The 288,358-nt window shown below is 33.1% G+C and overlaps 17 protein-coding genes and 2 long non-coding RNA genes across 49 annotated transcripts; 11 read left to right on the plus strand and 8 right to left on the minus strand.

The window, feature by feature from the left end:
• Window positions 1–11,326: 11,326 nt before the first annotated feature.
• On the plus strand, window positions 11,327–27,871 carry LOC132794944 (paired box protein Pax-6). Of its 2 annotated transcripts, none has more exons than XM_060805269.1 (9): window positions 11,327–12,140; window positions 14,814–14,994; window positions 20,473–20,704; window positions 24,180–24,353; window positions 24,458–24,528; window positions 25,943–26,206; window positions 26,264–26,412; window positions 27,175–27,383; window positions 27,733–27,871. In XM_060805269.1, the coding sequence occupies exons 1-9, from the start codon at window positions 11,872–11,874 to the stop codon at window positions 27,825–27,827; spliced, it is 1,644 nt and encodes a 547-aa protein (XP_060661252.1). In that variant the 5' UTR covers window positions 11,327–11,871; the 3' UTR covers window positions 27,828–27,871. The 2 variants fall into 2 exon arrangements, with proteins under 2 accessions (XP_060661252.1, XP_060661251.1); XM_060805268.1 differs by having other exon boundaries at window positions 11,328–12,140; window positions 24,458–24,540.
• On the minus strand, window positions 27,791–49,868 carry LOC132794943 (plexin A3). Its single transcript, XM_060805267.1, is given in 11 exon segments — window positions 27,791–34,987; window positions 37,180–37,325; window positions 37,394–37,524; window positions 37,585–37,667; window positions 37,669–37,833; window positions 37,835–37,973; window positions 39,076–39,271; window positions 39,724–42,069; window positions 44,300–45,545; window positions 47,230–48,742; window positions 49,566–49,868. Coding segments are annotated over 10 exon segments (5,862 nt in total). The 5' UTR covers window positions 48,472–48,742; window positions 49,566–49,868; the 3' UTR covers window positions 27,791–34,819.
• Window positions 49,869–50,038: 170 nt separating this feature from the next.
• Window positions 50,039–50,703, plus strand: LOC132794946 (eukaryotic translation initiation factor 5A-like). The gene has a single exon (XM_060805270.1). The coding sequence runs from the start codon at window positions 50,112–50,114 to the stop codon at window positions 50,589–50,591; it is 480 nt and encodes a 159-aa protein (XP_060661253.1). The 5' UTR covers window positions 50,039–50,111; the 3' UTR covers window positions 50,592–50,703.
• Window positions 50,704–57,594: 6,891 nt separating this feature from the next.
• Window positions 57,595–60,136, plus strand: LOC132794888 (ATP synthase subunit beta, mitochondrial). The gene is made up of 3 exons (XM_060805179.1): window positions 57,595–57,752; window positions 58,300–58,611; window positions 58,882–60,136. Exons 1-3 carry the CDS (start codon window positions 57,689–57,691, stop codon window positions 60,021–60,023), a joined length of 1,518 nt encoding a protein of 505 aa, XP_060661162.1. The 5' UTR covers window positions 57,595–57,688; the 3' UTR covers window positions 60,024–60,136.
• A 6,836-nt stretch (window positions 60,137–66,972) lies between these two features.
• LOC132794920 (calcium/calmodulin-dependent protein kinase type II alpha chain) lies at window positions 66,973–84,738 on the minus strand. Of its 10 annotated transcripts, none has more exons than XR_009633377.1 (16): window positions 84,595–84,737; window positions 82,164–82,391; window positions 82,004–82,098; window positions 81,882–81,941; window positions 81,638–81,692; window positions 81,013–81,338; window positions 80,843–80,937; window positions 78,256–78,378; window positions 77,898–78,186; window positions 76,152–76,208; window positions 74,661–74,726; window positions 71,477–71,552; window positions 71,306–71,400; window positions 71,125–71,239; window positions 69,290–69,619; window positions 66,973–67,559 (listed from the first exon to the last, which is right to left on the minus strand). XR_009633377.1 is itself a non-coding variant. In XM_060805227.1 (16 exons), the coding sequence occupies exons 2-16, from the start codon at window positions 82,226–82,228 to the stop codon at window positions 69,475–69,477; spliced, it is 1,596 nt and encodes a 531-aa protein (XP_060661210.1). In that variant the 5' UTR covers window positions 82,229–82,391; window positions 84,595–84,736; the 3' UTR covers window positions 68,381–69,474. The 10 variants fall into 10 exon arrangements, 8 of the variants coding, with proteins under 8 accessions (XP_060661210.1, XP_060661203.1, XP_060661204.1 ...); XR_009633376.1 differs by lacking the exon at window positions 66,973–67,559 and adding an exon at window positions 68,381–68,713; XM_060805227.1 differs by lacking the exon at window positions 66,973–67,559 and having other exon boundaries at window positions 68,381–69,619; window positions 71,477–71,555; window positions 77,898–77,986; window positions 78,056–78,186; window positions 84,595–84,736.
• Window positions 84,739–85,828: 1,090 nt separating this feature from the next.
• Window positions 85,829–92,018, plus strand: LOC132794905 (lipoma-preferred partner homolog). 3 transcript variants are annotated; one of them, XM_060805195.1, is made up of 9 exons: window positions 85,829–86,216; window positions 86,289–86,754; window positions 87,981–88,234; window positions 90,032–90,085; window positions 90,218–90,515; window positions 90,752–91,042; window positions 91,121–91,178; window positions 91,233–91,358; window positions 91,424–91,637. In XM_060805195.1, exons 1-8 carry the CDS (start codon window positions 86,001–86,003, stop codon window positions 91,321–91,323), a joined length of 1,728 nt encoding a protein of 575 aa, XP_060661178.1. In that variant the 5' UTR covers window positions 85,829–86,000; the 3' UTR covers window positions 91,324–91,358; window positions 91,424–91,637. The 3 variants fall into 3 exon arrangements, with proteins under 3 accessions (XP_060661178.1, XP_060661177.1, XP_060661179.1); XM_060805194.1 differs by having other exon boundaries at window positions 85,831–86,216; window positions 91,238–91,358; window positions 91,424–92,018; XM_060805196.1 differs by lacking the exons at window positions 85,829–86,216; window positions 87,981–88,234 and having other exon boundaries at window positions 86,532–86,754; window positions 91,238–91,358; window positions 91,424–92,018.
• LOC132794904 (apolipophorins) lies at window positions 91,638–107,216 on the minus strand. The gene is made up of 8 exons (XM_060805193.1): window positions 107,106–107,216; window positions 106,722–106,815; window positions 104,427–104,456; window positions 96,846–104,074; window positions 95,278–95,498; window positions 92,768–94,895; window positions 92,092–92,212; window positions 91,638–92,032 (listed from the first exon to the last, which is right to left on the minus strand). The coding sequence occupies exons 2-8, from the start codon at window positions 106,786–106,788 to the stop codon at window positions 91,710–91,712; spliced, it is 10,119 nt and encodes a 3,372-aa protein (XP_060661176.1). The 5' UTR covers window positions 106,789–106,815; window positions 107,106–107,216; the 3' UTR covers window positions 91,638–91,709.
• Window positions 107,217–112,083: 4,867 nt separating this feature from the next.
• LOC132794885 (inhibin beta chain) lies at window positions 112,084–125,674 on the minus strand. The gene is given in 8 exon segments (XM_060805177.1): window positions 112,084–114,978; window positions 115,563–116,209; window positions 116,266–116,493; window positions 116,495–116,547; window positions 118,783–119,489; window positions 119,772–119,907; window positions 121,367–122,512; window positions 125,534–125,674. Coding segments are annotated over 6 exon segments (2,805 nt in total). The 5' UTR covers window positions 122,403–122,512; window positions 125,534–125,674; the 3' UTR covers window positions 112,084–114,978; window positions 115,563–115,564.
• Window positions 125,675–130,703: 5,029 nt separating this feature from the next.
• On the plus strand, window positions 130,704–164,012 carry LOC132794917 (paired box protein Pax-6). 9 transcript variants are annotated; one of them, XM_060805210.1, is made up of 14 exons: window positions 130,746–130,809; window positions 130,985–131,070; window positions 133,654–134,004; window positions 138,261–138,395; window positions 138,453–138,491; window positions 149,216–149,381; window positions 150,721–150,918; window positions 154,323–154,888; window positions 160,444–160,529; window positions 160,614–160,872; window positions 161,447–161,542; window positions 162,425–162,955; window positions 163,462–163,569; window positions 163,651–164,012. In XM_060805210.1, the coding sequence occupies exons 3-14, from the start codon at window positions 133,665–133,667 to the stop codon at window positions 163,809–163,811; spliced, it is 2,685 nt and encodes an 894-aa protein (XP_060661193.1). In that variant the 5' UTR covers window positions 130,746–130,809; window positions 130,985–131,070; window positions 133,654–133,664; the 3' UTR covers window positions 163,812–164,012. The 9 variants fall into 9 exon arrangements, with proteins under 9 accessions (XP_060661200.1, XP_060661198.1, XP_060661199.1 ...); XM_060805211.1 differs by having other exon boundaries at window positions 138,456–138,491; XM_060805213.1 differs by having other exon boundaries at window positions 130,793–130,809; window positions 133,654–133,899.
• Window positions 164,013–165,011: 999 nt separating this feature from the next.
• On the minus strand, window positions 165,012–172,500 carry LOC132794921 (uncharacterized). 2 transcript variants are annotated; one of them, XM_060805230.1, is made up of 3 exons: window positions 172,210–172,500; window positions 171,197–171,747; window positions 165,012–165,530 (listed from the first exon to the last, which is right to left on the minus strand). In XM_060805230.1, exons 2-3 carry the CDS (start codon window positions 171,735–171,737, stop codon window positions 165,436–165,438), a joined length of 636 nt encoding a protein of 211 aa, XP_060661213.1. In that variant the 5' UTR covers window positions 171,738–171,747; window positions 172,210–172,500; the 3' UTR covers window positions 165,012–165,435. The 2 variants fall into 2 exon arrangements, with proteins under 2 accessions (XP_060661213.1, XP_060661212.1); XM_060805229.1 differs by having other exon boundaries at window positions 165,469–165,530; window positions 170,965–171,747; window positions 172,210–172,498.
• On the plus strand, window positions 167,218–171,280 carry LOC132794919 (uncharacterized). Its single transcript, XM_060805219.1, is given in 3 exon segments — window positions 167,218–168,528; window positions 168,926–170,227; window positions 170,229–171,280. Coding segments are annotated over 3 exon segments (2,220 nt in total). The 5' UTR covers window positions 167,218–167,643; the 3' UTR covers window positions 170,262–171,280.
• A 1,744-nt stretch (window positions 172,501–174,244) lies between the features above and the next one.
• Window positions 174,245–178,973, plus strand: LOC132794923 (uncharacterized). Of its 2 annotated transcripts, none has more exons than XR_009633379.1 (3): window positions 174,245–174,642; window positions 174,993–175,190; window positions 175,252–176,906. It is a non-coding gene; the product is annotated as an uncharacterized LOC132794923 (long non-coding RNA). The 2 variants fall into 2 exon arrangements; XR_009633378.1 differs by lacking the exon at window positions 175,252–176,906 and adding an exon at window positions 176,927–178,973 and having other exon boundaries at window positions 174,247–174,642.
• A 596-nt stretch (window positions 178,974–179,569) lies between these two features.
• On the minus strand, window positions 179,570–181,245 carry LOC132794926 (RING finger protein 11). The gene is made up of 3 exons (XM_060805235.1): window positions 181,012–181,245; window positions 180,368–180,482; window positions 179,570–180,266 (listed from the first exon to the last, which is right to left on the minus strand). The coding sequence occupies exons 2-3, from the start codon at window positions 180,473–180,475 to the stop codon at window positions 179,931–179,933; spliced, it is 444 nt and encodes a 147-aa protein (XP_060661218.1). The 5' UTR covers window positions 180,476–180,482; window positions 181,012–181,245; the 3' UTR covers window positions 179,570–179,930.
• Window positions 181,246–181,339: 94 nt separating this feature from the next.
• Window positions 181,340–185,157, plus strand: LOC132794925 (zinc transporter ZIP9). Of its 2 annotated transcripts, none has more exons than XM_060805234.1 (3): window positions 181,340–181,688; window positions 181,761–182,085; window positions 182,140–182,249. In XM_060805234.1, exons 1-3 carry the CDS (start codon window positions 181,590–181,592, stop codon window positions 182,154–182,156), a joined length of 441 nt encoding a protein of 146 aa, XP_060661217.1. In that variant the 5' UTR covers window positions 181,340–181,589; the 3' UTR covers window positions 182,157–182,249. The 2 variants fall into 2 exon arrangements, with proteins under 2 accessions (XP_060661217.1, XP_060661216.1); XM_060805233.1 differs by having other exon boundaries at window positions 181,368–181,688; window positions 182,153–185,157.
• LOC132794924 (plasma membrane calcium-transporting ATPase 2) lies at window positions 184,226–217,092 on the minus strand. The gene is given in 19 exon segments (XM_060805231.1): window positions 184,226–186,360; window positions 188,112–188,180; window positions 197,410–197,421; window positions 200,545–200,683; window positions 202,093–202,244; window positions 202,332–202,543; window positions 202,601–202,799; window positions 203,948–204,261; window positions 204,345–204,432; window positions 205,003–205,447; window positions 205,605–205,846; window positions 205,907–206,149; window positions 207,454–207,848; window positions 208,370–208,411; window positions 209,882–210,053; window positions 210,055–210,093; window positions 210,147–210,433; window positions 210,493–210,853; window positions 216,995–217,092. Coding segments are annotated over 18 exon segments (3,624 nt in total). The 5' UTR covers window positions 210,845–210,853; window positions 216,995–217,092; the 3' UTR covers window positions 184,226–186,138.
• A 3,903-nt stretch (window positions 217,093–220,995) lies between these two features.
• Window positions 220,996–222,355, plus strand: LOC132794886 (zinc finger BED domain-containing protein 4-like). Its single transcript, XM_060805178.1, has 2 exons — window positions 220,996–221,633; window positions 221,691–222,355. Exons 1-2 carry the CDS (start codon window positions 221,612–221,614, stop codon window positions 222,353–222,355), a joined length of 687 nt encoding a protein of 228 aa, XP_060661161.1. The 5' UTR covers window positions 220,996–221,611.
• A 3,007-nt stretch (window positions 222,356–225,362) lies between these two features.
• On the plus strand, window positions 225,363–236,454 carry LOC132794980 (host cell factor). Its single transcript, XM_060805343.1, is given in 14 exon segments — window positions 225,363–225,477; window positions 225,698–226,157; window positions 227,059–227,368; window positions 227,426–227,637; window positions 227,937–228,125; window positions 228,185–228,336; window positions 228,689–229,711; window positions 230,232–231,524; window positions 231,585–231,804; window positions 233,262–233,434; window positions 233,499–233,732; window positions 235,666–235,698; window positions 235,700–236,027; window positions 236,082–236,454. Coding segments are annotated over 13 exon segments (4,665 nt in total). The 5' UTR covers window positions 225,363–225,477; window positions 225,698–225,802; the 3' UTR covers window positions 236,225–236,454.
• A 1,254-nt stretch (window positions 236,455–237,708) lies between these two features.
• On the minus strand, window positions 237,709–262,988 carry LOC132794981 (zinc finger protein 354A). 7 transcript variants are annotated; one of them, XM_060805345.1, is made up of 11 exons: window positions 262,926–262,988; window positions 261,153–262,719; window positions 258,630–259,652; window positions 255,326–255,427; window positions 247,819–248,119; window positions 242,348–242,532; window positions 241,911–242,076; window positions 241,385–241,687; window positions 241,033–241,100; window positions 240,265–240,879; window positions 237,709–239,403 (listed from the first exon to the last, which is right to left on the minus strand). In XM_060805345.1, the coding sequence occupies exons 3-11, from the start codon at window positions 259,458–259,460 to the stop codon at window positions 238,720–238,722; spliced, it is 3,255 nt and encodes a 1,084-aa protein (XP_060661328.1). In that variant the 5' UTR covers window positions 259,461–259,652; window positions 261,153–262,719; window positions 262,926–262,988; the 3' UTR covers window positions 237,709–238,719. The 7 variants fall into 7 exon arrangements, with proteins under 7 accessions (XP_060661328.1, XP_060661329.1, XP_060661331.1 ...); XM_060805346.1 differs by having other exon boundaries at window positions 237,711–239,403; window positions 255,350–255,427; XM_060805348.1 differs by lacking the exons at window positions 258,630–259,652; window positions 261,153–262,719; window positions 262,926–262,988 and adding an exon at window positions 256,792–257,009 and having other exon boundaries at window positions 237,720–239,403.
• A 21,594-nt stretch (window positions 262,989–284,582) lies between these two features.
• Window positions 284,583–285,218, plus strand: LOC132794950 (uncharacterized). 2 transcript variants are annotated; one of them, XR_009633390.1, is made up of 2 exons: window positions 284,583–284,958; window positions 285,022–285,218. It is a non-coding gene; the product is annotated as an uncharacterized LOC132794950 (long non-coding RNA). The 2 variants fall into 2 exon arrangements; XR_009633391.1 differs by having other exon boundaries at window positions 284,583–284,933.
• The last annotated feature ends 3,140 nt before the right edge of the window (window positions 285,219–288,358 follow it).

The following is a 288,358-nucleotide window of genomic DNA, read 5'->3' on the forward strand; positions in this document are numbered from 1 at the left end:
TAGTTGCTTTGGCCGACAATCTGGCACATTTTGCCGTCTATGGTATATTTTGAATGGTGTACTATATCGATATACCAAACATACCATTTGGTATATTTTTAGTATTTTTTTAGTATTTTCGGTATATTTTGAAAATGATACCGCAATATTTTGCCTTTATTAAAAATGGGTAGCGGGTATCTCACAGTCGAGCACACTCGACTGTAACTTTCTTACTTGTTTTGTATTATTTCAGTACATTAACTGATTAATCTTCTATGTTAGATCATAAGAATGATGTCGCCGTTTTGGGCTCATTTTTTATGTATTTTTAAATGCTTCTCTTTTGAATTGCGTCCCTTCGATTCAACGTACATATTTTTTCAAAGATTTGATTACATGTTCTATATGAATCAAATGGTGTAATCAAATGGTTTAATTATTACCTGCAAATTGAATATGTTGCTTCATTTTTGTTGGTTTATTATATTAAATAGATCACACTTTTTTGCATTATTTTAATCGTATGTACATATACTTGAGATGTCTTAGTCTCTTTTACTAAAAAAGAGTCAAAAATAGTTCCCGATGATTGATGTTTAATGACTATGATCTTACAATTGGTTTACAATGGAAAAAACATAAAATAGTGTCGCATGCTTAATTATTTATTTATTTAGAAAATTTGCTCTATGTTCTTTAGTTTTTGTAGATAAATACATGTGGATATGCTTCAACAGTTATTATTATGCACAGAAAAAAATTCTAGAATCATGATTTTGGTCTTGATAATAAGAATTTTGGTATAAAAAGTACATAAAGAATCCTAATGTTAGAAATCACATCTTGTGTTCAAAAACATTTAGTATAAGACTAGTCTTAGGACAAAAAATCGTATTATAAGATAAAAAAAATATTATATTTAAATATATTTTATTGCTTTTATTTTACTACCTATTTATTATTTTACCATTTTACGAAATCGTTGCGTTATTTTACTCTTTTGTGTCACTATTACTTACGAAATATTTATCAGCTTGACTAACTAAACGAAGACATTTAAATATAGATAAAAACATTATAAGAGATGGATTACAGAATTTTGAAGTCTAAATCTAGAATTTTTGGTCATCTTTCGAAAATTTGGTATTTTTTAGACTGATGTTCTTAGTTTGAAGAATCCTTTTTTATGACGAATGTTCTTGATTTAAAACTTGCTCTTTTTTCAGTGAGTCCGCTAACCATAGAGTAGAAGGGTATTATAACTTTGTGCCTCCAGAAAATTTATGTATCACGGAGAAGGAGGCATCTCAGACCCTATAAAGTTTATATGTATCATATAAATTTATGATTCCTACAAATTTGGCTGCGATCACACAAATATTGTAGAAGTTATTTTAGAAATACTGTTGTATGGGCGAGAACACCTATTTAATACGGGTCTTAGTTGTGTTGGCTGACAATCTGGTATATTTTGCATTATATGCACGGTTGCCACTTCAAAATTTTTTAATGAGCCAAAAAAGATTAAAAAGAAGCCCATTTGAATAAGAGTAAATTTTTATTTATTATTTATTTTGATTTTTTTTTACTTTTATCATAAGAAAGTAATATAAAAACATAAACAAACCATTTTTCTGCAATGAAACAGCTTAACAGCTAAGGCTTAAGTCATTCATTTTTTTAAGTCTTTATCAGACATATCATGAGTATCTTATCTTATCTTAATTTAAAACTTAGTACGATCAAACATAGAGCGTTTTTATACCCGCTACCCATTGGGTAGCAGGGTATTATAACTTTGTACCGGCAGGAAATGTATGTAACAGGTAGAAGGAGGCATCTCCGACCCTATAAAATATATATATTCTTGATCAGCGTCAACAGCCGAGACGATCTAGCCATGTCCATCTGTCCGTCCGTATGAAACACTGGATCTCAGAGACTATAAGAGATAGAGCTATATTTTTTTTTCCACAGCATTTGTTATGTTTGCACGCAGATCAAGTTTGTTTAAGCCGAGTACACTCGATTGTAGCTTTCTTACTTGTTTTATTTAAAATTAATTCCCTGCATAGCATTATGCTGTTAATTGCAAAAAATTTTGGCTCTGCTGCACAAGAGCTGTGGGAGTGATAATAAGTTGTGTACAAAATTAATGAGATCTTTAAACACACTTTCGTTTAATCCATTTGTAGTCATTGAAATGTTATCCCAAAATAAAACTATATCAGTTTCTTTTTTGATGTATCGTTTCATAATTTCAGCATTTTCTACTGATTTATTATTTTGTGAAACTCTGATTCGCAGAGGTATTAAAAATTTTTTAGTAGTGGAACAATGTTCAACTCCTCAGCGGAACCTTGGCAGGAGTTATTAAAACCAATTTTTTTATATCTTTTCTTGAGAAACCAAATCGTCGTGTTATTTGGTCAATAAGTTCCAAATAAAATTGTCTTATTATTACTTTAATGCTGTTAGATTGATCTTCTAGTAAGCCAGAGATACACAAATGTATGTTACATGATTTCTTTACTTGCTTGTCCATTTTTTACAATTAATTTTCGAACACTTTGAGACACCACAATCTCCGCCAAATTTAGAAGCACATGTGAAAGTCACCGTACCAATACCATACCTTGTTTACAGCTACCATACCAGCGGAACAATTTAGTTTCGATCTGGCACTTTTAGGTTTCAGACATTAATCACTTTTAGAATTGCAAAAAAAATGCATTAAGAAAAAATATCCAAATAAAGATCCAAATTCAATAAAAATGGGCCAACGAGAAAAAAAGAGCCAGTTTTGGCTCAAAAGAGCCAATTCTGGCAACCATGATTATATGGTACATTTTCAATGTAGTATTATATAGATATACCAAAGGTAGTCTTCGGTATATTTTTATCATTTTTGTGGTATATTATTTCGTTTTGCTTTTATTCACAGTTGGTAGTGAGTATCTCATAGTCATGCACACTCGACTGTTGTTTTCTCACATGATTTTTTATGATAAAATTATAATTTTATTGATCTTGGGGTGCACTACAATTGATGCTAACATTAATTCTGTTCCATTGTTACATTTCAAGATACTCATATGAATGACGATATTCATTAATTCACCACAATTTAAAATGTTATGAATTGTTTATTTAGATTTTAAACTTTGTCGCATGCCTAATTTTTTCCATCATCGTATTTAAATTAACCGTTATGTCAAATTATATTTTTCTTTCACTTTTTTCGCGAATCACATTTTCGGTATTTTCTGAATAGATGTCGTTTAGATAGCGCAGTTAATTTAACTTTATTATCGCAGAAACGCCCACTTTTTCGTTACCCTATGTGGAATGTGGAAGGGATTAGATTGGACTGTAATGTGTATGCGGCTCACCAGCAAGCAAGCACGAGTGAGTACGTTACACAACCCCAGTAGCAGGATCACAAGTGGTGGTACACTGTTGATACCAAATATACCTAACTTGCACAGAGCTCAGCTCAGCATTTGTCAGCTTCCTTCCCTGTCATGGAATAGCATTTACTTATATCACAAATGGGTATCCCTTTGATTGTTTTTGGGATTTTTAATTATTTCATTTCAATGGTTTTCAATTTAACAAATTTGCTGTAACATTTCTCAAACAATGATTTAATTTCTTTTCATACAATATAGCTTGCTTACGGTTTTCACTAATAATCAAGCCAACGCCCAGTCTTCAACCCTGAAAATCCATGAATTCTGAAATCTAAAAAATAACATATAGTACATACAAATTCATTGACAATACTCCTTCATATTGCAAGCGGATCAAAGTTGTTCTATATAAATAAGGCAAATATTACAATATAAAATTAATTTTGCATTTGTGTATACCAATTATCAGGACTAAATCGACTTAACAAGCTACCTTTTTAGAAAAGAACAAATATTTTGTTCTGATTTTTGATTCATAATTGCAGTTGAAGTCATGACAATTAATATTAAGTTAAGTGACCCTCTTTTTCCTTAGTGTCTGTGATATGTATCTAAGAAAGATAAGAATGGGCAAATGTGAAATATATTCATATATGCACTTATATATTAGGATATATCAATTTTAATTGCAAAACGCATCTGCGTCGATCTAAAACAAATTCTTAGAAAATGTCAATACCTAGCTCTTGATGAGAATTTATGAGTATCTCTAAATACATGAGCAGGTGCACATGCACAGCAAGTCACAATACTATGTTTGGGCAGATCACGTCAAATAATATTTGATTATTGGCTTCACTGTCATTTAATTTACATTAGACAAGAGTGATTGAGCGAGTGCATAGAAACATAGGAAAGGAACAAGTGATGCCGAACAGCAATAATTAATTTTTATGAGTATTTTTCATGACCACGAATAGACAAACCTTCCTCAGGGAGAGAACATCATACGAGAATATTTAAAATAATTATTTGAAAGTCTACAAGTTAGTTTATATAAGTAACAAGCAGTATTTTCTTAAAAATGCGAATATATTCTGAAATATTTGTCAATTGAATTAAGTTCCTCCTACAGATTGAAATTTAACCACTTATTAAAAACTTCTCTACTTATACTTTGCAAAACCAATAATATTGTGTACACCTACAGATTAGCTTTGTCGACCACCTACTAATCCCATTTGTACCATGTGCATGTTTTTATTCAGCCACGAAGCAGTGTTTGTCTAGGACATCATGTGAGTTTAAGTCAAATAGCACATATACATATATTGTACATGTATATACATATGTAATAGCCCCACACACGTACCCCATACTCTTGCGACTGGGAGCTACATTCGTACTTATGCCTACTTATCATAGTCAGCTGTCCATATAATTAATCACTTTTGTGTGAGCATTTGTCCCTTTCGATATGTTAATTAATGCTGGGCAGTGTACGATGTATGTGCGTGTGTATGGTGTACAAGTACTGCTATCTCTCACAATTGTAAAAATTCCCCGTAACGGTTGAAGTCTCGGCTGACATCTTTGAATTTTACAATTGATGCTTGTCTGGTTTAGCACTTGATAATTGGCAGCCAGGCGACCAACGATCGATAACAATAAAATTGTTAAAAGCGCAAAATGCCGCAAAGTGTGTAATTTTTCGACAAGCGTCGAGATATAAAGAGGGAGATGGCTAGTGAGTAAGAAAGGGAGAAGTGGCAACGATACCGTGTGGCGAAACAACTCTATTTGAATTCATCAACGGCGTGTTTAAGCAGTTTGTCAGCGACACGTGGCCGAGCGTACGACTGTTCTTTCTTTCTAGTTCGCCTGGCAACAGCAGGCGGTTCGATTGGGACTGGGACTCGATGTTGGTATGCGGGGGTGAACGGTGATTTGAGCAGTAGAGCGAACGCACAACGAGTGTGTTTGGCGATGACGTAAAACATCAGTAGCAGCATTGGGAAAATCATGTGAACGTAAATAAATTGATGTCGTATCAACCCTCTCATTAGGTTGCTTCTAAGAAAAGGTGAAATAAATAGAGATTTATGCGCCTGTGAGAGGTGTAAATGGTCATTTGCCTGCTGGCTGTTGTTGTCAACGTAACTTGAAAAAAATAATCAAATTACTTAAGAATTAAATTAATCTTACTTCATACACTTATCTCCTATCACAAGGATTGATACCTGTAAACGCTACCGTACAGTCATACAAGCATATGTATGTAGATATAATAATGGCTTTCTTTACTGCACATGGTGGGTAAGATAGAGAGAGTATAGTATACAAGAGTAAAGGGATCTGATACGCAAGCAATTGAAACGTATGCGCCTTTAATTTTTCCTTTGGGAATAAATATACATAATTTATTGGTTTGCTTTTTATAACTCTTTAAAAGCTGTACCTTATTTGTATTCGGTGGTATAGTACCCGTCGACATTGACGTTGACCCGTAGCTAACTCCACATTATTTTTCATCTCCGTCAAAATCTAAGAAAATATAGAGCTACCTTTTTTTACAATGCTAGTTTGTTAGTTTGTTTTTGGATTTTTGCCAAGCCCACCTCCGAGCACACAGTCTGAAAATTAATTTGATAAATTTTAACGATAATACTACTTTCGAATTCTTTTTGATAGCAAGTTTATCTTACAGCTTTGACTGAACTATCATGACAAGAAAACTTTGTCTCAGTAGTATGCATAAGTATGCATATATCTTAAAAAACCTTTTGCAACAACACTTCATTGCATAATTTTGTTTTTAATAATTTTTATAAAAAACAATAAACATTTTATTTTAATTTAGAAATTTGTACACAGGAATCTGATTAGAAATTACCAACCCTATGAATACAGGATATAAGAAATTATTGGGCTATGCGAGCTGAAAGAATCTGAGGGAGAGAACTGTTGTATTCATGCGTGTAGCAGAAGGCTGGTCTATTGATTTAGTCTTTCAATGAGAATTTTTTGGCGATCCCAAGGTGCTGACAACCGCTCTATATTCCCTACATTGAATGTTTTTAAAAAGAGAAGGAACAAAAGGTAATATGCGAAACATTGGGCAAAGTACAATCATCACACTTAACCGCAGTTGCAGTTAAAGCCAACGCTAGTCTGGCTTTGAAGTAAAAGTAATGTAAAAAGTAATGATGTGCATTGTTTAGACTACTCGATAAATATCCTAATCCCTCTCCCAAAATGCATACAACGGATCAGGGAGCATACAAATCTACCTGGGGCCTTTTCCGTGCGTTTACCTAAAGTCATAATATCCGTATTTTTTGTTGGTCGAGCACTATGATAAAAGATAATAATATATACAAGAGAGAGAGCTAGGATATACATGGATAAGATGGCTTAGTTAACAATGAAAATTAAGGCCAGGAAAATCAACCAAACCGCAGCCCATGCCGAAAGGGAAGAGCAACATTAACCGACGGTAATAGTAAGGTCTTCTTCCAACAAAAGAGGTCAAAATTGTTACATTACACACAACATGCAGTTCAATAAAAGAAAGAAAACGAGGGACTTATGTGGGAAAGGGCATACGCTGTGAGCCTCCTACTTATGTAGGTCTGCAATATCCCTGCCTACCCTTGAATGGAAAACAAATCTTGCATTGTTATAGACTACCACAAAAATTAGCAACTGAAAGAACTATCATTATTTCGCGAGTTCTTCTCTTCTTTTCTCTACCATGAGCGAATATAAAAAGCTTTGTTTGAAAGCGAAATGGATGGATGTGACAACTCTTATATGCACAATTATTTACGGAAACACATTGAAATTGGGGACTGAGATGAATGCATTCACGAACCCAGTATTTAATAGTTTATAAGGTTTCTTGAAATGTGCGAATTAGCCAGGGGAGTGAAATTAAAAAAGGTTTTTATTTCAATACTCGTTAACCATGTAGTGAAAAGGTGTTATAATTATATATACAAATATAACTGGAATTGTAACTGGAAAACGGAGACATTTCGAATGTCAACAAGTAAGAAAGCTACAGTCAAGTGCGCTCGACGGTGAGATACTCGCTACCCATTTTGAATAAAAGCTAAATATTGCGGTATTATTTTCAAAATATACCAAAAATATTATATAACAAAATACTGAAAATATGCCAAATGGTATATTTGGTATATCGATATGGTACCACAATCAATCAGCCAAGCAACTAAGTAGGCGTTTTTGCTCATACAAAAGTAATTCTTTAATAACTTCCACAATTTTTATCTGATCGCAACCAAATTTTCAGGAATCATAATTATTATTGTTATTATTGTACACACGAACAAGCTCTAGCTATAAAATAACGCTTGTTATTCGATTTTATTGATTTGCGGGGCGGAAGTGGGCGTAGCAAAAATTTTAAATAAAATTGATCTGCGTGCAAACATAAAAAATGCTGTCGAAAAAAATTATAGCTCTATCTCTTATAGTCTCTGTGATCCAATGTTTCATACGGACAAACACACACACGGACAGACGGACGTGGCTAGATTGTCTCGGCTGTTGATGCTGATCAAGAATATACACTAAGCAGAAAAAGTCTGCGTACAAACTTAACGCGCAACTTTGATGTTAAATAAAAATAGTTGTATTGAAGATATTGGCTTCATTTTTTTTTTAAATTAACAACATATTTATTATGAAAAAATATAACCAGTCTCCAATTATTTCCATCAGCAACTTTTTTAATTAAAATCAAAAAACAAAAAATACACCTGTTTTCGAATCAGAAAAAGTCTGCGTACAAACTTAAATTAGTTTAAAAAAAGCCATTTATTAATAAAACATTACAAAAATTAGTACGAGGTAGGATAAATAGAAAGGTTTATTGTGCCAATCAAGCGTTTTGTCATTGATTAAACCAATTTTTGGTGAATTCTGGTGGTATTTCGATCCACTCATCCAAAATGGCTCCCGAGGGAGGAAACCGTTCGTCAAACTGGACCAAAAAGGGAAATCTCAGCGGGAAATTGTCGAATTTGTTTTTAAAACGCATTCTATGATTAAAAAAGTCCAAAAAAATTGGAATCAAACCGGCACAGTTCAATCAAAGCCACATTCTGGTTGGCCTCCAAAGCTGACCGATCGAGAAGAGCGGGAGATTTTGATGTCGGTGAGGCGTAATCCTGGGTCAACTGCCGCAAAAATTGGTCAGGACATAAAGAAGAACTATAAGAAGGATTTACATGATAAAACAATCCGAAAAATTTCCAAAAAGTAGGACTTTCATGCCTGTGGATGGAAATAATTGGAGACTGGTTATATTTTTTCATAATAAATATGTTGTTAATTTAAAAAAAAAATGAAGCCAATATCTTCAATACAACTATTTTTATTTAACATCAAAGTTGCGCGTTAAGTTTGTACGCAGACTTTTTCTGCTTAGTGTATATACTTTATAGGGTCGGAGATGCCTCCTTCTACCTGTTACATACATTTCCTGCCGGCACAAAGTTATAATACCCTTCTACCCTATGGGTAGCTCGTATAAAAATCGTATATATATGAGAATATGATCATGAGATCATGAACCTCGAATAGTCACAGGACACACATGCTAAAGCCACACTTGCTAAACACTATTAAATAAAAAAAAAAAACTATGTACTTATTAATTCTTCTACTAATGTGCGCAAGTCCACTGAAAATATCCGCATTAGTCTGTAAAATTCGATGCAAGTTTTATAATTCGTTAAGATGTCGAAAGAAAGTTATCAGGTTTTGAAGCAATCACTTTTAGGTTAAGGGCAGATTTTATGTGCACGCGTCGCGTATTACTTGCCGGATTCGGAAATATTATTTTAAATAACTAAGCTACCATTCACAGAAAAGGAGCAAAGGGAATTGCCTGGGTATTGTATTTGGGGACTGAACAGAATCGCCCGAGTATGCAATGTACTCATAAACGTAGTTAACTGGACTGGTTCCGTTTTGGGAAACTGTATTTAAGGGTAGACGCAACGCAATGTGTGCGTGTGCACGGGAAATTAAGAAAGGAGCGTGCTCAATTGAATTCGTAATATTGGCTTACTCGAAAGCCAGCTTCATTTATTAATTTATTGCAATGATTTAAAAAGACATAATCGTTTTAATTTTTTTGTTTGACTCATTCTAATTCACATTTTTAATCAAATTATATGTATGTTATGTACACATATACATGTATATAGTTTATATAGAATCTTCATATGTCAATAGTGTACTTCATAAAACATATTAATATCAAGCGGGATTTTTCTTTTACAAAATCCAAAAAAAAAATATTTTTCAAGGCTCTACATTTTGTGGCGGGTGATCTCTGTATCTGGGGATGCAATGTGAAACAAATTAACGTTTTTCACACATTCCAGGAAAATTTGATTCGTCACCTCCACAATGTTTTACTGCACTTAAAAACCGTGCTAGGAATTTGTCGCTTTGAAGATGTAAAGGCTCTATGATGATGATTTTGCCCCTCGTGGGTTGTAGATTGTGGGTATTTAGTGAGGGGATGAGTAGTGGGATGGCCTTTCGAATCGTTGATGCGTGTGACTTCAAAAATCCAGAAAACGTGTCGGACAGCATGCTGAAATTGACGATGGCCTACGCAGCATCGAGTACGACTACATGGGTAAAGAGTGAGTAAGTGTTGCGAGTGCTGAATGCAAGTAAGTAAGGGTTTCTCTTGGGTGTTGATGCTTTCTTCTTCCCTTCTAATTAGGGTGGAAATTTGTTTTCCTTTTCTTAAACATTCGACATATATGCCCAGTGTACTCCGTATCAAAAAATATAATGAAAAATATAGATTAACCTACCTGAAAAGATTAAAGCGACAAGTTAATTTCCAACTTTATATTTTAGTTGTTTGTTTGCCTTATCAATAGTTTTATTTTATTTTTGTTTACATAACGTTTGTTTTATAACAAACGTAATTTTGAAAACAAAAATTATAAGAACATTGCAGCAGTGTAGAGGCATCTCTAAAATTTGATGACTCATAAGTATTGATTATTTCGTATTGTTAATTAAACAAATTTATGTTTAGTTTCAATTTGTAATGAGAGAAGGGAAATCGATAAACAATATTAATTTTTATTAAAAAATAAGAACTTTATGGAAAATAAAACAAAATTTTCTCAAATGTAGGAAAAATTGGTTAGTCACACAAATCAAAATGTACTTGTTCAGAAGATTGGGAAGCCCTTTAGTCTCAAGTTACTGGGTACAATAAAATCGAGTAATACATGGACATATGTATGTACGTAAGAATGTCGATGCGTACATACAATAATTTACATCTTATCCATACATACATATGTATATATATATATATACATATATATCCTACTGGCTATATATACATATACATATATATCAGTAGTTGGTATTACGTATATACATATTTATATATATATACAAAAAGAATTAAAATGGTAAAAATATATATATATGTATATACACATATTCTTGTTTATATATGTATGTACATATGTGTGGCGTCATACTCATCAGTTGTCCGTCTATATTAAAAAAGTCTTTCAAATTGTAGATTATAAATGGCTGCGAAATATTGTGAAGATTTTACTACGCCCTATTGTACTGTGAGGCATTCGAAAAACGCTACTATTGTTCTCTCGCTCTTTCATGCCCGCCATTCATAACAGTATAGCTGTTTCGTGTTTGCGTACAGCACTCAAGCACATATAGTGCCATTTCGTTTTCGCTTGGGAAAATATAATGTTAAAATGGCTGGCGATGTAGCATTTGCTGTTGTGTTCTGACTTTTGGGGTCTGCCTATATCTATTATGTACTACCCTGTCTGGGCAGGTCTGATCTTTCGCATGAGAGCTCATTAACGTTTCGCTTGGCTAACCAGTTAGTCGTCAGCAATTTCGTTTAGGACACAGCAACTCCGCCGCCGCAAGTTTTTGCTTATTTTAGCATTTTGAGCAATCAAAGTGAAGTGACTGGTCTCGCAATCCGTGGCGTTTGCCGCCGGGTAGCTGGCTGCCCATCGGCAGATCGGGACCAATTTGCATACTCAATAAGTATTATACTATAAATTCTTTCGAAGTGCTCGTTTCAAATCGAATAGAACCGAAATAAATATTCAAGTGCAAACATGAAACATAAGTTTATGCCTATTGGTACAAAAAATTAATATATTTTAAAGTATCTTATTACAACTATAAATATGATAACAAACCCGCCGATTGGAATCAGAAATATTATGAAGTTTAGCATTTAAATACTCTAAAGGAATAGCACACACAACGAAAACAACAAGCCTTACGCATCAGAATCAGTGAATAAAAACTAGTCAACAACTAATTTCGACGTGTTTGACAAATTAAATACTATATATTGATTCGGTAATTCAAAGGATAGCTAAAGCCCAGTTGTTCTTAATACTAATAACGCGACGAAATGATGTTAACTACGGAACACATCATTCATGGCCATCCCCACTCATCCGTGGGCGTTGGAGTAGGGGTTGGTCAAAGTGCATTATTCGGCTGCTCCACAGCGGGTCACAGTGGCATTAATCAGCTTGGTGGCGTTTACGTAAACGGCCGACCCCTCCCAGATTCTACCCGTCAAAAAATTGTAGAATTGGCACACTCTGGTGCGCGACCATGTGATATTTCGCGTATACTGCAAGTGTCCAACGGATGTGTTAGTAAAATTTTAGGCAGGTGAGATTACAAGTAAATAAATTTGTATAAATAATAATAAATAACTGTTTTGAAATTACTCAGTCTATAAACAAGTAAAATAAATGTTTACATGCCATCTTGAATATCAACATTGAGCGCGGTCAACACCATAAAAACATTCCTTATCTATTCAACGTAAAGCGACGGACTTTGTTTAGTAGAATCAGTAAAAATAAATACACTAATAACAAAAGTTATTGTTGAACAAATATACACTAGAGTATTGCTTAGGAGTTTCATCTAAACATTTTATTTTAAATTTATCTAATTATGAAACATATTTGTATTCTCAAAATATGGGTAGTAGGTCCGACCGAGGTGATTTCTTCAACTTAAATTAAGCAGCAATCGCTTTAACTAGATATCGAGAAACCGGTCCTTTTTGGTTTAATGTATACATATTAACTCTTATAAGTAGTTGCTTTAATAAATAGAAAAAAGGGGAATTTAAATTCAAACTTCCTTGCACTCCATTAGACGGATATGAGCACACAATTGCCTCGGATGAACTTAATTGTCCTAACGTTAAGTGTCCGTTCAAGAGGGTTTTGACTATATTTGAAATACTTTTAACACATAAACAAACAAATAACATTGCCACGACAGAAAATTATTAGGAGCCTAATTTATTCCGAAAACAATGTTTTTTCATGCTGATTTAAATGGGTTGGTTTAAAAAAAAAAAAAAAAAAGAAAAGAAAAGAAAGGTGTGACATACCCGATACGCGTTGTGAATAAATCCCAACAGTGCGGTATTAATTTTAAATTATATTGATATTGATATAGATTATCAACCCATACAAAAAATCGCCGCTCTACCTTCAAAATGACGCTTGCTACAAAACTTGATCTGAGTGCAAGCATACCAAATGCTGTCGATAAAAACTTAAAGCTTTATCTCTTATCTCTCTATAGTCTCTGAGATCCAGTGTATTATACGGACGGACCAACAGAAAGGCATGGCTAGATACCTATAGCGTTTTCACCTCTATAACCTAAATATTTTCTTTGCATAATTTCATTTGTATTATTATAACGATTGTTCGATGAAATTTGCATTTACCGTTTGCCCTGTGCGTCGGCTCGTCAGTTCAGACAACTTTGGAAACATATGTAGATATTTCAGTATAATTTCAGAGCGTGCCAAATATTTATGCTGTTTTCAATTAAAGCGAGGCAAAATTATTATCAGGACGAGAACAAATTTTCCAACATGTACCATTTTAAATTTTATTTCTTTCCTTCATATATAGATACAATTATTCCTGTTGAAAATAATAAAACAATATTAAATAACAGAAATAATTTTTAACAAGTAAGAAAGCAGCAATAGAGTGCTCTCGACTGTAAAATAAACCCTACTTATTTTAATAAAAGCAAATTTTAGCGGACGACAGAATGGCAAACAGATAGACGACATCATGTCGGTTGCTGAGGCTGTTGGTTTTCATTAATGTATTTTGTACTTACTATGCATTTACTTTACAAATTTAAAGAAACGTCAGTCCAAGTCGAATTGGAAATCAAAATTGCAGAAAATAAGAATGATTCTAAAAGAAATGTTTTTTAAAGGTTCCAAATGGTGAACATAAGATATTTATGAATTAAAACAAAGAAGAACTCGATAATTCTATCATTTTTCGTGTACGTAAGTGTGACTTCACTGGTAAAAATTGATATATATACATATGTATATATCTCGAAAAATTAAAATTTCTGTTCATTATTTATGTTTATACCCGCTACCCATAGGGTAGAAGGGTATTATAACTTTGTGCCGGCAGGAAATGTATGTAACAGGTAGAAGGAGGCATCTCCGACCCTATAAAGTATATATATTCTTGATCAGCGTCAACAGCCGAGACGATATAGCCATGTCTGTATGTCCGTCTGTGTGTCTGTCCGTCTCTCCGTATGAACACCTAGATCTCAGAGACTATAAGAGATAGAGCTATGTATAAGTTTGTTTCAAATTTTTTCCACGCCCCCTTCCGTCCCTACAAATCAAAAAAATCAAATAACAAGCGTAATTTTAAAGCTTTTGGTATATACAGTAATAACTATTAGTAGTTATGATTCCTACAATTTTGGTTGCGATCGGATAGAAATTGTCGAAGTTATTAAAGTTGCTTTGGCCGAAAATCTGGTATATTGTGCCGTCTATGGTATATTTTTAATGCGGTGTTATATCGATATACCACATATACCATTTGGTATATTTTTTTAGTATTTTTGCAGTATATTTGGTATATTTTGAGAAAAATACCGCAAAATATATTGCTTTTATTCAAAATGGGTAGCGGGTATCTCACAGTCGAGTACACTCGACTGTAGTTTTCTTACTTGTTTTCCTTTGACCTAATTCTAAACAACTCGAACGACCACCATGCATATTGGATAGACAGAACCACATTTTTGTAGCCGACCTCCTGATCAATAATTTATATTTAATTTATTGGGGATGACTTGCCTAACTAGGCGTTGGGTATATAGCTCCACTCTAAATTTAGATTTTGTCTGATATATTTAGAAATAATACAATATGTAATTAATATTAATATGAATATGAATGAAACACATCTTTGATAAAAATATTTTTAAGTGAATTTAATTTAAATATAAACATGTATATACATATAACTCAATTTGTAGATATTACGAAACCGGATCAATAAAACCTCGAGCGATAGGTGGTTCAAAACCACGAGTAGCCACAACGCCGGTCGTACAAAAAATTGCCGATTATAAACGAGAATGTCCAAGCATATTTGCATGGGAAATACGAGATCGACTGCTATCGGAACAAGTTTGCAATAGTGATAATATTCCAAGTGTAAGTACGCGATATAATTTTGTTATTTTTAATATCATCTTTTCAACAAAAAACAAAGAAACACATGTCAAGAATTTCCGACTACAAGAGGTTATTATTTGCTCTTTATATAAATTTAAGCCATTAAAAAAAAACCAAAAAAAATTTTGCTCAGTTTTCCCCAATACTTCAATTAAAAATAAACATATTTTCCAATACCATTAAGGGCATAGGGCTTACGTAACCAAAGCTTTCACAATTTTTAACTAGTTAATTTGAATATGCGGGTATGTTTTCTATCTCACTATACATATGTATATATGTACAAACATATATGAAATTATTACATAAGAGCTTTTCAAAATTCAAATTCTGACCTTCTTAAATGGGAAACATAGTTAACGAAGTTGAATCATACTCCAACTTTTAGGTTTCTCAACACTCTCACTCTATCTTAAATAGGTCATTAGAATTTTGAAACTACTATATTTTTTATACCCGTTACCCATAGGGTAGATGGGTATTATAACTTTGTGACGGCAGGAAATGTACGTAACAGGTAAAAGGAGGCATCTCCGACCCTATAAAGTATATATATTCTTGATGAATGTCAACAGCCGAGACGATTTATCCATGTCTGTCTGTCTGTCCGTCTGTCCGTATGAATACTTAGATCTCAGAGACTATATATCAAAATTCTAGCTCTAGCTTTAAAATTACTCTTGTTATTCGATTTTTGACGATTTGAAACACACTTGATCTGCGTGCAAACATAACAAATGCTGTCGAAAAAAATTATAGCTATCTCTTATAGTCTCTGAGATCTAGGTGTTCATGCGGACAGACAGGCAGACGCACATGGCTAGATCGTCTTGGCTGTTGACGCTGATCAAGAATATATATATCGTTATATGGTCGGAAATGCCTCCTTCTATCTGTTACCCTATGGGTAGCGGTATAATCAGTTGCAGTTTTTACGAAACGATGTTTCTGACCTACATATGTTGTATAAAAAATAAATCATATCTTCTGTTAAATAATACTTCAAGAACTGCAAAAGTTTTTTTGAAACTATAATCTATTTTTAGTACATAATAACTACAGTATTTATGATTCCTGAACTAGACGGACATGGCCATTGTCTTGAATAGAATATATATAGTTAGAAGAAGAATATATATAGTTTATGGGTCGGTAATGACTCCTTCTGGCGGTCACATACATTTTTTGCAGGCACAAAGTTAAAATACCCTTCTACCCTATGGGTAGCGGTTATAATTAATAATCCAGATAGCGAGATCAAGATTTTGTTTATGTTCATTATAAATATTTTCGAAAAACAAGTTTTTGTAATTGAAACAAGGCAATAGATATTTATCACTCCAGGCTAACAGAAAGTAGTATGAGGCATGCGATGTAAAAACAGAATAAGTGAATTTCAAAAACGAACATGTCATTACCCTTAAAAATGGATTAGAATAGCAGATACACATTCAAACACAACCACTTCGTATCTCGGTCAGGTAAATAAATACTTGAACATCACTTAATCCTGCCATAAAGACCGAACTACATGAAAGTAGGTCCCTTTTGAATATCGAAATCTAACCTAATGCCTAAATCTTTGTGAACTCTACCAATGATCTAGAATATATTGTAAATATGTGTATGTGTATATATTGTAAAACCAAAAAGAATAGAAATAATATAGCCACAAATGGACGGTATCAAACATACCTCAACGTGCACAGAAATAATTTGCATACCTTTGTCGCCACTGACCTGCATTTTACTACTCACATATGTATATTCCATTAGACGCAAAATGGTATTTCTGCTACATGGAACCAAAGGGCAAGAGAAGAATCAAAGGAATGTGAATAAATAATATTGAATTGTATTTTAATTATCAAAATTTAGCTTCTCTTTTCCTCCTCTTTTCTGTCAGCCTATTCATATCGATATACACGATATTCATATTCATATCGCCAGTATCGCCATCACGCCAGTGTATATCCAGGAAAAGCGATATCTTAGAGACTATTGAGCACCACTTCTAGCATCACGAAAATCAAGTAGCAATAACTATGTATCATTACTGCTCACTATTCAAGAGAATATTTTTAGTGAAACCGTTCTGTATTTCTCGGACCCTATACATCACCGACTACAGCTGAGACGGTATAGCCATGTCAGTCTGTCTGTATGGACCAGTGGTGTCATATCCGCTTTTTTCCCGTCAGATTTGGATTTTTTTGAAGTGTGATTGCGGGAAAAATATGAAAACAGCGGGCAGCGGGAATTCTGGCTTTTTGACCAAAGTTAAGCACCTTTTTCTTTAGTTAACTTTTACTCAAGTTTTAGTGATGTTTAAATTGAATTTAACAGCTGAAATGTTAAAAATATATTTCTATCGACAAAATATCGATATTTAATTGTATCAAATAACTTCCCTCAAAAGTTTGCACCTAAATTGGAGCGATTTGCATAACTAACATTGTGAAATTCGCTTGCGCTAAAACAAATTGACGATGCCAAAGGAAGTTTTCAAGCTACGAATGGTTTTGGAATTTTTTTTTCTGTTTTATTTTCTTATCTGATAATTGCAAACCAAAAAAATGAAATGAATGAATGAATTTACATATGTATATATTTTATCTTAAAACAGAACAAGTTCCTAAAATCAATCTTAGCTCTAAATATTGTGCTCATCCAAAGCCTTAAGAATAACCTTTTCAGTTTATGTTTTTTTCACTGTAAAGATGGTGGCACGTGACATCTGTCAGAGAATTACCAATTATATTTTATATAATTTTATATAATTATACGTATTGAACTGAGGGTTTATAAATGAAAAACATATACCATTTTTTCCTAACTTTTTTCTCTGGAATTCCGCTTTTTTTAGCTTTCTGTTTTCGCTGATCCAGCTTTTTTTGCTTAGAAAAAAATGACACCACTGGTATGGACAGAGGCAATACTACAGAGGCTTACAATTTTTAAACCCATAGGATAGAAGGGTATAATAACTTTGTGCCGACAGGAAATGTATGTGACAGGTAGAAGAAGGCATCTCCGACCCTATAAAGTATATATATTCTTGATCAGCGTCAACAGCCGAGACGAGCCATGTCCGTCTGTCTGTTTGTCCGTATGAAACACTGTATCTCACTGTAAAATACTTTAAAATACCGCAAAATATATTGCCTTTATTAAAAATGGGTAGCGGGTATCTCACAGTCGAGCACACTCGACTGTAACTTACTTACTTGTTTTTGTTTCTTCCTATTAAATGTTGGAATTCCTACTGCCGGGAATGAAAATTAAGTGGGCCCAACCATATTCTTTATTTTTTATGTTAATTATTATTTATTTATTTATTTAACTACATTTTAATTTAAAAAATTGGATCAAAACTATTCAAAAATTCACTCTTCGTAGTTATTTAGCTATGTTTTTCTGTAACTCATCTTTATAAATCACAATTTATATTTGCTAAATTTGTTGCTTTGTGGGAATTTTATTATTTTAAGGTGGTGAACATGGTTTCAAATACTCTAAGTCGTAAAGAATCGCGTCTAATTATAAATTATATATGTATGTACATATGTATGTATGAAAGTATGTGTACGTACTACGTACATAAAAACATGCTAACACATATTCCTACAATTTTTCTGTTAAATGTTGAAAAGAGCGTAGTCATTGCCATTAACAAAACATGAAAAACAGCACTTTCGACATTAAGTGTTGCCACGTGACTTAAAGCATTGGAGTTGTCGTTTTTCTCTTTATGCTTCAATGTTTTTGTTGTTTTTCTTGTTCTTGTTGCGGTCCGTTGTTGTTGTTGCACTGTTTGACTGATTTTTATTCATACATGAAAAGATCAAAAGACATCAAAGGCTTGCAATAATGTCAAGCTAAATCGGAGCCTTGGACATGGAGGTGAGACCGTTTGTGTTTTAATTAACATTAATAAATTACAAATTATGAAGTGAATTTTCTTTCGACATCCATTTAGTTATGAGAACAAAAGTTAATGCACATGAGCATTGCCAAAACAGTTTCCACCAGACCAAAAAAATTTCTTTAACAGTCAAAAAGTTGCAGAGCAAGCTTTTTGCTTTTTTGTGTCTTTTATTTAAAATTTAAAAACTAGAAAAGAAGTATAGTATTTATTGTGATAGATCCATGCGGCAATTTTTTTATTGTGAATATTTTTTCCACATAGACAAAGTATTTTCCTTAATTCAGCAGGTGGCTTATGGTTTTGTTTATTTAGCCACTTTTCATTCGGAAAAAAGTGAGTATTTTTTTAAATTAAGCAATTAGCAAAAATGGCGACGGTCCTTCGGATTATTGGTAAGAAAGTAGGTGCAGACGAGTGGGCTTGACTGAGGTACCCTCTACCTATTTTGAATAAGAGCAAAAAAGGGCGGTATTATTCTTAAAATATACCAAATTTTTATACTGCTTACTTAGTTACTTATTCTTTATCTGATCGCAACCAAATTTTCAAGAATCATAAAGACTATAGTTTTTACTGTATGTACCAAGACTTGACTCTAGCTTTGTATCAATATGCGTGCAAATAAGTGCTATCGTAAAAAAATTAGATCTCTATCTATGATAGTTTCTGAGATCGAAGTGTTCATGCGGACAGACGGACAGACACACAGACGGACAGACGCACAAGGCTATATCGTCTCGCTTGTTGACGCTAATCAAGAGTATATAAACGGTCGAAGATTCCTTCTCTCTCTGTTCAATACTTTTATTAGAGGCACAAAGTTATAAAACACTCCTACCCTATGGGTATTTATACACACAGACTTTGTACCGGCAGGCACTCATTTTTTATTTCTCTGATTTCTGCAGTTATTAAACGCACACGAAGAATGCTCAAACTTAATTTACTGCCAAAAACAAAAGAATTGTCTTCTAATTTGTTGTAAAGTTTATTAAGTCATGCATATCATATGTAATTTTCCTACTAGTACTAAATAATAATACCATAAGGGTATCTGCTATAATTATTTTAGGGTCATTTGGCCTTCATTATTAAAAACAGTGTACTTCTAAAGATTAATTAGTCACATTTATAGTAACTTTTTTTTATTGTTTTGAATTTATTAAAGATTCACATTTTTATGTTTTTTTTTTAAGAATCTGTACAGGATCTGTAAGCACGATAGCCTTAGTTGCTCAGCGGCTGTTGTTACCTCTTAAGTGTAAACGAATCAGATGCTGTGCTTGTGCCGTCGCATGTATGTCTATCCCGCTCTCGTGCATGAAAGTACGTGATTGGTTGACTATGCACAGCCAATGAGACCGAGTTGTTAGTCATCAAAAATTGAGGGTTGAAATGAAACAATATTTCCTAGTAGTCTGGTCATCTTTATAAATACTGCAGTTCAAACAAACTTCGTTTTTTCTTTCTATAAGTATGTATGTATATAAATAAGTGTGCATGTAAATATGCATTTGCTTTAATTACAGGTGTCGTCTATTAATAGAGTGTTGCGTAATTTAGCTTCTCAGAAGGAACAGCAAGCGCAACAACAAAATGAGTCTGTCTATGAAAAGCTGCGAATGTTTAATGGACAATCTGGTGGTTGGGCCTGGTATCCTGGTAATACTACAACGGCACATTTGGCTCTTCCACCAACACCCACGGCAGTTCCAGCCAATCTATCTGGCCAAATTTCCCGAGATGAAGTGCAAAAACGCGGTAAGCTTACAAAGAATTTTTAACTATCATCTGATTTGTACACAGAAAGAAAAAAGTGCTAAAACTATGATAAGAATAAAATCTTGAATCAAGATTGTTTGTATAAACCAAGACGGTTTATTCCTGCCCAATCTTGAAATTCAAGATTATAATCTTTTTTCAAGAATAGAAAAATCTTAATATATATATTTTTTTACACATTTATGTGTATTATTTATTTTTTTTTAATTTTAGTTTACAATTATAACACTCTCATTTTTTATATACGAACCGACAAGAGTTTCTTAATCTTAATCTTGATTTAAGATTTTAAGAACAAACTTAAAATATGAATTTTAGGTTGAAACATAAAATTCTTATTTATTATTTATTTTAAAATTCTTATTTATTTAAAAATTTTTATTTTTTTTATTCATTTGTTCATATTATATATGTATATGCCTACTTAATGGTAGCTGGTAAAAAATGTAAAAGCCTGTTAAGTTTGTTGAAATATACATACATCAAAAGTCTTTCTCCAACCCAACGATGTATTATATATATAATCAGCATCAATAATAATTAACCCCTTTAACACTTATAAAAAAGATTTGCAATTAAAAAAAATATATATATATTATTGTCTGCATCAGCTGTCTAGATGATATGGACATCCCCTCCTACCTTCACAAAATCTAGATCTCAAAGTTCTATAGCTAAATCTTTATTTGTACACAATTTGTTTATTCCCGTAGTTTTTTGGACAAAATTTATCTTTATAAAGCCGAATGCAACCAAATCCTCTAATCATTTTTTTTTTAAGTTCTCGTATCCATTTAAATGTGTCCACTTAAATTTTACTGGTACAGAATTAGTATATCTTCATCCCAATCTAGTAACTAGGCACTAGTTAGTATTTTCTCTAGATTTGTTAAGAGAAAAAAACGTCATAATAATACTGATAGACCAAAATAAAAAGTTAATAAAAAGATTACTTTAAGAATGAATATCATACTGCTCAAGGATATTGCGGTATTAACTTTTAAACTACATTTTCTCAAAACAACGTATCAAGTACAACCGTTTCTGTAAATTTACCTGATTGGGCCTATGCCCTTCTAATGTGTAATTCTCTAAGAATGGACAGCAAGTGTCTCACGTTCTAGCCCTCTCGACCGATAGTGTTAAGATTTCCTTCAAGCAACAGTAAAAATTCAATATCAAACACAAATATATAAAAGAAATCAACCCTTAACAGTTGTAAGTGATGGCGGCATTTCGAAACATTTTGTCACAGATGATCAAACACGAGGAAGAACATGTAGTTAATTTGTTGGTCATTTGTTATTTGCCATTATATCTAATTGAGGAACGTAATTTAGCCAACTTTCAATTGTTTGTATTTATATTTGTACCGATAAATAAGGTTGACATATGTCCTTTTACACAGCTCCCTGCTCTTTCAATCTGCAACCACTTGGACGCAAATTGTATTCTACCCTTACCCATTAGTATTATTGCAATATTTCTTTGTAGTGCGAGAAGCATTATTGTGGGTAAATGTTCCGTAAGGATAAGAAAAAGTAATATATATAATGCTTTTAAATTCTACTGACTTTTAAAAATAATCGAAATCTAAAGATCGAAACAAATTAAGCATTGCCATTACATCTGCACATATCTTATAAATCGAAAAATTAAAAAAAAAAAAACTTTTTCAGTGGCACAAACTTAATTTCATATAATGCAATAGTTTAGTAGTCAAAGCACCGCTAAGCCCTTCAATAACTAGCAATTATATACTCCATATTTCTCAGAATTTAGCTCGCGTTACTTAAATGAAAAAGTTGTTCAATGATTGAGTTATTGGATCGATATGTGTTCTTTTTCCACTTCGGTCAGAAACCCAATCGGTCAATAAATAGACTTTTTATACCCGCTACCCATAGGGTAGAAGGGTATTATAACTTTGTGCCGGCAGGAAATGTATGTAACAGGTAGAAGGAGGCATCTCCGACCCTATAAAGTATATATATTCTTGATCAGCGTCAACAGCCGAGACGATCTAGCCATGTCCGTCTGTGTGTCTGTGTGTCTGTCCGTCTGTCCGTATGAACACCTAGATCTCAGAGACTATAAAAGTTAGAGCTATAATTTTTTCGACAGCATTTGTTATGTTTGCACGCAGATCAAATTGTTTCAAATTTTTGCCACGCCCCCTTCCGCCCCCGCAAATCAAAAAAATCGAATGGCAAGCGTTATTTTAAAGCTAGAGCTGGAATTTTGGTATATACAATAACAACTATAGTAGTTGTGATTCCTGAAAATTTGATTGCGATCAGATAAAAATTGTGGAAGGTATTAAATAAATACTTTTGTATGGGCAAAAACGCCTTCTTACTGGGGGTCTGAGTTGCTTTATCCGACAATCTGCCGTCTATGGTATATTTTGAATGAGGTACCATATCGATATACCAAATATACCGCTCGGTATATTTTTAGTATTTTTTGTAGTATTTTCGGTATATTTTAAAAATAATACCGCAACATTTTCCTTTTATTCAAAATGGGTAGCGGGTATCTCATAGTCGAGCACACTCGACTGTAACTTTCTTACTTGTTTTGAGTAGATGCGGATCCAGATTCATTCATATAGATTTTGATTTTGTGTCCTATTCTTCATTTTTCATGCGCAAACAAACTTATTGAGACTTACTATAATTTGCTATTCAGCAATGAACATACATTTGCAATTTTTTTATAACACTTACCCGTAGGATACTTTAACTTTAGGCAAAAAATAATTCATACATATAAATAGCTATATAAACTATAAAAGATAAAGAACTAGAATTAGATGTTTACCCACTTCTGCCCTTTGAAAAGCGAAAAAACCGAGTTTCAAAACTATATTTTTGCATTAATACCTATACGTTTTCACTGCAAAATTGGTTGCGACCAGATACAAATTACAAGAAATTTATATGGCAATGGCATTGGTACATCCGGTACATTTGATATATTTTAAGAATAATACCGCACTGCTTTGCTTTTGTTGTTTTCCTACTTTTTTTTTGCCAGATTGTAATGCTCATGCATAATTTGAAAAGTATAACATTTTAAACTAACTAAACTAAGACTGATAGTTTTCCGAAGATTTTAATTGGAATTCGTACAAATTTCAGCTCAGTTCAATCACTAAATCAGTCTACCAACCAGGAGTAAGTCATAGTTCGTTCATAAAATTTTTAATTGAATTGAAGCGCGATAGTTAATTAAGAAACATTTTAAGTGGGTGATCAGTTGATCTGCTCTATTATTTAGAACTATTTTGTATGATATTGTATGCTTAAATAGCTTTTAATAGAATAGTATATATCTACCATTTATACTGTATTTTGGGGCATTGACTGGTGGTCAGTCAGTAAAATGAGCACTTCGTTCTACACACTTGACTGGAGTAAATTGAATCCTGAATGTGTCTTTTCATTCCTAGATTTGTACCCCGGCGATATATCTCACCCGAATTCACATGAAAGTGAATCAGACTGCAATTCAGAGCATAATTCATCTGGAGATGAGGATTCACAAATGAGGCTACGATTAAAACGTAAACTGCAAAGAAATCGAACATCGTTTACTAATGAACAAATAGATAGCCTCGAAAAAGGTTGGTTATATATTCCTTTTTATTCTTATTGCACTCTTTGTATTTATCATATAATAATTGCTTGCGACAATTTTTTTTTTGTTGAATTGCAACATCGTTTATAGAGTTTGAAAGGACGCATTATCCAGATGTTTTTGCACGGGAGCGGCTTGCAGAAAAAATTGGTTTGCCAGAGGCACGTATTCAGGTTTGTCACTTATTTTTGTTTAATTATATTTGGTTTTAGCTTCATTTATTTATTTTTTATTCGGGCATTTAATATTTGCCTTTAAGTTGTATACCGTTTATAGTTAAATACAAAAAATGAAATAAACAATTACAGGATTAAAATCCTGGGAGGGCTCTCATGTTGTAACCGTTTTGTCATTGCTTTGGTACGTACAACGGGAGTGTTATAGCTATGCGAGTTGAAAGTCAAGTCAAGTCAATGTCAACCCTCAGAATACACCCTTCACCCTATTTCATTAATAATACGTTCCTTTGTGCCTTCATCGTTCATTATTGAGCTTACGATTATTCTGTATAAGTGAATAAAAACAATTTGACTGTAAAAACACTTGAAACTACTCGTGATTTTCACATGAAGTTCATCCGGGGCTGCCAACAGCAAACAGCAAACAGTTTCAAAGCTGTCCGAAACAACCCACAATGTATAGCCGTAATAAATGTCACGAAAATATGAAAGCATAACAAATATTGTAATCCTTATTCACCCTTTTTCAGCAACAAGGCTGTATGACCCACTCTTCAACGGTTTTCTTTCAATTGGCAGCTTTAGTTTATTTATTACATGTCTAGGCTGATTGGAACCGCGACTCGACAAAGCAAATTGTGACACTTGAGTGTTTATTAATATTGCATCCTTCATGTGAAAATCGTATTGAAACACCAACTGTTATTTCTACTCGTATTCGTCAGGATTACTTTTTTGGATTACTTTTGAACTCTTTTAGCATAGAAACTATTACAAAATATTGCCCCGAAACTAAACATTCTGATGTTCCAACTTTAAGAAAACAAGCGCAACTATTTTTTTCTATTGTGTTCATTAATTAACATTACTTATATTTAGTTATACGTTTTTTATTTATTGTTTTATGAATCGACTTGTGTCTGAACGCTGGATCTTCGACTTTATACAGACTAATTTATGACATCTCTAATTACTGAGCTAATACACCGACTATACCAGTCTTAATGTTAAGAATGAAGTGGATTAATTAAGGATTACAATTTCGTGCTTTCAAATTTTTATTGGAACAATAAAAAAATTCGAAAACTTGAAACTTGTTTCAATCAATTTAAAAAGAATAATTTATAATTCTATAGTAATATGTTTTTATTAAATTGATATCCAGTTTTGAGAACATTTTTTGACCGGAATCTTGCTTAAAGAACATTTTTATGATCGAAACTTTTAAAACCCACAATGAGTTTTTTTTGGCAGATACCAGGTAGAAAAAAATTATATTGTTTTATTAGCTTATATAATGAAACTCATTTTAAATTTTGGTAATCATATCTCTAAAGGTATTTTGGGTTGCAATAGTTACAAATAATCATTATTTATCAATTTACTGATCTTCTAGGTTTGGTTCTCAAATCGACGGGCCAAATGGCGAAGGGAAGAAAAACTACGCAGTCAAAGACGTTCTGGTGATAATGGAGGCGCTGGCAACGGACGCACAAGCACCAATAATACCATCGGAGGAGGCTCTGTGCCTAATAGTGCAGCAGCGTCAAGCAATCCTACGTCCGGCGTTGTGAGCTCGGCTGGTCCAGAAGGAGCTTCCTCCGTCCATCCCGGTAACAGTAGCAGCACTAACGTAACTGAAACATCGAATGGTCCAACAGTATGTACATTAGTATTACATTATACGAATATACCATACATTGTTATCTGTGCCTAGATTCATGGTGGAGATGTTAGTTCTGCGCATCCCAACTCGGAAAGCCCGCCCCTGCAAGCAGTTGCCCCCCGTTTGCCGATCAACACTGGTTTCAACACAATGTACTCGTCTATCCCGCAACCCATCGCAACTATGGCTGAGAATTACAAGTAAGTCCCTCTAATATCCTTTATAGTAACGAAGTAAATTAGCTGGAAAGTTGAATATCAAAACAAATTAGAATGCATAATGCATTAGTCAATAGTACTAGGTCATTCCATATCTTGTATCGCACAAACCCACTATGTTTTATTAGGAACAGATACAGTAAAACATGGCTACAGTCAAGACAGTGAAAGCAGTAAGGTACCATTCTTAAAGTATACCAAGTAAAAATACCGCAAAATAACAAGAATTGTACTGAAGGCTATATTTTATATATTATAAATTATTTCTTAAATAACTTCCAACATTTTTTATCTGATCACAAGCAAATCAGGAATATTGCACGAATAATAAGCACTGTAGTTATTATTGTATGTACCAAAAATCGGGATCCATAGCTCTATATCTTATATTTTCTGAGGTCTAGGTGTTCATACGGACAGACGGACATGACTATATCGTCTCGGCTGTTGACGCTAATCAAGAATATATGTTTATACTTTATTGGGTCCCATTCTACCTGTTACACACATTTCATGGGGGCACCAAGTTCTAATGCTGTACGTTCTAATACGTGTACCCTATGGATTGCGATTATAGAAGTTGTAGCTCTGAGATATAACTCAAACGACAGACTGTCATACATTAATGTATCGACCATTTCCAGTTGACACAAGTTTTGCTTAAATGGCAAAGTTTAAAATTATACAATTCAACAATACTTACATTTACTATAAATAAACCAATAATATTGCTTGTGCTTTCAGTTCAATGACGTCGTCGTTAAGTTCCATGACATCGTCGTGTTTACAACAAAGGGATAGCTACCCATATATGTTTCATGATCCATTATCACTGGGATCTCCCTATGCGGCTCACCCACGAAATACAGCCTGCAACCCGGCTGCAGCTCATCAGCAACCACCTCAACACGGAGTTTATGGAAACAACTCTGCAGTAACCACAACAAATACAGGTAAAGCTTAGAGTCCTGAACCACTAATTAAAAAAATATATGCATATCCTAGCCCATTCATTAAAAATACAAAATATTTATATAAATTAAAGTTTGCAATGAAACAATGCAATGAATTTAAATAAATGAAATTGATGTATTTGATTTTTAATCATTTGAAAACCACACAAAAATATGGTAATTCTTACATTTGATGGCAATATTTGTCGCCAAGTTTAGCGCGCTCCATACGTATTCCATTATTTGAGTATGACAATCTGTACATTAGTATGTATAGTTAAATCGAGAAAGAGTTAATAAGATCAAAACAGTTAATTCATTATGGTGCTGAATTTGAATATAATTTCAGGTGTGATCTCTGCTGGAGTTTCGGTGCCTGTCCAAATATCAACACAGAATGTCGCGGATTTAACTGGCAGCAGTTATTGGCCACGCCTTCAGTGATCTTCAATCTTTAGAATACGCACGGATTTGCTTTCGAAAGCGACAGCTGCTGCAGTTTCTGATACCCACTATGAGCAGAAATCACATTCGCTGAAGCCCACGTCATCTCTGTTTATGGACAGACCAGAAGTAACCGAACCCGACGAAATAGATTCATCTTTGGTGTACATTAAGTTGACTGAAAAGTCAATCAATCAAAATAGTTTACCACCTATTACAATTAGATCAGTGCCATCTGATTCACACTCGTGTATGTATTAAGCCCATGCAACAAGTCCTTCCCAAATAATTCCAAATAATCGTCATCAGTTCATTCTTATCTTTAATAATAAATGGTTAATTAACGAACGCATTCAGTATGAATTTTTTATTTTTGTCATCGTAATTTCCGTTTTTATACTCGCCACTCATAGCATTGGGGCTCCAGGAAATGTATGTAACAGGCAGAAGGAGGAATCTTCGACCCTTTAAAGTATATATATTCTTCATCAGCGTCAACAGCCAAAGCGACATAGTCATGTCTGTCTGTCCGTATGAACTCCTTGATCTCAGAGACAATGAAAGATAGAAATATAAATTTTCGATAGAACTTATTATGTTTCTATTGAAAAAAAAGCTTAAGGCGATAATCGCGAGTTTTGGTACATACAATCAAACTACAGACTTTGTGATTCCTGAAAATTTAGCTTTGTCTAATCATTTTGTATATTTTGTACTCTACAGTATATTTCGAATATATCACTATATCAATATACCAATTATTGCCTTCGGTATATATTAGTATTTTGTGGTATATTTATTTCAAATATTTTAATAATAATACCGCACTGGTTTGCTTTTATTCGAAATGAATAGCGGGAATCTCACAGTCTCTCGACTATAGCTTTCTTACTTGTTTATTTATTTTCTGTATTCAAAACACAATATATATATGTACATATATATGTGTGTATGTATATGAGCATACAACATATCTAAAGAATTTAAAAAATAAGTTCATTCACTTTTCAAAGCATATTTTTATTTCTTTATCCAAAAACCAAAAGGGAAATTGTGTCAATTTGATTAGCGTGTCCAAAAAATAAATAGAAAAATAAGAAAACTTTGTGTTTTGGACTTATAAATTTTACAATACACCTAATGAGTAACTTTACACTATTATTACTATAAACACTCATTAAAAATACATTTTCAATTTGGTTTTATTAACAACCATTTACATCAAATGTGGTTGTTGTTATGTTACCAAATTCTCAGTCTTTAACTTTAAATGTATGTACATGCACCATTCACATTTTCGTATATATTCACATATGAAAAGTATTGCCTAGAAACTTGGGATCTATATATTTGATACGTGTACTTTACACATACGAATTTAGATATCTTGCCCAGGACCATAAAGATTTTGGTAATGCTAAATTTATATTCTTCCTAAAAACGAATTTTATGTAGCCGATGTATGCATATAATTTAAGTTTTAATTGGAAATGTTGGCATATCTTGACAAATTTTCTATATTTTTAGATCACCATTTAACGAAGTCAATGAGGTTAGGTTATATTGGGGAAGAAAAATTAAATAAGAACAGAAATCTATTATTTTCATTTTGTATTTGGTTTCTGACAAATAGACAATCAGTTTCATCGATTTTAAACATATTACACATAATGAGACATTGAGTGCATTAACAAATTTGTTGTAACGAATCAAATTTGACCCTCATCTTAAATAATATGTAATCTAAACACTTATAACTAAAATCCAAGGTCTGGTCAAGACAAAAATAACATGTGTAAGATTATATAAAGATCAACATAAATTCATTATTTTATTTAAAAAAATTAAGAAATGAGCAATTGACAAAATTATTATATACTCATGAAGTCATATAGTCATTATAGACTATATATAATATAATGCTTGACTTCATGATAACTTGTGCTCAGTACTTAGTTATACTGACTCATCTTAAATAATGTCATGCCAAAAAAGGCGAAGGCATTGATTTCTTGGATGGAACTGGTAAAAATAAAGAAAGATCTATGTACATACAAATCTACATCGTTGTTAAACCGCATGTATAATTTATTTCTAGAATGTATCCCATTTTTATTTACGCCAATAATATGAGCACAGACCAAGCACGTATTTACTCAAAAATATTTTTAAGAAACATTACAAAACTGTAAAAATAAAAATAAACGAATAAAATTGCATCGACATTTTGTTTACAATTCCAACATAGCCAATAAAAAGTCATTCAGAGCGTCTCTATAATAAGCAATACAATTAAGACAAATAGTAGATTATAAAACCAATATTTACTTACTTTACTTTTATCTATGGTTCGAATTTATATGTATGTATGTAGATAACAATAAATGTAACAATTTAGTGTATATGAGAAAATAATAAATTAAATTATGTATGTACATATGACATAACAACGTCACGATAATTATTTGCTTTGGGTGATGGTTAATCAATAAATCTCATATAAATTGATTTAAATTTATTATATATCCTGTGCAATATTCAGGTCTACGGAGCCTTTAATCGATCCTTCGATGAATGCATTCCAATCCCTAATAGATGGAGAGTATAGTCTAGTTTTCACCTTTACCTTTTAGCACTTCAATGGTGAATTCTGAAAAAAATATTCATGTAAAATATGCCAGCTCCCCATTCTATGCGACGTCTACGAGGTCTTCCTTCTTTATACTAATGATTTCCATTCTTCAGATTTGTTTGTAGGTGTAGGTTGTATACATTCTGAATAATGTGTTGCTTCACTAAACACATTAACTGATATTCCAACATCAGAGAAACAAGGAATAAAGGGCATTGTCATCCTTCACAGTTCCGTTCTCTACGCATTTTATTACGGGATGATCTAACCCTCCTTCTCTAATGAGTAATAATGGTCTACTACAAGATACTCCGTGTTATAGGTCGGTTATGTGCACAGGAAACAAGAAATGAGGTCCCCGAGCTCTTAATGGTGCTAACAATCTCAAATGAGATTAAGAAAATGGCAAAGTACAATTTTCCACAATATTATTAATATATTTTTAAAATACTTTACACGCACAGACAGACACACATATATGCAAATAAAATAATCATACCTTGATGGTTGTTACAATGTAATTATAAATTTTTCGTTTTGTTGTCCTGTTTTTACCAGTTGTAAGTTAATACTTGTTACTAGCTGTCTCTTAGTTTACTCTTGAATTAAATTTGATTATAATAGTGGCTAGAAAACAGAATAATATTTCGCTTACAAATAGTTTCTTACATATAGTAAATAGACACTCAAGTAAATACATACACTTCTGACATTAACCATATTTTTATTTATTTTAATCTCATCGCCAAAACCAATAAGTTGGTGAGTATTGCGATTCTTTTGTTAATTTGCATAGAAAGCCTCTTTTTTTTAAATATACGAAAAAAATTAAAGGTTAATGAACAAAAAAATATTGTTGTCTAACAGATATGTTGATTGTGTCAGAAGCTTTAATTAGTTTGTTTCAGTTTGTTATTACATTTTTGATGGCTAGTTATTTATCAGATTTATTTATACCTTACAGTAGTTCAATTGCTACATTTGATAGACATTAATTTACATATTATTATGGACTACAGATTCTTACGCACAACCATAAATGTTTTGTTTTTTTTCATTTTTCTATATGTAGATTTTTTATCTGATATTAATAGTTTTTACAATTTGTAATTAAAATACTGAAAAAAATCCAAATATAAATAAAAAAAAATCATGTTATTCGATTCTTAGACTAATGCATTTGAGCAATGCGAACAGTTTTCTCACAAATTTTTTTTGAGTACACCCATACTATATATCTCGCTTAACGCTAGCGCCGCCTAATGTCATTTGACTCGAATTATGGCATTTAAAAAGTTAAAAATTACTAATGACGATGCATTGTGCACAGAAAACTTGTTGCTCTACTTAACGACTTTTAGTCCAGCAGCGCTACCTTATTACCTTATTAATCTCGGCCGTTAATCGAGGTATAGGCATACTTACATACATACATATATAGTTGATTTTACATTTATTTATTCCTTTAATTAAATTTATGTTCAATTTGACCGAGTAGTTTGCAAAATATCTCAAATTAAGATGCCTAATGACTGATGTAAATAGCGCAGTATGCTATATTTAGAACCATCGACCACACAATGGCATACATATTTCCGGTTTAAGTCGGTGGTTCAATTGTACAAATCTATATACATATACGACACAACAAAAAATCAATTCGCAATATTATACGAGAAACTATGCTAATGACTGTAATAAGTGTGTTTTCAGTCTTAGGATACAGTACACGACACGAAATCTTATTATTAATGAAAAACATAATTAATTATTAAAGCGCACGATTGAGATGTTCTTTTTTAAATACAATTATTAAAATTAACCTTACGTTAGTTTTATAAATGTTTACACACAATCGTATTTATGTTTGGTGGGGATTTTATTTATTTTATATTTTCTAAAAAATTATAGTATATTTTTTTTATTTTATTATCGATTAACAAAATTAGTAATTTTTTTATTGTAATTATTTCAATGATGACCCACACAGTGAAAGTGCATTAATGAGTTATTATTGAATTCTGCTAACAGAAGTTAACTATAACACAAATAAAATTGTATTAATCGATGCCACTCGCTTAGAAATACTGTGTACTCATTACTTTTTAATCTTAATCTGTTTTCATGCATTTCCACACATCAAATTAGTGTACTATATGTGTACTGTAAACGTACATATTTGCTTGGGCAGCACTATGAAAACTTATTAAAAATATATATATTGTTCTTATAGTCAAATTTTGTAATTAATTGAGTATATAAATATACTATACAATTTACAATATAGATTCTATACCAGAAAAAACTGAATTTACTTCAGATAGATTGGATTTTTATGAAGTGTGGACGTAGGTCTTACAGTATCCAAAGTAAAAATAAAAACTTGCTCTGCTTTGTGAATTCAGGAGCCCCCATACCAAATTTTGGATCTAAAATTATTTCGCAAATAAAACATAGATAATTAATCAATTAAAAAAGAGGACCATTATAGGTAAAGAATAAAAAAATTATTAACCTAAAAATCAGTCAACTGAATTGTGGAAATATGGTTAAATCTAACATCAATGCTGCATTGCATATTACCAAAAATGGTTGAAACTAGTACAGTTTATGATAACATGGTGTATCGGTTGTAAAGTCACCAAATATTTTTTCCATTTTAAATTTTTATAAACATAATTATGAAAATATAAAATTATTATTTCGATTGACTCTAAGAAGAGAAAAAGGAAAACAATTATAAAATGCAGTCCCTTGTCAACAGAGCTCCGAGTATTGTTGGAAAACCATTACTCTTGACCATATAGATGACATGAAAGAATAAACAAATGATCAACTTATCCAAGTCCATCTGATAAATATTACTAAATTTGTTGAATAATAATAATTTTTTGATCTATTAATACAAAACATTTTTTGCAATACGTTGTAGATACTTATACCTATTTATACTGTCTTGTACTCATACGAAGTATATTCGATCATTGATTATAAATTGAACAGATCTTTAAATATATAAATAAAATATGCAAAGTAAAAGAGTAGTGTTACAAAAAAATTTATAGATGTGATTGAATTAAATCGTTAAAAATCATTTGCTTTTAATGTAATAATAAAAACCAAATTGTAATAAGGTAAATATCATTTATTCCATTGCACTTTTGTATACAATAGATTATTTAAACATACGCTATAAATAGGCGTTAAAAATAAATAATTAAAATACAAGATATTACCAAGTATTTTAGCGAAAAATTTGTATTTCATATAAGAATGAAAAATAATGCTCAATTGTATATAAAATAAAATTACATTTAAAATGGTATGGCTTTTTCAGCAGTGTTTTCCATTCCGTATCAGATATATCAGACCATATTCGGATTTTGACGCTGCTACAAATTTACTTAGGCTCTCTAGTCTTATTTATGTATATAGTTGTATTTGAGTCGAAGCGTTACTTTAGAATTCGTTACTTGGGTGGCGTAACGATTCGATTATATTAGTAAGTTGTTACGCTTTTATACAGGTTTGCAAGGTTACCAGGTAACATAGTATTCAAAGACCCAAATTGAAAGAATGACAAAAAAATCCCAATCATTTGAGTGTTGTCATGTATATGACATTGTAGTTTTTAAGTAGCAATTATTAACCAAAAAATCTTAACAAATTCACAATAATAAATTACATTTTAAATACAGCATACATCGATTTATAAACTTTAAATTAAAATATCAATGTTATATTCAGTCGATTTTCGAGTTTTTGGATTAAGTTATAGGTTATGTATATGTAATAATGATTCTTAGCCAGTAATATTATTACTTACATGTAGTACATACACATAAATATACATTTGTATAAATACATACAGACACATATAAAAAAAAATACCCATAAAACAAAAAGTAGCGTATGTATGTATAGTGTGATTTATCAATGGAATGCTTTTTGAAAATTTTCAATGAATGTTGCAAGATTTTCGTTCGCGTTTAATATTTTAGTTTTTACTATAATGCTTTTTTACTAAATGACAGTTAAATTATTGTTATTTTGTATCTTGAAATATCCTGCATTATAAAATACACAAAAATATTTAAATTTTGAAATAATCAATAACTTATGTTATGTTATTTGTATATACTCGTCATGTGGAATACATATTTGCGGTGCACATTGAAATTGAAATATGTATATATATTTGCATGAGATTTTGATATAGAGAAATGGCATTTGCTGCTAAATTCTATTTGGGATGATGATAATACATAAAAACATTTAATACCATATTTTGCTCTCCATTACGAGTTTTTTTTTTAATTTTCACTTAAATGGTAACAAAATAATAGTAGTATACATACACTTATTCAGCCGACATTATATTGTGAACTTGTTCTAATTTGAAAGCCAATCGCTGTTTTTGCGAAAATTCATCTTCCTCCAGAGTGACAGTTAGCTGTTCATTATACTTTACAGCATAGGTATAGAGCTCATGCAACGCACAATTTGTATTAAATTCCGTTGTGTGTAGCTAAAAAAACAAAAATCAAAAACATATAGTAAAATATAGGTAACACGGACAAACTGCTTTTTTCTTACACAAAACATTCCGGTTAAGTGCATATTTATAATTTATTATTATATTTATTTGAATGTAATATTTGAAAATAAATCACGTAAAAGAACTTTATAAAATTACAAATAATTACATGGCAATTTCAGCGGTGCAACTGAGACCTTAAAAATTTTAAAGGCATTTAAAAAATTTTGCCAACCATTTCAAACTTGGATGTTAAAAAGTTTATTTAATTATAAAATTAACTGATATCTTGCAATAAATCAAACATTTAAAAGTTGTCTTGAAACACATGAAAAGTTAAGGCCAGCGATGCCACATTTTATAATCTTAATTTGATGTGAGGAGGTCTTAATAAAAAAAAATATGCATGGAACCAAATTTTTTTGCTTTAAATTCTACAAAAAGATATAACTGTTTTGAGGTAAAACAAATTTAACTGCAAAAATCATTTAATTATTGTGCAGTTTGTGAAAATATTTGCCAGAAATTTGTAAATAGGTATAAGAGTTATTGTGTAACTTTTCATGTATTTCGAGACAACTTTTAAATGATTTATTAATTAAGTAATGAGATCAAAATTAAAAATGAAAAAAATAAAACCAACGGTTTTAGGGAAATTTAATCTGACCAAGCGAAAGCCATGAACATCTAAGTCCGAAATGGATGGTAAAATTGTTAAAAAGCTTAAAAAATTTCCGGTTTCTTGGCACCGTTGAAATGTTCGAGCGGAATAAATTCTGCTGGCGATTTATGTGCTACCCCTGAATTAACCGATTAAGAAATACTTTTGTATTGGGAAGAACGCTTAATTACTATAGGTCTTATATGTTTTGGCTAACAATTTTGTATATTTTGCGGTATACTAATTTGATATATATTAAAATTAATACCGAAATATTTTGATATTACTCAAAATAGGTATCGGCTATCTCACAGTCGAGCACACTCAACTGTTGCTTTCTTACTTGTTTACTTTATGATAGGAATAATTAAGATTGCAGTAAATATATTTTATAATATTTCATTATACAGTGATGCCACAGAAATTACTAGTGATTTGGGAAATCACCAAATGCCAAACCACTGAAAATTTTCAGTCACGCTACAAAAATCCGAGTAGTTAGTGGGTTGTAAAATCCGCCACATTGCATAATTAAAAATCTCCTTATAACTTTGTACCGGCAAGAAATGTATGTAACAAGTAGAAGGTGGTATCTCCGACCCTATAAAGAATATATATTCTTGATCAGCGTCAATAGCCGAGACGATCTAGTCATGTCCGTCTGTCCGTGAAACAAACTTGATCTGTGTGCAAACATAACCAATTTTGAGATCTAGGTGTTCATACAGACGGACATGGCTAGATCGTCTCGGCTGTTGACGCTGATCAAGAATATATATGTATATTTTATAGGGTCGGAGATGCCTCCTTCTACCACTTACATTTCTGCCAGCACAAAGTTATAATATAATAATGAAGAAAGAATCGATTTTTAGTACAGACAAGAATAACTGACGTATATATGATTCCTGAAAATTGGTCATCATAAAAAAATGGGTAGCGGTTATTCACAGTCGAACACACTTAATTGTAGCTTCCTAACTTCTTTTTGTTAGTGCTTCCAATTTTAAACTTGTTGCTGCTGATTTTGATTTAATTTAATTTGAATTAAAAGATATCCAATAAAGTACATAGACGCGCAACATATACTGATTTTAATCTCTAAATATTGCTTTTACTTCACCGACCGTAAGCCGCTTTCCCTATCTCATTCGTACGTTTCTACGAATGGTATAAAATTTCAAACATATTTAACATCTGTAGTACTAGATTCGTAAAACATTTAGTTTTTCGGAACTATGCTGTTGCAATGAAAACATAAGTGACCGACGTACAGTGTGGTTTTTATAACTACTTAAAATACCAATGGGTTTGTATACGTAATGATTATGTAAAGTTATGTTAAGGGAAAGGAGGATCATCAATATTTAGTAAAATCAATAGTTGGTTAATAATCAGCCTATGGCAATATTGCACTACAATTCAACAAATCTACCTAATTATTAATGGATCTCAAACCTAACATTATTATCCATCAAAATATATGTTTTTACAATAATAGTTAAAAGCTTTATTTTCTTACTCTGGACTCTTCGGCGAGCATTGCATTCATGTCCTGGTCAGATATAGATGACATATCCCTAATATCTCTGTAATATCGATCCACCCACTTGCGATATTCAGGTATATCTTTGGCATACAGTAACTTTGAGCTTGGCGAATCCTTGCCTATAATGTTACAATTTACAATATAAAGAAATGCAAAACAATTAAAATATTAATAAATTAAGTCATACCCAATCGATGATCCGATGTTGAACAAGAATCCATAAATGTTTGAGCTACAACTGATAGACACGAATCCACAATATTTGATTTGTGTATATCGAAAACAAAATTGGGATTTTTGATCAAGTTCACCCAAAACCTAAATAAATATTAATTAATAGTGAAATTTATTGCATACGTAATAAGAATAAATACTTACCGTAAAGGTAAACTGTTGCTTTTCCAAGTGTGCACGACTTCTGGATCGGTAATGCCATGTAATAGGGCTTGATCGTCCAAAAAAATCAAACATATATTTAATTGCTAACGGTAACGCCGAGCCCCTGTGAGCTGTACTAAATATTGTCTCAAAGAGATCATCGACAAACTTTTGTAAGGTTCCCTTCGTTGCCAGCAGTCTTGTTAAATAAATTTCCGAAACCAATTTATTGACGCGTTCACCTTCTTTTTTGAATGTCACTGTCATGATGCTTGACTAAATGCCAATACTTTAATCCATTGTCTTGCATATCATTATTAAGAGGACTTCCAGCCCGACTGAATGTGGGTGACGATGACGTATATTTTGAGAGGTTCAGAGTTTCATATCTAAAATTTTGATAAATCGATGCATATTATTTTACACGCCTATAAACGTAAAATTCAAATGCTAAAGGCTCTTATGTATTTGGTGCCGGTTTATTAATATCTAGTTAAAATATTAGATAGGTAACGATAAAATATAATTTTCGCTCGGTTTTCTTAATGTATGGTAAAACCGCAGATTGTAAAGGTTCATAAGTATTCTGTTAAATGAAAACCCAACACTGTGCTTCAACTGTTTTTGAAAATTTCAAGTTCATTCTTCTTCATCTGCTTTTTTTTCGAGTACATAAGTTTTTAAGTATCTGTCGGTTTGTCAGTCCACATGAAAACATATAACTCAAAGACTATAGATTGAGCTATAATCAGCTATAAACAGCAAGCGCAATTTAATAATAATAATAATGTTTTTAAAATGTGGTTGCGGTCAGATAAAATTGTAGAATTTATTTAAAAAATAATTTTATACGGCAAAAACTAATGCAACTTTGTGAACTAATGCAACATTCAAGAAGTAAGAAAACACTTATTACCCATATAAATATAAATTTTTTATCAGTGTAATCTTTTTAAAAATATAATTCCAAGCCCTCATAAATTTTTAAAGCTATTTTGCATATGACTTAAAAAGAATCTCCATTCCTTATCTGCAAACATTTTTGAGGTGAGTAAATAAGCTAACCCTAGGGTTCGGGTACCTTAGGCACATTACATTACTTTATTGATTGAATTTGGGCCAAGGCGGTGGCCATTTTTACCAGAACTTTGGTATGTCAAGTATTTATTTAAAATTATTATCTTAAATTATTTATCTCCACTTTCAATTTTCGATGACTCAGCGTCTAAATAACATTTGGCAAGTCATTTTCCATCACATAAAAGCTAAAACCAACACCTGAAGCAGCTTTGAATCCATTTTCTGTCTAATATCAAAATTAGTTTGAAATGCCTAGCTCTATATACCAATATTAAAGAACTGATTTTTTTAATAAACTTTTTGCGAAACCTTAATATCATTCCAACGAGTGTTAACTAATGTCATTTTATAAAGAAATGTTAAATAAAATAAAGAATATAGAAACTTTTTTAAACTATTAATTTTACTCACTTGTGAGACTTTTCGTGTTTATCAGATAGAATGCTAAAATTATATATTGAACTTTGCTTTGGCACTAAACTAAGTCCAGCTCCATCTGGAACATTGTAATGTTGCAATGTGTTTAATTTTTTCCATTCGCTTTCCGTTTTTGATGTTGCATCCTCATCATACAAAATTACACGGCCAGTCGCCCCAGTCCTCCATTCTGTTCAAATAAATTTTTAAATAATTTTCAATATTATATTAAGCTTATTTTAATTAGTTAAATAAACTATAATTTTAGATTGAATATAGAATACATCTTAAATCCATTAAGAACAAGTATTTGCAAAATACGATTAATATTTCCCAGTTTTTTAAATGAAATCTAAATTTTTTTTAATATTGACATATAAATATTTATATAGACATATACATTTAAAAATAAAAATAGTATTTTGGTTGAAAATTCCTTTTATAAAAAAAAATAAAAACAAACAAAGATTAGCATAAATATATTTTATTCTGAATTGGAAATGAAAATTTTCATGCGGTATTTTTTATTTTTTTCAATTTTTCCGGTAAAAATTTAAAAAAAAAAACGGCCTAACATATCACTTCAATTTATTTTTTGAATACATTGGGGGATACCTAAAGTGTGTTAACAAAAATACTTACCCAAATCGAGATCATCTTTGCGTGGCCTTTGACTGGATGGAATATTTTTGTAAATTGCTTCCAAGCACTTCTCTTTTACTTGTCCAATTGTATCGCAATCCAGTACTTTCACAGGTATGTTTTCCATGTGCGATGGCAACATGTCCAGATTATTACAAAATATTGGTTGTTGTATTATGCTGGCATTCACAGTCATTGAACGGAAATCGATGGATTGTCGAATTAATTTCTCCTCGCTTAACGAATAGCGTGCCTCATGTGTACATGCATCGACGGGTCCCTTATCTACCTGACCTTTGACCGCTCGAAATAACATATAAAGAGGTTCGCCAGCGCACTCCTTTAAGAACTTGTATAAGAGAAAAGTAAACCAAGCACTGAGCATTTTTTCGGCAACGCTTTCTGTGCGTCGCAGCAATAACTTGGGATGACTTTTGCCTTCAATGCACTTCTCAATTAAATCGCCCAATAACGTCTTCAATATATCCGTGCAATATTCGAGTTTTGATTGCAGAGTAACCATAATTAATGAAGCCACATTAACGCGTTCACGCATTGAAAAATATCTATTGGACTCTAAGGTGCGTATAAATAACAAAAGAAATGTTTTGTTCATAATCAGTTGAGCAAATAGACGCAATCCCTTCTCTTTGCGTAGAAGCTCGGGCCTTTCCCATTGTAGCACAATATGATCTTCATGATTAGGAAATAATATCTTCATGGCATACGAACGATAATCTAAGAATGGTATGCCGCCCGACGTTAGATCACCAGTTAAGTCCGTCATTTCAGTTTGAAGCTCAGCAAATGCTTCTTTACACTCAGCGGCTACACGCAGCTCTAAAATATCCATTTGTTCCTGCATATTGCGGAGTACTCGATTTGATTCTGATGTTTTCTTTCGGTAGGCAACAAGCAAAGCAACAAATATCAATAAAAATATTACACTGCCTGCAATAACGCCAAACACAACATTATCACCCCAATCCATAATGATGTTTGAGGTCTCGTAACTGAGAATGCCAATGCGATATTCTAACGAAGAACCGATTCGTACAATTACTTCTGGACCACTTGGACTGTTTCTTGTTGCAGCTGCTTCCGATGGTGGCCGGCATGTTAGTTGCTGTCGGGACAATGATGTAATATTGCAATATCCATCACCAATTTGAACAACAACATCACTCTCCTTGCACGCCCGATCTAAGTTACGGCCATTAATGGTCAAATATTCGCTCTTAAAATATTTGACGCGTTCCTCGAAGGTGAAATATTCAGGATTTGGATATAGTTCAAAGTGATTGTTGTGCAATCGCGACAAGTTTTGCACTCGCAGTACATTGTCCATCAGAAAGCCGTATTCCAGTAAGATTGGATTTTCAGGATCAACTACAATTTGATCAGATGCCTTCATATCAATAGCTGGCGAAGGACATTCCATTTCAGTATCGGATTGCACTCGGCATTGATTTGCAAACATTTGATTTTTGTAGATCACATAAATGCTTGGCTCTTGGATACTGGTAAATTGTGTACCTATCACTGCAATTCTAATGCCGCCAGCTGGTATGCCCTTAGGTACTTTTATTTGGCCACTGGGGCCAGAACTAACTTGTTCCACTGTTGGATCCAGTACATATTTGAAATTGTAATCGTTAAATTCGCGAGGACCATTGTCGAAAGACATCTTAAGACGTCCCTCAATGATACCCGGTGATGGTGAAGTACGGCAAATCGCTTGTGAAGTGTCTGTACTGATGATCTTACATGGTAAATGATCATTGATAAAAGCCTGTATGCGAGATCCAGCATTTAAATGTTTGCCTATAATTCGAATCTGTGTTCCACCTGAAGTTGGACCAAAGCGTGGATAAAAATTCGAGATTTTCGGATCAACAAATTCATAATCTTCTTTGGATTCTCCACGATAATCACCAATTTGAACAACAATGCGACCATTACGATACATTTGCTCACCGGGACTATCAACAGTGCAAACGATTTGCTTTGTGTCAATGTAAAACTGTTGAAATGGCATACAATTAATTCCAGCGATACGAACTCCCGAATATATATCATTATAATTTTTCCCCAAGTTAATGCCTTTGATGGTTATATTGGTACCACCCTCCCAGGGTCCAGTTTTGGGACCAAATGAATGTATTTCTGGATTTGGACAAATTTCGCTGCGATTCAGCCAATCAGTTTTGCCATCATTATTTTTATTGCATTGCTCAACCACTTCGCAGGTATTAGTCGATGAGCACCAGCCGCAGTTATATTTCTCATCCAGCGCCAAACATATTCCACAGCTGTCCGCCATATCTCGACATCTATATATCACGACTGAAACAAAAAAAGGAACATAATTTCAGATTTAAAGTTATGATTCAAAAATCAATTAGATGAAAACCATTTAATAAACAGATATGAAAGCTTCAGTCAAGTCTCCGCGTCCCTTTTCTAATAGAAAACAAGCAAGCTACAGCCGAGTGTGCTCGACTGTGAGATACCCGCTACCAATTTCGAGTAAAAGCAAAATAGAGCAGTGTTAATTTTACTACTTAAAATATACCAAGATATATAATTTTAGGTATAATGATGAAGTCCTACCATAAATTACAAAATATACCATATTGTCATTCAAAGCAACTCAGACCCGTAGTAAGCAGGTGTTTCTGCCCATATAAAAGAATTTCTTTAATAACTTCTACAATTTCTAACATAAAAACTATAGTTATTATTGTATATGCCAAACACTCTGGCTTCAATTACACTTATTTGATTTTGTCGATTTTCGGGGGGTGAAAGTGGGCGTTGCAAAAATTTGAAACAATCTGCATGCAAACACAACAAGTGCTGTCAAAAATGAAAATGAATGAAGTTTTTTGATTTACATTTTTAAAGAACAGTTGAACAGCACTCAGCTCTTTCCCATAAAAAAGGGGATGTCACGTTTTTAACCGATTGATTTCCGGTGCTTTCAATTACTTCTTTTAATTAAACAGATTAATTTATAAAAAAAAAAAACATTTTACCTAAATTTAATAAAATTAATGCCATCCGTTTCATTATAAAAGTAATTTTAACTTGTTTTTTCATTTCCCCAAAGTACAGTATATTTGGCGATAACTCATGGTGACAGATTTATCGGTCGCTCACCAAAACAACAAGTAAGAAAGCTACAGTCGAGTGTGCTCGACTGGGAGATACCAGCAACCCATTTTGAATAAAAGCAAAATATTGCGGTATTATTCTCAAAATATACCGATATAATATTCTACAAAAATACTACAGGTGGTATATTTGGTATATCGATATAGTATCACATTCAAAATATACCATATAGTGTAAAATATACCAGATTGTCAGACAAAGCTACTAAGACTCATAGTAAGTAGGCGTTTTTGCCCATACAAAAGTATTATCTGATATATAATATTGTATATAATTCCACTTGTTAATCGATTTTTGACGATTTGTGATTTACATGCTTAATTGATCTTCTAGCGGTTTGAACTTAACGTCAATAATCCAATGAGTCAACTATTGTTTTCCTTCTGAAAAAATATCACATTTGATGTAAAAAAAAGCATTTACTTTTAATTTCGACAAGACAAATCTGCTCGTTTTGTAATTGAAAAGAAACTAGTTATTTTTAAAAACGGCATAGCACTGTATATTCCTATCTCTTGTAGTCCCTGAGATCTAGGTGTTCATATGGACGGACGGACAGACGGACATAGCTATATCGTCTCGGTTGTTGACGCTAATCAGGATATATTTACTTAATGGGGTCGGAAATGACTCTTTCTGCCTGTTACAAACAGTAGTAGTATGAGTAGAAGGTATAAAAAATCGAATTCAGTTATGTGGAATCAAAAAGCCCAAGCTTATGCTCTGATGATATGACATATAGTTCCCAAATGGATCTTCCTTTCGATATCTACTCGTATAAGCACAGTATACGAACCAATTAGTTTTGGATTTAATTTAAGACTATTTTTAGAAATAGGAAATCTATTAATACATTTTTTATCATAAAAATTTTTGAAAACAAGTTAGAAAGCTACAAAAAAATGTTTGCATACAAACATAATAAATGCTGTCGAAAATTATAGCTCTATCTCTTATAGTCTCTGAGATCTAGGTGTTCATACGGACAGACGGACATGGCTAGATCCTCTCGGGTGTTGACGCTGATCAAGAATATATATACTTTATAGGGTCTAAGATGCCTCCTTCTACCTGATATATATATTTCCTGCCGCTACAAAGTTATAATACCCTTCTGTGACTCGTACTCATTTTATAAGAACTAAGAATTTGAGAATCGTTTAAGGAATTGAGATGAATCACGCGGCCTTAATTTAAGGTCTTAATAATTCACATTTATTTATAAGCAGTAACAGTTGGCAAGCAATTGGGTAACTGTACCAAATCTATCTTCTATGACAAATTAAAGGCCATAAAATTTACATAATAAAATACAAAAAGTGCAGTAAAGAAGTGAAGTAGCAAATGGTTAGTTTATCTGTGAAGTCAGAATTATGTAAATAACAAAGTATGCACTTACCATGAATATTGTGCGGATTATCTAAAGGCTTTGATCCACCCCAGATCACAGCAAATGTTGCTGTGAGATTTGGTGATCGCGATGTGTATTGAAACTCCATGCTATCGCAGTATATAGTATCGCCGAGTAATTGGGCATTCAAGCTTGTCACGCGACCCTCAATATTAAACTGGCACACAAATCGTGTTTGGACAATAAATTGTCCTATGATATGCACTTTCACTTTGATTGATTTACTTGTGCCAGCGGCAACAAGTACTTCGCTACCATCGCCGGTAGCATTAATAGTGGGACAAAACCCTGGACCGGAACGATAACTGGGCCCTATGCGACTAATACCAGTCACCAAGATATCGTTACGACAATTCTCAGCTGTATCGTGTGTACAGCGGTGTGCTTCAACGCACCAATCACAGGGGAACTCCGACGAGACACAACGTGTACACGACGAGTGCGTGCTACAATCGAAAAATGTGAAGTCAGTGGAGACCAAATCTGGCCCATTTCTCGTGCGGACCGAAAGTTTCGCGGTAAAGTGATGTTTACCCTGCTCAATTTGCGGCAACATATCCGTACGCGGTGTTGTACAATTGACTCCATTGCGTTTCTTGGTCGCATTCGTAAATAGAGCTTTGTCTTCGGTTGTGAAAGCACAAATTAAATTTTCTTTTAACTGCGGCAAGTGATCGATTATTAGCTCCAATGTACGTGCCGTTGTGCGCTGTAATTGATGCGGTACCACACTTGTGATTGTTGTGCATTTGCCTGTTTTGTAGCTAACCCAATACAATGGATCATTGGCATCGTCTTGGCAATTAGAACGTGGACTGCATTTATTTTCAAGTGAACACCAACCGCAATAAGGATCCCTTGCACCAAGACATTCCCCACATGTTCGAAAGTCAGCGCAATCATAAACCTTCACTTTAGACACTTTCTGTTCCGACATTGCATAAATGTATAAGTTCTGATTATCAAAATGCATATCCTTATTGATCGCTGAACCCAAATCGACTGGTAAACTAGCATATTCATTGGCAATAGTCGAGGATTCAATAACAACTTTTTTCAGATATCCATCGGCGGTTCCAATAAACACCACTGTATAACCACTGGTGCTGGTTGCAGCTACAGATGTCAGTCTTGTGTTGAACATAGCAACTGGGACGGCAGTGATCGGTTGCTCGCCTCCGAGTGGTGAGTTCACATCCAGACCACAAAAATCCTCTCCGATCGTTTGCAGTTTCTGTAACAAATTTCAAAATGTCAATTAAATATTAAATATCCTTTTCCTTTTTTTTCCTAATCGATTTATTTACAGAGCCATCAACGCACTGCTTAAGTGGTAGAAGTTTTCATAGCTTTAGAGTTTTAAAATTCTCACAGCAAATACTTTAAACGCGGTCAAAGTTATAATTAATTTTTTATGTTTAATAAAAGTAGGCATATGATAATGTACACAGAACTGGAAACATCGGAGTCATTAAAAACAAGTAAGAAAGCTACAGTCGAGTGTGCTCGACTGTGAGAAACCCGCTACCCATTTTGAATAAAAGCAAAATAGTGCGGTATTATTTTCAAAATATACCGAAAATACTACAAAATACAAAAAACAAACCCGAATGGTACATCGATATAATACCGCATTCAAAATATACCATAGACGACACAATATACCAGATTGTCAGCCAAAGCAACTAAGACCCATAGTACACACAAAAATTCGCAGCTCTAGCTTTAAAATTACGCTTGTTATTCGATTTTATAGATTTGCGGGGGAAGTGGGCGTGGCAAAAATTTGAAACAAATGCTGTCGAACAAAAGTTATAGCTCTATCTCATATAGTCTCTGAAATCCAGTGATTCATACGGACAGACAGACAGACGGACATGGCTATATCGTCTCGGCTGTTGATGCTGTTCCAGAATATATATACTTTATAGGGTCGGAGATGCCTCCTTCTAGGTAGGAGGCATAAAGTTATAATACCCTTCTACCCTATGGGTAGCGGGTATAAAAAAAAATAAGTTCGCGGCGATCTCCAATATATTTTAAATTTAAGTACGCGAAAATATATGTTGTTAAACAGTGATCAATTTTATTTTATTACCATGCTGGGTTGACCTTTATCATCAATATCGGCGATCTTGTTCATAGCTAATTTTTATTTCAATAGTGGCATTAAATGTATCAAAAGTATTTTCAACGAAAAACGATGTCACGATCGGAAATGCCCTACACATTCTACACCGCAATGGAAAAACTATATGTAGTTAAAAAAAAAACAATTTAATCAAAATAAAGCCTAATCCAATGGTAGTAACATAATAATACAAATTATTAAAGCAGTTTTATGTCAAAGATAATTGTGTATACCATATAAATAGGTATCTAGCTTGTATAATCGTGTTTCCTTAGTTTGTATTTGTAAATGGTTTACGTTTTTTGGTTAATATACATATGGGTAGTTCTCTGATGAATGTCGCGTGCGACCATCTTTTCAGTGAACAAAAAAAACATAACCTGAAACAATTTTCAAAGTAAGAAAAGGTTACACTTACAGCTCTAGATTAGTATTTTAATTAGAGCTAAGAACGGTTTTGGAATTTTCTTTCTGTTTTGTTTTCTGTTCTGATAATTGCAAATAATAACAAATTCGTACGCAAAACCAAAAAATTAACGAATTTATATATTTTATCGTAAAACAGAACAAGTTTCTAATCCATAGCATAAACTTCACTAATTTTTAAAATTGTTTTAGTTTATGAATTTTTTTTAACTGTAAAGGTGGTCGCACGCGACATTTACCAGAGAATTACCCATATATTGTTAAGTATATACATATATTGTGCGTTGATAGTTTACTTAGTCAGTAAGGAGAAATAATTTTATACGTGTTTTTATATATACATATATAGACAGATACGTACCGTAAGAACACAAGGCATGCTTGGAGATATAAAATCCAATCCTCGCATGCCATTGCCATTAAAACAGAACTTGATATTTTGCATAAACTTGCGACGTACAGACTTTAGTGAGTAGATGCATAGAGCAGAGTGGTTTGTAGGATTATTGCCATCACCTTTGGAGAAAACAGCAAACAGGACATCGTCTTGTATGGAAATGCCTAGACTCTGCGCAAGATCCGAACTAGGTTTACCCAAGAAACCTGCCTGAACTAAATTGAATTTGGTGCCGCCCTGTGCGTCGCTGATGCACTCTACCGGAATTTCAGTATACGAATAATAATTGGAATCCTCCTGGCAAATGCGAACTAGTTTTGTGATGTACTCTTTAGGGGACGAATGGTGGCTGTGCTTCAATTGTGTGGTGAGAAAATACGAAAAACGCTCCGAGCTAAATCCGTACACATAATTCACCAAATATGATTCACGTGCATAAGAATTAATGAAGGTTCGTGTGCCTGTTGTGACCGCTGAAGAAGCGATTTGAAACATTTTTGTCTTCTCCAAGGAGCGTGATGCTACAGCTGGAATCTCGCTACGATATGGTGAATTATTTGTGTAGGTGACGCCGACATACATAACATTTGTCACCGGGTGTTGCGGTGGTCCTGGCGCTATAAATGCTACCGTTGATGAATTCGCATCGTTGGCGACAACAGCATCGGGTACTTCATGCTCAACGATGCTGACGTTTTGTAGATTTCGCACCGTACAAGTGCCCTGAAACAAGGATCCGCAAGCAATTAAACGTGATGTGGCTCGATCGATAAGCAACACTTTGTTATAGTTATTTGTTGGTTTGCGTATGGCATTGAGAGGACAATCAAGTATAGTACATTCAACGGAATCATTTTGCGGCCCAGTTTTTACTGTCTCATGTAGTTCCAAGTCTGGAGATAACTGATACAATCGATTAACGCCACCAACAAATACACGTCCTGTTATTGTATCCACCAGCAAATGATTTAGCATTGTATCGAATTGAGCGACGTTTGTAATTATACTGCTAGTACTTAAATTACTATTTCCTGCCTCAGCCATGTCAGTAAAATTTGCTTTAAGGACTGCATCAGATCGTCCCAATGCAATCCTGTCGACTCTTAAGCCCATGGCTGATGGCAGCGATTCACTCTGTTGCATTTTTGATGGATTGGCATTTGAATGGCTTATTATCAATAGTAACATATATAGTAACATATTCATTGCCAAAATCGCAAATCGCTCCACAGCTGCGATCAATTTGAATAATTCAGTATATGATTGGTCTTGGCAAGTTATCGTGTGCTTTTCGCCTACTTCCTTAATATCATAAAAGTGAAACGAGCTACGCACTCTTCGTTTTGTATCGCTACTTCCAATCAAGTGGATTTTAGATCCATTATCAATCTACGTAAATGTATATATAGCTTGTTTTCAAATGCGTCAACTTCCACTTGTACTTGTTGTCAGTTTACAAATTATCATTTTACGGCATCTGAAAAAGTAAAAATGTAGAATGTATAATTCATCAAAATAATTGGAAACTTCCTATAGGAACATAGATATTTCCTAAAATAAATATAATATACGTTTGTATATGTTAAAAGATTTTATTAATGGCCGTTTTTTGATTAATTTTTTCCTTAAATTGTTAAGTTATTATTTGACACTAAGTTTTAAGAAATACAATTCTCTTGTTTAAGCATAACAAATATTTGTTCAGACGAAGAAAAGTTGCATACGCCTCATTGGGCTGTTTATTTTCACCCTTCAATGACAAAATATCCCGTACCATTACAAAACTCAGTCTCCCGACCGGCCACTTCACCATTATTAATAACATATTTTGCAAATGTAATAATGTATTTGCAAATATTGCAATAAACGTGCAAAGCAAAAAAAAATATAAACTAATCTTCAATGATTGAAATTATGAAAAGCAAAGCTAAATTTCAATATCAATATTATATATACGCATTTAAAATATGGAACGTAGGTGATATATCTGTACTACTGCCGCATTGGATTTGTTTTTTACCACGCCCATGAGATAAAAGTGTTGATGAAATTAATACGCGCATACTTTCATGTACATACAACTCTAAACATCTGTATTAATTTGTAGTGCTCTTTCATTGTTTTTGGTCAGTAAATTAAAAAAATGGTACTACTAGTATACTAAAACCTATTGCAGCCATGCATTTATATACATATATACAAATATGTATGTTAAAATGTTTTCTATGTGTGGATATTCGTACATATTTAAGTGCGCACACTGATTTAAAATCTACTCAACTAAATTAAAGCATACTTACTTTTATTGTCGACATATTAAATGTTTTATGCTCAGCGTATATATGCAAACATCGTTATCACCGAGTTTTAATATTTTATTTATTTTATTACTTTTCACAAATGGCATTCATGGAACCATTACATTTAGTGAATGTTGAGATTTATACTTTAGTGTTTTTGTGTAGGCAGTCGCACAAGTTTATTACTTAGTTTATTATTAAGCTTTTAAAACCAAAAAAAAGCCCACCGAACTTAATTTTCTTTTAATATATAAATGAACATATTCTACATCACCACCAGCAACACTCACTGACGAAACAGAATACAACACTACAATTTCCAAGATGTCGGATACAGCAAAATATATCGATAAGATTTCTAGTGCTCTACAATCAAATATGTTTCGAAAATGCAACCATTTTGCAGTGCAGGTTAGTATCGACATTTTTCAAAATGCAGCCATGTTTCTCTATCTGCTCATCTCTATAGTGTGACCACTCTTCTAACTCCTTTTCTTCCATAGCGTGCCGCGTGTAAGGTTTTTGCAACGAGAAAATATTTTAATTATGGAGTCAGACGAAGAGCATTTTAATACTGGTGACTCTGGAGCAGCCGCAACGTACCCAATCCAATGCTCAGCACTGCGCAAAAATGGATACGTGATGCTTAAGGGACGCCCTTGCAAAATTGTCGACATGTCCACCTCGAAGACGGGCAAACATGGTCACGCCAAAGTCCATCTTATTGGCATTGACATATTTACACAGAAAAAATATGAGGATATTTGTCCCTCCACGCATAATATGGATGTGCCCCATGTCAAACGCGAGGATTATCAACTCATCACTATTAGTGATGATGACTACCTTTCATTGATGACCGAAACTGGAGACCTCCGTGAGGATCTCAAGTTGCCTGAGGGAACATTGGGAACTACTCTGCGCAATGACTCCGATGCTGGCAAGGATATTCTTTGCACCGTAATGAAAGCCTGCGGCGAAGAATGCGTCATTGCCATCAAAAACAATACTGCTCTTGATAAATAAATACGTATATGATACTGGGCAATGATGAGTCTGTTGTTCACCTATTCAACATAAAACTGGAAGAGTACAGATATAATGAAGTAATATCAATAAAATGATTCAACAAAAGAAATTGCTGTTCTTAATTAAAATTGTAATGTTCATAATTTTGCTTACAGCAGTTCTTAAGTGTAGACTACACCTTTGTAGATACATGCAAATGTTTGTACAAACACGTGGTTATCCCGATTTTTCCAACAGATGGCTGTAAAATATAAAGGTCGACAAGCTTCCATTTCATTGTTAAATGATCATATGCATATATTTACATATATATGTATATGTAAACACGATATCCAAGTAAATGTCAAGGCATAGACATGCACGTAAACAATCTTGTATGAAACTTACATACATACATGTTCCATTTCTGAAAAAATTTGCTTGTCTATCTTTTTATATATCCATACATACATATGTATGTATGTGCATATAAGGCGAATATACAAATGTACATATATGTATAGTTTTATGAAAATGGTACAAATGCGTAATTCCATGGCGAAATTTGTCCCGTGCGAGACTTTGCAGTGCACTGCAGTGAAAATAACATAAACTGAAACAATTCTAAAAATAAGTGAATGTTACTCTTAAAGGTCTAGATAAGCCCTACATTTGGAGCTAAGATTGAATTTAAGAACTTGATCTTTTTTCCAATAAAATATATAATTTCGTTAAATTTTTAGTTTTGCGTACGAATTGTTTAATTTTTGAAATTATCACAACAGAAAACAAAACAGAAAGAAGATTCCAAAACCATTCTTAGCTCTAATTAATGTACTTATCTAGAGCTATAAAAATAAACTTTTCTTATTTTGAAAATTGTTTCATTTTATGTTATTTTCAATGTAAAGAGTCTCGCACGGGACAAATTCCGCCATGGAATTACCCATATGTACATACATATGTATGGTAAATATGTACAATGCATACATGCATCAACAGAAACTGCAATCTCGTGAACATTTACATACATAAATCGAATACATATATGTACATATACATATGTCAAACATTTCTGGTCAAGCAAAAATATTGTGCCCTTGTGCGTCTTCCAAGACAAATTATTGTGAAAAAATGAGTTCCATTTTTATTTACATATGTATATGTATGTAAATTGTGACTACAAACTAAATGTACATATTTGATATTCCGAATTGTAGCTAGTGTCAAATTAGATTTCGCACTTGAAATGATTACCTAAATCAATATGTTTGTTACCTAATAAATTTAAATCCTTATTTACATTTTCATAAATTTATCTGAAATGACCATTAATTAAGTGCTACTTTCCCCTAAACGTAATTTAGCTGTAAATGATGGACAAGAGCTGACAGCTACAAAAGCATTGTTTTTTTATAATATCGATATTAACTCCGTAACTTTTGCGTCACCTTTCGATACAAAAATATACATAAAGATATGTGCGTCAAGATACCTCCGCTACTTTAACGTCGCATTTCGATACAAAAATATTAGATAAAAAAACATTTTTATTTTTGCATTTTTACTTAATATTTAATCTTAAAAACCAAAACATTGCAAAACAAGAGAAAACTAAATTTTCTTTCTATTAAATCCATGTTCGTCAAATTGTATTCAGTATTTATGCCATAAAGTCAATGAAAATTAGGGTAGTAACATTTTTGCCAATATCTCGGCTCTGACCAAAATTAAAACATCCCCAGCACCAGCTGTATCAACTGTCATTAACATTACATTATTATTTGCAGAAATTAAATATGATAAACTAACAATAGTTTGCAAACTTAAAAAAGGACTTGTATAACGGCCTATAGTAGCTGTTTTATAACATGACCTTCAGGTTATTATTGACGGTTTCAAGAAGTCCGAGGACGTCCTTCATCTAAGCAAGGGAGGAGTTAACACCGTCCCCGCAACAGAAAAGTTGCCAATCTCATGATGCATGAGAGTAATCGCGTCAACTGCGAATATTGCACTACGATGGTACCAGAAGCCAAGGCTTCGGTCAGCACAATCAGCAGGCACTGCGAAAAAAGCAGCACTATGCACGGGTCAGAGCCTAGGGCTAGCTATTGTTATTAGAATTTATGTACTTAGTGTTTAGTCGATGTTTGGAAATTATGACAGTCGTAGCCTCGCTAGCCCCTAGAATTTTCATTAGCACAGTACCCCGCGTCTTAGATAAATAGTAATAAAGAAAATACTTAATATGTAAGCGGTTAACTTTAAATTACCTCCTCCAAGAAGCATTTATATAGTTCTAGAAAATTGAGAATGTGTGCAGATCAATAAAAGCCTATCAAGTAGAAGTCTGACAGAAAAAAAGTCGTTCACTACAGTTTCATTTCCAAGATTTGGATAACTTCTTTAAAATAGTGGGAGCGTATGCATATTAAAATTATAGTGTTTATATCCTTAAAACATTTCACTATGTTTTTATTGAAAAAATGGTCTATTGTCCGGTTATTTTTATAAAATCAAGCTCATTGTATAAGACTCTTAAAACAGAGGCATACAACATTTTGAATTATTAACAAGTAAGAAAGCTACAGTCGAGTGTGCTCGACTGTGAGATACCCGCTACCCATTTTTAATAAAAGCAAAATATTGCGGTATCATTTTCAAAATATACCGAATATACTACATAAATACTAAAAATATACCAAATGGTATATTTGGTATATCGATATAGTACACCATTCAAAATATACCATAGACGGCACAATGTACCAGATTGTCGGCCAAAGCAACTCAGAGCCCCAGTAAGAAGGCGCTTTTGCCCATACAAAAGTATTTCTTTAATAACTTCCACAATTTGTTGTATATTTGTATATACCAAAATTCGCAACTCTAGCTTTAAAATTAGGCTTGTTATTCGATTTTTTTGATTTGCGGGGGCGGAAGTGGGCGTGGCAAAAATTTGAAACAAACTTGATCTGCGTGCAAACATAACAAATGCTGTCGAAAAAAAATTATAGCTCTATCTCTTATAGTCTCTGAGATCCAGTGTTTCATACGGACGGACGGACAGACACACAGACGGACATGGCTATATCGTCTCGGCTGTTGACGCTGATCAAGAATATATATACTTTATAGGTTCGGAGATGCCTCCTTCTACCTGTTACATACATTTCCTGCCGGCACAAAGTTATAATACTCTTCTACCCTATGGGTAGCGGGTATAAAAAAATTCTTTCTTTAGTTATAGCCTATTTCCACTGCCCAAAAAAGCTGGGTTCGTTTCGGTTCTTTCCCGTTCAGGTCGAATGTTAAAACCCATAAGAAAAAAAAAGTTGATTCGAAACGTAATAGCCTTTTTCCACTGCACTCAGTTTTTTTTTACGTTTTTCAAAGTCCCGTTTCAGGGTTTCCATTGGCACGAACCGAAAAATATGGGCAACGGTAAATTTCTCAATATGGACACTCTGAAATGTCAGCTGTTCAAATGTAAACACGAATTGGCGAACAATTCAAAAACAGCACGCGAATTTCTAAAATAGAAAATTTTCTTAAATTGCTAGATTTTTATGAGGATTTTAACGAAGTGGAGGAAGTATAGGTCATTGCCAATAGTAAAGAAATCGCCATCAGTTTGGGCCTATTTAAGTAGAATTGCTGGCAGCAATGTAATATTTACATAAATACATTTCCTTTTTAGCAATGGCACGGGTGTTTTTGGGAGCGCGATATTCCTGGAAACAGCGAATTTATTTTTTTTTAAGATAATTTTTAAATTAATAGGGAGGAGTTTGGCATCCTTGTGGAGCGCCTTCGTGGATTGGCCAAAAAAAACACTTCATTTCTCCTCCATGAAAGCCTCGTGGATGCCACTCCACGATATTGACGGCTTGCGAGTTTTTTGGCTCATCTAAAATATAAAATATTTGCTTTAAAAATACAAAATGAAATTTTTATTTTTCTATTTTCATACCTTGGCGCACTTAAAGGTCAGCTGTTTGTTTAGTGGTGAGCTCTCCTTCGATGACAAATCGATAAAATATCGCATAATTACCCAAAAAGTGCGTTAGCTATTTCTACGTAGCTCGCGAACGTAGAAAACCCGACTTTTTTTCTTATGGGTTTTTACATGGGGCGAACGTAACATTCGGCCTGAACGGAAAAAACCAAAGAACACCGAGGTTTTGGGTGCTGTGGAAATTAGGCTATAAAAGAACTGAGTTGGAGTGGAAATAGGCTATTAGCCGCTTTCTTTCTATTATTTTTTTAATTATCCATCTTGATGCTTCTTTCACTTTGCCGATATAGGTGCGGAATAATAGGTTATCTATTTTTCCGCATGTGTATCTGCTGAGTAGTAGTATCGATACGCTTAAACATTTTTTTTTGGCTTGTATCCAGCAGGTGGAAAACAAAATGACCCCGCATAAATTTTGTACCACCCTTATTTTTATATGGAGCTCAGAAAAAACAATATTTCGCGCATCTTGGAACAGACCTTTAGTATAAGAATATTTTGTTTTAAATAATTTCAAGTTACCTTGCAGCCAAATACGCCGGCACTTTGGTCAAACACTTTATTATAGCTGGATCAATCTGTCATAAGCCATTTAAATCATTAAATCATCTCAAAATGAAAATACCACTGCCTAACAGCACGTTTGCATATAATATACTACATATAAAGCTTCACTGTTAATAGAGAGTATCTGTCAGAGTCAGAATCAATTGATGAATTATAAATAAAAATTATATATACTTATACTTTTTGAATTCTCAGTGTCGCATAATTTATTCAATTGATAAGTTTCGGTTGATTTGTTTCAATTGCCTTTAATATTCTTCTTCCTTCCTGAGTTTGTTTACTTTTTCACCCCTAAGCAGCTGTTCGCGTGATGCGGTTTTGTTGTTAACACTTGCAACATAGAACTGCATCACTTAAGCTGGATACACTTGGTCTAAATACAGTATACCTTGTTTAGACTGCATCAATGATTCCCAAATATGTGGCGGTTTTTTGTCTAATATTTTGGTACAATTATCGAAAAAAGTGCAATATCGATGGAAATTAACTGATTATTCCAGTTATTGTTTTCCAATTCTTAAAAAAAAACCTTAGTCGACAAAACGAAAAGACATATGTATAAGAAAATGTTGAATGAACATCCCCAAACCGATTAATTCGACCGCTTTGTATAGAAATATGATCGTTGCCAAACAATAACAAGTCATTTGATGAATAATAAATACAATTTATATATACTAATACTTTTAGAATGCCTTCAGTGTAGCATAATTCATTAAATTGCTAATTTTCGGTTGATTGTATTTCCTGTGATATTATTATTCCTGCCTAAGTTTGTTTACTATTTCACACATACTCTATTTACACCAAGTGCATCGCTTCAATGATGCAATTGGTTACACCAAAACTGCTTTACGCGAACGTCTAATTAGGCTTGAAAAAGTAAGCAAACTTAGGAAGAAAGAAAATAATATCAAATCAACCGAAAATTCAACGATTTAATAATTTTGCGACACTGAGAGAATTCAAAAAACTACAAATAATTAAAAGTTTAATTTATTATTCATCAATTGACTCTACTTATTGTAAAATTTTATGAAGTATATGCACATAATAAAAAATATACTAGTAAAAATAATTGTATTTTCTATTTATATTAAAAGAATATTTCAAATCATAGAAGTTATTTAAAAAAATAATTGTATATGGCGTACAATGACGACTGCAGTCGTGTTATTGCCTATTTCCACTGCACCAAAAACCTCGTGTTTTTTCGGTTTTTTTTTTGTTCAGGTCGAATGTGACGTTTATAAAAACCCATAAGAAAAAAGTCGGTTTTTCTACGTTTGCGAGCTACGTACTTTTTGAGTAATCACGGTAGTTTTTATCTATGTGACAACGAAAGAGCTCACCACTTAACAAACAGCTGACATTTAAGTGCGCCAAGATATGAAAAAAAAATTTTATTTTGCCTTTTAAAGCAAATTTTTTATATATATTAGATGAGCCAAAAATCTCGCAAGCCGTCAATATCGTGGAGTGGCATCCACGAGGCTATGTTGTTCGAGTAATCGGAGGAGAAGTGTAGTGTATTTTTTGGCCAATCCACGAAGGCGCTCCACAAGGATGCCAAACTCCTCCCTATTAATTCGAAAATTATCTTCAAAAAAAGATTAGCTGTTTCCAGGAATATCGCGCTCCCAGAAACACCCATGCCGTTGCTAAAAAGTAAATGTATTTATGTAAATATTACATTGCTGCCAGCAATAATACTTAAATAGGCCCAAACTGATGGCGATTTCATTACTATTGGCAATGACCTATACTTCCTCCACTTCGTTAAAATCCTCATAAAAATCTTGCAATTTAAGAAAATTTTCTATTTTAGAAATTCGCGTGCTGTTTTTTGAATTGTTCGCCAATTCGTGTTTACATTTGAACAGCTGACATTTCAGAGCGGCCATATTGCGAAATTTACCCTTGCCCATATTTTTCGTGCCAATGGAAACCCCAAAACGGGACTTTGAAAAACGTAAAAAAACTGAGTGCAGTGGAAATAGGCTATAATAAATATATTCAAAGATTTTATTTTAAACATTAGCCAAAGACCTAACAAGCCATAGCTAGTAAATTTACGCTAAATTATAAATTAATGTATAATCTATGTCTTATAAAAATAAATAATAATTTTACACATTGTTTTTAGATTTAAGACAATTACATATACATATTATTATATTTAAACGAAGATAAGTTTGTCTAATTTCTCACCCACACAAATGCTATATTTATTGATATGATTATAGGATTGTTTGGTGCAAGCCCAATCATTTGTTAAAAAGTACTGTCATCAATGAAATAAATGACTTTAGAAAAGGATTTATGATTTTTAGAACACCACAGGGCAGATTGACGCCAAATTGATGTCATCCCTAATAATGTTATAAATTTGGTATATCGCATATTTTTTCCAAATAAAACGGTATCTTTTACAATTTTTCATGCGGTCACTCTATAAAAGTTATGTATTCACATTCTGACGGCAAGGATTTGCTATTTCTACAATAAATCGTCAGTAGGTTGAAAAATGTTCGCGTTACGTGCCGCCTCCAAAGTTGATAAAAATTTGCTGCCTCTTTTGGGACAGTTGTGTAAGTACTAAAATTAGCTTAAAGCAAATTAATTAAATCAGTGTTTTCGGCGTGCCTTTAAATATATTATAATATTGTATTATTAGTTGCCGATTTAACTCAAAATTCGAACATAACCTAACTTTTTGCATAGAGAGTGGTATGATTGCATAATTTATTTATAATTTTTTGGATACGTTCAAAATTGTAGTCATATGGATAGCTCCAGATTCTTGGATTTATTTATTTCTATAGCATAATTGATGACTATGTATTACCATCTTACGTAAGCTTATAAAATTTTCCATAGCTCGTTTGATTAAAATTTGTTTCTTTATTTTCTTCACATTTTAGAAGTTAGTAATTAACTGTAAAACTTATTAATTGACTTCCAAATAAAATGTCTAAATAGAGTTCAACTTACATAGTATATTTATGAATATATAAATTTTGAAATTGATAACTTAAGAGAAGCTATGTGACGTAATCTAACTAAGCATTGAAGTGTCCCGTTTATTTGAGAGAGTGACAACTATTCATTTATAATTGTATTAATCCCAACTAACAGCTCGAGGCCATGCCGCAAAGGCAGCTAAAGTGGCGGCCGGAGCCAATGGCAAAATTGTAGCAGTCATTGGTGCCGTTGTTGATGTTCAGTTTGATGAGAATTTGCCACCCATTTTGAACGCTCTGGAAGTCGACAATCGTTCACCGCGATTGGTCCTGGAGGTGGCTCAACATTTGGGTGAGAATACCGTGCGCACTATTGCCATGGACGGTACTGAGGGTCTGGTTCGTGGACAAAAGGTTCTCGATACTGGCTATCCAATTAGAATACCAGTTGGAGCCGAAACTTTGGGACGTATCATCAATGTGATTGGTAAGTAATAAAAAAGATTCGCTGCATACATTATATAGTAAGGATGAGCCATATTTTACAATAATTGCGTTACTGGACTGCATTAGAAACGGTGTTAAAATGGTGTTAAAACATAGAAGAATCGTTCTAAACTTAATGTTCCCAGCAAATAAAAAAAAACAGTGGCTGTTTCTCTTATTCATAATAGAAACTTACCCATCCCTACTGTATAATGTATAAAATATTAAAAGAAAGTATGCTATCAAAACTAAAATTCCTTAATTTCCAAAGGTGAACCCATTGATGAACGTGGTCCAATTCCAACTGATAAAACGGCGCCAATTCACGCCGAAGCTCCCGAATTCGTCGAGATGTCGGTCGAACAGGAGATTCTGGTCACTGGCATCAAGGTGGTCGATCTTTTGGCCCCATATGCTAAGGGTGGCAAGATTGGACTTTTTGGAGGAGCCGGTGTTGGCAAAACTGTGCTTATCATGGAACTGATTAACAATGTCGCTAAAGCTCATGGTGGTTACTCTGTGTTCGCTGGTGTAGGCGAACGCACGCGTGAGGGTAACGATTTGTACAATGAGATGATTGAATCTGGTGTCATTTCACTTAAGGACAAAACATCGAAGGTCGCTCTTGTCTATGGACAAATGAATGAACCTCCCGGTGCACGTGCCCGTGTTGCATTGACTGGTTTAACTGTTGCCGAATATTTCCGCGATCAGGAGGGTCAAGATGTGTTGCTATTCATTGATAACATTTTCCGTTTCACCCAGGCTGGTTCGGAGGTGTCCGCTTTATTGGGTCGTATTCCCTCTGCTGTTGGTTATCAGCCCACACTAGCAACTGATATGGGTTCTATGCAGGAGCGTATTACAACCACCAAGAAGGGCTCCATCACTTCGGTGCAGGCTATTTATGTGCCAGCTGATGATTTAACTGATCCAGCTCCAGCTACAACCTTTGCTCATTTGGACGCAACCACTGTGTTGTCGCGTGCCATCGCCGAATTGGGAATTTACCCAGCTGTCGATCCTTTGGATTCTACATCTCGTATTATGGATCCCAACATCATCGGTCAGGAGCATTATAATGTCGCGCGTGGTGTACAAAAGATTCTGCAAGATTACAAATCACTGCAGGATATTATTGCCATTTTGGGCATGGACGAGCTATCGGAGGAGGATAAATTGACGGTGGCACGTGCCCGCAAGATTCAGCGTTTCTTGTCGCAGCCATTCCAAGTCGCTGAAGTTTTCACCGGTCATGCTGGCAAGCTGGTCCCATTGGAGCAAACCATTAAGGGTTTCTCACAGATTTTGGCAGGTGAATACGACCATTTGCCCGAAGTTGCTTTCTATATGGTCGGTCCTATCGAAGAAGTTGTTGAAAAGGCCGATCGTCTCGCCAAGGAAGCAGCTTAAAAAGTCATCCTTGTGTGGAGTAATATTCATTTCAATTAAGCATTAAAGTTATCGGCGAAATTAGAAAACTTCTATCCTTAATGGACATAATAAAATACAATTAAACACATCAATATTTATTATTATTAACTTATTCGTTATTCGACTGCGCAAAATCAAACACAAGACGAAATATGTGTATTTTTTCAGCCGATTGCACGAGTCATTATGAAACATGAGATTTATATATTAGTCCACATTAATTATTTACTATTTGACACATATAACACATGGGCTGAAAAGTCCCGGGCCTAACAAAGAAAACACGCTTTTTTTTGGATCAAAATTGGAGTTACTCATAAATTTAATCTTTATCAAGAGCATCGCAATCATTCCAGAGCCGCTGTAACATTTCAATACAAATTTTTTAGAACGATTTATTTTTTGCCTCAAAAATAGGCTTCAATTTCAGTACGAAATTTTTTACTCTGCGAATATTTTTTCAGGACTGCGATCCTCCAGAAGTCGCTGGGAGCCTAATCTGGCGAATACGGTGGATATGGGAGTAATTCGAAGTTAAATTCATGTAGTTATGTCACTGTCATTGAATCATGAACACATTCTTGTTGTTGGTCAAAACTGAGCAAACGCGGCAGCCACTTTGAAGAGAGCTTTCTCATAGTCAAATGTTCATGCAATATTAAGCCAACATGTTTTTTTGATATCTTTACGATGTTAGTTAACTCACGCAAATTTAATTAATTCGATCATTCAAAACGATTTTGTGGATTTTTTGGATGTTTTCTGGTGTGACCTCATTTGGACGTCCACTGGGGTCTGCATCATCGGTGTCTCTATGACCACGTTTGAAGTCAGCAAACCAACGTTTAATTGTTGTTTCTGATGGAGAGGAGTCCCCATAACACTTTTCAAGCCAAAGCTGTGCTTGAACGGTATTTTTCCCATCAAGAAGCAGTGTAAGATTAGAACACGAAATTGCTTTTGATCCATTGTTTTGAAAACAGCAAAAGTAGTGTCACTCTTAGCTCAATAACTTCCAAACTAATGAATAGAATATCATGAAATTTTAGCAGCTGTCTTCTGAAGGATTGCATTAACTGAAAAAAAGTTGACTGCAATAAAACTAGAACCATCTATGTGTAAGGCCCGGGACTTTTCAGCCCACGTGTTACATATATGTATATATATGTATGTAGCTACTATTGGACTGCTATAGAAGAATTCAGAACGTACAGAACAAATTTATTTTATTCGAAATAGTCTTCTGCTTCTACAGCTTATTGTACGGTCCAAAATCATGTCGAACCAATGTTTTAGCTTGGTGGCCGATATGGCCGTCTGTATCCCTTTACAAGCCTTTTGAATGGCCTTTACGTCTGCATAACACTTTCCTTTTATGGGCAAATGCATTTTTCCGAAAAGTAAGAAGTCGCACGGTCCCATATCAGGTGAATACGGGGAGTGGTTAATGGTTAAAAGGTGATTTTTTTTTTTAAATAATCGGTCACAAGAGGAGCGATGAGACGAATTTTTGAGGGTCAGTCAATTTGTGCGAAACAAACCGTGCACACTCCTTTCGTAAGTCCAAATGTTTGGTCAGAATGCGATAAATCGATGTTTTGGATATATTCAAATTCAATGATGACTTCGGCTAATTTATGAATTCGCGCACAGTTTCGATGGAATTTTCGGTGTTCACGATTTTTATCTAACGACCACTTTAAACCACTCGTACACTCATAAAATTTTGTAGTTTCGTAAAGTTTCGCAGCTCATTTTTGTACTGATAACACAAACATACTGACATACTTAAAACGCAATAACTTCATTTCCACTCAATGGAGAATGCAAATTCTAACGCACCAGTTGACATATATGTTGATGGGACCAAAAGGGGGCGTTAGATTCAAAAGGTCCTGTTTAGTTTTGAACTCACTTTGTATATCTTCGATAAGCTTAAACTGTTGGGTAAAAAGTGCAAAACCAAGAACAATGCAAGACCATCTGAAGAGTACTTAAGTGGAATCAAAGACTCAATATAGTTTTATAATACAGTAGAATCCGGTTATGGCGAGTTCAAGGCGACTTACGTCGTTATACTCGTTATACTGACCGAAAGGAGCAAAACAAATTGTTTGTTGTTTTATTTTTATGGTTGCCATGTTTGTATTAAGTTTTTAAGATAATACAAATTAATTTTTTAATCAAAACAAAAAATTAAATTCAATAACATCGTTTTTTCATAATAAGTCGTATTCATGCATATTCATAAGAATAAGCTAAGGCGACAGCTAAACCTAATAGAGATTAGTGAGAATGTAAGAACCCTACAGTTCTGAGCGCTAGTTCGTTGCCGGTGAAATAAGCGCTTACCAGGCGTTTTTATACCCGCTACCCATAGGGTAGAAGGGTATTATAACTTTGTGCCGGCAGGAAATGTATGTAACAGGTAGAAGGAGGCATCTCCGACCCTATAAAGTATATATATTCTTGATCAGCGTCAACAGCCGAGTCGATCTAGCCATGTCCGTCTGTCCGTCTGTGTGACTGTCCGTCCGTCCGTATGAAACACTGGATCTCAGAGACTATAAGAGATAGAGCTATAATTTTTTTTCGACAGCATTTGTTATGTTTGCACGCAGATCAAGTTTGTTTCAAATTTTTGCCACGCCCACTTCCGCCCCCTCAAATCAAAAAGTGGAATAAGAAGCGTAATTTTAAAGCTAGAGTTGCAAATTTTGGCATATATAATAATAACTATAGTAGTTATTGCGATCAGATAAAAATTGTCGAAGTTATTAAAAAAATACTTTTGTATGGGCAAAGACGCCTACTTACAAGGGGTCTTAGTTGCTTTGGCTGACAATCTGGTATATTGTGCCGTCTATGGTATATTTTGAATGCGGTACTATATCGATATACCACATATACCATTTTGTATATTTTAAGTATGTTTGCAGTATATTTGGTATATTTTGAGAATAATACCGCAAAATATATTGGTTTTATTCAAAATGGGTAGCGGGTATCTCACAGTCGAGTACACTCGACTGTAGCTTTCTTACTTGTTTTTTTTTTGTCGCAATATTCGATTGAATTGGTTAAAATTTAGTCGGTATAAGCGGTTTGTCGTTAAAAGCGGAGACGTACTAAGTGGAGGCCCTTTCATATATGTAAGTTTGTATGAGGACCAACCAAGCCATCGGATTTTTCGATGCAATAACCGGCCGGACACAATATAATATTTATTCTCGCTACACATAGGATAAAATGGTATTAGAACTTTGTACACACATATATTCTTGATCAGAATCAACAAGCTAGTTTCAGATTTTCTGACAAGTGCGTGCCACTTCCGACTTCGCAAATTCAAAGAAATCGAAAAGCAAGAGTAGTTTTGAAGCTAAAGAGTACTGGGTACATCACGGTTTATCAGTGCGGATAAAATACAATTTCATATACATACATATATGTATATGTGTATATATAATAGAATTTTTAATGGACAAAGCATAAGATATTACTTTTTGACAAACAGTAATCGACAGTTTTTAACGCATTGAATCTAACAAGTGTCAATCTGGTACGAGGGTTGCTATTTAAGTTTCTGGCCTAGATCACTTCTAGCCATATTACGACCAATTGACTATTTCCTAAAAAAAGTTTGGACTTTTATCGGTAAAAGCTCCACGTTTGATATCGATAAACAATTAATCAAAAACTTACCTCGGCAGAAAAATGGAATTAACTCGTGAAGACTTTCGAGTAATAATTTTTTACAACTTTCGACGTGGATCATCACGATAAAAATGTATCGATGAACTTAAATCTTTATATGACGATGAAGCGCCATCCTATAGCCCTATGAAAAACTAGTTTAGTGAATTCTATCGTGGCCGAGCTCGCTCGAAGACAAAGGTTGTGAAGGTCGTCCAAAAACAGTCATTGTGCCGGAAAACATTGATGCCGTGCGTGAACTGATAATGCAAGATCGTCATGTGACATATCGTGAGATAGAGACATCCTTGGACATTTCTTCCACCAGAATACGTTCGATATTGCATAAACACGATTGTTCTCGTTGGATCCCGCACAATTTGACAATTGCTCAAAAAAAGGCTTGTGTGGATTGGTTCAAAGAACATTTTGAAAAAATACATTCGCTGTGCTTCAAAAGACATTTATAAGAGCGTCACAGGATTACGAATCATGGATCTATGGTTATGAGCCCAAAACAAAACAGCAATCGACCGTGTGGGTCTTTGAAGACGAGCCAAATCCAACGAAAATTGCTCGTGGAAGAAGCACTATGAAGCAAATAGTCGCCTGTTTCTTCGGTAAAACTGGTCATGTGGCGACTGTTTCGCTTGCGCAATGTAGGACGGTCAATTCTAAGTGGTACACCACAATTTGTTAGCCTGACAAGAAAAGATGGATCATTCTGCACCATAACAACGCGAACTCTCACACACCAGCTCAAACCATCGCCCCTTTTTTGCGGTAAAAAAGTGGAATTTATGGGTCATCCGCCGTACAGCCCTGACTTGGGACCCAATGACTTCTTTTTATTCCCGCACATCAAGGAAAAAAGGCGTGGTCATCGATTTTCGAAGTCAGAAGATGATGTTGAAGCGTTCAAAAACTATGCTTTGGAGGTGCCTCAATCAGAGTAAAAAAAGTGCTTCGACAATGGGTTTGAGCGCATTCAAAAGTGTATAAATCTTGCTGTAGAATATTGTGAAAAACAATAAATCAATTTTTTTTTTTATAAATATTCGCATTTTTATTATTAGGCCAGAAATATAAATAGCAACACTCGTACACTTGTAAGTTAATGGTATATCAATATATAAGGTTAGCAAAAAAGTCTTGCGGTATTTTATTGAATTTTCAATTGTTCATAAAATTGGTTATAATAATGCGATTTAAGTCAAATATGCGCCGTTTTGTTCGATGACGAGTTCCCAACGAGATGCCAACTTCATAATGCCCCTATTATAGAAGCTCGCTTCCCTATTGGCAAAAAACTCGGAGATCCAATTTTCACAGAACGCTCTTGTGTCCAACTTCCGACTACCAAGCTCGTTCGCCATGGACAGAAATAGGTGGTAATCACTTGGTGCGAGATCCAGACTATACGGTGGATGGAAAAGAACCTCGCATCCGAGCTCCCGGAGCTTCTGGCGCGTCACCAAAGATGTGTGTGGCCTGACGATGTCCTGATAGAAGACAATTCGGCCTCTGTTGATCAAAGATGGACTCTTCTGCATGAGTGCTGCATTCAAGCGGTCCAGTACAGGTCCGAATTGAGCGATTGGCCATAGGGGAGCAGCTCATAGTTGATGATTCCCTGCTAATCCCACCAAACACACAGAAGAACCTTCCTGGCCGTCAATCCAGGCTTGGCCACCGTCTGGGCAGTTTCACCGCTTTTCGACCACGTTGTCGTAAGTGATCCACTTTTCATCGCCAGACACCATCCGCTTCAAAAACGGGTCGATTTTGTTGCGATTCAGGAGCGATTTGCATGCATCCACCATACGGTCAAAAATGTTTTTTTGCGTCAAGTCGTGTGGCACCCATACATCGAGTTTTTTTTTTAATTCAAGCTTCTTCAAATGGTTTAAAACGGTTTGATGACTCATGTCTAGCTCTTGGCCGATGCTACGGCGCTACAATGTCGATCTTTTTCGATCAATCAATTTTCGACGACAGGCCTTCCGGACCGTGGCGCATCTTCGACCACCTCCGCACCAGAACGAAAACGTTGAAACCATCGTTGTGCGGTGGAAATGGAAACTGTATCGAATCCATAAACTGCACAAATTTTATTGGCAGCATGAGTTGCATTTTTGCCTTTATCGTAGTAGTACTGTAAAATACGCCGTATTTTCTCTTTATTTTGCTCCATGTTTGTGACGCTATAACTCACGATCGACTCAAAACAAACAACAATAAATCAAACATGGAAAGAGCTTTCCAAAAAGCAAAAAGTATAGCATGAACCGATGCGACGAATAGAACTAGAACTACGCGCTTGCAAAGACACCAATCGGAAATACCGCAAAACTTTTTTGCCAACCTTATATAACATACCCCTTTTGTATATTAATTAAATATATTTTAGCGAAAATATCATTAATTATGATGTAAATATGTAATTGCGTGGTAATATAAAAAAAGATACAAAATCAGCTACAATTGCAAAAAAAAATCTTTATTATAAAAAAGTTGTACTATTGCTATGACGGTATTGGTATAAGAGTTTAGCGGTTAGTGTATGACTTTCAGATTGTTTGTTAAATAAATAAATTAAAAATAAAAAAATATTGATTCTGTCCGAGACTGAACTAGCGTTTAATTATCTTTACGCTTGTGCATGAATATCACTGACACTGTACACACCAAAGACTAAGCTAGGCCTTTTGCTATGAAAATAGAAATTAAATAAAATAAATGACTTAGACACAACTTGTTGTTAGTATCATACTTAAATTAAAAGATTATGAAAATATTTATATTGACTAAAAAACTTTATGAATACTACAGATGCACATACCATACAAAAGCACATGTACCTATAAGAGCTAATTAATGATTATATACGATCACGGTTTCTCAGAACAGTGAAATATTGTTTTTATTTCATTATGACTTAAGTGATTTCATTACGTTTCTGTAATGCTAAATTAACAATTACATTTATATTATCTATCAATCCAAGAGAATCCCTTAATCCCTTGACATTTCCATTCCAATTTTCTATATTTAATATATAGAAATATACTTAAATCATTAAATTCGAACTAATAGAGATTGATTTTGAGAATTTATTTTAGTTATTTAAGTTTATATTTTTATTTCAAATATATTTGTTTATAGATTTTATTTAGGAGACAATAAACACAGTTATTTTTGTAAATAATAATATATTAGATTTTCCCATCATTTGCCATAAATACAAAATTCTGTTTTTTTTTAAATTATAAATGGAGTTTTAAATATTGATTTAGAGAATTAACTATCATTAGCTGCGGCATTATGTTATTTGCAAATACTTTTAGAAATATTACTTTAAATATATCAACTACAGCAATTATTTATAAAAGAATTCGTAGGCAATCATCAATTTTGTTTGGCTTTTAACAAACCTGTTGTTTTATGTTCTTAACAATTGTTCTTTGCTCAGCCCGCCGAATTGAAATAATTTGTTGTAATTAAGCTGAATTTTACAATTATAAATATATCTCATATGTGGGCTTGATATTATTAAGAAAACATTTTATTAACTAGAAAATTTGTATTTTTTTTGTATTCTGTTTTTATTTTTGTTCATTTGTATTTGTAATTTGTATTTAGGTTTTGTTCATTTTTAGTTTGTTTTTATTAAAAATGTATTCCCGACAGCTTAACAGTGTTGAGCGTTAAGCGATAAGAATATCCTTCTTTTCCAATTTAAAAAGTATGCCTGCCTTTGCCTTTGTTTTGCATAAGTGGTATTAAGAATTTTATATTAACACGTAACATTACCTGAAACTAAAAGATTGTGACATTCCAGAGTATTTATATACACATTTTAATACGTATTTATGTATGTTCATAATTATTGTATAGTAAATGACCTTAAGTATCCTATGCATATTATTTGATTTGAGTAACATTATTGAGGATACAGCACATATACTATAAATAAATTCATAAAATTGAAATATACATACAACACTTCAATTCACATACATATACATATACATACCGACCGAATTTAAGAAGTTGTGCAGTAAATTAAATTCATTTTGTGGTGTGGCATAAACAAATAAAACATCTGTTTTTTAATTTCACGCATTTTGCTGTTGTAAATTCGTGTGATATTTCTATAACTTTGTATTTATTATTTGGTGCACAAATAACATGACTTTGGGTTTTTCAACTTGTATTCACACTCCACACATATTATAAAATACATAATTAGATATACACAGTAATTAAATAAACTTAGACTACGCATCTACAAAAATAAAAGCAAACAAACAAATTAAAAAAATTACAAGAGTGAGTGAAGTGTTATAATTCATCAAATGATGTTTGTTTTTTTTTTGTATTGCTGCTATTCTAGTTTACTTTTCTTTAATTTGTAATAAACGATGATGATAATAATTAATTTTGTAATAATTGTAATTATAATAAAATTTTTAATTTAACTATTATTCGATTTTTTTTTGTTGCGCACAATATTTTTTTTTTATAATTTACTTGTATATTTATATCCACATCGATGACATAGAATGGGAGTGGGATTACAAAATAATCTGTTGTGTTATTTGGGCAACTTTTTCCTTATTGAAGATAACTAATTTGTATGTTTTTTCTTGAATATGTTTTTCATACCAATAAATTGTTAATATAATTATTTATAGATTATTTTGTTATTAAATAGCTATAGGTCTCATTATCATGTTTTGTTTTGTTTTGTTTTGTTTATCATTTTTGCTTCTTCATATAATTTAGTTGCAAAGTTAAATCTGAAAATGCGTTTGCGTTTGTTTTAATTACGCTTAAATAACTAAGGTAGGTGCCGCCAGTTAATGTCAGCAAAATGTCATTCATAATAGAATCATTAATGAATGTATTATTGTGTGTGTCTGTCTGTGTGTTGTTTCCTTGTTTTAACTCGTTTGATTATCCTATATGCACTTTATAGAATTTAAATCGTAAATGGATACAACATGTAAGTATTTGTTTATATTATGATGAAATTCTTAAGTTTGAAATATACATATTAGTACTTACAAATTCATATGTATATATATATGTGTGTGTGTATGTATATAAGAACGTGCACACACACATACATATATAGCAGTATTTAACTTTAGTTTCACAACGTACTAATGTAAATTTGTTAGGTTATGTTATGTTTGCAGGCAAAGTTGGAACTATAGAGATCGATTTTTTAAAAGAAAGTTTTTGTTACTGCTATTTATTAACTATAAATACATGAATGATTGGCTGTGTGAGTAACTTTGTGTTTGTGTTTGTGAGTGCGACGTCAAAAACTGTATTAGGGCTTTGCATAAAGTGCTAGATTAGTAGTGATTAGCCATTTGAAGATCATTGTCAAATGTTTCTTGGACATTTCTTTAATTATAAATTTGTATGTATATTTTATTATTTTTTTCTGTCTTATGCATGCAGAAAATGGAACGCACGTTTATTTGGAAGGTCACGCGGACCGGGGAAAAATAATATATAGTATTATATTGACTTACAATGTTCGCCCCTCCAATATATGTATTTATTTTTATATTTTGTGTTATTAGGGACTAACTCCAAAACGCTGATAGCTGTGCACTACGACGATCCTTTGTCAGTACAATTTTTAAGTAGTGTAGAGTTCCTAACATCATCATTGTGTCGAATGAATTTCAACGTATAATCCATTTAGGCCACGAATCTATTTCTGTGGTAAAAAATCGAAAGTCGTTGCCCCACTAATCTTCCCTGAGGCACTTCGATGAAAGTGGACATTTTGCCATTTGTTATCTCGTCGATGCCAAACGCGTGTCTCCTCCGACTGATGAGTGTGTGCATGTCCTTGCCTTTAATCAAATCGGAAAAAAAATATATCATATATTAATATTAAAATAAACAAGTAAGAATAATATGAGATGTCCGCTACCAATTTTGAATAAAAGCAAAACAGTGCGGTATTATTCTTAAAATATACCAAATGGATATACCGCAAAAGTACTAAAAATATACCAATTGATATATTCGTATACTATCATATATGTAGTACTATCAGTAACCATATAATACATAGATACACCAACAGCATTATTGCTAAATATAGTTAAATAGTGGTTGCAAAAATAATTACGGCTTCATTTTAATATTCAAATGTACGAAATTGTAAATCATCAAAAATCAATGCGCAATTAGTTATTACTTCTGTCAGTAAGCTAGGAAAGGATTTAAAAAAATCAAAATGTGCTTGTTTTCCCGATCGCGAATCAAACTCGCTCAGCACAATATGTATGTTGAGATTGCAAACTATCAGCAGAGCCAACGCAGTCCTTGTGCAGGCGCCATTTAACTGCAAACATCTAAGACACGAACAATTGTTGTCGTCTTCTTCTTCGAGACTTTCGTCGCAGCAAAACAAAATTGACATGCGCTAGCTGCTTGTCTGCGAAACTTCATATACATACATACATATGCACATACCGATATAGGCGCGCATGTGAATACGTAGACGCATACATGCAAACAAATGCACAGCGTAACGAAATACGCTCGTGCTCATCGTTCATCGTTCCACATCAACCAAGTAGACGTTTTTGCCCATAGAAAAGTATTTCTTAAATACAATCTATAGTTTTTATCTGATTGCATCCAAATTCTCAGATTCTATTGTTATTATTATATGTACAAAAAATCGTGGCTCTAGCTTTAGGCTGGCTAGTTGTTCAATTTTTGTTAATTCGCGGCGGAATTGAGCGTGGCAAAAATTTGAAACAAACTTGATCTGCGTGCAAACATAACAAGTGCTTTCTATGTGGACAGACGGACATGGCTATATCGTCTCGGCTGTTGACGCTGACCAAGAATATATATACCTTATAGGGTCGGAGATGCGCTCCGATACGCTACCATAATAATGAGCACCATTTTTTTTACAGATAAAGTATTTTAGAATAGAATATGGTTTTATTGAAATGGGTAGCGGGAATCTCGCGGACTTGGGTGGCTGAATTTGAGTACACTTGATAATATTGTTGATAGAAAACTATAGTAAATATTAAATTGGTACAGTCCATGAACATTATTCTAGCTAATTTCGTAAACTCGAGTTAAACAATTAGTTAACATAGTTTTGAACGAATAATTACAAAATCCTTCTAAGAATTTTAAGACTTTAAAAATCCCTCTAAGAATTTTAAGACTTTTTAAATATTTTTTTTTAGCTTTTTTAAATATTTTTTTTTAACGAAGATACATTTGGGCCAAATTTGGTCGTATAAACTATGCATGCATAGTTTTATATTTCAGACAATAAAAACTTATAAACATAACATAATAATTATATAATGTAATAACTCACTTGTCAATATATTGAGTAAGCCTTACATAGGCAATGCAAGCCGCTTCCTCTCCTAGCAAATGTACATGGGGATTTAGTATTGTAGTGTTTATTGCCTTGCAATTTTTACCAAGAACTGTTAAAAAAAAAAACAACGTCAAATGGAATTTTGCTGTTGTCGCATTGTTTCAGTGTTATTTACCATTTTCAAAATAAAATTTGTGGAAATCAATTCCTTCGACTAAATTGCCTAATGCCTCTGGTTCGAAAGCCGTTAGATGTGGATCACATATTTTACTATATATATTATAAAATATAAGTAATATTGTTAATATGGTTAATTTAACATAAGGGGGAAAAAATGGAAACATACGTATATCCATCGAAGTCACCGCTGTTGATTGCCTCAATCAATTGTTCTGTGATTTTGATAATTTCCTGTCGTCTGGCTGCTTTGAATCAAGTAATGGTTAATGATTAATCATAATTATTGAAGTATTTGGGATGTACAAAAAAAAATATTGTACAGAGATTACAACCATAGATGAATTTATGGTTTACGATAGAGTAAAATGAGAATTTGAATACATTTGAACGATCCAAAGATCCAACGCACCAATGAAACAGCGCAACAGAACCGCAATCAATAAATTAAAAACCAACACTAACAATTTTGTTAAATTATTCGTAAGCCGTATATAAAATATATTTGCAGTATATATTGTGGTCTATTCAATGACACAAACTAGACTAACTTACAGCTTGGAGTAACACTAAAATTACATTTTGAAAATAAAAATAGCGAATTATATTGTATTTTCAATCTATGTGATCAGTCATACATACAATTATCCCTTTATAATTTTTTCCCCAAAAAAGAAATTTAATTGTTATTAACCAAACGACAATTTTTCTTTAACGCTCTTTTTGGCTTATGTTTATCAAATAAATTATGGTTTATGTAGATTATGTTTCAAATTAATTTAATTAATTTACTGAAGTACTTGTATGAAAAAAACAGTCATTTTATGTTAGAGTAAGAAACGATAATTACACATTGGTTGATAGCTCTCTAGATAGATCTCTTATAGTCTCTGAGATCTAGGTGTATATACGGACAGACGGACATGGCTAGATCGTTTCGGCTATTGATGGTGATCAAGAATATATATATTCCTGCCGGCACAAACTTATAATACCCTTCTACCCTATGGGTAGCGGGTATAAAAATATCCCAAATATTCTGCGTGCAAACATAACAAATGCTGTCGAGGAAAATCTTGTGTTTATATAGTTTTTCATACCGGCAGATGGACAGACGGTCTAGATAGACGTGTTTATATCGTCTCGGTTGTTGACGCTGATCAAGAATCTATATATTTTATGGAGTCGGAGATTACTTTTTTGGTTAGGCAATATTTGGTATATCTCTCAGCCAAAGTAATCTGATTACTATATTCGTTATTTGCCAATCAAAATTATTTATTAAATAACTTCGACAATTTTTATCTGATCTGATTGAAAATTTGAAACTTGAAACATTACAAGTCCTGTTGAAAAAAGTATAGCTCTATTTCTTATGGTGTAGTTATATAGACGGACAGACAGAGATGCCTATATTGTCTCGACTGTTGACTATGATTAAGATCGGACTCGCCGCCCTCTGGTTGGTACATACTACTGTGGGCAAAAAGTAGTAAGACTTTTTAATTTATATTTCGTGCGGAAGTCCATTCGTCGAAATATTTTGTTTCTAGGTTGGCAAGACTGTCAGTAACTTCTATGCCAAATATCATATCAAAATAATCATTAGTGTTTAATATATGCCTGTTTTTCTGAAGTACAAAAAGTGCATTCGGTTAATAAGGACTATTATTTGAACGTTATGCGTCGTTTGCGTGAGGCAATTCGTCTAAAAAGACCAAAATTATGGATCAATAACTGTTGGTTTCTGCTGCACGATAATGCATTGTCGCATACTGCATTGATTCTTAGTGAGTTTTTTGCCAAAAATTCAACCAATATCGTTCCACAACCACCGTATTCGCCTGATTTAGCTCCGTGTGACTTCTGGCTGTTCAGAAAACTCAAACGATCGCTCCGGGGAAATCGTTTTGAGTCAATTGAAGACATTAAACGAGAATAGCTACGCGCATTGAAGGCTGTTCCGGAAATCTACTTTAAAAACTATTTCGAGGATTGGAAAAAACGTTTGCGAAAGTGTATTGTGGCCGGGGGGGATTAATTTGAGGGGGACGAAATAGATTTGGCCGAATAAATAAAGAATTTTAAAATTATGAACAAAGTCTTACTACTTTTTGCCCACAGTATTATATAGTCATAATACCCTTGTTGTTGGTAGCAAGTTAAATATAACCGCCGGCGATGACGTAGAGATCAGCAAGAACCCTCAAATTTTTCGGAGTAATTTTTTTTTAATATTTTGTATAGCTTTGTTTATATGAAGTTTTTCCATTTTGGCATCAATTCGCAAAACTCCAGATACATATTTAAATTAAAGAAAATTCTAAGGTTTACTGTTTGTCTACGGTAAGGTCTTACTGTTGGAGAAGAATTGACAGTTTTCCCCCACATGGTTGAAGATTGTAGAGATTGAACCCTGAAGGACTTTACTAACAATTTAAAGCTCTTGCCTATCTAGAAAGAGGATGAAAAATCCTGATTTATGAGTTATTTGAAATGACAACCTACTATTTAATATCTGTAATACGACGCCGCGCCAATACTAATATAGAATCTCTAATTACTTTCTTCGCATCCTTAAGAAGTGCAAATAAAATATCTGAACTTCCTACCAGAAGCTAAGAACTCATTTAAGAAACGTGGATTCAAGGTAATCATTTCTTAAATAACTTCGATGATTCCCATTATTGGTTTACCGCAATACTAAATTTCTTGACCGTTAAAAAGTGGCCTACCACTATGTACATTAGTATATTGATATTAGTGGCAACCAAAAGGTGACACTTCCGAAATCATTACGAATGTTTATTCTGAAATAAATCAAGTCATGTGGGTCTAATGGATAATCCAGATTGAAGATCTAACATGGAATATCTATTTATCTATAGGTGCTAGGTATTCAGACGGTTGAACAGTTACAAATTAATCATCTAAGCTGCTGATGATGATTCCGAAAAGATGTACTTCATGAGAGGTATATGTCTACTTCTGCTCTACATTCGATACATTGTTAATGGGTTACTATATTTGTACATATGTATTAAGATTAAGATTATCAGTGTATATTTGTGGGGTAGAAAATACCTTATTTTACTTATGGGTAGCGGATTTACAAACTTCATGCATTGTCATATAACATTAGTTCTTTATACATTAAGATTATTTACAAGACAATCTATACAATTCAAGTGTTCGTTGCTCGTAAATAATAATGCACAAAAAAAGACAACAGTAAACAAATAAATTGAAGGTTATTATTATTAATAAGCATGCGAGTGACCGATTAAATGATTGATAGAAGACTAGAAAAGAATTTTTGATATTATATCATTAAAATGGCTGTACATACATACCTGAAGAGCACTGTGAGTTTCCTGAGATTTGCTGGCAAGCTTTTGCAGGACACACAATCCTTATTTCTAAAACCACACATACATACATACATATATATATTATATATATATATAATATATATATAGTTATTTATATACATATATTATGTACACATAATTTGGGGAAAAATGTACATGACAATGAAAATAAAATGAATGAAGTGATTTTGTGTTCGTTAATGCTGTAAAGTAATTGCAATTCAATTTGAAATTAAATTTACCTAATTATTCAACATAAATTGAGTCACTGGTACACTAAACTAAAATTATGCGCATGTATGTTCAACCAAAAGTGTTATACATTATAAGGTTTTTCCCCTTTCAGAGAAAAATATTCCATTCTCAGGGATACAATAAAAATACAACGGAATATAACAAATTTTATTCCCAACTCAGTTTAATATATATGAAGCGCGCATCTAGCTAAATAAGTAATTTAAAAGTACGACAAATATAATGTTGAAGTATTCGCAAAAAAGCTACAAAAGCTTGAGTATATTAGCTTTGCGGCAGGTCACAAAATACATACAATTACTTGTAACTGCATTTAATCGTTCCCTTTACTGGATGAGCATTTAGCAAAAATTGAATATGCGATCTGTAATAGATCAAAGAGTCAGAGACTAAGAGAGAGAAAGAGAAGGAAATATTGTGTGCCTCGCTCGTAATTGGCACTTTGCGTATTATATATTGGTATATTCGCCTTATATAATACGTAAGATCATTAAACGGCGGCAAAATACAATTTTTAATATGGCCTTGTACTGGATTTCAAAAACAATAAAACTAAATATATTCAACCGTGGTCTCGAATATACAGAATTTGATCCTGACCTATTACTACTTTCTCTTTCTCTTTCTGCTCTGCATTGTGCAAATTTTGTTGATAAACATTTGTTTTATAGTGCATTCTAAATTGTAATACTTATGAGTTTTTTTAAGGAAAAAAAAAAACTATAACAAAATCTAGCGTCATATATCTTTTTTTTAAGATAAAAAATGGCTTTTTATAATTGAAAAATAGTAACATTACCTATAACTTGGCAAAGCGACGAGAAGAATAAATTAATTTGTCGGTAAAACGGTTGAAGTGCTAAATAACTAAAATAAATAGTTAGAAGCTGTCAATTTTTTTGATTCAACAAATGACGGTTCCATTTTATTCCAATGAAATCAGCTCCATAACTGAAATTCAAATCGAATCCATAATAACGACTATTCTATCTCAGCCAAGAGAATAATAAAATACGTACATATTGACTCTCTTAAAAACCTAATATAATATCAATCAATAAATACTGATTAATCGATAACTATTCATTCTATTTCAAGGGCTTTCAAGTAATAAATCAGATGAAATCAATCATAGAATTGGATAATGTGTTTGGTGACTTGAACCAAAAAACAAAAACAAAAATAAAAAACGAATTATAAATGTTTGATGAACATTACCTTCTGGATCTTTTGATATGACTGTAGTACTGCGATCAACAATTCCTTTTTTATCTTCTAAAAAAATACAAATAAATTTCATAATTGATAATGCGATAGTGTTGTGACTTGAATTATAATTCTGTGGGAAAATAGCTATATTTCTGAATACGAAATCATCGTCATCCTACGCAACGAGATTAGTTTGTTGTTAAATCTCGATTTTCTTTAAAATGCTTAAAAAAGTGCAACAACATAAATAATAGCATTGTGCTTAAATGTTAATTATAAAAATGAAAAGAATATTATGTACGCAAAATTAAAACAAAACCATCCATTTTTTTTTTAAATTATTATCGTTAATAATGAATAATAATTTAATATTCACGAACTGTACTCGTACATGATCAATTCTGAATACGTTTAGATTAGGTCCATTAATCACTTTCACATACATGTGCATTGATTTATAATTACGGAGAACAGTCGAGTAGAAAATGTTTGTCTATATGGTATCTTTAAACAATTTAAACGTAAATAAATGTACAAATATGAAAGTTTCTCAATATTCAATATAAGCCTCATATTCAAAAAGGTAGAAAGCAAATTAAAATTACATTTTGTAAACCCAAAAAAATAATAATTTGTCTTCATAACAATACATTACATTATAGTATTAACCTAATGATGTTCCTATGTACCCAAACCAAAAATGAACAAGTAAGAAAGCTACAGTCGAGTGTACTCGACTGTGAGATACCCGCCACCCATTTTGAATAAAACAAAAAACGGTATTTTTCTCAAAATATACCGAATATACTACAAAATACTACAAATATACCAAATGGTATAATTGGTATATCGATATAGTACCGCATTCAAAATATACCATAGACGGCACAATATACCAGATTGTCAGCCAAAGCAAGTAAGCAGTAAGTAGGCGTTTTTGCCCATACAAAATTATTTCTTTAATAGCTCCGACAATTTTTATCTGATGGCAGCCAAATTTTCGGACATGACTAGATCGTCTCGGCTGTTGACGCTGATCAAGAATATATATACTTTATAGGGTCGGAGATGCCTTGTTCTACCAGTTACATACATTTCCTGCCGGCACAAAGTTATAATACCCTTCTACCCTATGGGTAGGGGGGTATAAATACTATAACAGTCATGGCGAAACATTTTCTTAATTCGGATAAGGAATTAAATATTTTTAACCCCTCAATAATATCGAATCATTTACGTTTCTTATTAATGAGCAGAAATTATTTACATATTTCGTAGCCATATAGTTTTTAGTAATCATCTACATAGATTGTATTATTCGAATTTTTGGAATTGATCAAATTTCAATAGCATAATCTGTTTAAAATAAAATGTTTATAGAAAACCTATTTGAAGCGTTAATTAACATAATTTGAAACAAAAAAAAAACAGGCAACAAAATAAAATACGACAACTATTAACGACATTGAAGAACAAAATAAAATACATGCGAAAAAGATAGAAAAAAAAATTGTATGACTAATTTGTACATAATTTTAGTATATAATATCCTCTTAAAAGTATTGACTTATTTCTTATTTTGATCGTTTAATCAATCATTAATTGACTCGCAATATATACGGGTAATCAGCTGTACAATTGCTGCTTTCAAAATTTTAAATAAAAACAGATTCTGCAGTTTTTTTGTCAGTACAAAGGCAATAAAATAAAACTATATCGACTCTTTTAAAATTGTTATAAAATAGTACGGCTTACCTTTAACGTCGTCGTCTTCAAGAGTTGTGCTAGATGAATCAGTTGATTCCTTCACTTGTGATCCATCCCCTTTCTTGGTTATCATGCTTCTACCTTTATGTGAGATAAATTTTTTGATGAAAAACAGAAAATAATGTTTTATATATGAAGGCATGAACCTACTTGAAAAATTCCTAGTGGCCAACATTGTTGTTAGTATAGCGCCCTTAAGTTTACGACGCGCGTTGAATTTTTTGAGACAATCAACTGTTTCTTGGCGATGGACTACTGAAGCCACGCGTTCCCTTTGCTATTAATTTAAATAAATTTAATTGTACATAAAATCTAAATAAATTGAAGTTTAATATCGAATACATACACATATCCACGGATGTTTCAAGGCTTCAGCTGCAGTAATTCTCTTATTTGGATTAACAGTAAGCATTTGATTGATTAAATTTTTAGCTTCTGGTGTTACAGTATCCCACTCTGGTGATGGATACTATAAATTATCAATTAGAGAAAAGGAGAACTCAACTTTACTAATGACAGAGTTAAATAAAAATCAAAACGCAATTTCTTCATAATGTACATATACCTTTAAGCGATATATTTTTAGATTTGGACACTTGGGGAAAAAATTAATTTGTCGCAATTACAATTTCGCATTTTTAAACTGGCGTTACGTTTCGTTCTTTATAAGTAATTTAGCTGAAAAATTCCGTCCGTATAAACGGTTTGCCGCTAAAAGCGGAGACGTACTAAGCGGAGGCCCTTTCATATAAGTTTGTATGGGGACCAACCAAGCCATTGACTTTTCGTCGCAATAACCGGACGGACACTATAAGCGGATTCTACTGTAATTACTAAATTTTTACTTTTTTCGTGTCTTTGGCATTACGGTATGAAAATTCCAAGAAAAACAGTGGATAAGTAACATAAACCATAAATCACCTTCTGAATTAAATAAATTATTATATGGGTATATCAAAAAAAGGTAAATTCATTTTAATTTTATTTGAGTTAAATGCCGAAGTTTTGTGAATTATGTCAAAAACATACATTCACCATAATGTTTTTTTGGTGTTTAATGCATTTTATAAGAACTATTCATCATCGCGAACGTGAGGAAAATAAGAGTTCATATTGCACTTCATCTTGAACAATGTAAAAATCAGCGAAATGTCCCTAGTAATTTCTATTTTCTTTTAAATCATAATAAAATAATATAGTGATGTAAAGTGAAAGGATTGAGAGAAGAGGATATAGAGCACAAAGTAAAGAGATTATAAAACAATAAATTTGTACCAAGGCTTAATTAAATTGTTAAATTTAACGTAGAAAAGACTAAATCTAACGAGAAACGCTGCCCGTACACCAACCATTTTTTTTTAATATTTGTGTACTGTGCCTTTTACATGAATGAACTAGAAAGTTACAGTCGAGTGTGCTTGACTGTGAGATACCCACTACCCATTTTGAGTAAAAGCAAAATATTACGATATTTTTTTTTTCAAAATATACCAAAATTCTAAAAAAAACACCAAATGGTATATTTGTTATATCGATATAGTACCAGATTCAAAATATACCATAGACGGCACAATATACCAGATTGTCAGCCAAAGCAACTAAGATCCCTAGTAAGTAGGCGTTTTTGCCCATGCAAAAGTATTTCTTTAATAATTTCCACAATTTTTATCTGATCGCAATAAAATTTTCAGGAATCACAACTACTATACTTATTATTGTATGTGCTGAAATTCGCAACTCTAATTACGCTTGTTATTCGATTTTTATTGATTTGCGGGGCGGAAGTGGGCGTGGCAAAAATTTGCAACAAACTTGAAAAAAAATATAGCTCTATCTCTTATAGTCTCTGAGATCCAGTGTTTCATACGGACAGACGGGCATGGCTAGATCGTTTCGGCTGTTGATGCTGATCAAGAATATATGTAATTTATAGGGTCGGAGATTCCTCCTTCTACCTTTACATTCCTTTCCTGTCGGCACAAAGTTATAATACCCTTCTACCCTATGGGTAGCGGGTATATGGGTAATTCTCCACCGGATGTCGCGTGCAACCGTCTTTACAGTGAAAAAAAATCATAAACTAAGCTATTTTAAAAATAAGAAAAGTTATTCTTATAGCTCTAGATTACAACTTTAATTAAAGCTAAGAATAGTTTTGGATTTTTTTTTACTTTCTGATAATTGCAAAAATTAACAAATTCGCACGCAAACCAAAAAATGAACGAATTTATATATTTTATCGTAAAACATAACAAGTTCCTAAAATCAATCTTAGCTCTAAATATAGTGCTAATCCAAAGCTTTAAGAATAAGCTTCACTTATTTTTAAAATTGTTTTAGTTTATGTTTTTTTCACTGAAAAGGTCACATGTGACAGATTCAGATTCAGTCAGAGAATTACCCATATACAAACAAATAAAGACTAAATTAAATTTATTGTTTTGGTAGTGGTGTATCATTTTTTTTGAGTACCCATATATATTAATATTTATATCAATTAAATAAATAAATAAAAGCATTTTACATATTATTTTAAATGTTTTCTATTCACAGAAATAATAAGGAGTCCTTGTCCGGCATAAGGGCCAATTTTTTAATGTCCCCATATAATATATATAGCTATTGTCTAAATAAATTATTTGGTCAATAAAGTTCTCTATAACGAAATTAAATTTTTCAATGTACCTATAAAGATATGTAGAACTTTTCATTGCGAATGACAAAAAACGGAGAAAATGTTGCAGTATTTTATAAAAAAAAAACAGCTAATTGTTGGTGAAATGTGCAGCATATGTCGGAAAAGTCGCCCCATATAGGTAGTATAGCGCTATTGCGACATTGAAGAAACCAAATTGTCCTTATAAATCAGTTTATACAAACAAAGACTTATTGAGACACTGAAAAATCGGTGCTAAACTAAATATACTTCTTACATCATAGGCTCCAGCCTTAATTTGTGAGTACAATCGATGTTGATCCTCATCCCAGAATGGTGGATAGCCCACAAGCAAAATGTAAAGAATGACTCCTATATAAATATATAAGTTTTATATGTCAGTGGCTAATATTTAATTTATTTAGTATATAATATGAGTTTGCTTACCACATGCCCATATATCTACCGATTTGCCGTAAGGCTCCTTTTTCAAAACTTCAGGTGATAGATAACCCGGAGTACCCGCAAATCCAAACCATGCCTGATGATCGCCTTGTACTTCAATGGCTAGACCAAAGTCAGCGAGTTTCACAGCTGCACCCTTTGCCTTACTAGCTAATAGTAAATTCTCTGGCTTGAGATCTCGATGCACCACACCATTCTGGTGGCAGTGATTAACCGATTCCAATATTTGTTGAATACAATGTGATGCATCAGCCTCTGAATAAAATTCACGTGCAACAATATCTTCGAATAGCTCACCACCAGTTACACTGTAAAATGTATTTGTAATTGTCAATTTGGTTTGATTTTGGCTTGATCAGATCAGTGTAATTTTCAACTCTAAAATTTTAGCAAGTATTTTTAACATTTTAGTTTTAATTTACAAATTAAGTGTGCAGGTATTCAGGGAATTACATTCATATTGACAAATACTAATTTTAACTCAACGAGAAAAGGATGAACTATGAATCTCAGTAAACAATAGTCGAGTCATTGTTTTTTACTATTTAAAAAGTTTTATTATAAAGCCTTTCTTTCATTAGTATGTATTAGTAGTATGGCTACTTACAGATCAAAAACGAGATAATGATAGTTCTCCTCCTGTATACTGTCATGTAATCGAACTGAAAATTTTTGAAAAATCAAAATATATATATATATATATACCAAATCGCAACTTTTGTTGTATTATATCTACCGATTCTATATATGAATAATATGCACTAAATATATATAACAAATGTCAAATGCCGCTTGTCGCATGAGAGTTATACAAATTATATGCATATTGGTTTAACATACTATGAACATACCAATGTTAGGATGGTGCAATTTTCGGCATATGCGAGCCTCCCTTTCCAATTTCTGAAAATCTGTTAGCAAAATTTAAAAATTTGGCAAGCTATGTATATTGTTTAATTGCACATGTGCTTACCTCTTGCTGTAAGTTTCTTAGTATTGATAATCTTTGCAGCAAACTCAAATCCTGTCGACTTTTGGACACATCGTTTAACTATCGAAAAGGCGCCTCTGCAATAACAAGAAGTTTACGATAATTACTTCGGGTTTTTAAAGTATTTAAATTGGGTACATACTTTCCAAGTTCTTCCTTTATATCATAGTTATCGGAGAAACGCGTACAGGCTGCTGGAGCAGCCATCGCGATGGCACACTTGAGAAAATCTATTGTGTGTGTTGCTTATAAATTGCGCTTAAACGACTAGATTGTCGGTAACTTGCAATTTTTTGTTGAACTTTATTTTTTATTCTGTTCCAATTGCAAGACTCCGTTTTCTGAATATCCACATTAAATTACGACGGCTCTGTAGATGATACAAAGGCAAATGTTACATACATATGTACATGTAAATAAATCAATAATGTATTAACGATATACATACTTATGCATACAAAGATGAAACAAGTGAGGATTTTCATAAATATTATTTTTTAATTTATTTAGCTGGTTATCAACAATTAAAGGTCACACAGAACTTCCAATAATCAAAGAATTGGTTGAAAGTGATTTTACAAATGAACGTCATTTAGTATTAAATCGATTTTTCTCACTAATGGTCACACTACGTAATAGTATTTTCTGTGGGTCAAAAAATATCCACCAAATTGGACAAAGATGTGAATCTTTATTATAACATTTTTGTATTAATATACAAAAAAGAGACAAAATATTTATTTATGTTTACAGATGGATGTGTGTGGTAAACCAAAAGGCGCACGCACATATGCTGTATGTATGCTGTATGTATGTATTTATGGTATGTACATGTGTACAACATTTCGGCCTTTTCACTCGGTCAACAGATGGCCTGTTAATCTGTTAAACGCAGATGGATACAATTTTTATTATACTTTTGTATTGTATTTTGTATTAACTTAAACTTTTGTATTGCGCTCAACTTTTTTTAGTTATTAAATGCCATATTAGTTATCCAATCTTTGCCAAGATTTGGTTTTCCTGGAAGTCAGCCAAGTATTCAAAGATACGGTACTATTCACAATTTGACATATACATACATACATGCATAGATATGTATGGGTGTATGGGATTTATCATATATAATAATAGTATATGTACATTATGATACATTAATGTATATTTGTATGGCATACACTTATTCTCAAGTATATTATATTATGCAAGTTAAGGACATATGCATATATGTATGTACATATACGTAAGGCACTAGAATCTAACTTGTTGCAAATATTCACTTATACTTATGTACATACATTCTTCTACATAAGTATGTGCATAAGCAATTTAAGGAAAGGATCTAACATTGATTCCTATAATTATGAATGCATGTACATATATGAATATGGATACATGCATGCACGGATGACATATAAACACAATTTACTCTCCGAAATTCCAATTTCGCCGCGCATGAACACGAATGTGAATATATTTCCCATCGTTATTCCATTTGTCTGTCTGTAATATGTACATGTATGTACGTATATCACAAGATAAGATGACATCAAAATATGAATTCGAGCATATGTACATATGTTACATGTACAGACATATGAATGTATATATTAATGTGAATAACTGAAATTAAACTGCCATATTATCATAAAAGTTTTTTATATTTAGAAAACGCATGCAAACGAAAAAATAACAATTGTACCAATGTGTTTTTGTATTTCTCTATACACATTGAAATGTGTTATTGAAAAACTTTCGAAATATGCTTATCGATGTCCATACATACATCAATATGTTATCAATCAAAAGTTATATATACATATATATATTCACATATGTATCTAACAAATTAAATAAGTTTGTTTCACTGAAAGAACTCTACGAGAGTGAGATAATTTGATTTAATTCGCCATTGCTACGTTGTAATATGCCAAAATGTATGACCATGGAAATAAAGAAATGAATGAATGAATGAATGACACCAAACGAAACGAATCATAAATATGCTTTTTTTGGCAAGAATAGTTAAAACATTTAAGAACATGTAATTAAATTAAAATTTATGGATGTTTTGTTACTTATGTGGAATAGCTGCAGTTAATGCTCTTTAAATGTAAGAAATTTCTACAAATGTACATATTTTATAGATTGTATATGTATACATTCCTATTATATATATATTCATTCATATGCATTCATTATTTTTGGAAGGTGTGTGTGTGTATATACATATAAGCATACGTATGTATGTGCAGATATATCTGTGGTGACAATCGTATCTATGTAGCTGGGTGGATGCTATATTTATAATTAATTGTGTTTTTAATTTAGTGAAAAATATAGCAATAATACCGTTAGAAAACCATGAACAATTTTCTTAAGTATTTGTGTTGCTTTTATTTTACATCATGTGGTTGTGGTTGATACATAGTAGATAGTAAGTACAGCATTGTATTACAAAATTAAATTGATCTTATAATTTAAGAATTATATACGCAGTTCACCCATGAGTATAGGTATAAATTTCCACATATGTAATATAAATGTAAAAATATGTGTCCATGTATACATACATATCTACATAAAATTTGCGTTACACTATTGGTTGTATGTGCATGAAGAACTTATTATACGAGAGCAAACCACACGCGACAAATGTATCCGTACTATTAACTCTTGTATTGCAGAACGTCCGTTTGTTAGGAAAGCGAATTCAATACTGATAGCTTTTAATACCAAGTCAGCATCAGGAGTATTCTACTATATATGTATGTAGGTGTATATCTTCGTACATATAAATACGTACATAATTATACATTACATACATTTCTGTATCTCACAATATTCTGAGGCCATTCGTATATTCGCTCTTCCTTAACATTGGAATAGTGAGCGGCAAATGCAGTCCCGAGAGAAAGTCTCCACCTTTCTAACGCATGCCTAAGGCAAAAGCTTTCACCCTTTTTTAAACTACATACATCACACAATGTTTTTCGGAGTAATCGATAGAACATCAAAAGCTGTAGTAGTCCCAACAGAAAGATTTTAACCCAATGTCTAACAAATTGTAATTGTAATTAATTTCAAGCAAACTTGTAGCACATTTAAATTTTTTTTTAACCTGCGTACATGTTTGCTCTGTTTTGAATTTGTATGTATATTCAATTTTAACAAGCAAACGTTTTTCTTACGGTATTTTACATGGGCAAATCTGACATTTAAAAAATTAAAAATCAGTAGTGCAATTTTCTTAGCCCGCACTTTTATTATACATTTTTGTTTTACCTCGATAAAATATCGCGTGGTTGAAAAAATATACTGAAATATGGTGTTCGAGTTTGTGTCCGATATTTTCACATAGCTCACGAATGTGGAAAGCCTATTTTTTTGTATAGCCTATTGCCATTGTTACTCAGATTTTTTACGTTTGGAACTGACTTTTTTCTTATGGGTTGTTACATGGGGCGAACATAACATTCGACCTGAACGGAAAAAAACGAAAGAACGTTGTTTTTTGGTGTAGTGGAAATAGGCTATTAGACGGGGCAAATGTGAATATATCAATTTTAAATATTTTGAAACCGCCGTTGTCAGATATTTTTAATGATGCTCGACATAACAATTCAATTTAAATAGAAAAAAATCGAGCTTTTCTTAAATAAAGAAATCGATTAAAAAGATTATTTGGTTTCAGCTCTGATTTTTGAAAAACAGCTCCATCGCCAAACGGTTGAGCTGCAGAAATGGCGGAGCAGTATTTTTTTTTAAATTTACATTAGTATATTTTTATAATTACAAGTCGGTCACTCTGTAGCAGTTAGTAGTCACAAAGAAATAAAAATTAGCAAGGTTGTTAATGGATAAATAGTATTGATTGGAAGTTATTATTTTCATAATTGAATCTGAGTAGTTGTTTTAAATTATTTATTTGAATTGCATACGCCGACGTACGGTCAAAAGCATTGATTCGTGCTGTAAGATGGATACCTTAGAAAACCAACTTAGGCAGTTGGGAGTAGTTAATAGTGGATGTGAAGATGCGTATGTGCGAACTGGAAAAGTAGCTGCTTTAGTAGGCAATTTACAGCAAAAAGTGAGTGCAGAGCAGAGTGCTAATAATCACAGTAAGGTATCAAGTAAAACAGCACCAAGCATTCCTCCAAAGCCAAGTCGAAGATCAATTGAAATGCCGCAGGTGATGCAGTTTTTAAATTATTGTGTTAAGTTAAGAAAATTGTGCATTTTATTTAATATATTCACTTACCAGGTTCCACTTAGCAAGCAAGTTATGGACACTCAAGAGCCATTGTTTTCTCAGCCACTACAGAGTTTGGAATTCGTTGCCCATAAAGAAACTACAAAAGCATTAATACTTTCGCGCAAACAGCCAATCGATGCTATTCAAAATGGGGAGAAAATAGGGTGTAGTCAATCCACATTGGACAATCCAGCTGTGCTGGAACAGCAACTGGAAGCCTTGGCATATCATAAGCTTCAGATGGAAAAGAGAGGTCTCTTAGGATCCAAAGTTCAAACGAAACCAAACCCAGTGACAAACATTCCAAGCCTATCATCAACATCTCTTAGTGCCCACAATTTAACAAGTTATGATGGGTACCGCAGAAATCTCAAAAAACCCCATAACGATAAACTTAAATCGTTCAATACACTATCGGAATATAGTGGCACTACGGTCTATTCAAATATGCTATCATCGCAATCTACTCATAAAAGTAAGTTGAAATTGATTAATATTTTCGTTACTCTTTGTGAGAACTTTATATTTTTAACATATATTTAATTTTTACGAAATATATATCTCGACCAAAACAAATATATTATAATAATATAAGTATAATTTTGATAAAATGTAAATCTGATCTCAGAACTGCATATAGGGTAATCCCAGAAACTTTTTCGCGAGATAAAAAAGGATTTATCTTCTCTTAAAAAGACTTTCATTTAGAACTTAATAAACAACATTGTATCTCAAATACCCCTTGTTCCGTGTTTTTACGGTGCATTCATAATGGTTATTTTTTTTAGATTACAAAAAAACACCTTTGTCGCACGAGACAAACAAACCCCGGATGTGTTACTTGCCTCCATCTATTCAAACGTAAAGCTTAGAGAATCATAAGATAATGTTATAATGGAGGCATCTCCGACCCTATAAAGTATATATATTCTTGATCAACATCAATAGCCGAGATGATCTAGCCATGTCCGTCTGTCTGTCTGTCCGTCCGTCCGTCCGTATGAACACCTAGATCACAGAGACTATAAGAGATAGAACTCTAATTTGTTATGTTTTCACTCAATTCAAGTTTGTTTCAAAATTTTGCCACGCCCACTTCCGCCCCTGCAAATCAAAAAAATCGAATAACAAACGTAATTTTAAAGCTAGAGCTGTGAATTTTGGTTTATACAATAATAACAATAGTATTTATGAGTCCTATCTGCGAGCAGATAAAAATTGTGGAAGTTATTAAAGAAATACTTTTGTATGGATAAAAACGCCTACTTACTGGGGTCTGAGTTGCTTTGACTGACAATCTGGTATATTGTGCCGTCTATGGTATATTTTGAATGTGGTACTATATAGATATACCAAATATACCACTCGGTATATTTTTGGTATATTTTGAAAATAATACCGCAATATTTTGCTTTTATTCAAAATTGGTAGAGGGTATCTCACAGTCAGAATACACTGTAGATTTCTTACTTGTTTTGTGATAAGTTTCTTCTTACAAATTATAAAAGTGCGTATAAAAGTGAATCTTAAACAAATCTTATTTGAATTTTTTTTAAATATTAGATTTAATGTGCAATATTAAACTCAGTTCGCTAAAAATTGAAATATTATATTACATTAAAAATAAGCATGTTTGTGAGATTCATTATTATGGGTTTTATTTATAGTTAAGTGATAACAACAGTTGTGTATGTGTTTTAGACTTGGATTTAAATCATTCAACCACGGAACAATTACATGGGCAACTGTCAATTTGCACAGCGCCTATGACAAAAAATATAAACGATGAATTACGCACACCACCAAGTCCAGTGAGCTCTTCATATAGTGAACTTCGACGTGCAAATGATCCCTTCAATGAGGCAGCAGTAGATTTAGAAGAAAGTAGTACAATCCAAAAGCCAGGATCTGCTTACGAAAATTATGGAAAGCAGTGCACAACAAACACAACAACGGTAAGCTGTCATATTGTTACGTTTATCCTTGAATAAAATTCACTGATTTTGCTTGTCTAACATTAATAAATGAGTATTTGGGACGCTTACATATATATATAATTTTTTCGACAGCACTTGATGTTTGCACGCAGATCAAGTTTTTTTCAAATTTTTTTCACGTCCACTTCTGCTCCCGCAAATCAATAATAACAAAAGTAATATCTAAGCTAGACGAATTTTGGTATATACAATAATAACAATGGTATTTGTGATTCCTGAAAATTTGGCTGCGATCAGATAAAAATTGTTTAAGTTATTAAAGAAATAGTTTTGTATGGGCAAAAACGCCTTCTATGTATGTGTTGTATGTATGCGTATACGTATAAACATACATGCTTTTTTTTAATCGTATTTACAATAATTTTAAATAAAAATTGTGTTTCTTATTAAAGAAATATTTTTGTTTGGGAAAAACGCCTGCTATGTATGTATTGTATGTAAGTATGCGTATACGTATATACATGCTCGCCTATATTAGTATCTATTTGCATAGAGGGTTCATAAGCAATGCGATAGCTCTGGTGGTAGAGTGCTTTTTTTTTAACTACCAGGTTGGTGGGCTCGGGTTCAAATCCCGATCGAGAATACATGCATATTTATTTTTAATATTTTGAGATTATTACCGCAATATTTTGCTTTTATTCAAAATGGGTAGCGGGTATCTCACAGTCGAGTGTGCTCGACTTTCTTACTTGTTTCAATTATAGCAATGTGCAGCTTATCCGAAGTTGGTTTCTACATTATTTTCAATTTCTAAAAATTTGCCGACTTTACGATTTTTTCCATTTCCAAAATTTTGCCGATTTTTACATTTTTTTCTGTTTCCAAAATTTTTCCAGATTTTTACTTTTTTCAATTTCCAAGATTTGGCCGATTTTTACTTTTTTTGAATTTCTAAAATTTTGCCGATTTAAAATTTTTTTTAATTTCCAAAATTTGCGAATTTTACAATTTTTTAATTTCCAAAATTTTGGAGATTTTACAATTTTTTTCAATTTAGAAAGTTTTTACATTTTTTACACAAATTGAAAAATTTTCAAAATTTTGCCGATTTTTACATTTTTCAATTATCAAAATTCTTCCGATTTTACAATTTTCAAAATTTTCACGATCTTACAATTTTTCAATTTCCACAATTTTACCGATTTTTTTAATTTCCAAAATTTTGCCGATCTTACAATTTTTCCAATTTCCGAAAATTTGCCTATTCTTACATTTGTTCATTTTCAAAAATTTTTCCGATTTTTAAAATTGTGCCGATTTTGTAATTTTTTCCGCTAAAGTTGCTCGTTCACTCAACCATTCATTATAGTATTTTATTTTATTTATTTATTATTTATTTAATTTAATTTAATTTTTTTTTATTTTTTTTTCGATTGTCTTGCTCGCGGCATTATATCGTAATATCGAGTATGATGCGTTACACTCACAGCCTACTTACTGTTATTCATTACTATAAGTTCAGCCATGTCGGTGGAGGAAAATTCGCGCTGTGGAACGGGATAAAAAGTATCCTATAGCAGTCTCCTGGCTCTAAGCTATCTCCCTACCAATTTTCACTCAAATCTGTTCTGCCGTTCTTGATTTATAAGTGGTGAAACTATATAGACTTTCTTTTATATATAGATAGATTATCTACCGGTTCTACCAAGATTAGTCCAAAATTTATAAGAGTGATAACGTTTAATCCGATGACCACATCTACGTTCTAAAATAGTAAAACCCATTTGAACTCTATTTTTATAATTATTGCAGTATTATTCTGGTAAAACATGTACGGATTTCTATGGATATGGTGGATTGTCACAGGTACGTTTTAAATGGAAATTAATAGAAAATGAAAAGCTCCTGTTGTTTTTTTTTATACTTTATAGTTAATATTCAAGATTTGTTTTGTATTCGACACCTCTTCGAAGTTTTAATGATTGTCTCGATTTCTAGAGTTCTTCTACTTATGATTCGATATACGAGCCCATAAATCCCCGGATGTCCAACGATGTACTACCCCGAGCTAGTTTTAGTACATATGCTAATATTAATCAATGCAAAATGCCGCCAACTAGTTCGACTTGTGAAGACAAATCTTTAACCACAAATTGTGGAAACATAGACACAAGCTCCATTGAAACTATAGATCCTAGTAATTGTACTAACTACTTGAAAAGAAGTACGATTAACGATAATCACCGTCACTATAACTTAACATCTATTGACTCAGTAGACGAAGTGGAAAATTATGGTACGTATATAAAATTTTTTGCAATGTTTTTTTTTTATCATTTATAATAATTTTTAATTCTAAATAGTTTTTTGTAAACAAATTTTATCTGCTCTTTCTCTCTTTGACATATTTTTATAATTTTGATTATAAATAGTTATTAATTATTTTATTATTCTTTTTTTACTTAAAAAACAATGTTCTATTGTTCCATCACACGGAGCAATAAGCTTCATGTACTTTGTTTTTTTTTCTAGGACGTTGCTTTAAATGTGGAGATCGCGTTTTGGGCGAGAGTAGCGGCTGTACAGCAATGGATCAGATTTATCACATTTCGTGTTTCACATGCACAGAATGTCAAATTAACTTGCAAGGCAAACCATTTTATGCGTTGGAAGGGAATCCGTTTTGTGAATATGATTATTTGCAAACACTAGAGAAGTGTTCGGTTTGCCTCAAGCCAATTTTGGAACGAATTTTAAGGGCCACTGGGAAACCGTATCATCCACAATGCTTTACTTGTGTTGTATGTGGTAATAGCTTAGACGGTAAGCACATTATTATTAAAAATATGTATGTGTCATACATGGTCTTTAACTCTTAAATTTATTTTATTTTATCAATAGCGATTCCATTTACGGTAGATGCCACTAATCAGAATTATTGTATTGCTGATTTTCACAAGTAAGAGGTTCTATTTATAAAAATATTGATCTATAATCTAAAAAAAAATTTGAGTTTAGAAAATTCGCACCTCGATGCTGTGTATGTAATGAGCCAATTTTACCGGAATCTGGTCAGGAAGAAACTGTCCGAGTGGTTGCTTTAGATCGAAGTTTTCACTTGGAGTGTTATAAATGCGAGGTCCATTTAATCAAAAAGTATAATTTTTTGTTGCGACTAATATTCAAAATTTCCCCCTATCTTAGGACTGTGGTCTGTTATTATCTTCGGAGGCTGATGGTCGGGGATGTTATCCTCTAGATGATCACGTTTTGTGTAAAAGCTGCAATGCCCGACGTGTACAGGTTTTGACAAATCGTATGACCTAAGTTTTCGATTTATTTATTTATTATCGCATTTATTGTACCAAAAAGTTCGATGATAAAAAAAGATAAAAATAAAATAAATTACACAACTCAATTTTTGTATTACTTGCTTTATTTGTTTACTTTTAAATTCAAATTACTGTTTTATATGAAACGATCAATAATTTCACGCACTCTTTGATTTCTTATTTGGCAAAAAGCTGGTCGATTTGATAGCGCACTTGTGTTGAGCAAACAATCCTTCGACGGGCACACATCGACAATCACTGATGGTTTCAGTCTTGAACAGCGTGTCCGCAATGGATGATGTGACTTGGTTAAGAACCTTCTTTTGATCAGGACTCTTTAGTCTATCAAAGTTCTGTGTGGTAAATGCCCAGCCTCCATTGTTTAGTACAAAATCGATACCCATATCATTCTCAAACTGTAATTTTGAGCGTTTCTTGTTATCCTTTCCATCCAAAGTTGCAACTAAGCGTGCATTAAAACCTAAATATATAAATAGAATTATTTAATATTAATATGTGAATGCAAGATATGATACTTACCAACTAGTTTATCAGCAGGAACACCTTCCAAAGCAAGCCCCTTGATTGGAGCTATCAAATGAAGCTGAGCGCCGTCAAACTTGGTTAAACTTCCAGTTATGTGAGCTCGAACAAGTTTCCACTATAAAAAATTAACAATTTTAAATTATTTTATAATTTGGCATCAATATTTTCTTTAATAACTTTTTGCTCTCTATATTTTGATTTGGAACCCTAATATTATACCTTACTGTAGTAGATTTTTATAATTAAAACTAAATTAGTTTAATTAGTGCTTTTCACTCCACGTAGAACTATTACCAATGCTTGCTCTTCCGTAGTGTGTGTGCGAATTGCAATATCTCTATACCGTTTCAAAAAATTTATTTTGTTTTGTCCGTCAACAAGCCTGTGCTTTGTATCGCTGGGTCCTTTATGGTAGTGCCGTTAGTACGTCAAGTATTTTATTTTCACCAACCAAATTTTCAGGATTCATAAAGACTAAGTTCTTAATGTGTGTACATGGCTGATTCTAATAGGGTCGGAGATGCTACTTTAGATACAGAGATTTCTTGTTGGAATTAACAAATAATATTCTAACTTATTATAATTATATGTGGCTTTGTAAGTATTTGTATTTAAGCTCTGTGCTAGTGAAATGTTGATATTATATAGCAATCCATCTTTTTAAACTTACCCAATTGCTGTACTCCAAGGAATCGCTGCGAACTCCAATAATGCTCTTTGCCGCTCCCGCACGGAACGGATAGTCCAAGGCCAAACTAAAAGCATTCTCATCGGACTGCGGCACAATTGTTTTGACAAATCGTTCAAGCAATTTGTATATGTCTAGTACTCTTTTATCGGTGATGATTTGCTCGACACAATTATCGCAGAAGTTTTTAGGCCCATTTACCTGAACATTCGCTACATTGGCCTTGTAATTGATCTTCCCATTATCGCTGGTGAGCAGCGCTGGATAACGCTTCGATTCATCAAAGGCAATGACACCGACTTGTACATCAGTGAATCCCCGACTCTTTAATGCATCGCGAATCTCCGTAATGGCGGGTGCAACAAGTTGAGACAAAACCTTTGGCGTTACATTGACATCAACAACAAAAACCAAATCGGCTTTGTTTGTCGGCGTTTTTACAGTGAACTCTTCGCCCAACTCACGCTGCCCCACAGCTCCGGTGCACTTCAAACAACGCGGTGGTAGCAGAGACAATTGTTTCAATTCTTTTAGACCCGATCCGTAAGCCAAGGCAAAGTTACAAGCTACCGATTCCTTATCCTTCTCGGCAGCGTCTTGAACAGCTATGTCGCACCCCTTACGATAGGGTCGAGGATCCAATTGTAAGTAATTAAGGGCCAATGTTGATTCAATTCCAAATATTTCACTACATATTTCATTGCGCACCACTTGTTGTTCGCCTTTAGAAGATACTGGATTACATTTGCCAACACCATAATCATTACCGAAAGTAGCTGAATCGATTGCGATGGTACCATCAATTAGCAGAAAATCGTCATATGGTTCAGCATTGCCGTTCCCAAGCAATCCTCGTGTTTTGCTGGTATAGAATCCGTCAACGGTGACTTGGCAAACCCTCAAATCAGTGGTACAGGTGATCGTTACGCCGTACTCGGAATGGAGATAAACACCGTAGAATCTACGCCAGGCATGAATGCCAGGAATATGTTGTGGATACTCAACTGGTTTGCCATTCAGTTTAAGTGCAACTGTATCGCTAACTTCAACAAAGTTGCCGTCTCTGTCAGTCAATGTGATGGCCTTCAGTTTGCTTTCGCTGCTCAGTTGAACGATGACCGTGAAATTGCTATCGACACTATCCTGAACGAGTACATATCGACAATTACCGGGGTAGGCATAGCTCTGACCATCGAAAGTAAACACATGTTGTCCATCTACAATCTGACCATGCAGATCAAACTTCTGGAAGATAACCGAATATAGCCAAGTTGCATACAAATTTTTGCTCAAAGTGTTCTCCCATTTCTCATTAAGTAGGGCATTAATCACGCTCGAGCGGAATGACAACAAGGCAGGCAAGTTTATCAATTTGTCCAACCACGTTGGCAGCGCAATAGCAGTCCAACTCTCCAAATCTGCGACAGGTATACCACCACCTGGCTTAGAGTTCTCGAGAGCTAGCCAAATGGAACGCAGCGATTTTATCAACAGCTGGGACAATTCGTTAAGCACCTTTTCATCATTGATAGGCTGTTGTTTTAATTTCGCTTCTAGATATGTCTGCAATTTTTGTAAGAATTCTTCTGTATCTGGTGTCTGCGGTAAAATGTGCAATTGATCAAAGATATTGTTCAGCACTTCCAATGTCTTTTCAATCAATTTGAAATGCTTAATTTGTTCAATTATCTCTGTTCGTATAGCTTCGAATGTTGGCAATTTACTTAAATATTCTTTAAGCTCAACAAAGATATAATCAGCGCTATTGATAATTGTCTTGATTAATTCTTGCACTGCTTCACTCACTGGTTTTAGTGATTCATGGAGTGCCTTTGCGTAATTCTTTAGCACTGGTCCATATTTTTCCAGACCCGCAACGACGGATTTGAAAACTTTTGTGTATACATTAAGGAATTCCTCGCGAAGATTCTCTTGAATTTTGGTCACTGACACAACGAATTGTTCCCATGCTTTCAATATTGAATTCTTCCATAATTCGTTCCAATTTTTAAGGACTTCTTCAAGAGTCTTGTGCAACTCTTCAAAATGCTTTGCAAATGCTTTTGAAATTTCATTAATGAATGCGTTTATCTTTTCAATAAGCTTTCGGCTGGATTTGGATAAAAATCAATTATGAAAAATATTAATATTTGATATTCTGATCAAAATAACGAAGTGTCGAGAAATTTTATGATAAACATATACATACTTACATATGTACATATGCAGGTTACTTCATTTTAAAAGCTTGATAAAATTAATTAATTATTATTTTTTTCTAACATTTTTAGTTTTATAGACATTAGGAGATGTGGCTACCAATTTCATTTAACTGATACTCTTAGATTTAAGAAATTTTGAACAACTTTCGACGCATTTATTTTTATTATTCTATTGGCTTCATTGATTGAAACGTTTGTGTCGATTAGAAATCAGTTATGTACATATGCAAATATGTAAGTATATATAATTATATATATGTAGTTACTTACGTGCTATCAATAATAGATGCCAGTGTTGGATCAACTTCTAATTCACGAATTATGGTTTCTGCTTGATTTTCGTAGCCGTTCAATAATTTATCAAAATCTGGTCTACTTTGTTTGATGAGTTTGAGCTTTTCTCCAAAATCGCTACGAGCGTTATCGAATTGTTTCTTCAGCTTTTCTGTTACCTCTTCGGATTCCTTTTTCAATCCATTTTTGAGAGTATTCTTCATTTGAAACATAAAAAATTCGTAGGATTAATTTAGTTTGTAAGTATAATTTTAAAAGTGAGAATGACAAATAAAATATTTAAAATTAATTTGTATTAGTAATTAGTGCATTAGTATTTATATATATTTTTTATAATTTTTCTTTATGTGGAGTATTGTTAGTTTATTCTATTGTCTATTTAATTGATTGCGACGACGACCAAGCAATAAAAAGTACAAACAAAACGATTAAGCGAATCGAAAAACGTGTGCAATTTTTAGAGTGGCAACTGTGAAAAACAACACACTAAAGCAACTAAACTCATCGCTACGCTGAATGGCTCTCAAGCAATTTTGAGCTGTGAGCAATTATTTCGAAAGGATTCTAATTAGTTTGAAATTAATATAACAAACAAATAAACAAGTAAAAAAGCTAAGTCGAGTGTGCTCGACTGTGATGTACCTGTTAACCATTTTGAATAAAAGCAAAATATTACGGTATTTTTCTCAATAAATACCATAAAATACTCAAAATATGTCAAATGGCATATTTGGTATATTGATATGGTACTACACTCAACCTATACTATAGTGTGTAGCCAAAGCAACTAAGACCCCTAGTAAGTAGGCGTTTTTGTCCATAAAAAGGATTTCTTTAAGAAATTCGATAATTTTTATCTGATCGCAGAAATCACAAAGATTCTAATTATTATTCGTGATTCGTGACTAGCTTTAAATTACGCTTGAAATAAACTTGATCTGCGTGCAAACATAACAAATGCTGTCGAAAATTATAGCTCTATCTCATATAGTATCTAAGACCCAGTGATTTATACGGACAGACGGATATGGGTAGATAGTCTCGGTTGTGGACGCTGATCAAGAATATAGGGTCGGGTCCTTCTACCTGTTACACCACCCTATGGGTGGCGGGTATAAAAATAAATAAATGAACATAACCTTCTTTTATTTAGTTAAATACGTTAATTGTTTAATCTTTGCAGTTATTAAAAGCTGAATGATTTCGAAAATATTTCAGTCTCTCTCTTCCTGTAGGCACAAATTATATGATTATACTTTCTAGATTTTCTAGCGTTGCATTTTTTTGTTTTATTTAAGCATGTGAATCGCCATGGATTTTGTTTAGAAAATTTTAATGCATTTATTGGAAACCTTTTTAATATTTATTTAAATGCGAAAAATTAGTTAAATAAAATGGTAATATTGCGGAACTTTAATAAATAATAATGAAGAGTTTCCTACAAAAATCACGAATACTATTTTTTACTTTCAATACTTTACAATGTTAAATGTTATAGTTAAAAGTAGTTAACATTTTCTTAGAATTCATCGTAATTAACTTACCACGAATACTTTGTAATCATCTTCATTGACTTTGTACTCAGTTTGTAGGAAATTGGCTGCATCGAGAGAAACACGTCCGTTTGACACTGATTTTCCACTTGCACCTGCGACATCAAATTTGAATTCCTTGCCCAGTTTAATTTCAGCATTCGCATTAATTAGACTTTGCTTATTCAATGAGATCTTGACCCAGTTCGGTTGCAGTTCGGAAACAATTTCAATAGGGTTCTGTCCAGCTAAGGCTTGCAGTTTTGAATTGATTTTCGTTGAATATTTCTTCCAATCGATATCGGCACTCACTGCAATAATCTGCTTGTTGAGAGCATTGACTGTTACGTCGACGTGATCTTTATTTGCCAAGATGTTAGCTCCAACATTTAGATCCAAGTTGTTGCTTTTCAGTTCGGTGGATGTCCTGAACTCCTTTTTGTCGACGTTTAGCGCTGATTGCACGTTGATCTCATAATTAAATCGGAGACCCGATGAATAAATTTTGTGATTCGATGCAATATCAAAACCGCCAATGGGACTTTGTTGGGCTTGAGTATTTCGAATTTGATTAAAAGCAATTATTTTCTGTTCGGGTGATTTAAATATGTCAAAAGTAAATTCGCTGTTCACAGAGCGCTTATTGCGATCCGCATCAAATGTGCCCGAGACAGTTAAAGGTCTGATAGTGGGATGCTCGATTTTGAGTTGCAACCGGGAGTTTATGGCGACGTGTTCCTCACCAGATAAATCCAAAATGGCAGAGATACGCGCAACATCATTAGGTCGCTGCAGTTTATCAATATAAAATGCAGCCGACTCCTCGTAATGACCGAAGAGCTTGCCATCTGTTGGCAATGTCTGTGTGCTCTCGAAGAGAATTTGTCGCTTTGGTAAAGTCAATCGAATTGTGGAGCCATTGGGTAAGAAGTTAATATTTAACTGATATTTAAGATTATTACCGGAGATGTGACCATCTAGACTGTATTGATGCTTAAAGCCTTGTCGTCTGCTCCTCGACTTCCACTCCAGCTCATATGGATAACCAATCTCTCGCAAATCCATCAAGACGAGTATTCCATGCTCCGAAGTATCCAATTGTTTCTCATCAATGGTCAAAGTAGATTGTGCCTGAATATTCATGCATTGACGCTTCTCTTCGCATGTGGATACCTTCAGATTAAATTCCTTGTTAGTTAGCTTTAGTGTGGCAACCACATTTGTTGGTCCAATATTGCCATTTAAACTATAGGAGGCCCCAACCTCTTTCTCCGTACTGAGGGCAAAGTATTGACGGGTTAACTTAAAGCTACTCGAAACGGTTTTACCCCGCTTTTGGAATTGACCCTGTCCTTCGATAATAGCCTTATTTTGATCCTTCTTTAGGTTATACGTGGCTGTGCCCGATATGATAACATCTTGGGCATTCTTTACGCTAACTTTGATGCTCTTGTTCTGTGCCTTGATGTCCAGCACATAGCTGTCTAGCTGCAGTTTCTTCGAGTTCCAGTCCCCAATGATATAAAATTCATCAATGGTTGTGTACGATGATTCCAGGTTGAGTTTGAAGTCCAAGTCGGCCAGGCTTTGTATATCGACACTGACCTTTGCCTTACGCTCACCCAAAATTTCAACAATGGCCACTACCCCGATGGGCTGAGATTTGGGTAGATTCAGGTGCAGCTCTAATCCCTTCTTGTGTGGCGCACCAAACCATTTTGAGTCCATTTCGTACTTCTTGCTTGCATCCTTAACTTCCAAACGCACTGTATAGGTATCTTCGGCCGCCTTAGTCGACTGTATGTTAACCTCTAAGTTCTTGATCGACTCATGACTAGTATCAAGTTGCCATTGTACTGTTGCAGTTTTTGTATTTGCTACAACATTTATATCGATGTGGTGCTTGATATACTTGTCACCAAATTGGGCATTTAAGGTATTTTCCCACTTGCGGTTACTTTCTGCTGCGTCTTTTTCGTTTCGGTAGCTACCATCGAATTTCAATGGAGCAGCTAGCCAATTGCTTTGTGCATCAAAAGTATAGCTGCCCTGATGAGCAAATCCCTTCCAGAAGGTGTTAATACGTGTGAAGTGTCCATCAGCCGTCTTGGTATTCAGATCGAATTCCACATTATAGGGTCCACTGCCGCCTTCGACGCTTCTTAAGAGTTTTCCATGGCTGTTGAGCTCAAAGCTTCTAAAATTGGTTTGTGGTGCTTGCAGGTCAGCTTGCAGCTCATAGGAAGCTGGGACTCCATTCAGCTGCTGTCCTACGTGAACCTTACCATTTAGATTCGCTAAGATCCGATCACCAAACTTGAAAGAGATGCGTCCATTTCCTTGCTGTGTGCTATATTCGTCAACAATAATCGACAATTCAACGGGCAATTGATTTTCCACTAAATTTCCCTGCACAGATAGACCAGCCTCTGTAATTTGAAGGCCACTTTTTTCTTTAAGATTATGCTTAACATGGCTATTAAGTTCCGCTTTTTTGCCATTAAATGAGGTCAAGATTAGCTGGGCATTTGATGAAAATTCCTTTGTCTTTGTATTCAATGTATCTAGCGTAGTCTTTAATACGATTGAACGCTTCTCTTTGTTGCCAGGCTGTTGTTCATTAACTTGTACATTTGCCGTGCCTTGAATGAGATGAGTCTTGGGGTTTGTAGTTATATGTCGATTAAGATTACCATCATAGACGTGTCCATCGGGAGTAACCAATGTGAATGCACCTTGAATATCACCATTGCTTCGCCAATCACCCTTCAATGCGCCATTGGCTTCGAGAGATACCTTTTTGGTGTCTGATTCGAAAATATTTTTCGTTGAGAATTTTAATTTATCGATTATATTTTCGGTTTTGAAATGCAATTTTGTGTCGCCGTTGATTTTGATCGATGTATCGATATCATATTTTGGTGACAATATTTGGAATTTTGAGTCGACTTCGAATTTATGCTTGGGTTCAACTTTTTGCGTTTCTATGATTGCGGTGAGCTCGCCTTTGCCATTCTTTGCGATTTTAAAATCACCCTTGGCATTTAGTTGGTTCTTAAGTACGAGATTAAATTTGGCCGCAGACACTTTGTCCAGTGGATGCTGTGATTCTGTTGTCAGTTTGATGAGCTCTGCATTGTCGCGGCTTACACGGAATTCGCCATTGGTTTTCTCGGGAGTTCCTAGAGCTTTGAATATCCATTGCAGGGCTTTTTCTTTGCTACGAAATTGTGCACTGCCTTGCAAATCGATGTGGACGTCTTGTGCAGTGTAGCGCTGTCCCAGCTCACCCTTAACTGTTATCAATGTACCCCAGGATGTGATAATGCTATTATCCACAATTAATAGATTGCCATTTGCATCGCACTTGGAGACAACTTCGATCGAGTGTTTATTGAGCTTTGCCTTCGCCAACAATTCGTAGTCACTTGTTGTCCTTTGATTCGACTGATATTTAACATTCACAGATACCTGATGATTCTGATCACGAATTGCTGTAGCATCGAACTCTAATTTGTTCACATCGAAATTCGTGACGACTTTAGCAGAGGCATATGGCTTATTCTGATGGTCAACCCGCAAATCTGATAAAAATTGAGACGACGTTAATGTATTTGAGTTATCGCCCTTAACGAACTTTAGCGCCGATGTACTTGTCAGAGTCCAAGTGAAAGCCTGACCAATCAGCTGTAAGTCATAGGCATTATTGCCAATTTTGGCTTGCACCGAACTGCCGTAAACATTATTAGGTGTTTGCTCATTATTCACAAAGAGAGCCGCTTCATATTGACCACTTTCCAACTTAAAATTGCTCTTCACCAAATATGATTCCTTTCCTGGAGCAATATGCAATTCAGTACTTAAAGCATTTGGAGTAATGTCAGCCCAACCATTTATTACAATACGTTCATTACTTGGGCTTAATAATTGGAAGTTTTGGAAACTAAAGCGTGCCTGCTTGTCGCCCGATTTCTGTACATTAATTTTGCCATCGGCGCGATACCCATTGATATTGTTGACAATGCCATTTTTGTCGTGAATCTCAATTAGTGGTTTGTATTCATTACCATGCTTCGAAAAACCTATTTTACTCCTCTTTACATCCTTGTTCTGTTCGTATTGACCGTAAACTACCAACTCTGTATTATCATTTGTGATGCCAGCCTCAACGGCGAGGTGAATTTGGGGATTATCAAGGGCTATCCGTCCGTAGGTCTTTGGCTTTGTGCCCAGCTCAAATACTATACTTGTGTCATGAGATACCCTCGACCCGGGAGTGCTATAATCAAGTTTCCATTGGTGGCTACCTGTTGGGAGTGTTGACTGTGTTCCTTTGAAATTAAATTTACGTTCACTTGTTGAGTAAATAGCGAACGAAAAGGGTTTCGAAAGATGAAATTCGTCGACGTGTCCCTCACTTTGGCTATTTTCAACAGTGAAATCTTTAAGACTCGCCGAACTAGATATACAGAGATTTACCCCAACAATGTCAAGTTGACTAAAGCAATAATCTTCGTTAATTGGTTTAGATTTTTGCTTTTTGTCTGAGTTCTTCAATGGTACCGATTTCAATTGTTTGTCATTCTCAGCTATGAAAAATTCGGTATTTAACTGTACATTGACAAGTTCAAGTTTTTCGCGAGGTAAGTCAACATTCACATTGAATCCTTCTCCATTATTTATAAGAGATACTGATACATCACTGCCAGTGGCTGAATGTGCCGTGGATACGACACGAAGTCCTGTTGATAGCACCTGTGCATTGAAGCCCAGCAGGATATTCACATTAACATCAACACTGGGCACGAATTTGAAACGATATTTGGATCGCTGCCAATTTTGCTCGAGAATATCATTCACATCAACATTGATTGCAAAGTCGATTTTATTTGCCGCAAATCCTTGGGCTCCGAGTTCTAAGGGTATACCCAATCCCGTGGGGTAACTCAATTCCGCATCGAGGAACAGATGGTGTGAGGTGAACTGCTTTTCAAATGACGACAATTGCTTTTTGGTTTTATCAAATGCATCCGAGAAATATTTAATAATGTCATCTAATGTACTTGGTACATTATCACCCAGGCTCAAGAAAGCGAGCTCAGAGCCAAATAGCTTCAATGACAGATCCAAATTCAGGTCATGGATATTCTTACTGCCATATGTTTTGTATTTCTTGGCGATTTTGGTAGCATCATCAACAATCGAGCGCTTCGAACGTTCAGCGGCCCCACCAGCTGCTTCAGCATTACCGACTTCAATAAGCTTGACAATCTCATCGAAATCTTTATTTAGCAACCCCTTTGGACCCACATAATACTCCAAGAGCTTCTCGAGGTTCTCCTGCCGCAAGTTTCCCTCAATCACATTGAAATTTGTGCCAAAGATTTCTGCAGACACATTGAATCTCGCTGATCTTGGCAGGAAACCGTGCTGTGAATAGATGAGCTTGTAATCAGTGCTGGCACTAAGTCCTAAGGCATCAAGTCTATGGGAACAGCCACGGTTGAAACTGTAACGCCTGTAGTCTTGTGGGAACTGTTTCGTTACACGTATGTTTCCTAAGTGATAACGCTGAAGCTCGCGATTCGCATCCGTGGAATCTCGAATTACCTTCAGACTTGATGAAATAAAACTACCTACTTGATATACCTTCTCTGAGTTTACAATCTCTGAAATTTGATTTGCCAGTTCAGCAGTTGGGCAATTAACAGCTGTCACATATGCCTCGATTCGGAGCTCTGAATCCTCATTTGGATTCTTCAAGATATCTAGTGCTTTAGAGTTTAATGCTTCATTACAATTCGAAGTGGAAAAGGCTTGTAGTGCTGCCACTCTAATGCGATTGGAGCGTCCAGAAGAAATACATTCTGTCAAAGCAGGCACCAGAGTGTTGACCAGGATATGGCTATTTCCGATGCCCTTAAGTACATATACTATGCGCTCTTCATCTTTTTTGGTGTTGGCTTTACAGTGCTTCAGACCGTCAACAAACTTCTTTGAAATGCTTTCAACAACGGATGTTTCGCACCTATTTTTCAAGCAAAACTTGGAGATCAAATTGCCAACAACCAAATAAAGCTCCTTGGGTGCGTTAGACAATAGTTGAACAGCAGCTAGATTAAGGGTTTCCTTGTCCACAGACTCCACCAGGTTTAGTGATAATATTCCCAACAATTTCTCGTTTTCACTCAACTTGTTTAGCTGCTTCAAAATAGCTCTCGCCGACTCGGCAGTATTTGTGCGGAAAAGAGCATCCAGATAGACTTTACGTGCTAACACCTTATTAGGATGTGGGACAGCAGCCAATTCTAATATGGTGTCTGTATCCGAGTTGCGCAGTAATCGAATGATTTCAATAAATTTTTTAGCTGTGTCTTTTTTTACATAATCGTTAGTCGAATCAATAAGATCAGAGAGTGCTATCTTGAGAGCAGCAATATTCTTGGCTGCATAAGTTCCGTACTTCTGAAATATAATGCTAGCCTCGCGTTGTCCACTAGTTGGAGTTGGCGTTGATCCTGGCGTTCCGCCAGATCCATTTCGCAATTTAAGGCTGCTAACAACCTTGGCACTCACATCCGAGCTGCCCTTGACGCTGCCCGCAAACTTGTAAACTTCCACGAGTTGCACATGCTCGATTACACCATTCTGCAGTTTCAACTCTTTGCTATAATCCGCTTGCAGTAGTGAACTTGATTTAATGCCAGCGTGCTCATTCACTACGCCCGATAACAAGCCAGAATTTATCTGCTCTCGATAGGCACATTGGTTAAGATCACGAACTTTTGTTATTGTTTCTCCGCCACTTGCAGTCGCCGAAATAGATGTATAGGTTGGACATAGTCCAAATACATCGACTTCCGATTTTGATTCCGATGTTTTTCCTGCTTGCAATAGTGAAATAATGGCACGTTTAATATTTAACGCGTACTCAGAGTCGGTGGCATCGCTACAAATTTCTGGTTGCACTTGACCGCTGGCCCATGAGAAGTGTACTGGTTTTTGAATATTTGTCACGAGTTTCTTCTCCAAAGACTGCTTCGTGTTAATTACCTTTATAGCACCGACTTGTAGGGTATAATCGCAGTTGCCATTAGCAAACACTTTCGCATTACCGATTACTTTAAGACTTGTATCATCAGCTTCGCTTAAGATACCCGTACTTAAGCCCACCGTTAATATGCTGTCAAATGCATACTCGTAAAAATGACCCGGGGTATATTTCAATAATCCACTGTCGGCTGCAGAAGAAGAAATGATTTTCGTTAATCATTAATGATCAATTAGAACAAAGAATTGTCAGGATATCCATAGGGAAAGCAAAATCTTTATAAATGTTGTTCATAATACATATAATATGCTCACAATTTAATAGAAAATTTAAATTTAAACTTACATATTTATTTTATTATATTAAGAATTTATATGTTTTAAGCATTCATCAAATTGTGATATATTCCATGAATGCCTATTTATTGCGAATACAATGGTTTTTTGACTTAAATATTCTTTTCGATCGCTCAAAAGGAGGTTCCCGAGTATTTGCATATATCTCAGATTTTTGTGCCCATAAGGAAAATTAATAATACTTACGTTTTACACACCCCTTTTTACAGCTACTATCTGAAATGTAGAATCAAAAATAATAATTAATAACTCACAAATTAACATTTCTTGGCGTGATGAATTTATAAAATTATGTTACTTCACAAACTATGTACAATAAATAAATATATCTATGTATGTATGTAAGCCAAAAAAGTTCAAATAACTGTAGTCATTCGTAACCATATTCCAAAAAATTATTTACATTTACGAGATTAAAACAAGTAAGAAAGTTACAGTCGAGTGTACTCGACTGTGAGATACCCGCTACCCATTTTGAATAAAAACAATATATTTTGCGGTATTATTCTCAAATTATACCAAATATACTGCAAACATACTTAAAATATACCAAATGGTATATGTGGTATATCGATATAGTACCTCATTCAAAATATACCATACACGGCACAAAGCCAAAGCAACTAAGACCCCTTGTAAGTAGGCGTTTTTGCCCATACAAAAGTATTTTTTTTAATAACTTCGACAATTTTTCGCAACCAAATTTTTAGGAATCATAACTACTATAGTAATTATTGTATGCACCAAAATTCAACTCTAGCTTTAAAATTACGCTTGTTATTCTATTCTATTTTTTTGATTTGCGGAGGCGGAAGTGGGCGTGGCAAAAAATTTGAAACAAATTTGATCTGTGTGCAAACATAACAAATGCTGTCGAAATTATAGCTCTATCCCTTATAGTCTCTGAGATCCAGTGTTTCATACGGACAGACACACAGACGGACAGACGGACATGGCAAGATCGAGTCGGCTGTTGACGCTGATCAAGAATATATATACTTTATAGGGTCGGAGATGCCTCCTTCTATCTGTTACATACATATCCTGCCTGCACAAAGTTATAATACCCTTCTACCCATAGGTAGCGGGTATAAAGAGTAAGTTTCCTCAAATTTTACAATGAGGGTCGCCCAAAGTGATTTTCTTCGGAGCTCTTCGATGGCCTGGTTTGGTTTATCTTTTAAAACATTCTGAGTTCCCTTAAAACAGGAAAAACATCAATCTCATTGAAAAGATAGATCAGAAAAATGTTGTAATAGGCAAAAGAAGGCATCTCCGACCCAATATAGTACATATATTCTTTATCACCGCCAACAGTCGAGACAATAAAGCTATGTCTGCCTGTCGTTCTGTCCTACGAGCGCCTAGATCTCAGAGACTATAAGAGATAGAGCTATACTTTTTTCGATAGCACTTGTTAATTTGAGGTAAGAAACACAATACACACAATCTACATACAATCATAACAATAGTCTTTATAATTCCTGAAAATTTGGTTGCGAGCAGATAAGAATTATAGAATTTATTTAAGAAAAGGTTTAATATGGCAAAAAACGGCTGCTGCAGTCGGGTTTTAGTTGCTTTGGGTGACAATCTAGTATATAGTGTACTTTGTGGTTTTTTTTAAACGTACTACATTATTAATATTCCAAAACGGCATTTGGTATTTTTAGCACCTGTTCTGTACATTCGGTAAATTTTAAGAATAATAATACCGCTCTGTTTTACTTTTATTGAAAATGGGTAGTGGTGGATTTTATAGTTGTTTTGTATATATTTAAGTAAGCGAAAAACTCTGAAATGCTTATGATCTAACTGGAAAATAAGTTTAGCTTTACCGAAAAATATTTTCTTAACTTTACTTTAATTAGAAGAGGTCTTTGGAAAAAAGATTTGCTGAGTAGTCATGTTTACACGGGGATTTGTTTTTAACTTTATTGTTTTAACTATATCCAAGTGTATCGACGATCTTCATTAACAAATTTCCTGGAAACTTCGATCAGGTTCCAAGAGGAGGTTGGTAGTGCTACCATGTTTAAATCTAGCAAACCGATTCTTAACGGTGTTCATATTTCTCAGTTACAGAGTTAGGATAATACTTTTCAAGTTACCACTTTACTTTATATACTTTATACCCGCGAGCCATTGTTCATTTCGGCAGATAATCGATCTTTCTTTAATTATAATAATTTAAGCTACCTTTACTACTGGAATTAAAGTCAGTGAGGATATGCCTATTGAGACCGCAAGGTTAGAATATATAGAAATAAAAGAAATTGTATTGTCAGAAATACGTATTTTTATAATCTTGCGTATATTTATGATATGTGCTCAGTTTAACATGTGTAAGATTATTATTGCGCCCTAGAATATTATTTATTATTTACTTTACTTTTATTTCCTTATTTCTTTACGGAAGTCGAATATATTTTTAAAAATGTTATTCGCAGTAAATATTTAAAAGAATGAAATAGAACATACCTGCATTGATAGCTGTCGCTAATAGCAGACCGATGAGAATGAAACTCTTAATTTCAGAACCGGCCATCCTTGCCGTCCCCTGTGGATGAGCCTGCTGAAATTGAAATTTCATTTTGCACTATTTATTTTAATTATTGTTAATTTTTAATTATTAACGTAAAACTTGATATCTCTCATTTAATTTGTTGTCCATAAATTCTTTGTTTTTTGTTTATTATAATCTGCTGTCTATGTTTATTATGTTTAAGCAAGTAAATGGAGAGAAAATAATAATAAAATATGTATATATTTAATTGTTTCTTTAAATATATACTTTAATAAAATCGAAATATATATTATTTATTGCACACAATAAGGATTTGGACTTCATGTTGTATTTTGTACCTTATCACTACCGAATATTTCACTGCAATCCGATTATTTTGAACATGCACAGAAGAATGCACAAAAGCGAATAACCGACACGATACGAATCCGACGACTACTGACTTCGAAATAAAGCGCGTTTTGCACTTGAACACAATTTAAGTACATCGCTTACTTTTGTGAGCTCGTCAACTTAGGAACGTTTTTATGTATATGTATGTGCATATAATATACTCCACAAGCACACCCACATCAAATACATGTAAATATAAACACAACTACTTACATATACATATATGGTGAGAGGGAGGTACGCACCAGGGGCCTTAAATTTTTCTAAACTCTGAGTTCTCACGCGGCCGACGTTGCTCTCATGCAGAGATGTTTGTTGATGATAAGGCAGACACTGAGACCACATTCAAAGCATTCGAGCCCAGCTCAGTATTTCATTATTTACCAACACATCTTAAAATAGAGATTTCGGTATATGTAATTTCATTGCGTATACTTCAGTGTAAGTACAGTGAAAATTCTCACCGCCATGCTCTCATAGTCTGATAGTCGAGACATTTTTGTTCGCTCAAGGTCAGTATCCGCTTAAACAATTTGACAGTATTCTGAAAGCAATAACATACCCCAAAGGAAAAGTGTCCGCTAAATGGAATATCCGGTTAATAGGGTGTCCTCTAGGGGAGGAGGGAACAAATAAGTTCGATAACACACTTCAAACAGGACAATAAGGAGTAGGAGTAGAAGCCGATTATAAGTGTGTACCATTAGAAAAAGTATGTTACAGGTAAAAGGAGGCATCTAAGACACTGAATTATATAAAGTCCTGATCAGCAACCATAACCATGGTCGTCTGTTCGTGTAGCTCTCAAAGATTAAAAAAGATGGAACGAACTTTTTTTTACAACTCTTGTTATTGATGTACACTTGATCGACTTTTGAGTAGACACAATAATAACTAAAAACTATATGATTACTGATGATTACTATATGATTTGGTTGTGATTACATAAAAAAACTTAGAAGCTATTCAAAAATTTATTTTTATAACAAAATTGTAGATGCCAGTGCTTAATTGTTGGCAATCCGGCTAATGAAGATTTACCGTAAGGAAACTTTCACTGCATTCTTAATCAGAGTCAACAGCCTAGACGATGTAGATATACTATGTAGCTACCAGTGTGAGTCTCTGTTAAAAGGCCATAAATCTCGAAGGTGTAGATTAAGTTTTTTTTTTTATAATTTTTTAACAGCTCTTTGAATAAAATATAAGCTTCTATATGCTTTTTCCATAAGTATTCTAATATTAACAGTATTGCAATTTAGTATAATACATTTTAAGTACATGCATAATTATACTTAGTGTATAAAACAATATTGTACATATATAAATGTGAACTAATTGCTTTTATTTCCTCCTGATAAGAAACAACTTTAATCGTGAATTCAAATTTGTTTGAAAGCAAAAACGAGGTTCTCGTCTCGATAAGCGCACAAACGTCTCATTGTTCATTTGTGACAGAAAAAATTACAGTTCACAAAAATATTGCTTGATTGGGTTTAATAAATGAAAGTACACAAAGTTCAGTTGAGTTATATTTCTATTGAGTAACGACAAAGTTACAATCGTATCTTTAAACACATATAAGAAAGAAAGTCAACAGCCGAGCAAATGCGACGCACTTGCGTGAATTACACCAGGGAAACGACTTTAGCGCAAAAATATTCCGAAATAAAAGTATTTAAAAATACTTTATAACTATAATTTACATTATAATACCTAATGATCTTCATTTGAACATTTTTATTAAAAAAGACAGAAGGAAGCATCTCCGACTCCTTAAATATAGTGAAACCTTCCTTAGCGGTCAACTCTGTTAAGCGGACTACATTACACGACAGTGTGTATCCATTCGATAAAGAATAAGGTGTACTATATATGCATACGAATTATTATTAAAGAATTTAATATTTTAAGCCAATCATAAGTTGATTTGATTTGTATTCAGTAATTATCATCATAAAACAAGATTTCATTACTGAGCTATTTTCTTATAATAAATAATAAAATAAAAAAATAAAATCAAATATTCCTTGCTCAATTGATAATGTCTCAACAATTTTTTAACTTTGTGCCAATAAGTAAAAAGGTGTGTAACTCTCCGATCATATAAAGTATGTATGTATATACGAGTTGCCATGCCCAAATATATTATATGTCTGCCCATATGAAAAGTCGACTTTAGTTAAATTACTGTTTATTTAATTTTTTAATTTAAAAATAAATATGTTTCTTTTTTACATTATTATTATTTTTTAATCCATATGGAACTTTTGGAGTAGATTTGCAAGCTTTTGCAATTGTTGGTATTTTAGTGGCGAGAACTGTGAATTCTAGCATTCCATGTATGTATACCAATCCAAAATTGGTATAATTCTGGACGGAAAAATGATGTAGCAGCGTTAAAATAGTGAACGGTTACGTTGTCTTGTTGAAATGGGAATTACATACGCGTACTTTCTTTTGATTACCAAAATTAAAACATTTTAAAAGAATAAAAATTGTATTGACTAGAGAATGCTCATTGTGGGACTGTAACCTAAGCAATTCACTTTAATGTGAGGATTCCAAAGACATTGTTAAGCATTTTAATTATAACTTTAATCAGCAATTAAGTATAGTTTAAGGAGAAATACATACCATAGTACTGCGTGTTGTACGATTTGAATGTAATAGAATATTTATTTAATATTTATTTACAATTTCTGGTGCTTTATAAGCAAGCGTTATCTTATCTTTATACTTATATAAAGTTCTTTGTCTAATGGAAGATATTATTATTTTAGCTAGAGATTTTCGATCAATTTTTTTAGTTGTAGAATTATTAAACAAAGTGGGAGAAAATGTGAAGTGTACATGCATTGTACGATTTGCAAAATAATGACGAAGTATTTTAAACATTTGAGTTCCAAAAAAGGAATCATTTATGATTGGGCAAGCTAAGATGGTTCCTGAGATTCCTTATATTTATATGCGAGCAATATTAACTTCAAGAAATGTTCAAGACGTTTTAAAATATAATTCATGATAATGATATAAATCAATGGTGAAGAGATTGCATCGCAAAATATAAGTTAAAAATTAATAATAATTAATATTTTTTTAAAAAGTCTGAGTGTATAGTCAAAATTTGAACAATTGCGGTATAGTCAAAAAAGACTGGCCGATGATTGCAGTTATCAATGATCATACAATATACATATGGGCATTTCCAGGATAGCGTAAGTTCATACGTCTTTAGGCGAAACAAATTATGTTCAAAATATACATTCTCCGCAACGAAAAAAATTGGAGTGGCCGTTAAAATATGGCTAGTACTTTCCAATGTCCTGTTTCCACAAAATATGAGCAATGGTAAGTGTTGAGTGTGGTGTTTTGAAGCATAATGTCTTTTTAAAATCAGTAATGCAATTTGCATAACTTTGCACGCATTTTTATTATCAATTTTTGCTGTGGTGAGCTCCGTTTCTAAAATATTGGGGCGAACGTAGCATTCGACCTGGACATAACCGAAAAACCCGAGGCTTTTTGGTGCAGTGGAAATAGGCTATAAGACAATACTTTGAAATCATAATAAGTTTAATATTAACTTTTTGTCTTTACTTTTCTTTACTTTAATCGAATTTGGTTTACTTATTTGGTCTGGTAACTTGGTGCTTTCTTCAAGTAAATTATTCTTGTCGAAGAAAAACCAATGAGTTCCAAAATTTTTTATTATATAGATTTCAATTTCCTCGTATGCTTACAACTGCAGAATATACATATGTATATGTAATAAAAAGAATATTAAACTATTAATAACTTTGGCCGCATAGAGGGTTATGTGCAAAATGATGGCTCAGACGTCTCTCTGGTGTGAGAATCCATATTCCGACACATTTACAATCTTGAAGAAATGAGTTGCGTATGCAGGTCAGACTTCTACGAATGTTATTACAGACTGTTCATACACATCAGTCTCTCACTCTGCTTAACCAGCAATGATCTTGGGAGACAGTACGGATTCTTTTTTTTGAGGCCTACTATGCTGGTGGCATCATTTAACAGTCCTCGTTTCTTAGTATACCCTTTTGGTTTTAAGGCATTTTTAACTAAATTAACTAATTATTATATTAAACAAGTAAGAAAGCTACAGTCGAGTGTACTCGACTGTGAAATACCCGCTACCCATTTTGAATAAAAGCAATATATTTTGCGGTATTATTCTCAAAATATACCAAATATACTGCAGAATACTAAAAATATACCAACAGGTATATGTGGTATATCGATATAGTACCGCATTCAAAATATACCATAGACGGCACAATATACCAGATTATCAGCCAAAGCAACTAAGACCCCTAGTAAGTAGGCGTTTTTGCCCATTTTTCTTTATTAACTTCGACAATTTTTATCTGATCGCAACCAAATTTTCAGGAATCACAATAACTATATTTATTACTGTATATATATGTACAATATACATTTATATGTACGACTTTACCTTTAAAATTACGTTTGTTATTCGATTTTTGTCAATTTGCCGGGCGGATGTGGGCGTGGAAAATATTTGAAACAAACTTGATCTGCATGCAAACATAACAAATGCTGTCGAAAAAATTATTAATTATAGCTCTATCTTTTATAGTCTCTGATATCTAGGTGTTCATACGAACAGACGGCAGTCAGACGGACAGACAGGTATAGCTAGATCGTCTCAGCTGTTGACGCTGATCAAGAATATATGTATATACTTTATAGGGTCGGAGATGCCTCCTTCTACCTGTTACATACATTTCCTGCCGGCACAATTAACAAAAAGGATCTTGCCAGCATTTTATTAATTCGAACATTTAACATTTGTAAAGCTTTCTAATTTATTTACTTTAGTAAGTAAGGCAAAAAGGCAATAAAAAAGTTTTAGTTAATTTTTAAAAGTATATATATTTTTTCTCTTAATCAACTTTATTTCTTGTAAACTAGGTGTTTCATTTGTATACGTTATGCATACGTACATGTCATGATTTATATAGATTATATAATTTTAAATATGATTTAATGAAAAGAATCCTTTGTATACACAGATTTTTTTTTGGTTAAATGAATACAAACAAATACAGTTTATCTAGTTATTAACTTATGTAAATATTATAAAGTTGAGATAATAGAATTAATAATTATTATTAGCTTGAAAGTTATAGATGTAATAATTAGATTATATTTTGCTTGATTCTTAGATCGAGATGAATGTTTTGGTATTCATAGATTTTTATTTTATTTAGGTGATAAATGGAGTGGATACATTATTATGTAAGTACATATATTCGCCGTTGTCATTACTATGTTTTATTTTGTTTATAAATATAATATATATATAAAAAGACAACATATATTGAAGAGACACCAAATTAATGAATTAAGTATGAGTAGCGAGTATCTCAAAAACAGCAGTCATTCTATCCAAATATTTACCGTTCATTAAGAGAGAAGCCAAATACGGATTGGCTCTATGGAAGGACAAAAACAAAACAGTTGAACTTTATCAAATTCACATACATCATAACTGAAAAGCATCAAGATATTGCTTGCAACTCGATATTGTTTGTATGTAGGCATAATTTAACATAATTTGCGTATATTAGTTCCCGAGATTGTGTTCAAATTGTGATAAAAAGTGAAGAGCTGAGATAACTACCCTGAAGAACACGAGAAGTAACTCGTAATGCACGTATTAGTAACAAAATTATTAGATCAAATATTTGGGCGCTTTGGTTTAGATGGCTTGATATCTAGCATAACAAATTAATTGGGCATCCAATAAGATTAAGGGAATGATTAACGGAGCCGAAAGCTTTGGTAAAATCTCTATTTATAAAACCAGTTCATTCGTTATTAAGGAATTCTTTGATAGCAAACGAGACATACTCGGGCAGATAAGAAATAATGGATCTCCGATTCATAATCCATGATGATAGGGAGAAATTATTGAACTAAACAGGTGTAGCAAATGATTAGTTAAATTTTATTGATGTCGAAGAGAGGTTTGTATATGGTTTATTGCACCCAATGACTTTTCAAGGCCATAAAATAAAGACTTTTTTTTTTTTAATCTTTAATTTTTCTCAAGGATGTGCTGAAACCTTGGTCGGAGATATTCTCAAGTACGGTTATTGATAGTAGATTTTACTCATTTTCAAATGTAATCAAGAAAAGTACATTTCAAACATATGACTTTTGTAACAATACATATATATTATATAACACATATATTGGAGAGTTGAAATGTCAGTTGAAGTTTGAAAAGTGGACCCAATGGGTAAAAACTGATTTTGTAATTTAATAATTCAAACTAATAACTATGTGTGTTCTGAATAAACTCAGTTAAATTTAAAACTAAAAAAATATTCTTGTTTAATAATATACATTACCAACTACTTTGACAATTGTTCATAAATTTAGCATCAGACAATTCAAATTTGAATGGAAACAAGTAAGAAAGCTACAGGTCGAGTGTACTCGACTGTGAGATACCCGCTACCCATTTTGAATAAAAGAAATATATTTCGCGGTATTATTCTCAAAATATACAAAATGTACTGCAAAAATACTAAAAATATACCAAATGGTATATGTGGTATATCGATATAATACCGCATTCAAAATATACCATAGATGGCACAATATAGATTGTCAGCCAAAGCAACTAAGACCCCTAGTAAGTAGGCGGTTTTGCCCATACAAAAGTATTTCTTTAAAAACTTCGACAATTTTATCTGATCTCAACCAAATTTTCAGGAATCATAACTACTATAGTTATTATTGTATATACCAAAATTCGTAACTCTAGCTTTAAAATTACGCTTGTTATTCGATGTTTTTGATTTGCGGGGGCGGAAGGGGGCGTCGCAAAAATTTGAAACAAACTTGATCTGCGTGCAAACATAACAAATGCTGTCAAAAAAAATTATAGCTCTATCTCTTATAGTCTCTGAGATCTAGGTGTTCATGCGGACAGACACACAGACGGACAAACGGACATGGCTAGATCGTCTCGGCTGTTGACCCTGATCAAGAATATATGTATATACTTTATAGGGTCGGAGATGCCTCCTTCTACCTGTTACATACATTTCCTGTCGGCACAAAGTTATAATACCCTTCTACCCTATGGGTAGAAGGGTATAAAAAGATAACATATATGTAATTTGAAACACATTTCAATAAATTGTTATAAATAAAATATAATATTCTAAAAGAATAATAAGAATAATCATGTAATAGAATAAGAACATATACTTTACATAAACTTTGAGGATAGGATAATATGATTATTTAGTCAGGAAATATTTCTGAGTAATTGACCTTATGCTGAATGAATGACTCCCTAACATTAATGTAATGAAAGAAATAATTTTTTTTTTTTCGTATGTGAAAGGTAAAAGTTATTGGCAAATTATTTTGTGAATTTCTGGAAACAGCTACAAAAATAGTGTCACTTTATAAATAATTAATTTTATAGTATTGTTGTTATTAAATTAAAACAGTTTACAATGTTTATGTATACAGTTGATCGATCGCATATTATAGAGGCACTTTTGTTAATGAGTTCTACTTGTACATTCGAAAATCATTTAATCCATTCAATTATCAACGTATTAATTTTTAATACATTCAAATACGTACACAAAATTAGTAAATTTTCAAGATTTTTGTTAACATATGTGTGACACACTTGTTAAACTGTTCGATGTTTCCAATGAACTCATGTCCAAAATAATATAATTTTGACAGACGGAAGATATCATGGTTACGAAAGTCCAGAATAAGATCCAAAAAGTACTGCAAGAAACAAAGAAATTAGTTTAATTAAATTTACATTGATATGAGTATTGATATATACAAACATGCCTATTAATATTTGCAGTTGAAATGAAATACATAGGTAACACATAGGCTAATTAAGAAAAAAAAAAAGCTACAGTCGAATGTGCTCTACTATGAAATGCCGCTACACATTTTGAATAAAAGCAAATCAGTGCGGAAATATTCTTAATAAGCAAGGAAGAGGGCTACAATCGAGTGTACTCGTCCGTAAAATACCCGCTACCCATTTTAATTTAAAGAAAAATAGTGCGGTAATAATTTCAAAATTTACCAAATTAATATTTCATACTAATACTAAAAATATACCACAAGCTATTTTAGGTATATTGATACAGTACTATATACAAAAACAACTAATTGTTGTTCATAATAATGAAATTATAAGACCAAAATTTCAGGAATCATAAAAACTAGAGTTAAGAATAACATTTTCTTATTTTTAAAATGGTTTCAGTTAATGTTTTTTTCACTGTAAAGTCGCGACAAATCCGTCAAAGAATTACCCATATATATTATAAAGTGCATTTTGAATGACTTACTCTTAAGGACAGCCGCATTCGTCAACAACCATTTTTGGCAAATCACGTTTAATTATACCCTCGTCGCCATAGTAGATCAACGACATGCTCGAGAACTTGACAGGAGCACAACAGGGTTTCATTCCATTTAACAGTCCCATTTTTCGATATTCTTCTATGAAATGCGTATGAAATGTTTGAAATGTATCCGGAGTTCGAAAAGGCCCAGTGCATTCGCCACGGCAATAATTTGCAAAATACCCACGGGGTGCGATGATCCAATCGTCCCATCCAAGCGCCTTAAACGATACATAAAACGATTCCTTACAGCATTGTCCACTAGTGGTACCACCACAATCCAAAGCACGTCTTCTCACACGTCTCGGTCTTGTTGGCTCGGTATGAAGCACAAGAAAAGGGCGATTCGGATTTACGTTATTCACCGATTTCATATTTTTTGAAGCTGCTTGGATGGACGACGACCTTGGGAACAAGTGCAATGAATATTGGCTTCCACATCCCGTGCAGTCAATCAACAGACGCAAATTTCTATTCTTGTGATCGCTGTACCACTCCCTAATTGTTTCGGTCATGTCAAAACGTTGCCAACCCAAATTGTCGGTTACAACTTCAAATGACGCCCGGAATAAGAAAGCTTGATCAACTACCTAGTATCAGAATCATAAATTAACATTGTTATTATTGAATAAATAAAATTGCATACCTTTTCTGTGATATTAATGTTATCAGTCATACGGAATACCCATATTTTAATTCGTTCGCGCGGCACACTTCCACTTCCAATGTAATGGTTCTTCTTTTTTCCCTTTATTTCAAATAATTTTTGTATTTGAAAATTAATTCCTGGTGATGTTGCATCCTTGCCATTACGGTGTTTCTCAATTCGTAAATGCATTTGCGCACTTCGAATAGATAGCTTTTGATTTGGTGTCCATGTTTTTTTGTGGAGAAAACTCAACTATACGATATTGATGATATTGTGTTCCTGCAGCAAACAACATATATATCAGTAGATTTTAGTACTAGCGGTTGACATTGTTCAATATGCACGAAAGTCAATTTTTATACCCACTACCCATAGGGTAGAAGCGTATTATAACTTTGTACCGGCAGGAAATGTATGTAACAGCTAGGAGGCATCTCCGACCCTATAAAGTATATATATTCTTGATCAGCGTCAACAGCCGAGTCGATCTTGCCATGTCCGTCTGTCCGTCTGTCCGTATGAACACCTGGATCTCAGAGACTATAAGAGATAGAGCTATAATTTTTTTTTCGACAGCATTTGTTATGTTTGTTACTTCCGCCCCCGCAAATCAAAAAAATCGAATAACAAGCGTAATTTAAAAGCTAGAATTGCGAATTTTGGTATATACAATAATAACTATAGTAGTTATGATTCCTGAGAATTTGGTTGCGAGCAGATAAAAATTTTGGAAGTTATTAAAGAAATACTTTTGTATGGGCAAAAACGCCTACTTATTAGGGGTCTTAGTTGCTCTGGTATATTGTGCCGTCTAAAGTATATTTTGAATGTGGTACTACACCGATATATCATATATAGCATTTGGTATATTTTTAGTATTTTTTTGCAGTATATTTGGTATATTTTGGGAATAATACCGCAACATATATTGCTTTTATTTAAAATGGGTAGCGGGTATCTCACAGTCGAGTGTACTCGACTGTAGCTTTCGTACTTGTTGTACATGTCATAATAACTACATCCTTTATGATAAATTTAAGTAAGCCATAGAATTTTGGAAGACAATTTAATATTTTATATCTATGGCATATATAAATTAATGTAAAAATATTATTTGTTATTTTTCGGTATATTAATTTAGTATACATTAACGAAAATATATTACAGCTTTCGTTTTGTTTTTATTAAAAATCGGAATTGGTTATTCCATAATTAATTGAAGTTAAGAATTGGTGCTTTAGGTTGAAAAAATGTAATTTATTTTTTGATAGAATTAAAGTGTAACAAATTTGTGTATATTTAGTGATAATGTGGTATATGCAAAATTCTAGTTCAATTCAAAACTCAAACAAATTTAAAATTGTTTTCACCTTTTTTGTGTCTGGTGTACTTGCTTCACACTTTAGAACAATAGTAAAAGTACTTCACATACACTGTCTAAGCTAAACACTCAGACAGTAGGTATATAATACTTCGCCGCTTATTCACACTCGTTGACAGTCAGCAGGGAATTGGGGCTAGGATGTGAGAAGGGGTTATGCCTCAGGCCAGAAGCAAGAGGCCGTATACTTGATGAGTCCGAACAGTGGTATGTACGTTACTTCCGTGTGAAATTGCAGTTGAGTTTAAAACTCATTCAGCATTGTACAACTTCCAGCCCTCTTTCAATAATTTACACCAGCTTCTGTTCACTACACTACTACGCATTGCGTTGTATATGCTAAAAGTATTATTTCTCTAATCTCCTTCCATTGTATGCAGTAGCAGACATAAACCCCACAAATGACTCATCAAAACTGACTCACACATACATACTGTTTCTGTATTAGTAGTAGTAGTAAGAATTATTGTTTTCTACCTAAATATACATTTAGGTCTATTTAAGCTAGAACGGGTGCTTAGGTAGCAGTAGCTGCTACAGTCGTGTGTGCTCGACTGTGAGATACCCGCTACCCTTTTTGAATAAAGGCAAATCATTGCTAGATCAAGAATATATATACTCGTACTTTATAGGGTCGGAGATGCCTTCTAACATACCTTTCCTGCCGGCACAAAGTTATAATACCCTTCTACCCTATTGGTAACGGAAAACCCTCGTCAAAAATTTTCGTGGCGGCAATTCGTTCCGTAATTTCAAAAAAAAATAAATAAAGGGCATCGATACTATGATACTGGAATGAATGTGCAAGCTCTTCGCATTTGCCAGTCAGTCAGAACACAGAATGTTTCTCTTTTATTTGGAGTTGCACTGAAAAAACACGATTTCGCGCATGTGGTAACAACGCGTTAGGAACGAATTTTAATAGATTATTTGCTCTTTCATTTACAACACTAAGGCGGGAAATTAGAACTATTAGTTAATATTGAAGTCTTCAATGTGAAAACTATATCTAACGTTTAGACAGTCTTACAATTAAAGTTGCAACCCCTAAGCATTTGCCAGTTATTCAGGATACAGAATGTTACATAGTAGATGTATTTGGATTTATATATTAATATGATTTTATTCCTTACCTTCCTCTGCAAATGTGATAATCTCTTGAGTGTTACCAAAGAAGTCTTCGCGCTCAAATCCAAGTGCATCTTGATCAGGTATATCCATAGGTATAGACTCGTGAATCATATTTTCCTCTTCATAATTGGTATAATACTGTGTGGGAGCGTTGTTATTAGTATTTGCATTAAGATCCTTCAGTTTTGAATGTATTTGTTCTCCGTTGTTGATATTACGATAATACATTGGATCATGCTGTTGTTGATAGTTCGCGTTATCCGAGTTAGTGTTAACACTATCACTACTACGATGTATATCTAAAAGATATGTTGATTTATTGTAAGCATTTGCCCTTTGATTCCTCTTTTTATTTTGCCTATTTCGCCACTCCTTAGAGTCTGATTTTATTCCTATTAAAGTTCTTGGATTATGTGGAACCCAATTCGTTGATTTGGAATTTCTGCGATGTGTTTGTTTCGCATCATTTTTATAACTGTAGTCATTGATCATCACTAAATTTCGCAGTTTCGGCGGCTTTTTATTGATTACTCGACTGCTTCCACTAATCTGAAATGTGTCATCATGCGCAATGTTAAGGCCACCATCCGCTCGATAAATCGTCTCCCAGATAAATTGTTTCGGCAAAGGATGCGATACATTTGGCTTCTGACTGAGTCCAAGTTTGGTGAGTATCTGTCGTTTTATTGACTCCAAACGCACACGATCGCTGAGCATAATATTGTTAATATGATGATGGTCATTATTATTATTATCATGATTATTTTTATAGTAAATATAATTATTATTATTATTATATATTATTATTATTATTATTATTATTATTATCATTATCATTATCATTATCATTATCATTATTATTATTATTATATTATTATTATTATTATTATTATTATTATTATTATTATTATTATTATTATTATTATTATTATTATTATTATTATTATTATTATTATTATTATTATTATTATTATTATTATTATTATTTTTATTATTGTTGGTATTGAGGTTGTTGTGATCATCAGGTTTCTTATGGATACGACTCATTTTTACCTTGTTGAAGTCATTGTTATTGTACATGTTATTGTTATTGTTATTGTTATTGTTGTAGTCTATGTGAGGGTTATCTGTGTAAATGTGACAATTGTAAAGTGTGATGTAATGTAAAATTATGTAAGTTAACAGTTATACCTATGCAGCGGCATATTTGTATATGTATATTTCCTTTCATCTTGGTTCGAAAAGAAAAATACAGATTGTTCAAACACAATTACACTATTTTATGAAAATCTTTTCTGAATTTAATGTTGTAAAAAGCTTTTGAACTATGTGAGCCAGTTAGAAAATGAAAGTGTGATGTTTAAAGTATAAACATACCAAACAAGTGAGAAAACCAACTTTATTATTCTTTAATATGTACATATGTACTTTTCAATATGAGTTTGCAAAAATAACAACAGTTCTTTGCCCAATGCGTTTTCTCTTTTATTGTTTTGTAATATTTTAAACTAACAAATTAATTTTAAATCCAATATTATTAATGGTAATTAATGAGAATTAATAAGTAATTTCTCAAAATAAAAAAATAGTTTTATTTTATTCATTTTCATTCAATGGAGTGAATAAAAACAGATGATTGTCATATTTTCGATTCTGAAAATACCTACTAATTTTAAAGTAGCTTATATACAATTAATATTCTGAAAGCTAAATTAAAATAATTTTCAAACATATTTCGGTGGGTTGATTTGATTTATGAAGACCTTCGACTAAGGAAACAAAATTATACTGTATTGGGAATTGTATGTATGTGTTTGAATGTTTGTATGAGTCCTAATGAACACAAATTCTTTTTGTAGATTAAATATCCAGAAATTTGTGTATCGACAATTCAAATGTTTGGTTTGTAAACCAATAGTTTTCCATATTTAATATTTTTGTGTATTTTCTTGTGTAAAATTCAAATTATAAAAATTTACAATATTTATGTAAATCTATTTTTTTAGTTTCTGTTGACTTTATTAAATTATTTAAGATTAATTATAGCGGTCTACTCTCTTCCTCCGTATAAAAGAGATTCATGACATATATTTGAAGAATTGTGTTTTTTTTTTGTGCTGGAAAATGGCGAGTCGAAGGTGCTAACTGTGAAATACCTTCTATCTATTTTTACTGAATATGAAAACTAAACTGCCCAATATTGTCTGCTCTAATACTTATAGAAAAGAATAGTAAATAAATAGCATTGCAAGTTTATGTAGAACGTACATATCGGGTGTGTAACAGACATCAAAACCAACCAGATCCCAACTTAAAGCCAAAATTGTGAGATTTAAGGTACCGGAGAGCCCAAATGATGGTTTTTAAATCTTCATCAACTCTGCACGTAAATATGAACAGTAACGCCAATTGGGTTTTATGACACCTAAAGTTAGGTTGTGATTGGAACTTGATTGGTTTTGATATCTGCGGGACCTTTGAAAAATTTGATCTAGGATCGTAAATTACTTCACGTACAAGGTGTAATTCAATGGATATGATAATAATCCGATGAAATGAAATAACTAACGAGCACTAGCCACTTACCTTTATCTGCGTAAATGTTTGCCATCTCAAGTTGACATAGCGTACATGCTTTTTGCACGATTGCAAGATTCGAGACATAGCCACCACTGTTCACATTGATTGTATTGCAATTGATTAGTTTTACTTCCAGCCAGAAGAGTCCAATTAACAGCCAAACAAAATTTGCACGATTCCGGTTTGCCTTAAAGCAATGCCGTGGCAAAGTGTCTATAGAATGCACATGGGAGTGCGATAATGTCCACGAGTACATGAATTCACTGAGGGCTGACATAGATCCAGGCATATTCTCAGAAGTAGCCTTGGATAGACTAAAGTTTGGAGGCATATTGCTTTGGCAGCATCGAATATCACATCGTTTATTAGGTTGCTGCTGCCTTTTTCGATTGTGGCTTGCTGTTTGCTTGCTGTTGCCAATGTTATTGTTATTATTGTTGTGCCTACGTCTTCTACGCCTTCGCTTACGCCTTCGTTGTCGTTTACGGTTGTTGCAAAACATTTTGCATAAATTGTTCGACTTTAACTGCTGATCATTGGCAATATCATAGCACATATGTACATGTCGACATTGCTCTTTCAATTCCTTTCGGAGATCTAAGCACTGAGGATTGGCACTGTTACTAACACTCGGTGATGTCTTCCATACACTGTGTAAGCGTCTTATAATTGCTACTCCTAGCGGATTCTTTTTTTTACGATGCAGCAGCAAGACGCTTTCTAATATCCTTATGATTTGAACTAACCAATGATATATAATTGACAGGACTATTGCTGGAATTACGCTTAGACTGCCGTTCCACTTTTTGTGTAAAGGCTTTAGTGTAGTAGGTGATGAACGGCGGAGATTGCTGCAGCACAAGTTGATACTCAATTCGCTGCTGCAATAGCAGCAGCAACAAGATATGACAGTGCAACATCCCTGACGGCAACAGAAGCATGAACAATTGAAATAACATTTGCTACTGATATTGCAGCTACTGCTGGTGGCAGTTCGGCATCCAAATGGAGCCAGTTGTTGTGGTACAAAGTCAAAAACCATTTTTTTATTGAGCCGCCACTACATCATTTAGGCACTTTTCAATTTTTTTTCCAATGATTTGCACACGCTTCATATAGCTCGTAAAGGCACTTCGATGATTTTATCAATGGCTGCAAGTACATTTAAAATATGAACATATTTGTGAACAATTAAAAATAATAATACTTTTTCATAAATGTACAACAGTAAGTAAGAAAGCTATAGGAAACTGCTCGGCTGTACAAACTCGCAATCGATTTAAAAGAAGTTAGAAAGCTACAGTCAAGTGTGCTCGACTGTGAGATACCCGCTACCCATTTTGAATTAAAGCAAAATATTGCGGTATTATTTTCAAAATATACGAAAAAAACTACAAAAATTACTAAAAATATACCAAATGGTATATTTGGTATATCAATACCACATTCAAAATATACCATAGACGGCACAATGTACCAGATTGTCGGCCAAAGCAACTAAGATCCCTAGTAAATAGGCGTTTTTGCCCATCCAAAAGTATTTCTTTAATCATTTTTATTTGATTGCAATCAAATTTTCAGGAATCATAAATACTATAGTTATTATTGTATACACCAAAATTCGTAGCTCTGGCTCTACGCTTGTTATTCGATTTTTTTGATTTTCGGGGGCGGGAGGGGGCGTGACAAAAATTTGAAACAAACTTGATCTGTGTGCAAACATAACAAATGCTGTCAAAAAAAATTATAGCTCCATCTCCTATTTTCTCTGAGATCTTTGTGTTCATACGGACGGACAGACGGACATGGCTAGATCGTCTCGGCTTTTGACGCTGATATAAGGTTACATACATTTCCTGTCGGCACAAAGTTATAATACCCTTCTACCCTATGGGTAGCGGGTATAAAAACCCCAAAATATAGCGGTATTATTCTTAAAATCTACCAAATAATAATAATAATAACTTATACAATTTTTATCTGATCGGAAACCAAATTTCGGATATCGACACATACCCCCACTTTGGCAAGGGCATCGCGATCTCATCGACGACCTAGTGGCTTGGGATCCAATAGATACACACGATCACAGATGCATTCAGTCACTCTATTGCTCTACAGGTCAACCTTGGACTTGATCACATCAGAGTTATTTATATATTATACATATATTTTCATACGGACAAACAGATAAACATACCTATTTTGTCTTAACCATACTTAATCAGAGGTTAAACTTACTATTGTAATTCCTGATACCGCAAAATCCCAGATGCAGGCTTTTCATAACATAACGGCCATAAGGAGGCATCTCTGGCCCTATAAACTATATATGTATATATATATTCTTGATTAGTGCCAACAGCCGAGACTATCTGGTATATTGTGAGATACATACAATAATAATTACAATAGTTGTGGCCTCTCAAAATTTGGTTGCGATCAGATACAAATTGTTAAATAAGCAACAGGGCAAGTCCCGGGTACATAATTAAAAAAAAAAAACAAGTAAGAAAGCTACAGTCGAGTGTGCTCCACTGTGAGATACCCGCTTCCCATTTTGAATAAAATCGAAGTATTGCGGTATTATTCTCAAAATATACCGAAAAAATACTATAAAAATACTACATATGCACCAAATGATATATTTGGTATATCAATATAGTACCACATTGAAAATATACCATAGACTACAATATACCAGATTGTCAGCCAAAGCAACTAAGCCTTAGTATGTAGGAGTTTTTGCTATACAAAAGTATTTCTTTAATAACTTCGACAATTTTTATCTAAAAACAATCACAATTACTATAGTTATTATTGCATATATTCGCGACTCCAGCTTTAAAATTACGCATTTTTTTCAATTTTTAACGATTTGCGGTGGCGGAAATGGGCGTGGCAAAAATTGAAAACACACTTTGTCTGCGGCTAGATCGATATCGGCACAAAGTAATAATGCCCTTCTATCCTATGGGTAGCGAGTATAAAACCCTGATTTGCAAATTTTCTATTTTATCAGACAGCCTCAAAACGTTTTCCCTTTTTTTGTCAAGTAACATCAACATTTTGGCTGTAATTGTTATTTGGAGTGGTCGATACACACCACATTTTTTATAATAAAATTTTATTTTAACTACAAAAATGTAACAATATATTTTTAGACTTCAGTCGGTTCCCCTATGTCGTATGTCGTCGTATGAAGGCAAGTTATCCCTATTTTGCAACGCGGGCGAAGCTGTGAGCCAAGCTAGCTAGTATACAAATATTTGCATTAATTTCTTAGTCTGAATTTCTGTTCTTCATACTTGGCACTTGTCACGAAATATGACGTAAGTATTTATATACTTATAGATAACCACATAAAAAATCTGTAACTACTGCCAGTCAAAAAGATGCGACGAGACGACGCCAACTAAACAAACACGACAAAATACAAAGTACAAGTATCTGCAATGGGTCGGGATGCTTTAAAGGTCATGAAAGAAAAGCAAAGCAATGGCAATCCCGGTTCACAACTCAATAGTGTTCAGGCTAAGGCTATAGAGCCACCCTCTTACCGAACTTTTTATACTCGAACGCATAACATAGGGTAAAAGAGTATTATTACTTTGTACAAATACTTGTAAATACATATAGTTACATATGTATGTATATATATACATACATATATAGCTTAAGGATACCTTAGCTATCTACATATATCATAGAAATATTAAGTCTTGGGAAAAGAGTGGTTAACTACATAAAATTTGTACATATGAATACGTACATCCAACTATCTACAAATGTAAAATAACATAAACATAATTGTAACCTTAATTGAAAAAGATTCATACAAAATCAAGACATCAAATTTATATACATACATGTTATTTGTAAAAAATTGATTCAACTACTCTTGCTATATACTATGGTATATTGCTATTATATTTATACATATGGTTATGTCGAGGCCGAATCCTCTAATTTACATTATCAGGCAAAATGTGCCACAAAGTTTTGAGTTTCTTGTGAATAATATTGTTAGTTATTAAATCTATAAAATGGTAAATAATTATATTGCTTGTAAATATTTATTTGACGATTTAAATATTAAATTTTTTATACATTTATCTCACTGTTTTCGTTACAGTTTCGTAATTTTAACCAGTATTTAATTTTCACACACACCTATGCGATTTCGCGTTTATTCAGCTCGGCGTTAACGGACTAAATGAAAATAAAATAACGAAATGCGCAAACAAATAAACGAACAGTCAGTCACCACTCGATTAGCATCTGATATGCATAGTTAAGCCCTATTTCCAAACTTTTTATATTCTACTAATTAATGCTGAGTAATTTCTCTTACATATTTTCATCTTCTATTATATACTTTAATCTTTTACAAACATTTTTTTTCGATTTCCTAATTTTGCGTATAAAATAAGATATTTTTGACATAGATATCAGCTGACCGTCATGGCACCGTGACAAAAGCTTTTTGCTGTGTAACTAACAACTAAGTGCTAAGCTAAATCAAAATATATGGTTACACAGAAATTGTCCAATTTATAAAATGTAATTTTCATCAATGTTTTTTTTTTATTACAATGGAGTAGTGTGATTGAAGTATTAATTATGAATAATACTGCTTTGAAACCGTTTCGAAGTTCATATTGCCACTGTAAAAATTAAAATGGTAATAAAAACGAATGTTATGTATCGAAATGTTATGCTATCAAATATCATTATCACCACTGGAAAATTGCCATTCACTGCGAAAACTAACACAATGACGACACAAGTGAATGGTAATGTTTCAATGGCGGTAATTTAAAGACAAACAATTCATTCTTTCATTAACCGTAATATTTAAATTTGAAAGAAGATACAGAAATAAATGACTTTAATTGTAGCCCAAATAAATTTATATATTCTTCAAATTCAATGGATTTATATTATAATTATATTTCTCGGGAAAATACAGATGTTTCAATATGAAGTTGATAGTGGTGGTAATTAATTTTGAAGAGCTAAACTAAAAGATGTGTGATTGCATTTATCATTTTGAGTAGTTCCCTGCATACATCTCAAACAAGCTAAAACTTAGTTATAAGCCATGGAGTTGAAGTCATAGTCACAAATACTCTGAGCCCCATAATGTGCGGGTGAGTTTCTGTCATTGTGTTAGTGGCTTGAGGAATTACGGTTCGCTGCTTCATTTCCTATAAATATATATGATCACTCACACGAGTGCACGTGAAGCACATAAAAACATACATGCATATGTATACGCATAAGTATACCACAATATACCACTAATGTATAGACAAACTATATATATACATACATACATATGTAGGTATTGTATATAGATATATATATAGATACTGTTTCAGCAATATGTGCTAAATTTTTACTTTGATCAATCATTAAATCTAATGAAGTTAACATACTTTTCGAATACTATATCAAATTGATTTCATTTTCACTACTCTCAGACTCCAGACTCTATTATTGTTTCTAGATATAAAATTCATACTTTAACATATGGATGTTAAGAATTTTTTTCTTACTATGTAAGTATTTTAGTATACATTATTGAATTATTATTTTCTCTGCCAAAAACTATATGTTGCTTGTCTTTGAAATACACTATCTATCCTATACACTATACTATTTCTATTAAATTATTTACATTTAATATTAAGGAATTTCTTTCTAGAGGTATTATTAGGAAATAATACATTTTTTCTTCATCTGATTTTGATTGACATTTACATATATTTTCATCTCTAAGCTCATAATATTGCGTATTAATATGTACCAAACTTAGTGAGAATATAATACATAATAATATAATAATAACATACTAAAGAGTGTTTGGAATGATAACGACCATACGAGTACTAAAGCAGTAACAACATCAGCAGAAAAAGCAACAGTCAAAGACAATATAAAAAAAAAAAAAACCAAAAAGAAACGGCAGAAAAGCTGTCTCGGTTGGCTTGTAGACCGTGAAAAGCCACGAGCCACGATTGAAATACCGAATTTCATACCGAAAACATATGAATACTATACTGATTGTAAAAACGAAAGACCCAGTGCTATAGAAACTCATACAACTCGTACAAATTCCAATGCATATTGTACCATTATTTACATACATAACAGACCAGAATATTTTTAAAACATAAACTTGTGTTTTATTTATTTACTAAAAAAAACTACGCTTGAAACCTCTGCAATCATTTAAAAAATAAAAATATAGTCTGACCCTGTTCAAAATTTATAAGGAAATTTAAACTAAATGTAGATTACGATTGTGTTAATAAACAAATTAATTCAAGTATTAATTCAAAAATGACAATAAACTCATATTTAATATGTCATATTCTATACAAATGATACATTTTATATTGTGCAATATTTTTACTAAAATTGACTGTAAACTTAAATGTCTGGATTTAAAAAATTTAGCTCAGTGTACATAAATTTAGAGCATTGAACCCAGTGCCTGTTGCCTGTTGTGCGATGGTGAGTTTTGTTACTCGAATTCTAGCTTGCGAGTTGATTGCAGAGCAACAAGGAAAATAGGGTCGGAAGAAAGGAAGTAAGAACACAAGAATAAAACAAAGGAGAAGGCATGACATCTCATGGGGTGGTTTTTGATCACCACGTCACGGTTCTATCTACAAAAAAAAAAAGAAAATATAAAAACAGGTGTTTAGTAAATAAGGCGCGGGCTATGGGCAGCGCAAAAAGGTATTAACTGTTATACAAAAAGGGAGATCAGGGAAAGAACAAACTTAAACTGGAAGTTGGATACTTTTGCTTGAATATGTATGTACATATATATACATAAAACACATTTTTTTATTTTTGTATACAAAAAGTGGTGCTCGACTACTATTACTATGACTCTTAAACTTACGAAGGAAGAGTAACATACGTGTGCCGTAAGACACGACACTCAATTTTTTGGTTCAATTTCAAATGAACAGTGGTATAAAGAGGATTAATGTGAAATATTTCGGTAAGAAAGATTTCTCGCAAGTTGTTATAGTACACGAGCTCTATGTCGGGACGGTTCAGTGATCAACTTCCAATCGCAACCTTCTTCACATATTTTTTCTCTACTCAACTTGTGGCTTGCAACGGTAATCGTCGCTCCATTTGCTTGGCACGCGCCGTTTCAGTAGCCTTGCAAGCAAAAGCTATCTAGCGAACGGCGAAGAGAGATAGTAAGAGGAGAAAATAGAGACCCAACAGATTCTCGTTATGATAGTAATATGCAATAGTAATACATATGTATCTATAATATACGCACACAATAATAATATCCAATAGTAACATACATCTAATATATGTACATAAATGCATGATTATCACCTCCTCTTACTCGCTTAAGCATGTTCAATAATTCATATGAATGAATTGGCTTCATACGATAAGTGGTTTGTGGCTTTGATACCAATATTTAAACAAATTTGCCATACTTTTTAAACATCATCTAAAATTGCATCTGATTGCAACCAAATTTACAGGAATCATAAATATTGTAGTTTTTTTAAATCGACTCTAGTTTTAAAATTACGAATGTCATTATTTTTTTACGATTTGCAGGCGTAAGTGGACGTAGCAATAATTTAAAACTGGAAGAAAAATATAGCTCTATCTGCTATAGACTCTGAAGGTGTTCATACCGACAGTCGGACAGACCGACGGACGGGCATGGCTATATCGTCTCGGCTGTTGACGCTGATCAAGAATATATATGCTTTATAGGGTTGGAGATGCCGCCTTCTGACTGTTACATTCATTTACTGCAGGCACATGAAAATTTGGTTGCGATCAACCAAAAATTGTCGAAATATTAAAGAATATTAAAGAAATACTTTTGTATGGCCAAATTCGGATGGCAATCGGGTAAATTTTGGGCTCTATGGTACATTTTGAATGTAGTACATTATAAAATATACAATTTGGCAGATTTTTATTATTTTTATGGTATATATTATTGTAGCTATATTTTAAGAATAAATGCGCGCTGTTTTGCTTTAATTCAAATGGGTAGAGGGTATCTTACTTGTTGTTTAATTATTCCACCTTTTTACTGCCTCCAAAAATCCAAACGACATCTATTTTATCCTTGTATATGTATATGTATTTGTATGTATATGTATATGTATATGTATATGTATATGTATATGTATATGTATATGTATATGTATATGTATATGTATATGTATATGTATATGTATATGTATATGTATATGTATATGTATATGTATATGTATATGTATATGTATATGTATATGTATATGTATATGTATATGTATATGTATATGTATATGTATATGTATATGTATATGTATATGTATATGTATATGTATATGTATATGTATATGTATATGTATATGTATATGTATATGTATATGTATATGTATATATATATATATATATGTATATGTATATGTATATGTATATGTATATGTATATGTATATGTATATGTATATGTATATGTATATATATATATGTATATGTATATGTATATGTATATGTATATGTATATGTATATGTATATGTATATGTATATGTATATGTATATGTATATGTATATGTATATGTATATGTATATGTATATGTATATGTATATGTATATGTATATGTATATGTATATGTATATGTATATGTATATGTATATGTATATGTATATGTATGTGTATATGTATATGTATATGTATATAATAAATAAAATTTGAGAAAAATACATTACATTAATTTTATTTGAAACCAGTAGTGCATATAGGATATTTTGTTTAGTTAGTGTAATAAATGCGAGATTAATATGCCTATATAACAAGTGCTGTGTATATGACTTATGTGTGTACTTTACTATACGTACAGTAGAATTTAATTGTTATGAATTTTGTACTCACATACATACATGCATACAAATATTTGCATTACATACATGCATATATAAGATTGATAAATCGCGCCTCTCTTTGTTGATCGCACAGCCCATAAGCTGAAAAAAGCTAAAGAAGAAAAAGCCCTCGTACCGACGTGAGTAGCTCTCACCCTTTCGATTAGTCGCTAGTCCGTAGTAAACAGTCACTGGTTTGAGTGAAACAGCAGACGTTCAACCAACCGTAACCAGTCATCGGTACTCAACCTAGGTTTTTGAGAGTAGCTCACACACTTGCACACTCAAATGTACAAGCCGAGCTAGCACATTAGGTGATTTGAGTGAGAGCGCGGCTTGGCAGTTCTTCGACTGTGGCTAGGCTTCGACTTCGGTTACTGTTTTGGCTTCGGTCGATAGTTCGTATGCAACCTCAAAACAGTTTCTCCTGAGATCTCTTTGAGTACGGTCTAACCGATCCACCTGGTAAAGCCACCTGTTGCGAGGTTTCGAAGGCTGTTCTAAGTAGCAAGTGTGTGGATCGCGTAGCTGGTAAACTTTTGCCCCTCTTAACTTCACCGTCGCTTCACCGCTCTCAATCAATAGTGTGATAGATCCATTTTAAGGATCAAACTTAAAAAAATTCAAAATAAACGTAGCTTTCGTACAAATGTTTCTTAATCATCGAAATTTATCAGTGTGTGTGTTGTGATTATATTCGTTGCAGTGCATTTAAATATATATTAAACCGAGGTCTAAATCAAAGTTGGCAACTATTAATAAATGCTTAACTTATTTTTATTGTTTGATCAGGTAAGTGAAATTTTTTAAATTCGTTGTTAGAAATATTCAATATGTGTGATATCAATTGGAGTTATTAGTATTGTTGTTACTTTCTTGTATAAAACTGAATCATTTCCGAGCACAAATAATGGAATTTTGAAGATCAAGAGCAAAGTAATTCAAAGTAATACTCTTTGCATGAACATATGTATGTATGTACGTATTAATCGGTGCACGTTTCCATTGTAAAAAATAAAAACTTACCCCACGCTACTGACCTTGAGCTTATTTTTCCCGTTTTTGTCGAGACTATAAGTCTAAGTCTTCGGTCGAAGCTATTATTATGCCGCGACTGTGTGAAAATAACTTTAAATTTTCCCACTTTTATTTTTCATTCAAATTGAATGAAGTATTACGCGGCTAAAAACAGACAAAAAGAGAATACTTGAAAGATAGTTTGCGGGCCTTGACTTATGTATAAAATTCTGCCCGTGACTTAAATAATAGCGAAGTTGAATAGTGTCATCATCTACAGCAAAAGATTATTTTTTTCAAAGATATGTGCATCAAAATTTAATATAGTGTATAGAATAATTTTTTCTACCAAAGACTTTGTGTCCCTTTTGAAGATTAAAATTTATAGTTTTATCATAACTAGTTGAAAAATGAATTTTGTAGATCAGATACGTCTATAAACAAACGGACTGCAAAGTAAGTACTATAAATGTTTTATCCTTTGTCGTATAGAACTTTTAGACCTATCAAGCACTTAATTGATATTTAAGAAATGAATGTGTAGTTTATACCTTAATATGCCAAATTTGGCATAATTATAATGACTTGTATGAACAGGACTGCTTTAAAATTAAGCTTTGATTTGCATATGATGAAACATAACTTAACAGAGAAGAGGAGAGAATACACCGCTCATAACGGGACTTTATACATTGTTTTTTTGCCAAAGGCTCCAAATTATATAATATTTTAATGATAATGTAATGGTGTATGTACATACTTGCATCACAAAAAATATCAAGCGCGTTACCTACACTGCATCAGCTGATACCCAAAAACACATGCACAAACATACACCCGAGCGAAGCGTTCAGCACTTGACCCTACGAACTGAAAGGCGCACTCGGAAAAGGTAAATTATAAGAATAGAACAGGTGAATGACTATAGCGCGAGATCGCGCGCGCGCCCTCGACATTTGCCTTTTAATATTTAACATAGCTCGTGTAGTTGGCAAGCAAGGGATGAAACGGGTGCACATTGAGCGGGAAAATGTCAGAAGTGTAGTGTGTTGATCCCAAGTACACCGACATCAGCTGGTTGATGATTTTCCTGGCAATAAAAATAACAATAAGCAGAACTAACTTTTACCCTAACTGTCCCCTGCTCTTTTAAAGAAATACTTTTACATTTGTAATATCAGGGAATACTCAAGAAATACTTCCACATTTTTAATATCAGGGAATACGTAAGTAACAGGCAAGTGTATATATCCTTGATCAGCGAGACGATACAGCTTTTCCGTCTGTCTGCACGTCTCTCCGTATGAGCACCATAAAGACTATAAAAGACAGCACTTGTTATTTTTGCACGCAGATCGAGATTGTTTTACATTTTTGCGGCAACCAATTTTGAACAACAAATCAAAAAAAATGTATACCGTGCGTAATTTTGAAGCTAGAGTCACGATTTTTGGTACAATTGTAGACACCTGTTAAATAATAAACTGATACAGTGTAGTATGAGAAATACATGAGAAACACCCTCATAACGAGGGTCTTTTCTTATTAGGGCTCATTCATCAAAGCAGGCGTTGAAGTCAGTCAGTGGACATACTTTTTTATACCCGCTACCCATAGGGTAGAAGGGCAGGAAATGCATGTAACAGGTAAAAGGAGGCATCTCCGACCCTATAATGTATATATATTCTTCATCAGCATCAACAGCCGAGACGATCTAGCCATGTCCGTCTGTCTGTCCGTCCGTCCGTATGAAACACTGGATCTCAGAGACTATAAGAAAATAGCTATAATTTTCAGATCAAGTTTGTTTCAAGTTTTTGTCACGTCCACTTCCGCCCCCACAAATCAAAAAAATCGAATAACAAGCGTAATTTTAAAGCTAGAGCTGCGAATTGGTGTATACAATAATAACCATAGTAGTTATGATTCCTGAAAATACTTTTGTATGGGAAAAAACGCCTACTTACTAGGGGTCTTAGTTGCTTTTACTGACAATCTGGTATATTGTGCCGTTTATGGTATATGTTGAATGTGGCACTATATCGACATACCAAATATACCATTGTGGTATATTTTTAGTACTTTTGTAGTATTTTTGGTGTATTTTGAAAATAATACCGGTATATTTTGCGCTTTTATTCAAAATGTAGACTGTAGCTTTCTAGCTTTTTTATAATATTTAATTTTAAGCGAAATGTTATATTATTTTACCCATTTTTCACAAATAAATTATATCATTCTTATAACCTCTAACCATAGGGTAAAAAGACCAAAATCTAGAACCAATTTTGTACTATATATAAACAAATGTACGCCCGAATTGTGAATAATATTTTGGTTCCTTGCCGCTTATTGCAGGTATTGATGATATGCTTATAATGGAAATGCAGACGTCGTCTCATCTGAGCCACGGCCTAACTACACAATCGCCGGTTTTAGTGCACCATCAGCATCATCTTACTCATCAATCCCAGCCCCACTCAGCACTGCATTTGCATCGACATCAAATGATGCAGCAGCAGCACGAACTCTCGCAGCAGATTAATACAACATCTACAACATTACCTGCAATACCAATACCACAAATTGAAAGCACAACAGCAGGTGAGGACAACATTGGCACTCATTCACTGCACCATCATCATCAACACGTGAATAACCTAGTCTATAGCAACTCAGACTCAACCCAAATCGATAATAAATCGAAAGGTAAGCCCTTAATTTTAACTTAATTTCAATCAATTATAAATTACTAGTTATGCGTTGTTTAATTCGACAAATACTATATGACTATATGACTAGCGCCATTCTAGTAACTTTCAACGTTGTTACCCGAAAAAACTTACTACCCATAGCGCAGAAGGGAATTATAACTAAATACAAACAGGAAATGTATGTATCGGGCATAATTTATATCCTGGCGCGGAAGTTTTTGGGATAATTGCATGATACATAAAAGGTATTAGCTTATATGTTAAATATGTCATTGTACCACAGCAACATTAGACTCACAAAATGTATAGAAAACGTACACAACAATTCGATTATATCACAAGGCCTGCATTACGAGTCCTGCCGCCATTTTTATAGCTGCTATGCATAGGGTATAAGAGTATTATAACCTCTTACAATGAAGAATAAAATATTCCAGATTATTAATAAATGCAACTAAGAATTGCATTTTGCTTTTGTCTGATCGCAGCTAGATTTGCAGAAGTCAAAGTGACGAAGATGCCTGAATCTGCCTGTTACATATATTTTATGGAGGAACAAAGTTATCATACCTTCCTACCCTTAGAGTCTCGGGTATAACGGGTTTTTGTTACATGAAGAGTATTCTCTCCTAAATTTAGTTACTCCCTTAGCCGACTATGAAATGTACTTATCAGACTGTTACATATATTAATCTTTTATTATCACTTAAGCAAACAAGTTTCCTCCCCATTGCTGAAAACAGTTTCCGCATGAAATTATTAGCTTAATCTCCACAAACATGATTATTTATATTATTTCTTTATAATTTAATATATGCCTTACATTTTCATTTGCTTTTTCATATTCTGTAGAAATTCCAAAACGTACTAGCCTTGCATATAAGAACAATAGCTTAAAGTCAATATCAGGTGGAAAGGTTGGAAAAAAAAACGCTACCCAAAGGGTACAAAGGTTTTATAACTTTGTGACTACACATAGTGTACACAAAAAAAAATAAAGTTATGAAATCAAGATTTTGGTCTAATAATAATAATAAACAAGTAAGAAAGCTACAGTCGAGTGTACTCGACTGTGAGATACCCGCTACCCATTTTGAATAAAAGAAATATATTTTGCGGTATTTTCTCAAAATATACCAAATATACTGCAAAAATACTAAAAATATACCGAATGGTATATTTGGTATATCGACATAGTACCGTATTCAAAATATACCATAGACAGCACAATATACCAGATTGTCAACCAAAGCAACTAAGACCCCTAGTAAGTAGGCGTTACTGCCCATACAAAAGTATTTCTTTAATAACTTCGACAATTTTTATCTGATCGCAACCAAATTTTCAGAAATCATAAATACTATAGTTATTATAGTATATACCAAAATTCGGAACTCTAGCTTTAAAATTACGCTTGTTATTCGATTTTTTGATTTGCGGGGGCGGAAGTGGGCGTGGCAAAAATTTGAAACAAACTTGATCTGCGTGCAAACATAACAAATGCTGTCGAAAAAAAATTATTGCTCTATCTCTTATAGTCTCTGAGATCCAGTGTTTCATACGGACAGACGGACAGACACACAGACGGACAGACGGACATGGCTATATCGTCTCGGCTGTTGACGCTGATCAATACTTTATAGGGTCGGAGATGCCTCCTTCTACCTGTTACATACATTTCCTGCCGGCACAAAGTTATAATACCCTTCTACCCTATGGGTAGCGGGTATAAAAAAATCAAAAAATATATACTATTATATATTATAATAACTTTGTGCTTCTCATTTCAAAACAGCCATTTCCGACCCAGTAAAGTATATATATTCTTGATCAGCGCCAACAGACGAGATGATATAGCCATGACCGTTTGTCGCTCTGCCCGTCTGTCTGTATGAACACGTAGATCTCAGAGACTATAAAAGATAGAGCTATAATATTTGCACTTGTTATATGTACATTCAGATCAAGTTGGTTTCAAATTTTTGCCACTTCCACTCCCTCAAATCTACAAAAATCGAATAAAAATCGTAATTTTGAAACAAAAAGGATTTTTGGTACAAACCAAAATTTGTATAATATTTTATCGTGCTATGAGATAAAAATTGTAGAAGTTATTTAGGAAATACTTTGCTTGTAAGCTATAGTATATTTAGAATGTTATAATATATATATATATATTTATGTATAAATATACCAATTATATTAATATATAAATAGACCAATTATATTTTTGCGCTAAATGAATTTGGTATGTTTTAAGAATAAGATCGCACTTGTTATTTTTACTTTTTGTTTATTATTTTATTTAATGAGAGCATTGAGTTATTCATTTGTATGTTAATCTTTCTACTTACGAAATACTTATCATTGATTCGAGCAGCATTTACCCGGGAGCAACTCTCTCTTAGACTGCAATCAAGAATGGTTCGTGACATTTCAACTAAATGAGCTATGAAGGAAAACTTTATAGGGATTTTGTGGATTACAGAATTTCAAACCCAAAATGTAGTATTTTTGGTCTCATTTTGGGGATTTCTCATTTTTCAGACGAAAGTTCTTAGTTTTAAGAATTTGTTTGTTAAAAACTCAATTTTTAAAACAATTTTCTTGATTTTAGAAATTGGTCTTTTTGTATGTCTGTATGTAATACTTAGAAGGAAGCACCTGTGATCTTGATCTGCGTCAACAGCGGAGTTGATGCCATGGAGCCATGACCTAGATCTCCAAGACTATAATAGATAGAGCTCTAATTATACCCGCTACCCATAGGGTAGAAGAGTATTATAACTTTGTGCCGGCAGGAAATGTATGTAACAGGTAAAAGGAGGCATCTCCGGCCCTAAAAAGTATATATATTCTTGACCAGCGTCTGTCCGTATGAACACATAGATCTCAGAGACTATAAGAGATAGAGCTGTAATTTTTTCAAGAGGATTTGTAATATTTGCACGCAAGTTTGTTTCAATTTTTTGCCACGCTCACTTTCGGCCCCGCAAATCAACAAAAATCGAATCTAGGTGTTCAGACGGACGGACGGACAGACGGACATGGCTAGATCGCCTCGGCCGTTGACGCTGGTCAAGAATATATATACTTTATAGGGTCGGAGATGCCTCCTTTTACCTGTTACATACATTTCCTGCCGGCACAAAGTTATAATACTCTTCTACCCTATGGGTAGCGGGCATAAAAATCGAATAGCTATTGTAATTTTAAAGCTAGAGTAGATTTTAGAAATTTTTGCTTCAAAAAAATAATTTTTATGATTTCCGAAAATAGTTACGATGAAATAAAAATCTTAGGAGCTATTTGAAAAAATTTGATTGATAGAAAATCTGGTATCTGGTATATTTTGTATCTGTTTGAACTTAATAATCAATCTTATTCGAATTGGTAAGTTTTAAACTTTAAATTGTAAACTTTAAGGATACCGTACTGTTTTTATTGAAAATGGGTACCGGGAATATCCCAGTCAAGCACACTCCACGTAAAGATATGCTATTTTTTACCATTCATAAAGAGAAAGAATATGGCAAATTCTTTTGCCAACAATTTCGTGTTCACTGAAAACTGAAACACTTTTAAAAAGTAAATAGCTTTATGATTTATCTTAATAATCTTATACAAAATAAAAAATGTTTCGGTAAATGTTTTTAAACCTTAAATATTGTCGTACGCGACATCTTATATTGTATAATTCAATTTATGGCATTTATGGCAATACCTAAAAGGGTAACTTTATTTATTTATAACGTAATTAATTAATTTACTTAGTATATTTATGTATATGTATTTATAAAACATCTGCAATGTTTATGTTTAATATAGCTAAGTATGTAGAGATTTTGATCAGTGTAGAACGATCATTGTTTGTTGAATGCTTATTTTTCTCTTTGCATTAAATTCATTGAATTCCTCTGTTTCCCTAGTCACGTTTATTCGCAATGTTGCCTTCTCCGACTTGTACTTTTGTCATGTATAAAGTCTTTAAGCATATAAATCAAATGGACTATGTAATACACTTACTTCTGGTCATTGTGAACATAAAAAATATACCAAGTTACAAGCACTACCTTATAAATAACTATTTAACTGATTATTGAAAATACAAAATACACTTTGAATTACAAGTTTTAAAAGATCTGCAATAGTTTTAAACATATTTTGCAAAAATTCTACTTGCTTAATATGAATTAGTTAATTGATGTCAAAATGTTTTAAAACTTCAGGTAATTGATTTTTTTGTTGCAGTTAAATTTGACGTTTACTCAATTGCTTCACCGTCAATACAAGAGGCATCAAATCCAGTAGGAAGTGCATTCCTAGGTCAATCACAAGGCACTGTAGAATGGATTACATCGCTGAATGATACCCAAAACAATACGGGTACGACATTATTATAATCATTTATTTTCATTTAATGATGCTGACATTAAATTTCAGAAGACTCTCATAGTTCACAAGGCAGTATCTCCGGAGATGGTAAGTGCATTTTCAAGAATCATATTCTTTAATCTATCCTAGGAAGCTGTAAGGAATGCACAACTCACAAAACAAAATTTTTGATTATGGACTAATGTGATTTAATGATTTTCTATTCTATATATTGGTTATAACTTTTAATATGTTATTTCTGTGGAGTAACAGTGGCAACAGAGTTATGTGCTATAGTCAAAAGATCATCATCCTATAGTCGGGCGTAATTTTCAAGTCTCTGTAGTTTTCTTCTGTTTTAATTGAGTAAAAAGTGCACAAGAACCATGAAATAAGTTTTTAGTTTCGCAACTTGTGGAGATTTGTTAAGATGACCAGTGACCAGCTTGACCAGTGTTTCATTTACTCCAATTGGAATTTCAACTGCAACTGACAACTTGTTGAGCGTGTTGCTTCCATTTCCATGGTGGTAAAAGGTTTCCATATCCGTTCTCTACGTATTGCGGCTACAGTAGTTACAATAGTTGACTTCACTAAATAGAGGGTATACATTTCAATCTTGATTCCTTAGTACTGGGATAGTCACTACTTAATGTTTAGAGTCACATTCTGGTCAATTCCATAACCACAATGCACTTGACCAACTTTAACATGTGGTACTTTCATGAATGAAAGCCACAGACTCTTTGTCTTCTGCTTTTTTCTCTGGTAACCGGAAATGTGAAACTCAAAGCGCTTTGATTTTGATATGCAAAGTGCTCGCCAACTTGCATATACAATTACAGGGAGGAAAATCAATGGAATGGATTCATTGATGGCAATGCATCATCCATGGGCCAATTCATTTTCCCACAAGATTCAATCACAGATTAAATTACGCTACAAACAATTTTACTGACTTAGATTAAGACTAAAAAGAGACTACAAACATGTTGTTTCAAAATTTCTAATTTGCATGTTCTGCATCTTAATGTACCGTACCGAAACCAACAATAGTAGGGGCGCCTACTTACATAGGTATTTTATGCGACAAGCTTTACTCAACTGCACTTTATTAGTACTCGGTGAATCTAATCGATGTTGGTATTGTATGATACCAATAATTGCTTGAAAATACATTTAAGTCAGCGGTATGAACAATGAAGTCGGGAAAAACAATTTAATTGGACGAAAGTCAAATTATACATGTCGCACATTTAGAGCGATGTTATAGATTTGATTTGAATGTAATACTAATTATGCAAACAGTGTTAATAATCGTTTAATGTACTCCGAAATAATAAAAACATTGCGTAACAAAATAAAAATGTAACGCCGGCAATCTATCTATCTAAGTAAACTTCTGTATTTGCTTATCATTTGAATATAAATCACATAAATACACACTCTTATTAACAGACATAATAATATAACTGATTAAGTGTCATTATTTCCATTTCCCAAAACATTCTGCCAACGCCTGAATTCCCAATGGGATGTTCAACTGTTATTTACAACAGGCAGAAGTAAAGAACAATATGTGAATTTCTCTGTTTTGTTCCGTTGTTAATTCGCAACTGACAAATCGTTTTTAACTTCTGCTTTGACTTGTCGGTAAATATCCTTTGGGAATTATTTTAATTATTATTGCGTTGAAACTCTCGAACATTACAAAAACATTTCAAATTACATTCTCTTGCTTTGGGACATTCTGGTATTCAAATTTGAAAATAATTTGCATAATTGATCAGACTAATGGAAATCTTTTTTATAATTTCATTTTAATCTTTGCAAATGATTCTTCAGTGGAGTAGTTGAGAATATATTATATATTTAACACATATATGTACATATATGTTTATACATTAAAAAGAGTATAAAGCTTAATATAGCAATAAATTAAAGATTTTAGCTTTAAAATATTACCCTTCTATTCTATTATATTTTCGATCACCCATATGAAAGCTTTGCTTGGCTTTTCAGTCTAATATTTATTTGATACGTTAGACACATCTGCCATCGTAAATTTTTTTAAAATAGAATGTTCTATTGGCTTTTAAATTGCGTTTAGAGTAGTTTATATGTAATTTCGAATGCCATACAATTGATTTTCGTTACATTTATATTTTGCAAAATAATTCTTCAATACAAGAAAACTTAAATTTCATTTTTTACACGCCAGTGTATATGGACAAAATCTATATAAACAAAAAAAAACATGTATATTATGATTAGGTTAAAACACTTTCTTTTGGAACTGTTTACTATGTTGAGCTTTTCAAATGTTTGTTATTCTACAATAATATATGTATTTGGTTTTGATAGATCACCACGAGCTATCTCGAGCAATATACAATAAATAAATGTGTATTCCTTTCATTAATTCACTCGAAAGTACTGATTTCATGTCCATGAATATGTACGGTGTCAATGTATTCAAAGTAGATTTACAGGGTATCACGTATTTGAGCATATTATAAAGGTTGACCAAACTTTTGCACGCATTATTATTATTAATAATTAGTTATCGAATTATGTACGCAGCTTCCACCAAGGTTTGAGAGCGTTACTTGCTATCTGCCATTTGCTCATCAATATTCATGTTTACCAGTTTTTGCTATATATATGTGAATGTGTGTGTAATGGATCTGCTTGTTAATACTTTTGGACGAATTACTTCGTCTTTATACAACAACAACTTGTTGTCATAGTCATAAACCGAATGAAACAAGTCCAATGATTAGAAGGCAGTAATAAAATTAACAATAGCGGTGGCAATAGCAAATGTTTAAGCACACTAGCCCATACACACGACCATCATGTTACTTCACTTCGTCAAGAAAACGAAAGCGTGAGCAAGTGTGAAAGAGATGGTTATACCACAAGGCACAAGGTGGCAAGTGTAGCTATGCGTAGTGTGAGTGAGAGTGCTAGAGGGTTAGATGAATCAAAATTGCTTGAGTGGTAGAAACGAGCCACAGTGGCAACGACCACGTCGAAACAACCGCTGCGATTGGTGGTGAGCAAATATTCTCCTGATTCCGATTGGCGGAAATTTCGTGCGTACTTATTACGTTTTCACTCGCTCTCCGTATGCGTGTGTGTGTTTCCACCCAGAGAGAGAGAGAGAGAAGCTGATCAGACGTAAATATGTATGAGTGGCATATGTGAGTTGACCAAGGCGACAAACTGACATCAATTTGGCTTACTCAATATCCAACTGAGTTTGGTGCAACAACGCATGTACATAATAATAATTAAACTAAAACGCTATTTCTTTAAACTTAGAAAACAATAACATTTCTGAGATTTACATACGAGTTAGGATTCAATTAATTTAGGAAAATAAGCAGGAGCCAAATATATTGAAAAGCACTCTTTCTGTCTCTCTCTCTCTCTTTCTCTATTACTCTCTCTGTTTCTCTTTACATGGCCAAATTGAATGCAAAAACATTTAGCGCCAATCCAAACGGACGACAGATCTAGCCGCAACGCTACTTCTAGACACAACCACAATCAAAAACTTTTCTCATACACACTTGCCACACCTTTATCTGCAGCATCGTCAGCCAACAAAAGCAGCTGCATCACCCTAACCAGTACAAGAATGGATGGCAAAATACTCTTCACTGTGCGACCGTCTCTGTGTTCGCTTTAGTTCGTCTTCATTGGCTCTTGTCGACATAGTGTGTATGGAGTTGAGAGTCGGACAATTGTCGTGAATCGTGGTCGCGAAGTATGCGCGGCTATTGTGGTTGGACGGATGCGGTGCGGTACGGTGTGGTAGCGAAAAAAGGACCAAGAACACGCGCAGTTCACACAGTCTCATAACCACACATACACATGACGCACGCATAGATAAATAGAGATAAGAAACAAACTGTGCGCAGGATCTCTGCGGCTAACAGTAAACAGTCCGGAAAAAAAACCCAGAAATATTTCACGACACAGAACAACAAAAATAACAAAAGGAACAATTTATAATAAGTAAATTCTCGGCGATGGCGTCAGCAACAAAATATTAAAAAAAAATTCTGCAAGATTTTCAAAAAAAGAAGCGCAGGAAAACGGAAATAGATGGAGAAATTGGAGAACCAAAATTGGCTCGCGTTGACACGAATGAACATGAACGAGAATAAAAAGTCGCCAAACGTCATGGCACAGTCAAAAATATAAGAACGCAAAACGTGTATTACGGATGCAGCAAATTTAATAGCAATGTGCTAAGCACATATAGTGAATATTGGTGTAGCTCGTTGTTAACGCCGCAGTTAGATTCCGAGATTACTTTAGTTGCACTTTAAAACTGTTCGTTTATTCGGAATATTCAACAATTATCGGTCGTCGGTATCGTTTGATTCTTCTTTGTGTCACGTTTGTAGTGCAATAATTAATATTCGAAAGTGAAGTGAACTATAGTCATACATATGTACGTGCATATATGCATATGCAAAGCATTGATGTGATATTCTTTAGGAATCAAAGTTCATAGTCAAATCAAATGCATAATCAACGTTAACACGTTCTCTGACTAAAAAAGTTGTTTCTACTATGGATCTTTCGACGGCATATCGTTACAATCAAAATATGATGGAATATTACACATGTAATTGAAGTTGTATCTAATATATCATTTTTATAACCGCTACCCATAGAGTAGAAGGGCATAATAACTTTATGCCGGCAGGAAATGTATGTAACAGGCAGAAGCAGACATCTTCGACCCTATAAAGTGTATATGTATATTCTTGAGCAGCGTCCACAGACGATATAGTCATGTCCGTTTCAATTGTTTAATTTCTGCCACTCCCTCTTCCGCCCCCGCAAATCGACAAAAATCGAATAACAACTGTAATTTTGAAGCTGGAGTCTCGAATTTTGGTACATTCAATGATAACTACTATTTATGATTCCCGAAAATTTTGCGATCAGACAAAATTTGTCGAAGTTATTAACAAAGTACTTTTGTGTGGGAAAATTCGCCCACTTTACTATGGGTCTTTGTTTTGACTGTCAATTTGGTATATTTTCCACTCTGTGTTATATTTTGAATGTAGTGGTATATCATTATACCAAATACACCACTTAGCATATTTTTAGTATTTTTGTAATGTACACTTGTAATGTTTGCACTCAGATCAAATGTGTTTTAGATTTTTGCTACGCCAACATTCTCCCCCGCAAACCGAAAACAAGTATAAAAGCTACAGTCGAGAGTGCTCGACTATGAGAAACCCGATACCCATTTTGAATAAAAGCAAGATATTGCGGTATTTTTTTTAAATATACCAAAAATTGTACAAAGATACTAAAAACATACCTAATGGTATATTCGGTTTATTTATGTATATAGTACTTCAATCAAAATCTGCCATATTCGGCACAATATACCAGATTGTCAGCCAAAGTAACTAAGAGCCCTAGTAAGTCGGCGTTTTTGCCCATACAAAAGTATTTCTTTAATATCTTCGACAATTTTTATCTGATCGCAACCAAATTTTCAGGAATCACAATTACTATAGCTATTATTGTATATACCAAAATTCACGACTCTAACTTTGAAACGGTTGTCTTTCGATTTTTGTTGATTTGCGAGGGCGGAAGTGGGCGTGGTAAAAATTTGAAACAAACTTGATCTGCGTGCAAACATAACAAATGCTGTCGAAAAGAAATTATTAATTATAATACCCTTCTACCCTATGGATAGCGGGTATAAGAATCAAATGGCAAGCCTAATTTTATAACTAAAGTGTTTTAGTACATCCAATCATAACTAAAGTTGCTATGATTCTTGAAAATAAGGCTACGATTGGATAACAATTGTAGAAGTTTTTTTTGAGAAATAATTGTATACTGTTTTTACATAATGTTTAACGATATACCAAATAATGGTATATTTTAGTAGTAGGGTCACAGTCGAGTACAAACGATGATAGCTTTCTTACTTCAACTAACATATAATATCAAATATAACGTACTGCTACAAATTTGATCAAAGTATTGAATACTTTATGAAACATATTGAGTAAAAACCTCTGCCATTTTCTGTTTAGCAACATTACAAAAAAATTATCGAATTTTATACATATACATAAAAGTGTTATAAATTTCAAATTGGTAAATCCGGGTCCAAAAATGATTCATCAAATGGTAATAGCATTCCATGTCGTTAGAAGAGTATTTCGGACAGATTTATGTGTGCACAGTGGGATACATATATTGATGTATTGGACAATAAAGGCTCTATTGTCCGATTTTAGCAACAAGCGAGCGTCATTTAATGTAGTATCTATTGAACGTCAATAGATATTGTATTTTTGAGTACACAAACACAATGGTTGGGCAGATATCATTTGTTTCTTAGGCAAAAACAAATCCTAAACCCTCTTTATGTCTCATGAGTCCATTATCATTTTCGTATTTGGCACATTTCCAGCAATTGCCATTGTTTGCATACTTTTGACGTTTTTGTTGATCTGGTCGTTGTATCAATGTCGCAAATGAATTTTGTTCGCTTGTGAGTAAGGGCGACTGATTTAAAACAACTGTCTTCTTCATGGAAGGGATCGCGAGTTGCTTACAGTATTCTTACACAATAATTTGATTACGATCATTTTGTTAAAATTAAAGTTGTTTGTGTAAAATATTAATGGGAGCGACTAGCGAGAAAAATATATTTAATATCAATCTACTGAAACCAATTCCTACTTACATATAAAGCTAATACTAAAATAATAATTGGATTGGAGCTATTCGGACAGAATAGCTTGTACAGCTTCTCACATGTACATATGTATTTGAGATTTTAGTTAATAGTAATGTCACAGATGAGTTAAGAATATATACATATGTATATATATATAGATTTTCTTAATTAGAGATTTAATATTGAAGACTTTCTGTCTTCACAAGTGCAAAAAAAGTAAATGAGGTGTGTAAGCTGACAGCTTGTCAGTCAGTATACAAGTAGAATAATATGGTTGTCATTAGGACTGCATTCTTGCCATCAATTAAATGCGGCTCTGTTTCTTTATTCTTTTTTTTTCATTTTTGATTTTAATTTGCATGGCATCCGTTGTACTGAGAAAATAATTTAAATCATCTTGGCATCTTGCATTTTTACGTTAATATTTATACCCTGGGTAGAAAACTATTATTTTTATCTTGATGATTTTTTATACCCGCTACCCATAGGGTAGAAGGGTATTATAACTTTGTGCCGGCAGGAAATGTATGTAACAGGTAGAAGGAGGAATCTCCGACCCTATAAAGTATATATATTCTTGATCAGCGTCAACAGCCCAGACGATATAGCCATGTCCGTCTGTCCGTCTGTGTGTCTGTGTGTCTGTCCGTCCGTCCGTATGAAACACTGGATCTCAGAGACTATAACAGATAGAGCTATACTTTTTTTTCGACAGCATTTGTTATGTTTGCACGCAGATCAAGTTTGTTTCAAATTTTTGCCACGCCCACTTCCGCCTCCGCAAATCAAAAAAATCGAATAACAAGCGTAATTTTAAAGCTAGAGTTGCCAATTTTGGTATATACAATAATAACTATAGTAGTTATGATTCCTGAAAACTTGGTTGCGATCAGATAAAAATTGTCGAAGTTATTAAAGAAATACTTTTGTATGGGCAAACACGCCTACTTACTAGGTGTCTTAGTTGCTTTAGATGACAATCTGGTATATTGTGCCGTCTATGGTATATTTTGAATGCGGTACTATATCAAACCAAATAGTATATTTGGTATATTTTTAGTATTTTTGCAGTATATTTGGTATATTTTGAGAAAAATATCGCAAAATATATTTCTTTTATTCAAAATGGGTAGCGGGTATCTCACAGTCGAGTGCACTCGACTGTAGCTTTCTTACTTGTTTTTTTTTTAAACTAAGAAGTTTTTCCCGTTGCAAAAATCGTAAACAAACTTGATTTGAGTGCAACAAGGGTGACAAGGCTTGTCAAAAAATTGTATTTCTATATTTTATAGACGCTGAGATCTAGGTGTTCTGTGCGTATGAACATGGACATGCCTATATGGTCTCACTGATCAATAATAAATATACAAATAGAGGAACTTTACAAACTATCGCGTCAAGAAGGATTTACTTATCTACGCTCAAGGTTTTGAGCGATAGAAAATGTTCTCCACAATATTAACTTAGAGTTTATTTTTGGTCGTTGATGAACATACATACATATGTACATTGTACATACATTCAAGTGGTGGCAGCGACACCAAGCATATGTTATGCTTATTGCGCACGGAACCTACCGATGTTCGACGTTATTCGCGTTCGGGCAAAAAATTCAGGCATGGAAAAAATTGGGGATAGTAAATATCAACATAATTTTGAAACCGATAGACGAAGAAATGTTACAGTTATGTTATAATTAAAGATTTATGAAATAATTTTTAAGTGTTGCGAAATGTTAGATAGCGCTTGGAGAAATTGGAAAAATTGGTTCGCGTTGACACGATTGAACATGAACAAGAATAAACAAGTAAAAAAGCTACAAGTGTGCTCGACTGTGAGATACCCGCTACCCATTTTGAATAAAAGCAAAATATTCCGGTATTATTTAAAAATATACCGAAAATACTACAACAATGCTAAAAATATACCAAAATTTGTTAGATACAGTGCCAGATTCAAAATATACCATAGACGGCACAATATACCAGATTGTCGGCCAAAGCAATTAAGACCCCTAGTAAGTAGTCGTTTTTTTCCCAAACAAAAGAATTTCTTAAATAACTCCCACAATTTTTATCTAATCGCAGCCAAATTTTCAGTAATCGTAAATACTATAGTTATTATCGTATGCACCAAAATTCGCAGCTCAAGCTTTACGCTTGTTATTCGAAACAAACTTGATCTGCATGCAAACATAACAAATGCTGTCGAAAAAAAATATTACAGACGGACAGACACACAGACAGACAGACGGACATATCTAGATCGTTTCGGCTGTTGATGTTGATCAAGAATATGTATACTTCATAGGGTCGGAGACGCCTTCTTCTACCTGTTACATACATTTCCTGCCGACACAAAGTCATAATACCTTTTTATCCTATGGGTGGCGGGTATAAAAATGACACTGTCAAAAACATATAAGAACGCAAAATGTGTATTACGGATGCAGCAAATTTAATAGCAATGTGCTAAGCACATATAGTGAATATTGGTGTAGCTCGTTGTTAACGCCGCAGTTAGATTCCGAGATTACTTTAGTTGCACTTTAAAACAGTTCGTTTATTCGGAATATTCAACAATTATTGATCGTCGGCATCGTTTGATTCTTCTTTGTGCCACGTTTGCAGTGCAATAATTAATATTCGAGAGTAAAGTGAACTATAGTCATACATATGTACGTGCATATATGCATATGCAAAGCATTGATGTAATATTCTTTAGGAATCAAAGTTCATAGTCAAATCAAATGCCTAATCAACGTTAACACGTTCTCCTACTAAAAAAGTTGTTTCTACTAAATATGATGGATGGATCTAATTTGTATACCCGCTACCCATAGGGTAGAAGGGTATTATAACTTTATATCGGCAAGAAAAGTATGTAACAAGCAGTTCGAGGTATCTACGAACCTATAAAGTATATATATTCGTGATCAGCGTCCACAGCCGAGACGATATACGCACCTAGATATCGGAGACTATAAGAGATAGAGATAATTTTTTTCGATAGCACTGTTATGTTCGCACGCAGATCAAGTTTGTTTCAAATTTTTGCCACGCCCCCTATCATTACACCAACATATTTTTAGTATTTTTGTGGTATAGTATTTTGGTATATTTTAAGAATAATGCTGTGCTGTTTTGCATTCATTAACAATGGATAACGGGTATCTCACAGTCAAGCACCTTCTACCTTCTTGCTACCCATAGGTAGCAAGTATAAAAAATCAATTGGCAAGCCTAATTTTATAACTAAAGTGTTTTACTACAAACAATCATAACTACAGTTGCACTTGATTAAACGATGAGGAATAATACCGGACTGTTTTGCTTTTATAAAAAATGTGTAGCGGGTATCTCGCAGTCGAGTACAATCGATGGTAGCTTTTTTACTTGAGCTATAATATTAAATAAAACATACTGATACAAATGTTCTCCACAATATACGCTTCATGTTTATTTTTGGTCGTTGACGAACATATGTACTATGATATATGTATGTATGTACATATATGTACATATACCAAGCAAATGCTTATTACGCACGGATCCGACCGATGGTCTTCGTGTTCGGACAAGAAAATGCTGGCATAGAAAAAAAATAAACGGGGATAGTAAATATCAAAATATGCAGATGCGAACATAAATTTGACAGTTTTAATGTTTATAAACTATAAAATATCTCAATTAATTTACAAAATTTAGCAAAATTCTTGATTCCTCGGCACCTATGAGTTTTATTATTATTATTATTAAATGTGAACTACATACCGTTTCGTCCTATCGAATTTTTCCCAAATTCCAGAAATAAGACTTCAAATGATCTGCTTCCTGCTTATCAGAGATATATTATATTTCGCGGCCACAGCAGATATATACAGTATCTGTGAAACCCTCGATCTCTCACTCTCTTTTTAAAGGTAGATTGGATACACTGTACTATAATATGCTGCTACGCTAAAATTAATTAGGAATTAGTTAAGATAATTATAGCATAAGACTCTAGTTCTTAAAATAATGTTATTTTTTAAATATTTGTTTAAATTAAAATTAATAATTACATCAAATTCTTATTTTATCTATAGGTCACGGTGGAGTTAATCAGCTGGGAGGTGTTTTTGTTAATGGTCGACCTTTACCCGATGTTGTGCGACAAAGAATTGTAGAACTGGCCCACAACGGAGTGCGACCCTGTGACATATCTCGCCAGTTGAGAGTAAGCCATGGATGCGTATCTAAAATTTTATCAAGGTAAGCATGTTATGTACTGATACACTGATACATGATGTAGTCTTCTACATCATTATTATATTATAACTTTTTACCTCCAGCAAATGTATGTAACAAGCAGAAGGAACCGACCCCTAAAGAATATATACATATGTATATACTCTTCAACAGCGTCCGAGACGATTTAGTAATGACCAATCTGTCCAGATAGAGCACTCTATAAGAGTTAGAGCACACTAAGTTTATTTTAGATTTTCCGCAAATCGTAAATTATATAAATGTGGTCTAATTTAGGAATATTACCGCGCTGATGCTTAGTTAGATGCCTTATTTGTTGATCAAATTTGACTTTACAATTATTTTTTCCAAGCTCATGCGCTGTTTCCACAGCCATTCAGTGTTTTCTCATTTGATCGAGTCCCCTCTTTCACAGCAAGTAAGCAACAAGTAAGAAAGCTACAGTCGAGTGCACTCGACTGTGAGATACCCGATATTTATTTTGAATAAAGGTAAAATATTGCTGTATTATTCTCAAAATATACCAAAAATACTAAAAATCCAAATGGTATATTTTGTATATCGATTTAGTACCACATTCAAAATATACCATAGACTCCACAATATACCAGATTGTTAGCCAAAGCAACTAAGACCCCTAGTACGTAGCCCTATTTCCCCATATAAAAGTATTTCTTCAATAACTTCGATCATTTTAATTTGATAGCAACCATATATAGCTATTATGGTATATACCAAAATTCGAGGCTCACACTTGTTATTCGATTTTTGTCGATTAGCGGGGCGAAAGTGGGCGTGGCAAAAATTTCAAACAAACTTCAACTGCGTGCAAACATAACAAATGCTGTCTTATAGTTTCTGAGATCTAGTGTTTCATACGAAGACAGACGGACATGGCTAAATTGTCTCGGCTGATGACACTGGTCAAGAATATATAGTATATACTTTATAGGGTCAGAGCTGCCTCCTTCTACCTGTTACATAAATTTCCTGCGGGTATACAAATTGGGCACCGATCAATTTTGAGTGTGGCCGCTCGAACGCAAAACAGAATGCCCAGAATGCAACCAAACTTTTATCACTAAATTATAAATCAGTGAGCGATTGTAAAAAAAATCAGTAGTACAATTATCGTTTCCACTATTTCGCAAATCGAATAGAGTAGTTTTGATCTGTCGTACAAAAAATCAAGTTATTCAATAATAAAGAAAAATCTCTTCGCATACGAATAAATTTAATTACATTCCACCTTTTGCGGCCAAAAGTAATAACCGTTGTTTTTTTTGTTATTATTATATTTCTATTATGTAACCGGTTGTATTGAAAATCACCTAATTTACAGATATTATGAAACTGGAAGCTTTAAAGCCGGAGTCATTGGGGGTTCCAAGCCAAAAGTAGCCACCCCTCCAGTAGTAGATGCGATAGCCAACTATAAGCGAGAAAATCCAACAATGTTCGCTTGGGAGATTCGTGATCGATTGCTCGCTGAAGGAATATGTTCGCAGGACAACGTTCCAAGTGTTTCTTCTATTAACAGGTAAGTGTTAAGTATCGCACGTAAAACTGAAAGGTTTTGTTAAATCATATATAGCTTTTTCTTGCTATCTTATCAAAATACCATATATTTTTTATAATGTTAAGAGTATCAAATCTCTTGTATCACATATAATATAATTTCTTTACAGAGATAACTTATAACATCAAAATAATTTACATATAAAAATAGACAAACCTAAATGATAAATATCTAAATTTGTTTAATTGAATAATAGATTACAGGTTTTTGATATAAAAGATTTTGTATTGACTTTTTAACGGAGCTACCGTCGACACTATAATTATATTATATATTCTATTCTTTTATAAATCTACTTTCGATCAGCGTAACTATAAAATTTAAGTTAGCTGTGTCTCTCTGTCAATCCGTTTTTTTTTTAAGTTTCTTCTATTAATTTGCATTCAATTTTGAATGTTATATATTATATTATAATATAGTCGTAAAATTTTGGTCAAGATTATTTACAATTTATAACTTTACATGTAACATTAAAAATCGTAAAAGTAATTAATTTTTCAAGATCCCAAAAATTATAAACAGCATGTGGATATAATTATTGTTTGCTGCGTTTACGGTCATCAGGATCAGCATTGCCAATCTTGGTCATAAAAGTTTTCTCTATTTTTTCTACTTACTACCAGGAGTATCTCAAAGTGATACGTGATCATTTTTTGTACCTACATATATAAAATACTAATGATTTCTGAGGTGCTCGTATAAACAATCTTCTTAAAGCTAAATCAATACTTATTAAAAGGGTGAATCGCCATACTGATGGCGATGTTTGCTTGTTGTCATGATAGTCGCTTCCGCATCCGGTTGATGGGTGCGGTGTGGTGTCTGTTACCAAAAGTAGCAAGCAAAAAAGCTAATAAAAATATCTAAGTAGTTTTTGGCGTTCATAATTGCGGCGCAATGCTTGACACACGACCACCACAAAAGTTCGTTTCCTTTTCGTGTTCCGGTGCCATTGCCATCATCATCTCCATCGTTCTCTCATCGTGCTTACGACACAAGTTTATAATGTACCTACTTCCTTGTTGACCATAATTCATTTTATTTTGGCATTTGATGCTGCCAGCAGGCGGCAGCTGCTCTTTGAATACCATAAATTAGCTCCACACAATTTCAACGACGCGAATGCTGTGTGTTGGTGGGTGATTAAAATGCACGCCTGAAAGTATGCCGCACTTGTTCGTGTTCGTACATTCCACTCGCATTCCCATTCCCATTCTCTCGCCTCCCTCACATACCCATAACAATTCGCCGCAACGGAACACATCACTTTATCTGGGGATTTAAATATGACCACTACTCTCCCACGCACACATAAGCACGCAATCTACACGTGCAGCCATTCAAAATCAATTCGCTGCGAATTACGGTGACGAAGGCGATGACGACGGTGAACTACATACATACATACTCGTACATGTATGTATGCAAAGCCAAAAAAAAGAAGGGAGATGCGTAATATGATGTGATGAGTAATTTCAGGCAATAATGAACATAAGCATGCCTTAATTCAAGAATGTGTGTTCGATTCAGTTACAGTGCAATGATGAATCACTCTCGCACAATTACAAGTGAATGTGACATACCAGCCGTGGGTAGACACCTAGTCCGCAGTCTCGTATAAAAACGTGCAAATCCCAAGAGTGAGTGGCACTTACATTCTGACTTTATGCTACCTAGCACTCAATATACTCGTAAGCCATTCGTCCCTTCTGTTGTTAGTTGCAAAACAAGCAAGCTAAACCAACAAATCGAAACACCACCAAAAGTATCTGTATGAAGCATCATCCTAAACATATGTCTCAATTGTGTTCACTGCCCGAAATACCAAAAGTACCCACTTTTAACCCGATGCGATTGTTCTTTCTATTTCTATTTTTTTTTTTTTTTTTTTGTGTGTACAGCATAATTTGATTTAATTCCACTTGAATTGACCCGCCACCAAATCCTGGGACAATTCAAATATACTACTCGTATGTTAGCCCGATAACGGAGTCATAGCATTTTTATCAATTTGAATAGAGTTCGACATCAATATTAGCTACTACAATATTATTATGTACACCTTTTTTCATTTGAGAGGACATCGCTCGACCGACTGCCGTCGAAAATGTAATTTGAGACAAGAACACAAACAAATTAAGTTCCAATCTAGGACATCGTCAATCAATTCCTTTAATCAAATTTAAAATTCATTTCTATCTCTGATTTAAATTTACAACAGTAAAAATTAATGTCGTAAAATTATAGTCCTACAACCTTAGAACTTGTGATTTAGCTTATTGACAATTGAGCGAATTCTCATACACTTAGTTATAAAATATAAAATAAATCCCGTAAAAGTAGTTGCGCATAACTTAGCTTAACTGAGTTACTAAACATTCACACACTCTTACATACATATGTATATATGTAAGTACATATAAATTAGGTGTGAGATTTCCCCTAATTGCAAATAACCTACGAAAGACAAATTAGAACGATACCTCTAAATACTCATTGGAAAGATCATTCTTTGATAGAAAGAGGAGAAAAGAAAATTCCGCTATTCATGGTTATATAAATATTGAAAGCTTAATAAAACTTTCAAAAAGACAAGCCAAAATAATATATGTATCTGGAATGCGAATATTAGTATAATGCTAGAAGACTGAGACCATTGAATTAATTTTGTTAATACGAATGTTCACACGATTTTTATACACGCTATCCAAAGAGAAGTTTATAATAAATTTGTGCCTGCAGAAAATGTTTGTAACAGCCAGAAGGAGGCATGTCCGACCCTATAAAGTATATATATTTTTGACCAGCGTCAATAGCCAAGACGATAAAGCCATGTACATATGTCTGTCCGTATATGTAGAAGTCATTTAAAAAAATACTTATATATTATTATCGATGTACATAATACCTCCTCCGGTAACATTTGGTATTTTTGAGTAGGTTAATTCGGTATATTTTTGAATATGGTTTTATTAAAAATGGGTAGCGAGTATCTCACAGTCGAACACATTTAACTGTAGCTTTTTTTACTTGTTTTGTTTGTGATACCGTCGCTATCAAAATTTAACGATTGAATCAGAATCGAAAATTTCCCACTGTTGTCTTCAGTTCACCGAGAATAACCTCTTCTCTTCTTTTTCTTCATAGTCAAATGATGTGAACTAAGTATGTACACACTATGTATGTTATTTGCAATTGCAGCCCTATAATTTAGAGTTTGTTAACGCTAAGACGAAGACAAATAATAACACTTACAAGTTCAACGTTAAGTCTATCAGTTAGCTTTTATATAGTATATACTAATATTCGGTTTTATTAACTTAATTCGTTGACTTTGAGAATATATGTTATAATATAATCTACAGGATCGTTCGAAACAAAGCTGCAGAAAAAGCAAAGCATGTCCATCATCACCAACAACAACAAATGCCACAAAGTCTTGGCAGTAACCACAACGCGAGTGAAAGCCTCGACAGCAGCACAGAAGCGGCAAGTGAGCAGCAGGCGTCGCTGACAACTGGCGTCACAACTGCCCGCAGCAATTCCAGTATCATCATTAACAACAACAACAACAACAACAATAGCAGCAATAGTAATAACAACAACAACAACAACATTGCAGCATCAGTTATCGCTCAAACGACATCTGCCACAGGTTCTAGTACGATATCAATACCGGGCCCTGTCTCTAACCAAGAAATAGTTAACAACAGCAGTCGGAATTCCAATGTAAATACCTCCAATTCCACGAGCGAACAAGTAGCCGAACAGCGCTCATCTGGTTCCGGTTCCGGTTCTGGGTCTGTATATAGCATAAATGGCATACTAGGTCTGCAGCATGCACACCCTCTGCAAAGCGCCAATAACAACAATACCGCTAACAACAACGTATCGGATCCAAACGGCAAACGAAAAAGAATCGAAGGACATGGTAAGAAATTTATAATTTTTGTTTTGATTTTGCAATTTTCACAGGAACTTTCTTAAACCATCAAATCGCATCAATTTAGATTTTAAATTAAAGATAACCTATTATTTTAAGAATCTACGTTTTTTTATACAAATGTCGTGAAATATATCATAAATAACTACACAAGTTTTTCCGAATAGAGAAATAGATTATATTGAGTTTGTGAGGACCAAAATTTATTATTTTTAGTATGACTAAAGTCTTCGTTTTCTGAAAATTTGGTTGCGATCAGATAAAAACGTCGAATTGCTTTGGCTGACAATCTGGTATGTTTTGCGCTCTATAGTATATACTGAGTATAGTACCATATCAATATACCAAATATACAATTTAGTATATTTTTTATATATTGTTGTGGTATGTTTAGTATATTTTGAAGAAAAACATACCACAATATTTTGCTATTATTCAAAATGGGTAGCTGGTACCTCACAGTCGAGCACACTCGACTGTAGCTTTCTTACTTGTTTTGAACTTTAAATTTAAACATAATATAATAGTTTCATGATTTTTTATTTTTTTTACTAAATTTATATTTTGTTGGCTTTGTGGAACTTCTTCTGGAACTACCCATTCATACGTGAGTGTTACCTGAGGGTATACTTAGTTGCAGAAAAGGGGTTTATTGCAGCACCGGTCAAAATGTCAAATCCAGTCTGAATCTCATTCACGAGACTGTTTTCAGCAATTAAAAGTTTTCGCTCAACGTACAGAAATAACAATACCTAAAAATGTTAATTTTATTATTATAGATTCGAAAACATTTGAAGTTCATGTCATATATTTGCTACTGCGATTTGACTGAAAATTGCCTATTTCCAATCTTTAAGAATCCGCAAAAAATCGTCGAAATATAATACTATAGAAATAAATTATAAAAAATATTTATTCTTGCCTCCCTCCTTTTGAATAACAACAACCCATTTTATTCTCGTAGTAGTATTCAAGTAAATTAAATTACTGCTGTTCACTCTTGAAGGGGTTTTGTTGACTGCGATGTCATAGGACACGTGTCGGTTAAGTGCATTTATGAATTGAATTGAGATTGTCAGCGAAAATGCCACAATTTATATTTACGAGTATGTTTAATAAAGAAATTATGTAAGTGTCTTACATTAGAATGTTGGTTGTTTGCTTCCATTTTATTTCGATATCGATTTGCATCGATAGGCAGTATCCATTTCAAAATCATCAGCTTTTTAAATTCGGATATACAGTGAATATTAATAAAATCCACATAATCAATGGATGTTCCAAGAAATAAGTGAACATGTATTTCAAAGTCGATTTGTTAAAAAAATGTACTTGGCATGTTATATGATTACTTTCTGCAGGCAAAAGCTACCCATATATTTAGATAGATCCACAAAAGAAAATATAATATAATAATAAATAATTATTTTTCTGAAAAGTATGTTTATCATCTTATTGATATTACTTTTTCTATTTCTTTCTCTTTAATCGAGATTTGTTTCGTGTATTAAAAGAACACTTGTTATATTAGTATACGAGTATCATTGTTCATTTTACGAATCAATCATCACAGTATTTTACGATTTGTGGACATATTACTACATTTCTCAAAATTAACATTATTGGTAGTGTGACAGACAACTCCGTTGTGACAATTATGTTATTCTTGCTAAATTGGGTCACAAATAAATCTCTAAAACGAATTTGCAACCGTATGGTACTATATTATCACACAACCTTAATTTTTTTTTACATACGAGTATGATGCTACACAGACATAGACAGATGTACACAAATAAGAAACCCTGCATTGACGCAGTAGCAGAAGGGTGAAGCTCATGGCCCACGCCCACATTCCACTTTTGACATATTTGAGAAGGGAGGCGCGATGAGATTTGGCAGTGCTTTCAGTCGCCGTAAATCGAAGTCATTTTAACAAATTTGCCACAAATTCAAGCTCAAAACACTCTAAGGCAGCAGATACTCGTATCCTAAGGGAATCGATAAACAATCTCTCCGAATACGAAACAAAATGAAGCGGGACATGCGCATTAGTAAAGGATGGATGATGGCGAGGGTCTTCTGATGAGATATTCATTTCAGATGCGGGGTTTATTGCTCTTTTTATTGCTGCACTGGTGGCTGGCCTAAGAGCATGAAGAGGCTGTGACGAGTGTGGGGGTGGGGGTATTGTTAACGAAAAATCATCGCTGTGTAAAGCAGCAAGTGGGCTAGTTCGCTAGTTGGTTTGTGTCTTTGGTTTGGGAACTCGTCTGGCTGGGACAACACGGGCAATCTGGACAAGCACTTCGAAGTTCGAAGGGATGAGTTTTCCGAAGAAAATGGCCATTAGTGGGCGATTATTGAAAATGACAAGTGCACAGCGTTCGTTATGTTTTTACTAAATTTTTGCGTCTTTCTTATTGCTCAATTTGATATCCCCATTGACGCTCGGGCAGTTTTGTCAGTGCCATCCTTATAATCACAACTTTGTTTGCCACCATCACAGTCACCATCACTACAACCTTTATAGCCACTTAAAAATGTATAATTATGTGATTTTTAATTGACTAGGGGGTTTGAATTTAGCAACACATGTTGCGAATTATATTCATAGATACATGTATAGAAACATGGTTGTTGATGAACATTGACCCTAATTAAGGCCGTAAAAGGATTTTCGCCGCTGTCGCACACTATTAATCGCCAATAAATATTAACCTTTCCCGTGCAACTTGCCAAGTGCTATCAATTTTATCCTCGACCACATAGGATTTTGATATTCTCGGTAACTTTTTGCAGATGTAAATTCTAACTTCTTGCAAACAGAAAATATATACATATAAGAGATTGAAGTATCTAACCCCTTAATCAATGTTGAGAGCCAACTATATATTTTCTATATTTTCTAACATAAGTCGCCCGTAAGCTTACTTTTATATTTTTATTTATATACTACATATATTTGTTGTATACTTTTATACCCGCTACCCATAGGGTAGAAGGGTATTATAACTTTGTACCGGCAAGAAATGTATGTAAAAGGTAGAAGGAAGCCATGTCCGTCTGATCTATAATTTTTTTGCGACAGCATTTATGCTTGCACGCAGATCAAGTTTGTTTCAAATTTTTCCCACGCACACTTCAGACGTCGCAAATCGACAAAAATCAAATAATAAGCGTAATTTTATAGCTAGAGTCGCGCATGGTATACTATATACAATAATAACGATAGTATTTGTGATTCCTGAAAATTTTGTTGCGATCAGATAAAAATTGTCGAAGTTATTAAAGAAATACTTTTGTATGGGCAAAAACGCCTACTTACTGGGGGTCTTAGTTAGTTAGTCTTGCAGCAGCAAGGTGTGGTATTAAAGGCTACGCAAAAGACGGTCACACAGGACGAAGAGGAGAACACAGTTGAAGAAGAACGCGAAAGAAGAAAGTCGCAAGCAGAACGGTCGTCTGATATTTAAGTTGATACAATTCGAAACATTTAATCTGAAACGAGTACTTTATATTACAAAACTCCCACCCGCGTACTTATATTAAATAAATCTATTAATAATCATTTAACAATCTTACATCAATCTTACATGTATATCTTTAAATATCTTTAAGTGGCAGTGTATATTTATTTACATTTTTGATTTGTAAAATATAATTATAGTTATTCTAATGTTAATTTTAATTCTTTCATTAATTCAATTTAAACTAGTTTTGTCTTTCGAATGTTCCAAAAAAATTACAAATATCACGGCAACAATTTTTGAGCATTGGTTTTTGTCTAAGATCTTTTTCTTTTAGGAAGATAGAAAGCAAGTAAGAAAGCTACTGTCGAGTGTGCTCGTCTATGAGATACCGGCCATATAATTCATATTAATTATATCAATAATATAATTCAATCTGGTACAAAATATATCAGATTGTTAGCCAAAGCAACTAAGACCTGATTGCAGTAGGCGTTGCCATACAAAAAGTATTTCTTTAAAACCTACAATTTTTATCCAAATTTTATATTTTTTTTATCTTACAAATTTCCTGTAGTCATTATAACAAGTGCTTGTCCATACTAGCAGACGGACAGACGGACATGGCTATATCGTCACGTCTGTTGATGCTGATTAAGAATATATATACTTTAAAGGGTCGAAGATAACTCCTTCTGACATTTACAAACATTTTCTGCAGGCACATAATATCCGTTTGTGGATATATAAATATATATCGTCTCACCTGATGATGCTCATCGAGAATACATAGTCGAGCATGCGTTATCACCAATCGGCTTCAAGAGGGCTTACAGAGCTTACAGAGCTTACAGAGCAAGGCATTCCCCGATATTCGGATGGATGTTGAAGGCACTGAATACCATTGCTGCTGGCGTCTCATCGCTTTCACACTGTTGCAGAAATATGTTTTTAAATTGGTCCTATATCAATGATTTGCTCAGTGCTATGACCAGAGAGCTACACTGGAATCAGTGGAATCAGGATTGAACCTCGACAACGCAACCAATTTGCCGTTTTCGCATTTTTCACGGCACTTACTACTTTTATTAAACTGCGATGCTGCATTTCCAGTAAAGCGCACAAACGGTAGTCAGAGTTAACTAGGGGATAAGTCGATCCCGCTTCTGATGTGCGACCCCAATTCGATCATTTTAAGACTTTTTTTTTTTTTTTTATTAAAATAATAACGAAATGATAACAAAGAAAGGTGCACTGTTACCTAACTGGGCAACTTAAACAAATCAGAAATAATAAACAGAATATTAATTATGTCAGCAGCACATAATAATTATAAAGTAAATAAAGATTGTGTAAATTGAACCTAAGGATATAAGGAAATCGCTGTTAATTATTAGGTCAACACCCGAGCCAGCAGGTCTTGAGGATGACATCGTTTAAGTCTTCTCCTGACTGTAGTGCGATGAGCTGGCGTTAGGCGCTTAGCCAGGCTGTTAGGGTGACCTCCAAGCCTCTCTGTATATTTTTGGGCAATTGTCTGTATTCTATCGCCAATTTTTGGTACTTTGGGGTCGCGCTCGATGTCCGCCGTTCTCATGTACCATGGAGCTCCTGAGATCCGCCTCAGCGTCTTGGCTTGAAGTACTCGTATTTTGTTGAGGTGCATTTTAGCTGTGATACCATACACCTGTATTTCATAGAACAGGCTCGGAGCTAAAATGCACTTGAAAATTCGAACTTTGTTGTCCAGTGAAAGCTTGGTTTTAGCGGAGAGTAGCCAGGACATACGATTTAATTTGGTTTTATATGAGTATTTTTTAAGACTACTACTTCATTTCGCATTATTTCGTTATCATCTGCAATCGATACACACCAAGGTTACGCAAACCGAGAGCTCTGCTGGACTCGATTTAACGGTAACAGAAATAGAGAAAGAAAAAAAGAGTTAAAGAGATTTAAACCGCTATACACATTTATTTTATAGAGATGACATGATTGTATATTGTTGACAATATTTATTATACCAAAATTAACAATAATTCGACATATTTACACTTATATGCTATCTTTTAGATGAAAATCGGGATGTAAATATGCATGTTGAGGAGGATGTGAAGCGGCAGAGGTTCGCTTACGGTGGAGACCATATATATCAAAACGTAAATTTTGCCGATCAGTCCGATTTTGCCACCAATTTCAATGTGTACATTTTCTGCATCTTATCTACTTCTACTTCTATTTAGATATGGTCTGGCAAATGGTGCATCAAAGATGAGCACAAATTGCTCTCCGAACTGGGCAATTTAACAACTAACAGCAACAACGGCGTGCCTACTTATTATGAGGCGCCACCTAATGCGTTTTCCTCCAACTCAATCTCATGTGCTAGTGCAAGCGTCGGGAGTACTATTGGGAATGATTCTACAATGTTATATGATAGTATTGCAACAATATCACAAAGCCAGAGTACTCTATATACGCCACCCATCGGATCCTCAATTGGTGAGTTTTAAAGCGAATTTTGAGTGTCATCGGAATCGTTTATAATCGTTTAGGATATAGGTTAAATTTTTCACACTAATTTGTAAGGTATGATAACACAGTTATTTACCTTCGAGGGCGAACTAGCGTTAATCCATTCCATAAAATATGTGTATACTTGTCGATATAGCTATAGGCTTATGTCTTAAGGAAAACCTAGATCCTCAGAGTCTATGGTACTATAAATATTTATTGACACACGTGTTCCAATCCAAAATCTAAATTTTTCATCTTTAATTGTTTTTAATTTTAATTTCGACAAATAGTTAATTTGAGAAATTTGGTTATCAAAGATAGTTTTAAGTACTTCAACAGCTTTCAGTTTAGATTGAACTTGTTCTCTAAACGGTCACGCTGAGTTTAATTCCATTACCACTCTGCAAAGGACTGCAGATTATATACCTACATGTATTTTGTAAAATTGTATTGTTTTATTTATTTATTAATTTTGTACTGTTTATTATTTTTTTGATCTACTCTTATTTTGATTGTATGTGCCATGCTGGTTCATTAAATCTATGAACTGTAACTGTAGGCAACAATTCATTGACGCCCCTAGTGCCTATAAGTTTGCAAGATATGAAATTTAGCACAAATGTACAGGAACAGACCATTCCTCCCTTCTATACAGGTAAGAAAAACGTCACAAAACGACTGAACCATATGTTTTTTTGCATACAAAATGCACAACGATATCCGAAAACAAAAATTACTTGTAAATGCTTCTCCTTATTTGCACACTGCAAATTAATTTTTAATTTTTGAAATTTAAATATGGACATTTACAACAAAATATTGAAAAATAAAAATGTGAACATCAATTGAAAAAAGAATGATGGGATTCAGTAGCCATTTAAAAAAAAAAAAATTAATTTGGTCAAAATTAATAAACCCGATGGTGTTACGTAACAAAAAAGTCAAGACTTTTGAGATTGTCTAATTAAATCGCATTTAGCTACACTTGTTGAATTAAAATATTTTTACATATAATTCATAGGATCGTCGTCACTTTCGGCATTTACATAATTTTGTTTTTTTCTTTGCGTTTGGCAATACGATTTTGGCATTACGTTTCGTAAATTCCGAGTAAAAAGTAATTAGATAAGCATAAACCTTATCAATGAAATAAAATAATATTGTGTATTATATAAAATACCAGAAAAACCCACTCCATAAGATAGAAAAAGGCATCTTGATATAGACTTGTTAATTTCGACTCTATGGTAGCCTATAAACTATAGTTTCCCAAAAATGTTAAAAGAAAACAACATCGCCAGTGGTATTTTACTTATTAGGTTGAGTGGCATTTAGTGCTTATTTAACTACCGATTTTATAGCTATTAATTTGGATTGGTTTTGAAACACAGAGCAAATGCCAATTACATGTTTTATGGCTTGTTGGTTGGTTGTTTATGAGATGTTTCATATTAAATCACATGTCAGTAAACGTCAAAAAAATTCGACACATTTAAAATGTCAGTACAATAATTTATACAATGGTTTTAACAATTAGCAATAGCCATCGAAAATGGTAGTTATGCAACAATAACAAACTTGGACAACGACAGAAACTCAACGAATATGGAAATTATTGAGTCAAGTGCTGCAAGTTGCAATAATTCGTCAATTGCACAATTATCAACAATTGGAGTTGGAGTTGGAGTTGAAGTTGAGCAACGAAACGATCATCAAACAACAAAGGAGTCCGGCAGCGTAGATTTGACGGGAGAGGAAAAGTGCAATAATAAGAGCCAACATCGCAATGACCTTGGAAAGCATCCCAGTGGAATAGGCCATTCCGAACATCATGATATACCAATAGCTCCTCTGATGAATATCGAGAATCAACAACTACATCAACAAGAAGGCACGAATATCAATGTCCCACCTTCTTTAATACTCCTACAGTCACAGTGTAGCACTAACAGTTCTTCGACGGGCCAAATACGATCCGAAGTCGAGGCCAATTCAATAAGCAACAGCAATAATGCCTCGATTTATACGACGCCCACATTGCTTCCCAGTTTTAGTCCCTACTCCGCAGGCAAGTGCTACTACTAAAACTAATTCAGTTCACAAGTTCTTCGAAGTCGACGTTGAAATCTGTATCACTATACATTTACTTGGTGGTGGCTCTTTCTTTATTATATAACATTTCACATAAGTATGTATGTACACACATTATGAGACTCCAAACCTTTAAGATTCAATTTATTTTTGGTAATTTAGTTTTGTGTTTTGTACTTTTATCCAACACAGGGAAGTTAAAAAATACAATACTTTAATTGAGTCTGGAACACACTACTTTTAACTTGAAAATAACTTTTTTCAGAAAGAAAAGTCCAGAAAAAAATTGATGCTTTAGGTTGAATAAATACTTTTCTAAACATTATTTATCCTTTGGGTATCGGGTATAATAACAGAAGAAACTTTTTTTTTGCACATCATATTGAACGCAGTCTATTGCATAAAATTATAAACAGTCGATAACTTTAAAATCCTATCAAAATAGTTTGTCTGAACTTGAAAATCCTACGTGTTTCTTTGCAGCATGCGGTCCAGTTGTGCCAAGTACAGATTACACATATAATCCTGCCTATACACAATATGGTGGTGCTTATGGTTCGTATAGTTATGGCACTAGTAGTGGATTAATCAGTAAGTATTTCTAAAAGGCAGTTGTAAGCACTTAAAATTTATATATTTGTATATCGTTATATTGTTTTATTGTTAATATAGATTCATCATATTATTACGAATGTGGACAAAATCAAGCGGGTCTCAATCAAGATTTACGCTCGCCTCTTGCGGCAACTAGAGCAAACTCGCTAGCTTCAGCCGCATCGCCAACTGGCAGTGCATGCACTAAGTCGGAGACATCAGACTTATTTCTTGTATAGGCCGTGGAGAACTGCAACTAATTCTACAAGTACATCAGGGATAGCAGATGTTTCACAAAGTTATACGACACCTAAACGCGCGCGGAGCATATATAGTGTTTTTTCGATATCTTTGAACCGAAATTTTAAATATAGTATTTATTTTAAAATTTCTACCCTCCGATCTGATCAAATACATTATTAATTGTTATACATCATCAATGAATGCTTTTCTCAATATCACAAATACGAAATCTCGACGATTTTCTACGAACTGAACTCATAACAAAAATTCTCATACAATTAGTTACTTTGCATTTAATACATTGATTCATCATTGATTATTATGTACATACATATATAAAAACATAGCACACTCAACATAAAAAAAAAACACTCTATCATACTAATAATGATTATTAAAATGAATAATGTATTATTACAAATATTTTAAGAAGGGTATGAAAAGATAGAAATACAACAAATATACCAAAAAGTCCACTAAAGATACTTTTAACTAAAATCACAAAAACAAAAGTGAAAGTTTTCCTAATCACAAAAGTAATTGGGGAATTAATAAAAATGTTCTAATAACAAAACATTTGTACATAGTGATCTGTATGCAAATTAGTACACTTATGCTAATTGTGTTTCTCTGTTAAGATTAAAAAAGTAATTATTAACTAAAATTTAAATAAAATTTATTTAATTATACTTTTTGCGATATCCATCTGAAAATTTGCTTGAATATTTCATTTACATGGAGAAACAAGAAAAACTCATGAATAAATTGAACGCAATAGAAATATCAACGAAATTGTTTAGAAAACGAATACATTTCAAATACTGAATTTTTATTATTACTTAATTGAATTATTTATATATGGATAAACTTAGAAAACTATTTATATATTATTTATATTTACTGATGTAACAATTTAATATAAAACTTCGCCTGTACATCGAATTTTATGTAATTCGAATTCCAATAACGATAACGTATACTCGATACTCGATCATGCAGCCGATAATCAATAAGAAAGCATATACCAAAATCTGTATAAATACTACATATTTCATAATTCGTAAAACCCACACATGTAAACGATTATATAATAAATGTAAACAACTCAAAAATTAATATGAAATTTTTCATTTCTACCAGCCCGTACATATTTATATTATCATTAATATATGCTGTTATAATAATAAAGGAAGAAAGCTTGTCCGTCATAGTCATATAAAAACAATTTTTTCGAGCACAATAGATATGTATGTATGTATGTATGTTATATTTCTCTGAAATTAGCTAAGTCTAATTAATCTTATTTAGTCAGATATCTCGATAAACTCCTACATAGAAAGACTATTCTTCTTCCGCAGACCACAATTTTAAAAGATTTCTGTGTTGCAATTATTATTAAAATATCCATTTAATGTCACGGTTACGCTGAACAGCGATAGACCCTCAGCTGGACCATGTGTACGCTAGATGGCAACTATATCTAAACAATTTACAAAGATTCTCCGCCAATAGGAAATTGGATGATTGACGTCTATACTCGATTGGGCGCATGCTCGTGACCGCTTCTCTGGAAGTGTTTTTTCGTTTTTTTTTTACATTTAATTATTGATATACACTTTTTTAAACGCCATGTTTGCTTGTGTCGCGCCATATGTCCCAGAAGGTTGCCACATAGTCGAAATTAGAACCAAGAAAAATACGCGCTAAAATAAATGCTAGAAATAAATAAAATTAAATTGTAAAAATACTAGAATTTACAAAATGTTTATACGAAAATAAATTAATGTTATATGAAAATATTTATTGGAATTGGGCGAAATCTGTATAACGGCAATATTATCGTTCCATTTATTCGGTTGAAATTATTTAATTATTTCTCGTCATGTATCGATGCCATACTCATTGCTCATTGTAGTGCCGATAGCGAACTGGCCATCGATAAGTAATAGCGATTTGAAAATGGATCATACCATTTAATTTGTTCAAAACTAATGAATATTCACCAACTTTACAATAATCATTAATATTGAATTTAATAAAAGTCACAAGATCAATGTCTGTTGCTGCTTTTATATTGCGGTTGCCCTAATTTATATTGATATCGATAGGCCTTCACAGTGGTGGCAGCGGCAGGCACTGCTGTTGCAATAGAGTCGAGTCGATAGGTGTCACACAGCAATGCCAGTAGCAACAACTGAGCGGCAACGACAACAGTTCAAAATATATTGAAAATACATATATTCATAGAGTATAAAATATACCAGATTATCAACCGAAACCAAGTTAGGCCTAACAACAACAGCAACAGTTTTTTTTTTGCCATATTTCAATTTATTAAAACTACTGAATAATACGTATTCAAAATTGCAGTTTTCAGCTTCTGCATATATTTGCACTAGCAAATGAATGCATTAGTTTTACATTTATAAATTTTTCAATAGCGCACTTTAACCATAATTTTTGCTAAAGAAAATTAACATATTCTAAATATAATAATATTGTTTGAATAAAATTTCAAATTTGTAAAAAAGTTGGCATGTCGAAAAAACCGTACAGCTGTGCGTTGCGTCCGAGGTTCGAAACTCGAAGTTGCAAGTCAGCGGGCTGTCGTGCCAATAATGCAGTTTTCGATGGATTTTTCGGAAGTTGTTCATAAATCTAAATTGCATAAAGTCTAACAGATGGCGCTTACGACCGTAGAATGTGTCGTTTTGGTAAAACACCACCTAGCGACGAAGTAGGAAATGTGGCAGAGGCGATAGCCAGCAATCGATTACGAAATATCGACGAGGCTCTCTAGCATTCTTCTCAGCTACTATGGATTTAACCTAACCGAAGATTGCATAGATATGTGAAACAGCCCAGATAGTGATTTCACTGAAAACAGAATTATTGCACTGACCACTTATTGATATTATTTTAGCAGAACGGAAAGGAAATCGCGAAGTCGGCTTTATCATGTTATTTACATAGCGATGAATTGTCGTGGCATAAAGGTTTTGCATTCAGCATTTTTTTGCATAAAAGAGTCAATTTGAATGCACCTTTGACACAATGTTAACGAATATGAATAAGTAGGGTTGTAAGGTATCGTGTGTGTGTGTGTGGGTGGAACCAGGGTAAACAAAAAATGCACTAGCATAGAAATAAACGTTCCTTAAGAAGTAAAAAATCTATTCATTTATCGAAATTTGTGGTAAAAAATAAGTGTTACTAAATATACGATCACCAATGTAGCATCATTATTGTGTAGGTGTCATGTCGTCATATGTTTTGTGTCTGTATGTTTGTCTATACTAGCATGAGTCTGATTATATACAAATGTATGTATATATATTGTATATGTATATATACTTTGCGGCTGTTGCTGTTTAATGTTGACGGTTGACTCTGCTTTGGGGTTTTCAGTGAGTCAGTCGGTTCTGAAGTGCTGGTTTAGCAAGTTCGTTTAGCTTTCTATCTGTCATTTTGTTTGCTGCATTCGGAAGTAAATAAACAAACAAAATGAATGCGTGGAATTTATTAATGTGAAACACAAGATTGTAATCATACAAACACGCACACATACATATACATATATGTATGTATGTATATATAGTATGCAACACCATATGCAATTAAAGATTTTAAGTTACACTGTGATCTTAAAGTTAATCTTAACTTTGCGAGGAGCCTACTTTAATTTATCAGTATTTGTAAAATGTTCAACTGACGTAGACAGCGAATTTACTTAAATTAACTGTTGTAAGAAGAGTAGCGAGCGATCTACAAAATATCAAATATATATATAACTCATGTAAGCCGTTTTTGAGGCCATGTGGTATTAAAATGCCAATACAGAATGAACAGAATGCCGAAATAATCAAAAGTATTTGGAATTATAATAAATTCGAAATTGGAGGAATTGGAGGACAACTTCGACATGGGCTAGTGCAAGGTGCACGACAAATTTATTCTATTAAAGGAGAAGCTAGTAAACATCTATCCAAATATTATATTGTATTTAATCTCTTGAATATTAAAAGAGAGTTAAAAGAACAGCAACATGTAGAACAGCAACGGGAACTGGCAATACAACAACTGAAACGACTTCGGACACATGTTATGTATTTATCGTATACATTAACAAAATTATGTCTTATCATTGTCTTACTATTGCCATTCCTAAGTATGCACAAAACATTGATACAACAAACCAATGCTCAAAATATTTTAGACCCGATTCCTTTATCAATTGCTAACTCCAATTCAGTTGTAAACAGCTTCAAGTTTATACGTAACAAAACTCATCAGGCTCATCAAATACCTAAAACTATTCGAAGAAATCCACTAAGCTTCTACGAATACTATAACAATCATTCAAAGGAAAACGGATATAGTCTGATAATTTTAAGTCAATCTAAACATTTCTACGCTGAAGTTGTCCATGAGTCAAATAATAAGTTCTTAAGTACAAATTCCGTGCAAAACGTGAATTCTTTCACTTCTGCCTCGACAAATCGAACTAAACGATATATTAATGTTAAAGATAGTACTGCGTCAATACATAAGATTATACATAAAAAAGAAGCTAGCAGCCAAATATTGAAATCAACATCAGGTGAACACAAAAACAATCACAATATATACAAAAACTCGAAAAATAGTCAAGATAAACTAACCAAACTAGTTATGAATGGACTTGGCTTAAAAAAACTTCCAGATATGAAAAAGGTAAGACGATTCATTTGAACCACCATTATCTAATAACTAAGATAACGTTAAAGTGTGGCAACAATTTTTTTTTTGTAATACTCATGTTTTGACAATATTCAGTAATAGCAATAATTTCATTTATATTTAATTGCATAAATTATTTACTTTAAATCATCAATTTAAATAGCTTGCACATAATTGTTTATTTCTCATTTTATCATTAGCACAGCCCAACAAGAATATTTTAGTTTATTTTTAATTGCACACAGCAGATGCTTGTAAAATTTTATTTGTAAAACATAAATGTACTAGAGGACTGTAATATTTAAACTTTCTATTATTCGAGCTTGAAATAAATTTAATCTGTGAAAATGTTGTCCCATAGTACCGATGCTAACTATTTTGATTATTACAGGCAAATATAAGCCAAATCGAATACTCAAGGAAATATATCGAATACTTAGAGCGCCTTAGAAAAAGAAAAATTCGGAAAAACAATGACGATGATGACATGGAGAATACTGCAACTCATCTTCAGATTTATAGCATCGTAACAAGTAAATTTAAGGACATTACACGTAAACGGAGGCATAGTAGTGATCGTGCCATAAGATCAACGAAACACTTTAAGAATTCCCATAGACGTGTTGGCAATCATAACAAACTGGACGAAAACGATAAGACAAATATTCTTTTACACTTCCCATTAATGGTAAATGATGCTCAATTCAACTACGAGCAAATCAATGAGGCTAATGTGAGGCTAATGATTCTATATAATCCTTCGCTGGCTATACACTCAAGGTCAGTAGAAACTGATTCCAAAGCATTTCGTCGAAAAACCAATAATCGATATTATAAAAAGCATGCACAAAACGGAACGGACTGTAAAAACGATCATATTAATAACTATCGTAAATCAAAAACATTCATTCAAAAACCAAACAATAGCAAAAGGAAAAAACACATTTTAAATTTAAAAGTCTATCAATTGCTGAGATTGAACAAACGTCAAATTCTAGACGGCCGCCAAATTGAGTTCGATAACGATTTGAATTATAGCGCCACGAGAGGAGATGAAACTTACAGTCAATGGCTGGAATTCGATGTGACCGTAGCAGTTCGATCCTGGCTGAACAAGTCTCGCGAAAATCTTGGCATTGAAATACAATGCGATAAATGTAAACGTATAGGAGCAAGGATATTAAGTGAAGTTTCAACATTAAATCCGCATTTAATTGAATCCACATCCCACCACATCCAAGACCAATTTCATTTGACGCCGGTGTTAAACATTATTGGTCAGATTGGTCGGACGCACAGTGAAGAAGCAATTCACCCACAAACTCTAAATTTGAAGTGGAACAATCAAAGTCATAACGACTATTTTTACCATCGTTATGGACAAGGCCAAGGTTCCATAAAAAAATTGCCAAATAGTTGCTATAGAGCGCATCAACGGTGTTGTCGACATCAATTGGACGTTGACTTCAAGAATATCAAGGGTTTCGAATTTATCATTCAGCCAAAAACTTTCGATGCTGGATATTGCAAGGGTCGATGTCCTCCACGCCACAATCCAGCACACCACCATGCACTTTTGCAGAGTCTAATATGGCAACAAGATCACAATCGCGTACCTCGACCGTGCTGTGTCCCTTCAAAGCTCACCGAAATTGAGATATTACATGTGGACGAAGAGCATAGTGATAAGCTGAAAATATCGACATGGAGCAATATGCAAGTTATAGAATGTGCTTGCTCTTGAAAAGGAAGCGAATTTTGACTAATTTTGTTATGTTTTAACAATATATTGTACATTGTAATCCTCGAAAAATATTTTTATTCGATATAAATAATAATAATAATAATATTAGCAAACAATATTGGTATATTTATTAAAATTATTTTATTTATGGTTAATCGTCGGCTTGTGGATTCTAACCCAAATCTAAGTTTCTGAAAATTACATATGTAGTTTTTCTGTAGTATATCGTCATTGTCTTCATATTTACATACATTATATATATAATATATAATATGCAGACGATGACATGGAAGCAACATGATTGTCTAGTATTAATAACACTATTAGGCAATCTATATTTATTACTTCCGATTCTACTTTGCTTTGCTTTGCAAATTATATTTATTTATTTATTTACATGTTAATTACTATGTTAAAAATTATAATAACTAAAAGAAGGGAGTGCTAGCTGCTCCTTAGCAGCTATCGACTTGATAGTTAACTTATATGTTGCTTAATATGTTGTTGACATCTAAGAATTATTTGCAAACTATAAATGATTTAATTGCTTATGACAATATGCAAGAGCTGTCAACATACAAAAGATAATGCCCAAATATTTAAATATTTTCAACATTCTTTTCTTATATTCGTATTAATACTTTTTTTATTCGACAGAAACATATTATTTAGAAAAAAATATTTACCAATTGCTAAGAAAATCAAAGCCCTTAGGAATTTGAACTTTTTCAGGCAATAATTTACATTTTTCGGCATATTCATCTTTGGTACTATCTTCGGAATCATTTTCAGTTGAATAAGTTAAACTACCTTGTCGAGTATTTTTCGACCCCAAATCGGATAATATGGTTTTTTGGTCGTCATCGCTTAAATATGTGAATTCCGCTGTAGTCTTATTTTGAATCAAGCTTTGATTACCTGTGTCTTCCATTTTGCTATTAACAGTCATAATCGGTGCATTGCCAACACCAATACTTGATTCGTTGACAACCTGATCCTTGTCGCCACTAACAAAAATACCGCTATTGCTAACGATCACAGATAGGTTTATTTGAGATTGGGTTTTATAACTGAATGGGAATGAATGCTCATCGCGGTAGTCGCCAATGGTCTCGTCGTGGATCATTTTTAACCCGACTTTTTGAATATTGAATGTATTTAGAGATTTTTTATCATAATTATAATAATTATTTTTAAATTTCTGGCATTTCGTAGGCCCTTTCTTCATATCTTCGCTTATTTCAGGAACAGCGTTAAAACTTAATATATTTTGATTGTATCGTGTAGCTATTTCGGGTTTCATCATAGTATCATTCAATATATCATCTTGCTCAGTTGACTTCAATGTAAACCACACATTATCATAAGCCGCCTTTACTTCGCTTATGTCGAACGCAATCTTTTGGGCAACAGGATTGAGATTGGCAAAATAGCTGTTTATTTGCTCGATTGTGACCATTTTGTGGATTCTGAAAGAATTTTGTAATTTTAATGATTTTCTTTTGCAAAATATTTAAGCAAGTTGTGTGTCAATAGTCGTAAGAAAAAAATGGAATATGTAGAATTATGTATAGGGAAGTATTCCTAATCTCTATATTATAAATATATTCTTGAATAAGTTGAATAATAAAAATCAATAACATGACATACATACATAACGATATCTATGTATATAAATACAAATGTATACATACATACAAATGTATTTAACATATGTATGTATGTTCAGACATGTGTATGTTTGTAACACATTTGTACAATTTTATTATATCATTAATAAAGTTTGTCTTGTCATGTATGGATGTCCTTTACTATTTCTAAACTTTATCTAAATCTTTTTTAATTACACTGCCACAATTCTCGAATACATTCATGCATACATACTTATTTAATCATCCGCTATGAAGTAGAATATTTTGGAATTTACTTACTATTTAGTTAATAGGAATTAAAAATGCGCAGCGCCGAAAGAATTTATGTTTGTGAAGCTTGCAATATGAACATAATGTGGCCAAGACTTCGTCAGGAATAGCCTGATTTACAGACATGCAGAAGGGATGCAACATCTCTCCAAGACAATAAATTTTATTCAATACTTTATTCCAAAATTAAGTCAGATTACGATTAGGGTTTTAATTACATTATTAGATTGTATGAGATATTTACATACAAATTTAATACAATATTATTATATATTATTTTATTTAATATATTTTATATATCGATACATGAATAATAATGACCCGTTTCCACCGCACCAAAAAAACTCGGTTCTTTTCCATTCAGTTTGAATGTTTCTTCCGCCTCGTGTAAAAACCCATAATAGCCTATTTCCATTGCACATTGGGATGAAATGCCTTTATTTTGGCCATAACCGTAATTGTAAAGCTAGAAAGTTGAAACTTGGAGAATTTGCTGCCCGTATTATTTGTGAATTTTTTTATTTTATTTTTTTTTTATTTTGTTTTTTAATCATCTTCAAATCGTTTTCCGGAATCATTTGGAATTACGTCGACGCAAACCCAGTCAAAAGTAGCGTTGACATTGCGATTTTTATCCAGCCAAACTTCTGGTAAGTCACCTCGACGTTGTTTGCTATTTGCTAACCCCCCCGCAAATTCCCGCAAATTAAATTATTTAAATACTATATGAATATACACATAATAACTCATACTACCAAATAAGTTGTTATTTGAATGTTGTATCTTGTTAGATATGTTCCACGATACACAAATATTTTAAGATTAGAACCAACAAAGCTACTGTTTACGTATTTCATTAAAAACATGACAACACAAAAGCACATATAATTACAAATATTTTCTACAAACCATTTTCCAATTTAAGGTTTTTTTAATTGGTCAAACTGTTTGAAAATACGAGAACGCCGAAATTAAGAAACTTGACAAGTCAGCAAGCTTGCACGCACCACGTGGCAAGAACAGCTGACTTTCAACGGCTTGTGGAAAACGATACAAAATACCAATTAAATATTTTCGATGTCTACGACCTTTTCGTAGCTTGAAATAATCGTAACATTATTGATATATTAACACGAACTTTTTAGATTTTGGCCAAAATAAAGGCATTTCATCCCAATGTGCACTGCACCGAAACCTCGGTTTTCTTTGGTTTTTTTCCGTTCAGGCCGAATGTTACGTTCGTCCCATGTAAACCCATAAGAAAAAAAGTCAGTTTTTCTACGTTCGCGAGCTACGTAGAGCTAATAGCGAACGTACTTTTTGGGTAATTACGCGATATTTTGATCGATATGACAACGAAAAAGAGCTCACCACTAAACAAACTGCTGACATTTAAGTGCGCCAAGGTATGAAAATAGAAAAATAAAAATTGTATTTTGCTTTTTAAAGCAAATTTTTTATATTTTAGATCAGCCAAAAAACTCGAAAGCCGTCAATATCGTGGAGTGGCATCCACGAGGCTATGTTGTTCGAGTTATGGGAGGAGAAATGTAGTGGCTTTTTTGGCCAATCCACAAAGGCGCTCCACAAGGGTGCCAAACTCCTCCCTATTAATTCGAAAATTATCTTCAAAAAATGATTCGTTGTTTCCAGGAACATCGCGCTTCCAAAAACACCCATGCCGTTGCTAAAAAGTAAATGTATTTATGCAAATATTACATTGCTGCCAGCAAATCTACTTATGTACATAGCCCCAAACTGATGGCGATTTCTTTACTATTGGCAATGGCCTATAATCTATACTCCGTTAATTTTTTTTCCTTCACTTCGTCAAAATCCTCATAAAAATCCTGTAATTTAAGAAAATTTTCCATTTTAAAATGCGCGTGCTGTTTTTAAATTGTTCGCCATCTCGTGTTTACATTTGAACAGCTGACATTTCAGAGCCATATTGAGAATTTTACCGTTGCCCCGAAACGGGACTTTAAAAAACGTAAAAAAACCGAGTGAAGTGGAAATAAAATCCCATAAAAAACTCGGTTCTTGTGATATGTGAAATATCGATAACAAATGTGGAAATCGAACACGCCTTTTTGATATTTTATCGATGTGAAATCGAAACGGAGCTCACCACAGCAAACATTGAAAATAAAAATGCTTTGGAATGGCACTACTTATTTTTAAAAATCATTCTGCTTTAATTTTATGATAATTGCTCTATTATTGATATTTTGGTGGTTATTGTTTGTTTATATTCTGCGCAGCTGTTTGGCATCAGAACGGCCACACTAAAAAATTTACCGTTGCCCATTTTTTTTGCATTTGTTGTGCCTGTGGATATGAGTGGTTTGTGGGAACAGGGCATTACATGGGGAAAAATGTAACATTTTAACTGATTGGAAAAGAACTGAGAATAGTTAAGTTTTTGGTGCTGTGAAAAAGGTGCTTAAGAGACGGGTGGTGATTAACACCAAATATATGATATTACAGATACCCTAAATGACTACTTTTATATAAACGAGTGATCTAGATTTGTGCAAATCATGTAAAAGCCTTTTTCCACTGCACTCAGTGGAGTTTTTTTCCGTTCAGGTCGAATGTTACGTTCGCCCAATGTAAAAACCCTTAAGAAAAAAAAAGTCGGTTCGAAACGTAAAAAAACTGAGTGCAGTGGAATTTACAGCTATGCTTGCGCAAATGACATCACACGATTCTTTTCTGGTTCCTTCCCACGCTGGATTTCTAAATAATTAATTTTTGAACCGTGCTGTGGTTTTCACTTTTCGTTTTAGTTTTGGTACCTATACCGACATTTTCGTGTTTCGATGCTACAGCTTTCACAAGTTTTTGGTCAACGTATTGCTGTCGGAACGTTTCATTTCTTACTACTGAAACAGCTGGTCAGAAGTAAACAACGCGAACAAACGCATTTCGTATTTTTTGCGTGGGTAGAACTCATATAGGAATGATCCCATCCTGCTTAGATGAAAGTAAGATGGTTGCTCTCCTTTTCACAAATAAAGTTTTGTAACATACGTTTTTAAAAAACAGTGGAACGACAATCACCTGTTTCCCACAAAAATGGGTTACCTCCTTTTTAACCGATTTCATCCCAACGATTTCAACTACTTTATTTATGCGCTTTTAGCAATTAATTAATTAAATCAATTAAACAGATTAATTTTTAAAAAACATATTTTAACCAACATCTACCAAATTAGTGCCCTCCATTTCATTATACAAGTATTTTTATCCTGTTCATTCCACCAAAATTACGAAAGCTTAGACGATAACTCATTGTGACAGATGTATTGTCCGCTCACCAAAACGAAAATTGTTGCCGACGGCGGAATTTTATTTCCGAATTCGAAGAGGGGTCAGAAATTAGTTGTTTTAAAAATAATGAAATGCTTAATTGATCTTCTAGCGGTCTGAAAGAATGCACTTATTGAAGCAAACTTTCAGCTCTATACATTCTGTTGGGGATTGTGCTAGACTTGGTGCAAGAGTCCTTAATATGAGGGTCTATCTGTTTTAAAATAAACTTATAATTTGTATTACATTTTGATTTTTACTACTGTCACTTTTTTTATTATTGTCGCGCTTAATCAAACCATATTAAAATACTTTGAAAGGTATTTGTACTACACATGTTCAAAACGGACGTAGACTATCTTCTTTCTCGCCAACGAGCTGCTTTTTTTTGTTTCGGATGCACATTCGTCCTTTTTTGTGCCTGTAAATAGACTACTTTTTCGAAAAGATTTGATAAACATAGTTATGGAAATATAAAATTTATTTTGCCTGAATTTATTTAATTGAAATTTATTTAATTGAAGAGTAATATTGTGCTTACATTGGCCGCATTGTTTAAAAAAAAGTTAAATCTTTTGCAGTCGAATCATTAATGGCTTGAAAATCAGCGAATATTATTTCCGAATTTAGTAGCTTTTAACAGGGCAAATTACGTTATTATATTGGAAAAATAAGTACAGTTATTATAATAATGACTTAAATGTACGAACATATACTTTTACATTGTGATACGAGTTTTTGGTGTACGAGCTTGTATCACTGAATAAAACCTTTCAAGTAGACGCGGTAGTCTAATCATTGTATAAATTCACGAAAAAATAGACTTGTTTCACAACCGATATTTCTATCGATAGTTGAGGCCCCTATATTTTCGCCAAATTCAAATAATTACATGAGTTGTAAATTAGGGTTGTTGAATTTTGGAAAAAATATCGTATTGATTATATTTGCTGTTTAAAAAATATCACTCGATGATATTAAGAAATATCAAACAAAAATCGATATATCGAGTATTTTTGACAATTTTTTATGTTGAGCTAATTTTGAATAAAGGTTTCCTGTCTCTGTTCTTTTGGCCTAAGAAAATGTATAATAAAAATAAAACGGTATAATATTTGATTTCATCAACCATGAACTGCAAATAAGACACAATAGACTTTTTTTTACTTAAAAAGTGAATAGAAAAAAAAAATATTGTACCATCTCTCAAGCAACTCTTGTTTAAGTTCTTTGCAATAGAAAATAAAATTATTATGGATATGATATAGAGCACAGTTCAGCCCATTGTGCTAAATTTTATTTAATATAATAAGACATGATATATTTTAAAATGATATTGTTAATTTATGGAATTTGTACTTAATTCTTTTAATTATTAATTAGAAAATAAATGTGTATTTAATTATTTTAGAAAAACTCGTTCGGTTACATGCTGGTATGTCATACGACTACGGGAGTCTGAAACAATACTCTTTATGGCAGAAGCCTACGGTTCAGATGAAACCGACCTAGGCATGATTAAGCAACTTAATGCCACCTTCGCACAGTGGATCCGCTTGTATGGAAGAGCGGCCAAAAATACTAATAATGGTCATAACGTGCTGAAATTTATAATAATAATTTAGCAAATTTGTCTAAACATATAGCAACAAAAATCGGACATATCGATCGGCTATATCCTATAGCTCCCATAGGAACAATCGATACCTAATTATAAAAACATATTTGTTTAATCTAATTTATTACGATTTTGGTATGGAAGATATTTTTCGTAGTTATACATATTCTTAAAAAACTAAAATAAAAATCAACAAACAAAATATAAATGAAACAAAAATTATAAAGCATCATCAAGTAATTCGTAGACAGATGTAAGCAAACTCGACCTATCTTTTTTAGGAAGTTGTCTCTGTCCTGTTAAAAATGGATCTGAACGCAATAATAAATAGTTAATGACATCTGTGTTTGTTAAAGTAAGAGATACTTTCCGACTGTGTTCTACATTTTTTTAGTTCCTTGTTATTGGATTCTGCTGCTTCCTCTGAAAGCTCTCCTATCGACACTAATGCATACTGTATTACAGCTGAACCATGAATTAAGACCTTATGGACGGTAGCCGGTAAATAGTACCATGGATATGCAGCTATAAGATATTTGGCTGTATCCAGCGCGTAATTTTCAAATTTCTCCACATTAATTTTGAATCCCGATGCCATGGCTTGCAATAATGTTGCACATCTGTGAATCAAAGATGCATCGATTCCTGTTATTTCGGAGCTCAAATCTGCATTACAAAAGAATTTCCTTGCGATATTTCCGTTGTTTGAAGATCCTATACCTCCATCTCTAGGTTTGTCCACTAGTATTCCCATAATTTCCGGCCCCGATGAGCACTTTCCTCTATTTGATTTGATTTGCAATAGGGGCGTTTTATTGAAATTGATTCTTTTTTATTAAGCCATCCAGATTGATATTTAATAACTGCAGATTTTGTCCGTTTGTAATTTTTCCAAAAAGTTACAATTGTTTTGCAGAGGTTCTCAATTTTATTGGATACTTTGCTCAACTCTGGAATAATGTAGCCGTTGTTTTCAATATCCGCTTGCACATCGGAAATCAATTTCCTCATTTTTTGGCGTTGGTTCCATTACCTGTGCACCACATATTAAAAATATGCAGACGTGGAAAAACACATTTTTGCGATGCACCTATCAAAATCCAAAATCAAAATTTAAATAATAATTTACAAATTAATATTTTTGCAAAAACACAAACCACTAAAGACGAAGACAAAGCAACAGCGCAAAAGCGCAACAGCACAATAAGCAAAGACTCACCTTTAACTGCTTTAGTAATATTAGTAGAAAACACACATCGGCAAATTTCGGCAGCTAATTCTAAAATATTTAGTAACCTAAAATAAGACGATCACAAAAACATACATACCAAGTTCTGGGTTTTCTTGGAACATAACTAAAAGTCTAACTAAACATTAAATATACTTTCAAAAAATACACAAAAAAGGGTTATTCGATCAAATTAGTTTTACGAAAAAACTTTTTCAGGAAAGTTAATTATTAATATCTCAATTTAAAGTAAATATGTACCTTCAATTTCATAATTCATGTTAAATCATTCAAATCGGAGCATTGCAGCGTACGACTGATCACTTTAAAGGGCGAATTGAAAGAGAGAAATAACTTCCAAAGCGCAGCTGCGTTGCCAAAATGAACACGTGCTCACGATTGCAAATCTATTTTTAGAAAGTACCGTTAGATTTCCAGTAATATCCGGTATGCCAAAGAGAAGTTTGGACTTTTAAGAGACAATTTTGATACATTTTGCTTAAAAATATGTCATCACATTTTTTGATTTTTGGCCTCTGACGGAACCACTGTGCTTCGCTAGCATGGGCATAGTTGGCATTTGCGAGATCCAGAATTCCAACTACAAAATGGCTTACTTAAGAAAAGATGCTTTCCATTCTTTCGGTACTCTGGAAAACAGAGTCTCGGAGTTCTATTGTCCTTTTGTCTGCACAAAGATCTGCATCTAAAAAACTTTCCTGTACGCTTAATGCGACCATGTCCTGTTCTCCGCAATCAGTAGGTATTTCTGTTTGTGTATTTTCAACCATCTGCTTAATGATTTCATCGGTGACATTTTTTACGTGAAGAGGCATATCGAAGTCGAGGATCAAGCATATTAGCTTTCATCAGTATGTTATTCTGCAGCAACCCACTCAATCGCTTTTCTGATATTTTTAGAAGGGTATCTTTTGTTTCGATGCCCTCAGCGGTAACCACATTCGTTTCTTTTAATTTTGTATTAATCATTGGAATCACTAAGCTTACGGTCACGTAAGAATCTCCGCTCACACTTTCAGTGGATATATCATATATCAATATCGCCTATTTTTTCCCAAAAAATATCGCGATATTTTTATAAGAGGAAAAATATCGATATTTCGATATATTTCCGACACCCCTATTGTAAATGTAAAAATATTGTTCACACGCTTTTACAATGTCAAAATATTAGACAATATATGCTATGATTGTATCATATTATTTATTTTATTGTTTAATATTACTATTATTATGCTAGATACAAATACAGATTATCATCTATGATTCAATTTTTTACATTTCTGAAGTTTATGTACAGTACAATATATGTATGTATATATTATCTAATATAGTAGATACAAGTTGGTATGTAGTATTTAATTTAAAGTCAAATTAAATTAATTCGAACATGTTAAAATGTGACCAGGTGTTTAGAACATTGGAAAACAATCAGTTTAGATGATTGGAGAACAATACAAAATGATTTTTAGTAATTGCATATTTTGTAAAAGCAGGAAAAGCAGCATGGAAGTCTTTCTGCTGTTACAAAAACACACTTGTTGTTGGCTATGTAGTTTCATAGCTCGTTAACAATGCCGCATCGACAGGCTCCAAGCAGCTGGGACAAGTTAGACTTCGCATCAGCCAATCGTCAATGCAATGAACATGATAAATGTGCATGCATGGTAAATAGCGAACAGCCTCGTCTACGCAAAATTCAACCATACAAATAACACACTCCCGTGCCTTTTTCGCGTTGCCATCATAAGTGCCAATAGGTAGGTGCTGAACAAGGCCAATGCGTTTCGCTATTTTAATGTGATCTTCCATTTGGTTGGTGGTATCGACGGATCGACTATCTGGAGACGACGCTGGATAGAATACTTGCGGCAATGGTTCATTCTGTAAAACTTGTGCACGTTACAAACATATATATATAAATATATATATATCTGTGTCCTTTTTATGTTTATAAAGCGTAATGTGTCTTTGCCACTACTTGCCTGATATATTGAAAGTGTCCCATTGTGTTCCTGTATACTAATAGTATCGTTGTTGCCCCGAAGTAGTGATATATCGTCAGAACCATTTATCTTTAAGCAATTGCCCATTGTTTGTCTTGAATGAGCAAAATAATGGAGAAATGCGTAAATTTTACTTTTCTACGTCTTACGTACGTATGTACATAGAAATAATTCTTTAAATAATTCATAATAGAAAAGTATTATAGAGAATCCGAACAAACAATAAAAATATTTTAAAAAAAAGGTAATATCGGTACGGGAAAACCACAATAGGGTAATTTCCATTCCGGACTCCACAGTTAAGATTTCTTACTCATAGTTCACAGCAATTCAAAATCTCATTATAGATTATTGGGATGTTGAATTAATATATTAATGCATATATGCATATGTAAATTCAAGTAATGCACATGTAAGTTTTCCATTTACAAATTACCATACAAAATTGTGTACATGTAAATGAATTACCAATTAATTAAAGTTATACAAAATTTATACACACATACATAGATATGTGTGTGTAGTATTCCTTTGAATATTTTTTGAGATTAAAAGCGTGTCTGACCAGTGTTCACTGCATATACATACATACATACTATGTAAGTACACACTTCCATACGTACATGTATATAAACCTAAGAATTAAGATCTCCGATATTAAAATGTATATGTATAGGCGTGCTTCACAAATGAATGGTTCACAATTTATTTTTCACATTACAGCTGTTAACGTTTTAACAAAACCGCTAATTAATTTGATTTTGATTAAACTCAACTCTCCAAGCATCTACATATGTATATGAGTAAACAAGAAACTAATTTACTGTTTTTGTTTTTCTTTCTTGTGAAAGTTATATGTAAATTATCGATAGGATTACCGATAACAGCTTTTAATAATAACGATTACTGTAAATTCATAAGTGTAATTTATTTATTTGAAAGATTTCAATAAATTCTATAACAATAAAAATTAATTTAATTTAATTTTACCAATGTAAATGGCTAAACGTGTTAATATTGTCAACAAGAAGAAATTATATTGCTGAAAACAAATGTGACCAAACACGGCTAAAGCTGAAAATGTTTATTTGCTCGTCTAAGACTAAAATCCAAATTCTTGGTAAATAAGTGATGGCATGGCAGTATTAAAAGCAAATTAGTTGAGTTGGCAATTATAAACAAAACAAAAAAGGAGAGCATCATGACTGAAGAGACCATAATCCTTATTCTATTGGTGATTGTAATGTTAGTTGGATCGTATCTTGCAGGAAGCATACCCTTAGTCATGCATTTAAGTGAGGTATATACAAAATCACAGTTATTAAAAATATAATTCTAGATAATACACGAGCTCATCCATTTGCAAAAGCAGGAAAAATTAAAGTGTGTGACGGTATTGGGAGCTGGTTTATTAGTGGGCACGGCCTTAACGGTTATAATACCAGAGGGTATACGCTCATTATATATGGACAGTAAGCGAGCAGTCGCACACAATGATGCTGATAAGACGATTGTTACAGTTTCCCATGCTCAACCATTGGATTATTCGCGAACAATTGGTTTGTCCCTTGTGCTGGGATTTGTTTTCATGATGCTTGTTGATCAAGTTTCGCAAGGACAAACAAAAAAGTCAAATAATGGCAGTGAGTACGATAAGAATATTACAGCAACTCTTGGTCTAGTCGTGCATGCTGCAGGTGAATACTACTTTCGTTTTTATATTTACAAATGAAGTTGAATGATTTATGAAGTTATTTTATTTAGCTGATGGAGTTGCGCTGGGTGCTGCAGCAACAACTAGCCACCAAGATGTTGAAATCATTGTATTTTTAGCAATAATGCTACATAAGGCGCCTGCTGCGTTTGGCTTAGTTAGCTTTCTATTGCATGCCAAAGTTGAACGCCAACAAATACGAAAGCATCTAGGCATCTTTTCATTATCGGCGCCGTTTCTAACACTGCTTACATACTTTGGGATCGGCCAGGAACAAAAAGAGACTCTAAATTCGGTGAATGCTACTGGAATTGCAATGTTATTTTCAGCTGGCACTTTTTTATACGTTGCCACCGTGCACGTGTTACCCGAATTGACCCATAGAGAGCAAAGTAGCCATTCTCCATCAAACCTTTACGATTACCATCTCCTAGAAGAGTCTCGAGAGGCAGCTGCTTCAAATGAGATGAATGTCAATAACGCAACACAGTCGCAGTCTCATCATCACAATAAAGGTCTTCGCTTTGGTGAACTAATTGTTATGATATGTGGCGCCTTACTCCCACTAATTATCACATTTAGTCATCAACATTAGCGTACTATTTGCTTCTAATAGCTATCAATTATATATGTCTATTATATAAGAATGTAAATATAGTACTATTTTATAATATAAACTATTCCTTTATCACATTGTATTTTAAATAAAATGTAGCGTCCTTTCGCAATATACACATTGTAAGTAAAACACACAATAATTCAATAAGACCTTATTTTTTTGTAGTGAAAGATAGAATACATAAATGCGTAAAATTAAATTAGTTATAAAACTTGCTGTATGTTTGCTGTCTAGTCCTGCTGCTACCGTCGCTTCTCTATTGATCTCATCACTACATGGCTGTTAATCCGGTTTTCGTTTCAAATCACACATTGCCTTCTGAGCTCTAGACATTGCTGACCAAAATACATATTGCTGACACTACTAGACAGTAGGAACTTTCTCTGACCTCACAGTTTTCTAATTTTAATAGTTTTATTAGCTTGGAACTTCTACCGGCTTTATCACCACATATTACTTCAAAATAAGATAAAAAAAATCAGATTTTTTTGTTATTGCAACGGGAGTCGGTAATAAGCTTGTGAAATGACGCTTACGAGGAATTTCCTCGTTCGTCCATCGTTTCCTCGGGAAATATGATGAATCCTCATATTGAGTATGGTAAATACAGTACTTACTTTCCCAAAAAAAGAGATAGCTGATTAAATAACCAAATTTAGCGGTTGGTATTTTTGGTATATTTTTAGAATATCGTTTTATTGAAAATGCGTAGCGGGTATCTCATATTCGAGCACACTCAACTGTAGTTTACTTACTTGTTTATTTAGGTTTGCCTGGTTTCTGAGATAGTTTTGTATTTTGAGAAAGCTGGAAAGACATACATATTTCACTATCGATCTGTTGATGAATATAAGTACGTTTTTGCCGAACATTAATGTTTCGCTTCATAATGATATTTACGCTCAGTTCTCTTAATCAAATCTACAAATGCCTGTTTGGCTTTGGGATTCAAGAACCATATTGCGACATGGTATCTGGAGTAAGGTCTAAAATATATAACTAAAATATTTGTCGCTAAAGAAGCTTGGCAATATGCGCGATTAAGTTAACATACTAATAACTGCGAGGGGTCCGAGTACCCTGAGAGCTGAAGAAGTTAGGATCAGCATAAAATGGACAAGACTAAGCGGACAAGACAAAGTACATTCAAGTGAAATACTTGGGAGTTGTTTTGGGCGGCTCATTGACATGACAATTTATCGTGGAAGATCCAAAGTAAACGAGTCCCAATGTGTGTGTGGCATCTGATATAGTCCTCCACGGCACTAATGCTATAAGCAGAGGGTTATTATTATGACAGTCGACTTCACCAACCTATGTTCATATGTATCTATCATTGTCAACATTTAAACTGTAGTAATTACTGTAGGCTTGCATTTCTTTAATCTTGTTCAAGTACACATATGTATATAAACAAGATTTTTACTTATTATTATTATGTTGTTTAATTTATTTCGAGAAAAGTAGAGGCTCTGTCTAGACAAAGACAAAGACAAAGACAAAGTACATTGGAAATTAATCATTTATTCGTTATACATATGTTGTAATTATAATATCTTGTTATTAGGCAAGACCTTTCTTATAGGCATATGTAGGCATACATATGTATGTATATGTGTCTGTATGATTTTCGATTAAAGGAGTCAATGCAGTTACAAATACTAGCGCAGAGACTAATGTATAAGCTTATCCCAAGTTCTTAAGGAGTTGTCAATGTGTGTGATTGATTTTTCTATCTATCGTATTTAATACGAGGGTAAACCCATATTAAAACACAATTAATTAATGTTGCCACTTTGTTTAATTGCTACTGGAAATAGCAATTCTAAAATGATATTAATATTTGAGGATAACTGATGAGTGAATACAGAGTACCTGAAATAAAGGTGATTTCATTATTTCTTGTTATTTATGCCACCGACATACATATGTACATGTACATTGAAGGTGTATAATCTTACGATTTCTTATAATAAATGTAAAGAATTTCAATTTTCGTTTTTCCAATTGTTATAAATATATTAATGCACGTATTGAATGTGTTCTTGTATTTATGAGTAAATTGTTTGAATATCCATACTTTTATGTAGAATAGTAATTGTGTACCTCAGTAAAATTGATATTTGCGCAAACATTGTTATTGATGGTACAGTTTTTTCTGACTCCCACTCCCCCTTATTGTTTTGACTACTCGTATGCCGTTAGATTTTCAAAATAAACAATGTCACGGGTTTGATAGAAAGTTGATATTTGTGCATTATACATTATTTTGCCCGCAGAATTAATTCTAAGAAGAGCCAGAGTCAGACAATGTTTAAGTGTGGTTGGAAAGTTGATGGAATAGCGATAAAAAACCAACGTCACCGAAATATATTTACTAATTATTAAAAAAAAACCATAAAAAATATACCCTAAATAACTATGCAAAGGGTGTAACAGATTTGCCGAAAGAAGTTGCACTTGAAATGTGACGCCAAAGTTCGCATTCAAAACGTTAACCCGGCATTAGAAGGCCCTTTTATTTTTGAAAAATATTGTTCCAAACTGTATCTTAAGTAATGAAAAAAGCTTAATTTGGATAGTCCAGATGGAAATCAGAAATTTTGGCCAATCCAAGGCATCCCGGCAGACTTGCTATATGCTAACATTGGTTGTGGCTCTCTCAGGGTATGATCAACTTTTAGTTGCTTGGGTATGCTTATATGCTTTATACCTAGCCGGGTTGATTCGCAAATATATACGAAGTATATTAGATAAGTATTCTTATCTAATTTGCGGACAGATTTTTGATTGCAAGGACTGGATATTTGAACAAGATAATGTCTCGATACATGTTTCAACGCATTCTCATTTGTTGAGTGGAAGAGTATCACGTCATTAGATTGGCCAGACATAAGTCCAGAGCAGAATGCAATAGAGGATCTTTGAGGTACATTTTCCTCAAAAGTTTACGTAGGAGGAAGACAATTTCAAAGGTAAAAGGAATTGAAAAAAAGAATGGACAGCTATCGACATAAGGGCACTTGCACATTAGTAAATTCGATGCTTCGACGATTGAAATTGAAATTCAATATCATACTTAATTATACGTTGAAAGTAAATCTTAATTTCGTTTCTATTTTTAATAAATCTTTCTTTTGCACAAATATCAATTTTCGTTGATGAAAATTTTCAAATTAAATTAGAATTAATAAATTCAAAATGCTGTTGGTCTTAAATATCATTATATCAATTGCCTGTTCAATAAAAATAGTAAAGAAAACTCTGAAGTCAAAGTTTGCAAAAAAAAAACATCAATAAAATATAATGCACATATATTAATTTTACTGAGATATGTATCTAATTATAGGTAGAATTTCTAGGTTAGTAAGTATGTGGGTGTTTGGGGAGTTCATGAGAGATTGCTTGATACGACTTTTAGACTGCAGTTTCAGTATGGCTGTGGGACGATAACCGCTCTACATCAATTTCGGGTATGGTCAGCTCATCTGGTATATTATCGGCATACTCAATGGAAGATGTTTCCGAAAGGCGTTTGCTCAACGATGTCTGTTTGCGCAGCACCTCAGCCAAGGAAGTGTTGGTGTGTTCACCATAACGAGAGTCAAGACCTTGTCGGAAGGCGTTCACCACACGTATCTAATGCCGAAAGTTAAATAGAAAGAAAAAACACGAAAACATTGACAAGATGGACGGAAAACAATAACAGTAGTAGCAGTAGAGTAAACTACATTTTATTTAATCAGTCAACTTAAAACAACAACAAAAAATTAAAAATCTCAAAAGCGCATGTATGATGTATTAAGTGAATTTGTTCAATGTGCGTTAAAATTCACTTACATGAGAGCTGTAAAATCACAAAAATTATTGAATTGTATCCACGTATGTAGATGTGAATATTTAAAAATCATTGACAAGAATGTTATGAAATTTGTGAAGTTTATTCACATAGAAGCCTTTCCGCAAATATAACGAAAACACAAAAGAACGTTTTTAGTAGTAAATATAATAATTAATTTTGATTTTGGGAAATAGGCTATTTTTTTTTGCCTATTATTTTAATACATTGTTCTTTGAAGTTTTTGGTGAACATGCATTTGGTAATTGTCAACATAAATACATAGAGGAATGCTTTCGTTATTTTCGCGTAAAAAGGTGGATAGTAACAACAAATCAAGTTCAATGCAAAAATAATACAAAATAAATATGAATATATTACAAGTGCATAGTGTTTATGTACAAACTATTAGTGATAGAAGTATAATACTTTTTTTCTTCGTATAGTTCACAATATCAAGTAAATGTATAATGCTCTTTTAAATAATGAAAAACACGATTAGTAGAGGAGTATTTGAATGTATACAGATGTCTGTGAAGTAAAGAGAATTTGGATTGAAGACTGGAGTAATTTCTTGCTACGATATCAATAAAAAAGATTCCTTTAATTATAAAAAATGCAGCGTTTTATTGTAAAGCACAGTATATTATACTGTATATTAAAAATTTAGTTAATCAAAATTCGAATTCTGCTGTTGTATTGTATGTAAAGACTAAACTATAATGCTAACTAGAATGCGCTACGTTGATAAGGCTTGATCAATTATTCCTAATGCCTCAGATGATGCTGCGGATCAACTTATTTGTTGTATGCTGAATCCTTTTTACTTTGCTAAATCCTCATATATGCTCAAGTGTAAACTTTCGAAATTGTTGCTTTATGTGGTCTACTTTTATTTTTAAATTCTAAAATAACGCTTTCCGAAATAGTTAGTTCGAGTTTTATTTTATGAATGAACTCCACTCCAGTTTAATAAAGCAACAATATATTTTTGAAATTTTTGAATTAAAGCCAAAACGCAAAAAGTGCGCAATAGATTAGATAGGTTAGAAGACACTACCCCGTATGCTGTTAATGATATGGAATACTACCAATCAATCAATAATCAAATAAAAGGTAAAAGTTACTTTTTTTTTTTTACATTTTTTCAAATTTGTTGTTAAAGAATTTTGTATGCAAAACATTTTAAAAGCAAATGGTAAGTTTAGGTGTAGTCAGTCTAATTTCTACAACAGTCGAATTCATTTTTAACGACTTTGTTTATAACGATATTGTTATAGATATTTTACTATAATATATTTATAAGATTCTTATAAGGGAATATTATATAGATATTATCATTGTAAAGACCAAACAACGCAAAACCGTTAATTAAATATAATTTTTGGTGGTCACTTGAATGTTATTATAAACGATTTTGACTGTATGCATTTCAAGCATTTCAATTCTAGATAACGAAGCATTCAAATTTAAAAAATGAATCTTTGATGTCCAATCAATTTGAGGGCTTAGAATTGTACAAAATTGTAAGTAAAATTAAGAAAAGGCTTACAGCTTGATCAGTGTTGCTCTTGCTATAGGGAACCGGAATCAACCGTTCTTGCAACTCGCCGCCTATTACCTTTAAAATGGGAGAGAGAAAGTAAAATAGAAAACAATAAACGGGAAGAGAAATACAGGTGAAAAAGTCAGTTAAGTGTAAAATGCATTATTAAAAATTACTACATACATAGATAGATTAGGTTTAAATATATTTACATAATACTTTAGTAAGCATGTTATAACATCCATGTATATTAACTATTAAATATCTATGGATCTCAGCAGGTGTTTTACGTTTCTTGAATAAATCTTTAGGAAAAATTACTTTCGAAAGAAATTGTTAAACCTAAATTTTCGTTTGTTTGTTATTATCTCATGTTTAATAAAATATAAAAAATTCATAATTGCGCAAATGTAATTTTAACGGTTTATTAACGGCATTTATTTCATTAAAATTGAATTTTGCTAATGTGCATGAATTACTGTTATCAACACCACTATGACAAAATGAATGTTAAGGAAATAAGCTACAGCCGATTGTGCCCGGCTGTGAGATACCCGAATCCGATATGTACATTGAATCCAAGTTGATATTAAAAATGTGGCCAAGAGAATGTAGGTGACAACGCGTCTAGAATATTTTACTTTATTTATGCCATTCGGCATAACGCAAACGATCGAATATGGCTGTAATGTTCTTTTTTTCTCAGTAGTAGTATCGCGGGCACAAGGTATTCAAATATACTGTGCGTTACTGTACAAAGTAAAAAAAAAACTATGTATATAAAGAAGTTGGAATTGTGAGGATGGGATAGGTATGTGTGTTCTCCAAATTGTTCAGAATCAAAATAAATATTTACATATGTAAATATATATATATATATATTGTCGTATAGAAAACTGAAATTGTCGTAAGATACTATGTGTCTGTATGAGTGTGCTTTCAATTAGAGTATGCCAACTGTAAAAATATCGAATACATTTTTGTGATATTTTGAGCAATGTTTATGAATGCTCATATGTAGTTAAATATGCATGTAAGTTTAGGTTTAAGTGTAAGAATACGAATTACCAATTTGCCAAAAGAACCAAAACCACTCATGTATTTCGAAAAACATGTTTATTTTCCTCAGCATGCACTTATTTGTGTACCATATCTATGTATATGTATATTGTGTAACGCTTTAAGATGAATGTGCGAAAAATCTCTTTAATATGTAAGCTTTAATGCCACCACTCATACACGTTTGTATACCGTTAGGATGTGTGTGTGTGTGTGTGCACGTGTACGTCGGTGAATGTCAGTTTATCTCTATAAACATTTAGTTCGTTTGACATTATCCATAATAAAATATAAATGCATTTTGATAACTTACGTGTGTGAGTGGCTAAATCGCTAATTACTATTTTTCTATGTACAATATTTTGGCTATAATAAATATTCGGAATCCCGACAAATGACTAATACTGAACCATCAAAATTTAACTATTCACTTAAGTAATAACACGATTTGGGATTTAATTGATGTAAGTACATAAATATGTACATACGTATGTCTTTGACATATTTAAAGATGTAGACAGTTTTGTTCTTGCTTCTTTTCAATTCAAAGGTAATTTTTTTTTTGTAATATTATTCATTAGTTTTTAATTTTATTTTTGTATTTTCATTTGTATTATAGAATATATTGAATACTTCCCATAATGTGGAAATCAAGGCTAGACTCTAATAGGTATAGCTTTTATCTTACCCCTTGATTCATTCATTCACAACATACGAGTACGCATTGTCGTATATAGTTAGTAATACGAGTACCACAATTATAAATAGCAAGTTTTAATACAAAAAATATAAGATTAAAGATATAAAAAATCATGCAATTAAATAACATTTGCTACGTATTAAAATGTATCTTATTACAGTACATAATTATCGGAGTACAACAAACGACCGCTTTCTCTGCATATGTGCTTGTGTGTGTGTGTATAAGGATACAATGGATGCACTTTATATGTATGAACAATTACAATTATATTATAAAATCGATGTATACGATGTTTGCATACATACACGTCCATACATATAATTGCACATGGCCATATACCCCTCCCACAAGTACACTATTTTTGTTTTTGTTTTTGTTTTTGTGTCAATGAATGAGATATTAGAGAAGGGAGATTTAAATTCGTGTTTCGTTATGTCCATTTTGATTTTTGTGGTGATCGTTAGACTGGCGCAAGCTGTGAACAACATCTGCTAAGCCAGCATGTTGCAGTTGTGTGGAATGTGGAATATTGATATTGGATGGTGCAAATGTGGAAGCGGATGCAAAGGCAGTGGCACTGTCGGGACCATTTTGCAGACTACGTTGCTGCTGCTGCTGCTGGGGATCTTCGTCTATGTACGATATATCAACTGGCAGAGTTGCATATGAGCCATGCTGCTGATGCGGAGTCTGCGTCTGCGTCTGCGTAGGCTGTTGCTGTTGCTGATGTTTGCTGTTGCTGTTGCTGTTGCTGTAATTGTAATTTGGGCTCAGCAGATTTAAATTGTAGAGCAGATGAGACCCACTACTGCCACCAGTTGGTGGCATACCAGTCCGAGGACTACGCAAGCTATGCAAACTGTGTATTGAGCGGCGTTCATTAATATCTTCCAGGGTCGAGCGGAACGCACGAATCACGCGCAACTGAAACGCAAACGAAATTAGACAACAAACGAACAAAAACAGGAACAAATATAAAAATAAACGATAAGCATAATTGTTTATAAATAGCATAGCATACGAAAACATTTAGTTTTTAAACACTTTCAATAACATACAACATACATGCATGCATATGCCATAAACATAAAATTTGTATACATTCATACATATGTATATAAGCACACACATGCATGTATTTTATGTTTCCGATTAGTATTGTATAAACGATAAACGATAAACGAAGAAAAATTAAATTGCTTAAACTCAATTCACTTGCATCGAATTTGTATTATCAGATTAAAAACCTTCTGGTAATCCTAATCCTGATTCTAGCAACAAAATTGATTACCCGCCTTTTGCCTTTAGAATTAATGGAACTCGGAAAAAAGCGCATGCATCTCGAATTTACAGGCTGTACATCCCTACATCCACATCCCTTTGAACTGTGCTAATCGGACACACGGACATGAAAAGGTCTGAACTCGTTATATCAGCTTTGTTTGAGTCATAGTCTAACAACCAGGAAAATTCTGACGAATAGCAAAAAATAAATTAGTATGTAATTTTAAGCAATTCATTTTGATTTGGATGAAACAAACATCGTAAGCAGAAAAACGAACTATTATTTACTTCTGTTAAACAACGTTTTACGAATATGTGTGTCCTTATGTACACATGTTTCTACGAAAAAAATATATATACATATACATATATCATAAAACAATGGTCAAAGTAATGACCACAACGATAGAGATATTACAAAAAATAAAGAGAATCAGAAATAAACAGTATTCAAGTTGCATTTTGATATTTTCACTGCTTTCCGCTAAAACTCGAGTTTTTTTAATGTTTTTTTTTAGAATATTTTCATATACTCAACTAAAATTATTATACATAATTACATATTTTTCAAGCCACTAAATAATATTCAAAACTTCATACATACCAGAACACATGCACATGCCAAAAAGAAAAACTGACAAGGCTAGATTGTCCAACTCATTGAAATAAACAAATTATAAAAACTTAACCTATTTTATCTTCGAAAAAGTCTGAAAAGTATTAGAATTTAGTGTTGACTGAAAAGTTGTAAGCCCTATAAAGGTGTTTAAGGTCCAACTGAGACCTTCTGAGTAACTAACCAACTGAGTTAGCGATCAGATAAAAAATTAAAAATTAAGGGAGACAGACAATGGTGTATTCAACATTCCGCTCTATGAATGTTCCAATAATTTTTAGCATGACTTGACAAAATGAGTAAATTTGGCCCACGCTCAACACGGATTCTTTTAGCACGAACTCGGTCTTACACGGTTACAAATTCGCTCCTATCTACTTTTTAACACGCTAAAAGCCTCGTTCTTACATGATTTTTTGATAGGGAGCCATCCAAAAAAGGAAAAAACATATTAAAACAAACTGGCTTAAACTATATGAATACAGCAACTTTATTAATTTAATACCAACTTTTACTTTTGAAAATATGAATGAATGTTACGCATTTATTTAAGGCATAATAACTTTTGGTTGTTAATTTTGAACAAATGTATGCAACTCTAATAAAAACAGACCAACTTTGAACAGTATAAAATTTTGTTTGCTGTCAATTTTAAACGTAACCCCTTATTTTGTACTGTTTGGCATAAAAGCGCAATGACATTAAAAACATATGCTCTGATTATAATGAATGTCGAACGTAGGAACTCGAACTTCAAAATAATCCGATTCTTCTCTTCGATTCCAATCGCACCGCTCGACTTTTTTAAGATTGTTATAATTTTGTTGAAAGTAAACTCATTTAGCTTCAAGACGTGGAGTATCTACATATGTATTAAATAGTTAGTGGGTCTACATAACTTGATGGTACACTGAAAAATTCAATTTCGTTATTGAGAACTTTATTGAGCAAATAGTTTTATTTAGACAATAGCTATAATTTATGAGAGCATTGAAAATCGACCCTTTACCAATTTTAATTTTAACCCTTCTACCCTCAAATTTGGTTGCGATCAGATAAAAATTATCTTAAAGTTATTTGAGAAATACTTATGTGAAGCAAAAAACGCTTACTGCAATCGGGGCTTAGTTGAATATTTTGAGTGTAGTACTATAGCAATATGACAAATATAGCATTTGGTGTATTAATATTTTTGTTTTTTTTTTGTAGAATTTCGCTATATTATTGAAGGGTGGCGGGTATCTCACAGTTAAGAACACTTATTTACGTTATTTTTTTTGTTATTTCCTAATGTAATAAACGTCGTGATGTTTTGTTAGGTGCTTGTTTTTGGAGAATATGTACACACATTCAAAAATTTGTTCTAGAGTTTGAGTTGTTGGTGCAGTGAAATAAAAAAATAAATTATTCTACACCCTATTTGCGGGCAAAACTGAATTGAGCCACTTAGTGAAAACGGGGAGGCGTGAAAGGGGACACGGCATTTATACTACATTCTACATTCTACATTCTACTCATCACACAACCAAGTCAATAAAGTCGAGTGCAGTACTCTTTGATATAGTTTATTAAATAAAAGGACGGGAGTTATGAAGTCAATTAACTGTGCTAAATATGATTATTTATACGTGTTGTTAAATTATCAACCTATAATGGATAAAGGCGTTCTTTTATATTTTATTGTCGATGTGTTTCAATAATAAAAATTATAAATTGTAATTTACATACGTTTTAATGCTCGTTAGAAGTATTGTAGATAGTAGTAGAAGTAGTAGATATACTATTTGTTGATGTTGCATAAGAGACCTATGTAAGTAAGTAGTCGAGGAATATTTCATAGTCATAGTAGAAAGTAGTAGTAGCATAGTAGAAAGTTTGTAGTAGAGAGAAGAACGTGTTTTGCGGATGCCTGTTTGTTGTTGCTGTATTCAGTATTCAATATTTGTATATATTATTACTTTGAAATTTTAAAAAGATGTTTCATTTCGACTTTGCTTTCATATCCCTCAAATGGGTTCTACTAAGTACATGAATTTTTGTTTAATTTTTCGAGTAATAGAGAGATTTATTTTTATTTGTTTTTCGCAAAATTATTCTCAGTAACTTGTTAATTGTATAGTGACGTGTGTACATTTCAATACGAACCTAATCTAAGCATTTAAAATTGTGTGCAAAACCATTTTAAATATATATATATTTTTTTAAACAACGGAATATGAATTACGAATTGATATATTTACGTAATTAGGTTAATTTTTAAATAGAGTATTGTGTATACTATAGCAATGCAAGCTAATTTTATTAATACATGTTTGAATAACGTATATAATATATACATATGTATATACTTGACCAAATTTAAATATTTTTTTTTTTTTTAGTTTATGCGTTCTTATTTTCTCATTGCATCTAACCTTGTTAAGGAAAAAACCATGGAACAATGCTAAGATCCTATACTAATAACAATAGTCTGTAGTCTGTAGTCTGCACTAATGTAGATATAGCATAAGCCAATTCATACAATATGATATTTGGTTTGAATGATGATTCTTGGCCTATGAAGTTTAATCCTACATATTCAATACATAATTTTAACCTTATACTGATATTATATTTTGTGGTATGGTAAATAACAATTTGACACAAAATAAACATAGTATCGCTTCCTTTTTTTAATAAAAATTTGGATAAAGTATTTGTAAATATGAATTGAATGCATTAAATAATATTCTTTATACGAGAACGAAAATATCATAAACAGTAATAATTGTCTGTTAGACGGCAGATTTGTTTTATATCAACTCATGATACATATGTCGAAATTTATGTATTTTATTAGAAAAATTTGTTTGACTTGACCCTAACAGAGACAATTACATTACACATACGTCCATCCACTCTATAGAGAAAACATGTTTTTTTTTAGTATTAATAAGTACAAATATGTACATACATGTACTGCACTTAATATTCAATTGTTTTTATGTATGCCAATCTTTCCAAAAAGTCATTTTCACATTCTTGCCATGACCTTTCGAGTGTATTGCAACTTATTATTTTACATCTGCATATACATATGTACAGATATTATTTATGTACACGTAAGATTATACATATTACAAAATGCGTCGGATTTTTTTATAAATTTCTTTTAGTTTACGATCATAATTACATTTTAAGGTATATTTCTCATAATTTCATGATTGCTGTTTTTCGAGTTCATAATGTTTTTGTTGTTTGTTGGGGCATGTGTAAAGTGTGCACTGAATATATAGTATATGTGTTTAGCTGCATGTTGCTTCACATAACATTACAAAGATAAGAAGTTCTTGATGCTTAATTATTGAATTTTTGTCAATTACACTTCAGTCTCTCGTATTGGTTCCGCCGGCTTAAAAATTACAAAAATTAATAACAAATATCCAATAATTACTTTTGATTCAATCGATCGAAATTATGTATTTTTTTATATGCCACCAAACGCAAATGAATGAAAACCACATAACTCAATCGAACGGCAAGAATAATGATAGAACGCTAAATTAAACAAATAATAATTAAAAATTGCGGTTCAAAATAATATGCGTAATTTAATTGTGTCATATATATTGCAAATTTCTTGCACAATGTGGAAAGGTTTAGTCGTAGATTAATTTGAAGCGATTTTAAGATCCTAATTACATACAAGAAACTAAAAGCTGAATGTAAAAAGTTTGCATTTCAATTTTGTCTATTAAATAAAACATTTAATATGCAAATTGGACAGTAAAAAGGTGGCCAATCCAATTATTACTGTGTTCCATATAAAAGAGAAAATATGCAATATATTTCCGTTTTACATAGCAAAAATAAACAAAAAAGAGAGTTTGGGGAATGTTTTCTAAATTCACTCATTTTATTATTAAATATTCTAAAACAGATTATAAATCTAGTTCGTAGTATACATTCAGTTTCTACCAGTCAACGAAGTATTTTATTTGAATAGCAGAATATTGCACGAATAGATATTCAACTAATTATTATGAACATAGCCCTGTGGCTTGAGAACATCGTAAAATTAATAAGATTGTTGGAAAACAATTATAAAAATAAACAAAAAAAAATTAAGCATAATTTAAGGTTGTATTTTGGATCGGTCGGTTGGATTAATGACATTATGAGCAGATTCGGATACAGGGATTTATTAGATATTCTAATGCTACGATACACTGCTGAAGATAACAATCAAAGTTTATGATGCAAAACATTCTGGACGAGCTTTTGCTTTTGGTTTCTTAACTTAAGATATTGACGTCTTCTGCTTCATAGCAATTGAAGATTTCTAACGGTAATACACACGTGAACACACACTTTAGAATATGTACATAAATACGAGTATATATAAACTAAAAATACTTGTGAATATAGTTGATATTTTGAATGTTGTACTGCACTTTGAATTATAATCAGAACTATAGTACGAGTTTAATTTTAATCAAAATAATACACATATTATTGAATACAACATGCATTCCAATATAAAACAAGTAAGAAAGCTACAGTCGAGCACACTCGACTGTGAGATACCTGCTACCCATTTTGAATAAAAGCAAAATATTTGGGTATTCTTCTCAAAATATTCGAAAAATACTACAAAATACTAAAAACATACCAAATGGTACATTTGGTATATTGATTAGTACCGCATTCAAACTATACCACACAATATACCAGATTGTCAGTCGAAGCAACTAAAACCCCTAGTAACTAGGCGTTTTTGCCCATACAAAAGTATTTCTTTAATAACTTCGGCAGTTTTTATCTGATCGCAACCAAATTTTCAGGTCGCACAACTACTATAGTTGTTTTTGTATATACTAAAATTCGATGGCTTCAAAAATAAGCTTGTTATTCGATTTTTGTTGATTTGCGGGGGCATGGAAAAAATTTGAAACAAACTTGATCTGCGTGCAATATATATCTTAGTCTCTGAGATCTAGGTGTTCATACAGACATACAGACAGACGGACATGGCTAGATCGTCTCGGCTGTTGACGCTGATCAAGAATATATATACTTTATAGGGTCGGAGATGCCTCCTTCTACCTGTTACATACATTTCCTGCCGGCACAAAGTTATAATACCCTTCTACCCTATGGGTAGCGGGTATAAAAACTTAACACAAATAAAACTAGACTTTCTGATATATATATATGAACATAAACGTTGTTGATTGTGCTTAGTCATCATTGATATTCACATTTGTAGCTATCACATACATATACATAAATAAATCCCATCATTGGAAATCAGTTTCAATTTGGGGTATTTAAGAATGACTTCAAAAATATTTAAGGATATAATCTTTCAATATAATTTATATGTGGATTAATTGTTAGAAAATATTTTTGTATATTTCTGAAGGTTTATATGTTTATGAAATAATTTAGAAAACGCGTCGCTACTACTCGAATAACAAAAAACAACAAAAAAAACATAGAAAATCATGAAAATAAAAACAATAAATGAAGCATAAGCATTGACTTGTCGTGAATGTGGGTTAGGGGGGAGGATTACAAGGAAATTGCAGTGTGTAAAATTGAGGCATAAAACAAATATTGTCTATTTGCCAATAAATTAGGTTGATATACACTTTTCTTACCGGTACAGAAATCTGGAGTTGAGTTGATTCACGCGTATTGTGTTATAAATGTATATATATTCATTCATATATATATAAATAATATAAATATACGAGATTTGTTTTTGGTTGTTTGGTAAATTTAGATAATACGATTTTCATTTGATATTTTTAAAGTTTTTATATTTATATATTTTTGTGGAGTTTTGCATCATTTATTCATTCATTCAATCGTTCGAGATTCGATATTGGTTTTAGGCATTTTTGAAAGGAGGGCGAAAAATATATGAAATGAGTATTATAAATTTAAATAGTATACAGTTATTGGTTTTCTTCGTGTATATTTGCAATTAGTTCTGTTAACTGAAGTGGCGTGAACTTTTATATACTTACTAATACTCTTCTCAATTATATTTTTAATTAGATTTCAAAAGTGTTATTTCCATACTCAGAGCTGTTTTCTTTAGCTTCTATTTAACTCAAAATATCGATGATTAATTCTTAACAATCGGTTTACATCTGCTTAGAAATTGATCTACCCAAAAGAAGCTGAAGAAGAAGAAACAACAGCTTTTAGATAAATGCGAAGAGCCCTGCGAGAGTTCGTTTTACTATATCGCTAAAAGGTTTGAAGCTTTTCAAAACATTATCGAGGAAATATTCCTTCAGTCGACAATATTTTGTATCGAATTAGTTTGAGTGCTTTTATTCTTAACAAAATTGTATTAAAACTTAACGCTCTGTCATGTTACAATGCATTGAGAAAACCATATTGTTTTTATCTGACCAAAAAATTAAATATATCATTAAGAACATGCCGCTCAATCGGATAACACCAAAACTATATTGTATTGGGTATTTTAAGCCTTGCTTTGTAATTTTAAATACGTATGTAATATCGTTTAAATCCAAATTATTTTAAAATACATTTCAAAGAGTATGCTCATATTCGGTAAACCGAAATTAAAAAATAATTTTTGTTGTTTAAGTTTTGTTACTTAAAAATAGATTTAAGTACATGCCTATGTACTCTTTAGGTCTACTTTATACTTTTTAGTATTCTGTTCGTATAATTTAGAGTATCTGCATGCTAAAGCCACAGAAAAAAAAACAGAAAATAAATGTGAAATAATCCGCTTCAAAAATCGAGGAAACTAAGCAAAAAAAAAAATATTGTTTTATTTAAATTGTATTTGACTGAGACATTTTGGATACGTTTTTAAAATAATTAGTATAAAAAATATACATATATGTGTTGAGTTGAGTTTTAGTTGTGTTTCTATATATTTTGATTCGTCGATTCAACTAAATACAAAATAATGTTTTATTTTTATTTCAATACCAAAAACTTAATCCAGATAATCATAATTCTTTAATAGTATTTCAAGCGAATAAGATGACAATGTCATTTGATTTTGGGATTGTAGTTACACCTGAATTATAACTTTTTGATATAGCAAGTGGCGACATTGTCAACAATTATATTTATATTTATTTTATTATCACCTGATCATGTGTATATTTAGGGTATCCATCGAAAATGTCTGCCATAATAATTAACTATAGCTTTTTAATTTGATCATATAAGCATTCAGGTAGAATTTAAATTTTTGTTACAATATCACAGGAAAACTTTTTGATAAATTCGTGACAAAGATACGAAGAACAACAGCAACATCAACAGTTGGACTGAAGATATCAACATTTACATGAAAGGATATAAGACAAAGATAGAAGGGCTTATAGAGAGAAATTTGAGAGAGTAAGAGTGGAACAGAGCGCAATCAGGAATAGAAGGAAAAATGGGACAGAAAATGTTTGATTTTATTTAACTAAATTAAAGGTAAATCGTATTTACTTTTTTTTAAACAAGCACTAAAATATTTCAAGCTATTCAAAAGTGTTTAATTTAAAATTTAAACTGATACTATTATTAGGTGAAGACTAAAGTGTATTTTATTTGTCTAATTTTGGGACATTAACGACATTAATTATCTTGATACACAATTATTTTTGATTTTACAATTCCAAGATAAAGCAAAATAAATATTTTTTCACTTCAATTTATTATTTTGATATATTAAAAACATTTTATTACGTATAGAAATAATCTCAATTTGACTTAATTAAAAAAATAATCGACACAAATATTTAATTTTTATTTTAAAAAAAATCGTTGAGTTGAAAAATGTAATCGTATGGAATTTTAATATTAAATTTACATGGGGTCAGGTCAGGAGGTCATATGAAAAAGGTATCGTTAATTTATTAATAATAATATATAACCCTACACAAAAGCTAGAAATTTCACGCCTACTTTCATAGAAACGAATTATGACTTTTATTGTATACTATCGATTAATTGGCGAAAGAAGGAATGGGACGGGTGGAACCTAACATAATAAATACTGTCACAGTTGTCAATAATCATTGACATTTACATAATGGAAATATCATTGATCATGAAAAACATGAAAACGAAATCAAGTCATATTAACGGGATCACTGAACAATGAAATATTACATAAAGAAGCTACAAAAAGTACAAAATAAGAATATATATTTCATTGTACGTTTTAGTTATGCGAATGTGTGAATATTAAATTTTAAATTAAAAAATACATTTTCAAAAATTAAAATAATAAAGCTAATAAAAGTAACAAATATGTTCTTGAAATGCAGTTTGTGAACGGCACAATGACAACTGACATCATCAACTGCTGCTTGAAATTCTCAAATGAATTGTCATTTGACAATTTAATGTAATTACAATCATAGTTAAGCAGTTATACTCACGAACCGTTCACATACAGCAAATTGATGCAGTGGTTAACATATTATTGCCTAATGACATATTTTTAATGTTGTGTAAATATTTAAATTAAATATTTAATTCTGTGTTGTGTATATCGAAATTTGAACAAAATATCCTGAGTTATTTATACCAGAATCTATGAACATGAATAATATGGGCACATGTTAGTATGTTAGTTACTATGTGCCCATAAATTAGACATATTAACATAGATGCTTTTATAGAAATGAGAATCCAACTCAAAATATGTAAAAAAAAACGATACCAACTATTTGTTTTTAATTTGATATGTATTATATTTAGGGACTCTATAAACATGGAAATCTGGAAAATCAACTTACTTGAGTTTGAAGACGAGTTAGGCCTCGTATCCATAGAATTTGTCCAGCTCGCGGCTTTTTGTCCGAGTCAATAGAATCGAAGCGTTCCTCACCCAAATTCATAGCGTCAGTGTATTCCTCTGGATGACCGCGTCCCCAGCTGAAAATTCATTATTTAGTTATTCGTTTTGGGAAATAAGTAATAAATATTATTTAACTCTTATTAATTGTTTAATAATAATATTACCACAGTTATTTAATAGGAACTATATGGAAATATTAAAGTAAATATTATTATGAAAACTCGAAGATTAAAAACAAGTAAGCAAGTCACAGTCGAGTGTGCTCGACTGTGAGATACCCGCTACCCATATTGAATAAAAGCAAAATATTGCGGTTTTTGTTTCAAAATATACCAAAAATACTAAAATATATACCACATTATATATTTGGTATATCGATATAGTATCACATACAATATACCAGATCACGGCACAATATACCAGATTGTCAGCCGAAGCAACTAAAACCCCTATTAACTAGGCGTTTTTGCCCATACAAAAGTATTTCTTAAATAACTTCCACAATTTTTATCTGATCGCATCCCAATTTGCAGGAATCACATTGTATTGCATTGTATTTATTGTATATACCAAAATTCGCTCTAGCTTTATTTATTTATTATTTATTCGATTTTTTGATTTGCGGGGCGGAAGTGGGCGTGGCAAAAATTTGAAACAAACTTGATCTGCGTGCAAACATAACTGCTGTCGAAAAAAAATTATAGCTCTATCTCTTATAGTCTCTGAGATCCAGTGTTTTATACGGACGGACGGACAGACGGACATGGCTAGATCGTCTCGGATGTTGACGCTGATCAAGAATATATATACTTTATAGGGTCGGAGATGCCTCCTTCTACCTGTTACATACATTTCCTGCCGGCACAAAGTTATAATACCCTTCTACCCTATGGGTAGCGGGTATAAACAGTCGATTTTATATGCCCATACTATTTAGTTAATTCACAAAGATAAATTAAAACCATTCGTTATATGAGTGTTAAAAGTATTATTAAATGATTCTCGAAGTAGCATTGTATTTGATTACTTACTTGAAATTCTTATGGAGAATAGTCTATACCCATTTACTTATAATTTAATAATAAAATACATAAGATCTTATACCTAATTTAATTTTTCTTCTTGGCTTCTTTATTATATTTTTTCTCATTTGTTGTTAACACAATCCTTAAAAACTCAATGTTAGTCAATGTCAATAAGCTATGGTAGTCACAAACTTTTAAAACTTTTACGAACTTTTGATATTTAATTAGGCACCAAGATGTGTTAAATAAATATCAATATACGAGCTTATCATTTAATATAACATGCCGTGCGATACAAGCTTTACATGCAAATATACTTTGATTAACAATCATCTTCGCATTGAAATAAAAACTATAGTGTATTAATAAAGCATTGCAAAATTTATGTAATGAAAATCACCACTATATATATATATATACGGTTTGGCTTAATATTATTTTACATAATAATATCTACTCACGATAGAATTTTAGGTAATTTTCGTGTAGGCACTGAAGTGATTAATTGTCCCCAAACTAGTGTACCGATTCCGAAGAATATGCACCATAGCCATTGCTCAAGAGACAGGGCTTTTGTTGAAAAAGCCATTTTACCATATTGAATTATGACAACCTAGGATTTTTAAGCATTAATATTTTTTGTCATTAATATTATTTGCAGTTTGAACATTCCAGATTGTAACACATTTTTATTACATACCTGTGAAATCATTGTAAATATCCATATAGTATAAAATATGGGATTGGTAAAAAGTCCTTCAACTACGTTGCGTTGTCCGTGGATTTTACGGGCATTAATCTCATTAAACAATGTCATCATAACAAATGTGTTGAAAATAATAGTAAAATGTTGGGTTGGTCCAGCGTTTAGATCTTGCTCCCTTCCAGACTCTATATCCAGAATCACGTCACCTAATCAATTAAATAGAATAATGACAGATACTAGCCCTCATATTTGCCTTAACTTACCGACAAAAAGTAATCCAAATATGATTACAAGTTGATATAAGGCCTGCCCCAAAATATTTTTCATCATTGTGCGTGATATAAGTGGCTTAGTACGACCATAAGGTTTACGTAGTAAAAGATCTGGCGTTGGCACTTCCGTAGCTAAAGCCAGTGATGCTAGAGTGTCCATAATCAGATTTACCCATAACATTTGCACTGCCTATAATACACACAATTCATTCAAAACAAATTAAAAGTTTAAAATTACCACGTACCGTAAATAAAAATTAAAGTTTGCGATTATATGAAAAAACGATCGGCCCTCGTTTCATTTAATTTAAATTTAAATGGTTTTGTAATGCTGGATTTTTATGCATTTTCTGTGAGACGATTTGTAAGATAGTTCCAGTGTGCACGTCAGTGAGTCAGTGAAGTATTATTCTTAATATTTAATATACCCAAAAAAAACAAGTAAGCTAAACAAGTACTATATTGACATACAAATTTGAAATTACCACATTCAAAATGTACCATAGGCGGCACAATATACTAGATTGTCAGCCAAAGCAGTTGCTTTAGGCATCTTTGCCCATACAAAAATATTTCTTTAATAACTTCAACAATTTGTATGGGATCGCAGCCAATTAGCAGCTATTATTGTATATACCAAAATTCGCAATCTACCTTTAAAACGCTTGTTATTCGATTTCTTATAATTTGTAGGGGCGGAAGTGGGCGTGACAAAAATTTAAAACAAACAAGATCTGTAATACCCTTCTACCCTATGGGTAGCGGGTATAAAAATATCAAAGGTTGTATTTGGAATATCGATATAATATTAAATTCAAAATACGCCATAGAGAACAAATGTACTAAAATCGATTTGAGAAGGCGGAAAAATGAGTGACAAAAATCTAAAGTAAACTTGATATGACGCCAATAGCGTATAAAAATCATAAATAATCATTTATAAATCTTCATTTTTTTTCAATCAAAATAAAAATTACTAGCTTTTTTAGTTATTTGGTTTTTTTTTTGGTTTTAAGAGTCGTACGCTTTGGTAGACACGATAGTGTTAGTGACATTAATATATATAGTGTTAGTTAATACCAAAACAAAAAATTATATATATAACGATATAATATCCTTTATTTTCCACTTATATATTACTGGGCCATTTTGGTTATTTATAAGTATAAAGAGGACGCGGGCAAAGCTATGAGCGTACTGTTTATTCTATGTGTTTAAATGCGTACGTAATTTAAAACCCACATCATTAAATACTTATATCAAAATGTCCAAATGTAAATGTATTACTTTTTCCAAATTAAGCTTTATGAATTTTGTTTATGTAATTTGAGAACTTACCTTTAAAGGGGAGTCCTGTACGGCACAAGCTCCAATAAATGCAACAATGACGGCTACTACATTGACGGTCAACTGAAATTGCAAAAATTTTGCTATGGAATCATAGACATTGCGACCCCACATAACAGCCTTGACTATGCTACTGAAATTGTCATCAGTGAGAATGATATCTGATGCTTCTTTTGCCACATCGGTGCCCGCAATACCCATTGCAAAACCAACGTCGGCCTTCTTTAATGCGGGACCATCGTTAGTACCATCGCCCGTAACAGCAACAACTTCCCGATTGTCTGTCACCGTACTGTCAATCATACCTTTACCAAAAGAAATGAAAAACATTAATATGAATGCCCTAAAATAATGCATATAGATTATATGAAGCTTAGGAGTTTCAAACCTTTGACTAGCGTATATTTATCAGTTGGTGATGAACGGGCTAGAACTCGCAATTTTGGCCAAACTTTGTCAATCAGATGTTGTTGAATCTATAAAACAAATTAATTAAAAAAGTACTCACACACTTAAAATTTATTTTCTATATGCTTTAAAATTTACTTTTTAATATTTTGTGCATTCCTAGTAGCATATATATACATATGTACATGTATAAAGTTCCTTGGACCCTAATATTAAACAGTAAATTACTAAATTCTTCTTTTACTAACCATAAAATTATGTAGTTTGTTCTTTTTATACCCAATCTAAATATTGGATTAATCGATACTTCGGAGCTCTTAAATGAAATTAGATTTGTTGTTTCGGCACGTTAACCTAGTTCTCAAATTAAAATTTTAATCTTACAATATTTAGAACTTAGCTATCAAAATTGGTGTTTTTTCTATTATTATAAATATGTTATATGTATATATGTACTTAGTAATTGTTGAGATTTGCTCTTTACTTTTGTAAATATAAATGCAAATGCAAATGAATGTCTATCTATCGATTATTCTCACAAATTCAGTAGAATTTATTATTTTTTTTTCAAAACTAATCCAGTATGAAAACATAGTTTGAATTAATATCATAGGGCACATTATGTACATCTTACTTACATCGCCATTTGTATCGCGAATTCTCCTATTAAACTCTTTACCCTCTAGAATAAGGAAGTCGTCGTTTGGTTTCAAAATACCACATTTACTGGCAATTGATCGAGCTGTATTGATGTTATCACCAGTTACCATTCGGACAGTGATTCCGGCACGTTGGCACTTTCGTATGGCGTCTGGCACTTCTGGCCGTACCGGATCCTCAATACCAACAACACATAGACAAGTTAAATTTGACATGATATTTTCTTCGTCATCCCAATTTGGTTCTCCATCGATGTGCACCTCATTAACAGCCGCCTTTCCCGGCACAAAATCGCGATAAGCAACCGATATTGTGCGCAATCCATCGCATGCCATTGGTTCAATTACTTCGCGTATTAAGCGTTCCTGCATGTCACGTGTAAATTTCTCTAATGTACCCTCATGCCCGTAGATAAATGAACATCTGTAAAATGACGTAAAATAGGCGTAAAATCCAATAATAATTAATCAAAATCGATACAATATAATATATATCGATATATATATATATATCGATAATTTTGAGGAACAATAACAATATATGTTTTTTTCAGTTTTTAACTGTAATTGGGTCTGCGTACTTTTTCATGATAATCTCTGAAGCACCCTTTGTGTACAATCGATAACCACCGTTGGGTCTGGGTATTACAGTGCCCATACTCTTACGCACTGAGTTAAAAGTGTAAACTCGAGTAAATCTATCCTCGGGTATTTCATCGCGAATTGATTGATATTTAACTCCTAAGCCCTGAACAAATCCAAGGAGGGCACATTCCGTCTTGTTTCCCACTTGAATTGGCAAGTCGCCGGGATTGTGGCCAGGCTACAAAAACGATAATAAATTTGTATATAGAACTTTATATGGAACGTTATTGTAACTCACCATAATGTTGGAAGTATATGCCGAGTTTACAGATATGCCCATGGTTATTAAATTGCCTACTTGCTGTGGTATATCGTTGAGTGTCGGCAGTACTTTACAAAGCTTTTCACAAATATATGATTGAACAACGGTCATCCGATTTGTCGTAAGAGTACCAGTTTTATCTGAGCAAATTGCTGTCGCATTACCCATTGTCTCGCAAGCATCTAAGTGACGTACCAAGTTATTATCTTTCATCATTTTCTATTAAAGAAAAAAGTAAATTATCTTTAAGAACTGTCATAATAAAAATCCTAAAGACAATATTGTCGAATTTAGAGAAACCATCCTGGAAAAATAACTTCACTCTAAGATAAATTTACTATTTTGCTGAGAAAAAAAATGTATGTCTATTATCGTTTGCTGCAGATGCAGTTTCATATTCTTGAGTTAGAGTGTTATTATACAATGAAAATATACAAACACATTACAAAGCATTCTAGTATCTCCAGTAAATTTTATATCAAAATTTAATTTAACCAAATTCAAATTAGCTTTCAAAATCCGCTGCCACATCTATGGGTATCTTATCTGTGGAGTACATCGATATACCAAATATAGCAGTCGACATTTTGTATTTTTGCAGAATTTTTTGATATATTAATTTGGCATATTTTAAGAATATGGTGTAAATGAAAACTAACTTTTTTACTAGTTAAATTTAAAATGTGAATCATGGAATCATCTATACTATTATGATTAAATTTGTCATGCAGACTATTATAAGATCAATGACCAATCATCTATTTAAATATGAATAACAAAATTTATTGTTGCAGATATATTATAAAATGTACTATGCTGCAATATATCTATAGACCAGAGTGCGAAGGATAGGTAGACAATAGTTTACACCTCAAATCATAACTTGAAGTTTATATTGAAAGTAATTGTATTTAGGCTCAAACAGGCTCATTATATTTGAACAAAACGAATGTGAATAAGTAAGAAAATTTTGAATAAAAGCAAAATATTATGGTATTATTCTCAAAATATATAAAAATAATATACCAACAAGTAAGAAAGCTACAGTCGAGTGTGGTCGACTGTGAAATACCCGCTACCCATTTTGAATAAAAGCTAAATATTACGGTAATAATCTCAAAATATTAAAAATAAATATGCATGTATTCTCGATCGGGATTTGAGCTCGAGCACCACCGACCGGGTGGTAAAAAAAAAAAAGTTTGTACCTCGAGCGGGCTTGAACCCGGGTACCCGGGTAACAAAAAATATATCAAATGGTATATTTGTAATATTGACATGGTGCTACATTCAAGATATACTATAGACTGCAGAATATACCAGATTGTCAGCCAAAGCAACTAAACTTCTAGTAAGTAGGTGTTTTTTCCCATACAAAAGTATTTCTTTAATAATTTCGACAATTTTTATCTGATCGCAACTAAATTTTCAGGAATCACAAAGACTATAGTTATTATTGTATATAACAAAATTCGTAATTGCGTAATTAAAGGGATTGAATAGTTTAATTGAGTTATACCTACCTTGACGGAATAGGCCAGCGATAATGTAACGGCCAGTGGAAGACCTTCTGGTACTGCCACAACTAATACTGTGACACCAATGATTAAATGTTTAACCAAGTTGTTTGCGTAAGTATTTTTCCAAGATCTATTATCGATAACAAATGTCTTAACGCAGAATTGTATAATTAGAATAATGACGGTGAGCACAGCAATTGTCGAACCAGCATATCCAATTTGTATTGCCAACTTGGTTAGCTTGGCCTGCAGCACAGACTTTTCTTTTTTGTGGCCAGTTTCAGCAGCGGATGATGACGTTTGCTGCTGAACATGATTTCCATCCGATTCTGATTTAATTCCGTCATTGGTGGCATGTGATTGCGGAGCATGAGATGTTGATTTCGTTGGGGCTTCACCTATGTTTGTATAGTCCAACAACCAGTATAAAGTTACTTTATATTGTATCCAATTTTGTTTCGTTTGTTTAACTTTTTATAAAATTTAATAATAAAATTATTATTTCTATTCAACTGCATGTTGTAGATCTCTAGTTATCGTTCGGCCTCGTTAAACTCTCAAGTTAATCGCAAAAAAAAAAAAACAAATTTAATTAGAATGTATTTCTATTACATCTAAAATTTCTATGAACTGTGATGGAGATAGACATATACGAATTTAAAAAGAATAAATTCAAATAATGATACATTTGGATAGTTATAATTATTACTACGCCAAACATTTTATGAGAAGTCTTTTATCGAATCTAAATAATATTAATAGAACAAATCTCACGGTTAATCGGACCATATGAAAGTTCGTTTTTCGTTAGTCCTTTGAGACTGCTACTGACCCTTTCAAAGTAATTTTTTTAATTTTATAAAAAATATTAATTTAGAAATAAAAGGAAATTGTTATTTAGACTGATTCATTAATTCACCTGTCTGGCTCTTGTTCTTTTGTTTGTTCGCCTTTTTAGCTTCTGAATTATTTAAAATTTAATGATTTAATTTGACATTTCAATCAAAGTTTGTATTTGTATCAATTAATTTCGTCCATTCAAATTAATTTGATATTGTGTTTTTGGTATTTGGTAGTAGATTGGTTGGTTGATTGATTGGTTTATCGGTTTGGTTGTTTTTATTTTGATATATTTTTTTTTTAGATAGATGAAGGATTTTAAAGGTTGGTGTCAATCAATTCACGTCATGCATATCACGTATGACAATTGGAATATGGAAAAATAAAAACAAAAACATAAATGATATAATTAATGATTATTGGCAGTAGTCAAATCCACTTATTAAGTAGACATATATACATAAACGGATACATATAAGCATTTCCAAAATGAGAAACATGAAGCCTTAAATATAAAAAGTATTGCAAAAAATGAAAAAGTTTAAAACAATTTAAGTTAATATTATTTCTTATCCTTCTTTAATTCGGAAATTGTGAGTTACAGCGGTCTGCTCAATTTTATTAGGATGAAAATAAAAACATAAGTAATCTCGATTTATTATTATTATTATTTATTTTTTTTTTAAGTATTATATTTGCATTTCACAATTTGACAAGATTTCCGATTATTTTAAAATGTGTTTTTTTTTTTTGATTTTTGTAAAATAATGTTCTATAAAAATTCTATTTTATACTCATTACTTCGTCTTTTTTCATTCGTACACATACAACTGTAAAAATCCCCACATAATATCTAATGAAGTGTTAAAATGATCATCGTTATAATCATAACTAAATATGTGTAAATAAATATATAAGAAGACACTATAGAATACAGTATAAAAAATAATTACAACTTATCCAACATAAATCAGCATTTAATGCACTTGACAAGTCACATCCAAGCTTGTACGTATAAAAGGTTAAATCAAAACTCTCAATCCGAGATTTATTTCTGAATACACGATACAGCAAAATATTAAACTGATACAAGCTAGCAAGCCATGGATCGCAATAGATTGGATTGTATAGGTTCAAACATAATAAAGAAATTTCTTAGAGAAGGCAGCTTCAAGCTCGAGTGAAAATTAAATTTTAGGTTGGAAAAGAAGTGGGTACAATAGATCACATGGGTACCAATAATAGATTGCTGTAAATTTAATCCAAAATATAAATACATGTATGTTGAAATTAAATTAATTTTTTTTAATTTTGTATATTTTATGAAAATCCACATATTTATATTATTCAATGGACACATAAAGAAATCCAAAAATTAATTTTTCATAATATGAAATTTAATGCATTGAAATTTGAATTTCTAAAATTATTCTCTAATTTTCTTATTTTAAGTGTAAGTTACATTACACATGAATTTAAGGACATAATATTACAGTTGAAGTCAATTGAATATAATAAATAAATTATATTCCTATTTCGAAAAATTGTTCATATTTAGACTTTATAAAAAGTAAATAATAAGCAAACTTACCCTTTTTCATTTTTTTAATTTCAGCTTCCTGTTCGTCGACAGCGGCACCAAGTAAAGTGAATATTATACCAGCTTGGGAATTTACTCCAACAGCTGTAACAATCATTTTACCGCTGCCCTCCATAACGTGTGTTCCCGATAGTACCATTGGATCACAATCTATACCTTTTTTTCACCTGATCTGATTCACCTGTGAGTGAAGATTCATCCACCTACATCGAAAATAAAGATTATCATCAAATTAGAAAATTTGAGAAATATTCACCTTAAGATCATTGCTTTGTATGAGGCAACCATCAGCGGGTAATAGATCACCATACTTGATCTGAGCAATATCACCAACAAGAATGTCGCCAACTGATATTTGACATACTTCTCCTCCGCGGATTACAGAGAATTTATGCTCGCCTTCAATGCGGCTCTGTAGTCCACGGAATTGACGCTCTTTGGAATAATCATTGAAAGCCGTAACAATAACCACGACTATGACCGATATCAATATGGCCAAACCCTCAATCCAACCATGATGTTCATCTTCCTCTTCTAGTACAGCTGCAGTAAAAATAGCAAGCAATTTAGCTTTGATATTTTGGTTTAGAGATGATACTTACGAGCGTCTTCGTCGGCAGGTTTATAAAACGATAAACCAAGTGACACTAAGGCTGCAACCTCTAAGATGATTAATGTTACATCTTGCAGAGCTTCCCAGACGAGAGTTAAAAATGTTTTTGGTGGTTTCGGTGGGATGACATTGGAGCCAAACGTTTCACGTCGATGTTCTTCATCAGCTTTCGATCCGCTCAATCCTTCATTTGGAGAAGTATATAGTTTTTTGCACAACTCATGAACTCCCCCAAATTCACTGATTTTTGCTACCCCTTCCCTGCCACGATGCTCCATGAGCTCGCGTAATTGTTTAAGTGATATCCCATATTGTGCCGGTCTTCCATCGATTGTGGCCATTGATTATATCTGAAATAAACAAAATAAATATATTTTATTGTCGCTGTCTATTCACTACGGCAAACCTTTTTTATTTAAATGTATAGTAAGCATTATTAATTTATAAATAATTTAATTGTGATAAAATATTTATCCAGCAAACTTATACTGTTATGTTTTTATTCAAAATGGTTGGCGGGAAATAACTGAGCCAAAAAGAATTGATTCAAACTGATCTGCTAAAAAAAAGGAGCATGTGGACTTTAGGAATTGGTTAAACTATTGACACTTTATGATACCCAACAGTACACTTTAAGGTGGAGGAAATGGATATTATTATGGAAAGCTAAAAGGTAAGAAAGATAAAATCGAGTGCACTCGACTGTGAGATACTACCGCTATCCATTTGCAATAAAGCCATATTATAAGAATGTACCGAAAATAGCAAGTATACCAAAAGCTATATTTGGTAAACTACTATAGTACTTCATTCAAAATAAATCACAGAGTACAAAATATACTAGATTCTCACTCATAGAACGTAAGACCCGATTGGAGTAGGCGTTTTTTGCCGTAAGGAAAGAAAGTATTTCTTTAATAACTTCTACAATTTTTATCCAATTGCAACCAAGAATTATTAATACTGTTGTTATTATAATAATATGATATATAAATTTTATCCCTAGCACTCAGTCTCTGAGATCTCTGTGTGATTAGACGCACGTTTACTTGCATTAAAATATTTGTAGTGTTAATGATGATTGAAAATAAGTTGATATGCAAAAACTTTTATACAAAATTTAACACGTGTGTTTCATATATATCTTCATTCCAATATCTATATTTTTACTCCATTCGAAATACAGAAGCTAAATAAAAATTTTGTTTTTAATTTTTCTGTGTAAAATATTGCATGTCTATTTAGAAATCAAATTCTTTTAACAAACTAGTTATCCTTCCCTTTTTCAAAAAAGGACTACTGCAAATGTTCTTGCGTATAAACTTAATTTCAATCATCATTAAAACAATAAATATTAAACACATTTTAAAATGCTTATCCTATAACCAGCAGTGTATAAATATAGCGGGGGATTATAAACTTTCTTCTTCAAGTATTTCGTTCTAACGGAGAACGCCATGAAGTGGCCCAACACCAATCAAGATTCACTACGATTCCGAAAGGAAATTGGTAAGAAATTTGTAGTGTTTCTAATAGGCATCCTAAAGCTAATATGGATATCCAATTCAAAGGAATCAATTTCACCATTAATTACATTATGCTAGTTCAGAGCACGAAGGGCGAAGATCAAAAATTGTTTTTGAATGGATTCTCACCTATCTTGACGAACCTAATATAAGGGACTCTAAATACAAGACCCATTATCAATTAATATCGAAGTGATTTCTAAAATTTTAAAAAAATTATACAAAAGGCAATCGAGCATTGAACAAAGGACAAGTTAAAAACGATTACACGAAAATAATTTAATTGTGAACTCTGTAAAAAAATCGCATTTCCCACAATTGTATATGAAATGTGTCCATTATATGTACATATGTATATAATTAGATACTCTTTCAATTACAACTGATTTGTTGTCCCTGTAGTTATACCATACATGCGCACTAAACTATTGAGATATTCTTTATCGTGTTCCCACATTGCTATATTAATACATATGAATATATATGAACATATGAACACAAATATAAGCAGATATTTTAAAAATAAAACAGCAATGCGCCTAGGACTGAAGCACTGGGCATTTTTGAGAAGTGAAAATACTATAATAAAATTAACAAATAAGAAAGTTACAGTCGAGTGTGCTCGACTGTGAGATACCCGCTACCCATATTAAATAAAAACAAAATATTGTGGTACATTTTTTTTCTTTCAAAATATACCAAAATACCAGAAATACTAAAAAATATACCAAATTGTATATTTGGTATATCGATATAGTACCACATTAAAAATAGACCATAGACGACACAATGTACCAGATTGTCGGCCAAAGCAACTCAGACCCCTAGTAAGTAGGCGCTTTTGCCCATACAAAAGTATCGTTAAAACTGATCAATAACATATATACTCTATAGGGTCGGAGATGCCTCCTTCTACCTGTTACATACATTTCCTGCCGGCACAAAGGTATAATACCCTTCTACCCTATGGGTAGCGGGTATAGAAATGTTAAAATTTTGTTGTAATTTTATATTTACACATGCCTGATTTTTAAAATTCTCGGTTTTAAGGTTGAATTCACAAACACACATATTTAAAACAAACAAGAACTCTACAGACAAGTGCGCCCAACTGTAAAATACCCGCTACTCGGCTGTTGATGCTGATCAAGAATACATATGGGCAATTCTCTAGAAAGTGCAACCGGCGCCAAAAAAATTCAAACTCTATAAAAGCATGTTTTCTTCACATTTGTTTATAGGGAAAATATTACATTTAACTAATATAAACGATTTTTCCATTTACTCATAACACATTTTGAAAAATTTCAATGCAAAGTCGAAGATGAGCAAAAGTTCTGCTTTGAACATTTCTACTGCAAGTTTTGTTTTGATTCATTTCCTTAAAGGGAGTCAGTATGCATTGATACCCTTAGTTTAATATCTTGTTTAATATCCAAGGAATATACAAAATATATAAAAGAAATGATGCAATAGCTAATAACGGTAAATTTCTTTTCAGCTAATCAGCTTCTATTTTTGTCGCGTGCGACAGTGAAAAACAGCATTTGTTATGAGTGCATCTAAAGTTTTTGTCCATTGAGCATGCAAAATTGTGTCCAAACACATATTTTGTTACCAAATATAATAAAATAAAATTTGGATGAATATAAGCACAACTTAATTTTTAAGAATTTTTGAAAGTTTGTCGCGTGCGACATGGCAAAAAATTTTTTTTTTCGTTAAATTATTTTTTTTTTAATGTAGATGATGCATACTCTTTTTATGTGCAAAAAACAATATAAATTTCATGTCATAAGCGCCAATTGAGACTTTGTCATTATAAACAATGATAGAATGAATGTGCACAATATACCGGGTATAAACCAAATGAATTTGTTTGGCTGAAATGGCCAACAAACGAAATCTACTAGAGCAGTATATTCATAAAAAAAAATGTTTTGACATTAATGATGTAATTTAAGATAGGTAATTATGTTTCTAATGTACATGATATGAATATATTACGTTTTGTTTACCTTTATTAAAGTTATTTTTTAAAGTATGAAATTTCAGTTGAAAATAAAAATATATATTGAATATATTAAAAAACTATGAAAATGCTTCATATGCTCTTCAAATGAACTTAAAAAGTAAAAAAAAACAGCATAAAAAGTATGATGGAAAAAATGTCGCGTGCGACATGTCGCGTGCGACAGTGATTAAAATTTAATTTAAAAAAAAACAACTTAATATTTTTAAGTCAAACCAAATACACTATTTAGATAAATATATGCATAATACATTAAAATTAATTGCATTAAAATCTTTCATCACGTTCCGCTGAAATTAGTGCTTGAACTGGTTTTTGAAAAAGTAACTTCTGTTTTTGTCGCGTGCGAATGCGCAACATTTTTGCAATTTTCTTGAAAACGAACAATTGCCCAAAATCCATCTTAGCACTAATTATAGTGCTAACCGAGAGCTATAAGTTTCAATTTTTACAAAATTAAAATAATGTCGTGGCACATGTTTTTTTTCAGTTTGAATGCGTACAAATGTCGCATTCGACATCAGAGAATTGCCCATATACTTTAAAAGGTCATACTACCATTTTACCCTACAAGTATCAGGTATAATTATAAATCTATATCTATACTTTGGTAATTTATTCTTTGAGCAGGAGATTAGCTTTCTATGTTAACTTCAAATGGAATATTAGATAGGTTTTCCATTGATAACTCAAGTTTAAAACTACACTTGCTATTGGTTATGCGGAAGTGATGCAACAAAAAAAAATAGTAGCTCTATCTCGTGTAGTTTATAAACTTCACGAATACTCAAAAAAAAAGTTATCTTCAAAGTTTAAAAAAAAATATTTCCACATGTATCTTTGTTTTCAGTGTGATATTCAGGCAGAAGCCTGGAAAAATAATTACTTTTATAAAAAATCGATCAAAGTTTCCGTCCAAACAAATTTTTACTAATTTGAAATATATTCGCCGACTGACAGTGAATGGTTACATTTTTGCAGAATTCTAATAAAACAAATTTAATGCTTACGTAATGGACAGTTGGCGAAGGGTAAGGTCAAGTGTCTTAGACATATGGGATTCACTGGCTACTGACGATAGCATGTACAGGTAGGGATGCACAAGTACATTGTAGAAACATAGGTGTTTTTAAATTATTTATTCGTTTTTATTTTATTTTATGTTATTATTTTAATTTTTTGAAAACAAAAATTGTATTATGCCTTTTTTACACAACCAATAGCCAGAAATGCAACAAATTGAAAACTCAAAATATTTGAAATTAGCTTAAAAACTATGTATGGACAACTGCATTTTCGCACGGTAAGATTGAATAGTACAAATAAAAGTTCTAAAATTATAATTTGGAACTTAAATGAGCCATCTCGGCTCTGTGGGACCTGTAATCTCTCAAATATACGGTTGGAATTTAATAAGTTTTGATTTCTGTGGTACCCTTGTTTATTATTTAATGTTCTTTTCAATTTGTGGTCGATACCGCACTTGTAGTATTGCACCACTCAAGATAATTATTAATCTTAGATGACGGGGAAATCAATGACGTCTTTCGATAAGTTGATGACGCTTACCACAAATAATAATCGTAGAGTAGATTACACTGGTTATTCCAGTTAAGAATGAGGTTTATGACATTTATTTATGTATACAAACATTGATAAATCATTATTTTTATATATAAAGATAACTTTTTAATAGATTTATTATACTTTATTCTAGCATACTATTTTTGCAATTGTTTTCAAAAGCCCAGCGGTTGATGTTCTCTTTAACATGTCAGGATCCTAAAGTTTCTTTAAGCAATTGGCAGTAATCGGACATACATACATACATACATTGAAATCTGTGTCACAGTTTTTGTGCAAACAATAGGGATATCTTCCCAAATTTGCTTTTGTTGTAGTGAAAATTAATTTTAACTTTTAGGCATCGTTAAAACGTATCTAATATTAAAATTTTAAAAAGGTTTAATTTGTATTTCATCCTTTATATATTTCCCTTTCGTTGTATTGTTTTTATTTTTTACATACTAATTTGAAATTTGCTAAATAATAGATCTGTATTAAAAAATATTGAAACTTCTAAAGGCGTTATTTTTGCATGCAAAGTCAAAAAATATGTATTTTTCAGTGAGTAAAGAGTTTCTTGACATACTGTACATCAATGAAAGAAATACCAAATTTAATTTGCAACTGCAAATAGACTGGACACACAGATCATTGCCATCTTGACACATAGTTTTTCTCCTCGGGTAAAAATTACGTCATATCAAGAACACATTTCTGAATCCATAAGTACACATATGGATATACAAATGAATATACATATAACGTACTGATTTTACTATATATGTATGTATACATATATATATATATATATATATATATATATATATATATATATATATATATATATATATATATATATGTGTGTATTCTAACGTTTTTTTTTATATATAAAGGCTTTAGAAATTAATTTTATGATATTCATTGGTATGTATGAATTAGCTGTGTAGATCATACATTTTTATCTTCCCAGTTGGATGATATCACTTCTGCTAAGTCCATTGTAACATGCCTATGAACAAATGTACGTAACATATGTATTGTAAAAATGCGTATGTATGTACATATATTTATAAGAATGTAAAGATATATACACAAGCACATATTTATGCAGTGCCGTCTATCACATTACTCATTATTACAAGCATAAATTTGTTTTATGTATTCTGTATTACACTTAGATGTATTGGATATATTTTATCGTTCGATGAATATGCACATGCATACACAATGTTTAAGTTCGAAAAAGAGCAAAACACAACACACTTTTTTTGTAATAATAGTTAATTAATATAAGCTTATATAACTATTTATGTATGTACATATTTCATAATTTTATAACAAAATTTAACAAAACATTTAACATTTACCAGAAAAAAAATTCTTTCCTTATTTTTGCCAGCACAACCGAAAACTGATTGGTATACACAAATATACGGAGTGTGCCCAAACTGCTTTCGCGATAAAAAAAACTGCAGTATATTTGTGTTATTCGTAGAATTGATTATAGCTTCAAATAAACTTAAAATTATTATTATGTTGGCAAAAATATATTAATTAATAAAATTCAATATATCCACTATATTTTGATATATTTTTTTGTTTTGTTCGCCATTTCAATATTGCAGTGTGACCGCACAATACTGTTCGAAACTTCTACCTCACTATAAAATACCAACTATTTCACCTTATTAACCACAGCTGCACGCACTAAATTTACTTTGAACACTGCGGCTTAATTTCCAAACCACCATCTTATTTATAGCTTTTTTTTAAGCAAAGTATTAGTAAAAGTGTACAGTTGTTCTTATATCTGTAAGAATAGATAGTCGAGCTGCATATTTGTCCTACTTATCGCACCGTTCAAAAGTTATCAGTCTTTTGTTTAACTTTGTTACGTTAACACTGCGGCGTTGCTTCCTCCTGAATGATAAGCTATTGAGACAGCGAACAACAAAATATAATACCTTCAAACATATTTAGATGGTTTTTTGTTAAAGATTCTTTAACTATAAGTAAAAATACCAGGAAATGTAGTTGAGAGAGAGAGAGCTTACTTACGTACCTTACTGCTACTCCTCTACTCAGGACCGAACTACGAGGTCAAACGTACTTCTACAAAATTCAAATGGATACATGTATGAAATTTATTTAACGTACATACATATGTATATACATATATATCGGTTCATTTAGGCATCCATTAATAAAGCGGAAAATTCACTTCATTCACCAAACTGAAATTGCAAATTTTAATATCTTTTTTCTAAAATTTAAATATGAATTTCGAAAAATTAAGTCTGATATTTACCCAAAGCAATTCAATACAAAAAATATTACATTAGTTTATAAATTAAATAAGTTTATTGATTGAATAGAATAAATTTTGATGAATATGATTTAACAAATCTTTTGCCATTGGAAATAAAAAAAATAAAGCGATTTTTAACATTTGTTACATTTTCATTCATTGTACAAGATAGAATCCAAATACTGTTTCACAAGTCATATTATAGAAAATTGATGTACAAATAACATTTAATTAAATGTTTATTTAGCAAATAGCACAACAATTAAAGTTTAAATTTTATTTAGACCAATTGCATGTGCTTCATATAAATTTTGTTTCCTATTTATGAATTGACTTTACTTCTTTATTATAAACATCAACAAATTTCTATACAAATTTTTACAACATAATAAGCAACTTGATCTGTAACAATTAGATGATATATACATAATGGTTGAATTGAATTTATTTACTTATGCCTCTGTCTATTTCCAAGTGGAGTAATTAGCTGATATTCATCGATATCCAACTTTGTTCAATAAGTATAGCAAAATAAAAGCCTCATGATCAATTATGTCTAAACAAAGTAGTAATTCCCCGTTTCCACCGCACTAAAAAACTCGCCAATTTTTTCGGTTCGTGGCGGTGGAAACGCTAAAACGGGACTTGGACGAACGTAAAAGAACTGAGTGGCAGTGGAAAAGGGGCATAAATCACAAATATTCGATTATTATGCCAGGAGTACTGACACAAAAATATCGATTAATGCATTCACCGAGTAAATCGATGTTTATTTTTTTTTTATTATAGCCTATTTCCACCGCACCCAAACCTCGGTTTTCTTCGGTTTTTTTTCCATTCAGGCCGAATGTTTCGTTCGCCCCATGTAAAAACCTATAAGAAAAAAGTCGGTTTTTCTACGTTCGCGAACGACGTAGAAATAGCTAACGCACTTTTTGGGTAATTATGCGATATTTTATCGATATGACAACGAAAAAGAGCTCACCACTAAACAAACAGCTGACATTTAAGTGCGCCAAGGTATGAAAATAGAAAAATAAAAATTTTATTTTGCTTATTAAAGCAAATTTTTCATATTTTACATGAGCCAAAACACTCGAAGGCCGTCAATATCGTGGAGTGGCATCCACGACGCTATGTTGTTCGAGTTATGGGAGGAGAAATGTAGTGGCTTTTTTGGCCAATCCACAAAGGCGCTCCACAAGGATGCTAAACTCCTCCCTATTAATTTGAAAAGTATCTTCAAAAAAAAATTTACTGTTTCCAAGAATATCGCGCTCCCAAAAACACACATGCCGTTGTTAAAAACTAAATATATTCATGTAAATATTACATTGCTGCCAGCAATTTACTTACATAGGCCCAAACTGATGGAGATTTCTTTACTATTGGCAATGCTTCCTCCACATCGTTAAAATCCTCATAAAAATCTTGCAATTTAAGAAAATTTTCCATTTTAGAAATGCGCGTGCTGTTTTTTGAATTGTTCGCCAACTCGTGTTTACATTTGAACAGCTGACATTTCAGAGCGGCCATATTGAGAAATTTACCGTCGCCCATATTTTTCGGTTCGTGCCAATTTAAACCCCGAAACGGGACTTTAACAAAAGTAAAAAAAACTGAGTGAAGTGGAAATAGGCTATAAATTACGAAATAAATTAGAATTTAAGGCACAAAATAACATAATGTATTGCAAGGAATTAATTGATTGTAAAGACCTTCAATTTGTTTGGTCTCCAAAAAACATTCTTAAAAATGAACTAAAATAGTTTAAAATTTTATTTATTATTGTTTAAGTGAAAGTTCTCTTTTTGTTTTCTTTATATTTGAAAAGTATAATTGATTAAATGAAAGTAATGTTTTTGTTTTCTTTTATATATTATATACTATATACTATACCATAATTTGAAGAAAAAAATGATATATGAAATAATAAAAGAAAATTTAAAAAAAAACGGTAGTAAAATATAGTATTAAGAAATACCGAAAAAAATTTGTGGTAAATTTTTGTTAAAGTTGGTACATTTTTTCAAAATTTTGGTAAAAAATTTTTTTTTGGAATGCAACCGTGCTTGCGAACCATCAGCAGAGCCAACGCAGTCCTTGTGTAGGCGCCACTTAACTGCAAACAAGCAATTGTTGTTGTCTTCAACTTCGAGACTTTCGTCGCGGCAAAACAAAATTGACGTGCGCTTGCTGCTTGTCAGCGAGGCAACTGGACGTTGCAAAACTTCATACGCATACACATACTAATATAGGCGGGCATGTAAATACATACACGCATTCATAGAATCGAAAGCACAGCGCAACGAAATACGCTCGTGCTCATCGTTTCGCATTCGGTCTGCGACTGAAATGAGCAGTGGTGTCATTTTTTTCGGAGCAAAAAAAAGCTGGATCAACCAAAAACAAGTAAAAAGCTACAGTCGAGTGTACTCGACTGTGAGATACCCGCTACCCATCTTGAATAAAAGCAATATATTTTGCGGTATTATTCTCAAAATATACCAAATATACTGCAATAATACTAAAAATATACCAAATGGTATATGTGGTATATCGATATAGTACCGCGTTCAAAATATACCATTGACGGCTCAATATACCTACCTATACCCTAGTAAGTAGGCATTTTGTCCATACAAAAGAATTCCTTTAATAACTTCGACAATTTTCATCTGATCGCAACCAAATTTTTAGGAATCATAACTACTATAGTTATTATTATATATATCGCAACTCTAGCCTTAAAATTACGCTTGTTATTCGATTTTTGATTTGCGGGGGCGGAAGTGGGCGTGGCAAAAATTTGAAACAAACTTGATCTGCGTGCAAACATAACAAATGCTGTCGAAAAAAAATTGTAGCTCTATCTCTTATAGTCTCTGAGATCCAGTGTTTCATACGGACAGACAGACAGACACACAGACGGACAGACGGACATGGCTAGATCGTCTCGGCTGTTGACGCTGATCAAGAATATATATACTTTATAGGGTCGGAGATGCCTCCTTCTACCTGTTACATACATTTCCTGCCGGCACAAAGTTATAATACCCTTCTAACCTATGGGTAGCGGGTATAAAAAGTTAAAAAAAAAGCGGAATAACAGAGAAAAAAGTTAGGAAAAAATCTAATTTTTATAAAGATATGTGCTGTATGTTTTTCATTAATAAATCCCCAGTTCAATACTTAACATAAAATATATGGGTAATTCTGATTCAACTGAAACAATATTAAAAATAAATGAAGATTATTCTGAAAGCTTTGGATTAGCACTAATGTTTTTAGAGCTAAGATTGATTTTGGGAACTTGTTCTGTTTTACGATAAAATATAAAAATTCGTTCATTTCTTGATTTGCGTACGAATTTGTTAATTTTTGGCAATTATCAGAAAAGAAAACTAAACAGAAAAAAATTGCAAAACCATTCGTAGCTTGTAGACTAGAGGTGGAGAACTATCGATAGCACTATCGCCACTATCGATGGTTTAGCACTATCGAGCCACCAACGATGGCAGCAGACACCTTCGATAGTGGCCCATCCACTATCGATGGTGCTATCGATAGTGCGCTTCTTACATCCCTAAAAAATTTGTTCGCGCATTTTCTGTGTCGGCGTCAAATGCAACAACGAGGAAAAATTTAAAAACAAGAAACAATTAGTTAAATTAATATGGATCGCTTTTTAAATCTGGGTATGTTTATTATATTATATACGTAAGTGTTTTGATCTATAATTTGTTAAATTTAAGGTAAACGTCGAGTGTCTTCATCAAGTGCCGACAAGCCGGACTGTGAGTGCTCCTCCAGCACAGACTCTGAAAAAGATTTGGAACCAAATCGACAGAGTAACAAAAAGAAGTCGAAAATTTCACATGTTTGGAAATATTTTAAAAGGTCTGACGACAAGAAATATGCCAAATGTCTCGATTGTGGCAAAGAATACAAGACAAGCGGCAATACATCTAACTTGCACGACCATTTAAAAAGGTTCCATCCTGGCGTGGAAAGAAAGAGCGCAGAATCGAGCACACAAGTTGTACGTGCTGAGAGGAACGTCACTACATCTACAAGCAGCAGTTGCAGATCGAGCATGAACTCTGTGGCGTCTTACTTTAAAAGAGCCGTCATGTATGATTCAAATTCTAAAAGAAAGACAGACATAGATAAAGCTCTAACTGAAATGGTTGCCAAAGATGTGCAGCCCTACAATATTGTCGAAAACGAAGGGTTCGTGCAATACACTCATGTATTGGATCCTCGGTATAAATTACCCAGCAAGACGCACTTAAGAGATGTGCTGATGCATAATTATTTTACCGAAACTTCTGCCAAGTTATCAGCAATCCTTGTAAATGTTTCGAATATCGCAGTTACGTGTGATTTGTGGACATCAAGTGCCAATGCTAGTTTTTGACTGTGACGGGTCATTTCGTATATAACTACGAATTAAAAACAGCATCCTTAGCAACAAAAAAACTTCTAAGCACAACTAATCATTGTTCACAAAACATTGCTGATACATTGCGGGACATTTTTATTGAATGGAACATACTGGAAAAAACTGTATGTATTGTTACCGACAATGCCAGCTCCATGCTTAAAGCATGTGATCTATTGCATATTCGCAATCTGCCATGCTTTGCGCATACTATAAATCTCGTGGTGCAAGATGCTCTAAAAGTTGATGACCCAGTGCTTCAAGCTTTATTTACTAAATGTAAATCAATCGTTCGATTTTTCAAGCAAAGCACTATATCAAATGAAAAGCTCAAATTAGCTCAAGAAGGCTCAGAATATACTTTGTTGCAAGAAACGCCCACTAGGTGGAATAGTTTTTATTTTATGATTGAGCGTATTATAAAAATGAACGATGCCATTGCCAAAGTTTTACTATCAACAACGAATGCACCGCAGCCATTTACTGCTGAGGAAATACTTATGCTGAAAGATATTGAAAAGTATTGGCTTTCTTTCAGCAAGCAAGCGAGAAAATTTCTGGCGGAAAATACGTAACGATATCGCTGATTATTCCCATGACATATGGACTTTTTCGGAAAATCGAAAGTGTTGTACCTTTACTACAAACTCTTCAAGGAAAAACTTTAAACAAAATATTGATGGAATCAATCAAGCAACGTCTTTCCGTATATGAGCAGAGAACAGTCTGCAGGATGGCTACGCTTTTGGATCCACGGTTCAAAAAAAGTGGATTTCAACATAGCTCAAACGCTGAACAAGCAGCAACATGTTTTGAAAATGAGCTGGCCAATTTTCCAGTTAAAGAGACCGCAAGTAATCAACCCGTAGCACCGGATTCAAGTTTACAGGATACTTTGTTAGATTTTTTGGGTGAGCGTTCCATGAATAATTCTGTAAACTCAAGAGTAGATGCAATTTTAACTAAGAGGCAGTATCTGGAAAGGGCAATTGTCGGACAAGATATCGACCCTCTATTATGGATGAAGGTATGCCTTAATTAAAAGTGCCGAGTTATAAATTGCATATAATTAAGTATATTACTTTTTTCCAGGTGAATCAAACTGATTTCCCTGCCATTGGGAACCTTTTCGCCAAATATCTTTGCATTCCGGCTACGTCCGTGGAGTCTGAAAGAACATTCAGCAAGGCGGGCCAAATAATATCGGAGAGGCGAACCCGGCTCAAAGAAAAAAATGTTAACATTTATTTGTTTTTAAATCGCAACTCTTGGCTGAAATAAAGCATATTTTATTGTATTCGTTTCATTCTTTTTTTTTAAATCGTAACTTAGTTAAAATAAAGCATAATATTTTTATATTTGCTTAAAAAAAATTTTTTTGTTGGGCTACACTATCGAGCCATTATCGAGCCACTATCGATGGCACTATCGACACTATCGATAGTTTAAAATAAACCATCGTCGACTATCGATGGCGCCCACTATCGATAGTTCTCCACCTCTATTGTAGACTTCCTGTGGCATCGTCAATTTGTTTTAGTGCAAGCGGATTTCACAATGTTAGTTATGTAAGACGCTCCAATTTAGGTGCAAACTTTTGAGGGAACTTATTCGAAACAAGTAAATATCGATACTTTGTCGATGGAAATACATTTATAACATTTCAGTCGTTAAATTCAATTTAAGCATCACTAAAATTTGAGTAAAAGTAAACTACAAAAAATTTTCTTGAATTTGCTCAAAGAGCCAGAATTGGTTCGCCAGGAAACTCTTGGCGGAAGCATAAAATAAAACAGGTCGAGCTGCTTTGATATTTATTCGCGACTATATATATTAAATGTTAGATCATATAATTGCAGTGCAGATGTTAATGTTAATGCACTTCTAAGGTATCGATGCTTATCTATATTCATATGCATACATTGATATTTTTAACACATACTTTTACAACTTGCTTGCTTTTATTTTTATTTTAAATTTCATATATAGTTTTGCGAAATCAGAATATAAATTAAATCTATTTCTCTTTACCAAAAAAATCCCGTCGTACTTCGATCCATATCTATTTATTTTTCTTAATTGCTGACGATTCTACTCACAACAGCGTGCGACGCCAGCTATCGATAGCGCAGTCGATAGTATTTGGGCCACTCTCGAAAATGGCTCCTGCTATCGATTGTGGGTCGATAGCGCCCAACCAACGATAGTGCCTCTAATATAGAACAGCTGATTTTTAATCCACATACATTCTGATTGTGTTATTTGAAAATGTCGGTAAATTTTTAATTTATTTTTCGAAAATGTTGAACGAATTTTAGTTTTTCTCTTATATTTAAAATTCTGACGATTGTTAATTTTTTTGTTTTTTTTTTTCATTTTCAATATTTGTCCGATTTTTAATATAAATTTTTGCCGATTCTAAAGATTTTTTTTTTTTGCGAAGTTGTTTTTATTTTAAAAATGTTGATCGATTTTTAATTCTTTCAATATTCATAATTTTACTGATTATTATAATTTTTAGTTTAAAATATTTGTTCGATTTTGAATTCCTTCAATATTGAAATTTTACGATTTTTATAATTCTTTCGGTTTGAAAATGTTGACCGAATTTTATTGTCTTAATATTTAAATAATTTTTTAAAATTTTGTAATTCCAAAATTTGGCTTAATTTTTAAATTGTTCTATATTATTTTGCCGATTCATACATTTTATTTATTTTAAAAACGATTTTCAATTAAAAAACCTTTTTATATTTTAAGTTATTTGCTCGGTTATCTATTTTTATAATACTTAAATTGTTGCCGATATATTTCATTCTTATAATAAATGTTTATTTGAAAACCGGCCTAAAATATGAAAAGTAACAATGTTCGTACATCCGATATTTTCGTTTGATTTTTGATACTAAAGTGCGGAGCTATCTTGCCAGAGATCAATAAATTGCAAACGAACCAGGTTGGTTCGTTCCGTTAAACCAGTTTTATATGTGTGAGTCGTAGTCGTTTTCTTCGGCTTTTTTGGCACATTGTATTTAATCTAGGAAATACATTTATTGACATAAATTGTTATTGTGAAACAAAATAAAGTTAATAAATTGGTAAGAGCGAAGTAGTTCCCAAGGTACTTTGTGTTGTTCGCATACGACTTTACTACAAAAGTAAATATGTAGATTTTGTACAGCGTCCATTTCGTAGCATTGCCAGGTCAACATGAATTTGTTAGCATCCATGTATAAATACAGTGCGTAACGAAAGTTATGGTTCATAAATACATATCTTGCATTTAAAAAAAAAACTAACCTATTTAGAGAATTACAGGGAAAATATGCATTCATGCGTCGCTTCGTGGGCACTAAATATTGTATGATTGATTTGAAAAAATAAGAAAACTAATAACACAAACGAAAAACAATCGAAATAACAATGGAATCCCCGCAATTTGCCGGATCAAGCAGTTCGTCAATTGGAGCAGTCGGACTAGTGACTGAAGAACTTAACGCGGAACAAATTGTTCCGGCACCTAACTGCCTGACTCGAAGTGACAAGTTGGATGTGGGCGGAGGATATCATCCTACTACCGAGTGTCTAGGAAGTTGTACTGGTACTCAGTCCTCAATAAACAGTCAGTCGGGTTTTAAATGGAAGCGCGTCCTTAATCCAACCGGACCACAACCACGCCCACGTCATGGACACCGTGCAATTAATATCAAGGAATTGATGGTGGTTTTCGGCGGTGGTAATGAGGGAATTGTTGATGAACTTCACGTTTACAATACAGGTAACCATTACTTACGTTAAATATATACAATAGGTTTCAGATAAAAGCCTAATTGTATTGGTTAGACAGATTTTGAAAAGCCTAGTCATTTTAAATTTATAGTGACGCTTAAATAGGAAATATAATTTTTTGTTTATGAAAAAAAAGTATTACACACTTAATGGAAAATCTTCGAAAATCGGATTGCTTGCCAACCAGAATGTAGTACAAACAGTGTAAATACAAGTAAGAAAGCGACAGTCGAGTATGCTCGACTGTAAAATATCCCTTACCCATTGAGAGTAAAAGCAAAACAGTGCGGTTAAAATACTATAAATATGCCCTCTGCAACAGTCAAAATAGAGTGCAAAGTACATAGACCCGATTGTCAGCCAAGGCAAGTAAGGACCGGACCCCATTGCAGTAGTTTTTGCCCACAATTCTGCAAAAATTTTATGTGATCGCGACCAAATTTTCAGGAATCCTTAATACTATAGTTATTATTGTATGTTCGCTCTAGCTTGGAAATTAAGCTTGTTATTCTATTTTGTCCATTTGCGAGGGCCTCTGTGCAAACATATATCTGTTTACTGCAGGCACAAAGTTATAATACCCTTCTACCCTATGGGTAGTGGATATAATAAATATAAATGATTTTACGAGAATTTAGCGAAATAAATAAAGATCAATTTATAATAACAAAGTCGTAGAGACTAAAATACGAGCTGTGCTAATATTAAAAGTATAGCGATAGCCAAAGGCTTTAATATACCAAATAATAATAATTAAAAGAAGGGAGTGCTAGCTGCTAAGGCCATCGACTCGATAGTTAACTTATATGTTGCTTAATATGTTTTTGACATTCTATGTAGAAGAAATACATATAAATAATGGAAATCTATGCTTCGATTTATCTTTTCAGTCAGCAATCAATGGTATGTTCCGGTGTTAAAAGGCGATGTACCAAATGGCTGTGCAGCTTATGGATTTGTTGTTGAAGGAACGCGCATGTTTGTTTTTGGTGGTATGATTGAATATGGCAAGTACTCGAATGAGCTCTATGAGCTGCAGGCAACAAAGTGGGAATGGCGTAAAATGTATCCAGAATCGCCAGATAATGGTTTGCCTCCATGTCCACGCTTGGGTCACAGTTTTACGATGGTAGGTGAGAAGATTTTTCTCTTTGGCGGCTTGGCAAACGAATCAGACGATCCCAAAAATAATATTCCCAAGTAAGCAGATATTCTCGTTGTATGTGGACATATAATTTCCATAATTTGTGTATGCAGATATCTGAATGATTTATATATATTGGATACGCGAGGAGTGCACAGTCACAATGGCAAGTGGATTATTCCAAAAACTTTTGGAGACAGTCCTCCACCACGCGAGTCACACACTGGCATCTCTTTTATCAGCAAAGATTCAAAAAAATTACGCTTGCTTGTGTACGGCGGAATGAGTGGCTGTCGTTTAGGCGACTTGTGGCTATTAGACACAGGTAACTAATTTAAATTGCTACTGAATTTAAAGAATTTTTACAATAGTAATGTGCAATCTGAAGATTGACTTAGCAAGTGAAAAATCGAGACATCGATAAGAATACTATATGTACTTCAATTTTCAATTAAAATATTAAATTGTAGTAATACTAGGAGTTATTGTTTTTTTAATGTGATGCTTCTTGGTGCTATGATACAATTTTCAACTGATTCGATTTCCATATATCGAATCTAAAAAAAAAAACAATAATTGACATCTGACAATACAATTTTATGTTCAAATTTCATTGCAATTTAGATTCAATGACTTGGGAAAAGCCAAGAACCAGAGGACAGGCTCCATTGCCACGCTCATTGCATAGTTCAACAATGATCGCCAACAAAATGTATGTATTCGGTGGTTGGGTGCCGTTGGTCATAAATGATACAAAAGCAACTACTGAAAGAGAATGGAAATGCACAAACACATTGGCTGTGCTTGATTTGGGTACGAATTTTAAATAATATTAAAAAATGTTGATATTACGTATATATCTAAATATGCAGACACAATGACTTGGGAGAACGTCACTTTGGACACTGTTGAAGAAAATGTACCAAGGGCACGCGCTGGCCATTGCGCTGTCGGCATTCAAAGTCGTTTGTATGTGTGGTCAGGTCGCGATGGTTATCGGAAAGCATGGAACAACCAGGTTAGGGTGAGATAATTTTGACCTTAAATATTTATTTATTATTTGTACTCTTTTATATGCTTATAAGAGAAAACAAATAAAATTTAAAGCCTAATCATATAATCTGCAATATTAAGATTACCTGTGTTTCGTTATAACATACATCATTTAGTGCATTATATTTTCTACTGTATTGGACGAACACTTTCCGTGGCCTTATTCTGGCAAATGACTTGGCGGGACCAATTCCCGAAGAACAATATTATTATAGACAACATTCATTCAGAATAAGACATCTAAAATAGGTCGTCAACGCGTACAATTTAATTTTTATTACGTGTTACTAAAAACAACTATGAACTACTACTTTTCGATTTAGGTATGTTGTAAAGATCTTTGGTACCTGGAGGTGACAAAGCCACTGTATGCTGTTAAAGTGGCATTGGTACGTGCGTCGACGCATGCTTTGGAACTATCTTGGACAGCCACTACCTTTGCGGCGGCATATATGCTACAAATCCAAAAGATTGAGCAATCGCAGGGTGCTGGCACAAAGCAATCCGGTCAGAGTCAAAATCAAAGTCTAATATCAGCAAGCAGTGCAGCGACTGCCATTTCTACAGCCGTCGCATCCGTATCTGATGATCAAGAAAGTGAGCCATCCGCATCAGTTGGCAAATCCACAATAGGCCAATCGAATGGTTCTAACCCTGATCTTATCGATCCAACTGTGAAGACATCAATTGCATCAGTGTCGTCGGTTTTAATAACAAATGTTCAGCCACAAATATCGATAATAAGCAGCAGTGGCGCTGCATCAGGTACGGCAGCCACTGCGAATTCACTGCAAAAATTTATGACCGGCTCAACGAAGATCCCAACAAGCATAGCGTCTTTGCCAACGACAACTACTGACACGTCGCACTTGAGTGGGGCACGAGCTGTCACAAGTACCAATGCTAGCAGTAGCATTGTACTTACTACACAACAGCCGTCAACTGGCACTGGCACACTGCGAATTGTACCTGGCGGTGTAACTTCAACTACCGGTCAAGGATTACGGATGGCTACTACGAGCAGCAACAGCGGTCCAACGACAACCGCAACTTTGAAAACTTCACAGCCCAGTGCCACAGTGCAACTATCATCATCGTCATTATCAACGACCACGGCAGCTCCAACGATATCAACCTCGTCTGCCACACTGGGCGGGAAACAATATTTTATACAGAAGCCTCTGACATTGGCGCCAAATGTTCAATTACAATTTGTAAAGACAAGTAGCGGTGGTATGGCCGTACAGACGCTGCCTAAGGTTAATTTTAATATAACCAAAGGTCACGCTAGCCATGCTCAAGCTATATCTCTTTGCAATCAGCCTACGGCCTCTACACAAATCCAGGTAAATACAGCAGATTAACAACTTATACATATATAGCAAACCGTAAATGGTGGTAAAACTACACCACATTTCAAAATTTTATTTTGAAACAAAGCTGGTTTTTTTGTACACATCAGCTTAAAATTAACTAAATTATATTATGCGATAAAATGGTGCCAACGGGAAATGTTTTATGGGTAACGAGCAGAAACAAGCATCTCCTACACCAATAAGGTATAAATATTCTTCATCAACTTTCTAATAAGTATGTAAGAAAATAGTTCCAGGCAGCAGTAGGTTTGTTATTCCATATTCAATTTCATATTGTTTTTTTGAAAAATGTGATGTAGAAAGCAATTAAAGCTCATATTTTTAAACCACTTCAAACAGTGTATCTTATGCGAATATTGCAGCCTCATAAAGTTCCCCGTTTGATCTGTAACAGTGTATACGGACAGTAAGACTAACATTTTTTAGAATTATATATATATAGATATCCGAAAACATTGGTAAATACTAAAGTGATTGATTTTCATTTCAGATCGCATCTACTAACAGCAGTATGCAACCGAAAACGATTATGGCAACTGGAGCTGCAGTATCATCAGTAGCAAGTGCAACACCCTCAACATCAGCACTGGGTCATCAAGCTCTATTACATCAGCAACAGAATCAGCAAAAGTCCATTGTTGCTGGCAATGTACTTAAATTGGTTTCGCCTCATACTGTTGCCGGTGGCAAGCTAATTATGAAAAATTCGAATATTCTGCAAATGGGAAAAGTGACATCCAATATGATGAGCGGGAAACCAGCTTTTGTAATCACAAATAAACAAGGAGCTCCTATCGGCAATCAGCAAATTATAATTGTTACCACTGGGTCAAGTATACGCACAGTGCCTGGTACCGCTGTGATGACCAGTGCTGGCAGCAGCTCCAGCTCTATCTCCAGTCATGGCACAAGCATTGTCAGCTTTGTTGGTTCCACAGGTAGCACATCGACTGCAACTACTATTCCACGAACCGTCTTATCAAGCCCTAGTAATGTGAAAATGGTGCGGAGTATAGCTGGTGGTGGAAGTACTGCAACTACAGGTGGACGACCCATAACATTGACATTGCCAACATCAACAGCAGCAGTTGCCAATAAGCCTCAATTGACCACACATAAATTGCAACAAAAAACGGCTGTTTACATTGGAGGCAAGCCTGTGACTGTAATGAGTACAAATAACGCTGGAATAGGGATTACATCCTCACCAGTTGGTGTCGGCACCGGCTCCAATAAATTGGTAATGTTACCTGGTGCAGCGGCTGCTGCTGCTGCACGAAAAGGATTTGTCAATATTTACAATACTAGTGCATCGAGCAGCGTTGGTCAACGTGCCTTAACGTTGGCTACCACAACGAAAAGTGCTGCCACATCGGCTCCAGTTGTGAAATCAACTTTTAACATTCAATTAACAGAGAAAAATAATGGAGGAGCTGGTGATACTTTGGCTGAATCTGCTTATATTGATGCCGATCCAATGGATGATATTATTGAGCAACTCGATGGCGCCGGGGATTTAAATATAAAATCAAAAAAAGATACTGACAATTTTGATAATGGAAACGACAGGGATGATGACATGGATAATGATTCCGCGATAGCATCGTCAACATCGGCAGCGGCTGGCTTAATTAATAGTGGTATTGCCACGACAAATGAAGATACTGGAATCGACGCCACTGCTGATAAAAACATCAAACCGGAAATTGTTGATGATGTATCTGATGTAAGTAGCACAACAGATGCCCGCAAATTAAATAGCATCGATGATATCATTGGAAATGTAAGTGGAGCATTTTAATTTGATTGAAAACTGATATTACCATTCATATACATATTTTAGTCGAAGGCAATAGGAACTACAACAAATCTTTTAGAGTTCAACAAGCCGACTGCTTCTGAGACTGAGGCGGCCAATATTTTAACTACAATCAAGTCTGGAGATGTTATAAGCGCTGGTGTTAGTGGTCTATTCAAAGACCCGACAATATCCACTACATGCGAGACCGATGCTAATCAAATTCCTCCTGTTGAAATTTCTGTTCAAAGACAGCCATCAAATGGTAAGTTATACATACAATAAATATTATTAGCATATACATACATACATTAGAAAATGTGAGTCCTGTTTCAAGTTCATATTAGCCCATTGTAGTACACGTAAATTTCGATAAAGGTGCTATTCTTTCCACAAAAAAAATGTCACAATTAAATTATATTTATTTCCAACACATTTCTAAGCGATAAACAATTAGGCAATCAGACTTACGCTGAGAAAAATAGTCTGTGGAGCTCATTTGAAAAATTACATATTTTCAAAACCATCGTATCACAGTGGATACGATAGAGGCCAAAAATAAAACAAGTAAGAAAGCTACAGTCGAGTGTACTCGACTGTGAGATACCCGCTACCCATTTTAAATAAAATAAATCTATTTTGCGGTATTATTTTCAAAATATATCGAAAAGACTACAAAAATATTCAAAATATACCGAATGGTATATTTGGTATATCGATATAGTACAACATTCAAAATATACCATAGACGGCACAATATACCAGATTGTCAGCCAAAGCAACTAAGACCCCTAGTAACTAGGTTTTTTTGCCCATACAAAAGTATTTCTTTAATAACTTCTACAATTTTTATATAATCGCAATCAAATTTTCAGAAATCATAAACACTATAGTTTTTATTGTATACACCAAAAAATTCGCAGCTCTAGCTTTAAAACAAGTAAGAAAGCTACAGTCGAGTGTACTCGACTGTGAGATACCCGCTACCCATTTTGAATAAATGAAATATATTTTGCGGTGTTTTTTCAAAACATGCCGAATATACTGCAAAAATACTAAAAATATACCAAATGGTATATGTGGTATATCGATATAGTACCGCATTCAACAGATACTATAGATGGCACAATATACCAGATTGCCAGCTAAAGCAACTAAGTAGGCGATTTTGCACATAACAAAAGTATTTCTTTAATAACTTCGACAGTTTTTATCTGATCGCAACCAAATTTGTAGGAATCATAACTACTACAGTAATTACTGTAACCCAACTCTAGCTTGAAAATTACGTTTGTTATTCGATTTTTGTTGATTTGCGGGGGCGGAAGTGGGCGTGGTAAAATTTGAAACAAACTTGAACTGCGTACAAACATAGATGCAGCCGACAAAAAATTATAGCTGTATCTCTTATAATCTCTGAGATCCAGTGTTTCATACGGACATGGCTAGATCGTCTCGGCTGTTGATGCTGATCAATAATATATATACTTTATGGGGTCGGAGATGCCTCCTTCTACCTGTTACATACATTTCCTGCCGGCACAAAGTTATAATACCCTTCTGCCCTTTGGGTAGCGGGTATAAAAACGATATCCTGTATTGGGCTATTTTTTTCAATGTACTTTTATTTCGTAGGCATCCAATTATCACCTCTGGTTTATTACATTTTAATAAATTTACAAATAATAATAATAATAATAATTTTATTTCTATTGATTGCAGTGGATGATTCACATTTGGAAGCCTTAGCGTCTGCAGCAGTTCTGCAAGCGGCCACAGCTTCGGTTAACTTAATTCAGACACCAAAAAGTTTGCTCTATGGCGGAACTATTAATCAGCTCAGCAGTATCAACCATAAATCGAATGACAACCAAAAAACATCTAATGATAATAATGTAAGCGATTATGAAACTACTTTTATGATCCCTATATTTTTAACATTTACTCGTTATTCTTAAGATGTCAATTGACGAAAGTGATAAATGGAACACCGTCGGCATATTTAAAGATCTATCGCACACTGTTACAAGCTATATCGATTACAAGTACTTCTCCAGCTCTTTGCTTGATAACTTTGATGCGGAAAATATACCGGATTTAACAGAATATCCGCGCATCAGTTTGGATCCAGGTACAGCGTATCGGTTTCGCCTTGCGGCACTTAATTCATGTGGTCGCGGTGAATGGGGAGAGGTTTGTATTCAATCCAATTAATGAAATTATTAACACCTGCAATCTATAAGGATATCATAATTTTGAACTTTAGTACACAAAATAATATATATCTATATAAGATATATATAAGGCACATCTCTGCCTCGGCCAGAGAGTCAAAAATTTATATCTAGATTTGCTCTGCACAGCTAAACAAAAACACAATTCCGCTGAGAACAAGTAAGCAAGTTACAGTCGAGTGTGCTCCACTGTGAGATACCCTCTACCCATTTTGAATAAAAGCAAAATATTGCGGTATTTTTCTCAAAATATACCAAAAATACTACAATTATACCAAATTGTATAATATACCATAGATGGCATATTATACCAGATTGTCAGCCAAGGAAACTAAGACCCCTAATAAGTAGGCGTTTTTTGGCATACATTTCTTTAATACCTTCCACAATTTTTATCTGATCGCCACCATAAATCACAATTACTATAGTTGTTATTGTATATACTAAAATTCGCAGCTCTAGCTTTAAAATTACTCTTGTAATTCGATTTTTGTTGATTTGCGGGGGCGGAAGTGGGCGTGGCAAAATTTGAAACAAACTTGATCTGCGTACAAACATAAATGCTGTCGAAAAAAAGTTATAGCTGTATCTCTTATAATCTCTGAGATCCAGTGTTTCATACGGACATGGCTAGATCGTCTCGGCTGTTGATGCTGATCAATAATATATATACTTTATGGGGTAGGAGATGCCTCCTTCTACCTGTTACATACATTTCGTGCCGACACAAAGTTATAATACCCTTCTGCCCTTTGGGTAGCGGGTATAAAAATGTTGGAAAAATGGAGTATAAAATGTAAATTTTCAGGAAAAGATAAGCCTCTTTGGTCTATGATGCCATATCTTTTCGAACTTGAGGTGCGCTGATTGTAAACACGATAGATATTATAATTTCTGTCGGCATTCAAAATATAAATATATTATTTAACATACATATATATATATATAATATACAATTTAAGAATCGCGTATAACCATTGTTTGCATATCTCTTAATCGGGAGCTATAAATGATTTAGTTTAAGGGTAACTATTGTAGGGTTTTTAAAAAAATTCAATAGTTTAAATACTCGAAACACAGTTTTTATACCTCCTACCCATAGGGTAAAAAGTTTGTGCCTCCATGAAATGTATGTAACAGGCAGAAATAGTCGTTTCCGTTGCTATAAGGTATAAATATTCTTGATCAGCGTCAACTGCAGAGTCTTATTGTAAAAAAGTTAATAAAAGTTGTAAAAGTTTTGGTTGATAATCTTTAATAGTTTGTACTCTATAGTAGTATACTTTGATGGCATAGTAGTATGTCTATAGACCAATTATACAATTCGGTATATTTTAATATTTGTTGGGTTCATGAATTTGGTATAATGGTATTTGGAATTTGGTATTTTTAAGAATTAAAAATGGATAGCCGGTAACTCACCGTCGAATGATGTGCCTTCTGCTTTCTTACATTTTGTCTGTTATATTTCAGTGACCAAGACGTTTTTACGTGTTTTGCTTTTATTCAAAATGGGTATATGTAGTGAGGGTTTAAAAATTTTCATCGGAACGTTTAATACAGAATTGATAATCATTGTTCGTGTGTTTTCGTCTGATTGTTGTTTTTTATTTAAAATATGAATATACGCACAGAGAATAATTGTCGTATGCTTGCAGCTCTTTTCTAAAATATATTGAATTAATTACTTTGTAGATATATTTTTAAAGGCATTTGCTATCGATTTAATAAGAAACAAAAATCTTTATCTATTCGATAGTTCTATATTTTCCATTAATCTTCTTAAAAAAGAAATACTATTACAATAGTACATTTTAAATCGTTATTTAAAATATGTAAAATATTTAAAATTTGTAGTTGAAAACTAAGACAATATTTTAAACATTTTTTAGATATCCAGCTTCAAGACGTGCTTACCCGGTTTCCCCTGGTGCCCCGTCGGCCATAAAGATATCGAAAGATGTTAAGGAGGGAGCACACTTGACCTGGGAGCCGCCACCAGCACAAAAGACCAAGGAAATTATTGAGTATTCAGTCTATCTGGCTGTTAAGCCTACTACTAAAGAGAAAGTCGTTTCACCTCAGCTGGCATTTGTTCGTGTGTACGTTGGCGCTGCTAATCAATGCACCGTGCCGAATGCGTCACTGTCGAATGCCCATGTCGATTGCTCGAACAAGCCGGCGATTATTTTTCGTATTGCTGCACGTAATCAGAAGGGGTACGGGCCAGCGACCCAAGTGAGGTGGCTGCAAGGTAAATATTAATATACATGTACATATAACAAATAAATATTGATATACACAACAGACCCAACATCAACAAAACTCCAAGGCGCTGCCAATACGAACAACTTAAAGCGAACACAAGAGAAATTAGCAGCATCCTCAGCAAGTCCTTTTAGCTCGCCACAAAAGCGTGCTCGTGGACCTGGTATGCAAACCACCGATTAATAGTCTATGTTACTGGCATACATTGTACAAAGCGATCGTTGGTAACATTCTATTTAGCTCCACTAGCAACTTATAATTTTACAATATGCTTTCAGTAGTAAGAGGTATAGGTTGCATTCACTTTAATTAAGCACATTTACAAAATAGCTCATAAGTCGGAAATACAGCCGAAAGTAAAAAGTCGCAAAGTAATATGATGCAAATAAAACACTTTTATGAATACATGAAACTCTTAACTGGTCTGCCTTTTGTGTGTTTTACAGCTATCAAATATAACAATAATGATTCTATAAAATATATATTAGGTGAGGTGAAAAATTATGTATAATTTTTAATAGTCCAACTTGCAACAAGAAGAAAAAATTTGAAAACGTAGTGAAAGTTTTAAAAAATTTCAACAGCTTATCATAACTCCTCAAACTAGTTTAAACCAAGCCGTAATTGTAAAAAAAATCTTGTATTTATTTGTTTATGACATTTATGTATGTCAAAAGTCAAAATAGTAATAGAACTTTGGGAAGCTCGTCAAAATGACTTATTGAAAAATTAAATTATCTTAGGGATTAAATTTAAATTAATAAGAGTAGATAGGTCTCTACAGCAATGAATTTATTTTGTATGTGTTTTTGACGATTCAAAAAAAAAATGGTATGAAATCTGTACTTCAGTTAGGTATGGCAACACCGTGAGCACTATGGCTTCCGCATCGCTTGTCATTAAAGAACTATGATAATTTAGAAATAGTGAAAATTAGCAGCTGCTTAATATCGATTAACCTGGACAAACCCATACCCCAGCAATTTTTCATATATACTCAATAAATATTATGTACACCAATCGCAAAAAGCAAAAAACATTGACTCATTGATTCAGAATATATATGTATACTTATATGTATATATATATAACATATATACATATGTATTCAGAATATATATGTATACCTAATTAATATGGTCAAAATTATCTCATTGCCTGCGCATTTCGATTTTAATATACGCAATAGACTTTATTTTAAATTGAAATGTTTAAAAAATGTCTACAAATAATTACCGTTAGTTATATCAAATCAACCGTAAAGATGTCCAAAAATTCAAAATTAAATGGCCAACAACAACCATAATTGATAAAAATCTGTTATTCGGGTGTGTCGATACTCAAAATAAAAGTATTTATGGTGAACCCTCTAAATTATCTAAACGCTTATTCACGCCATTAATTTAATACAATTGCTGAAGTTGTCAAATTGCTTTTATTTGACCAGAAATTAAATAAAAGGAAATACACTTATAAATGGGTGACCGCTGAAAGTGACATATTGCTCGATAAAGATATTGAATTGAAATTTGAAATAATTTGCTATTAAACACTACTTAGAGACGTCAATTACATTTCGTCCTTTTTGAAGATGACCCAAATGAGCTGCCTAAGTTTTGCAATAAAACAACAAAATATATATATATATATCATTTTAATTAATTAATTACATGATATACGTACAAGTTTATATACATGTGTGTATTTGTGAAATCTATCTTTTCCAACTAAATTTACTTTTTACACAGGATTTCAAAATTTTAAGCAACATATTGTGCATAAGACTAGATTTTTTATGTTACTTCACAAGTCATTTAATATACTTACGTATAGTATTTATTGTTTTAGCATCAATTTTATAAAAAGAAGTTTCCTGAAGTCCTTATAAATGTTTGTAAATGTACTATAAACTTCTGTAACTTCAAAATAATGATCCACAATCAAAATTGTCAATATGCGTGTATATAAATATCAATATAAATACTGATGTAATACTTGTATACAGAAAGATATTTAGTAATTAACCTTTAAGTACAATTGTACACGAATTAGTGGAGCTTAATCAAACCAGATCTTAAAATGATTTGACATAACATCGTCAGCTTTATGATTTTGATTTTAAAGTTCTCATAAAATATTCATGATGATATCAATAAATTATAACTTTCCAACTTATATGGCAATTACTTTTAATGCTATACAAGTTCACAATTTGAAATGTTAATATGTGTACTATATAACTGAGTCTACTGGGACATTTAGGATAGCAGATCAGTCAGATAGTTGATGCTATTACATATATGCATTATTTTAAATAAATACTCAAAACAATGGTATGCGCTTGCTTATTTTAGAAACCAAATCATCTGTGGCTAAGAGTTATGAATTTAAATAATATAGTCTGAAGATATTTAAAAGCCATTTATGTATATGTAGAAGTAGTGTGCGGTGTTTTGATATCTCCGTCAATGTCAATCTTTATGCTTTCATTTTAAATCGGTAACTCAATATAGGTAGGAATTTATAGATCGATGAAGTTCGTTGTACTGGGTGCTGCCTATATGAGTGAACTCGGTATTGTAGTAATGGTACTTAGTATCCCGTCACCATACCAACTATATATGCGAATATATTTTTGGTTTATGATGCCTTTTTTAAATGCAACCACTGCAATGACTTCATGAGTTTGATTGATTCTGTTGCGGTTGGACTTCTTGTAATGCGTTCGCGCTCGCTGTCTGTATATCTCCATTGACTTGACGTTGTTGGTGGTGGTGTGACAATGTTTCATTTTTAACAACGATTGGAACTGAGGAACTGGTGATATTTGGCGCTGTAGAGTTTACATTGGTTGCTGCCACTGAAGCGGCTGCTAGGCGAAAAGCCGCTTCTGTGTGGGATCGCAAAATCGCCTCGGCTTGCTGATGCATTCTTAGTGTGGTTTCCGGGTTATGGCTGTGGCTATGCTGGTGATGGTGCTGGGGATGATGATGTGGTGGTCCCTGATGCGAAGAAGCCTGTGCAAAATTCGTGGATTGAAGTTGATGATGATGTAATGGCTCCAATTGATGCATTCCACCAAGACCAGAATCCAGAGAGTTGCGCATCATACTTATCATTACTGATGAGGTGTTGTCAGCTTGAATTTGCAAACTAGGTACATTAATCGTGGGTGAACGCTGATTGTTATTACTAGCTCCGGTACTAGTGCTACCAGGCTGCGTCTGTTGTTGGCCACCATGTGGTGACAACAGCTGAGGCAAATGAGGTATTTGGTGTTGGTTTTGATGTTGATGATGATGTTGGTGTGGAGCCTGCTGTTGCTGATTTGGCTGTTGCCGCTGTATTTGTTGATCTGCGTGCTATAAAATAAATAAAATGTTTTGAAATTTACAAATAAAAATTCCATAAATTATTAAATTTAAACTTAATTTATTCGTTTCTTATGCCACGTGGTCTATCCTTTTTATACCCGCTACCCATAGGGTAGAAGGGTATTATAACTTTGTGCCGACAGGAAATGTATGTTACAGGTAGAAGAAGGCATCTCCGACCCTATGAAGTATATAACGCAAAAAACGCAAAAACGCCTACTTAGGGGTCTTAGTTGCTTTGGCTGACAATCTGGTATATTGTGCAGTCTATGGTATATTTTAGATGCGGTACTATACCGATATACCATATGCCATATCTTTAGTTTTTTGTAGTATTTTTTGTATATTTTGAGAATAATATCGCAATATTTTGCTTTTATTCAAAATAGGTAGCGAATATCTCAAAGTCGAGGGCGCTCGACTGTAGCTGTCTTACTTGTTGTTCCTAATCTGTTGGGCTGGTGTTACACGATGTAGTCGAGTTCACCTTTCTGTACGTACGCATATTTATAAAAGAGAGATTTACATTTTTATTGCTAAATAAAGTTGTTTTACTAATTTATTGGACAATTTGGTATATATTGTACTACTTTGTATATTTTTAATGTAATGGTATATTGTTATATCAAATATACGTTTTGGTATATTCATTTTGATTATTTTAAATACAATGTCTCACGGTTGAGTTTCAGCTTGTAGTCTAAAGCCGGGTCTAAAGCTGCTGATACAGTGCCTGATTGTTGTTGAAATTTTTTTTGAAAAGCTAGCTCATACTATATTACAGATGTCTGGTTAATGCTCCAAATAGTAATAACTCAGAGACTAGCCTACTTGAATAAGTTATTTTACCTGTTGCGTATGTGGATTTACAGTATTGTTCATTCGCATGGCGGCGGCTAGATTAACAACTGCCGCCTGGACAACCGCACTGCCCGAGTTAGCAGTGACAACGGCATCAATGGAGTCCTCTTGAGAGCGTGAACCATGAGACGAGGCAGCGACTGCTGCTGCGGCGGCTGAAGCAGCTGCCATTAGAGACATTCGATTTGCATGCAGCTGCTCGGCATGCTCCATGCTAAACTGATTTGAATTGGGCAAATGAAGCTCGCTTAAGTTCAAATTGATTTTACTTGAGTTGCAGTTGTTGTTGGTATTATTGTTGTTCACGCTATTATTGTTATTGTTTAGATTAGTCATGTTGTTGTTGTGATTGTTGTTTTCATTCTCACTCAAACCCTGATCCCCGTCTTGTTCCTGATCGGATGCAGACGATGAGGACAATCGCCCATTCGACGAACACTCTGAATTCGCCGAAGGCGATGGGCATAATGAGTTCGAGCCACCAGCTCCAGATAAACCAATGCCAATCGATGGCAACATGCTCGCCGTTTCCCGAATCCCGGCTGAAGTCAACGAAGCTGCCAATAGAGAATCGCGTTCTCGTTGTTCTGCTGCCGCTCGCGACTTAAATGGTAAATAATAAAAAAGATAGTAGTCAGCTTGTAAATATATTTGTTTATGCAAACTGCAAGTTTCGATAACAACAGAGAGAGACTCATATGTACAAAGACTCATAGGTAAAATATTTTTAGATGTATTTTTGTTCTTAGTACTTACCAAAACATATTGAGCAGCAAACTGATGTTTGGGATCCATGCGCATATGGTCCATATGGGTAAGAAGTCCTGGAAAGCGGAACCATTTTTGTAATGATTTTTTGTTTGTAACTTAGTGTCATAAGATTTATGTTTAATAAACGAATACAAAATAAATAATTCAACCATTCAATTTGACGGATTGGTAAAAAATCTTTTTTAACATTCAACTTCACTGTAAACTGGAAAGCCCCTATTTAATTTAATTTAATTAATTATTATTTTTATTAGTGCAACTGTAGTTTATAGACTTTTCTTAATCGAGTTGTTCGGAAAAATTTGGTTTCACTGTTACTTGGATACTCGATGCTCACCGTTCTCGTTTGTGAAGACGGCCTGACAGACAGAACATGGCCACATTCGAAGACTATTAGTAAGTTGTGCGGTCTCGGCATGACAGGCCAAATGTTTCCGTAAGGATCCTTCGTTTACATAGTGCTTGCCACATACGGGGCACGGATGATTCGCGGTTCTCCGTTTGCCCAGATAACTTTCATGCAGACTTGGTGTCGATGGTAGGCCACAATTCAATTCAGAGGTGCATTGAGAGGCGAGCGCATTTGGACCAGCGCAAACATTGCCATTCGGACCTTGGGATCCATTGTTACATTGACCAGCTACAAATGATGATAAACGAAATTTATTAATTTAACCTCTCCGAAATGAATGCACTTGCAGCCCCAGAAGCCAACTTTGTTTGCAGCGCAGTTACGAAATGCACTTAGTCTTTTCAGCTGTTCGTGAACGGGTTCCAATCGGAATGGCTGTTGAAAGTATACCACATTCGCTCCGACAACAGAAAATCAGACCTTAAAGAATTAGCTATTTCTGAAAACTTACATGACTCATTCGGCGGTGGTGTTTTTTCTTTGTGAACAAGTTTCATGTGATCCATTAAAGCCTCGGTGCCAAGGAAGAGTTTATGACAAATGGGACAAGATGTGGCATTCGGACCACCGATCAATGCTGCATGCTGCTGCAAGACACCAAGATGCAGCTGTAGCTCCTGATAAATTTCACAGCATTGATCATGATGTAATGCACGATTCCATTGCATTGCAGTGAGTGCGCAATAAAAACGATAGCGAATGATGAACGATGAGTATTTGACCAGCAACCAGAAACACAAAAAGGAATACAATGCTACATTTGAGATGAATGTGATTGGTTGGTGTCGATATTGTAATTGCTATTTCGAGTTTATTGTTGCATTTTTGAGTGTTTGATAATAAGTGTTTTTTTGATACCCGGTAACAATAAAATAAATTTTCACCCACCTTGGAAGTGTGCGTTCGCAGGCTTGATTCTGTTGCGAAACCTTTGCCACATATATTGCAGTGAAATGGACGATTCTTAGCGCGTTCTACCTGGGCATCGTGATTTCGCAGATGTTGTTGTAGATTTGAGAGCTGTATGAAAGCTCGACCACAATCAGGCAAGTGGCACTTGTATGGGCGCTCCCCTGCAAGCAATATAATATATATGATTAAGTCGATATCACTGGATAATGGAAAAAAGGTTTATTTAAGACAATCCGTTTTCCTTTTCATGTAATTAAATTACCAAGTCACTCACTGGTTAACAGAAATTTAAGTCTCAGCTTAGGCACACTATTTAATATAATTATATCATACAGGAGTTTGCGATTATAATGTTTAACAAATATGTACATAATCTACGCAATATTTATATTAGGCTGTTTGGTAAAGACATACCGGTTTTTACATTCAAATTTTGCGCTTCGCTTGTGAAGTCAAATATAATGCTATATATCGTTTGAAAGGTATTGGCATCACCTTTAAAATGACATATAGTTTGTTTACATGAACTTCCACGTTAAAAAATTACAATTGAAATGGAGTTCCCAAACGCAGAAACTCGGGCAATTTTGAAATTTCATTTCGCACAGGGAAAAACTGCTGCGGTATCTCGCAGACAGATTATTGCTGTCTTAGGAGATAACAAACTTTCGATTCAAACCGCTGAACGGTGGTTTAGGCGATTCCGAAGTGACAATTTTGATATCGAAACACCCACGCTTTCCGGACGACCAGTTGATACGGATAAAATCATGGAAATAGTGAATCGAGATCGTCATGTGACTATTAGAACCATCGCAGAGGAGCTGCAACTAAGCACGGAAACCGTCCATAGACATTTAAAGTTGAAAAATTTAACAAAAAAGCTCGTGTATGGGTGCCTCATGAGTTATCCCAAAAAAATCTTTTCGACCGTGTATCAATCTGCGAATCTTTGTTGTTGTCGACTCATTTATGGATCGGTTAATGACTGGTGATGAAAAATGGATCACATATGACAACATAAAGCGAAAAAGATCCTGGTCGAAGCACGGTGAGTCGTCTCAAACGGTGGCAAAGCTAGGACTGACGGCTCAGCAGGTGTTGCTGAGTGTATGGTGGGATATCAGAAGAATTATCCATTATGAAGTGTTGTCCTATGGCCTATGGCCAAACCATCAATTCTGACCTCTACTGTGAACAACTGGAGCGATTGAAGATTGCACTTGAACAGAAGCGGCCAGCCATGGTGAATCGTAAGGGCGTTGTGTTCCATCATGACATCGCCAGGCCCCATACATCTTTGGTGACGCGTCACAAGCTACGGGAGCTTGGTTGGGAAGTGTTAATGCATCCACCTTATAGACCGGACATTGCCCCAAGCGATTACCATCTGTTTTTGACCATGTAAAATTTTTTCGATGGACAAAAATTGAGTTCAAGGGAGGATTGTGAAAATCGAATCGCCGAGTTTTTGCCAGTAGGGACAAGGACTTCTTTAGGAGAGGCATATATAAGTTACCATCAAAATGGCAGAAAATCGTCGAAGAGAACGGTACATATAGCACTTAAATAGGACAATGCTAACTATGTTAAAATCGTCGTCAAAAATCAATAAAAAACCGGTATGTCATTACCAAACAACCTAATATATAATATGTTTGTACCAGCTACATAAAGTAATAACTAAAATATTGACGATTCCTGAAAATTTGGTTGCAATCAGATTTTAGAATTTATTTAAAATATACTTTTTTTATGGCAAAAAACGCAAAGTGCAACGGGTCTTATTTTATTTGACTGACATTCTGGTATATTTTTTATTGTTATACCATATTAATTTTAGTAATTTTCGGTACATTAATTCGGTATATTTTTAGAATTGTAGCTAACTTACTTGTTTATTTATTTATGTATCAATACTGTAGTAAATGTTATAAATTAAGAGATGGACGCATCTGTGTCATAGAAAGACTAGATACCTAAGTAGCACAATTACGCGTTTTAGATTTAGCTTATACAATTAATTTTATTTGAATGCGCAATTAAATGAAAAAAGTGAAAGGTCAGTGACGTATATATACTCACTTTGTCGGACGCGCGGTTGTTCTTTATTTGGGATGAGAGATGCAGAAGTAGTCAAAGGACTAAACCGTTTAAGCTACTTACAGTCACTTTGCATCAGAAAATGCAAATAAATAGTTACAAACTGTTTTCTCTGAGAGGATGGGAAAGGGGTACGGCTCCGAATACCCCATTTACACTGTGGCGGCATAAGCAATGTCAAAGCACTTCGCACCTTACAACATTTATTTTGGTTGACACTTTAAAGCGTCTTAAATGCGAAGAGTACGTGCTATGCTAAGAAATTTCGTGATGGCACCAGTTAGTGCTCTTGTTACAGCAAGCACTGTAGCACTGACGTGTACCAGCCTGTGGCCGGGTTTGCTTAATGACCTCTCCATTATCTGAGTTGTTCGTTGCCCCATTTAGAATCTTAGAAATCGTTTGCGCCAGCCTTTATCCTTTAGACAGTCTAATTACTCAATCCAAAACAAGGTAAACGAAATCGAAACCCATTTTTATTCCCGTACCTAAAGAGATAGAAATGACAGCCAGTTTCGCGCTACCACAATCCGTGAAGTTGGAAGTGAAGTTCGCTTAAGTTTGGCAGGATACCATTCAGCATTACTGCCTGCTGGTAAAAGAAACTGGTTTTTAATTAAATCCCATTTCATTTCGTTTTGAGGAAATTATGCAAAGAAAATAAATAAATGAGTGAGAAGTCCAAGTAACAAAAATATTTAGGATGACTGAAAAATTGCAATCAGGTGTGAATATAATTTGCTTGAAATAAGCGGAAAGACGCAAAAAAAAAAATCCGAACAAAATATAATACAAATTATATTCAATGCAGCTAATGACACTGAATAATTTTCGACAGAAAGACGTCCATCCCTTTACATTTGATTTCTTCCCAAATATATGACACTGGTCAAAATAAATGTGCATAAACACATAAATGACTATGATCCGGAATAAGTCAATTTCAGCCGTAGACAGATTTAACAGATACTTATAGATTTAATATTTAATTTATATTTAACATTTAATTTATATACATATATACACAATATTCTTCTCTTCATATAAGTATAGCGGATAACTCACAGTATACCACACTACTGTATACTTTTTATAGTTAGTATTTTATTAATAAATACACATATAACTGCATTTTACGTGTATACATAAATTACAATGTAAGCTTCCGATTTTTTTGGCAGTGCATTTCCCCTTGTATTTGTATTGTCCTATGGGTATTTAATACTACTACTCTCAAAACAAAAAACAAGTAAGAAAGTTACAGTCGAGTGTGCTCGACTGTGAGATACCCGCTACCCATTTTGAATAAAAGCAAAATATTGCGGTATTTTTTCGAAATATGCCAAAAAATACTAAAAAATATACCAAATTGTATATTTGGTATATCGATATATTACCACTTTCAAAATATACCATAGACGGCACAATGTATCAGATTGTCGGCCAAAGCAACTAAGAACCCTAGTAAGTAGGCGTTTTTGCCCATACAAAAGTATTTATTTAATACCCACAGACAGACGGACATAGCTAGATCATCTTGGTGATTGATGCTGATCAATAATATATATACTTTATGGGGTCGGAGATGCCTCCTTCTACGTGTTACATACATTTCCTGCCGGCACAAAGTTATAATACCCTTCTACCCTATGGGTAGCGGGTATAAAAACTTAAAATGTCACAGCTGGTGGGGACTCTGAATGTCGCGACGAAAAGCACTCAAAGTTTATTTAATTACCATTGCAATTTTGCCGTTTTACCATTAAGCATTGGCCACTCAGTCTTACGAAAGAAATAAACGGTCTTTAGATTTCACCAAGTACATAGTTGTTACAGACGATATTGGAAAAAAAAATTTGATATGCAAAAGAGATCAGACTAACTTTGTACCTACAGGAAACATTTGTAACACACACAAGGAGCCTCCAACCCTATGAAGTATATATTCTTGATCACCATCAAAAGTCGAGTCGATATAGACATATCTGTCTGTCTTCCTATCCGTATGAAACACTGTAACTCAGAGACTATTAAAGATAGATCATTAATTTTGTTATTGTTGCTCACAAATCACGCAATTCTCAAAAATCGAGGAGCAATCGCAATTTGAAGACTAAAGTTGTGATTTTTGTTATATACAAGGCTTCTAAACTTCTACAATTTTTATCTGATCGCAAAAAATTTTCAGGAATTATAATTATTGTAGTTATTTTTGTATGTACCGAAAATCGACTCTAGGTTCAATATTTTTCTCTTAATTTGATTTGCGGGGCGGAAGTGGGAATTGAAATTTGAAAGTGGATAGTGATTTAAAATGCAAAATCTATATTGTCCAAAGAAAATAACTTTTTGAGTTATTCGTTTAATTTCCAACTTGTTAGCTCAAATATCATAATGTGTTGGAATTTTTCTGACATTTAATGAGACTCACTTAAAATGAAGAAGCTTATGCAATATTCTTGTGTGAGACTAAATGACAATCACAGAAAATAATGACATTTGCAGCAAAAATTATATGAATATGAAGCAACTTTTAATACCCGCTACCCATACGGTAGAAGGGTATTATAACATTGTGCCGGCAGGAAATGTATGTAACATGGAGAAGGAGGCACCTCCGACCCTATAAAGTATATATATGTATTCCTGATCAGAGTCAACAGCCGAGACGATCTAGCCATGTTCGTCTGTCCGTATGAACACCTAGATCTCAGAGACTATAAGAAATAGATCTATAATTTTTATGTTTGCACGCAGATCAAGTTTTGTTTAAAATTTTTGCCCCGCCCACTTCCGCCCCCGCAAATCAACAAAAATCGAATAACAAGAGTAATTTTAAAGCTAGAGTCGCGAATTTTGGTTGGGATTGTCAAAGTTATTAAAGACGTCTGTTGAAGCTGATCAAGAATATATTATATATACTTTATAGGTTTGGAGATGCCTCCTTCTACCTGTTACCGGCACAAAGTGTAAAAATCATATTTGGTGAAACGATAATGATATATATCAATATACTAGATTCTCTAGCTCCTGACGTTTGCTGTCGTATAAAATAATTTCTTGTCAGTTATTGGTTGTCTCTTAAGTGTGTAAATTTAAAAAAAATCGGTAGCAATTAATTTAATTTTTGTTGTTAGTGACTATACAACCGATTTCGATCAAAGCTAAATTTCATACAAAAAAAAACGAATACAAATTTGACCAATTTCTGTAAAAAAAAATGCTTGTTTACAAATGGCAATGGTGGTGTCGGTAATATTAAGATATGGTAGTGGTTGTGACACTTGTGAGGTGTGCAGCATTTTTTAAGTTGTATAATAATACTTGCGAACATAGGAACATACCGGTATGAAGCCGCGTGTGCTGCTGGACATGGGATAGCTGCTTAAATCTACGATCACAGTAGGAGCATTTGTAGGGCTTTTCACCGGTGTGGACGCGTATATGTTGTACCAATTGATGGTTACTGGAGAAGCTTTTCATGCACTGCTGACATTGATGTGGCTTTGTTTCAGTTCCCAATCCGGATGCACTGGTGCTGCTGCCCATGTTGGCCGCCGAATTGGTTGCAACCCCTTGTGCCCCAAGGCCGACACGAGGAATTTGCTGTTGGATCTGCTGCATGGCGCTCTTGTGCATGAAAAGCTGAAAAAAATTTATGGAACGAAAGAAGAAGAAATCGGTAATCGGTTATGAAAAGAATCTAATCCCTGTCCTTCAACGGTCGAAAACTTTTACCCGAATCGGAATTTACGAAGTATGCTAAAAAATTGCACCATGAAGCTGTTTACATATGTGTCTAAAATAAATTCTTAGCTCCAGGTGAGAAGTAGTTGGGGTAATTTAAGAAAATTGTTTTATTAAACCTTTACACCATTACTTAATAATTGATTTTAGACACATGCATTAATGGTGAAATTTTCCTTTCAACCATATATAATTATAATTCCGAAATTGGACGTCGCTTTGTGCTTTGTGACCAAAAATGTATCCGACCTAATGTACATACATATGTGGTTCACCCTACTTCTACTTTGTCCTATATAATTCAATGTATGTGTAAATCTGGATCAAATTGAAGTATATATAAGCAAGCACGTTCAGCAGTCATACTAGCAAAATTAAATTGAACCATTCGACTTAAAATAGATTGAAAAGAAACCGTTTTACATAAATGCAAAGGTATAAATGTTTGTATTTATGATTGAATAGTATTTAAATCATAATTATCTACACAGAAAATATAAACTTGATGCAGAGTAATTACTAAAAGGTTTTTCTTCGATTCTGTCTTAGCTTATTTTGATAACTGAAATGCTAAAGCCATTTGCCACAATTATATGCTTTATTTTACATATTCGTTCTTAACGATGACTTTTACTCACATTTTTTTTTAAATTTTTATAAAAATGTGTACCGTTGCATGTTGTACAAGACGAAAACAAGTCAGCAAAACAATTACGATTCAACATTTTTGTCTTGTTTTTTAATATACATGTGTACATGCTAATTTTTTTTTATAAAATTTTTACTATAACATTGTTGTTGTGCGGAAATTGGGATTATCGGTAAGACTAAATAAAAAAAAACGAATAAAGATGTGGCCTTAAGCTTTTGCTGATTTTAATGAATTTCAAAAAGTATCAAGCAAAACAAAAATATAACAAAAACAAGTAAGAAAGTTACACTCGATTGTGCTCGACTGTGAGATACCCGCTACCCATTTTGAATAAAAGCAAAATATTGCAAAAATTTTTTAAAATATACCAAAAACCAAAAAATGCTAATACCCGCTACCAATTTTGAATAAAAGAAATGTATTTTGCGGTATTTTTCTCAAAAAAATACCGAATATACTGCAAAAATACTAAAACAAGTAATAAAGCTACAGTCGAGTGTACTCGACTGTGAGATACCCGCTACCCATTTTGAATAAAAGAAATGTATTTTGCGGTATTTTTTTTAAAAAATACCGAATATACTACAAAAATACTAAAAATATATCAAATGGTGTATTTGGTATATCGATATAGTACCGCATTCAAAATATACCATAGACGGTACAATATAACAGATTGTCAGCCAAAGCAACTGAGACCCCTAGTAAGTAGGCGTTTTTGCCCATACAAAAGTATTTCTTTAATAACTTTGACAATTTCTATCTGATCGCAACCAAATTTTCAGGAATCATAATAACTATAGTAGTTATTGTATATACTAAAATTCTACTCTAGCTTTAAAATTTCGCTTGTTATTCGATTTTTTTGATTTGTGGGGGCGGAAGTGGGCGTGGCAAAAATTTGAAACTTGATCTGCGTGCAAACATAACAAATGCTATCGAAAAAAAATTATAGCTCTATCTCTTATAGTCTCTGAGATCCAGTGTTTCATACGGACGGACAGACGGACATGGCAAGATCGTCTCGGCTGTTGACGCTGATCAATAATATATATACTTTATAGGGTCGGAGATGCCTCCTTCTACCTGTTACATACATTTCCTGTCGGCACAAAGTTATAATACCCTTCTACCCTATGGGTAGCGGGTATATCAATTAGCTTAAGTAAAATGTTTTTATCTGCATACATGTATGAACCAAAATTAAATGTTGGAAAAAACCTTCATTCTCCAATTGAAGGTCATAGTAGACTCTATAAACTATATATAATAATTATAATTAATATTTACTCTGTATAAGCTAAATTGGTAAGTCCTATTCTCAAATAATGATTGATTATTGATATGCGGCTTGTTCAATAGCGACAGCAAATCATATCGGAAGCATCGGACGATTATAAATAATTCCAATATTTCCATATAGGAAATATTTGAAAATGTTTTTTTGACAACTACTGCAAAAAAATGTTAATTCTAAAACCGCCCAACATGAATTTGTTAGAAAAAACTCAATGAAACTAATTTCTTGTTTGCCCAATTTTAATGATTTATCTCATTGAGAAATGAATTAATTCTATTGAAATGTTTATAAGCAATACCCTCTACCCAATAAAAAAAAAATAAAACAATGCTATATTTGAAAAAAACCATGTATATTAAAAAAGCTAAAAATATAGTAAAACCATATATTTTATGTCGATAACTGCTACATTTAAAACATACAATTCAATACATATTATAAGATATTGTCAACCAAAGCAATTAATATCCGACAGCGGCAGTCCTTTTTAACCATCTAATATTAATTCCTAAACAACTTTTAAGTTTTTTTCTGACCGGCCACTGTTTGGCGATATTATTATTATAGTAGAAATCGATCAAAATAAAGGGGATAAGATAGGCACTTTCCAAATTTTAATCGGAGCTTTGGAGATTAGACACTGTCATTTGCTTGCGGAAAGATTGAATAATTTTCAATATTTTTATACCCGCTACCCATAGGGTAGAAAGGTATTATAACTTTGTATCGGCAGGAAATGTATGTAACAGGTAGAAGGAGGCATCTGAGACCCTATAAAGTATATATATTCTTGATCAGTATCAACAGCCGAGACGATCTTGTTTCAAATTTTCACCACGCCCACTTCCGCCCCCGCAAATCAACAAAATTTGAATAACAACCGTAATTTTAAAGCTAGAGTCGCTAATTTTGGTATATACAATAATAACTATAGTAATTGTGATTCCTGATTTGGTAGCGATTAGATAAAAATTGTCGAAGTTATTAAAGAAATACTTTTGTATGGACAAAAAAGCCTACTTACTAGGGGTCTGAGTTGCTTTGGCTGACAATCTGGTATATTGTGCCGCCTATTATTGGAATAGTTTCGGTATATTTTGAGAATAATACCGCAATATTTTGCTTTTACTCAAAATGGGTAGCAGGTATTTCAAAGTCGAGTACACTCGACTGTAAATTTCTTACTTGTTCATATTTGAGGGTTTCTCCAAATGTTGTTATATTTAGTACACATAAACATATAAATTAAAGCCTGCTAAAACATTTAAAAATTTAAAAACGGCTTTCACACCCTTTTCTAAAGTCATAATGTACTTTTTAATATTAATCAGCTTAAACTGATTTTTTGATACATTTTTTAATTATTTTTTAAAAAAGAATCAATTCAAAAGGTGAGGGCTTAAAATTAAATACTAGATTGTCATCCAAAGTAACTCTGATCCGATTGCAGAAGGAGTTTTTGCCATACAAAAGTATTTCTTAAATAACTTATATCCGATTACATCCAACGTTTCAGAAATCATAAATATTTTAGTTATTATTGTATAATCTAACAAGTACTGTACATATAAATAAATAGCAATAAACAATAGAGAGAAATGGGAATAAAAGTGTAAGTACGACTAAAGTTGAATTTCGTGGATGACAATGACCATGCGAAGCAGGTAGTAAGTGGAAACTAGTATATCGAGACGAAAGGGGCCAGTCACAGGCGGAACTCAGTCAGGCCGCGAGCGGTTTCGGTGTTCTCTGGTTGGCTAGTACCTTGGTCCACAAAACAGTTTTGTTTGCACTATCGCCGATTCGCTATGGCTTTTCGTTATTTTACCGAGGCTCGACTGACTCTGTATTGTGTGTTCTATGCTGCAGTGCACTTTTTATTCATTTGGCTGGCACAGGGTGTTACCCGCCTTTTGAATTTCCCTACTACTATTTTTTTGACGCATCACCATAACTACAGGCTGCATTCGCTGTCCACCGTTCACAGGCCACCTACACAGCTGACCAACGACGGTGCTGCGAATTGCCCAGCAAATGAGATTGCTATAATGCCACCGTTATGGGTGGAAGAGGTCTGCATTTGTTTGAATTTGTGTCGTTGTGTATGGGTTTGCATGTATGTGTTAGTGAGTGTGCGAGAGTATGTGTGTAGGGGTAAAAGAAAATGTAAATGAGTGTGAATGAGTGGAGAGCTGGACAATACATAGTTGTTGCTTGAGGGGAAATAAAGTATGTTGACGACTTCAGGGGTAAATTATAGAGCCTCACAATGTTAAGCAATCATTGCAAGTATAGATTGTGGTGTTTGTGCTTCACTTTCTTGCACTTCAAACTAATATAAGTTAGTATATATATAGTAAGTTATATATGTATATACCTGCATTATTGAAAACATCACCAATATTTCTACATTTTTTGTTGATCATATAATAATGATAAATAATATTCTAAGAACTAATATATATATATATATATATATATTTTTATTTCGCTATTTAATAAAAGTTAAATTGGGATGGTTTTACTACAATATATAAGCGCTTTTTAGTGTCACAATGTGAAAGCATGTTTGAAAGTGGTGTTATTTTTAAATTGTGCAGCTTATATATATCAATAAATAAATAAACCTAGTAATACTCTAAAGTAACAAAAACGAATGTTGATGAAACAATTTTAAAAGTAAAATTTGTTTTCTATATCTTTAATGTATTATTGAGTTTCTATTTATTGACAATAGTAACATCAGTTACTATCAATACTTAATATTATGGGTCTCTATAATTTACACCTATCATCAACAAGTAAAGTACATAGAATTTATCCTATCGTTGTAATCGAATGTGAAAAGTCTTTAAGTGTAAAAAAAAAACATTTGCGTCCAACGCTTGCACAATAGTATTAAAAAAAAAACTTTTATATATCGATTAGCGGACAAAGAATGATATTGGAGATGCCTCATTCTGCGTGTCTCATTCATGGGATGTTGGAACTTAGGATGAATAAACATCTCCCCCAAAGGTGGGGTGTTTTTTCATTATGGGTGTTGGAGTATAAGAAAACACCAAGCAGGATGAACTCATGTTATTTGTATGTATTATAAGTATTATAAATTAGTGCCGGCAAGAAATGTATATTACAGACAGAAGGAGGCATCTCCGGTATAAAGTATATACCATATATTCTTGATCAAGGTTAACAGCCGAGACACTGTAGCCGTGTGCGTCTGTCCGTGTTCATACGGATCAAAGATTATAAGGGACAACATTTGTTATATTTGCATGCAAATGAAATTTGTTTAAAAATTTTACCACGCCCACGCCCACCGCCCCCGCAAACCGAAAAAAATTGAATAACAAGTGTAATTTTATGGCTAAAGTCGGGAATACATACAATATTATCTATAGTCTTTCTAAGTCCTGAAAATTATGTTGCAATCATACAAAAAATGTATTAAAGAAAAAGGTATGTAAGGGGAAAACGCCTACTTTCTAGGTTTTCTTTGGCTGACAATCTGATATATTTTATGTAGCACTGTTTCAATTAACCTAAAAAAGCCTTGGTATATTCTCAGTATTTTTTCTGTATATTCGTTAAGTATATTTTTTATTCTAAATGGATATTTTATTTGATTTGACTAACTTTAAATGTATAGATACACTTCAGTTTTCTGATTTTTCTGCGTAGATAATACCAAAAGAAATTCAAATATAATAATAAAAATGACTAAACAGATACAAAAATCAAATTAAAACATATTAATTATTGTTAAAAAATATGAAATTAACATTTATTAAAACCAAATTACTTTGTTTTACAAAGATTAGAATGTATATTATTGTTAAACTTATATTATAATTTATATGGTCGGCGTAAAAATATATTTACTAAAAATTTCTATAAATTGGTATTATTTAATTGCACATATATGTTCCTTTGAGAAGTAAAAATAATAATAATATAAGTGGTATATGTGACTCTTTCAAAATTTAAATGGCGGGAGGAGCGGTGTCAAAATAGAAAGACAAGCTAAATATTCGTAGATGTAAAGTAATAGTTGCAATTCTTCTAGAGTGACATTTAGAATATGGTATATGCATTATCTGCATATTCCACTTAATTTCTATTGGTATTATATTACTATTGTATTGTTCTTCTTTTAAAGAAATAATATACAGTAGAATCCGGTTATAACGACTTTCAAGGAACCGACGATTTTACGTCGTTATACCCGGAGGACAAACTTATATTCAAAATGGGTAGCGGGTATCTCACAGTCGAGCACACTCGACTGTAGCTTTCTTACTTGTTTTTTTATGGTTGTCATGTTCGTAAGATAAAACCAATTAATTTTTTAATCAAAACAAAAAAATGTATAAATTTAATTCAATAGCATGATTTTTCCATAATAAATCGTATAGCTTCATGTTCCTTAACATAAGCTAAGGCGTCAGCTAAAACTAACAGAGAGTAGTGAGAATGTAGTGCTAGGCACACAAGCAAGAGTGTCGATCACTGATAAATGCATACATTTCTAACAGCGTCGATTGATACTTAAATTTGTTGGCATTATTTCGCTGTATTTTTTTTTCGTCGCAATATCCGGTTGAATTGTGAAAAATTTCTTCGTTATAAGCGGTTTGTCGCTAAAAGCGGAGTCGTACTAAGCGGAGGCCCTTTCATATATGTTATGTAAGTTTGTATGGGGACCAACCAAGCCATCGAGTTTTCGTCGCAATAACCGGACGGACACTATAAGCAGTGGGGTTATAACCGGATTCTACTGTATTATATTATGGTATTATTATGGGATACCTATTCCATTCGAATTTATAATTAACGTAACAAATTTGCAATTTGAATAACTCGTCAGACATTCCAATGCATGCGCCTCCTACAAGAGTATAATTCTAGAGGATATTTATATGGTTAAGTGTAGTCAATGCGACATTTTGAGGTGAACGCTTTAATGTGCCCAACTACGTTTATACATAAGTATTTATATGGTATATGTGTATGTACATTAGCGTGTGCCGATGTCGAGTATCCCAAATTTTTATTTGTGTACAAAAGCAAGTACAATATGGCGTGTATTTGTGTGGCTGTGTATGTGGATATGAATATGGTTTTTCTTCAACGTGGAAGATTACTATACACAACGGAAGAGATGCCAACTCACTCGTTGCAGGGTTGACCAACATTCTTCAAGGGTTCGTTCACTGATTGCGGCTGCGCTGCTGGATCTGGAGAGCTGAAGCTGTAAAAATACGTAAATGAAGAATATCATAAGTTATAAGATACGTGTACATATACATGTCGCATAGTAAAGACAGCTATACTCAAGAGAGCTTTATTATAAGAGATCTGTTACTCTTTTGAGAGAATACAAGAAATTCGATCGTGTATTCACCATTTTAAAAAATTCTTTAAACAGAGACACTATTGTTGTTTGTACTCGCGAGCAATTTCCTAAAATATGTATTATTATTATAATCAGTAGTGGATTATTAATTATTTAATTAAATTAAAAAAAAATGTATATATTAATATAATATTTATAAAATCCTGTGTGTCTGATTGCTTTCAACCCATATCCCATGAAAATAAAATAAAATAAAATAAAATAAATATTTCGCAAGTCGCTAAGCTAAGGGCGAATAATTTGGGAATGGGTCAAGTGTCCGATTCGATAGTTTTGTATTTATTAATGCATATGTCTATTGCTAACTATAGAAAATTATTTCAAACCTTTATATTTTTAGACAAAAAGTTCTTTGAGATTTTAAATAGTTAGTTAGGGAATAAGTCCCTCTGTGGTGAAAGGAAAATTGTCTATGTTAACTTTGGGATTTTATTAATAATATTCAATTGTCCCTTGAATAATATTCATTAATTCCAAGTTGGCTTTGCATCCCAAATAAATCCAATTGCGCATCTGTTTTAATTGTGTAAAGTCAAAGAAATATATTGAGAATGACAATGCATGAACAGTTCTGCTAATATCTCGGTTTGTGGTATATAAGACACTTTCTTACCCTTTGCCTTTTCATTATAATTCCATTTAAATAATTAATACTAATCAACAATATGTACTCGTATCTAAGCCTTATAAAATGTGCATCCAATTCATAAAACTACTCATATTGAAGTACTACCATATGTTAGTATGATATTTAAAAATTAATATGAACAAAAATTTGACAAGGCAAAATAATGTACGACATAATTGCTACGAGAAGGAATATTCAGGAATTTTGAAGAATTTTGAATTGAAAAATCAAATTACATCGTGCTCCTTTTCACAGTCAAGTATCATTCTAATAATTTGTATTATTTAAATTTTTAGATATTTTACGTTGCCGTAGATTGTCTATCGCGAAGTTTACAATAGTTATTGAACATAACAGGGGAGCCGAATTTGAATGTATGTATTATTTTTATTACGCGTCTAGAGATCGAGTTTGTTCCCCGTTTGGTATTGAATGGTATTAAATCCATTCATTCACTGGAGATAAAATTGGAAACAAAAGTAAGTTATTTATCGCATTATTAGAATGAAACTGTTTGTTTTTTTTTTGCAAGTCACAGCATCTTGTATGTGTATATGGCTATACTACATACTTTTGCATATTTGTGTATTTGCATACAAACAACATGTGTGTGGACGAGTATGTATGTGTGTGTGAATGAAGGTTGGCGCTCGTGCTTCGAGGGCACCTGAACCGGTCACGAATATTTCCTATATTTTTACAGTTAAGCGCTTTTCGATTTCAACTTCGAACACGATTAATGTTGTTTTTTCCCGATTATGTATAGAGCAGATAATGAAAATCACTTTTTCCGCGACAAAAGAACACAACTATAGCGTTTTTTGTGAAATTTAGATTTTACTTGTAGTGGGACGACGCGGCAAAGTCACAACTCGACAACCTGACAGCCCGATGTCCTTTGGACTTCTGCCGGCAGACGCCTTCGCCTTATCCACAAACGGGATAGCAGTCTAAACGTCTTCTTATTTTATTCTATCGTAATTGTTAACGGCATCGTCGCCGACGCCAGCTTCTCTGCTGACTTTGTAACTAGCGCCAAATATTGCTTCTCTTTCTATTTCATCGGGAGCATCGTGTCCGTTCTATTATTGTTTTCTTTAAGAAATTATGCGCGAGTAGCATTCACGACAAAAAAATCAACTATAAAAAAGGAGAAGAAAATGAAGCTTGTGCTCTCTGTTCCTCATCAAGTGCTGCGTTCAGTCAGACCAGGGCTCTAGCAGTGGTGGTTGTGGAGGGGAGGCAGTGTAGCGTCCGACGCAAGAATAGAAATAATGATTGTCGTTGTGTGCGTATATGTATAAAACTAAACTTCGACTCACACCCGAAACACACAACCCACAAATTCCACCCCAGCCGTAAGTACACAGTCACGCTTACACTTATTCGTACGCGGAGACAAACATACATATGTATACACAATCACCGTATAGCCAAAGGAGGAGAAATAACGAGTGTCAACAGCACGCGAATCGTTTTGAATAGGGGTTACTTGAAAAATTAAGTAAGCTGAAAACGTTTATGCTGCTCTCTCCCTTCCATCTCTCTTTCTGTTTTTAGCTCGCTCGCTTGCACTTGCTGACTGACCATTTCTCTCGCTCTCTCTTTCTCTTTCTCTCTCTCTCTCTCTCTCTTTCTCTCTGTCTTTCTATCTCTTTCTTTTTTTTTCTTTGTTACATGAACACAAGCATAACATAGAAAGGAAATATAAACGAGATTGCAAAAGACTTTCTTATGACCATGCTAAAACTAAACCTAAAGAACAAGAAGCACTCATTTATTTACATACATATATGTATGTATACATGTGTAACACGCAGCTTGCTCTTGTATATGTATGTATGTATATAAAAACAACTGGAAAGTTGTCAGCAACCTGAGAGCAACAGAAACGGGGATATTAGAAGCTTGCAATGAACCCGAATAACTTGCCTGCTGAGAACACGCTCTATTAAGGGGAAATGTGAGCTATCAGAGAACCGGATGGGAAATTTACGAGTGCTGCTTTTACTTTTACTCCTCACTTTTTCTTTCTCTCTCGCTCACTCGCTTAAAAATTATACACCCCATTCAGCAAAATGTGTGCGACTCTCTTTAAGTTATTCGATTGTTTGAAACTCTAAGAGACAAGTATTTTTCTCTTGGTAACTTCAAATGAATTTTCTAATGTGTTCAAGGTCACTCAGCATACGAGTCGAACACACATATGGGAAATTTAGTGACAATCAAAATATTGTGGAACCCTGCTGATCACTAGCAGTACTTTAACTATATATTGATAATGAAAATTATTCACAAAAAGAGGCAATTTGTTAGCGCACCCTGCATCTGATGCAGAATCTACATTCTCCAATCCAGATCGTGTACTTAAAGTATAAGCTTTCGATTCATATATAAATGGAAGGTTACCTGAATCTCGTTGGCCAACTTTTCATTGCTGAACTTAATATCAGGCGTGGAACAGCCGCCAGATGGTGTAATAGAATGCTGTGGGGATTGCTGACCTTGCGACATAGCCTTATTTGCATTCGTTATTGGTGTAGTGCTGCGATCCTGTTCCTGCTTATTATGCGATTGCTGATCCGCCATGTGAACAGATCCAAAGAATCCGCTGCCACTGTAAGTCTCAGTTTCGGACTGTTGCTGGCGAGGATCCGACTGCTGTCCATGCTCATGTTTCAGCTTCACTGGCAAACTTGATACGAGATGACTGTCAATTGAATTTGTGTTGTTGCTATTGTTTTGATTATGATTATTGAGGGCCGTCGATTTAAGATGTACCGCTGCTGCGGCGGCAGCAGCTGCATTGAATAGTAAATGATGGTTCGATGTTGACGTCGTTGTGACAACATCTTGTTCCGCTTCAAAATTATTTGCTTCGCTAACATAACACTGTTGCTCTACTTGATGTTGCAATTGCATTTGCTGTTGATGATGTTGCTGCTGCGGTTGATGTTGCTGTTGCTGCTGCAGATGGCCTGTCTGCAATTTGCTGTTCAATGGCAGGTGGTTATTATTGGTAGTCGTTGCAGTAGTCGCGGGGTCGGATTGTTGCTTTTGCTGCTGATTGCCTGACGGCTGCGTATTAGATTGTGGGTGCGTAAGTGGAAGCTGAAGCTGAAGCTGATGATGCTGTTGCTGCTGTTGTTGCTGCTGTTGATGCTGCATTGTTGATGCAGCTTGTAAGGCAAACGGCACTCGGGCCTGCTGCCAAAAATCAGCTGAATCCATTTGAAACATCCACAAAATGTGAGCTTTATTTATTTTTCAGATACTGCACATATGTACATTTTGGGGTAAGGGTTATTTTCTCTCTGCTGCTTCCTAACCAACTGATTTTCAACTTTCGCTTGCAACTGTAACTATAGATTTTTCTTTTAATCCAAAATGATCGATTTGCTGGAGATGCGATGACAATAAATCTGAAATATCCTTTTTTTTATAGAATTGAACAATCGATATTGTTAGTTTTCAGCTTTCTCATTGGAAGGGTATTTGAGAAGAATATAGGGAACTCAAAAATGATCTAAATAACGAATGTCGACTACAAATGATATATATTCGAATTTATATTTCATTCAATTTAGATGCTACCTTATGACCATGTAAGTATTCGAGAATATTATGAACTTGTTCATTCATTTATTATTTAACATTTTTTTATGATTTGTTTTTTTTTTATTATTTTGTATTAGACTTCTCAATTTATTTATATATTGTAATTACGAATGTGAAATGCTCTATTATCATTATTACCTCACTCACTGTAAGAGATAAATGGAATAAATCAACAAAGTTGGTTACGTAAATTTAAAAATTTCGTTGTTATAATTAATTTTTTTTTTAATTATCTAATTAATTCTTCGTTTTTATGTTTATGGAAAACACACTCGATTTCAACATCTCTCATGATAGGCACGAGAATACTTCTTTTATGTTTCGCATCAACTAAGCACTATATTATCAAAGAATAATCATTTTTAAAAGTTGATCATTACATGCGAGATCTTATTAAATCGATGTATTTTTGTGCGAAAGTAGAAAAACTTTAGAAATTTGCACGCGATTTCCTTCGAGAGGAGTTGTTTAGTATAATTGAGTAGCACCTTATTGTATCAGCTAAAAGGACCTGGTTGCACGCGAGCCATTGAAAAACTAATTTTGTCGCTGCCACGAAACAAGTATAAATATGACTATCGCTAAGGGTTCAGACCACATCTTCTCGCGTGCTTAGAAATAGAACTTGGCCCAAAAAGGCAAAAAAGCGCCGCGTAGCATCGCGAGCTGAGCAAAGTAAGTCAAACGTCTTCGTATTGCAGCGCTCGCTCGCGCTCGCTTTATGCGAACCATCTTCGGGGTCAAAGCAAAACATCTTCGGGTCTCACATTTAGACGCGACTGTTCCATCTTCAGCGTCAGCGTCAGCGTCAACGTCACACGGACTTGGGGCTGGTTGTTGGGGCCTTCAGTACGGCATCCACGGCATCCTCTCTTAACATCAACTTGGACTGTTGCTCTTGCACAGGAACAGGAGAGTACTCCGGGCTGTTAAATGTGCACCTCTTAACTCTATCTACTCAGGAGTATTGGTGTTAGTTGAATCGCACACACAATGGTTTTGCGAAAATGAAATATACCGATACAATAAATTCCGTAATATCTCCGCAATCTATTTGATTTTGGTTTAATTTGTCATCAGTTAACAATTTACTATCTTACTGCATTTAAGATAAGACTTTTTCTTTTAATCAAAAACTACTATAAAAAGCCCTATATAGTGCAAATTTATTTACATATTTGGTAAAAAGTAATGTAGTTTAATTTCTATACAAAATTAATATATAAGAAAATAATAATATACATAAAGAAAGTTTTAATGTAATTCCGTTTCATATATAAACCAATTCATTGATTTTATTTGTAATTTACCTACCACTGATTCGCAAACATTCCACGACTTTCTCATTTGAAATGTTTAATCAACCGATAAGTTGTTCCATTAATGATAGTTGTTTGTAGTGGTCCACTTTGTAGTGAGTCCTCTCAGAATAATTTTAATTTCGTTTAAAATTATGAATTATTGTTTATATGTAATATTATTGAAACTAATTTGAACTTAAGGCCAGCATAAGGCACACGTTGTGTTTTTTTCAATGTAATTATTTTTTTTAGTTGATAATTTTAGTTTTGATTTGCTTGTAGTTTATATATTTTTTATTTCGTTATATATGTTATGCAATTTTATATTTTGTAATATTCGAAATTTTATGTTTGTAATTTTCAGTTATTCGCTTAATGTATGACATCACAATTTGCAAATTTTATTTATGTTTAGATGTAATCCTAAAAATATCACTCAAACCTTATATATTAATTGATTTTCGTCTTTACTCTCGGATTAATTAATAATACCTAATAATATGTTGATGTTTTCCCACGTCTCGCTATTAACTGAAATTATATTTTTTTTTTGCTAAATTTGCATATGATTTTCAAGAATGTACATCAAGTTTTGTTTTCCAAATAACGTAACTTTCAGAAACGACAGCCTTCAACTTGTATCTGTTACTTATTAGAGCCAAATCACATCCACGGATTTACGTACTAATAATATTTTGTATACATTTTTCATTACAGCAGTTAATGATGGATAACTATAACTACTATAATGATTCTCTTAAAATAAAATCTATATATTTTTTTCTTAACGTTTCTTTACTGTGTGTGTGTGTGTATAGGGGCTAGCTAAAAGGGATATGGTATTTAAAACTGTCTGTTCCGGTGTCAGTGTGTTTGTGATAAACATAAAATAGGAGTATTTTGATGCTGGTCGCTATATGTTTTATTAAAATTCTGAAGGCTTATTAAAATAGAGGAGCTCTTTGCCAATTGTTTTCCCTTTATTCGATTGATATCAGTGCGAGTGGTATGTCTTTCATAGGAATTAAGTATAACGGTTTCGATTTTAATTATGAAGGGTCTTACATTATCAATATTATTATTAGTATGATGATGTATGATTATTTAATTTTTTATTTATAGTTAATTAAAATCAAATTATTTCTAGATTGTTATATCAAGATTTTGTTTTTCGTTTCCTTCATATATTTTGTACTTTTCATTTCCATTTTTTAATAATCTAATAGTTTCCAAATTTTGATTTCTTTTCTTAGTGATTTTTATTGATGTTTATATGGTTTTTATTGTTATAGTTGTCACTCCTTCTTGTGATAATATATTAACTAATTGCTGTTTGGTTGTTGTTTCAGAATTCGTTAAAAATCGGTCAGGTCAAGGGTTGAATTTGTTTTAAGTATAATTATATGTGAAGTATTAATCTTATAAATGGTTATTTATGTATATATGTTAAACTGTATCCGTTCTATTGGTTTATTAAACTGAATTATGGTTAAGATGACGTTGAAGATCTATTGTTTTTTAGTTTGCTTCGTGGCATGAAAACTTTTTCGGTCTATTGTTTTTTATTAAATTATGATGATCTGTAATAAGAGAAATTGGAAAAGAATACGAAAATTAAATTATTAAATTAAATAAGTAGAAGTTATAGCAAGCAATAAATTTAGGGAACTGAAAATCTGTGCTTATTAATGCTTTTTATCGATTTGGTTCTCCATTTTGTTTTGTTATGTATTTGTTTTATAGTATATTATTTCTTTGGTGTACACAAAAACACAAAGTTATTCACATTTAAGAAATAAAAGTGGTCCGCGAGGTCTGGACGATCTGCAATCGACTGCACTACTGCATAGACTAACGCGTTTGATTCAGAATGCGACGGCAAAATAATTGCGGAATAAAAATTGGAGTCGATGTTGTGGATGTAGATATAGATTCTACATCCAGGTCGAGATGGGGAATATGTCGGGTTGGTAGGCTTATAATGAGAAAAAAACTCCTGTTGTCGATAAAGGACAACGTTAGCATCTGTGAAAGCGGCAATGTCGACGACGGCAGCGTCAGCAAGAGCACAGCTACGCTACCAGCTGCGTCATATTTTCGGCGATGTGAACAGGCAGTGACCAATAATAATAATAATAATAGTATTAGTAATAAATAATAATAATAATAATAATAATAATAATAATAATAATAATAATAATAAAAATAATAATAATAATAATAATAATAATAATAATAATAATAATAATAATAATAATAATAATAATAATAATAATAATAATAATAATAATAATAATAATAATAATAATAATAATAATAATAATAATAATAATAATAATAATAATAATAATAATAATAATAATAATAATAATAATAATAATAATAATAATAATAATAATAATAATAATAATAATAATAATAATAATAATAATTATATGTATTATTATGTGAAGAAATGCTTACTGTAGATAATTGCACAGTCGATGTTATAATTAAAATCGTTCGGACCCATCGTCCACTAGGGCGCCAAATGAACGCCTACGCTGATGCCGCAGTCAGCAGCTGTGGTTGCAGTAGTCGTTGCAGTCGCAGTTGCACATTTTTGTTGTATATATGTATATGTATATGTATATGTATATGTATATGTATATGTATATGTATATGTATATGTATATGTATATGTATATGTATATGTATATGTATATGTATATGTATATGTATATGTATATGTATATGTATATGTATATGTATATGTATATGTATATGTATATGTATATGTATATGTATATGTATATGTATATGTATATGTATATGTATATGTATATGTATATGTATATGTATATGTATATGTATATGTATATGTATATGTATATGTATATGTATATGTATATGTATATGTATATGTATATGTATATGTATATGTATATGTATATGTATATGTATATGTATATGTATATGTATATGTATATGTATATGTATATGTATATGTATATGTATATGTATATGTATATGTATATGTATATGTATATGTATATGTATATGTATATGTATATGTATATGTATATGTATATGTATATGTATATGTATATGTATATGTATATGTATATGTATATATATATGTATATGTATATGTATATGTATATGTATATATATATATATATGTATATGTATATGTATATGTATATGTATATGTATATGTATATGTATATGTATATGTATATGTATATGTATATGTATATGTATATGTATATGTATATGTATATGTATATGTATATGTATATGTATATGTATATGTATATGTATATGTATATGTATATGTATATGTATATGTATATGTATATGTATATGTATATGTATATGTATATGTATATGTATATGTATATGTATATGTATATGTATATGTATATGTATATGTATATGTATATGTATATGTATATGTATATGTATATGTATATGTATATGTATATGTATATGTATATGTATATGTATATGTATATGTATATGTATATGTATATGTATATGTATATGTATATGTATATGTATATGTATATGTATATGTATATGTATATGTATATGTATATGTATATGTATATGTATATGTATATGTATATGTATATGTATATGTATATGTATATGTATATGTATATGAATATGTATTATTATTATTATTTTTTTACATTGTGTTTTATTTCATATTTATAATATATGTAAATAAGCAGTGTCAACTGCCTCTACCGATGCAATTTTGGCGAGATGCATGCTTTACAGTTTGTAACATCCCTTATTTCGCTGGCGCCTTTCCTTCCTCACCAGTCAACCACAATATTAAACTCGTCGCCACTTGCAATGCCCACCACCTACGCTAACCCTGGTGGATTGCAGTTTCGCTGCAGTTCTTGTCTGGTTATGGGCTAAACGCAGTGTGTGTTTGTATACATTCGCTGTTTCATTCCCTCCCGCATGCAGTCTCATACTTGGTGTTGTCTTGTTTCATTCCGTTGGCTCCCTCCCTCTTTTTACTGTCTACTACATATGTATGTGTGTTAGTGCAATGTATGTGGCGCGTATGCCGAGTGGCTGTGTGTGTGTCCTTCATGCATTTCCGCTGGTCGAAACGCTGTTGCATTTCATGTGCATTAAAATACGCTCATATACTTACGCCATGTGCAATACATAAGCACGTGTGTGTGGTAGACTGCATGTGTTTGAATAGAATTAAATATGTACAACATATGTACGTGTTTATATATGTATGTACCTATATACACAGATTGGTATATTTGTCTATGTTTGGGCGAGTGTCTACACAACGATACTCAACTATATGCTTATTTCCATGAATATACATAGCTATATACATATAGATACGTATACGAACAATTTAAGATGTCTTTGAAACTGAGAGAACATTGATTTTTGCATTTCCGGACTTTCAGACTGGACAGAACCACAATTTTATTGATTAAATTAAAAATAGCAATTGGATTTTTTCACGCTTCTGGGGGGTACAATCAAAATTCAAAAATAATTATCTACACATTCATTCATAGTTTTGTGTACTCTCTTTAAAATGGATGAGTCGATATCTTACTTGTTGACGGCATCAAGTTAATATTTATTTATAAAATTTGGCGAATGTTTTGAGAGTTTTGAGGATGGCCAAAGTCAAGGACAAATGCCCCTGTCAAGGTTGTGCATCTTTAGATAGAGTTCACCACTGCAAACTACAGCACAAGCATGGTTTTTATACATACATATATGTATGTACATATGTGTTGTGTATGTTTTACGTTTCGTCTTTTTGTGCCTTTTAGTAGCCCCATCCGGATGATGCAACGGTAGTTATCAACTTAAATTACTATGACATATGTATGATAAAAGAAATACACATATGTACGTACATATGCATACGTACTAAACAGTGCACGCATTCATTATACCCGATACCCATAGGGTAGAAGGGTATTATAACTTTGTGCCTGCAGGAAATGTAACAGGTAGAGGGTGGCATCTCCGACTTGATGATCTTGATCAGCGCCAACAGCCGAAACGATCTAGCCATGTCCGTCTGTCCGTCTGTCCGTCCTTCTGTATGAAACACTGGATCTCAGAGACTATAAGAGAGAGAGCTATAATTTTTTTCGACAGCATTTGTTAAGTTTGTTTCCAATTTTTGCCAAGCCCACTCTCGCCCCCGCAAATCAAAAAAAATCGACTAACAAGCGTAGTTAGAGCTGCGAATTTTGTTATATTTACTAAAAACTATAGTGATTGTCAACATGAAAATTTGGGAAAATCTCCGATCAGATAAGAATTGTGGAAATTATTAAAGAAATACTTTTGTATGGGCAAAAACGCCTGATGTGCTTTCGTTTGTATTGTATTGTATGCATGTGGTGTGTGTATGCATGTGTAGTTTTGCAACGAAGATGAACATGACAACAATTGCTCGTGTCATAGATGTTTAGAGTTAAATAGCGTCTTCAAAAATGGCTCTGCTGGTAGTGTGCAAGCCCAACATGTTGTGGTGTGCCGGTTCGAGTCCCGGTCGCGACTCATAAATTATTTTTTTTTTTTTTTTTAAATGGTATATACAATAATTACTATAGTAATTGTGGTGTGCCAGTTCGAGTCCCTGTCGGGAATACATTGCGCATTGATTTTTCAAATTGGGTAGCGGGTATCTCACATTCGAGCACACTCGACTGTACCTTTCTGACTTGTTTTGTAAGGTTATAGTGTTATTATTAACATTTTAATGAAATCTAAAATGTTGAAGCCATGTTTATTGCTAAGAATAAAATCGTGCTTAATAAGAGTTTTTAGTCATGTAAAAATAATAAGCATATTACCGTTACTCTGATTTGAAATATCAACTCAAACAGTTCGCTGCAGACTGCAATATGGAGACTTACCATGGCGTATAAGGTGACAGTTTGCTCTTAGAATGGGTCTTTCAACAGGACTACGTTAAATGTTATGAATTGGCCAAGTCAGTCAGACTTAAACATATTTAAAAACTTATGGATACTTGATACATTAAGTAGGAGCAGAGGAGTTGTACAAACTCCCTAAGAAACGTGGATGGGATAATTGTAGATTCTTGCAAACTCATTCCTAATACGCCAACAACTATTTCTAAAAAGTCAAATTTTAGAAATGAAGTTGACTTCTGGAAAATATCGCTCCAAATACTATAGAATAGTTTATGGTAATATAGTTAGATTATCTAGACCGTATGACTTGAGGGCTCTTGTAATTTTATAGTACTTTTTCGACTATTACATATTTTATATTTTTGCCGCGCCCTGTTCACTTCTAAGAAAGTTTATTAGGTTTGTCGTCGGCGAAATGCGAATACCATTTGGAAGCATTTTTAATTCATACATATGTAACATACATATGCAATAAATCAGAAATAACAGTCACGTCGACGAACATGGCTTTATCTAGGCTGTCTAGGCTGTTGACGCTGATCATGAATATATATACTTTATAGGGTCGACATTTCCTGTCGGCACACAGTTATAATACTCTATGGGTAGCCTGTATAACAAGTTAAAAAAAGTAAAAATCGACAAAATCTTGGAAATTGAAAGAGTGTAAAAATCGGAAAAAGTTTGGAAATTGAAAAAAATGTGAAAATCGACAAAATTTTGAAAATGGAAAAAATTGTAGTCGGCAAATTTTTGGAAATTGGAAAAAATGTAAAAACCGGCCACTTTTTGGAAATTGAAAAAATATAAAAATCAGCAATAATAATGAATGAAATAATTATAATAAAAAAAAACAACTTCATAAGGGCGGAACAAAGTTCGCCGGGTCGACTAGTTTTGAATAAAATCAAAACAACGCGGCCTTACACTTAAAATAATAATATATCTCAAAATACTAAGATATTAAATATATTCGGGGACGGAAATGGGCGTGGCAAAAATTTGAAACTGACATGACCTGCGTACAAACATTACAAATGCTGTCGATGAAATAATATAGCTGTATAGCTATAGACTCTGAGAACCAGTGTTTAAAACCAAATTAATCTCCTCGACGATTTTCTTCCTATTGTTGAAGTTGCACTATAAAACCGCAAAAATGTGCAACTGTAATAATCAGCTGCTTGCAGTCAACATTACATGAAAATACCTGAAATCGTTGCCAGAATCATAATAATGTTTCGATATATACATATATGGTTAACTAATTTAAAATATTTAAGTATTTTTGCGACATATTTATATGTTATATATGTTTTTGTTCTTCTTTTAATGGAATTGGACTTTAGCTTTCTAACTTTATATTGATTTATATATTATATTGATTTGATTTTATTTATTAATCAACACATAATCTATTTAAGAATTACAAACAAATAGTAATTTATAGTTTTATTTTTGGTTTTTATTAATTTATTGAATTTTTTAAAAGGTTTAGGACATACAAATATGAATATGTGTGTACTATATTCAACTACCCTAGAACATGCATTCTGTACATACATACATACATAGTATGCCGTATGTATAAGATAATCAGACTTTTCGTTCGCCACTCGCATATTATAAATAATTTATGCACATAAGTATATACAAGTGCATAAAAGTGTGTGTACCTTATACGATAATAGGTTTAATATAGGAACAATTGTAAGTACATATTTACTTTAGTTAATGTACATATATTCGTGCACAATTACAGTGCATTGAAAACACCCTCTGTTTATATGTATGTATGTATACTCGTATGCACATACAAATAAAGTATATAGATGATGGACGATAGCTTGTATCGGCGTCTGTCGCATCTTTTTGGCAAAGGAGCGTTGAGCTCCCTATCTAACTAGCGCAGTGTTGAGGATGATGTAATTCGAGTTTTTTCATGTTTACCCTATTTTATTGTAATAAAAAAGTGGAAAAAGACTAGCAAAAAAGTATTGCTCAAACATTATATTCATGTTTTTTTTCATTTAAAGTTTTAGTTCATTTCAAGATTATCGTATGAGAAGAATGCATTCTTTTTCTCATTATTTATTTTCGTGCAAGTCACAATTTTGTTTATGGTTTTAATATTGTATAATTAAGTGGAGTAAATGTCAAAATAACGTTGTATATACCCTCTACCCGCTACCCCATGAAGTATGTATATAATTGATCAACGTCAACCGCCGAGACGATATAGTTAAGTCCGTCTGTCTGTCCATATGGACATATAGATTTGAGAGGCTATCAAAGATAGAACTATTTTTTTTGTTTCGATGTCTCGCAGATCAAGTTATTTTTAGATTTTTTCCCTCGCAAAACAAAACAACTAAGAAAGTGAGATACCCGCTACCTATTTTGAATAAAAGCAAAATATTGCGGTATTATATTCAAAATATACCAAAAATACAAATATACTAAGAATATACCAAACGGTGTATTTGTTATAATAATAATAATATCAAAATATACCATAGACGGCACAATATACCAGATTGTCAGCCAAAGCAACTAAGACTAAGTATTTCTTTAATAACTTCTACAATTTTTATCTGATCGCAATCATAACTACTATGGTTATTATTATATACATCAATACGCAGCTGTAGCTTTAAAACTACGCGTGTTATTCAATTTTTTTGATTTGCGGGGGCGGAAGTGGGCGTGCTTAAAATTTGAAACAAACTTGATCTGCGTGCAAATATAACAAATGCTGTCGAAAAAAAATTATAGCTCTATCTCTTATAGTCTCTGAGATCTAGGTGTTCATACGGACAGACGGACAGGCAGACAGACACACAGACGGACATGGCTAGATCGTCTCGGCTGTTGACGCTGATCAAGAATATATATACTTTATAGGGTCGGAAATGCTTCCCCTATGGGCAGTGGGTAGAATTAAAGAAATACGCTTGTTTTAGTTGCTTTGGCTGACAATCTGGTATATTTTGCACTCTTATGAATGCAATACTATATCAATATATTAAATTCACCATTTGGTATACTTTTAGTCGTTTTGCGAGCACACTCGACTGTGGCTTTCTCACTTGTTTAGTTTCCGTTAAAAAATAATTTATATCAGTATATCTGTACATGTTCACAAATATCATCAGCAGATGTTGCGTGTGGATGGATGAGGATTTGCATTTGCTTTGTAGCATAGCTACCACATGCCCAAAACTTATACAAATGTGAGTGATAATGCGACGTACCTGACCGATCCTTCACCAGTCAAGGGACCGCTCTTCCAGTAGGTTAATTTATGCATGAAAAGAACAACGAACTTGGACAGAGGACGCAAGCATACACAAGATTATATGGACAGGTATATGCTGAATTATTGCGAGATTCGAAGGGTTGTTCCGATGCTGTGCTTTTGGACTGGCCCAGCAACAGACTAGATTGGAATTTGATCGCTGGCAGCTGGTGTGGTCTATCTCTAACCCTTTCCCATCCCCATCCCCCTCTATGAACTTTGTCATGTGCTGTTGTGACCTATACTGAATGAAGCCGATCCTTATCTGCATATCGATTTGACTCGCTAAAACTGCAGAGGGTGAAACGCTGACCAAACCAAGATTCTTTTATATGAAAAGGTTTACGGTTAGAAATTATCATAAATAATTTTAGCTTGTAAGCGAATGGTATAGCTTGGACACTAAGAGACACTGATAGACAGACAGTTGTACCCTGTCGAAAAAAAAATTTTCAGATTCCTCTTCAGCGAATAAATTACTTTATTTTATTTTAATTTCTATGTCATATATTTTTCAGAGCATATAAGCGATTTAGCTTAAATTTTTAAACATCATTTGCCATTATTGAATACAGATGAAGTTTGTGTTCCACCTATACACACTAACAAATTAAAAACCGTATAATACAAAATAAGGAGTTACGTTCGCAAAATTCAAAATTGGCAGCAACAAAATTTTTGTATTGTTTAAATTTGGTATGTTTTTATTAAAGTTAAAAATTAACCAAAAGTTATTATGCATATGCCTTTAAAAAATGCATAACGTTCATATTTTCAAAACTAAAAGCTGGTATTTAGTTAAAAAAGTTGCTTCATATAATAATTAAACAGGTTAATCTTTATAGAAATTTAAAAATGTTAAAAAGTAAGGAGATCTGATATGGGTCTATTCATATCAAGTTTGAAATGCATTTGGTGGCATTTATAGCTTAAGCCAGTATGCTTCAACATTTTTTCTCATTTTGGTGGCTCCTTATCAAAAAATCGTGTAAGAACGAGGTTTTTATCGTGTTAAAAGGGGGATGGGAGCAAATTTGTAACCGTGTAAGACCGCGTTCGTGCTAAAAGAGTCCGAGTTAAGCGAGGGCCAGGTGTACATATATATATGTAGGTATGTAGGTATCCCCATCTAATATTTTTTAACAAGGTTACAAAGTAAATAAAATATATTTAGGAGTAGGCAAAATAATAGCAGGTGGTGTCGAACAAAATGATGGCTCTATCTATTCTAGTTTCTGAGATTTAGATGTACATATATTCAGAGCGGCAAATCCATATCATCTCGGCTGTTGACGCTGATCAAGAATATATATGTAAGAGGAGATGCCTCCTTCTGCCTGCCTTTCCTACTGGCACCCTATGTGTAGAGGATATAAAAATGGGTAATTATACAATATTACTATAATAATAAAATACTCTCGCTACATGCATGGAAAATATGAAAGGCTTCGTCGCCACATATCGCTTCAATTTCTATATTCTACATAGCCTTCGTACTTTATATATAATGGTTTTTGAACCCTTTATTTTCTTCATTGCTCATTTTATTTTGTAGAAATAATCAATCATTTAAAAAAGATGAATGCGAGTCGACTTTTTTTTGTTGTTCTTATGATTTGCTGGATGGGGCATTTCCAAAAGGTTTGTGCATTCTAAGGAATACAAATAAAAAAAATTACTTTTGAAACAAAATATTTGAAACGAGTAAAAGAAAAGTAAAAGTGGTGCCATTTTATATAATTGTGAGTGGGTGGAAACCTGACAGTTGAATTTCATCGTCCCTTTGTAACTTATCTTGTTAGCTACCAAGTTGTAGACCCATCCCATCCAAGCACCACCAACTCAACCCTAATTGTTCATGGCATAGTCCACGTTGTCCATACTGCTATCATCTGCAGTAGTAGTCCATTTTTTTTGGTTCTTCTTTTGCTTTTTTCCATGTCTCAATTTTGGGCAAGACGCATTTCCTTCTGCGGGAATAACAGGGGAGACGGGTAGTAGCAGTGGCGCTTAGCGATGGCCACGCTTCATTTAGTGAATTTTTTGGGGAAATGAGAGACAGAGGCAAGCAGGAAGAAACAGGAAAACACACAGAAATCCTGCGCAAATATAATTTAATTGAGGAGGGAGAATCGATTGTATGGCATGGCCAGGACCACAGCCGCGACCATAGAGAGGAAAAGGGTGGGGTAGGGTGGGATAAGGAGGTGCCGGATGTACAAAAGCCTTGCTTGTATAATGGGTGACGTGGTTCCGTTCATTGCTAATATGCGCAATGGACTGTCTCTCTCTTTCTCTATGCCTCTCTCTGTTTTCCCCTTTTCTAAAGGTGTTTGCTTGTTTATTTGGCAATGCGTACAGCAATTTCAAATTTAAGTTTACAAAAACAATGAAAATCAACAGAAAGTGGGAAAGGATATTAAAAAGATAAAATCTGTCTTTTCGAGTGCCATAGTTTTGAGATTAGGGTTTGAGCTTGCAGAATGTAATATTAAATCTATTATTATTTTTAAGCAAACGCTTATATATTATTGTAATTATAAAAGGCAAACAAAATATTTATTTAAAAAATTCTTATTTTAGTTTTTACAAATTTTTTTTTACTTAGTGCTGTTCTTATCCAGTATCCCAGCCGACCTTATAAAGTATATAGGTACATATTCTTGTTCTGCATTAACCGGGGCATACACATGTTCATCTGTCTGTCTATTAATATTGACAGCCAGATCTCGGAACTGTTAGACGTTGATCAACTTTTCATCCTCCGGAGTTCAAAAGAATGGGAGATCTTTTCCGGTATTTTAAACAAATGTAGAGTTTAAGTTTATTTTAGATAACAATCCGCTTTCCTACTGCTCGTAACATAAGTCTTACATTCTTATTAAAAGTTGATGGCCGTATGTTTCATTCGAGTATAACTGCTGGTAGTTTTTTCAATAGTTTTATTTTTTGGTATCTGAAAAAGAAATATAAATATTCATACAAATTTATGCCTAAAGAAAATACATTTATGTAACAGACAGAAGTAGGAATATATAAAGTTTTTAGTTGATCTGTCTGTCTGTATGAGCTCAGAGACTATAAGAGATTTTTTCGACAGCACTTATAATGCTTGTGCGCGTATCAAGTTTTTGGCACACCCACTTCCATCAACGCCAATAAAACAAGTAAGACTGTGAGATACCCGCTACCCATTTTGAATAAAAGCAAAATATTCCGGTATTATTTTTAAAATATACCAAAAATACTACAAAGCTACTAAAAATATACAAAACTGTATATTTGTCATATCGATATAGTACCACATTCAAAACATACCATAGACGGCACAATATACCAGATTGTCAGCCAAAGCAACTCAGACCCCTAGTAAGTAGGCGTTCTTGCCCATACAAAAGTATTTCTTTAATAACTTCCACAATTTGTATCTGATCGCAATCAAATTTCCAGGAATCATAAATACTTTAGTTATTATTGTATACACCGAAATTCGCAGCTCTAGCTTTACGCTTCTTATTAGATTTTTTTGATTTGCGGGGGTTTGATTTGCAAACATAACAAATGCTGTCAAAAAAAAATTATAGCTCTATCTCTTATAGTCTCTGAGATCTAGGTGTTCATGCGGACGGACAGACAGACGGACATGGCTAGATCGTCTCGACTATTGATGCTGATCAAGAATATATATACTTTATAGGGTCGGAGATGCCTTCTTCTACCTGTTATATACATTTCCTGCCGGCACAAAGTTATTATACGCCAGAATCGCGATTACAGTATATTTATATAGAATACGTAATAAACATTTATATAAGAACTGCAATACAGTTTGTTTTACCATTCGAGATCTCAAACTTGAATTAGATAAAAACTGATTGTTACTTATTCTTGCTTTAGGCCTCGGCCTCTTGCTGCTGTTCTCAATATTATTTTACAGTTATTTTTTTGTGGTAGGTTACTTGAAATAATAATATAAATTACAAAGTGAAACCCTTCATTCTATTAAATGGATTGCAGCGCCACTTATATACCCTGCACTTTGTATAACCCTTTCACGCACTTTTTCCATTTTTTCATTACACACACGCATACACTGGGCACTGGAACTGGGATACATAATGTTAATTACATAGCTTGAAAACGTTTACGCGGTCGCGTTGAGCATTGTACCATAAAAACGCTGACAACGGCTGCGTCCGCTGTGCGTCGGTCGTTTCGTATCGCCCGATTAACTCTTTCCTTATATCTGTCTCCTCACTCTCTTTACCTATGCGCTTCCCCCATCCCATTTATCCCTTGTGTCTGACAACCGTCACCGGTGTGTGCGAATGTTTGCTTGTTGCTGCACGAGCACTTGCGATGGCAACAAAAGTTGCAGCAGGCTCCCTCATGACCGCAGCCTTACTTTAACTCATACCTCATACCCCTAACCAATCGAAATGACTCAAACGCATATTGAACTGGAAGTCATAGTGCAACTAATACTACGAGTATATTATACAAGAATAACTATATCGTGTATTGATATATATGGTTGTAGATTCTTCTTTCGTATGTGCACCTACTTAGCGGCACAAAAGCCATAAAACCCACTTTCTTTACAGGTACAGACAATAAAAAGTATCAACAAAGTTAGTGCGTCATTATTGTCTTTTAAGTAGACGGTCTAACACTATCAATAAAAAAACTTTAAGAAATATTTGCTACAATAATAAACGAAATTCTTTATCACAATCAATTAATAAATAAAATAAAAACTTTAAAAATTACAATAATAAAAACAAGTAAGAAAGCTACAGTCGAGTGTGCTCGACTGTGAGATTCCCGCTACCCATTTTTAATAATTGCTGTATCATTTTCAAAATATACCGAATATACTGCAAAAATACTAAAAACCTACCAAATGGTATATTTGGTATATCGGTATAGTACACCATTCAAAATATACCATAGACGGCACAATGTGCCAGATTGTCGGTCAAAGCAACTCAGACCCCTAGTAAGTAGGCGTTTTTGCCCATACAAAACTATTTCTTTAATAACTTCGACAATTTCTATCTGATCGCAGTCATAACTACTATGGTTATTATTATATACATCAATTCGCAGCTGTATCTTTAAAATTACGCTTGTTATTCGATTTTTTTGATTTGCGGGGGCGGAAGTGGGCGTGCTTAAAATTTGAAACAAACTTGATCTGCGTGCAAACATAACAAATGCTGTCAAAAAAAATTATAGCTCTCTTATAGTCTCTGAGATCTAAGTGTGCATATGGACAGACGGACAGACACACAGACGGACAGACAGACATGGCTATATCATCTCGGCTGTTGACGTTGATCAAGAATATATATACTTTATAGGGTCGGAGATGCCTCCTTCTACCTGTTTCATACATTTCCTGCCGGCACAAAGTTATAATACCCTTCTACCCTATGGGTAGCGGGTATAAAAACAAAACTTCAAATTGAACAATCCTTCACATTTTATATAATGCTTGTACTGTTTGTAACTGTTGACAAGTCTAAGATGAAAGAATATGTTAATAAAATGGTCATGTGATTGTGTATAATCAAAATAACATGTAGTAACATATGTATCTCATATTGGCCTTCAAAGCGACATGCGATTTCATTGACCAATAAATGTTTTGTTTGAAAACCAATATCTAAATACTTTAATTTTTAAATGTTTTTTCCTCTTGTTTTGTCAATGGTGGCTGTAGGCTGCGATGACTTTAATTGCACTCCCGCTCGAAATTTGTATATGAAGTGATTTATACATACATTTAACATATACATATATAGGAGGAAGAAACTTTTAATTATTTTATATCAGTAAATATAAAATTTCCTTTATGATTTATTAAAAATATTGTTAGGGTTATTTTTTGTTATTACCTTGAAAGCATTCGCAGTCTTTACTAATATTTATATCAACACCTCTGATATTCAAACTTGAGTTCAATACAAAAGAACAGACAAAAATATTCCCACCGTTATACGTTTGCAGAAAGAAATTAAAAGTTTTGGATAGCTTACTATTAAATTTAAGAGAGCTTAAACTTGTCTTATTGAAGAGATGTATAAAAGAGCAGCCAAGAGAGTGTGATGGTACTTTTCAATAGCGACATCTACCGGCGATGAATGGTAGTGTGCACTCTGCTGGACATTTGAATTTCCATGGCGTTTAATTGTTCATTCTGGTTGCGTAATTAGTTGTAAAATTCAATTTTGGATTGCAAGAAGATTTTGAGGTATAATAATAAAAGTAATACTAATTAAAGTAACCGTAAAAAGTGGATGTTATTTATTTCAATAAATAGACACATCTTACCACATTACAAAAAACATGTAGGAAAGATTTTTTTTGAAATCAGAGCCCATAATTGTTGCGATTTGCCGCCTTTTAATTGTTTTTATTCACACATTCCTGTGGCACTGGTTGGCAATGGAAATGGGATTGGCCATTTTGGCATTTAAACAAACACATTATGTTTTTTTTCCATGAAACGGAGCACTGAATAAGGTTATGCCCACGTTGACGGCACTTGACCACAAAGTCAAGTTAATTAACATGCGGCCAGAAGCGATTTTTAGCTTTGAGCCCGGACACACTGAGTACAATTCCTGTTCCCATTCCAATTGATGTAACCATTCCCAATAGCAGTAAGCACTGCAGAAACATAAAAAACGCCGAAAAAATATATGTCGAGAGTGTGAGTTATATGTATGAGCTACCTCTTAACTGGCTTGCGCCTGTTGCTTCTGCCTAAGGCTCAAATGGCAAAAAAAAGTGTACATAAAAAGCGATACCAATTTTTTACTGCCTTCATTTTTTCAACATTGCCCTAATTTATATTTTTATTTTTTAAAGCATTAATGGGGAGCTTGTGCTGGATGTATTTTTTTATTTTTAAAAATGAAAGCAACCCATAAGCGATTAGCTCTCGATTTTTTATAAGTAAATTAATCGTGTTTTTACCCTGTGCATCTAAGCAATTGTCAGTGTGAAACAATTTGAGTTTAAATATTTACCTACGCAGCCTAAAAGTATACCTTTAAAATTGTTCAACATGTCCGATCCACTTCAGTATATTGTTGTAATATTTGTTAGTTTTTTAACAATGTCGTAAATTTGTTTTTTTTTTTTTGCATTTGCTCACATATTTGCCTAATATACATAAGTATCGAAATTAATCATCTTATACTGCGCGGACAGGAAAGCAATCACATACATATCCAAAGAGCACATGCTCTCTCTCTCCATCTCTTTATTAGATTATCGTATGAGGGTTATTATGTACATATGTACATGCGCTGAGAGAAAAGAAATTTTATGTAAGGTACTGATATTGATGCTACTCTACGTAAAGTTATGAATCTTAATTTCAAATGATGTTTGCTAGCTTTACTTATATCTTCCAAAGCAATTAAGACCAGACATCTTCAACCGTTTTTGCAATATAAAATTAGTATTGAAATCTTTTTAATGAAATATTTGTTTCTTAATATGAGTAGTTTAAAATTCTCAAAAGAAAGTCCTACGTATCCATTATGGAAAGGACACAGCGTCAAGAAACTTAAGATTTCGAAGTGTTTGTTGGCATCCACTCTCTACACCATAGCCAAGAAAGCTGCTCAACGGATTGTGCCACAGGCAACTGTAGTTGTACGAATCTAGTAGATCCCAAGACATCGAAAGCAATGAGATTACAGTAGTATATCCCTGAGATTCCCTGACAGCTAAATCGATGTGATGATGTGCAATTCAAAAAACATTAACTTTACTAAGAAAGACTGCAATCTAATTTTGCATTACATTGCTTGGCATTTTAGCTGGTCATTGTTTGTCCGCTAGTGTCTGCAGTCTTTTGCCAAAACTGTATCCACAATATGCGACTTCTGTGTCCAACCATTTAACACCGGTATAGCTACAAACCTCTATAAGGTTCCCACAAGTCAATTTTTTTTTAATTTTTACACTGAAGATTGGTCATTTTAATTAATTCATTTTTTGATGTTTGAAACTAATTTAATTACATTTAATTTAGCTCGACTTCCGCAGGTTCGCTTAACTGCATACTTATAGTTCTGGAATAAAAAATCGTCTTTAATTCCATCTTTCAAAATCATCTAAAATTCTGAGCTCGTCATTTAATTGATTTCCATTTAGTGGGTGGAGCTTAACAATCACTCTACTCGTCTTCTCTCAGCGGCTTCTGTGTCAAGCATCATTGGCACTTTTTGCAGAAACATTTAATTGTTTCAGCCTCGAATGCATTGTTTTGTTATTGAATGGCTACCTTTTTATACCCGCTACCCATAGGGTAGAAGGGTATTATAACTTTGTGCCGGCAGGAAATGTATGTAACAGGTAGAAGGAGGCATCTCCGACCCTATAAAGTATATATATTCTTGATCAGCGTCAACAGCCTAACGATATAGCCATGTCCGTCTGTCCGTCCGTCCGTATGAAACACTGGATCTCAGAGACTATAAGAGATAGAGCTATAATTTTTTTTCGACAGCATTTGTTATGTTTGCACGCAGATCAAGTTTGTTTCAAATTTTTTGCCACGCCCACTTCCGCTCCCCGCAAATCAAAAAAATCGAATAACAAGCGTAAAATTGTGGAAGTTATTAAAGAAATACTTTTGTATTGGCAAAAACGCCTACTTACTAGGGGTCTGAGTTGCCTTGGCCGACAATCTGGCACATTGTGCCGTCTATGGTATATTTTGAATGGTGTACTATATCATTTGGTATATTTTTAGCATTTTTTAGTATTTTCAGTATATTTTGAAAATGATACAGCAATATTTTGCCTTTATTTAAAGTGGGTAGCGGGTATCTCACAGTCGAGCACACTCGACTGTAACTTTCTTACTTTTTTATTCTCAGTGTTGAACGACTAGCAATTGTCGTTCTAGCTTATGGGCTTGCTATTTCCTTATTTATCTTGCTTAAAAAGAAACTTTTTTATATTTTTGACGTTTACGTACATTACCATCAAGTGGCTTAGCGATACCAAGCACGGGCTTGTGGACGCGCGGACAAAACAAAATAAATTTGTGAACAGCATGCATTAATCGAAAACCGCGAATAAATATTAAAAGACGCTTGACAGCTAATTAAATACACTAGTAATTCTATATTAATAGGGAAGCAAAATATGTTAGGAGTATAAGAAGATAAAAAACAATTAAATACTCGATAAATATGGGCATCGATTTTTAATTTTCATAATATTGTCAAAAAACATGCGGTCGCGAACGTACGCAAAATTGAAGTCGACTTTGGCTTAAGCTAGAAGAATGCAAAAATCTGCGAATTGAGACGGAATATTCTAAAGCAATAACTTTACTTTTAAAATAGCTTCATGTAGCTTTTTATCAAGCCAAGAAAATATCTCAATTTATTTCTTTTTAATTTAATTAAGTTCCTGTCGCGAACGTACTTTTTAGATTAATAACTTTATATTTCTTAAAAACAAACGGATTTAACTCAATTTAATGTGTCTAATAACATTTAAAGCAAAAAAATAAATTTTTATTAAATATGAAATATGTACTGAAATTTATTAATAACAAGAAAAATATGGAATAAGTAATACGTAATAACTAACAAGTAATAAGTAACTGCAAACGACATATTTTTTTTCAAAAATCCATGCGACGCAAGTAAAAATCGACATTTACTTATAGGTAAGGTCGCGAACGTACGCTACTTTGACAATCAATATAAAAATATTGGTTGGAGTAACCCCAACGATTTTTTATATTTAAAATATGTATACCAAAATAACTTAACACGCGAAGTTTCATTCACCTGCTTGCACTTGATGCGAAGCAATAACAATAAAATGATATTTTCGGTCGCGAACGTACATACGATTTGAACATACATAGATAATAAGCAAAATAAAAATTATGAGTTAATTGAACATTTTTTCGCTCACTTTGCATTTTTTATCTTATTATTGGATTGCTATTAGAAAAAATGCAAACATATCTTATGTTTTTCTTGTTAAATAATTAAACAAAAAAAAAGCATATAAAAGTGAAAAAATTACATTTTTTCAGTTTTCAGGAAAATTTTTTTATAAAAACAACTAAGATATGCTATGGATCAATTACATTATGAAAATTTGGATATTTCTTTATGACATTATACAAAAAAATATGATGAATGTGAAGATTTTTTTTTCGGTCGTGGTTTACCATTTGCCGGAAATGCCCATGTGCTATTAATGAGATTTTAAGCAGAGGAATAGATTTACTGGAGTAAACTATGATACGTTATTGAGATTATTATTATTCACACACAGAATACGGATGGGATTATGGCAAGCAAAGTTAGTAGTTCTAGTAGTTCTTCCTAGTGATCCTGACCGGAACCACAAAACTAATTTGACTTAACAGCTCCACCATTAATTAGTTTCTGTATGAAAACAGCACCTTGCATAGTTCTACTGTCAGAAAGAGAAGGAAAGTTTAGTAATAAAAGTCTACTGTGATAAGCTGGTAATCTTATATTAGCATTCCAATTTAAACTACGAAGAGGAAATATCAAAAATTGTTTTTGCACCGACTCAATCCTCATAGATCCGTAATCAAGGATAGGACGAACCAGTGAGACGTACAAAGTTTTAGTGATGTAGGGATCGTTGAATCCTTTCGACATAACATATTTACTCTGCACCAAGATTCTAAACGATTAAGGTCACATTGCTCGCAAGACTATCACTGAATGTCAGGCAATTCTCTATAACAGAAGGAATATCATTTATGAACAAAGAGGACCCAAATGACTACCCTGGAGCACACCAGAAGTAACTTCGACACATTTAGATGCAAAGCCATTAAAATAAACATTCTTTATTTTGTTGGAAAGGTATGAGGAGTTCCACTCAATTAGGAAACCCTAAGAGATTAAGTTTATACAGTATGTTAAGAGGTGATCATTTACTGAGTCAAAAGCCTTACTAAAATCGGTGTAAATGACATCCGTTTTGCATTTTATTTTCGTATCCTTTAATTACAATAGAGGAGAACTCCAATAAGTTAGTAGATGTGGACCTAGATTTCACAATCCCCATGTTGGTAAGGTGAAATTATAGACTTACACAAATGGTGCAGTTAAGAAGTTATAATTTTTTTTAAATGCTTTCGGAATCGCAAACAATTTAGATATACAGCGATAATTTTGATTTTTAGATCCCATTTTTTAGGATAGGTATAATATATGATTTTTTCCAGATATTTGGAAAAGAGCATGAGTTAACGGATAATTCAAACAATTTAAGAAGCGATATACGGATAATACCAGCGCAATACCCTAGCACACAACTAGGCACTCCATCCGGGCCTGCCGAAAAAAACGGGTTTTATAATCAATTATAATCAATCAATGACCAACAATACAATTAGATGAATTTACCTCATAAGGATAAGAGAAGGAATTTTGAAAACTTGAAACAGAACATGTCGTTTGGAAAAAGTACGCAAATAAATCGGCAATACCAGGACCGTTAAATACTGTCATATTCTCCAAAGACAATAACATAAATGCTGTCGATGACGCGGATCTACGCTTCGAGTTAACGAAGTCATAAAATCGTTTGGAAAAGAGATTTTGGAGAAATTAGATCTACTAAGCCTTTTTTGAGTTTTCTAAAACCTCATATCAATATATATGTTTCGTCTGATGAATTTGTATACCCGCTACTCATAAGGTAAAAGGGTATTATATGTGCCGGCAGCAAATGTATGTAACAGGCATAAGGAGGCATCTTCGGCCCTTTAAAGTATATATATTCTTGATCAGCGCCAACAGCCGAGACGATCTAGCCATGTCCATCCGTCCGTCTCTCTGCCTAGATCTCAGAGACTATAAGAGATAGAGCTATAATTTTTTCGACAGCATTTGTTACGTTTGCACGTAGATCAAGTATGTTTCAAAATTTGCCAAGCCCACTTACGCCCCACAAATTAACAAAACTCGAATAACAAGCATAATTTTAAAGATAGAGTCGCGAATTTTTATATGTACATTAATAACTATAGTCTTTGGGATTTCTGAAAATTGTATTTTATAAGCTATTTAAGAAATTCTTTTGCCGAGTCATTCAAATTGCGTTGATTACATGTATTTTCTGTTTCCACAAAATATTCTCTACGTGATTAAATATATTATATTTCTTAATTTCCCCAAATTAATTCTATGGAGTCTATATAGTCTTGATCGTAAACGAAGTTTTTGGATGTCACTTTTATGGTTGAGTGTTGTTGGTGTAGAACTTGTTTTCAGTACATCAGAGAATCAAATTTACGAACATTTTATAGAAAATATCCCTTAAATTAGAACTTTTGAATGGAACTAGTTTACAAGGGTAGGTAATGTTTTTCGCTTCTAATTTTGCATTTTCTGCATAATTTTGAAGGCAGCGATCGAATTAACGTAGCCTTCCTCCAAACGCCCGCATTCCACCCCTGAAAGTAAAACACAGCCGTAGCCGCCATTTTTTAAATTAGGCAACCCACCACTTCATAAAGTTTCTTATCAATAAAATAAATTTTCCACCCATAAGGTAAAAGGGTATTATAACTTTGTTCCTGCAAAAATTGTATGTAACGGGCAGAAGGAGTCATTATCGTCCCCATAAAGTATATATATATTCTTCATCAGCGTCAACAGACGGGTCGATATAAGCATGTCTGTCTGTCTGTCCGTCTTTCCCTATGAACACCTAGATCTCGGAGACTATAAAAGATAGAGGTATATTTGTTTTCGACAGCACATGTTATTTTTGCACGCAGATCAAGCTTGTTTCAAATTCCGCCCTGCAAAACAAAATAAGAGAGCTGCAGTGGAGTGTGTTCGACTGTGAGATACCCGTTACCTATTTTGAATAAAAGCAAAAAAAGGCGGTCTTATTCTTAAACGATATCTGAAAAATACTAAAATATATCAAAGGTTATAATTGGTAATTGATATAGTCCTACATTCAAAGTATATCATTAAGTACACAATATACCAGATTGTCAGCCAAAGCTACTAAGACCCGTACTAAGTAGACTTTTATTCCCATACAAAAGAATTTCTTAAATACAATATAATAACTTATACAATATAATTTTCAGGGATCATAAAGATTATAGTTATTATTGTATGCACTAAAATTTGCGACTCTAGCTTAAAAACTAGGGTTGCTATATGATTTTTGTCAAAAAATTAAACAAACTTGATCTACGTGCAAATATAACAATCGCTGACAATAACAAGTAAGAAAGCTACAGTCGAGTGTACTCGACTGTGAGATACCCGCTACCCATTTTGAATAAAAGAAATATATTTTGGTATTTTTCTCAAAATATACCGAATATACCGACAAAATACTAAACATATACCAAATAATATATTTGGTATATCGAATAGTACCGCATTTAAAATATACCATATACGGCACAATATACCAGATTGTCTGCCAAAGCAAGTAAGACCCCTAGTAAAAAGGCGTTTTTGCCCATACAAAAGTATTTCTTTAATAACTTCCACAATTTTTATCTGATCGCAACCAAATTTTCAGGAATTATAACTACTATAGCAATTATTGTATATACCAAAATTCGCAACTCTAACTTCAAATTACGCTTGTTATCTTTAGATTTGCGGGGGCTGAAGTGGGCGTGTCAAGTTCGAAACAAACTTGATCTGCGTGCAAACATAACAAATGCTGTCGAAAAGAAATTATAGCTCTATCTCTTATAGTCTCTGAGATCCAGTGTTTCATACGGACAGACACACAAACGGACAGACGGACATGGCTAGATCGTCTCGGCTGTTGACGCTGATCAAGAATATATATACTTTATAGGGTCGGAGATGCCTCCTTCTACCTGTTACATACATTTCCTGCCGGCACAAAGTTATAATACCCTTCTACCCTATGGGTAGCGGGTATAAAAAGTAAGAAATCAACAGTCGAGTGGGATTGACTGTAAGATACTCGCTACCCATTTTGAGTAAAAGAAAAATAATGGTAAAATATACCAACATAATACGCTACGAAAATCAAAATTATACCAAATTATATATTTGGTGTGTTGATCAAAATATACCATAGAGAGCAAAATATACCAGTTTGTCAGCCAAAGCAACTAAGACCCCTAGTAAGTAGGCGTTTTTGCTCATACAAAAGTATTTCTTTAAAAATTTCTAATATTTTTATCTGATTGCAACCAAATTTTCAGGAATCACAAAGACTATAGTTATTATTGTATATACCACAATTCCAGCTTTAAAATTACGGTGCCTTCTAACATAACAAGTGCTGTCGAAAAAATTATTTTTCTGTCTCTTATAGTCTGTGAAATCTAGGTGTTTATTCGGACAGACGGACATGACTATATCGTCTCGGCTTGACGTTCATCAAGAATGTGTTACCACCACAGAAATTCATATTTTTATGTTAACATCTTACAAATGCTGCAACATATGACTAAGGTCATATGAGAAAGGTTGCTTTAGGGACAGTGTAACCGTTTATATACTCTATGGTATAGTAATTTAATTTCTTTGAAAGTAATTTTACATATATTTCTATATATTTTTCTGATCCTTATACTAATCATAAATATTTTGTAGGTCAAAAAGGCTATCGGATATCAGAATCGAGTCTTTCAAGTATTGTTAAGCATGTCATTTTCTGTTAGGAGACAACGACTGTTCCTCAACGACTGTAATGTAATATTTCTTAAATAATGGCATTTTTTCCAAAAACTCAACAATGATTCTAAACTTAATTGCTTGTGAATAATATAATGGAAGTATGGAAGTTATAAGTTATGCATGTCTTCTGACTATGTACTATGTACTATGTACTATGTACTATGTACTATGTACTATGTACTATGTACTATGTACTATGTACTATGTACTATGTACTATGTACTATGTACTATGTACTATGTACTATGTACTATGTACTATGTACTATGTACTATGTACTATGTACTATGTACTATGTACTATGTACTATGTACTATGTACTATGTACTATGTACTATGTACTATGTACTATGTACTATGTACTATGTACTATGTACTATGTACTATGTACTATGTACTATGTACTATGTACTATGTACTATGTACTATGTACTATGTACTATGTACTATGTACTATGTACTATGTACTATGTACTATGTACTATGTACTATGTACTATGTACTATGTACTATGTACTATGTACTATGTACTATGTACTATGTACTATGTACTATGTACTATGTACTATGTACTATGTACTATGTACTATGTACTATGTACTATGTACTATGTACTATGTACTATGTACTATGTACTATGTACTATGTACTATGTACTATGTACTATGTACTATGTACTATGTACTATGTACTATGTACTATGTACTATGTACTATGTACTATGTACTATGTACTATGTACTATGTACTATGTACTATGTACTATGTACTCAATGTTCTTGGAATGATATTTTTCTTTGATATTTTTCTTCATATTGATCTATTTTGATGGGGTTGAGAATCAATTTAATCAATGATATTTTTCTTCATATTGATCTGTTTTGATGGGGTTGAGAATCATTCCACTTCTCTTACATTTTAAAGCACATAAGGAAGCTATGAATGTGGGCGTTGCAAAAATCGACAGTAAAATTGATCTGAGTGCAACAATAACAAGTGTCGTCAATCTATTATAGTCTATCTCTTATAATCGCTGAGACTATATCAACTCCGCTGTTGACGCTGATTAAGAGTACTCTTCTATATTGTGTATGAGTGTCTATGATTTGGATTCACATACAAAACAAGTAAGAAAACTAAGGTCGATTGTGAAATACCCGTTAGACTTACGCTTGTTATTCGATTTTGGCGATTTTCGGGGGCGGAAGTGGGCGTGGCACAAATTTAAAACCAACTTGATCTGCCTGCAAACATAACAAGTGCTATCGAGAAAAATTTTGTTTTATCTCTTATAGTTTCGACAGCATTAGGTATGTTTGCACGCATATCAATTAAAGAAATACTTTTGTATGGGCAAAAACGCCTACTTACTCGTTGTTTTGGCTGATAGTCTGGTATATTGTGGCGTCTGTGGTATATTTTAAATGTGGTACTAAATCGGTATACTAAATATACCATTTGCAATGTTTTAGTATTTTTATAGAATTTTCGGTATATTTTGAGAATAATACCACAATACTTTGCTTTTATTCACAATGGGTAGTGGGAATCTCACAGTCGAGCACACTCGAATGTAGCTTCTTACTTGTTATATTTAAAGCCACGATTTTAGGTACATATAATAATAGCAATAGTCTTTGTGATTCATGAATTTTATATGGACAAGAACGCCTACTTACGTAGTTGCTTTAGCTGATAATCTGGTATATATTGCACTCTGTAGTACCATATCAATATACCAAAAATACCATTTGACACAGTTTTAAAGTATTTATTTAAGAATAATACCGCAATATTTGTATTTTATTCAAAGTGGATAGCGAGTATCTCACAGTCCAGAATCCTCGACTGCAGTTTTCTTACTTGTTTTGATTGTCGATAGCAAACTTATTCTGCGTGCAATAGCAAGTGCTGCCGAAAAAATAAAGCTCTACCTCTTATAGTCTCTGAGATCTAACTGTTTATACGGATACGTCTATTTCATACATTTACTGAATACATAAAGCTATAATTCCCTTTTACGCATCTAAGGCTAGCGGGTATAGAAATTAAATTTATGCAAACTGGCACTAAAAAAACTTTTATCAAATTTAAATAAGCCCATGGACATTTGAAAAGGGGTTGGTAAGTATATTTTGACTCAAAACCAGCTAAATATAAAGCAAAAATTAGAGAAAAATTATGTTTCTGCAGCCGGCTGTAAATTTATTTTTCAATCCATATAAGGAATTTCAATGAAAAACTTGACTGTCGAAAAACTTGTTTATTTTCCCAGTGGTCAAACTGTAAACTTGTTTTTTTTTATAAAACCAGTTGGTCACTCCAAGTTGCTAAAATATTTGTCGCATAAACCTTTTGGAAACGTCGTGCTAACCTCAGCAAGCATAAGAAAGTGATGACCGTTGGTCAACTGCTAGCATTTTCAGATCATCCCTTTTCATAGTGACCTCGGAGATTATTTCCTCAAGATTTTTTTCTTAACGTACCCAAGAAATAAGGCAAAACCGGAACTCAAATTAACCCCACTTCAGAATCCGTTATTATTTATTTTGTTTCACCACGCAACTTCTTTTTATAAACTAAAAGAACCTATATTAGGCCTTTTTCACCATACAAAATTAATTCGTAAATATCTTCTACAATTTTTATAGTATCGCCAAAAATCGAATTATCACGCCCACGCGTGATATAAATTTTAAAGAAACTTGAGCTGCGTGCAAAGATAAGTGATGTCGAAAATATATAAATAGTCTCTGAGATCTAAGTATTTGTACGGCTAGCGGGTATAGGGAACCTCTTAGTTGTAAATGAAATTGAAATCAATTTAAACAAGTATGAAAGCTACCAGATACCAGCTACCCATTTTGAATAAAATCAAAACAGTGCGGTATTCATTTTAAAATATATCAAATTAATGCACCACAAAAATATTAAAAATATACCAAAGCCAATATGTGGTATGTAAAAATATACCACTGAGTACTAAACGTACCAAATTGTCAGACAAAGCAGCTAAGACCCTATAAGGCATTTTTCGCCATACAAAATTAATTCGTAAATAATTTCTATAATAACGTCTCGGTTCTTAACGCTGATCAAGAATATATATATTTTTTCTGGCCGGAGATGACTCCTTTTGCCTGTTACATACACACGTTCTCGATTTTCCCGCGCGCAACAATATCTAGTGTTGCAAAATAAGTATTAAACGAAATACATATATAGAATATTTTTTGAATTCCCAATAATTTTCA

Source organism: Drosophila nasuta, chromosome 4 (genome assembly GCF_023558535.2).
Source record: "Drosophila nasuta strain 15112-1781.00 chromosome 4, ASM2355853v1, whole genome shotgun sequence".
Taxonomy (NCBI): Eukaryota; Metazoa; Arthropoda; class Insecta; order Diptera; family Drosophilidae; genus Drosophila; species Drosophila nasuta.

Bases quoted from the DNA above. Each gene is read 5' to 3' on its own strand.
- LOC132794946 (XM_060805270.1), top strand. From the start codon at position 50,112: ATGGAGTCAGACGAAGAGCATTTTAATACTGGTGACTCTGGAGCAGCC.
- LOC132794944 (XM_060805268.1), top strand. From the start codon at position 11,872: ATGATGTTAACTACGGAACACATCATTCATGGCCATCCCCACTCATCC. The intron at 14,995-20,472 runs GTAAGTACGCGA...CTTTAATTACAG, and splicing joins ATAGTGATAATATTCCAAGT to GTGTCGTCTATTAATAGAGT. The intron at 24,541-25,942 runs GTTTGTCACTTA...CTGATCTTCTAG, and splicing joins TGCCAGAGGCACGTATTCAG to GTTTGGTTCTCAAATCGACG.
- LOC132794917 (XM_060805215.1), top strand. From the start codon at position 133,665: ATGCTTATAATGGAAATGCAGACGTCGTCTCATCTGAGCCACGGCCTA. The intron at 150,919-154,322 runs GTAAGTGTTAAG...TATAATCTACAG, and splicing joins AGTGTTTCTTCTATTAACAG to GATCGTTCGAAACAAAGCTG. The intron at 154,889-160,443 runs GTAAGAAATTTA...GCTATCTTTTAG, and splicing joins AAAAAGAATCGAAGGACATG to ATGAAAATCGGGATGTAAAT.
- LOC132794905 (XM_060805194.1), top strand. From the start codon at position 86,001: ATGGATACCTTAGAAAACCAACTTAGGCAGTTGGGAGTAGTTAATAGT. The intron at 86,217-86,288 runs GTGATGCAGTTT...TTCACTTACCAG, and splicing joins GATCAATTGAAATGCCGCAG to GTTCCACTTAGCAAGCAAGT. The intron at 90,086-90,217 runs GTACGTTTTAAA...CTCGATTTCTAG, and splicing joins GATATGGTGGATTGTCACAG to AGTTCTTCTACTTATGATTC.
- LOC132794981 (XM_060805345.1), bottom strand. From the start codon at position 259,460: ATGTTTCAAATGGATTCAGCTGATTTTTGGCAGCAGGCCCGAGTGCCG. The intron at 241,688-241,910 runs GTAAGTTTTCAG...CATCATTTGTAG, and splicing joins ACCACCGCCGAATGAGTCAT to CTGGTCAATGTAACAATGGA. The intron at 239,404-240,264 runs GTAAAATAACTT...TTTATTTTATAG, and splicing joins TAAATCCACATACGCAACAG to CACGCAGATCAACAAATACA.
- LOC132794926 (XM_060805235.1), bottom strand. From the start codon at position 180,475: ATGGGCAATTGCTTAAAGATAAATGGTTCTGACGATATATCACTACTT. The intron at 180,267-180,367 runs GCAAGTAGTGGC...CAAGTTTTACAG, and splicing joins GGACACTTTCAATATATCAG to AATGAACCATTGCCGCAAGT.
- LOC132794904 (XM_060805193.1), bottom strand. From the start codon at position 106,788: ATGGCCGGTTCTGAAATTAAGAGTTTCATTCTCATCGGTCTGCTATTA. The intron at 104,457-106,721 runs GTATGTTCTATT...TCTACATTTCAG, and splicing joins AGCGACAGCTATCAATGCAG to ATAGTAGCTGTAAAAAGGGG. The intron at 94,896-95,277 runs GTAAGTAACTAC...ATCCAAATCCAG, and splicing joins GCATCTATTATTGATAGCAC to CCGAAAGCTTATTGAAAAGA.
- LOC132794886 (XM_060805178.1), top strand. From the start codon at position 221,612: ATGGATCGCTTTTTAAATCTGG. The intron at 221,634-221,690 runs GTATGTTTATTA...GTTAAATTTAAG, and splicing joins GGATCGCTTTTTAAATCTGG to GTAAACGTCGAGTGTCTTCA.
- LOC132794925 (XM_060805233.1), top strand. From the start codon at position 181,590: ATGACTGAAGAGACCATAATCCTTATTCTATTGGTGATTGTAATGTTA. The intron at 181,689-181,760 runs GTATATACAAAA...TTGCAAAAGCAG, and splicing joins TAGTCATGCATTTAAGTGAG to GAAAAATTAAAGTGTGTGAC. The intron at 182,086-182,152 runs GTGAATACTACT...TATTTTATTTAG, and splicing joins TCTAGTCGTGCATGCTGCAG to CTGATGGAGTTGCGCTGGGT.
- LOC132794921 (XM_060805229.1), bottom strand. From the start codon at position 171,737: ATGGTCACAATCGAGCAAATAAACAGCTATTTTGCCAATCTCAATCCT. The intron at 165,531-170,964 runs GTAAATATTTTT...ATTTATTTCTAG, and splicing joins TTTGATTTTCTTAGCAATTG to CATTTATTTTAGCGCGTATT.
- LOC132794888 (XM_060805179.1), top strand. From the start codon at position 57,689: ATGTTCGCGTTACGTGCCGCCTCCAAAGTTGATAAAAATTTGCTGCCT. The intron at 57,753-58,299 runs GTAAGTACTAAA...CCCAACTAACAG, and splicing joins GCCTCTTTTGGGACAGTTGT to CTCGAGGCCATGCCGCAAAG. The intron at 58,612-58,881 runs GTAAGTAATAAA...TAATTTCCAAAG, and splicing joins ACGTATCATCAATGTGATTG to GTGAACCCATTGATGAACGT.
- LOC132794920 (XM_060805220.1), bottom strand. From the start codon at position 82,228: ATGGCTGCTCCAGCAGCCTGTACGCGTTTCTCCGATAACTATGATATA. The intron at 82,099-82,163 runs GTATGTACCCAA...TTGTTATTGCAG, and splicing joins ATAAAGGAAGAACTTGGAAA to AGGCGCCTTTTCGATAGTTA. The intron at 80,938-81,012 runs GTAAGCAAACTC...ATATTTATATAG, and splicing joins GGTAGATATATGGGCATGTG to GAGTCATTCTTTACATTTTG.